Here is a 264875-nt window from a genome sequence, read left to right on the forward strand (position 1 = left end):
CTGGCGCAGCAGCAAGTTAAGCTGCTGTCTACGCCCCCTCCAAGCCGCCTGGTTGGGTGCTTGCCCGTGGGCGTGGTGCGCCAGCCAGGTGAGTGGGTGGCAGGGGGCTAACGCCCCCTGCTTGAGGCAGAGATTGGATCCCGCCCACAACCCCTCCCCTCTGGCAGGAGGAGAGTCTTTCCTATAGAGCATTTTAAACGTAAACCTTCAAACACACACACATATTTTGTTCATTAAACTTATAACTTTAACAAAAGCTGTCTGCAGGGCCAAGGGAGGGAGGGAGCAGCAACAGCGTGGAGTGTCAGTCTCTTGTGACTGTTGGAATGAAGAGAAGACTCCCAGGGAAGCACAGCAAATTGGAACTACACTTACATCAATGGGTTCGTCCAGACTGGTGGAAGAGCCTTGCAGTGAGTGTTGGTGAGACTTCACTGAAGTGGACAGAATAAAAAGGGAATCTGGTTTAAAGGGCTTTGAGTGTCTATTTCCTTCCAAGGATGAATCTACACATATTTTTAAAAAACGCTGTGAAAATGCTTTTTAAAAAATGTTTTAAAATATATATGACATTTGCCATTAGCTCACCAGCACCATCTAGTATCACATTTGTATAATCCACTTAAAATGTTATATTTGCAGCTGTATAGCTGAGTCCCAATTGTCACAGTTTAACATTATTAATTCAATATAAGCTGTAAGGTAAAGGTAAAGGGACCCCTGACCATTAGGTACAGTCATGACTGACTCTCGCTTTATTGGCCGAGGGAGCGGCATACAGCTTCTGGGTCATGTGGCCAGCATGACTAAGCTGCTTCTGGCAAACCAGAGCAGCGCACAGAAACACCGTTTACCTTCCCGCCGGAGCAGTACCTATTTATCTACTTGCACTTTGACGTGCTTTCAAACTGCTAGGTTGGCAGGAGCAGGGACTGAGCAACGGGAGCTCACCCAGTCACGGGGATTCGAACTGCCAACCTTCTGATCGGCAAGTCCTAGGCTCTGTGGTTTAACCCACAGTGCCACCACACCCCCAAGAGCACATTACAGCTGGGCAAAAGCACTCAAGGAGGCTGGCAAGGGCTATGGTTTGAGGATCAGGACTGTGGCTTGGGGATAATCCCAAAGGCCAAAAGGAAAAGCCTGGAGCACTACATTCAGCTGCTGAGCCTGCTGAGCCTGAGATTCCCCATCCCTGATCTAAAACTACATAGCTGCACCACTGTTAATCAGAAATGACTTGCCAGGTAGGGAAATGCTGTATTATCTTCCCGGCAGATGGGGTCATTTTATTTATAATACTCTGCCTTACTGGTGAATGTGCAGATGGCAAAGTGAAACTACACAAATATGTCACTGTGACAAAGGAATTCAAGGAATGTGCTTTAGATCAGCAAAGACTGTAAGAGTTCCAAAACAGTGTGGCAAAAAATAGTGTTGGACACCCCACTGAGAGTTGGCATTGTGCAGCAACTGCTGGATGAACTATTGAAAGAATTCAAAGCTGTGATACATAAAATGGCAAACCAAAATGGACTAGATGTTGCTGAGACAGAACCCTTAGAAAATGATATAGATGGAAGACTGCCAGGACACGAGAGTGGAATGCTAGAGTTGGATGCAGTGGATGATGAAATGGAGAGGACTTCCACATAGGTACCTGGAAGAATGAAACAGCCAAATGGTAAAGAAATACAGTGGTGCCTCGCAAGACGAAAAGAATCCGTTCCGTGAGTCTCTTCGTCTAGCGGTTTTTTCGTCTTGCGAAGCAAGCCCATTAGCGGATTAGCGGATTAGCGCTATTAGCGGTTTAGCGGCTATTAGCGGCTATTAAAGGCTTAAGGGATTAGCGGATTAGCTGCTAAAAGGCTATTAGCAGCTTAGTGCCTTAGAAAAAGGGGGTGGGGAGTGAAAAAAAAACCCCAGGAATCGCAAGGCATTTTCGTCTTGCGAAGCAAGCCCATAGAGAAATTCGTCCTGCAAAGCACCTCCAAAACGGAAAACCCTTTCGTCTAGCGGGTTTTCCGTCTTGCGAGGCATTCGTCTTGCGGGGCACCACTGTACCCTCAGCTGACAGAGACAGAGTTGAGAAAGGACTCTGCGTATAATTTGAAGTGAATTTTGAGGGGAAAGCCACCAAATCTCTGGCAGCACTGTTGGAAAAAGAATGGAAGAAGAGGAAATGGAAGTAAATTTTGTTTATTGCATTGTATGTGAAAAGCCTCAATAAACCATACTGGGATAAACACACCGGCAGGAGTGCCAGCCTCCCAGCTGCCTTGCAACCTTTCTGCTAGGAAGCTAATAGAGCTGCTTCTGCTGGCAATTCTTCTCTTGGTTAAACTATGGCATTTTCTATCCGAAGATGTAGTGATGAGTGGCTTCAACAGAGTTGTAGACAAGTTCATGGAGGATGAAGCTATTGGGGTTACCCAGCATGATGCCTGTATTCTGTGTCCATGATTAGATGCACGAGGCCTCTGTAAATCTGTTGCTGGGGTGCCTGGGCAGAAGTGCTCTTATGCTCATATTTTGCTTCCAGGCATCCCATGGGCACCTGCTTGGCCTCAAGAACAGAATTCTGGATTAGACAGGCCTTCTTGTTCTTACGTATGTATGAAACAGAAGCCAGGTTTTTGCACTGATTCACTCTTGCCTGTAGTTTTTCTGCATCTGTAAAAAGCAAAACAAGACAACATTATTCTGTCCTTGGGCTCTTTCTGACACAAAACACCAAATATATGAAACTCCACAGCTCTCTGATCTTATGTCATTTTTAAAAATTACCCACCTGTGGCTCTAAAAATCCTTTCCCCTTGTAGTGATGTTATTTTTGTTCTTGTTTTTACCAGCAACTCTTGAGAGGAACATGGATCATCTCTGCAGGAAACTGAACTTTATATAATTACGTTGCACGGCACTTAGGCTGTTGTTTAAACAAAGTTAAATGTGTCTCCGTTTTGGCTTTTGAAGTTTAAAATGGCTCTCAGAAGCTTAAGCATGTGAGGGAAGCACTGTGGAAGAAAACAATTATTTTAATTCATTGGTGCTGTACAATGATAGGAGAGTCGCTATGCTATGGATTTCTGAAGGGCTTTATTATCATAACAGCACAGATGCAAGGCTGCTTATGGTCTCATTTGTTTCAATTGCTGCCGTTATTTTCCTCACAGAGAGAGAGAAACTATTTAAAGAAGAAGAGATGGCTCCTCGTTTCTGCCAGTAATAGGTAAATATGCATATTAATCGCACAACCGATATTAAGACTACTTGAACTTGGAATGAAATGCCTTGAAGAATTTGGAGCTTCTTTCATTAATACTTATGGTGAATATAAAGAACGAAGGGATAATTCAGCCATGCTTTATGACCTTGTAGATTTTCATTGGAGTTAAGCACTCAAGGAATCAAAGTGCTTACACCTGACTAACTTGTGTCCTGTGGAAGAGTTGTTGTTGTTGTTGTTGTTGTTGTTTTTAAATACAGAAAAATCCCATCCCATTGTAACTTTTTCCTGTAATTCTTGCATGGTTTCTTATTCTTAAAATGTACCCCAACATTCTGATAGAATCTTGGAAATTCATGTGTTTCTTCTGACATTTTCTGGTGTTTGCACCCTGTTGGATTCCATTTCTACAATAAGACTTTTCTCTATAGAACTTGATTGTCCAGACTACAGTGGTACCTGGGGTTAAGTACTTAATTCATTCCGGAGGTCCGTTCTTAATCTGAAACTGTTCTTAACCTGAAGCACCACTTTAGCTAATGGGGCCTCCTGCTGCTGCTGCACCACCGGAGCACGATTTCTGTTCTCATCCTGAAGCAAAGTTCTTAATCTGAAGCATTATTTCTGGGTAGCAGAGTCTGTAACCTGAAGCGTATGTAACCTGAGGCACCACTGTAATCACTATTTATAATTAGAATTTTATTTGCCTAATATGGCAAATAGATGAAACTTTTGCTTTCAGGGCTGCCATCATTTAATTGGGCAGATTAAGCACAGTCTAGCTATTTACCATATCAAAGCCTGAAACTTCATTCAGACATAATGCTCAACTATGGTTTATTGTTACATGAAGAACAAACTCTTGTACTCTACCCTGTAATCCTTCAACTCAGCCAAACTTTCATTTCTGTTTTAAACCGCACTTTGGTACTAAATCAAAATCCCCAAAATTACTAACCATTGTTTATTGGAAAAAGCCAGTTTCAAGAACTATGATTTGGAGTTGACTTACATCAGTAAACCATAGTTGAGACTAACCACACTTTGTCCCAATCTGAGCTTCCAAACTCGTCTTTGTGCATGCAGTGGACAAAGGGATGGAGGGGAAGTATATGAACCCAAGGTTCATCTAAGCTTCTTCGTTTAACAGTAAACCATAGCTTAGCATAATGTTCAAATGAGGCCTTATTGTGACCACTGTCATGGCCTACTCTTCACATAATCTTACCTTATTTTAACTTTGTAAACTGTCATGGAAGTCCTTGTAGACTAAATGTCCAGGGTTTAATTTGCTTCTAAACCTGAAAGAACCATAGCTCAGTGGTAATGCATCTACCTTGCTTGGAGAAAGTCCCAAGTAGGGCTCACCTCCATGTAGGGCTGAGAAAGTGTGGAAACTCTGGTGAGCCACTGCCAGGCAGTACACAAAGCACCAAGCTGGATGCACCAATGACCTGACTCAATATAAGGCAACTTCCTATGTTCTCATGTTTGCAAAGGCAAGAAGGGTTGATCTTCTACTAGGCCTGCTCTATTGGCTAGCCTACAAATGCAGCAGAACAAAGTGGGGAATAAGTTGGGATGCAGAACTTTTACATTTGCTGAAGTCAGTATGAACAAACTTTACCAAAATGGAAAAAAAACCTCCCAAAAGTGTAAACCACCTCCAAGAATGATGAATAAGTGGCAACCCTCTTTGCCCTGGGAAAACAAAAGAATCCTAGCACTTCTCTCGCTAAGAATCTTTTCTCTTTCGAGTGACAGTCAGCAGGCCTCAAACATTCTTGCATATCGTGTAAGAGGGATCATGAATATTTGAAGCCTGTTGTCATTCTCTGCTGAGCAAGAAAAAAATGAGATTTGCAGAAGAGGTAAATGTAACAAAGGTCAAAGGAAGCACTGAAAAAGCTGAGTCTAAGCTTCCTGCCTTCTTGGGGCACAAAGGAGCTGAAGCACCAGGAAAAAAATATGGAACTTTCAACTTTCCAGGGCATGTTTTGATATTTAACATTCAGAAATACAAAAAAGCTCTTGCTTGTGCCTCATTAGGCTACAGAATAAATATGAGGATACACTAGCCCCTGCCCCCCAGAGGGCTGATTGATATTACTGCAGATAACTTACTATATATACATTATACATGACCCCGGGGAGAAGAAGTCATTCCTCATCCCAAAATAGCATTGCGTCTTCCCCTTCTAGTGAAGATCTTTTTGTCTTCCAGCTCCTAATACACATGTGCTCACAAATACATAAACAGAAAATGCCCCGTGGCATCGTAAAGACATAGAGATACAGAGAAGTCTATGCCCAAAAAAAGTCGCTTGATGTTTCACTGCGTAGTACACAATCAAGTGTCACTCACTGTGGACCCTGGAGACAAAGCTGCGGAAGAGAGGATCTACATCTGGAACTGGAAAGACAAATGGCTGTATCCAACATTAGCTTTACTCAGAGTAGCCCTCCTGAAATTAATGGACTTGGCATCCTTGGTTCCATTAGTTTCAGTGGTTCTACTCTGAGTAGAACTTGGTCAGCAACAGCCCTAGCGGTGAAATACATACATACATCCCATACATGTCTTCTCAAAAGCAAGTGGGTATAGGATTACCATGAGCAGGCAAACAGCAGAATACGACTGAGCAGCGTAAGCACCACCAAGGCAGTGTGGCCCTCAGGATGGAAAATGTTCCTCATCCCTGTATGAGAACTAAGTAGCCACTCTTCCTGTACTTTCCATATCTGGATGGTGTCAGGCGTAGAGAGTCCTCTCCTTCCCCAGTAACTTCATAGGCAAGAACAACATGCAGTTGTATTTTATAGTCCTTTTATTCAGTCACCTGGTTGCAAAACAAGAATTCATATCCCTGCACAAAGAGAGCGGTTGGCTACTCTGAGCCCTTCCTCTTCCATTCCCAGCAACATCCTGGGCGCGTACGGGGAACCCCACCCCCTCTTCATTCTCTGTTCTCTAATATGGAGAGACCTACGAGCCCGAGAGGAGGGGGGATTGCCCAGGCTCTCTGGGGAGGTCTCTGCTGGCTGTTCCCTCCCTTCCCCCTCTTCTTCCACTATCTCATAACTAGGCAACTCCTGCTGGAGCTGTACAGCATCCTTGTCTCTCCCTCCTACTGAAACTGTTGGAGACAAGAGGGGCGAATCTTCCACCTCCTCCTCTTCAGAGAGAAGCTGATCTGACTGAGGATACACTTCCTAATCCTCCTGTTCAGACCATTCCCTGAAAGGTGGGGTGATAGGGGCACAGGAGAGCCATTCATTCCTACCAATCCAATGTGGATCAAGGCGGGTCTGTGCCAGGAGCCATTCAGACTCGCCAAGTTTTTGAAAGAAGGAATGTTCCATCAGTCTAAGGATAAGCTGCCTTCCTGGTGTTTTCTTCCCCAGAGTTTGAGAATCCCTGTTTTAAGAATTTTCCACATCAGGACCTACCCTAAACAATAATCTCCCACTCTGTCTGAACCACTACCCTTACCTTCCAGTTGAATGTTCAAGGGCTGCTACTCTCCACGCGTTAGCAGTCCTGTGAAAATGTTGCCTGTACGATTCTACCATTAGAAGAAAAATATTGGCCAGGCAGTGAAATAACTCCAGTCGTGTAAATGAGACAACGAATGGAATATGAAACCTGGCGTTATTTAATTACATATATAAAACCACGCAAATTCAATTAGAATCTCCTTATTACCAGCTGAACTCATGCTGAGAAGGAAAGAAGCATTAGCGGAAGAGCGAAACAAGCCCATAAACAGCCAAATCTAGGATGATTCCATGCAGAGACAATGTATTTATGGCTGCTATATGTTATTTAAGCTTGGATGCATGACTCAAAGGAAATGAGTAACAGACAGCTCTGAATGCATCAGTCCTTTGCTCACACTTTAATAGGCAGACTATGGTGAGGTATAAACTGCTCAAGCATTGTGCTGGACTAAAATGACAGTGCTCACAGCCTTTTCCTATAGATCAGATGAAGGTTCCATAAAGATTCGTGGAAGGGCAGGGAGTAGATTAGGCTTGAGAGTCTGTAGCAATCTGAAAGTTTCCTGTGAGCTCCATGGCAGAGTTGGCGTTTGCATTATTCATTGTGTAAAATACCCTGCAGGTAGTAAACTAGTAAATTCAGAAGGAAGGATTAGGGCCTAAAATCTTAGGTCTGGGGAACATTTTCCACCCCAAGGACCACATTCCTGTAATGGTTCTAGGGATTGCTTGTGCGTAAGTAGCCTTTACTCCTGGCTAGGTTGCATGGTTGAACCCTTTCTGACTAAACAGCCCTCTATTCCGTGGCTGCCTCAGTCGCTGGCAGAATCTGTCAGTGGGCGTTTCTTAAACTGCTTCCAACATAAAAGCTGCTTGACGCCCAGTCTCCTCCCCCGTTGCCTGAGCGAAAGCTTTTTGCGCAAGGTGGGTGTGGGCAAAGGAGCACTAGTCCCCTCTCCGCTGGTCTCCTGCGAAGAGTCCTGGAGCCACCTCTCCGCTTCCTCTATCTCCTCCCCTTCTCCACTGGTGTTATGCTGATTTCCTTCCCCAGCGTATGGGCTATCCCTCCTCCTACTGGGACCCTCTCCACCATCATCCGGGAGCCCTCTCACCTCCTCCTGCTCCAATGGCAGTTCCCTGACAATTCCCTTGAGGATAACCTTCTTTTTATGGGCTTTCAGCTGCGTGGAGCATCACCTACAAGCATACACTTGAACAGGCAGGTGCATTATGTGCCCCATGAGAGCAGCAAAATATCCAGACTGTACAATGGTGATGGGATAAAATCAGCTCAAATATTTATTGACAACAGCAGGCAGGCTATGGCATGGCATGGGAGTCAGCAAATGTTGAACCTTACCATGGTGTAAGCCAAGCAAGCAAGGTCTCACTGGGGGACCAGGGTGCAGATTCCAACCAGGCAGATACCCCAGACAGAGTTTGGGGGTGCCATGGTCAATTGTCCCCTCAGGCCCCTTTTCAGGGGGTCCTGTACCATATTGATCCTGCCCAATGCCATTTCCACCCTCATACAAACAACGTTCTTCCACCCAACAAAGGAAAGCCATAATTTCACAGAGGGAAAGGGGGGGGCAACCATGTACCAATCAGGTTGAAAGAAAAAATTCCTTTCTGGTTCTGTCAACCAGCAACCCAACATTGCTCAGTGAAGGCTCCTAACCCAAAGGTGGGCATGTGGGAAGCGCTCAAGGCAAAATGGCCCTGAGCTCCAGGGAAAGCAGGTTTATACAGTGGTACCTCAGATTACAGCTGTCCCATGCGAGGATCAAACCTGCATGCTTGCCATTACAGTGGTACTTTGGGTTACAGACGATTCAGGTTACAGACTCCGCTAACCCAGAAATAGTACCTCGGGTGAAGAACTTTGCTTCAGAATGAGAACAGAAATCGTGTGGCGGTGGCACAGCAGCAGCGGGAGGCCCCATTAGCTAAAGTGGTACCTCAGGTTAAGAACAGTTTCAGGTTAAGAATGGACCTCCAGAACGAATTAAGTTCTTAACCTGAGGTACCACTGTATAGGCTTCCCCTCCCTTTTGCAAGGGCTTCATGGGATTTTGCTGCAATCTATGAGCTGCAGTACCAAAGGCGTCCCATGCTTATTAGGCACGGAGTGAGATTTGTAGAGGTAAATACATGTTGCAAATGCATCTTTTGATGCACAGAAGCAGGGGCATAGGAAGGGGACGGTGGGGGCGGGTTGCCCCGGGTGTCATCCATGAGGGGGGTGACAAAAAGGCACACCCCATGCGTGGCGGCTTGAGCTGCTGCCACTGCGCGCAGCAGATGGCCCAGCCACACGCAGCAGATCGCCCCGCTGTCGCCGTGTGCAGTGGATCACCTCCCCCCCCCAGCTCACCCCCCCCCCAGGTGCATGGCATGGCCGCCACTCTGGGCACGCATGCAGCTAACTCCACCACTACACAGAAGGCAGGGCAGAGACTGACATTGCCCATGTTTTCATTGTATGCATGGAGAAGAGCCCAAACATGGAAGAAGTCTGGATTGAACCTTTATTTTGAGTCAAGTTAATACCACATGGAATTTTGTATCACTGAGCAGTCAAATGTTCAAATATTCCCCCTAATTGGTGCTGCCCATCCCCTGAACTCTTGAGAGGATTTCAGTTACACTTATAAAGCACGACGATATTTTGAAGCATACACAAAGCTAGCAGAATACGGCCTTAGGGGACCAGATGACCTATTGTGCAATTAAAGAACAGCGCTCAGTCGAAGATGTTAATAAAGTGGTGACATATTGTTAGGGACAATACAACCTTGCCTGTCGTGAGCTATTTGAAGTGCATGGGGAGAAATACAATTTGAATAATTTATTTCTGTAGCTACAGCGGGATAATTTTTTTTTAAAGTTATGAAAGCTCTCACTAGAAGCTCATTTAAAAAGAGCTAAAGAAGCAAAGGGCTACTTGGAATAAAGTAAAAATTAAGCCTTCCATTTTGCTATTCATGAAGACTAAGGGAGCGATCCCATGCAGAAGAAGCTGGTGTAAAGCAAGCTATCATAAGTTACTGTATGGTATACAGTTGGAACACCCTGTCTATTAATGTTAGACAGGCACCATCTCTGTACGTCTTTACTTGTTAAATAATTTTTATTAATTTCAATTACAAAAATACAATATGCGCCATTTTATGTTAACACCAAATAGCAATACCAATTCAAATACAAATCAATTACAAAGTCAATTAGAAATTTTGTGTGGCTTCCCACATGCTGTAGTTCAAGGTCTTATTCCCTTTAATTCTGCCTCCAGATTATTGCTCAAACCAAATACAATCCATTCCTGATAAAATCCCTTATACCGCAGCTACAACAATTAACTTCATTTCGCATTAACACATATAATAATTTGTAAATTCGCAAATGAAGTTCTCCTTTCTTCTTCCTGTGTGAGGTTTTAATTTCCATCAATAGTTTCTTTAATTCTTTATCTAATATTATTATGTCCACTTGAGTTATTCCTGATCCCTTTGTGCCTGTTGGCTTTGTTGACTCGAAGTTACTCTGGAGAGATCTCTCTCTTTGTTTTGAATTTGTATCCAAATTCTCCCCTCCACACCCAAACAAAACAATTAATTATAGAAGAATGATCTGGTGTCCCACCAAAGCCCACACAAGTCTTCAAAGTCCAGTCCCTTCTCCCCTCAGTCAGGGGTTTAAACACTAACGTAAGCCCCTTCAATTGGGCCCAGAAATGAACTAGCAACCAATTCTGACTCAAAGTAGTCCCATAGCCATGTCTAACTTTCGTTTAATAATTTCAACGAGGCTACAGTTGGCTACAACTCTGTTACTTGTCTCTACGGTTTATAGACTACTTATTACTCTGTCTCTCTCTCTCGTGTGTGCAGTGCCGGATTTGCATATAAGCTAAACAAGTTATAGCTAAGGGTCCCGCTCTCTTGGGGGCCCCAAAAAAATTTAAAGGAAAAAACCCCTGGATGTACATTTCCAAAGTATAAGATAAAAAACAAATAAAATAAAACCTACATACAGCAACAGTGTTTTGTGTTGTGTAGGCTCCGATTTGTTATGTGCAAATGGCTTTAGATACCTATTAGGTCCATAAATTACCATATAGCATATATTCAACACAAAAAAACAGTGACAGTTTGTTGTTGACAAAGGACAGCTGGACATATAAAGGGCCCCATTACCTTCAGTAGCTTAGGGCCTCATCAAACCTAAATCCATCTCTCTCTCTCTCTCTCTCTCTCTCTCTCTCTCTCTCTCTCTCTCTGTGTGTGTGTGTGTGTGTGTGTGTGTGTGTGTGTAAAGGAATTAGTGGCAGCATGAAAGATTTTTGTTAGTCTGATTACTGTAATTACATTCCACTGCTCTTTAATTATAGCTGTGTTTGTTTATTTATTTATTTACAAAAAGGGGAAAAAAGCAGCTGGGTTCACAAAGATGGAAGTAAAATTCATGTAGAAAGACTATTATACTTTTCCAGTAACAGCATATTTTAATTCTCTGTAGGGGCTGTGTGCAAAATTAAATACATGCCAACTGGATTGGGAAATAAATTTGTACCAAGCATCTGTGCCATCTTACCATATTTCCAACAGAACTATTTGGTCAATCAAATACAGTTAATTGACTGAATATTGAATGCACTTTAGTCAGACACATCTAACACATTAAACTATATATTTGATAGCTTAGATGATAATAGTTTTTTTTATTAATGTGGGAATTAAATGTTGAAAGGAGGGTTGTGTAAAAGTTTACCATTTCAAGATGGCTTAGAAAGAAATGCTCGCTAATCTGCCTTATGCCAAATTTATTTTGAAGTACAGTGGTACCTCGGGTTACGTACTTAATTTGTTCTGGAGGTCCGTTCTTAACCTGAAACTGTTCTTAACCTGAAGCACCACTTTAGCTAATGGGGCCTCCTGCTGGCACCGCGCCACCGGAGCACGATTTCTGTTCTCATCCTGAAGCAAAGTTCTTAACCTGAAGCACTATTTCTGGGTTAGTGGAGTCTGTAACCTGAAGTGTATGTAACTTGAAGCGTATGTAACCTGAGGTACCACTGTATAATGGTGCATATTAACTAAGTGTAAGATGTAAAGGTGCAGTCACCTTTCCGACAGAGGACTAACGGCTTCCATGTTCTAACCGGTTGCTGTGACAACAAGTTTGTCGGTTGCTGGTAGTTTTGAAAGATAACTGCTCAGCTGCAGTCACCTCAAGACCAACTTCCCTCTGGTATAGTTTATTTGCTTGTTATGTAACCTAAGCCTGCCTTCAGGTACAGTTCTGTAAACCTGAATGAATCTGAGAGTAAAATTAACATGAATCAGATTCATGTGTGTATTCTTTAAGAGAGATTTAAAGGGTTTTTAACCAGGAAGGTATCTTTATTAGTAGAACTCAGACAAGTCAGCAACAAGCTGATTGCTGCATAAACTTATAAAAGAGGACTGTTTAACTCTGCTAAAGGAAACCTTCCCACACTAGGCAGGGTATCTAATTTTTGCTCATTTCTGTTCTCTTCCTCCCCCTCCCCCAAATCTACAGGACTGCCAAATAATAATAATAATTAAAAATAAATAAATAAATTTATACCCCGCTCTCCAAGGCCAGAGCCGGGCTCAGGGCAGCTAACACCAGTAAAATTACAATAAAAAACATAATGGGAGGGAACGCCAATTTAAAATACAGGTTAAAAATACAATTTAAAATGAAGCCTCATTTTAATAGTAGCCCATAGATCAAAACATACCCAAAAGATTGGGAAACCCTCCAAAACAGTATGGAATATGGGGTGGAGGACTGCAGTAGGTGAGCGCAGGTAGTGGCATACCATGGGGGGGGCACACAAAGGCAGTTGCCCCGGATGCGAAATTGTTAGGGGCACCAATTTTCAACACTTGGTCAATACAGCTGCACACTTCCATCACTGGGCTCCACTGAAAATGGCTTCTCCATGCGAACCTGGAAGTGAGCTCTCTAGACAACAAAATGACTTTTCTAATCTCTGCAGCTGCAATCTCCTGGGTGATGCTGATGACGTTAGGCAGTTGAATGTGCATGCATACTCCATCCATTTCCCAGATTAGCCCTTGTTGATCCACTCCTAGGACGATGTGGTGTCCAACCAGGTGAGGCAGGTGGAGGCCCAGCAAGTTGTTTCCATAGCAATGACAATGTTTCTTGGCCAACTCTTTAGACATGTACAAAGGTTCCTTTACAAGCTCAGCTAGGGCCATTAACTTAACAAAGAGATTGAGCTGACCATTTCAGCAGTTCCTTCTACTGTTGTTCTTTAGTCATTTAGTCGTGTACGACTCTTCATGACCCCATGGACCAGAGCATGCCAGGCACTCCTGTCTTCCACTGCCTCCCGCAGCTTGGTCAAACTCATGGTGGTATCTTCGAGAACACTGTCCAACCATCTCATCCTCTGTCGTCCCCTTCTCCTTGTGCCCTCCATCTTTCCCAACATCAGGGTCTTCTCCAGGGAGTCTTCTCTTCTCATGAGGTGGCCAAAGTATTGGAGCCTCAGCTTCACGATCTGTCCTTCCAGTGAGCACTCAGGGCTGATTTCCTTCAGAATAGAGAGGTTTGTTCTTCTTGCAGTCCATGGGACTCTCAAGAGTCTCCTCCAGTACCATAATTCAAAAGCATCAATTCTTTGGCGATCAGTCTTCTTTATGGTCCAGCTCTCACTTCCATACATCACTACTGGGAAAACCACAGCTTTAACTATACGGGCCTTTCCTCCTTCTACTGCAGACTCCCATTTTACAAATACAGAATCATAGGCTTAGAGGAGGGGGCCCAAAGATTTCATCCAAGCCAACTCCCAAATCCTATAACAATATCCTTTGAAACTTGGATTGGGATTAATGTTGGACAAAAAAGCCTTGGATCTATGGTCTTTGTTTGATGGAAGTATGCAACCTCTGAGTCTTATTCAAAGGCTATGTGAATGCTTTGTCATAATCAATGCAATGTGTGTGTTTGGGGGGCGGGTGAACACCAGAAGCAGAGAACCTATCTTCCTCCAAATATTGTAGGATTACAACTTCTATCATCCCTAAGCACCAGCTGGGGCTGATGGGAAGTAAAACAGAATTCTAGGCTAGGTTAAGGTTAGCAGATTTTTTTCAATGAATCCCGGGACACTTTTCAACTTCAATGGATTCTCTATGGGGACTGATTTGTAAATCCGGGCACTGTCCCCAGGAAACGGGGACCTTAGGCTAGGTGGAACTTTGATCCAAGTCCAGCAGGCCTCTTCCGAGATTGAAATTATTATTGTCACCATGAGAACCACAAAATATTCACACTTTCCACTAAGAAGCCCAAGCTTACCTCTGCCTGATGTGTGTGAAATGATTCAAAGTCTCGTGCACAACAGCACCGTTTTAAATAAACAGTAGGAAAGCATTTTGGAAAAGTAACAGCAGATGGCAGTGTTACATCAGAACTGTCACTTCTGGTTTCTGTTTGGCACATTTTCTTCCTGGACAATGAAACCAATGCACAAATAGTTTCTAAATCTGTACAATATACAGTTGTACCTTGGATCTCAAATGCCTTGGCTCCTGAACAAATTGGCTCTTGAATGATCAAAACCTGGAAGTGAGTGTTCCGGTTTTTGAATGATTTTCAGAAGCCAAATGTCCGGTGCAGCTTCCGCGGTTTCCGATTGGCTGCAGGACACTCCTGCGGCCAATCAGAAGCCATGTCTTGGTTTTAGAACGGGAATGCATTCTGTTCGAGAACCAAGGTCCGACAGTACAGTGGTACCTTGTTTTGAGTCCGGGATCAACAAAAGGGATGCTCGACAAAGTGCCACTCTGCGCACACACGCGGAGCAGTTTGCACTTCTGCACATGTGCAAAGTGCAATTTAGTGCTTCTGTGCATGCACAAGTGGCAAACCCCGAAGTAACCCATTCTGGTACTTTTGGGTTTGCCACAGACATTCACCGAAATGAATGTTCGACGGGGCGGACGTCCGTGGAGGTATTACTGTATATGGTTTTCTAAATATATTTTCCATAGGCTATTGATTTTTATTTTTATTTTTTTGTCCTTACATGAGTGGAATACACAAATCATTGAGACCCATTTGAATCAATCAGATGACCATGCACCTTATTGGATCATTTCAGTGGTAGCATAACATCATGAATGAATGAATGAATGAATGGGTGGGTGGGTGCATGGATGGATGGGTGAATGAATGAGGAACATCCCTAGTAAAGCACAGCAATAGGCTTTACCTTCTTCCCCAAAGGTAATTAGAATCTCATTTAGAGAAAGTACAGAGCAAAGGAAATGGAGAGCACAGAGACACAAAGATTAAGTGTGTGTTGCCAAGTGCTTGTCAGTCATCTCGCTGTTTTTGCATCCTTGGGCCAGAACTGAAAAGGAGAAACAGTTTTATTTCTTTATGAACAGTTGCATAATATTCAGACTCCACATTTCTCTCTGCCTTTCATTAGGTAAAAGGGCCAGAAACTTAGTGGGTTATTTAAATGAAAGGGGAACATTGAGACAAGTGGCCTAGAAGACTCCAGGGATGTAAGATAACCCCCTCTGCAAAAAAAAAAAAGTAACTATGTCTCTTAGCATAGGAGTCAACTCCCAGGGACTGAGGTCCTTGTTCCATCATCTGTGTGACAGCCCTTTAGATATTTGAAGACAGTTATCACATCTCCTCTCAGTCTTCCCTTTTCCAGGCTAAACATACCCAGCTCCCTCAATTCACCCTTTCCCCAAAATGGTAAATTCTAAAACTTTTTAGACCATATAGACAGAGTTGATTATAAGGACATAAAGGTTTGAAGCGGAGGATATAAAGTGTGACACAAAGACTTGAAAATTAAAAACCGGTTGAAGGGATGGAGGGAAGTCACAAGCTCAGCAGAGCAAAGAATTTATTTGTTTTGTTATTGGTATGTTGAAATATTATGTTAAAAAAGAAATCAATAAAAATTATATATATTTTTTTAAAATCGCCATTTCCCTTTTTACTTCTCACTTTGTTGGTGACATCCACATTCTGTGCAAATCTGAATTCTGAAAGAACTTCTCACATTTAACCCGGGTGTTCATGAGTATCAAGTTGACTGAGAGGTTTGGGTTAACTTTTGAAAGTGCCATCCACAATGTCAGTAATGGGAATCTGCCTGTTTGCCAGTACAGCAAAGATTATCTGAGGAGATGTTTGAGTATCCCAAATTAACCATAAAGAATGCAATTATGCAAATTTACTAATGAGTTGCTTTGTTGTCATCAGTGAGCCTTATTTGCGACATCCAAGATGTGTCTCTCTTAATGATTTGCAGGCTTCCATATGCATACAACTTCCAACTGAAATATCTAGCTAATTGTACTATTTTTACACTTCACTTTTGCATTAACATGAGCACTCGCCATATGCCCCACACACCCAAGTGCTGGGTCGGCTATATAAGTTGTGCATCGTAGTTCAGTGCCCTATTAAATGTTGAAGTGTGTAGGATACAACACCATATGCTGAAGAAATGGCCGAGATCACAATGGAGAACCGAACTGTAAGTGAACTGTTCCACAACCACTGTTCTGTGTAAAACCCCTTGCCCTAGTCACGCTCAAGTCATGCATGTAAAATTGATATTGACTTTGCAATTGCAGCACAACGTCTAGGATGTGTTCATCATCAGTCAATACATAATTGACAAGATAGTGTGAATTATTAAAATGTGGGGAGGTATGGAAATGGGCAGGACTTTTCTTTGGTTCCGTTTATGAATGGCTATGGAACAATATCTTAACAAAGTCACAGAGACAGAGTGGAAGCAAGCAAACAGAGGGACAGGAGCCTTTCAGCTGATTGAAAGGTGATTTGATCAAAGGACTTCTGCAATGTTAGTGCAGAACGCATGGATCCCAAAAATATCTGCATAGCATGCTTTCAGTTACATGGCATGCATGGCCACTGGAGTGTGGCCAACTGTGCATGATCCTGCTCTTTCTCCACTATGCTTGATCCTGAAGCTGAAGCTAGTGCAGAATGCTGCAGCATGACTGCTGGCAGGGGTGAGGCCTTGGAAGCATAAAAAAACCTTTCTTGGGAACTTGCACGGGCTGCTGATTTGTGACTGGGCCAAGTTCAAGGTGTCACTATTAGTATATAAAGCCCTTAATTATTTGGGACCAGTTTAGCCATGAGATTGCCTGGCCCCAAGTATGCCCACTGGACCACTTCAATCTGCAGAACTGCCAGTGTTACAGGTGCCACATAATACCAATTATTCAATTCTCAACAAATTCTTTCCAGGGAACACTGGAAAGTGTAGCACTGCAAAGAGGCTAGAAGTCTCCTAACAACTGGCATCCTTAACAATCCTTACAGTTTCTATGATTCTCTGGGTGAAACTGTGACTCTTAAAAGTGTTATTATACTGCTTTAAATGTAAATAGCAGGTGGGGCCTTCTTGTGGAAAAAAATCCCACTTTGTTTTGGACAATGCACACGATGCACACTTTCCAAGGAGAGTAAGTCCCACTCAACTCTATGGGGTTTAGTTTGTGGGAATGTTCAGGGAGGCAGGAGAGGATATATTGTTTAATAGTATCCTTCCTAACTTGCGTTAGCAAGTCCCTTTACTTATCAGAGTGCATTCCCCTTTTAAACACATAGCGCTTAGCTTGTTGCAAGCTTGTTTAAGCTTCTCAATATAGGATTCCTGGTAATCCCCTTTTCTCCCCCTTAAAAAGGATAGGCATGACACAATCTTGTGTAAAGTATTATAAAAGAAGTTTACTCACACATTCAGTTCACAGATGGATCCCTGAAGGCAGACTTAGGTTACAAAGTGTATACACATGGAACTACCCCATATGGGAGTTAGTCCCAATGACTGCAGACAGGCAGTCACTGCTGCTCACTCGTTGAAACAGGATGGAAAAGAGAGAGGGTGGCACCTGCCTTGCCCCTTCTGGTACCTGGGCAGGTAAGGTCACGCCCACCTCTAGTCACATGCAGAGGAAGTTTGTCCCAGCTCAGGAAGAAACAGGAAGTTTTCCACTGACTGAAGCAAACATTCCCTTCCATGTCCACTCTAGGAATGTTTTACTTGACTGCTATCTATGTGTCACATCCTGCATAGTTAAGAGTGCACATGTATACATGTCTACCCTGAATGGTTAAATTATTGTTATGCACCACCCAATCTCTGAGCAATGTAAGATTCCTGGGGTCCCAGGCTCTCACCCAAGGCTCAATTTCCTTGGAACAAGCGACAGCAGAGACTGCCATGACTTTATGATACATGGTTTATTTACACATATATGATACATGGTTTATTTACACATATATGGCACAGAGCCACTTCTTTTGTTACCTTAATGACCCATACTTGGGCCATTACCTCAGCAGGAAGCTAGCCAGGAATTGAATCCATGCTGGATCCAGGAATGAGAAGGCAGCTCAGGCATATAGTCTATTCCACCCCACCCCACCCCCCAAAAAACCCCACAGGCACAGACTCCAGCTGTCTGAAAAAAAAGATCAGTCAATGGTGCTTCCTGCTGACTGACTTAAGGTATGAATTTGTTTAGTCCTCTGCTTTGGGGATGAATGAACCATCTGCTTATATTCTCTGTGAATAATCAGAAAGGCGGAGCAGATGTTTCTGGGTCTCCCAGAGAGTTGTAAAGCATTGTAGCAGCTGATGCTCTTTTTATCTCCAGAGATCAGAAGGGAAGCACCTTCTCGCGTCTGATCCCTGGGAACACCAGGGAGCAGAGCTGAAATGGGGACAGAATTTCCAGCGAAGCGACCTAGCTCAAATTTGCATCCAGGCATAAATTTCAAAGACAGTTTATCCAAATTTGAATTGTTCTGTCATATTTGCGCCAGATAAATCCTGCATGTGTCTTTTCAGAAATAAGCCCTGCCAAGTTTAATGGGTACTCCTGGCTACATACGTAAATAACTGCAGCCTCAGTTATGAATGATGCTGAATTTTAAAACTTTAGAAAAACAGGGTGTACAGGCGGGGCGGAGGGGGTGGTCGCCCCAGGTGCCACTGTGGGAGGGGTGACAAGATGGCCCCTGCCTCTCCCCAGCTGTAGAGCGGCTGAGGGTGTGCGCGGTCCATATGCTGCTCAAGTGGCAGCCTGTTCAAACTGTGCATGTGTGGCATCCTGTACGGACTGTGCATGTGCGTCATCCCATACGGTTGCCGCACATGCACAGTCTGTACAGGCTGCGCCGCCCCGGATGCCGGAGAGGGTTCCTCCGCCACTGTGTACAGGTCTGTTAGTCATAACCACACCAGAGAGAGCTGCATGGTTTGAGTCTACTTTGACACTAGTCCTGGGGAAGAGAAACTTTTTCAGCCTGAGACACATTCCCTACTAGACAACCTTTGAGTGACCTCTTCCGCCAGAGACAAAAGCAGGCAAAGAAAGAAAGAAAAATGTTAATTTTACCTTGCGGAATATCTTTGGGAGAACCAAAGGCTAAGGAGTGAACCCTACACAAATCTGGAGTGGAGTCCCTAAGACAGTTGGATGGTGTCTTGTACGCCTCCTTCTGGCAATTCCTGCAGCCAAGCTGGTGCCAAATGTATTGCTCTGCTTTCATTGGACCACATCAGGAAGGCTGAGAGGAGGGTCTTGTCTTCTGGGCAGCCCAGGACCTCCATGCACACTGTCTGGGCTTGCGCTACAGGGAGATCACTCCAGTGCTGCTAACACAGAGGTTTGACTGTACCCTCAGAGGCACATTCCATTATTTCCTAAGATAGACAGACAGATGCCAACAACTATACATCTCCATCTTCCATCCAGGCAAGCAAAGAAACACGATCAGAGTTCAGGAGCACATTCCAGTCAGGCCAAAGTCCCCAAGCAGGGTGCAAAGCAGGCCTGGTGAGCATAGCTGTCAACCTTCCCTTTTTTTGCAGGAAATTCCCTTATTCCAGCGCCATTTCCAGCTGCTTCCCGCTGCTATCCCGGATTGCTAGATATCCCGTAGACTGTCCCGGGGACAGGTGAGGCTGCTGATCCCTTATTTTCAAATCTGAAAGTTGACAGCTATGCTGGTGTGCAGTGTGGCTGGGAAGGGGTGTGTCTTAAAGAGAGTCCCAGGGACCAAATAAATAAGTCATTCACCTGTGGAGCTTATAGCCAGGGTTGCTGCAACAAACAGCTGTGCAAGCCTTTGGGAGGCAGAGACATGAGAGGGCATCAGAGGAGAGAGGGAAGGAAAGAAGGACAGAGGCCAGTGTTGCCCACGGCACCCCTGAACATCATTCAAGGCACCCCAGGGTGCCACAGCACACTGGGTGAAAACCACTGATCTAGTCCATGAAAGCTCCATGTTATTTGTTACCTTTTTTAATGCTGCTGTTGTTTTTGCTGCAACAGACTCACAGGGTTGTCCTTCTGAAAAGTAATAGCACATGTTCAATGATAATTTATTGGTCTTAAATGAGAAGCAGTCATTGACAAGCAATCAAGATACTATTTCTCTTGTGTTTCGTATTTTAGGGTGCTAGTGGCAAGAAAAAGGGGCAAGAAACAAGAAGAAGAGTTTGGATTTCATATCCCGCCTTTCACTCCCTGTAAGGAGTCTCAAAGCGGCTAACATTCTCCTTTCCCTTCCTCCCCTACAACAAACACTCTGTGAGGTGAGTGGGGCTGAGAGACTTCAAACAAATGTGACTAGCCCAAGGTCACCCAGCAGCTGCATGTGGAGGAACGGAGACACGAACCCGGTTCCCCAGATTAGGAGTCTACCGCTCTTAACCACTACACCACACTGGCTCAAGAGGAGGAAAGGAACATTAAAGGTCTATTAAAGTAGGGCTGAACTTTCTCTCTGTGCTATAATAATTGAGGGGCCAATCCTATGGCAGATCTGCCAGGATGAGCAGTTTAGGATGCAGCAGAGCTCCAGATCAGCCAGCTGATTCCCCTGGAATTAAGTCTCCAGCCCTGGCTCTGCCCAATCCAAAAAGGGGCAAGGCAGGTACAGGATCCAATGCCCTTCCAGCACAGACAGGTGACCTGGCAACCCACTGGGCAACCCACTGCTTACTTCCCTCTGCCAGTCTTAGGCAGAGCAGCAGCCCCACTGCTGAATGGAATTTTGATCTGATGTAACTTTACACCAGATTAACTTACACCAGTTTGCTTTACACCAGTTTTTTGTGCAGAGGGTTGCTTTCTCATAGACTGTCATCCTTGGGTATTAGACTAGCACAGCAGGAAGCTTTAACTGCTGCCAGATCGCAATCATAAAGTTCATAATGAACTTGGCGAGATTCACTTCCATGAAAACATTCATCATTCATAAGCTGCAAGGCTGCCATCCTGGGCATTCGTCCTTGAGAAGATAAGTTCCACTGGACTCCTCGGGTTGGATTTGGAGATGTAAGAATGTCATTTCAATGGGCCAGCACCAAGCTTGACTAAAGACACTTTCAGACTGCCACTACTTTGAAGGTGGCCTTCAACTGTCCATAAGCAATTTGAGGCTGCACAATTAAAGTGGGATTTGGTGCTATTTTACTGCAAACCCACTCTCCCTCCCCTGCCCCCCCCCAAAAAAAACACACAAACGTTTGTGATAGAGAAAGTGATGAAAGCAGTGTGTGGGGCAACAACTGTGAGATCTTATAATCTCCCAACCCAATCAGAATAAAAGCTCAATAAACAGTCAAGTTCCCAGCAAACCTTGTGCAAACAAATCAGGATGAATACCTAATAAATGTTGTCTGAAAGCAACCCAAGTCTGGATCCCATTGATTTCATTGGTGCACGAGGAAGCCCGGCTCCCATTGGTTTCAAGCTCACTGGGTGACCTTGGGCTGTTCACAGTCTCTCACCATAACCCAGAGCGCAAGGTTTTTGTGAGAACAAAATGGGGAGGAAATGAACCATGTACACCTCCTTGGAAGAGATGTGGGATTTAAACGCAATAGTCTCTGCTCCATGCATGACCAAGTCTGGATCCAAGTCAGCATGCAAGCGAAGGAGCTACCAAACTACCGAGTACTCAGGGAACAAACTTTTCTGCAGGGCGCGCAGCCGGCTGCGGATTCTTCAGCTCTGGCGAGACCCTTTTCCTTCCTAAGCACGTGGCTCCCGCTCCAGGGTCTTTAAAAGATGTCCCGGGTGGTGAACCCCACCCTTCTCTTGCTGTCGCCTCGGAGCTGCGCTCTGATTTGCTCGTGCGCCTGCTCACGCGCCTAACCAAGAAGCGCTGCCCAGAAGTTGGCGAGCTGCAGGCGCCGGCGGCAGAGCGCGCTTGTGCGCAGAGAAGCGCGGAGCTGGCGAGCCTTCCGCCCTTAAAGGCGAGCGCCAGCCGGGGAAGGCGCGGAGAGCTGTAGCCCTGCGATGTGCCCGGAGCAGCACGAGTGGAGGCAGGTAAGGGGGCGTGGCTCTTGCACCTTGAAGGCGATGCCTGGCTGGAATAGGTGAGCTCCTGTCAATCCATCCGAGTTGCTTCCGTGTGTCGCGCATCTTGGGTTTATTTCGCGGGGATTCGGCGGGGTCTTCGACGGAGCAACCTTATGCATGCTTACTCGGAAGTAAGCGTCATTGTGTTGTATGAGGCTTACCTGCAGGTAAGTGTGCATGGGATTGCAGGCTCACCTATCTTTAACGTCCTACATACTCCGGGTTTTTGTTTAAAAAATAATAATTTGCTGGTTTTCAGCGTTAACACTTGGTTTCGAGATGATGGATCCAATGCCATTTGGTGTGTTGACATCTTGTGTGTGCTTGCAAGGACAGAGTAAGTCTCATTAAAATCAGTGGAACTTGCTTCCAAGCAAATGTGCAGAGAAGTGTGGGGCTGAATCATAGAACCGTAGAGTTGGAAGAGACCACAAAGCCGACTAGTGCAGGAATCTTTTGCCCAATGTGGGGCTCAAACCCACAACCCTGAGATTAAGAGTCTCATGCTCTACTGACTGAGCTATCACAGGGGTGATTATTGACCTGGTGTTTGGGCAGAGTGTTGGACTTGGACTAAGGAGATCCATGCTCCGACCTTGTGCCAGTCCCACACTCTCAGGCTAACCTACCTTACAGGGTTGTTGTCGTAAGGATAAAATGGGGGAAGCAGTGTGATCTGTGTATAGCACCTTGAACTCCTTGGAGGAAAGGTGGGGTATAAATGCATGTAATGATAATTAAATTAAGATATTGTGAATTGCTTTACAGCTTTGTATAATAATAGTAATTATGATTAATAATAAAACTCTAGTATTCGGTGCACAAGTAAGGGAAGGGCTCTAGCTCACTGGTGAAGCATCTGCCTTGCATGCAAAAGTTCCAAGATTCAACCCCTGGCATCTCAAGATAAGGTTCGAAGTGTCCCTTGCCTGAAACCCTGGAGAGCTGCTGCTACTTGGCATAGATAATGCTAAGCTAGATGGACGAAAGGTTGGACTCAGTGTAAGACAGCTTCCTGTGTTCTCGCCAGTTGCTTATTTTTAAGATTCTTAGAGAAACAAAACAGAATTGGTAGGCTGGTGATATATACTGATAAAGGGATATGCTGATTAAAATGCACATTTTATTAGCATATAAATGCACATTTATTTAATGCTGCACTAATTATTATTATTGCTGCTGCATAGTATTCGATGCTGAAGTTTATTATTAAGTAGTTTTACATTGTTGCACTAATAATCATGAAGTATCTAAAGTTGCACGGGATGTGGGTGGTGCTGTGGTCTAAACCACTGAGCCACTTGGGCTTGCCGACCAGAAGATCGGCAGTTCGAATCCCCACAGACAGGGTGAGCTCCCATTGTTCGGTCCCTGCTCCTGCCCACCTAGCAGTTCAAAAGCACATCAAGTGCAAGTAGATAAATAGGTACCGCTCCAGCGGGAAGGTAAACAGCGTTTCTGTGTGCTGCTCTGGTTTGCCAGAAGCGGCTTCGCCATGCTGGCCACATGACCTGGAAGCTGTCTGCAGACAAATGCTGGCTCCCTCAGCCTATAGAGCAAGATGAGCGCCGCAACCCCAGAGTCGTCTGCGACTGGACCTAATGGTCAGGGGTACCTTTACCTCTACCTATCTAAAGTTGCACTAAGCGATGGACATACCAGCCAACACCCCCCCACACACACACACACAAAAGAGAGAACAGTGTGTAATCTGCAGAATGGGTAGAGAATGTGAAGGACTAATTGGCGCATTTGTTTTAATTTTTAAAGTGCCACGGATGTAAATTGCAGCTCCTGCTCCTTGCCAGTTCCTTGCCAAGGTTAATTGAAAAATCCATGGAAGAAGCAAGTCCTGTTGTGTTTAATAGGGCTTATTCCTAGATAAGTGTGCAGAGGAGTGCAGCCTAGATGTTGAAAAGGAAACTGCCTCATATTAAACAAAATTCCAGTGAGGAAACCTAATGTGTACATTAGCCATTGTTTTCATTGCCGGCCAATAAAACTAGTGATAATGAGCTGTCTTCTTTTTAACTGCAAGGGATTGCTAAGCAGTTTCAAGAGATCTCGTGAGTGGTCATCCCTAAATGTCATGGCATGCAACTTCTCTGCACTTGTGCTTTTAGTGAAGCATTTCCCAGAAGTTGCTTTGGGTTCAGAATAATAACGGGAAGGACAGTCATCATTTTTTGTTATGCAAGCAGCCACCTGGTAAGGTACCTTGTTCTCCTAGGCTCTAGCATGCTGTACAAGCTGAGAACCAGGTAGTGTAGAAGGACCAGAATGGGAAATCTCTGGTCCTCCAAATGTTGCAGAACTCCAGCTCCCATCAGCCCCAGCTAATATGGTGAATGGGCAATGGGAGTCGCTGACCTTTATTTGTTTATATACTGCTTATCCTCCCAAAAGGCTTCCAAGTAGTTTACAACTATAAAATCAAGTATAAAAGCATTACATAATTAAAATACACAGTATCAATTCCATTGGGACTTTAGAACTTCCTTAATTAGGATGTACGATATAGGAGCTAGCACAACTGGTAAAACAGTTAAAACAATAAAATCAGAAGTTCAATTTAGGGGATTGTGTGTCTTCAGGGGCCAGCAGAATGCCAATATTGATGGGGTCTCTTGTATTCCAGCAGGGAGGGCATTCCCCAACACTGGTGCTGCCAGTGAAAAAGCCCAATAATCATCAGGCTGTGAGAAATCTAACCAGGTTCCATTCACTGATTGTAGTGCCCTTACCGGGCAGTGGGGAGAAAGATGGTTTTTCAGGTAACCTAGTCCAGAGTTATTTAGGACTTTGTATGTAAGTAGCAGAACCTTAAATCTGGCTTGGTTGCTCATAGGCATCCACTGCTATTAGTAGTGGAAAGAGTGCTAGACTTAGCTCCCATGAAACTGGTTTTGTGCCAGTCACTGCATCTCTGCTTAACATGCCCTGCTGTGTTGGACATTTAGTCATAAAAAAGTTACTTTCATATCTAGTATCTTATGGTTCCATAGTGACTTTGAGTAACCTGTAACTGGTACAAAAAAAAAAAACACTCCTCCACATTCTATACCCAGAGGGATTATATTATGAAGATGGAACAATATTTATATATTTCAAATATTTGGATCTCGAACCTTATGGTTAGTGGCCAGTTGGTTCTATTTCCTACAGGAAAGGACATAGAAGATACAAACCTGAGCAACTTGATATCCTACTAGACTTCGTTTACTTATTTCTGAAACCATAGTGGCCAGCACTAACACACACACCCTCACCTTAAAAGAAAACCCTTCATTTCTTCTGATCCTGAAATCTGTACTGTGCAGTGAGGAATGGGTTCTTCTGTTGCAACATTCGATGTACCGGTAACCCAATAAAAAAAGCATCAAAGGGTGAGAGAAACTTAAAAAACCACAACATCCAGCTGCAAAGACTTGTTGAAACAAATATGTTTTCCATTGTTTCCAGAAACTACAAATAGTGTGTGTTTGTTGTATCTCAACAAGGATGCAGTTCCACAAAACAGGGGCAGACACAGAGAAGGCCCTGCTCTGAGTTACTGGGGAATGGGCTTCTGATAATTTAGGTACTCTTTTGTAGAACACAGTGATGTGAGGGGGTAAGGTGATTTGCGTGTTCAGACCCAGAGACCTCCCCCTTAAATAAAGACACATTTGACTCAAATTTTAGTTTTAGTTTTTGGCAGAATTTAGGCCACAACTTTATTGATTACAGAAAAGTGAGTGGTTGCATAGGCTCTGGTTCGACTAGCTCCCTACACCCTTGCAGGTAGCGCTGACCCAGAGCTCTATCATAGGTCAGCCAAGGGTGAACACCTGAGGCAGGTGAAAAGCCTGGGAACAGACTCTGTTCACTCCCCAGATGCTCCCCTGCACTCAGGCACAGGCACAACCCCCTTTCGGGGGTTGACCAAACCAAGTTGAGGCTCTGGATTCCTTTAACAGAATACCCTTCACATATGGATGGCAAGACCGTTCTCCCACCCCATCACATGAACCAGGGCCTATGCGCAACCTTACAAGTTGTGACGATATGCTATGCGGCAGATGAAACCCAAATGGCCACAGCCAATCAGCCAAGTGGGGGAAAATTCCTGCTGTGCCCCTGTCCCAACGACAGATGACACACGACTGCACAGCAAGGTCAATCGCAAAATGCCCTAAAATTAGGGAGAGGTGGGCAGGTGTTCTGATGCACGAGCTGAAAGAGGAAGCTCTGGGACACGTGCATGGGTTTATATAGGCCCCTTGATCCATTTAGACTGCGCACCATTGGCCAGATTACACCCAGCAATGAGGGACCTACCAATTGGGTGTTGTGGCTATCCAGTAGACCCACCCACAACCAGGAGGTCAGTCTCCAGGTCTCACTGCAAGACATGCCCTCTTTTAGGGAGGACACGATCTCTCAGGCAGACTGCATCTGAGGTGCATAGGGCCTTGTATGTTAGCACCATACAGTGCTAACATACAAGGCCCTATGTAGAGCCAGTGTGGTGTAGTGGTTAAGAGTAGTGGACTCGTAATCTGGGGAACCGGGTTCGCATCTCCACTCCTCCACATGCAGCTGCTGGGTGACCTTGGGCTAGTCACACTTCTCTGAAGTCTCTCAGCCCCACTCACCTCACAGAGTGTTTGTTGTGGGGGAGGAAGGGAAAGGAGAATGTGAGCCGCTTTGAGACTCCTTAGGGTAGTGATAAAGCGGGATATCAAATCCAAACTCTTCTTCTTCTTCACCAAAATCTTGACCCAGTAGCAGATTGGCAGCCACTGCAGATCTTGCAGACAAAGTGCTACATGAGGAATTGAGGAAACTGAAAACAGCAATGCATAATTGTTCATTCTGTTGCTTTGCCCCAGCATGGGCTCTTTGACTTGCATGTGTCGTTTTCTCTAGGAGAGAGAAGGCTGCCTCTGGCAGCTGAAGAATGAAGTCCCCTCCTTGCTGCCTGTCCCTTTCTTCAGGAGCATCTGGAGAGGAGCTGGGTGAGAGCACCTCCTTTGGATCTGTGGAGTCCAGTGTCTTCTGCAGCGAGGAGGAGCCAGGAACCTTGCTGCGGCCGGTGGCCCCGTCCTTGGACTGCATCACAGTCAATGTGGGAGGGGCCCGCTTTGTGCTGTCCCAGAAAAAGCTGTGCTGCTACCCGGACACCCGCCTGGGCAAGCTGGCTGTAGTGGTGTCAGCTGCCCGGGACGTTGCCTCCAGCCTCCTGGATCTCTGCGATGATGCCAATTTGGTGGAGAATGAATATTTCTTTGATCGGAGCTCTCAGGCATTTAGTTACATCCATAATTATTACCAGACGGGCCGGCTGCATGTGATGGATCAGCTCTGTGCACTTTCCTTCCTGCAGGAGATCCAGTATTGGGGGCTGGATGAGCTCAGCATTGACTCTTGCTGCAGGGACAGGTGAGTAATTGATGGGGCCATGGACCCAAATCCAGTAGGGTTGGGGAAGGCTTCAGGAGGGCATTGTAGATTAATTCTGCAGTTGGGGAGAGGTGAGGTAAGCACAGATGAAGGGAATTAAGATGAGGTGGTGGCCTGGGTGCCACTGATGTGGATTCCTGCCACCTAGGCAAGGCAGCAGCAGGACAGAAAATTATGGCAGTGGTTGAGTTTGGTATTGAAGCTGCTTGTGTACTTGGAAAGGGTGTGGAAGTTGGGGTTGTGGATGGGCCCGCTGCAGAAGGGCTCACCGGGGGTGGGGGGGTGGCAGGGTGAGGGAGGGAGGAAAGCAGACAAGTGCTTGGGGGGGGGGGGCAACTCTGACAGTTTTTCCTAGAAAAAAATTACTGGGCATACTACTACTACTAATAATAATAATAATACCTTATTATTTATACCCCAGCCACTCTGGGCACTCCCAATGGAATATTAAACAGAATAAAACTTCTAACATTAAATTCTTCCCTGACAGCCTTCAGATGTCTTCTAAAAGTCAGATAGTTGTTTATTTCCTTGACATCTGGTGGGAGGGCGTTCCACAGGGCAGGTGCCACTACTGAGAAGGCCCTCTGCCTGGTTCCCTGTAACCTCACTTCTTGCAGTGAGGGAACCACCAGAAGGCCCTCGGAGCTGAACAATGGGGGTGGAGACACTCATTCAGGTATACTGGGCTGAGGCTGGCTAATGTAACCTTGAAACAGGTTCCTCCTGGGATTAAATTAATGTGTGATATAAAGCAAGGACAGCTAGCTTGTGGCAATCTGGATGTTGATGAGCTACAACTCCCATCAGCCCTGCCAATTAGCCATACTGGTTGGAGCTGATGGGAGTTGTAGTCCAAGACACCTGGAGGGCCACTGGTTAGCCACCCCTGTTTTTAAGGCAGACTTGATGTGTAGCACGGAGGAGTTGAGGATGATTTTAGGTTTGTCCCTTTTGCTGATCATCCGGCTTCACAGCTCTGAGGTTTACAAGAGCACACCTTGAAGTCAGTGGCCGCTGTCTTTTTGCATTTGTAATTGAAGTTGGTTGTGGTGGTGCACCATGCTGCCACATGTGTTTGCATTCATTTCAGATGTACTATAGTGTCACATTTTGTGCTTCGCTGCCTTGCACAGGTACTTCAGGAGGAAGGAACTGAGCGAAGCCTTGGATATCAAGAAAGAAGCTGAAGCACTTGATGCCCAGGAAGAGGAAGAGGACTTCTCCGGGAGCCTCTGCCCCAGATTCAGGCAGAAGCTTTGGGAGGTATTGGAAAAACCTGGGTCTTCTGTCGCTGCCAGGACTTTTGGCACCATCTCCATGGCCTTTGTCATCATCTCTATTGCCAACATGGCCCTCATCTCTGTAGAACTGAGCTGGCTGCCACCACACCTCCTTGACATCCTGGAGTATGTGTGTATCGCCTGGTTCACAGGAGAGTTTGCCCTGCGTTTCCTGTGCGCACAGAAGAAATTCTACTTCATACGGAATGTAGCAAACATCATAGACCTGCTAGCCATTTTGCCCTTCTACATCACACTGGTAGTGGAGAGCTTGCGTGGCAGACACAGCTCCCAGGAGCTGGAAAACATGGGACGTATTGTTCAGGTGTTAAGGCTGCTGAGGGGTCTGCGCATGCTGAAGTTGGGCCGGCATTCAACAGGTAAATCTACATGGTGTAGGAAACTGATTATTTTGTGGTTCTACCTAAGGGGGGTGGCGATTTTAAGAAACTCAGATGAGAAGCTGACTTCCATATGAGCAGAGGCCCACAACATGAGACTGGTCCCATGTTGCAAGCTAAACTTTGTAGCCACCAAACTCCAGACAGACCCTACCCCCAGAATCATTTCCAAGGCAAGCAAGTGACTGTACATATCCCAGATAGGTTTAACAGTCCATCACTCTTCATGGGGAACAGGGGTCTCCTAACAACTCTCAGCACAAACTACGGCTCCCAGAAGTCTTTGGGGAAGCCATAACTGCTTAAAAGTGGTATCCAGTGCTTTTGTGTGTGGGGGGGTGTATGTGTGTGGGTACTCACCATGAAGTAAGTGCCACACTTTTAACATTTGGGGGAGGGAAATGTGCTGGTACTGCCGTACCCTTGAGTACCCCCAGGGAGAGAGAGAAGCGCTGGTAGTAGCATAGTACTTTAAATATATTGTGTGAATGTGGCCAGAGAGAGGGTATTTCATAATTCCTTTCCTTTCAGTTTATCGACTTACTCTGTCACCGCAATGCCTAATTTCAACAGTGCTTCCTCTGTCATCTGATGGACACAGTCCCTTGTCTGAAAGCTGCCTTAAACCAGGTGATGCGATCTGCCGATCTCCCTCAGTATAGTCTACTTTGCCCAGCAGTGCCTCTCCAGGATCAAAAGCAGAGTCATTTGATCCTTCTAACAAGAGATGCCGGGCATTGAACCAAGGATCTTTTGCATGCAAAACAGCAGCTCTACCACAGAGCTATGGTACCCTTCCTAGGACCTTCCATCATAAGAGTTGGAAGAGACCATGAGGACCATCTAGTCCAACCCGTTGCAATGCTGGAATTTTTCACCCAACATGGGGCTTGACCCATAGCTCTCAGATTAAGAGTCTCATGCTCTAGTGCCTTCTTAGCAAGCCTCACTTTCCACAGGAAACTGAATCTTTTCTGTATCCCACAATTGTGGGAGAATTAAGCAGAGGGGACCAGTTCACCTCAGGGTGACATCTCCCTCTAGAAAACTATCTAAATCTGCCCTGAGGTCCTACAGTTCTGAGAAGCTGAATAGGCAAATCTTCATGGTTTTTAGGTTGCCAGGGTGGGAAGCCTGTGAACCTTCTAGTTGTTGATGGACTCCCATCAGCCTCTGCCAGGGATGATGGGAGTTGTAACCCAGCAACATTTGAAGGGCAACTGGTTCCTCACCCCTGGTCTGAGGCCTAGTTCTTACAAGGAACAAACCTGTTTCTGAACTGCACCAATAGTAGTAGGGGGCAGCAGGAATTACAGGACTGAATTCTCCTTCGTACAACAACAACAGAAGAAAAATCCCTACATGCAGGAAAACATGTTAGGAAGAAGACTGGCCTAAAACCTTCACTGCATCTAGTTTTCTCTGTTCAGGGAATTTGACTTGTTTGAGCGGTGGGGTGGAAGAGTATCCAATCATGTTAGCATCCTGAAGTGGTACAGTTCAGAAATAATGTTATTACCCCAACACAGGTTAATTGGACCGTCATGCTAGAAACTCCCTCTAATCACTTCTCCTAACCTTTTCATCACCCCCCTATTAGTGCTATATAAGCTAATTTGGTTGCCTGCCCATTTCATTGTCAACAGTGGGTAAACTGGCAAGGGTCAGAGATGGCTTGCTAGCAGCATTGCATTACTATTCAAAATAAAACTGGATTCATATCTGCAAACATTTGCCTAGAAGGGGTTGCCTATATGAACACAGCTATTCTGAATTTATAATATTCTGTTTGCTTCTTTTATTCTTGAACAGATCAGATTAGAAAGTCATAGCAGCAAGGCTATGTTTGCAGCTGATGGGCTCAAATGTTGCCTCAGATGAATCTGTTGTTGCAACATGTTCCCCACTTCCTCAAATGGAGAGAAATCCCAGATCGGTTTCCTTTAGTTGGCAGAGCACTGAAGGCTTCATTTTGTAATATATACCGTATTTTTCGCCCTATAGGACGCACTTTTTCCCCTCCAAAAATGAAGGGGAAATCTGGGCGCGTCCTATGGGGCGAATGCAGGCTTTCGCTGAAGCTTGGAGAGCGAGAGGGGTCGGTGCGCACCGACCCCGCTCACTCTCCAGGCTTTAGGAAGACATCCGCAGCCTAGGCAGCCCTGTGGGAGGTCCCGCAGGGATGTCTAGGCTGCGGATAGCAGCCTGCTTCCTGGAGCGTCGGGCACCCTGAAAGCAGAGCGCCCGGCACTTCGGGAACACATCCACAGCCTAGGCAGCCCTGCGGGAGGTCCCGCAGGGATGTCTAGGCTGCGGATAGTAGCCTGCCGCCCGGCGGGTGAAGCGCCCTGAAGCAGAGCACCCCGCGCGCCGGGCAGACATCAGCCAGCCCCACAAGCTCGGGAGACAGCAGGGAGGCGCAGCGCCGCCATCCCGCGGTTCCTCGACCTGGTACGGTTTCCCTGACCTGCTTTTGGGGGGGAAATAAAGGGGGGAATTTCCTTTATTTCCCCAAAAAAAACTAGGTGTGTCCTATGGAATGGAGCATCCTATGGGACGAAAAATACGGTACATGGCAGAAGATAAGGCAACCCCCCCCCCAAACTATGCCCCCATTTTCATCTGGGGGCAGATGGAAAAAACCTTTCACTTACTTTACCTGTTTTATTTGCTGAATGTATATAGCTGCTTCATAAGTTCCAGGAGTCTCAGAAAACAATGTAAAACTGTTAAAGATACTGAAACACTCAATCACATATTTATTTCTCTCACACATTTCCAGCATTGCAGCCAACCTCTGGGTATCTAATTCAGAAAACATGCCAGCTTCCAGGAGACAACCTCCTAACAATAGGTTCATTAAATAAACTGAGCATCATTGAACTGTTAACAAAGCAGTGGCCTTCTAGCTTCTGTAATTTCTTTTATTTTCAGAATCATTCCAGTTTGTAACATATTGCAGGAAGAAAGAGAGAGGAAAGAAACTTTTATGTCCATATAACATATGTGATCTATGTTAGTCACGGGTGCCATGAAAGATAAGAGAGTCATCTTTCCTTGCTGGTCCCTTGGAATCAGTTTTTACTCATCATAGGAGGTGAGGTGAGAATTTATTTAAAGAGACAATGAGGAATAATGAGATTGAGTAAGGGCAGAAGAAACTTGCTGGTATCCAAGCCGGGGCAAAATGGCAATGAACTCTTATGGTGAGGACTTCTACCCACAATGCATCCTGGTGTTAAAGAGTCCATGTTTTGTGTTAAAACATGATACCACTCCTGCAGGCAAGTTATACTTGCTACTCCACCAGACTAGCATAAGTTACTTGACACATCTTGACACTACGGCATATTGTTTTTATGTCATATCTCCCATACATAGACTGATGGATCACCAGCTCTTTAATTGTTCCATCTTTGAAGAAACTTGGAGAAGGCTTGAGATGGAAAACAGTCAATTTTTATTTTAAACAACTGAGATGTGCCATTAAAATGGCATTCACAAGAGACATAAATTAGGTGCTATGCATTTCAAGCCTGTTTGTGCTTGGAAGGAACCCCATGAAGTTCAATGGGACTAACTCCCAGATGTCTGTATAGGACTTCAGCCTAAAAATATGAGGGTTGATGCTGTTTTTACACATGCATGTACATAAATTGCAGCTGTGTGGAATACCTCAATCGAACAGAATCTTGTTTTGATGTGAGGCTAGTTGATATGAAAGGGTTTTTTTGGGGAGGAGGGGCCAGGGCTGGTGATAATAAAGCTATAGTCCTGAGCTCATACAGTTGGCAGTTATCCTCCTCTAAAATTCATTATTTCATATACATTTAGTATTGAGGTACAGTAGATGAATGTCAGCTCTTGCATGCAGGAAATGATTCTCAAGTACAAAATTTGGAGAGATGACTGGGTAAGCAGTATCACTTACTTAAGGACTTCAGCAGAACTCAGATGGATCCTGAGTCAACAAACTAAATATGAGCCAACAGCGTGATGCTGCTTTAAAAGGGCAAATGCTAATATGGGTTACACAGAAGTACTGCATCCAAGGCATGGGAAGAAATTGTTCTACTCTACTGAGTGCTGGTTGATTCCCAGCTACATAAGGATACTGAATATGTTTTGTTTTGGTTTTAACCATTAAGGGAGAATAGCCAGGCTGTTCCATTCATTCAGACCCCATGTCCAACCTCTCCAAAAGCATTTTCCTTCCTCTTTTGCTATATTGGGCCTCCTCCCCTAATAAATACTGGGTGAGATGAGAGCACTTTTTCAACCCAAAGGCTGTATCCTCTCCTGAGGACCACATGCCAGTGGTGGGTAGTACCAGAGGCAAAAGTGGGTGTGTAAATAAATGCAGATGTTACCTTTGTACAGTAGGCTAGTTTCTGCATGCACACCTCCATCCAGGCAAGCAAGTGGCTTGATCAGAAGTCAAGGATACATTCTAGCCATGTAAAGCATGCAAAGCTAGGACACTGAGGGTCTAGCCAGGAAAGGAGGCTTGTGTCCTAAGGAGAGTTTTGCGGGCCCAATAGAAAGACCTAGAGAGCCACATTTGGCCTCTGAGCCACTTCAGACCTAAGGAAGTATTTGTACCATTTGCTCTCCCTTTCCAAGTGGGCTTTAGTTCAACCTCTGCTGCTCAGAAGGCAGGAGCTCACATGACCACAGCTTTGCTCAAGGCCTCTCTATCCCACTCCATTACTGGTCCTGTTTAGCTTGTCTTACTATTGCCCTTGCAGCAGGGGGACAAAACTAGAATTATGGGGCTCAGCTGTCATTGATGCAGGTTCCACCTGCCGTTGGCATCCCAGCCATCCACCCTACAAGTCCCAGGGGCATCAGGCTTCAAGGAATCTGATCCCTCCCATGGTGGCAGCCAAGAACCAGATAAACAAAAAACGTTTCTTACCAAGTAATTTATTCACTATGCACAGAGAGAGCTGAAGGAATGCATTCTAACTAGGATAATGCCATTGCTCCGAGTAAAGTCCCACCCCCCTCCGTCTGTTCTATTGTATGTCACACCTAATCTGAGCTTTCTGCCTCTGAGCTTTCTGCTCTACTACCTTCAGTGCACGCCTGGTTCTGGGAGAGGGAAGGACAGGAATGCTTTCCAAAGACACTGAGTCTGTCAGTGGTCTCTCCCCTGGTGCTGCTTCTTCCTGCTGTTCCTCTCCCAATATTTCCCAGCTTCTCCCCTCTGCAGTCTCTGAACTATGCCCTTCTGCAAACCACTGTTCTAAATCTATACAGTCCTCCTGTTCTTGGGAAGGTTCAGGAGAATGGGGGGTGGTCTCCACCATTCCTCCTCAGTCCAGGCCCTGAGAAGGGGGCACCAGCCACCACTGATGGAGGCTGTGACCTGAACTGAAATCCTCTATTGCGTTGCAGGTTTGCGGTCCCTGGGCATGACCATTGCCCAGTGCTACGAAGAGGTCGGCATGCTCCTGCTTTTCCTCTCTGTGGGCATCTCCATCTTCTCCACCATGGAGTTCTTTGTCGAGCAAGGTGTCCATGGCACAACCTTCACAAGTGTGCCCTGTGCCTGGTGGTGGGCTACGACATCCATGACGACAGTTGGCTACGGAGACATTAGGCCGGACACAACCATCGGCAAGATAGTGGCGTTCGTGTGTATATTGTCGGGAATTCTCGTTCTGGCTCTGCCAATAGCCATCATCAATGACCGCTTTTCTGCCTGTTACTTCACGCTGAAGATAAAGGAAGCTGCTCTCCGACAGCGTGAAGCCTTAAAGAAGCTCACAAAGAACATGTCCAGCGATTGCACCGTCAATGTTAATTTGCGCGACGTCTATGCTCGAAGTGTCATGGATGTGCTGAGGCTAAAAGGCCGGGACAGAACAAGCACTAGGAGCAGTGGTGGTGATGAGTTTTGGTTTTGATTTCTTTAAAAAACAAAACAGCATAAGGCAGGGGTAGCCAATGTCGTACTGTCCAGATATTGTTAGACTACAACACCCATCATTTTATTACCATTGGCAATGTTTGCTGGGACTGATGGGAGTTGTAATCCAACAACCTCTAGAGAACACTACACTGTTTAAAATGTGTGTCTAATGTTTCGTCAGCCTTGAGAATAAATGCTGTGTTGAATACGAGGCTAACAATTGTTTCATGTTCTCCCCTATTAAATTTCCCTTTCCAGGTTTCTGAGCATATGACAATAATTACCCTAACCCAAAGGCTTATTAAAAGCAAAAACACTCAGGTTATACTGACTCTTACCATTTAGACCATTCATTAAAATAAAATGGCGGATTCATCTACATAAAACAATGTTTCGGTTATTTGGTAATAGTTCTTATGCTTGCTTTAATATGAAAAAATAAAGTGTTAGCAAAATGAAAGTTGTTGTACTGTTTTGTATTATATTTTAAAGAGTTTTTTATTTAAAAAAAAAATAGCAAGAGATGAGGATCCTTTACAGTTGTGTCCACAGTAGCCAATTTGAGACATGATTTAGTCCATCGCAGAGATGGGGGACTCAGCTTCTCTCAACCTCATTTACCCTTTTGAGGAAAGTCATAAGGTAAAGGTAAAGGGACCCCTGACCATTAGGTCCAGTCATGGCCAACTCTGGGGTTGCAGCGCTCATCTCGCTTTACTGGCCAAGCGAGCCAGTGTTTGTCCGCAGACAGTTTTTCCGGATCATGTCACCATCATGACTAAGCCGCTTCTGGTGAACCAGAGCAGCGTACGGAAACACCGTTTACCTTCCCGCCGGAGCGGTACCTATTTATCTACTTGCACTTTGACGTGCTTTCAAACTGCTAGGTTGGCAGGAGCAGGGACCAAGCAACAGGAGCTCACCCCATCGCGGGGATTCGAACCGCCAACCTTCTGATCAGCAAGTCCTACTTATAGCCTAAATCAGATGTGAGGAACCTGAGACGCTCCAGATATTATTGAACTCCAACCAGTAGTGCCTGGGAACTGGTGGGCAAAAGGCAGGGATCCCTCCGACAGGCAGAGCCAACTAATTCTAAATTTTGGTGCCTCCTAGCATGGCCAATAGTCAGATATGATGGAAGTTGAATATTCCATCAACCTCCAGAGGACTACGGGTCTCCCATTCTTGCTCTGACATTTGTCATAGTGACTTTCACAATGCATATCTGAAACCCTGCTCCCCCCCCCACACACCCCCCCACACAAATACTTACATTCTAATCCTGTGCACAGCTACTGTGGAGTAAGTTCCATGTTGTCATTTACTTGCAGGATGTATGCATAGAATTGCAGCTTTAAACAATCATAGAGACCCTCAGGATCATTGAGCCCAACTCCTGCAATGGAGGAATATACAGTGGTCCCATACAGGGAATGAACCTGAAAGCTTGGCATTAGAAGTACCACACAATCAAAATGGGGGTGTAGGAGATTGGGATGTAGGAGACATCCACATCATACATTTAAAGCATGTGGCTTCCCACCCCAAGTCCCCTGAGGACTGCACTTTGTACCTTTCTGAGGGGTAATTCCCAGCACTCTTAAACTATAGTTCCCAAGATTCTTGGGTGTCAGGGGGAGAGCCATGTGCTTTAAATGTGTGGTACAGATGTGACCTCAGAGCAGGTAGGGCTCTGAAATGATCATTGTGGTGTAATAGATCTGAGCTTCTGTTTTGCATATGACTATAGATGTATTTCCTGTGCTAGCTTGCACTGATGTCGAACTCTATATGCCCTTAATAATTGATACAGGGCTGCTTTCCAGCTCTGAGTTACTCTCTAACATCAGTGTGACAAGAGGGTGCCTCTTTTTCTTTGTGGCTCGCATGTCATCGACCCTCTTCTTATCAAGTCCCCTGCCAGACAGCTGATGAATGCTTTCAGAAACAGTAGCAATTTATATGTTAACGTTGATGCCCACTGGCACACTGTCAATGGTATCATCTGCTGGCATTTCCATTCCGAGGCCTGCGGCAGCGCGTGTTGTTGCTTGGTTTCCACTCTGTGCATAGGGACGTTGTCAGCACAACTGAGTCCATAAATTAACTGTGCCTTCTGGATCTCCTTACTGCCAGGATGCAAATAGGATCTTGTGACACACCTGTGCTAAGGCACTGAAAAAACAACTGCTCTTCACTTGCATTTGCAGGCAAATAGGATGACCTGAACCCAGTGGCGTAGCGTGGGGGGTGCAGGGGGGGCCGGCCGCACCGGGCGCAATATCTGGGGGTTAGGGTTAGGGGGCGCAAATCCACGGGTTAGGGGGCGCAAATTACTTGTCTTGCCCCGGGTGCTGACAACCCACGCTACGCCACTGCCTGAACCATGCGGCCTTGTTCACAAAGAGCTACCTATCTAAGAACTAAGGTACTAACTGTTGGAGATGTAACAGGGGTAATGCTTTTCTAAAACATATGTCCTTTCATTGTCCTACATTGAAAGCCTTTGGGCAGAAGGTAACTGAAACTATTAACAGAACTGTATGGAACAATCTTACAGTTACAGAGCAAAATACCCTCTCGAATTATGTACCCAGCACACGGAACCTTACAAAGGGACAATATGAGTGGACTCTCCTTGCCCTTACTACAGCAAAAAGACCGATACAGATGAATTGGAAAAATAAAAATGCGGCTCCCTTCTACGATTGGATTGAAGACTTATACAAACAACTTGCATATAAACACAGACTTGCCATGGACAAATTCAATGATATTTGGAATCCATTCTTACAAATTCTGTAATAGGTTAAAATCTGGTGAAGTACAATAACAACTTTGTAAAATATACAGTTTTTGGTTTCCCCCCTTTATTTTCCCTTCTGCACGGGTCATGTTTCTCTTCTTCTTTTTTCTTTTATTTATGTCTCACCATGTTTAGTGCACATATAATTATGCACTTTTTGAATTTTCAATAGAGATGTTGAAAGAAAGAAAGAAAGAACTGTTCCACTCATAGCTCCCCTACATTCGTAGCTCCCCCTAAATAATTCTGGGAGCTAGAGTTTTGTTGAGGGTCCTGAGATCCCCTATCCCATGCCCAGAGCCACAATTCCAGAGTGGTTTAATAATCAATCCCTCTTCACATGGACTCTGGGAATTGTAGCTGTCTGAGGGGAATGGGGGTTTCCTAACAGCGCTCACCACCCTTAACAAATAATAGCTCCCAGGGTTCTTCGGGGGAGCCATTAACTGTTTAAAATGCTTTAAATCTATGAAGGTGCCTTAATTTAAACAAGTGAGACCTGCAGCAACCAGCCCCTCCAGGCTTCCCTATTTTCCAGGGACAGTCCCAGAGTTACCATTTCTGCTTCTGGGATACTGTAAGCCTTGATTCGGGAAGATCAATCTGCTTTAAATGTATGCTGTGTACCCAGCCAGAAAGAGAGAGCGCTATCAATTGGCTGTAGCCAAAGCATTTTGGAGTGCGGGCTCTTTCTCTGATGCTTTGCTGCCTTTTAGGAGCACTCTTTGCTTCCACTTACGCTCTGCCCTGTTATCTGTAAACAAATCAATTACTGCAATATGTCATATGCCTCCACTGCTCTTATTCAAAGAGAAATAAATCTGGCCAGGCAGCTCTTTAACACAGCACTAGAATGCATGCTTTATGTGCAAAAGGTCACCAGAACCTGCAGTCAAAAGGACCAGGAGTAAGTGATATGAAAGACCGTTCTCTACCTCCAACCCTGCAGAGCTGATGCCAGTAGGAGCAAGCAATACTGTTCTAGACGGACAAATATTCTGACCTGGTATAAAATAGGTCCTACAATCCTGGAACTTGGGGAAGAGGGTATATGTTATACTTTTTTAAAAAAATGCATAGGGTGTTATATTCTGTGCACAAACAAAAGGCCAGCATCTGTACCACCTGATGCCCTCCAGATGCTTTAAGATACAATTCCCACAAACCCTGACCACGGGCCATGTTTGTCTGAGATAAATTCTAATCCAAAGCAACTGGAAGGTGGTAGGTTAGGGAATGCTGAGCTAGACTGATCTAGCTCAACTCATGCAGGAAAGCAAAATTTTGCAAAATGAATACACTGGGGAAAGTAAGCAAGTTCCATCAAGTTGCTTGTTCGCATCGTTTGCATCTAGTTCAGCAGCAGCGTAGGCAAATTCACAACTTGCACACTCAACCTCTTGCAGATGAGAGGGATGAACTATGCAGATTCCCATAATCCTGACTCTGGCCCTAGCTGTGGTGGTGAATGACGTTGTGTGCCAACGTATCATAAAGCCCGATAATGGATTAGGATCTAGATTTCTCATGCCCAGACTCTCATCCTGCATCATGAATCACATCTAAGGAATCCCTGACGGATGGCCAACCAACCTCTGTTTAAAAACCTGCCATGAAGAAGAGTCCACTACCTTCTGAACAGTTCCACTGTCAAACAGCTCTTACAGCCAGGAAGTTCTTCCTGGTGTTTAGTCAGAATCTCGTTTCTTGTAATTTGAACCCACTGGTTCTGATCCTACCTCCTGGCATAACACAAAACAGCTGCTGTTGGTTGCTCAAACTCAGACCCTCCAAGGGACCCTATTTTCCAAGGACATCCCTGATTTAGAGAAGCTGCCCCAGTTTCTGATTTGATTCTGGAATATCCCACTTGTCCTTCTGATGTTCCTATTATCATTGGAGAAATGTTGGAGGGTATGGAGTTATCCAATCCCCAAGCTGTCTGAAGGCAATCCTGTATAGGGAAGCTTCTTAATGTTTTCATATATGTTGGAAGCTGCCCACAGTGGCTGGGGCAACCCAGTAAGATGTGGGGTACAAATAGTAAAATTATCATTGTGGAATGGGACATCCCTATTTTCACTGGAGAAATGTTGGAGGGTATGCAAACTTTGTGGAAAATATATAAGGAAAACAGGTAAACTATCAACAGAGACCCCTCCATATTGCATTCATCAACTATTGCTACAGCCAAATAAGAGCAGAGAAAATGACGTCAACAAATGCAATTTTGCGAGCAAGCCATTTAAAAAGCTGCCTGGAATCTCATTATATTGTCTTAAAGTTGTTGCCCAAAGCTGTGGCAATATTGTTGCCACAGCAACCTCAACTTGTTAACCATATTGTTATTCATGAGAAACACATGAGTACTGTATGTGAATCTTTCTCTAGCAACTAGAACTAAAGCTATGGTGGAATATATTTATTTGCTGCTTAAAAAAATAAAAATAAGACCAGTACCCTGTTCTCAAAGTGGCCAATCAGATTCATTGGCTGTGGTTTGAGGAAAGCTCCAAAGATAGAGAAGATTCAGATAGAGAGACCTAGGGCCACATTTGTCTCCCAGTTCTAAGGCTATCCACCCCTGAACTAGATGGATAAATAGTCTGATCTGGTGTAAGACAGTTTCCTGTCTACCATAATGTTGGTACTCATACTATGAAAACAAAAAAACATTTACATTCTGTGTTTGCTCCATCCATCCATAATGAAGGCAAGTTTCTTGAAGCTAAAACTTGAAGGTGAGTTTCAAAACAGCCGTGCTTTTGAATAAATTCACATTTTATTCTTAAAGAAAAATGCTACAGCTTTTTTTTTTAAAAGTACTTCAAAAAGCAGTGTCCAGATGAGTGAATTATGTAGGTTATTAGTAGCAATCACTAAGCACTGTTGCCGTTCCCTTGCCCCCACCAAAAACAGTGCTTGTCAAACTAAAAAGCTGTCTGAGCTTCATCTAATACTGCTGTAGGGACACTGAGAAATAAGTGTCTGTATATGGAAGGGACATCCAGCTTCTAAGAGACTGCAATCTACTCACAGAATAAAAAACTGGCAGTGATCTATCCATTGTTTTAGGAGGAAAGTCAAAGTTGTTGACCTTTTGGGGGATGGTTCAGGTCAAAGTTGTTGAGCTTTTTAGGGAGGAAATTTGATCTTTGGGGGGGGGGGTATATGGCATGTAACAAAATTACATGGTGTGCAATTGTAGAATAATGAGTTAGTTAACGGATGTGACCATGGACAGTTCAGGATGCAAGCATCTTTTTCTGCTGTGATGGCCAACAACTTTAAAAGAGAATTCAACAAATTCATGGAGGACAGGACACTTGCTATGATCTTATGAGTGTCAATACCAGGATTTAAGTGCCTGGATCTCTACAGCTTCCTTTAATGGATATAGCAAAAGGTCACAATGAATTTGCTTAAGAAAGACATTTAATTTTCTATTCCCTGGCAACTAAGTAACAAATAATTAATATCTAGGTCATTTAAAAAGAAAAAGGAAAAACCCACTAAACAGGAAACATAGGGAATTTTGAATCCACCCACAACCTTTAATGCAATTAATGGAAACTGCATCTAAGCAAGCCTTCATAAAAGTAGTTAAAAGCAAGCATAGTTTCTAAAATGGTTTCCAATTACTTTGGAATATAATTGTCATAAGAAGAGCGCTCCAAAGCAAAGCAAAAACATTATATAAAACTGCCAGATGGGAATGGTATGGTACCATAACAGAAATTGCAAATGAAATCATTTAACAAAAAAACAAGAATCCCTAAGGTAGATGCAACGTTGGAGTCAGATATATTTCTGAAGCTGTTCCATAAAAACAAGCCTTCATATGCATTTCAATTGCTTCTATAAAAAGAGAAGAACTAATTGCAATGATATGCATGGATTTTGACCTATGTTCTGGCAAGGTTTTTCTCCAGTTCAGTTCAGGTATTGGTAGGCGGCTCATCTGACCAGGTGATGACGCTGCTGCTTGGTGGTTGCTTTTTAAAAATACCAGTAGATTTACAGTAAATTCAGATATAAAATTGTCATATACACTTACAGGACCCCACATTATCTGGTTCTGGTGCTGTCTCCAACTGCATTGGGGCAGGCTGCACAACTCCTAAACAAGAAGGTCCTGATAGGTCCAATGTTGCCATATGATGCACAAGGCACATTGATGGCACTTATTAATATAAGTACAATTATTTTCCATTTTTATCACACATTTGTTCCCAAAGGAGCCCTGGACAGCCATACAGCATCATAAATGGAACAATATGATTACAAAAGCATTACAAAATGTACAGCTACAACAAAGAAAGAAAGAACCCCTTCAGAATACATACCACCAAGGGTGTAAGATTTGCCTTGGACCTGAATCTGTTCATTTCCCCAATCCAACCTTTTAATCTGTTTCAGAGTAACTCTGGGCCCTTTCTACTTTCATCTGTGTTCCGGAGTCCGAGCTACTCTGTATAAAGTGAACTCTGGGTTCCCCTAGTCACTATAATGGGGAATCTAAAAATAGTTCCCCTTTTGGCCAAAGTGGATAAAATTTTAGGCACCTCCTAGGATCCACCCCCACCCAAAAGGTGGCTTAAGGCTGCCAAACCTTTATTGGTATATAGACAAAATTCTGAAAGCTTCCGTATAATAAAATCACTCAGCAAAATCTGCATCTAACAATTAAAATGCTGTTGTATAACATTCATGGATCTTCACTGCATGTTGCAGAAACCTGGCTACTATCTCCGTCTTGCCCCCATCCCAGTTAAACATTAGAAAGGCTACCTTACATTTGTCTGACTGCCACTCCCTGCAAACAACCAGCTGACTAATGAGCTTAGGTCAAATGATCTGACACAAGGGGCAGTGCAAAAGAACAAGCACGACTGATTCTATATGATTCTTTCCACAGAGGTATAGTCTCTCTGCTAGTGGCATTTTCTGGAATCTCCCCTTTGGTATTGCTGATGGTAGCACATTTATAGTCCCCTATCTATAAATTTATCTTATCAGAATTTTAGAGGAAGGAAGAGGAGAAGGAGGAGGAGGAGGAGGGGGGGGTGGATTTGATATCCCGCTTTATCACTACCCAAAGGAGTCTCAAAGTGGCTAACATTCTCCTTTCCCTTCCTCCCCCACAACAAACACTCTGTGAGGTGAGTGGGGCTGAGAGACTTCAGAGAAGTGTGACTGGCCCAAGGTCACCCAGCAGCTGCATGTGGAGGAGTGGAGACGCGAACCCGGTTCCCCTGATTACGAGACTACCGCTCTTAACCACTACACCACACTGGCCCTTATCCATCTATGCATGTTGACCACTAGTCTTCTCACATCAATAAAGAGAGCAGCTCTTGCAGATTGGGGATATTTATATGCCCAACAGAGCCCACACAGCTGCAAGCAAGTGCAAGAACAGGGCGACAGAGTGTTTTAAATTCCCTGATTACCAAAATGGGCCATTAGGATACTGATAAATAGCAGCAGTTGACTATTTCCATGTAAGGGATTAGAAGCTTCCAACTTTGGGTCTTGTGGCTTATTTTGTTGAAATGAAAAGTCTGCAGCGATTAAAGCAGTTTCTTGTTTTTGTAAACATTAAACTTGTGTCCTCTATGTACTTCAATAAAAGGAACAAAAAATATGACCTTATCCGGAACAAGATGAGCTTTTGCCAACACGGCTGCACTCAAAATATTATTATAGGCAGATTTTAGCATAAATAATTTTGATGTTTTGATAAACAATATTCCTTTCTTTTCAATCTGTTGATGTCATTTTCAGTCTTGTTGCTTTACATTGCAGTAATCCAGATGTGTAATCATAACTAAGGCTTTGCTTATATGGGAAGATTTGAGATGGAAACGACATCTTTTATAGTGTGTTAAATTGGTAGCATTTAATCTGTTCAGTTCCGGAACTCAACTTTATCACCACACTGCAATATGGGAAACTCTATTGACATTTTCTCTCATATATGTCTGATTTTCCAAATAAATTTAAGATTGGGGAAGTGGGCATTTTACACACCTTTATAATACAATCCTATCAGAAAAGGGGAGCTGGTTGATTTTGTTTTCTGAACACAATTTTATTCAACTTCTTTGATCTTTTCAACCACTGTGCTATGTACCCACATGTAAGATTTACACATGATAGGATTAACTTTATTCTTAAACTGAGGTCACGGAGCATGTGCCCTTCCATCATTCTTTCTACTTATTAACTACTTTCAAGGGGTTACAAGATGTTCACTAGTTTTATATCAGCTACATTTACAACTTTGTAGGCGTTATAATAGCATTAGTCAATGTATGCTGGATCAACATGTTAATTGCTGCAATTCTTGCAATCGAAGCTATTATACTTCACTTGACTTTATATCATTTGACATGCTTGTTCAAACATCTGATGTGATTACTTCTGTCAGTGTGAGATTGCTCTGCATTCATGTCTGACACACCTTGGCTCTTTTACAAAATTAGCTTCATTAGCAGCTTTTAGCACAAATCAGCGGTTTGCCCCCATTGCGGCTAAAACAGGATCGAATGCCCACACAAACTGTGCAGAATGAAATATCAAATGGTTTTATCAAATGTCAATCAACCCTCCTTTGCACATTCACTCAACTGTGGGGTAAATGCACACGTGAAGCCATTTGTGGGGAAAATATGATCCAGGGGTCACAACCACCTGACTGCAATATGCTTCTAGGGCAATGCTTAGGGAATTTCCAGAGCAAACTATGATAAATGGCACACAAATAACTCAACTTCTTATACCTTTTCAACACAATGGTACTGACTCTCCAGTGTTTACCTAGCTGGTTGGTTGGTATTGCTAGATTTCCACTAGTTCTGTTCTCTGCGTTAGTGTGACTAAAAAAGGTAAGTTAAAGGACCCCTGGACGGTTAAGTCCAGTCAAAGCTGACTATGGAGTTGCGGTGCTCATCTCACTTTCAGGCCAAGGGAGCTAGCGTTTGTCCACAAACAGCTTTCCAGGTCATGTGGCCAGCATGACTAAACTGCTTCTGGTGCAACAGAACACCATGCAAGACACCAGAGTACAGGGAAACGTCGTTTACCTTCCCGCCACAGTGGTACCTATTTATCTACTTGCTCTGGTGTCCTTTCGAACTACTAGGTTGGCAGGAACTGGGACAGAGCAACGGGAGCTCACCCCGTTGCGGAGATTTGAACTGCTGAACTTTTGACCAGCAAGCCCAAGAGGGTCAGTGGTTTAGACCACAGTGCCACCTGCATCTAGTGAGACCAGAAATGGTTGATTCAAGCAGTTGAGCTGGCATGAATATATCAGGGGCTGGCAGGATGCTGATGAGTGTGCACTGGGGGAAGAGAGGCTGCATTCTGTCTCAGGAGAGGGAGGTCAGCGATTTGTGGAGAACTGTACCAGCCAGGAGGCAAGAGTTGGAAGCTGGGGAAGCTTAAGAGCTGGAGGCTGGAGTATGGGTGGGTCAGAAGAAGAGGAGGAAGAGGCAATCCAGGCAAGTGAAGGGCCGGGTGCTTCTTCACCCTCTCCTGCACCCCTGTCTCCCAGAACCAGGAGGGGATTGAAAAAACATTGGGCAGAGAAAGTTTCCACATAAACACAGTCTCCAGCTGCATGTGCATGGCCCATCAGGGGAAGGTACTGTACGTAAACTGAGGGAGAAGGAGTGGTCCCCTGTTGCGGCAACTGCTCCTTAGAGGTGGACCTGAGAATAGCTGCCTAGATGCTAAAGGGGTATGCAGAGGTATGCAGTGTTAGAATTCCTGCTCCATGATTGCAGTCATGGGATTGTTGTCTTTCACATGACGGTATGTGTTTTGACTCCACAAAGTGAGAAGTGACGGAGACAGGATGTTTGTGCTACTGTGTTCCGTGAAGTGGGACTATTGTCCTTTGTTCTTTTTCTCTTTGCTGTCTGATGCTAGAGAGGGAGGGAGCCATGTTGCAGTGCTCCGTGTGTGTTTATATGTAAATAAAGTAGATTAGCCAAAATGCTGAGTTGCTGAGGTCTGTTATGCATGATGCGCAAACTCTGCAGATCCCTAAGTGTGCCGGTGTTGATTGGCATCGGTCACTGTGATGTTGGGGCAGAAGAAAGCTTTTGAAGCTCCCGAGCGATCGACCAGGAGGGAGAGAACATAACAGTTGGGCATATGTCTCTACCAGGGAACCTACTCGAGTGTAGGTTGAGCTCCTGACATGCAGAACTCTAGAAGTGACTGTAAATGTTATCTTTGACAACACAAATTTAATTATCTTCCTTGTGAATTCCTTTGGCTGGGAAGTGCCCTTGACAGAATATGTTTAATGACTTGGCTGATAAATATCTCAGTGGTCCAGAATCAAAACACTTCCCTGTTTTTGTCCCTCCTCACATCTAGAACAGGTGCACAGGAGTGCAGGTGGTGCTTAATTTGAATGTACCAACCTGTCATCATCACTTGCTTTGGAAATGGCTTCTCACTCAAAGAGTGCAAGTGAGGAGGCATCAAAAGCAAGGAGGGGGGAGAGGAAGTCAGAGGCATCCAGGAAATGGCAGGTGATCCCTTACTGCAGTGTGGGCTTCAATAGTTGCCCAACAATGCCAACTTATAATGCCAGCCCGACAACTGTGATATGCTGCATGTGAGGCAGTCCTGAAGACAGTTTGGGAATTGCAGCTGTTGCAAAAATAAAAATAAAAGTCCTTTGGGATTTGGGAACTGCATTTCGCAATCAGTGACTCTGCCATATTAAAAACCTTTCGCAAATACTTTAATATGTGCATTTCTGTACACATTGCAAGGCAGATCACCAGCCGAGTAAAATTCAGGGAAGTGCAGTTTTTTGGAAGCTGGCTGTTTCTATTTACACGTTGTTTCAGAAAGCGTAAATGATAAGTTTGCCTTTAAATATGAACTGATTCAAATTTCTTCCTTTTCCTTAGTTTTGCACTAATTCTTCTTTTTTTAGTTTGTGATTCTCCTGACAAGGCAATATGCTTGATGGAAATAATCTGCAGGAAAACATCCCAATCACATCAACTGCAAACTGTAATAGTTTTTCGAAAAGGTTGTTTTTAAATGTGATTAACCTGATTTTCTTATCACAGTGGCACGTCTTAAACAGCTCCTATTAAGCTAACTAATTGGCAGCACATTTTTTTCCATTTCAGTGCTCAAAGAGACAGCCTCTCTCTCTCTCTCTCTCTACTTGGGGGGGGTGTTCCAGCAGCCATTTACAGTCCATGGGGAATTTTCAAGACTAATCTTGTGTCACACTTTTCTTTAACTGCCATTATCTGTGCAATCATGATGATATGTGTTTATAATAGATGTCAAGTCAGGGTGAGCATCTCTCAATAAACAAGTGACAGATAAGGATCCGTCATGCAAACACACAAAGAAAATGAATAGGAGTCCTTGCAAAATTTGAAATGGGTTTTGAAAACCCTCCTGTCAAAGAAAGGCAGGGTGCTTCTTCAAGATTTTGTATGTTTATTTCTTTTTGTGCAAAGATTAAAACCAGCAGGGTCTCACAGAGACTTACCTTAACATTTGCCCCTAGAATGGAAGAGAACTATTAGTTGGCAGAAGCTCTATGCAGGCATTCAAAGGTTCAGGCAGTGGAGATGTGCTAGCTGGGTCTGCACCCACAGAGAAACTTTGCAGTGGGTAGTCTGCTATGTTTGGGTAGGTCTCTACCCAATTGGCAGAGCAATCCAAACTTTTTTTGCATTAGACTGGGACAAGGGGAGCTGTCTCATCAGTGGGAAAGCCATGCCATTGAAGTGTACCCCTATGCACCAACCCAAATGGAGCTCTATTAAAAGTCAAGTCAAGCAGCAGTAAAAAGTAAAGGTAAAGGGCCCCTGGATGGCTAAGTCCAGTCAAAGGTGATTATGGGTGTGGTGCTCATCTCACTTTTCAGGCTGAGGATGCCGTTTGTCCACAGACAGTTTTCCTGGTCATGTGGCCAGCGGGTCTAAACTGTTTCTGGTGCGATGGGACACTGTGTCAGAAACTAGAGCACATGGAAACACCGTTTAACTTCCTGCCAGACCGGTAACTGTTTATCTACTTGCACTGGTGTGCTTTCGAACTGCTAGGTTGGCAGAAGCTGGGACAGAACAATGGGAGCTAACCCCATTGCAGGGATTCAAACTGCCAACCTTCTGATTGGCAAGCCCAAGAGGCTCAGTGGTTTAGACCACAGCATCACCCGTGTCCCTTCAAGCAGCTGTACACTGTTAGGAATATAAGTTGTGAGTATTCCCTGTCCCATTTACATCCCTCCCCTCTTTCTACCCCTTTTGCAAGAAACAGACAACACAATGCTAAGTAAATTTAAAATTATTTACTTACAGATTCAAAGACTTGATGCCTGTGTTGTTCCATGCAGCTGCAAGGAGAACACAGGCAAAATACTCTTGGGCAGAAAATACAGAAGGTAGTTCCAAACACATGGTCTAAGCTTGGCAGCAAGCATATTCATATCATCCTTCATTGGTTACCTGGTGCAGAGAGAGAGAGAGAGAGAGAGAGAGAGAGAGAGAGAGAGAGAGAAGAAAGAACAGGAAGAGAAGGATTCACTTCCTCCTTCATCGAAGAAGAAGGGGCATGACCTAACTGAATTTAGGAACACAGTTCTATTGTCCCCTTTGCTGCACCAGCCCAGGAGCTGAAGAACAGGATGGTAAAATTCAGAGAATTTCAGTGGATAGCTATGTTTTGGTTCACATACTGAAGCAAATAAGGAAGGTTTATTAAACTGTGAACCAAACTAAATTTCACTCTCATCCCTATTGCATTAATTTTCAAATATCTACCTTACCAAGAGCACGAGAAGCAAATGTAATTGTTTAATTTGTCTCCCCAGATTATTAATAGGGACACAAAACTGCAGGAAGTTACAGAGTTCCTGTAATTCTTCCTCTTTTTTTCTACAAAGTCCATTGCATTAACAGCTTTAAGCAACTTAATATGCCATTACTTGTAAATATGTGTAATGCTCAGACTTTGAGTCTGCACAGCATTCTTCTGACAGAATTTCAGCTCATTTCCTGCTCTCTCTTGCAGAGGGCAATCTAATTATTGACATTAGCTATATATGACAATTCTGTACAGTATCCAGATTTTCAGCTGCACCCCAACATAATAGATTTTTTTTTTAGTCACAACTATTATTATATATCCAAAATACTTGTCCCCACATGCTGGTAAGCCCCACTCCATTTCCACACCTGGGGTGCTAGAACAGAGAATACCATGCAGAGTAATCAAAGTAACATTGCAGCTGACGTTCAGGGTTGGTGGCCATACGACAGCACACAGAGTGTAACAAGGACTGAGAGATTGGGGGGGAGGGGGCTCATTTAATCTCACTGTAAACAAGTGGTGCAGTGACAATAAAGTATTTCTATTTTCTATTTCTATAACTTCACTGACTGACTATCAGCTCCTGCACTATCTTCAGTATCTGCTATATAAAGCTGTGAACTACATGGGTCCCGGCAACCTTCTGCTGTTTAGACCCATTTGACAATTCAGGGGGAAATCCCATGGCCACTGAGGTGAGCAGATTAGCATGCAACAAATCTCTAGCTCAGCTGGCTGGTTCCCTGTTCAGCTGGGCTCAGTCAGCATTTAATCCCCAACCGACAATACACAGGAATAAATTGCTCTTCCCAGCTCAGCCAGGGCTAAGCCAGAGCTCAGGAAGCTGAGCCAAAGTCCTTCCAACCTCCCTTAAAGAGGGCATGTATTGCGGTGAGACCTGGACAACTGACACCCTATGTTGTGGGTAGGTGCTATTGATCAGCCACAACACCCAATTGGTAGGTCCCTCATTGCTGGGTTTAATCTGGCCAATGGGATGCAGTCCAAACAGTTCGAGGGACCTATTTATGCCCATGCACATGTCCCAGAGCTTCCTCTTTTGGCGCCTGCATTCGGAACACCCGCCCACCTCTCCCTACTTTTAGGGCTTTGCGCTTGACCTGGATATGCCATCGTGTGTCATCTGTCGTTGGGACAGGGGCACGGCAGGAATTTTCCCCACTTCGCTGATTGGCTGTTGCCATTTGGGTTTCGCCTGCCATGTAGCAAATCATCACAACTTGTAAGGTTGCGGATAGGCTCTGGTTCAGGTGATAGGCATGGGAGAACACTCTCGCCATCCCTATGTGAAGAGTATTCCGTTAAAGGAATCCAGGGACTTGATGGTTTCATCAACCCCTGAGAGGGGTTTGTGCCCGTGCATGAGTCCAGGAGGACATTTGGGTGGCGGAGATAGCCTGTTCCTGGCTTTCTGCTTATCTGGGTGTTCACCCTTGGCTGACCTATGCTGGAACCCTGGGTCAGCGCTACCTAGTTGCTGGTTCCTTGCTAAAGTTTCATGGGGGACTTTGTCAAAAGCCTCATTGAAATCAAGATACACTATGTCCACAGCGTTCCCCTGATCCACCAAGCTTGTAACTCTATCAAAAAGGGAAATGAGATTTGTCTGACATGACTTGTTTTTGAGAAACCCATGCTTGGTCTCAGTAATCAGACCATCCTTTTCTGAGTGCACATAGACAGACTCTTTAATTATCTGTTCTAGGACCTTTCCTGGTATCAATGTCACAATGACCAGACAGTAATTACCTGGGTCTTCTCTCTGCCCCACCCCTTTTTGAAGATGAGGACAACATTTGCCCACCTCCAGGTTGCAGGGACCTCATTTGTTCTCCAAGAATTCCCAAAGATTATAGACAGAGGCTCTGAGATTATTATCCCTGCTTGTCTTCACTGCTTTCCCACAAATGAATAGGCTGTCTGATTCTAAATGCGTTATGTGGAAATGAATCACAGAGAACTCAATTGGGCTTCCAAGTAATGTGTTTAGAACTGGGCTGACAATGTAAAATGTGAAGTTGGAAAAGTAGCTATCCGGGAAAATTAACTTTTGATATTTTTATGGTCAATGGAAACATTCCTAGCAACGATTGGTCAAGCTATGGGGTGTGGCCAATTCACATTTCCTTTTCTCCAACCCATCTCCCATATAGCAATGGTGGGCTTTAAGCTTCCCAGCCAGTCATCTACTCTTGCACACACATGCATTCGCACAAGGGCCCTTCTGAGCTGCCCTAGTCACCCACCTGAATCAAAGAGAATGAGGGAGATGGGGGGCATTTATTTCACCTGCACCAGAACCAGGAGCGACCCCCAAACCAGCTAGCTTGCCATAGTTTTTAGCATCTCTGGGAGCAGCGAACGCAGTTGTTGTCAAACTGGCCTCTGTTCAGGGCTGCTCCAAGTTGCTCTGTGACTTACTGTAATAACTTTATGGAGGAGGAGGAGGAGGAGGAGGAGGAGGAGAAGTTTGGATTTGACATCCCGCTTTATCACTACCCGAAGGAGTCTCAAAGCGGCTAACATTCTCCTTTCCCTTCCTCCCCCACAACAAACACTCTGTGAGGTGAGTGGGGCTGAGAGACTTCAAAGAAGTATGACTAGCCCAAGGTCACCCAGCAGCTGCATGTGGAGGAGCGGAGACACGAACCCGGTTCACCAGATTATGAGACTACCGCTCTTAACCACTACACCACACTGGCTCTTATGGTGAGTTCCGGCACCTACTTTTGTTGAAACAAAGCAGAGGTCTTGATCCAGACCAGGGGTCTTATACTTATCTGTCTTGGGGAAAGCTTCCACTGGAACTCATGGGAATTTTCAACTTAATGGATATAATATATGTGAGGTCTCAATATGGATCGGGACCACTCTGTTGTTGCTTTTGTTAAAGTATTTGGAGGCAAGAAAAACTCTTGAAAATCTACTGCTAATGCCTCGGAGAGCTACTAGTAGATGACCTACCTACTGTTTACCATCCGTAGGAAGGAATGTAGGAAATCTGCCTTATACTGAGTCAGACCATTGGCCCATCTAGCTCACTACACTAAATGGCAGCAGCTCTCCTGAATTTCAGACAAGAGTCTCTGCAAGCCTTACCAGGGGATGCTAGGAATTGAGCCTGGGGATTGAGCCTTCATGCAAACCACATGGCCTGCCCTATAATGCTTCACTGGTCTGTGTAAGCAGAACTTTCCATCCATGACTTGGATGAAAAATGGCCAAAGAGGTTCAATATTTATGTCATTTGAATCACTATTTGACAAAAGTTTGTTCCTCTCAAAAATGCAAATTTCTTCGTGTCAATGAATAGTGCACCAAAATGCAATTCAGGCTTAGCTTTAACTCCTGCAGTGAGATGACAGCTTCAGACCTAAAGCGATTTGAAGTTTGTTGACTCAAATACTGATGTTCCAGTTTCAGACATGCATACTTCCAGATACTGTTCTCTCTTTCACTTTTGCAAAGGAGTAGAAACAGACACGCTCAGTCAATCTCAAGCTTGACACCCTTCCTGAATTTGCAGATTTAAATCTGACTACATGTCAAGGGAAAAGAATAATGGAGATTAATTTTATGTCAGGTGTTTTTTATTTATTTATCCCCAGCTAACAACATTTCAAAAACTTAGATTCACTGAAAGCAACAAGGTGCTTTCATGATTGGTATCCCAAATACTCTTTTCATTTGTAACAGAGTTTGCATTTTAATTTAATTTAAATCATTTTTTTAAAAAAAAAATGTGGATATGGTTAATTGCAGCATGCACTGCGGAGGAAATTGTTCTGAATTTTGAATTAATTTCAGTCAACCCTTGCAGAGGTGGCTGCTGAATTCTGATGATCTGGCAGACAAGCTTTTTCATGAACCAGTGAACAGGCATGATAAAGATGGATTTGGTTGCTGGATATTTTTATTATTATTTTGTATTGACAAACACAGCAATTAAGCTCTCCCAGACTAGAAAAGAGAACTGGATATTTCTGAAGCAGTTGAGCAGAATGAATGCTGATGCATACTCAAATACATGGCAAAGCGACTTTGGATGTGAGGCCTTTTGGTGTTTATTCGTTGCTTGTAAGAGGTCCATTGGCATCATATGGTATGGATGAAAGCTTGCAATAAAGATGGGAATGCTGATCTTCAACCACTGTCCTAGGCTATATATGTGTCTATACATGAATTTCTTCCAATGTTTCTTTCAATAGCATATCAGCAGCCAAGGCAATGCCTTGAAACAATTGTGTTTGATGTCAGCAACCGGACACACCAACCAATAAGCTATCTGCTCCAACATGCAGAAGCTGCCAACTAGCTAGCTTTGGTTTAATCCCAATGTATTTTTTATTTTTGTCGTGGAAGCCTTCTTGAGAGAGGGCTCTTTTATTCTTAAAGACAGCCTATAAATGATTTAAATAATCAATACTAGAAATTTTAAAGCAATATGCTTTTAAGAAAATCTTTAAAGATGGCAATTTGTCCTGGATTTTATTAGATATTAGGATGTCTCTCTTTTTCTTTTAAAAGAAGAAAAAAAAACACGAATGGGATGGAAGGGCACATAATTTATGAGAGGCTGTAAGATTTCTATCTGCTGTAATGTTCTAATGGCAATTATTAGTATTATGCATCACTGTGAAATGTACTTTTTGAGTGGCTTGACTGTGATGCCAACTTCTGTGCCAAAGCAAGCAACAGAGTGCAAATGCAATCAGAAATCAATTACTAACTGAAGAGCACACTGCTTTAAAGTTTGATGTCTCCCCTTACGTGATCCATTATCAAAATTGTTGGTGCCAAGGTTCTGTCTCTAACTGTCTAGCTTAGAACCAATTTGACACTGATGTAACTTGCGGCTGCATTTATTTTTCAGCCTGCTCCCAAAGAGGTTTACACAACGTGGCCCCAAATTATCCTGTCTGCTCTTCAGTGAAAACAGGTAACTGATACCTTGCTTAGTTCTTCTTTATTTTTAGGCCTGTTATATTTATCCCGTATGAAGGCTGCAAATATTAATTGTTGGAGAGGGAGAGGAAAGAGGAAATAACAGGAAGCAAAAGCAGGACATGTTTTACAAAGGCCTACCATTAGGCAGAGTAAGGCAGGGGATGCTGGTTGCAATGACAAATTGTTAGAGACAGAGCTGTGTGTGCCACACCACCACCACCAACCCCCTAAGCTCAGCTGCTGTGGAGAACATATCCTGTCACCAGCACTGAAGTCAAATTCAAGTCTTAGTAAAATCAGCTCCTATACATGAAACAGATAGGGCGCCATCTTGTTCTTTGCCTCAGGCAGCAAAATGGCTTTGGCTCACCGTGGACTTCCTGACAAAAGAACCAGAGATTGCTAACCTTATCATGAGGGAGGGATGTACAGCAGCCACCTCAGGTGGCAGATTTCAGTTCTAATAATAATAACTGTTGTTGTTGTTGTTATGGCAATGGAGAGATCAGCAAAGATAGTATGTAGGATACAGTAGTTCCCTGAAGGTAATATGATATAAGAGAGAATGACCAGAGTGGTCTCCTTACCTTTCCACATTCATGCTAAACCACAGTCACCTCTGGTGTGGAAGCTCATTAGCACTTTGTTGACTTCATGTGCATGGTGATGTTTGGGTTAGTAGTCTCTATCAGCACATCCCTGCTTCCATTTGCTCTTCAAGTGAGCATAGTTTAGGCAATTTTCCCTGACAACCCCAACAATAATAATAATAATTTATTTATACCCAGCCAGATGGGCGGGTTTCCCCAACCCATCCCAATAGAATATTCAGAACACAATAAAATATCAAACATTAAAACCTTCCCTAAACAGGGCTGGATCATACAATATACTGGATATACAATATACTGGAATATAATAATAATAATAATAATAATAATAATAATAATAATAATAATAATAATAATTAATAATAGGTCTTGCCCAGGATCTCAGTTTTGCACAAGACCTCCATATCCATTGTTAACGGGGGTAAAACCAGATAGGAATAGATGCTGTCCTCTCCTCAACCCACAAAAGCACAAGCCTTCATTTTGCCCATTGTGAAACATGGGAAACATTGCATGCTTCTGGTAGGGAAATTTTCTTTAAAGGCAGAGGTCCAGAAATACCTGCACCCATGTCTAGAACAGGATAAAGTAGCGGAGAGCCAGGGGAGTAGACAATGAAGGACAAAGCCTCAACAAGTATGGAAACATTCTCTCAAGGATCTTCCACTGGTGAGGACAGGAAACAGCACAATACTTTGAAAAACCTAGGACTAAAAAACAGTGTGAGTTGGTTGTGTGCCAGTTTTGCATACAGGAAGTAATGAATCTGAACATTCCATTTGCGACATAAACCCAAAGCACTGGTGGTTTCTTTGACAGGACAGTGACAGCTGTCTCATTTTAATTAATTAATGTAGCCAGTTTGGTTGATAGTAACTGTCAAAACTTCAGTAGGAGAAAGTGAAACTCGTTATCCTGTGCTTTGATTCTTAAATTATCTGAGGTTTGCTTAACAAGATAAATACCTAGGAAGCAAATATTACGGAAAGCTGAACCTTGGCCCATTGGGATTGTGTCCTAATTTCTGAGTGAAATGGCCAATTAGTTTGCAGTACAGTCAGCTCTGGGACTCAATAAAGCACTGCATTGAATGGTTACCTGGAGCTTTTCTATGCATGCTTAATGGGAGAAATTTGAACTAAAATGCTGGTGGGTGATGGGAGAAATGAGAAATTTAAGTAGACAGATTTGTTCATCCCTAGGGAGTGATCCCTGATATAATATAGGACCTTCACAAATGTATCCCTGTTTTGTTTGTGAAATGTGGCAGACTACACACTGTGCTTACGGATGCCGCTCACATGCTGTGGTAACATCAGAAGGCGTTTGCATACATTACCCCTACTTCTCATCTCCAACTGGGTGTCTGTGGATTCGAACTCTGCACTACCAGTTTTATTTTTGTTTCGTTTCAATCTTACAAGTAGAAAAACAATACTTCTGGAAGCATCATTTTGCCAAATGTCAGCATAAGTGCTGATTATCTGCAGTGAAATACCCTTCAATTATAAAAATGGTAGAGGGAGATTGACTCTTGTTTTTTCTCTGAAGCTGGAAGAGAAGTGAGAGCATCTGTTCCTATTTTCCTCCTTCTGTCCACAACGTTTGTCGTTTTGTGCCATGTGGCAGGAACACTGGGATCACAGAGGTGGACAGGGTTGCCTTGGGAAAGAGAAATATGGCTTCCTAACTCTTCTACTGAGATGTCTCTACGTTTTGATCCGGGATGTGAGGCATTAGCTAGGCTCCTCTGGGTCATTAAACTTTAAATAATGGGTTTCCTTGGCTTAATCCAGAGTTCCTGAAACTCCTATGTCATTCTAGGAACTGCTTGATACTATTTTTCTACAAGCTATCTTCACTGTGGGCTTGCAAACTGTACAGTTCTAATGACTCTTTTGATCTCCCACCAGACCAGTTTTCCAAGGCAAAATGAGCCAGCTGCCTCAGGCAGTGGTTGCCGATGGGCACAGTGTAGTGGCAAAATGCTGGAGGACAACACACAGTTGTGACGCACATAGCTATCCTCCTGCATTAGGTATAATGAAGGTTGCTGTCTGCTCACCAGTGCTGAAGTTTCTGTGTGTGCAAAATGTCTTGAGCCAGCCCCCGTTGTTTTTCTCTCTGTGTGTGTGTATGTGTGTTTGTGCCTGCATATAAACTTTTAAATCTAATACACCCAAATGAAAATATTATAATAAAGAGTAAGTGGGAAGAAACGGACTATAAAATTATGCACGGTGTAAAGCAGGTGGATACAGAGTTTTCTCCAGCTCTCACAATACTAGATCACAATACTGGTACCTGAAGAAGTGTGCATGCACACGAAAGCTTATACCAAGAACAAACTTAGTTGGTCTCTAAGATGCTACTGGACAATTTTTTAAATATATTTCAACTGCATCAGACCAACATGGCTACCTGCCTGAATCTAATACTAGATCAGCAAAGCTGAACGGTGAATTCAAGTCGAACCAAAGGCAATATTTGGAATTCTGTGAACTTATGGAATTTGCTACCACAAAACCTACTGGTGGCCACCATCTTGGATAGATTTAAAAGTAGGCTGGGCTAATCCATAGACAATAAGGCAAATTAAAGGCTACTGGTCACAGACTACTTCCATGCTTATGAATGCCTCTTGCACAACAGTGAGAAAGGCTCTCGTATCCCACTTGTGATCTTTCTATAGGCATCAGGTTAGTCCATACTGGACTAGAAATGCATTTGGTCTGATCCAAGCAGGACTCTACATTTATCTTTATTACTCCTTTTCTAGAGCTCTATTCCTCTCCCACTCCCTCAAGTAGCAACCATTTTGCATGCCTTGTCCCTTCCTCCGCTAGTCCCTGCCAGTCGCTTTGCTATCATAACCATTGCATCCATCTAGAATGACAGGATTCCCTGTTAACTATGGATAGCAGAATGAAACCCAGCATACTGGTGGAATGCAACAGATTTAAGAGTGGGAGTCTATATAAAGGATGTCCTTGGAATTGGCTCCTGTCTCTCTCTCTCTCTCTCTGCTGCTGCTGTAACACTGTTTCCCCTTCTGTTTAGTATTTCCTTTTATCTTGTTCAAACTTCTCGTTCCAATTCCCACGTTATCTGACATATTATGGAATCCTGTGCTTCACCAGTTCTCTTCCACCACCACCACCACCACCTTCACCAGCTCTTCCATTTTACTCTAAAGTGTTAGGGGTAGTAAACCTGAAAATTTAACATATCCCCCACAGAGAGATGTGTCTTCCCCCCACCACCATATTCTCTAGCATGCATCTATTTATCACAGATGGCAGAATCCATATGAGTTCGTCTCTTTGCTTGGCAGTGATACTTAGCGTGGTTCTTACAGTACCTTCTGATTTGGCTGAGCTGCCGGAGCATCAAACTCGGCAACGACTGATAAATTATTGTCATCAACTAAAGTGGGGAAGTGCAAGGATGATAATTAAACTTTCTTGCACCATTAGTGGGAGTGTAGCAAGAATGTGAAGCCGTGCAAGTTCTGCTGTATATGAGATAGGAGATCAAAGCATCTGATCAACATTTTGTACATTATTTGATCAGCGGGGGGGGGGGGGGAGACGGCAACAGGCCAATGGCAAAATACCAAAAAGATGGTTGCCATAGAGACTTGCTTTTGCTATAGCTTATACCCTGAATTTTCAGTATGGTTCATTTCTTAGACAGGTGATTCTCATGCAATTCACCAGCTTGGTCTGTAAAACTGGTTCATGCTGGAACAAGCCAAAATGCCATCTAATTCCCACAAGAGCACTCTCCCCTCTTGCAGCTTCCAGCAGCTGGTAGTCAGAAGAATACAGCTTCCAACCATGGAGCCAAAGCATTGCTGTCCTAGCTAGTGGCCACTGGTAGCCTTATTCTTCATGGATTTCTTTCTCTGTACCCATCACTGCCTCTGTGTGGGTACAAGTTCCTGAATGAAGAAGTACTTTCTTTTATCTCTTCCAAATCTTGCAACATTGGATGTCCACAAGTTCTGGTGTTAATAGAGACAGAAACTTTTCTCTATCCACTTTCTTCATGTCATGAGACAAAGTGTGGTGACCGCCTCAGGTGGCAGAATCCACAGGGGCAGCAGATTGCCATGTAAATATTTACTCATCCTTTGTTCCCGATATAGATCTTCACGTGACCCTTCTTCCCTAGCAGGAAGAGGGTGCCATTTTGTGGTTTGCCGCGGGAGCCAAAATGTATTGGGCTGGCCCTGACAGCATGCATAATTTTATAAACTTCTACCATGTCACTTTTCAATCATGCAGTATATAACTTTTGTTAAATAAATAAACACATTGTATTTCGTGAATACAACTTGTCTGAGTAGTGGAAATCTTATGGGACAGCCTTTAATAAAGTCATTTTCATTGTCTGGAATGGGTACTGGAGACTTGTGGTGTTTTTGTAATAGTTGAATATTTATCTACACAAATGAATCCATTATTATCCCCCATGAACTTGTCAAGTCCCCTTTTAAACCCACTTACATTATTGCTATTAACATGCCTTGGAGCAGTGTGATTCAGTAGTACCCCATCAAGGGGAAATCCATTTGGCTTGTTCTGTATTTCTGTATTAATTATTTGATGGGATGTCCAACAGCATTACTAGTAGTGTTTTGTGACCTTAACCATAGTTACATTTTCAGTACTGCATTTATTCCCCACTCCATGCCAAACGTACAAAATACATTTGTCATAAGGACTCTCCTCCTGAAGAGAGGGAAGTGGTTGTGGGCGGGAGCCCGAGCCCCGCCTCTAGCAGGGGGCGTTAGCCCCCTGCCTCCCACTCACCTGGCTGGCGCCCACGCCCATTGGCAGGCACCCAACCAGGTGCCTCCGAGGGGGCGTGTACAGCAGCCTTAATACTGCGGCGCCAGCCCCTCCTCAGCCTCACTCTTCGTCGTCCCATCGCGATTCACCCACCCTCCACTCCCTTTGAGCTCAGGGTCTTAGTTTTCCTTGGCCTTGCTATGGACCTTAGGTTGGTCGCCCTGGTTGTCTGGGGGGGCTGGTAGGAATTTTTCCATTTGCCATTAGTCTTTTTGGTTTTTTCGCCTACCTCGTAGCAATCGTCACAACTTTCGTGGTATTGGTGGGTAGGTTAGTGTGTCGTGGGTAGGTTAATGTGTCGTGTTGTCGAAGGGCTAGGTGTGGCCATCGCCTATGCCTTCAATTTTGGGTATTCCATTAAAGGAATCTGGCGGTCGTGTATTCTGTCCGATGCCTGCTTGGAGGCCATGGCACGACCCTCGGTGACATCAGGGGAGAGCCTATAGTTGGATTAGCATCAACAGGCTCCACCTACTGGTGAATAAACCCCCCTTGTTTCAGACTCACCCCTCTCTGAGGGGGTGGAGTCAGCTGACGTAATCCAATGCCTAAGCCAATACCTTTTCACTTGCTGTAATCAATAAAGTTGTGGCCTTTTCTTGCCCATTAACCTTATATCACGTGTCCTTGTGTATTCATTCCACTTTGGGGGGGGGGGATCGGGTCCTCAAACCACAACCCTGTATTGTTTATAAGCAAAAGAGCCAGAACAGTATCCTGGTTCCCACTTGTGCATGCAGTACATTTACTCTCAGCTCAGCTATTACCAAAGGTTTTATTCCAAAATTCACTATGCAGCCAAAACATAAATTATTTTACAAGGTGCACACTTAACAAACTAATACAGAGCTCTAGGGTACATGGCTAGACATAAGCCAAGATGTTGCTCCAACACTTGATACACACCCTGGAACTCCCCTTTTGAAGAGTGGGGTAGACACAATCATTTGTGCAGGTCCCATCAGAGCCACAGAACTGGGTAAAGAGATGGCCCCTCCTGCAAGTAGGCTTATGCCACTGCACCTGGTGTTGCATCTTTGATGGTGGTGGCTCCTTGTCTGGCCTAGACCCAGTACCTCCTCAGAGGTATGACTGCTTCACCAGTAAGAGGTGAGACAGTAACGGATTCAGACACCTCTCCCACTGTGTTTGGGATATTTGCTATTCCTGCAGTGGAGCTTTCTCCTGACTACCTGCTCAGCCCCTCCCCAGTGTCCAGATCAGCAGCTCCCAAGCCACTGAACCGCTCCTCATGACTGGTTTCCAGAGTCACATCTCATTCCCCCATCCCTCTGACCAGCCCTGCCTAGGTGTTTCTGCAAGACCTCTGTATAACACTGCTCTCCCCTCTTGTGGTATCAGCAGTGGAGGGAGAACATAACCATAGCAGTCAGTAGACACCATCTGCCTTATTCCCCATGAATTTTTCTAATCTTTTAAAGTCATCCAGGTTGATGGCCATCACTACCAACTTGGTGGAACCTGAACCAACACATCCCACTGGCCATATGCTGTGGCCTGACCCACAGATTGAGAGCCTCAATGTCTTCTGCAGAGAGCAGAAGCATGGTAAATGAGCCTCTAGTTGGCCATCGTCTATGGCTGGTGCTTTATGACAGGTTTCACGGGACACAAGTTGTGCATGTTTCCATTAGTTCAAACTGTTATTACCCCTATGTTCCTTGAAGACACCACACTTACCCAGACTGGTGGTGGTTGTTGATACAAAGGTCTCGCTTTCATGAAAGCACACTCTGAAAACAAAAAGGTGCATTTGAGCTGTTCTCAACTGGGGGGGAGTGCTCCCTTGAGGAGTAATCCTTCCTGAGCAGAAAGCCACTTCTCCTGTAAATGGATTGTGCTCTCCTTGAGCCAAACATAAATGCATCAAATCCCCATCGTCTTATCCTTAATAATGCTAGTCACAAAGAGGGGAATGAATGGAACATCTCTTGGGATGATGAAAATGCTGTGCACTTTATCAGAGCATTCTATGCTGCTGTCACTCATAGTATTTTCTTCAGGATGGCAAAAAGTAAGAAGACTATGCTGTTAAAATACAACAGGACTGGCCCTCCAGATGTTGTTGAACTACAAGTCCCATCATCCCTGGCTGTTGGCCACACTGGCTGGGGCTCATGGGAACTGGAGTCCAGCAACATCTAGCGGGCCAGAATTTTTCCACCCTGAACTCCAGCACAAGCAACCATAAGGTGTCTATTTCTTCCATTTTTCAATGAATTCTGAAAGCACTTCATTGTAATGATTGATGAAAGCCGATTGACGGATGCAGAGATGCAGCAAAACACCCCTCCCAGTTGTTTCAGTAGCAGGACATTTATAGCATCTTGAATGAGCTGTCATACATGGACAATGAACTGTGATTAGTTTGGTGGGTCACAAGTTGTGTATATCTGATGTAGCTGGACTTTAAAAAGAAATGTTTACGGGCAAGTAACCGAACCATTATGCCCTCAAAATTAGATTATTTTTTCATCTCATATGGATCAGATATAAGTAACAATCCTATTTCAATTTAAAGGTTGCATTTAGCGATGTCATCCAAATGTGGTTGGGATATGCTTTGCTTAATCAGGCAGGAAATGCCCTCCCTATTTTGCAAGACTAATTATCAAGGGTTATGTAGGTCTTTAACTAATTCCCATTTCTTTTCTGCCTTGTTCTCTCTCTTAAAAAACAAAACAGAGTCTTTGTTAACTTCTCCAATTGAATGTCTAGATACTGATGAGCTAACAGTTCAATAGAACACATTAAACAATACAGGTTTCATGTGATGCATTCAGTATCAAGCCAGCAAGATGAAGTTTGCATAAGATGCAAATGCCATCAATAGCTGCAACAAAGAATCCAATTTTATATTTGCTCAGCCTGTCTATAGATGGAAACTGCATTGTCTACAGTGTTTATGTTTTTAATCAAAAGGCATTCCCATTTCTACTTTCCCTTCTGTGGTCTACTTAATTAAGTTGATCTTTGCCTATTGAAATAGCTTACTACTTTCAAAACATGCAAGAAAGAAACCTGTTTGCCGTTATGTTTCTGATGCTTTCTGATATTTCTCACGTGTGTGTGTGTGTGTGTTAGAGCCACACTTTTCTGTGAACTATGCACTGGTGAAAGCAAACCCAGGACCTTCTGAATTGCCTTCTGCATCAAATCAAAGGTTCATTTTATTCAATATTCTTTTCCAGCAATGGCTGCACAGATACCCCAGATACCTAATAGGCATGACAAGGATGACTGTTCTGCCTCTGAAGTAGAGAGGGTACAGAGCCAGCTCCAGGGGGCCATGGGTGCTAGGGCACCCACAATAATATGCAGTGGTTCCTTGGGTTAAGAATTTAATTCATTCTGGAGGTCTGTTCTTAACCTGAAACTGTTCTTAACCTGAGGTACCACTTTAGCTAATGGGGCCTCCTGCTGCTGCTGCACCACCGCTACTTGATTTCTGTTCTCATCCTGAAGCAAAGTTCTTAACCTGAGGTAGCATTTCTGAGTTAGCAGAGTCTGTAACCTGAAGCATTTGTAACCTGAAGCGTCTGTAACCAGAGGTACCACTGTAATTGTGGGGGGGGGGGGCAGGCACCCACAAAGTCAATGACAAAAGCCAGCAGGTGGCAGCAGTGCTGCTTCTGAGAGACAAGCAGTTTAGCTCCGCCCTCCACAGCCAGCCAGCGAGGCACCCTTTTCCAGGGGGTGGGGCCTTGGAAACTGAGGCAGGGTCTCTTTGCCTCCAAATCCGAGCCCTTGCCCACAGAAAAGGGTGCCTCACTGGCTGCAAAGAGGAGGATGAGGAACCACTGCCACCAGACGCTGCCACGTGGATGTGCAACGTCCAATACACATGCCTGCACATAGTGTGTGTGGCGTGCATGGGACATCACACATCCGTGTTGTGGCAGTGGGCACCCACAATCCTGAGGGCAAGTTGGCACCCCTTGTATAGAGCACCAGATGAACATTATGGAGCTCCAGTTGAGCATTTCAATCGTTTATTACCAAGTTTAGAACAGCAAAAAAATACACAGAAAACTGACTTTCAGCGCTGGAATTCTAAGCATCAAGAGTTCTGCAACAGTAGAATCTGTGGCATGTTCTTTTTGCAGATTTCCACTGTCTCTCCGGTGTGCATCTAAGGTCACCTCCAGACTGCCAGTCTTTTGCAGGAGAGTTTAATCAACGCACTGTAATTTTAGGTTTGCACAGTCATTTAATTCATTCATTTCTTACATTTGTAGCCCACACTTCCTCCCAGGAGCTCAAGGTGGCAGACGTGGTTCTCTTCCACCCCATATCATTATCATGATACCCCTGTGAGGTGGGTAAGGCTGAGAGACTGTGACTGGCCCAAGGTCTCCCAGTGAGCTTCATGGCTGAATGGGGATTTGAACTTTTAAAGATGCTGAAAAACTCTTGATGAAGTAGAGGAAACTGTTCACTCAGAAAAAGGTCTCCAAGAAGATCACTGTGTTGTCATAGAACATTTCTTTAGGTTAAAGTCGGTCCGGTATATCTGAAGGAGCATCTCCACCCCAATTGTTCTACCCGGACACTGAGGTCCAGCACCGAGGGCCTTCTGGCAGTTCCCTCATTGTGAGAAGCCTAGTTACAGGGAACCAGGTAGAGGGCCTTCTCAGTAGTGGCACCCACCCTGTGGAACGCTCTCCCACCAGATGTCAAAGAGAACAACAACTACCAGACTTTTAGAAGACATCTGAAGACAGCCCTGTTTAGGGAAGCTTTTAATGTCTGATGCATTACTATATTTTAATATTTTGTTGGAAGCCACCCAGAGTGGCTTATTATTATTATTATTATTATTATTATTATTAAGCAATCAGTTACCCTAATACAAGAAAAACTACTTTTTAAAATATAATCATCATCATCATCATCATCATCATCATCTTTCTGCAGTTAGGAAAGTGATGAGGAAATAAACTGATTAGAGTGGAGTAGAGGAATGATTAATGGGAAGGTGTATAAAGACCACACAAGCAAACCAGGGTGAATAGGAATGCATATTGTCACAGAATCTCCTTGAAATGCTCACTAGAGACCAAAAGTAATCTAACCACTGTGTAAGTTTCCTAGCTTCCCCTTATCATATTCTAACACAACATAATGGCATATGTACCCATACATAAATATTCAGCCTGGGCATGAGTTTTTCCAGGATCCATGTAGTAATAGAAACTGAAAGGAATGAAAAAAAAAATATTTTTATAGCATGATTTTTCAATGGAGGAAAGAGACTGTAGGCCGTTCTGCTAAGCCAACTTTCCAAATGGTTAGAAGAACTATAGCCAGAGGTTAGTGAGAGAGGCTGATGTAATGTTGTGGTCCAGGGAAGAGCAAAAACACACACATAAAAGACCCAGAGATAATTATAGCTACTTTGGGATGGTGATGAATAAAGACAGTCACGATAATGAGGCAGTAGGCTTTAATTGGAGGAAAATTCAAACTGGAGAATACAGAGGAAAAGTCACTTCAAAGAGCTCAGCGGAGGGCAACACAGAAGCCAAAGCCATTCATAAGAGCATAAGCAGAGGCTGCTGGATCAGACCAATGGCCTATCTAGTCCAGCATCCTGTTCTCACGGTGGCCAACCAGATGACTGTGGGAATCCCACAAGCAGGATCCAAGCATAAGAGCACACACACTCCTCCTATAATTTCCAGTATTCAGAAACAGTACTGCCTCCAGCTGTGGAAACAGAGCATAACCACCAAGGTTCACTTAACCCTGGTTCTGTCAGGAACTGGGTAGAGGAGGAGGAATGGTGGAGACCGCCTCCCCATCCTGACCCTTTGTCAGGAGTGCGTGCAGGAGCCAGGCCCTATAACCAGTAGGACTTTGCAGGACTGGGGCCTTCCTAAGTTTGTTCTGAAGAGGCAAGGCGCGGCCACACAGGTGAGGCCGATTAGTAATTCACAGCACCTGGTGGCAAGAGCCAGGAAGGGATATAAGGTCAGCATTTCCCTTCTACTCTTAGCCACAGCAACACACTCCCTGCCTTGTTGCGTTTGGCTCCTTGACTCCTTGCTCCTTGCTCCTCGGACCCCTGACTTCGTGACTCCTTACTCCTTGATCCTCGGACCCCTGACTTTGTGACTCCTTGCTTCCTGACCCTCAGACCCTTGGCTTCTTGACTCCCTGTTCTCTGACCCTTGGACTATTGGCTTCTGGACTCCCGTTCTTGCTCCCACCCCGCCATCTTGCCCCAGTCCCGATGTCCCCAGCCAGGACTTTGACTGCCTGTGAACCTGACTGTGACACCCTTCCAGGAGGGAGGAGGAGGAAGAAGAAGACAGTATAGATTTACAACAGGAGGTTGAGGGAGGTCACAGCTCAGAGACAGATGGGGGGAAAGTTGGAAATAATGGGAGAGCCAGTGCAACACCCAGCTGACATGTTGTCATTAGAAAGCATTCCAGACCCACCATCTCCCAGAACGTGGGAAGCCTTAAAAGTAGTAGAGCAAAGAGTTCAAAGACAGAGGGCATTTAGCAGCACCCATAGAGGAGGTGATGATGACGGCGAATGAGGAAGTGGGAGAGAAGGGGTGGGTAGAGATTCACTCGGGACAGCACCATTATCCAAGAGGCTGGGTTCTATAGCCTCTCTCTGTAAAGTTTGAAATAAAGAAAAGGATAGTAAGAAACTTCTCGTCTTTATACTTTCCTGGGCAAGCAGCCGGGAGTCGCTGACGGCATCCTGACAGGTTCACACACAGATGCAATAGCAGCCAGTGTGCTGGGGCAGAGTTGTGGAGCTGCTCTCCCAACGCCATCCCTGAATGGAGCTGGGGCAGAGCAGGGTGGCACAAGGCAGTGCCAGTCGCTTCCACAGCTCTGGATACCTACACAAACCAATCTAGCACCTACTATTTCCAGGTGTGCAATCAATGAAGCACTTGCAACAACTGGGGACCACTCCTCCTCCTCCAATTTATATACCTTCCCCTGTTGGCTGCTCACATGTAGCCAGAGACTATGCCTGTGTGGAAGCTGCTCCTGCTCTTCCCACTTCAGTCCTCTACTGGTTCAGGGAGACAGTGGTGCAGGGGAAGGTGGGAAAGCACCCGACCCTTCACTTGCCTGACCTGCCTCTTCCGCCTCTTCCTCCTCTTCTTCCAGCTCTGATTTTTACCTCCTGGCTGGTACAGGTCCCTACAGACCAATACATCCCACTCTGCCAAGTCAGACTCCAAACCCTTCCCCCGATGAACACATGTCAGTATTGTGCCAGTCCCTGACACATGAATGGGGGACCTATCACCCTCCAGACACTGTTGGATTCTCATCATGCTGAACCATTGGCCATGGTGGCTGGGGCTGATGGGAGTTGGAGTCTAAACAGCATTTGGAAAAGCAGCATTTGGACAGTTCCTCACTCAGACTACTGACTTACCAATCTCGTGGGTGGGTAGAATCCTCTAGAGAAAGGAAGCGGCAACCCGCTTCAAGTTTTTCTTTCTTAATACAATGAATCAAGGATCTGGTCTTTCCCCCCATGCATTGCTTCTGTGCCTTCTGCCAAGTAAAGGGGGCAAGTGGAATGAATGTACATGTGTCTTTCCCAATTAAAATGAGTCCCATCTATTTTTGACTCGGCAGGCACCTGTAGCAGATCAGCCCTGGGGGACACTTTGCTTGCCTGTCACCAATTTGGAATTCTTGCCGTGTGATGTTGTTGATTCCAGCCTTCAGCAACATAATCCAATTAGGCGCATCTCAAACATTGGGGAATATCCCAAATTCGTGCAGGTAGCAGATGTATCACTTCAACATGCAAATGACATCCTTCGCAAGGCTGACAACCATGCACAGAAAATCTTAGGCGACATGATCCAGTCCTACAGCTTTCAACAAAGACACAAAGTGAAGCACAGAAACTATTTGTGATCCTCGTGCGATAGCATTGTTACGAAATGTCACCATTACTCATGGTATATATGTCAGAAGAGTCTAGAGTATTTATGCATTTCCCTAGATGGTGCCATGTTACGAATTTAGCGGCAAACAACATTTAAGAAATTGGAAGGAAATGTCTTGACCTTTACAAGAAGTTCTTTCATCAGCAAGGGAGGCCTTGCCATGCAAGATGCCTGTGGAACACCCACCAGCAGGATCTGGGTGCAACAGCGCTCTTTCCATACTTAGAATTCCCAGCAATAGAATTCAGAGGCATATTGTCTCTGGGAAAGTAGTGAGAACGTAAGGGAGTGACATAAGACAGGGCCAGCTTCATGGTGGCACCCTGTTTATGCAATTCCTTATGCAGTAGCAGCCCATGTGGTAGGGTAGAATTGTCGGAGCTTCCGTACAACCGAGCTGTAATGGCTCTCCTCCTCCATACTTCGGAATCCATCGAGGCTCTGCTCCGACGGTGATTAACGACCTAAGCCTTTGATGAGGCCTCAGGCACACTTCCCCATTACGGAGAGTATCCAAACAGCAGAAGGAGCCAGGAAGAAGAAGAAGAAGAGTTTGGATTTGATATCCCGCCTTTCACTCCCTTTAAGGAGTCTCAAAGCGGCTAACATTCTCCTTTCCCTTCCTCCCCCACAACAAACACTCTGTGAGGTGAGTGGGGCTGAGAGACTTCAAAGAAGTGTGACTGGCCAAAGGTCACCCAGCAGCTGCATGTGGAGGAGCGGAGACGCGAACCCGGTTACCCAGATTACGTGACTACCGCTCTTACCGACTATTCTCACTGGTAAACGAAACAGGGTTTGCAAATAGCACAGTGGCAAACCACAGCCAATGCTATGTTTTCTCTAATTTCTGCTCTTGATAGATTATATTTCTCACACCCCTGTTGCATGCTGGTGTCAAGGCCATGATGTGCCCTGGTGTCAGCTTTGCAATTAAGAGAACCATTTCTAAGTCACACAGCTGGCCCTGGTGCATGAGAAATTGGCTTAGAAATCACTCTGCGGATTTCTTTTTCCGTGCATGCTCCTCTAAGCACAGCATTAGCCTCCCCTTCTGTCACTTCCCAGGGGCAGAAAGAGAAGAGAGATTGGAGAGAGGAGTTCAGAGGCTTGTGGAGTGTTGACTGCAGATGCTGCTGCTTGAGAGTGAGAAGGGATCCCTTGGGAATCTCAGCAAGAACATTAAGACCACCCGACTCACAACCCCATTCTCCATAAGTACTGCTGCTGATCAATCATTGATTCCTTTTCCCAAAGGGTCCCAGCAACAGCTGAACAACAAAATAGTCACAAATACACTTGAACTGCCAACCAATGATTCATTATTTATTTCTACACTGTTTCAAATTGACAGTGGTCTACCACTGGTCTACTACAGCCAGAGTAGACCCTACTGAGCCAGATGGACCATTGGTCTGAAAGAGATATAATGCAGCTTCCTTTGTTCCCCATGTTTGTTCCCAAGTCATGTGAGGCTGCATGGGAGTCCTCATGATCCCTTGGTAAACCTCCTCCCATTCAGGGAACAGTGCCATGGATTCAGAGCAGAAGGACAGAATTCTACCCAACAATAACCCTGGGCAACCTTCAATGGTAGGCCCATTTAGCTTGAGGAAGTCATGCTGCCATCACCCTCAAGAGACAAAGGACTTTGGCCCAGAAATCACATTGAAGCCACAGCCTCCTCAGTGTTGTCGCAAAGGAACAGTCCTGGTCAGAGTCATACCTAGAATCCCTTGCACTCTTGCAAAGGAGATGTAGTGGTGCCCTCCTGTCTCTTGCACCATTGGCAAAGAGTGAAGCTGAGACCAAAACTCATATGGACCAAAACTCAAAGAGTTTGCTTTTCGTTGCCTTTCGCACTCCGCCAGTGACTTTCTCTGTGGCCATCTATATCGGGTCTGCTGTGATCCACCTCCCCTCCATCGGTCCATTGGTCTACCTGCCTTCTTGCCTTTGTACCTCACTCTGCTCCCTGATTTCCTTTCTGCATCCTCCCTCCCTTCCTTTTTGCTTCTCCTGCAACTCCACTCTCTCCATCATTCTACTCTCTGAGCCCGACTGGGCACTGCTGGCCAACTGGGGAGGGATCCCCACAGGGCTGCTGTGAAGGCCTGTGCCAGACACTGGATTCCTCCACCCGGGTGCCCAAAGGAGCCGGCATGTCTTGCCCAGCCACACAGAGCAGTGGACAAGTTGCTTGCGGAGTACCCAGGCAGTCTTCTAGCCACACTGAGACAGGCCAGAGTGGAGTGGCGAAATTTTTGCATTCCCATCCCTGGTGGGTGCCAACCTCATCAACTCCTAGGAACATCACTGGTTCTGCTGGATCAGGTCAAAGATCCACCTAGTCACAGCAGCCACCTGCACTACAACAAGCAAACAGGATATGTGGATGAATCCCTTCTCCATGTTGAGACCTAGCCCAAACACTCCTAAGTCCCACTGATTTCAGTGCAATTTAAGTTTTGCCTGTACTTGGAACCGTTTTTATTCAGCAGGCATTAAGTAAGCAGTCTCCTTCATCATAACATTTCTTTTTAGGGGATTTATCCAGTTCCCTCTCTTGATATTATTCACATGCCATCTGGTGGCCAGTTTGGAGATTTCCCCACTGAAAGTTCCACAATCTTACATACCGGGGCCGTCACTTAATAAATAACTTAATTTTGTCTGACCTGCTCTAGAGCCTGTCCTGTCTAGTTTCCACCTCCAATACATTTTAGTACTATATTTAATACTATATGAGTACCAAATTTGGACAGCACAATTCAGATGGCAATCTACGTTTGCAATCTGATTGTACTCTGGGACTTACTTTGGGGTAAATATGCAAAACCAACCTTACTACATCCATAAAAGTGTAAATGCCGTTATTCTCCCCTTTGTGTCATCTTGCAAGTAACATTCCACAAAAGTTATGACCGTCCAAAAAAAGTTGTGTTCCCTATCTGCCCACTCATATCTATGTCAGGTATCTGTAGCCTGAAGAGAATTGTCCACAGCAAGGAGAAAGAGGACAAAGAATTATTTCTGTCTGTCTCATAGCACTGGAACTCATGGACTTGCAATGAAGCTGAATGTTGAAAGAGTCAGAACAGATAAAATAAAGCACTTCATGCAGGAACTTGCTCCCATGGGAGGCAATGATAGCCAGCAACTGGGATAGCTTTGAAAAAGGTTTAGACAAATTCAAGGAGGACAACCCTGTCAATGGCTTGTAACCATTATGACTATGACAGTCGGAGGCAGTGTGTTTATAAGTACCAGTTTCTAGAAACAACTGGGGTGGTGGGGGTTGCTCAGGTCTAGTTGGTGGGTCTCCTCCAGACATCTGATGGGCCACAGTGAGAACAGGCTGCTACACCAGGTGGATCAATTGCTTGATCCAGCAGGCTGTTCTTATGTTCTCATGAGAAGCTACTTTTGTCAAGTTTTCCTATGTGGACTCCTGGAGCCAACCGTACCTTTCCACAAACAGAGTGGCAAATTTGAGACCTGCCCTTAGTGCTTTTCAAAGATCAATGAAGATAATTTCAGAGGGCATTTTTAGGATGCTGTCATTAATTTGGATGTGTTTGTTGATGGCAATGGCAATTGTATTTTGCAGGATTTATTTGTATACAGGAAAGCCCAGCAAGGCCAGAACATGCCCAGTGGCAATGTTAGAGGGAGGGGGGTGGAAAGCACAGGGGAGGATGAATGTAATGGAGTATCCTGGAAAAGGTATGGGATGCCATCTTGGCCCTGTGACTGCTGGTGTCTGAAGTCATGGGTGCCATGAGGCGTGCATGGCCCTGGCACCAAAATTTGTGGGTGCCCAGCCCCTTCATGGGGAATTTTGTGGGTGCTCAGGCCCCCAGGGCGTTGGAACCTATGGTTCCAGCCAGCCAGGAAGAAGGGCACTCGACAATGCCATATTTTGTTTCAGGTCCCGTTTGTTCCATTTCCAATGTTCGGAAGTGAGTGCTGTTGTATATTTAGCACCACCTCTGAACAGGAAAACTCCTTTGCAAACAAAACTGATGAAAAAGGGGGAGGGACCCAAAATAAAAGCCCATTGTGGACTGAGCATGCTCAGTGACCACGAAATGCTGATTAAGAGTTAAGAGGACAAAAGTGGATAATGCGAAGGGGAAATGGATTAGACTAGCATCCTAGATCAGAGTCCTTGACACTGCAATGTTTTATGGCAGACTACACTTGTTGTCGTAATTTATGCTATGCTATGTGCCTTATTTAAGCCAAGAGGAATATAAAAATATAGTAAGCAGCCACACCACAATAAAATATTATAAAACAAAAGAGCTGAATGTGTGTAGAGATGGTTCACACTTTTAAACTTGACACGTAAATTGAGAGGTACAATCTAGTGTCAAGATACACAAGCAATATAAGTGCACAGGTAAACTGAGCAGGAAGTTGTGTGCAGGGCCTGCATGGAAGCAGACACATCTGTAAACGGCTGCATTCATTTTGTATACAGTCCTATAAATGGCCTTCTGCAAAACAAAGCCCATTATCTGACCTCTAGGTGTCAGCATTTACTCTCTTTCCTTTGTTTGAAACACAGCAGTTTCATACATTCTTTTTCACTGCACAGAACATAGTACTATCCATGTCTCCAGGTGCGTTGGCTTAAGGCAGGCATGTTCGATGTCCGTTTCGGGGGCCTAATCCGGCCCGCCGGTCGATTTAATCCAGCCCTGTGGCAGTATATGTTCTATAAAAAAGTCCTTTAAAAAGCTTTGGTCCTCTTTGAAAAAAGTTTGGGCACCCCTCGCTTGGCAGTTGTGGCACAGAATTAAATGTAGCGCTGCCACAAACATATTTCAGTTTGCCAGATGGAACCATTCCCCTTTCCTCCCATGTGTGGCTGTTCTGGGGGCTTCTCCCCCCCCCCCCATAGCACAAGTCCTTGCACAGACGCCCACTAATGGGACTGGTCAGGTGAATCCCACCCATAAAATTTGGAAGGGACCTTGTAAGACATCTAGGTCCCACCTGACACTTATATTTATATCAGTATCATAGAACTGTAGAGTTGGAAGGGATCCTGAGGGTCATCTAGTCCAACCCCCTGCAATGCAGGAATCTCAACATGTGGTCTCCCATCCAATTTGAAATCATACCAGGTCCTGCTTAGCTTCACAAATGTGCCAGCAGTTTTATTGCGGTACCAACATACCACTTTAAATAGTCACGGTTATCCCCAGAGAGTCCTGGGAACTGCAGTTTGTTAGGGATGCCGATAGTCATTGGTAGACCTTTATTCCCCTCTCAGAGCTACAATTCCCAGAGTGGTTTAACAATCCATCCCTCTTCCCAGGGAACGCTGGGAAATGTAACTCTGTAAGGGGAATAGACATCTCCTGAAAATGGCAGGCTTAGCTTTTGGCTATCTAAAATGGAAGCCTTGGCATTTAGCATAAAATAAATACCACCCAGCCCCCTAAACGTCAACCTCGTCTTCTGATATAGCGAAATGTCAGCAGAAAAAGTGGGTTGCTGGTACTGAACACAACATTCCCTCTGCACTTTGAGCTCCAAAGATCCAGCTACTCTATATGGGTGCAGTTCAAATGCTCAACACTTTTGAGGCAATGGATGGTGTGTTTAGAAAAACAGCAGAGGGGAAATATCAAAATCTAATAGTCAGTTTTAGCAATCAACACACAGTTTGCTTTTTGTACATTTTTTCCACATCTATAAAATCCCTGATGCATTTCAGATGAATCCAGCAACTCTGAAACGTCTATTTAGCATTCATTCATTCTATTTAACATTCATTCAACACTCCCTCTTGCCTCACAAATGGGAGGTTTGAGAGAAGCAGAAAGAAGGTATTTAAGGTTGTATGAATCACTGGATTTATACTGAAGATTTTGGCCAGGGTTCAAATAACGACCTTAGGCTGCCTAAACGCTTCAAAATACCCAGCAGGATTCCTTTTGGTTGTGCTTGGAACAGCAGACTCCATCATGTCATATCATAAGCTGCCTCTGAAAGTCCCTTTGGTTTCAAAAACCCTTTGCCATGTAGCGTGGAGGACTGCTGTTTTACCAGAGATTTTCAAGAATACATAAAGAACAAATGTAACAGTTCTTTGAATCCTGTATTGCTTCCAATCTTAGGGCTTGGTACTGCTGAGTGCCATCAGCTAGAAGCATTTCATGTAGTGCTACTGTATATTCCTTGTGAAAAACTGGTATAACTGTTTGTTAGATTCTACTTCATGTTTAGTTAGAAGTCTCTCCTGTTCAGCAAAAACCTTCTAACACTGTCCCTTTAATTAGTAGCTTCCTCCTTGCGTCTTCTTTTTTAAAAAGCTTCTACCTCTTTAATTATTTCCTTCCTGTTCCCTTGTATAGCTGCAGCGTTCCTAACTTGGTCATTAGACAGTATCTATTTTCCTGATGGGAGAATTAATGAACATATTTCACATCATAATTATCAATACCAAGACTTGGAAAGGGGTGGAAGGAACTACAGATATCAAAAACTGACTTAAATCACTGACAACCCTTGCAAGGCTCTTATGTGAAGAAGAGAGAAAATGTGTTTTAGGAAAACGTTGATGATCATGGATCTTCACGCTGAGAAACCGCTGATACACCTAAGAGTGAACCAATTTTCTCAGGAATGCAGTATGAGAACCTTTCCGCTAACAAAAACATTGATAGTAACTGTGGCTTGGATTCTGGGGTCCCATGAATCAAACTCCACAAATGGGACTCTCCCATTGGTGGAGGTGGGGGCAGGGCACATGATCTTCATTTACAGTGGTACCTCGGGTTAAGTACTTAATTCGTTCCGGAGGTCTGTTCTTAACCTGAAACTGTTCTTAACCTGAAGCACCACATTAGCTAATGGGGCCTCCTGCTGCTGCTGCGCCACCGGAGCATGATTTCTGTTCTCATCCTGAAGCAAAGTTCTTAACCTGAAGCACTATTTCTGGGTTAGCAGAGTCTGTAACCTGAAGCGTATGTATCCTGAGGTACCACTGTATTGTCATTTGCCTTTCCAGTCTCTTCTGCCTCTTTGGCACTTTCTCATCCTTTGCTGGATCAAAAGAATTCTTCCATTCAAGCAACTGGCTGTAGTCCAGCACACTTCAGCCTCCTTAATTCAAATGCCCATAACCCTGAACTGTAGCCAAGTAAATCAGGGTGCTCTGCAGGTATCTCGCTCTGCACTGGCAAATTGCCTCAGCATCTCTTGTGGGATAATGATGACTTTGGGAGATGCTCACCTTACCATTGGCATTGTTCCTGAGTGTACCAGCCAATGAGAGCACCCACATGACTGGGGGGCGGGGCGGGAGAGAGAACATGTTGCAAAGTCATTTAATGAAAACTATTGATCAGTTTTCTACATCATCCTTGACCATTTCTTCAAACTCAGCTTCAATAAGGCTACTCAGTTTGCATCGCTGAGCATTGCCTTCCATAATGCAGGACGTGGAGTTTTCATTTCCCTCCCTCTCTATATTTATATATAAATAAGCTGCACTCTGCTGTAACAAATGTGCTTGGAGATGAGACTGGCATAATGGGGTCAGTGTGCTTCTGCCTTGAAGTGCGGCAAATTTCCCAGCAAACCTTCACCGCTGAGGCTGCCTCTTGAGCATTGTCTGCTTCTGCTCAGAGCCTGCCGTTCGGTGTCACAGGGAGATCTGCCAGAAGCCACAAAAGCAATGTTGCATGGAACCTGATGTCATCCATCCTAGAGACTCCCCCATGTAGCAACCTGGATCCAGCTGAGATGGGTTGCAAGCTGACACAGAAGGTGGGTAGCAGGAAGATATCTACATTTGTTGCTTAACATAGCAGCTTGCCTGTTTTTTAATGAATGAGCAGGTTGGTTCTAGGGCCTAGCGGTGGACTTTGGGTGATGCTACAATTTGGCATGCACACACACCCGCCTCTCACACTCCATTCTACAGCATTGTTGTAGCACCCCAAACTGGTCATGCTCTCCTAAAACTACCACTGCTAGGGCCCCATTCATTCCTATCTTGAATGAAAATGGGCTTTGTGCAGTGGTGGAATGCCACTGGTCTCCTGCCCTTTCACCCCAAAGATAACACTACACTGTGATCCATTGTAGTGCAGAAAGCTGGACTAGGATAGGATAGGGGAACTTTTTTCAACTGCATCTCTGGTGTATAACATTCATAGGGGTAGAGCATATGCCAATGGTGGGTAAAGCCAAGGCAACAGCAGGTGGATCAATAGATATCACCTCTATCTGCATTCTAGCCACATAAAAGCCAGAGGTTTTCACACACGCCTTCATCTTGTTGTGATCCATTGGGATGGCCCAAGCAAGGAGAGGTAGCAACCAAGATGATCAAGGGCCTGGAAGCCAAGCTTTATAAGAAACAGTTGAGGGAGTTGGGTATGTTTAGCCTGGATAAGAGGAGACTGAGAGGAGATATGGTAGCCATCTCCAAATATCTAAAGGGCTGTTACGTGGAAGATGGACCAGGCTTGTTTTCTCCTGCTCCAAGGGAATGACCTGAAGCATTAGCTTCAAGTTACAAGAAAGGAGATTCCAACTAATAATCAAGAAGAACTTTCTGACTGTAAGAACTGTTAGACAGTGGAATGGACTCCCTTGGGAGGTTGTGGACTTTCCTTCCTTGGAGGTTTTTAAGCAGAGATTGGGTGGCCACCTGTTATGAGATTTCTGCGTTCCAATTGATTTGACTAGATGGTCCTCAGCGTCCCTTCCAAATCTGCAATTTTATGACTTGAGGTCAGGAACCCCTGACCAACCTGGAGGAAGATAATGCCAAACGCCCAAGTTGTCTCTGCAAAGCATCACGATACCTACTGCTACTTCCAGGATCAGAGGCCCTATGCTACTCTGAATACTAGTTGAACATGCCTATGAGCTCAGCAGCAACAAGATGAATGAAAAATGTATGGGAAATAGATACTTTCCTTTCTTTCCATCCTTTGAAGTCATTATTTTTTGTTTCTGCTCGTCAGGTTCTAACTCCCCTCTTGGAATGAATTATTTATTCTCTTTTTCTGTTGGAAGAATAACTAGACACAGAGAATCCAGTATTGCCTCCCATTGCCTGTCACAGAAAATAGCTTTCCTATTTACTCTATGGTTGACATTAAGACACATGGCTAGAATTAGATGGCATTTCACCCCAGGTATGGTGGCTGGTTGTGACTAGCCTGATAACATGTATTATCAGGTAGCCAACATGGTGTCTTCCAGATGTGGTGTCCTCCAGATGTGATGATCCTCCAGATCTCCTTCTCCATCTACCACCACAGAGTTATGACTGAGCCAGAGTTGTCCTAATGCACAGCTCAGTGTCTTGAACACCATATTACATCAGGGCATGTGTGTGCTTCTTTTTAAAAATATGTGACAGCTACCAGATGTGCATATGATCAGAAGCAGCTTCTCCGGGAAGTGCAGAAGCAGCAACGCTTATCACCATGGAAACGCGGGGAAGGAAAAGGATGATTTAGTATGGAATCTGGGTCCTCGGTTTTTTGTTCATTTCATACTTCCACTTTGCTGCCTTAGCTATTGCTGTTGCTCTCATGCTCTGCTTGTGGGCTTCCCATAGGATTCATCATGGATGGTGGACATCATCTGCCCTGTGGGAATGGAGCAGAGAGTCGGATGCAGGAGAGAGGCAAAGCCCACATGAAGGCCTGATCCAGCCCCCTTCCCCCTCAGGACAACTTTTTTATTTTATGCCATTTGTTTGTCTGGGTAATTTAAAATTATAAACTGCCTGGAGCGCCTTGGCAGAAGGTCAGCGTATGAATGCAAACAGAAAACAAATGAATAAATGGCATCTGTCTACCTGCTGTGGGAAGAGTATTATGAACTAGGTAGGGCTTTGGCTTGATCCCTTTTAGACACTTGCTGGATAATTCTCTATGCTGCCCGGCTTTTGCAGACAGTTAAAAAACACCCACTTTCCCACAGTTAGCCAGAGTTTTGTGACTCTGGTGATTTTTATGTAGGATTATTTTGTGTGTGTGTGTGTGTGTGTGTGTGTGTGTGTGTGTGTGTTGCTTTACACTGCTTTGGTTTTCTCTTAATGAAATTGATATATATAAGATTTTTTATAAATAAATAAATAAATAAATAAATAAATAAATAAATAAATAAAATTATCGATCAACAGCTAAATAGAATCAAATAATTGTAGAATTTGAAGATACCTTGAGGGTCATCTAGTCCAAACCCCTGCAATGGAGGAATCTTTTGCCCAACGTGGGGCTTGAACCCACAACCCTGAAATCATGCTCTACCAACTGAGCTATCCTAGTTTGAATGGATATAGATATAGATGTATGAATGAATATAATTCATGAAGTTAAACTTTCACTTGAAGTAGTATGAGTTGTCAAACAGAGAGAGAGAGGGAGAGACTTTCAATTCAACAGGGGACTTAGAGTTATTATTCATGACACCATGAGTGAATTATGCTGTATGATAAACTTTCTGCTCTGTCCTTGGTACTGAAATATGAATAGGTGAGTTTGAGCAGATGAAGGGCTGCAGTACATTTATTGCATGTAAAAGCTGGGGGGGGGGGTGTTTCTATTTGTGTAATATGTTTTATATTTGTGCCAGCAAATGGATTATTGGGGAGGCGGGAGAGATAGGCAAAACCAGAAAACAGGCTGCAATGGAATGGAATGCCTGGCGTCCTGAACAGCTATGCTCTACGCCGCAACGTTTTGTTGCAATACCCATGTACAGTAGCTCATTAAAGAGAAATAGGAAGTGTTGGCTTCTAGCTTGACAACAGACTTACACATTTTTGATTTGTACTTATGCTGCCTTTAGCAAGTCATTGCACAGTCTAGAGAAGAAAGAGAGGGCAACCTTTATTTTATTTTCATCTCAGCATTTGGCTTTAAACCATTTGTCAGTTCAAATCACTGGTCACTGAAGCAGCAGCAGTAAGGAGAAGACTAGAGTGCTAACATACAGCATGCTGCCTAGAAGGAAAGAACAGTTCATGAGCCAAAGATGGGGTGGATTTCCTTCCACAGTGTGTTTACGTGCTTCCCAGAAGGCCATCACAATGACACGATTCTGCACATCAAATGGAGGTGGCAGGGAAGGAACATAGTACTGCAAGTCCCAAGAAGCTACTGAAAGTAATGGGGCCCTTTATATGTCCAGCTGTCCTTTGTCAACAACAAATTGTCACTCTTTTTTGTGTTGAATATATGCTATATAGTAATTTATGGACCTAATAGGTGTCTAAAGCCTTTTGCACATGTTGCCATGCAATCAGTCCATGTAGAATGTAAGCACCCTATATATAGAAATGAGCAAACTAGTGATATTTTAGGGATCAGGCGAGCAGGCGGGGCCCATTACTTTTACACCGTAAGAGCCTACACAACACAATTCACTGTTGCTGTATGTAGGTTTTATTTGTTTTTTTATCTTATATTTTGGAAATGTACATCCAGGTTTTTTCCTTTAAAAAAATTTTGGGGGCCCCAAGAGAGTGGGGCCCCAAGCTATAGCTTGTTTAGCTTATATGTAAATCTGACACTGGCCCCAACACATGCTGTTTTCCTTTTTTAAAGATGGCGTATTTTTTTTAAATAAACAAATATGTTATGGTCACCCCGCTTCTCTGAGCAATGAGAAGCTTCAGGGGTGCAGCATTTACCCCGTATTTGGTTCTCCTTGGAAGGTCACTAAAAAGCTTATTGGGGTTCTATCGTATTTGCATTTATTCACAGATGCTCAGGTTGAACATAGATGGAGGCACAGTTTAAAACACTGAGAAAGCCTACTTGCCCCCACGACAGATCTCTAGCAAGACAGCAAGCACCCTAAGGCCTGGTTTGCATGCAGCATTAAACTATGGTTTCAAACAGGGGTGGCTAACCTCCAGGTGTTGTTGGACTCCAATTCCCATCCAACCCCCAGCTAGCATGACCAGTAGCCAGGGATGATGGGAGTTGTAGTCTGGCAACATCTGGAGGGCCACAGGTTCCCTACCCTAGTTTAAAATGAACTATGGTTTAGCCTGCACAGCCACTTTGCTCCTCACCCATTTCTGACTGTAGGGGGGAATCAAGCCAGAGTCTGGTTTGTTATGATGACTGAACCCAAACTTGTGGCTTCCTTCTTCCAAGCAAACTATGAGCGTTAACCAAGAACACACCCTGGATTCTGCTTGTGGTTTGGAAGGAAACAAACCAAACAGGCTTACATATGTATATCAACAAGCTTGTTTCTTCCCTCACATGGTACAGTCAAGAGCAGCAGAGATTCAAGGTACTCATGCATGTTAAACCATAGTTTGTTGTAAATAGTGGTTTTATGTTATGTGCAAGCCAGGCATAAGAAGATGCTTACAAGCCAAACTCTGTGGTCACATCCACGCCATTTAAATCCTAGAATGCTCCCTGGCAGGACATTGGCTGTAGTTTTAAAGGCTTGCTTCCCATTTAATTTAGTATTAAATGATGATAATTATGATTTTGCTTATTCAGAACATTTAACATTCCCTAATGAGCAAAATAAAAGCCTGTATCTCTGCTTAGTGAATTTAGAGACTTCCTGACAATGTGGGTTCTTTGCTTCCAGGGTTGAGACTTCCACAATGATAAGGCTTCTGGCTTTGACTGGTGTCATTGCAATATGCACTACCTTCTGAAACTTGGCTCTGGAAGGTGCTGGTGTTCACTGCAGGTTCTCTGTTATCCTGTCCTCAAGCGGATACTTAGTGATATGTTTGGAGAGATAGAGAATTAAGAGAGCGAGGGATGATCATCTTGCATGAAAAATGAAAAGCATAAACTGTATCTGACAAAGTCATCCCATTAGTGCAAGGCATTCTACCTACACAACATGACTTGCTCGCTCTACTCTCACTGTACAGGCCCTGTTTCCCCTCTCCCCCCCCCAACCCTCTGGAGAAGATCTGTGGGACATATGGGGAGAGGAGAGGGAGAATATGTTCTGCTGTGCAGGTACAAATCCTTGTGCTAATGGGGCATCTTTTTTGGATGCAACTCTCTACTTATAGCTTTGTGGCCCACTGTTTTGTACAGACAGGGGATGTACATAGAACACTGAGGTCTTTAGTCCTACCCCAAGGAATCTCTGTGAGGGAACTCTTGATTTCAAGTCAAAGGGCAGATTTTGATTTTGACTTCCAACATCACTCGCACAGTTCGTGTGTGGTTCCACTTCCCAACCCAGCAATAAGTGATAGCTTTCTGTTCCAAGGCCCCCCGGCCTTTGAGGCAAGATGAGGCAACTTTCTCAGGCAGCAGGATCTACAGGGGCAGCAGATCCAGCCTCCAAGGAACACATTGTGTGTAGATATTTATTCCTGTCCAACACAGAGCTTCACTCCCTCCTTCTTCCCTGGTGAGGGACGCCATTTTGCTGTTTGCCTCAGCTGCCAAAATGTCTCAGATTGACCATGGTCCATTCTATAGGAGAACATTAAGGGATGGGATCAGGGATTAATTTTTCTCTTTCGGCCTGATCATTCGAGTTATTAAGCAAAGGCTGGGTGGTCATCTGTCAGGGATAATTTAGTCGTAATTCCCATTACAGGAGATTGGACTCAGGGATGGAGGAAAGGGGTGTGTGGTGAGGGGTGTGTGGTGGGGGTGGTCCACCTCAGGTGTCACCACTGAGGGGGGTGACAAAATGCCGGGTGGCATTCACCACGGGACCTGCAGCACGCCTGATCCACACGTCTCTCGCAGTGGCTTGGACACCTGCAGACTGTGCGCTGCCCCAAACAGTCTGCCCACCGCCTCCCCCTCAGCTGTAGAGCGGCTGAGTGGGAGGAGGCAGGCAGACTCCTCAGAGGCCCCACAGAGCATCCTGCCCCAGCTCGCCTGACCCCACAGGCAGCTGGTCCTGCCCTCGCTGGTGGCTAGCCCCACCCCTGGGTACAGGGCATGCGCCAGGTGCCCGCTCAGCCTGCTCCACCACTGGTTGGGCTAGATGACTGCAACTCCACAATTCTATGATTCAATCAACAAATCAATCACGTCTGCTCTTATCTGGATTGAGCCATGCCCTGGGCTTTCTTTTTTGGTCATTCTGGAATGATGGCTCAGTGTGCTAACTATGTGCAACCAAATGCCATTCATCCATAGACAGGTAGATGTTATTTGCAGGCATTCTCTTAGGCAGTGACAGCCATCTGTAGCAGCAGAGAAAAGGCTTGCTAGGCCTTCAGCTCCACTGCATTTCCAGGTGAAATGCCCCCCACTAATGATGCTCTGGAGAAAAGATCTACAGAGATGAGCCTACTATACCCAAGTAGAGTACAATTGGGGATCTAAATGCATGATTTCAAATCCTGAAGACCAGCTGCCTCTTCAGACCCCCATCTCCAGTGTGTAAGGGTTGGGGGGTGGGGGAACAGGTCTGTCAGAAGGCTGGTGAGGTGTGGCCCTGCTCTCCTTGAGGAGAGAGTGGCTGAAAAGAGCTAGATAAAAACTTTACTGTTGTTGTTATTACAGCAAGATGACAGCAAGGTGGGGGCTGACATCATGGGACTGAGCAATTTCTGGATGCACAGTCCCACTGTGTCCTCAGAGGTCCTCAGCGGGATTGCTGCCTAGCAGGAGAAGGACACAAAGGGCATCCTAGATTGAGGGCAAGAAATCCTTCCTGGTTAATCCAGGCAACATGTCGCTATCACGTTCCTGTGACTAGACGTGAGTGCGATTTTGATTGTGCAAATCTGTGTTCACCTGCCTTGAGAACCTCTTTGGGAAGAAGAAGACAAAGGAGGAGGAGAGAGGGATAAAAGTCTCATATGTATAATAATAATAACGAACGCATTGCACTGCAAAATTGCAAATTGACATCCCTTCTGAAGTTGGCAGTCTACTTGTGTCAGCTTTGACCTACATTGCAAGGGCCTAAACATTTCTTTCCTTCCTGTGCAAGCCTAAATTATTCATGTCAAGGAGTGGAATTTGCTCATGCGCTACATAGTTTTCCCATTGCCTGATGGTTCCAAGACAGAGAAAGGCCCACAGAATTGTTTTTCCTGCCTGGTGAAATGGTCCCTTTCCATTTCTGACTTTCTTCTCTCCGGGGACCATACATAATATACACACAATGCAACTTTTGTGACCGATCTTCTAGAAAGAGAGTCTTGTGGCGTCTCAGGCCACCACAAGCCAGTGTGGTGTAGTGGTTAAGAGCGGTAGTCTCGTAATCTGGGGAACCGGGTTCGCGTCTCCGCTCCTCCACATGCAGCTGCTCGGTGACCTTGGGCCAGTCACACTTCTTTGAAGTCTCTCAGCCCCACTCACCTCACAGAGTGTTTGTTGTGGGGGAGGAAGGGAAAGGAGAATGTTAGCTGCTTTGAGACTCCTTAAAGGGAGTGAAAGGCGGGATATCAAATCCAAACTCTTCTTCTTCTTCTTCATCTACACATTACTGTCTTAAAACACAGCGAAGTCATTCCCCACCCCTGTTGCATTTCAAGTCATATTTGTGTCTTGCTGTACACAACAGAGAGGGGCAGGGATGTGTTCATGCGATGCATGTACCTCTTAGGTGCCTGTACCTCTTAGGTGTTCCTGTGTCTGCAACACAACAATCCTGATATCCTTATACATGAAGCTGTCATTTGTGCATGCACAGTGGCTATCCCAGATGTACACACCTCAGCTTAACTGAGAATTTAATGTAGCTTACAATTTCAAATTGGATGGAAGCTAGTTTGATGGAAAGCCTATCTAACAGCAGTTTCTCTCAAGAAACTACAGGACTGCGGCTAATGTGTACACAGCTTCAAACACCAGTAGCGGGAGTGCACAGGAGCAAAAGTAAATGGTAATGTGCAGACAGTCTTAGAGACAACACATGTATTGTGGTGCAAGCCTTCTGTTCAACCCAATTGCCAAAAGAGACAACATTCTCCCTGCAGGCAGCAAAGCCACATTTCTGGATAGCCAGAAGAGGGTATCAGAGAACAAGCCATCCTTGGAGAAGAGATAAACAACTGTGTCTGTATTGTCTGCCCATTTTCCATTTATGGAGATCAAGACAGGTATAATCACCAAATTCACATATTCATCACAATGGAAATGTTCCATAAAGAATCTTTGGACTCAATTAGAAAGACCTGTTTGCAAATGTAGATACAATTGAGGTACAATTGAGCACCAGCCTGAAGATGACGAGTGAGACCTCGTCGAAACGTCGCCTAGACACCCCAACTTTTACACGGGAAGACACCCGAGGACACCAAAACCTGCAATTGAGGTATTTGGTTAAAGAATAAAATGCAGCCAGTAAGGTATAATAAAAGGAAAATTTCCTGGATGCCTAGATCCAGGTTTGGGGCAAGTACTCTTTGGTGAGAAAGCCACAGCAGAGATTTAAAATCACAAAATATGCAGCAAAGAAAAGCATGGAAATATAGGTGGCTAGACTTTTAAAAGATACCCTTCATAGTTGCTTCCAAAGTTCCCCACCTCCCCTGGCATAGAAAGAGACAAGTAAGTTAAAAATGAGTTACCTACAAACTCTTCCAAAGTCAGATTCATGTGCTTTTCCATACAGCAGCAAGAAAAGACTGGCAGTATAACTTAGGTTACAAAATGGTAAAATGTTTTAAAATTATAGAAACCCAAAGATGGCTTGCTTAAGCCACATGGTGTAAGTTTGAAGCATCTAGCTTGGACCTCCTTACTGGTAAGGTTCACATAGTGGAAGAGAGAAAACAAAGAGTTTGAGAACTCTTCCTCCCAAGATGAGGGAGGGTGACAGAACAGCTTAATCTATAGTTGTAACTTGTTCGTGCAGTAATTAGAGTTAAGCATGTTGGTTATACAAGGCTGGAGAGATATGACACTTGGCTTTAGCATAAAATATCAGATATTGGGAAGCAATTTAGAAAAAAATAACCAATGACAATAATGCATGATCCAAAACCATGAGTCAGGAAGGAACTGGCTAGGGTTACTTTATATGGATTTTGAAAAAATGAAAACCTTCTTTGTCATTGGTTATTTGTAAATTGTTCTCCAACACCTGATGTTTATGCCAAACTGTAGGTGTAAGTCCACACTGCATGCGAGCAGTGGATGTGGCCATCTCTCTCTCTCTCTCTCTCTCATGCACACACACAAGCATACAACCTTGTGTCCTCAGCAGGTTCATGTAGATCAGCTAAGTTGGGTTGTCTCTCCCTCTTCATTCATTAAACACTAGATCTCATTACCTGAGCAGGAGCATTCCCAGCAGAGCACTGGCTCCACTCATTCCACATTAGCACTATGTCCACATTAGTGTTTTATTTTTATCATGACTGCTGCCAAAATTAGTGGGGTTTGGAAAAATTCACTTGGGAGGCTGAATCAGCCCCCCCCCAAAGTGGGACAACTCCTAGCTGCTTCTGCCCTATCCAAATACATGGCTCTCCATATAATGCCCCTCAACTCTTAGCTAAAGTTTTGTGTGCATGCATGCATGTGTACACAGGCAAATACGCACATCTAGGTATGTAATAACTTGAACATCACGAGATATGTATTATTTATTCTATTATTTATTTACTTGATATTGTTGTACTCCAACTTCTAGCAGCCTGAGTCAGATTGCCCAGCATCATAAGGAGGGCCACAGGCTCCCCAACCCTGGTATAAGGAGTCAACAAGTACAGTAATATAATTCCATGCTGTTCAAGATTAGTTGTCTCTTGTAGTCAGTAATACTCTTGATGCAATGATCACCGGTGTCGAAGCAATGATTCTTCAACATCAACTTCGTTGAACTGGTCATGCTGTGAGGATGTCTGATTATTGTCTTCCAAAGCAACTTCTCTAATTCAAACTTGAAAATGGAATGTGTAATGCTGGTGGTCAACAAAGGACTCTCTCAAGACAAATCTTGAAAAAATGTAGTATAAACACCGACAATTGGGAAACACTGACCTGTGAGCGCTCCAATTGGAGAACAGCCTTTACCAAAGGTGTCATGGGCTTTGAAGACACTTGAACTCAGGATGAAAGGGAGAAACATGCTAAGAGCAAGGCAAGCTTGGCAAACCCTCACTTCCACCCGGAAACCTATGCCTCCACTGTGGAAGGACGTGTGGATCCAGAATTGGCCTCCCCAGTCACTTACGAACTCACTGTTAAAACCGTGTTTATGGAAGGCAATCTTACTCAACTATGAGCGATCCCCAAAGAAGAAGAAGAAATACTCTTGATATTTAGTGTGCTCTTTTTCCAAACTCCTCTAACAATGTTAAGATTAAGGACTTTAAAAACCGAAATAGAAACAGGTTTAACTTGTTTACACAGCACACACCTGAAACAACAGTGAACAAAGAGTACTAGTCCCACTTCTCTGTTAGCCAACAAACACCTGAAATCCAATACCTAGCTTGTGCTTGTGAGCACTGGATCCCATGTCTGCCATTGTGGCATAAAAGGGATTGCATGAAGGATTATGCTATCAGTGGCTGCTAGCCACAATGGCTATCTATGTTCTACCTCCACTATTGGAGACAGAGTGCCTTTGAATGCCAGTTGCAATCAGGGAAGACATGCTGTTGTACTCAGGTGCTGCTTTCTAGCTTCCCATAAGCATCTGGATGGCCACTGTGAGAAGAAGAAGCTAGACTAGATGGGCAATTGTCTTGATCCAGCAAGCTCTTCCAATCTTCTTAAGTTGCCTCGACTTTCAGAATCCCACTTGCTGAGAATCACAATTAGGAAGAGTGCTGCTGCTCTCAGAAGGGCTTCCCACAAACTTTGCTTGGCAAAGAACAGGGTACTGGACTCAATGGATCTTTGGTCTGATTCATCAGATCTCTTGTAATGTTCTTACCAGACTTCTGGCCAAATCCAACTTTGTAGTTGCTGTTTAGTCATTTAGTCGTGTCTGACTCTTCGTGACCCCATGGACCAGAGCACACTAGGCACTCCTGTCTTCCACTGCCTCCCACAGTTTGGTCAAACTCACGCTGGTAGCTTTGAGAACACTGACCAACCATCTCGTCCTCTGTCATCCCCTTCTCCTTGCTTGTCTTTGTCAATGGAGTTTTCTTAGCAGGGATACTGGAGTGGCTCGCTGGTTCCTGCTCCAGGTGGATCACGTTTGGTCCAAACTCTCCACTATGACCTGTCCATCTTGGGTGGCCCAGCACGGCATAGCTCATAGCTTCTCTGAGTTATTCAAGCCCCTTCGCCACGGCAAGGCAGTGATCCATGAAGGGGCAAATCGAACTGAAGAGAGTTTATCATTATCTGGATCAGCAAACACTTGTTTCTTTAAAAGCTAATATTTGCAGATCACTACTTTTCATCACCATCTAGTTTGCTTTAAAGCTGGCAGTTTTTCAAGAGACAGTGGTCTGGAAATATATCTGCCGGTCAGGTTTCCTTGTAAGATTAAATTTATATAAACAGAAATAGTTTGCATTATTTGAATAAACATCCACAAATTTATGAATAGAATATATGACAGATAAGGTAATGATGAAGACAGGAGTGCCTGGTGTGCTCTGGTCCATGGGGTCACAAAGAGTTGGACACAACTAAACGACAACAAAGGTAATTATATGTATAATTTTTAACATGCAGAGAATAACAAGTGCAAACAAATCAGAGTAGGGAGCTGAGGGAAGTCTCGGGAGAGAGGGAGAGGGAGGGGTGGGGAGTAGGGGATAAAAAGGGGGTGAAAATGATGCAATTGATTACTTGGATGGATAATTTGTTTTGTTGAAATTGTTTAATAAAAATATTTTAAAAAGAAAAAAAAGAAATAGTTTGCATTGAATGTTAAGCTTACAGCGTTCTGGGATTCTGCAGCAGCCAATTACAATTATTTGGCACAGTTCAGAAGTTACAATTTAGCGTAGTCCATCAGTGCCGTGTTCAGATGTGCAATGCTACCCAAATGCCCACCTGCAGGAGTGAGCAGAGCTACTTGCAGGGGTTATGTGGAATTGCATGTCTTTGTGGAGCCTTTACTCACACAGCTGACCTCTTCAGAATATGTCCTGTCCCAGTTCACACAATCTGCACTTCTACATGGTTTCATGCTGGACTGAAAGGCTGACCAGAGCTGTTCCATTTCTCCCACCCCTGCCACATAGTTCAAAATTTCACCTTACCCAGGAAGCCCAAGGAGCTATCCAGCAGACCAATAAGTACTCTTTGTTAGGTGTGGGTGACAGGCTTCAGGCTTGCTGGGTCTATTCTTCTTGTAGTTTTGAACTAGAACCCTGAGATCTACTAGCCAGAGCCAAGCACAAAATATAGACACACACAGAGAGACACACACACACTGAGAGTTTGGGATGGTCAACTGTTAATAATTGCTTTTGTTACCATGTTATGTCATGGGTTACAAAATAGCTAGAAAATGACTATGAAGTTCTGAAAGGGTTTCAGTTTATTTGTGTGTGTTTTAATTTTAAAAAGAGCCATATTCATTACAAAAATGCTTCAGGCACTTTGTAGGACTCCTCTGGATAAAAGCCCTTCTCAGGAGTCCTCAAAACTGCATGATCCACTTTTGGATCAAGACCCTCTTAATTAGGCTCCTTATGCAAACCTCCAAAAAGAGAACGGGAAAACCAGCATGTCAGGAAGGATGCAACACAAAGTTTACAGTAGCTGATCAGCAATCTGAGAAGAAAAGCAACCAGAGAAAAGAATTACATGAGGTCAGGGAATCTGTTTTTTTCCAAGTACCAAAACAGAATGGAGATTGCACACACACAAATCCTTTCCTGAAGACTGCAAACATTGTTCATTTCAGCTACGTAATTTAGGGCCATGTTGTTGTTGTTGCTGCTGCTGTGGTTAATTGGGGGTTGGAAATCCTTGCTGAACCACTGCAAATCACCCAGAACCCAGCAGCTGATCCCCATCTGCTCCTCTGTCCATCCTTTTCTAGATAGTAAGGAAGCTGTCCAGCAAAAATCTTAGGGAGCACAGTAGCTGCTCAGCTCCCTGTCTCTTACAGGGCTGTTGTTGTTGCTCTTTCTGGGCAATCCTGCAAAGTAAAAGAATGTTGAACCGCTTTTCAAGGAGGCTGCCAGCTGCTCCACCCTCTTGGGAATGGGGAAGGCTGCAGCTCAGGGACAGAGCATCTCTAATTGCCCAGGTTCAATCCCCTCCAGCATTACCAGGTAAGACTGGGAGTGTCTCCTGCCTGTGGCATTGGAGATGTGTAAGGCAGCTTCCTGTGGTCCTAAGAATGAGGACAAAGCTAGTGGTGGCAGCAGCAGGACTGCTGGGGGTGGTGGTAGGATTGGCACTGAGGGGGCACCAAAGGTGGCCAGCCCAGCCCCCACACTATCTATATTGTGTAGTGGTTAGAGAGCTGGACTAGGACCTGGCAGAGTTGTTGTTGTTGTTTAGTCATTTAGTCGTGTCTGACTCCTGTCTTCCACTGCCTCCCGCAGTTTGGTCAAACTCATGCTGGTAGCTTCTAGAACACTGTCCAACCATCTCGTCCTCTGTCGTCCCCTTCTCCTTGTGCCCTCCATCTTTCCCATCATCAGGGTCTTTTCCAGGGAGTCTTCTCTTCTCATGAGGTGGCCAAAGTATTGGAGCCTCAGCTTCAGGATCTGTCTTTCCAGTGAGCACTCAGAGCTGATTTCCTTAAGAATGGATAGGTTTGATCTTCTTGCAGACCATGGGACTCCAGGTGATCCACCTGGAGCAGGAACCGGCAAGCCACTCCAGTATCCCTGCCAAGAAAACTCCATGGACAAAGACCTGGTAGAGACCAAGGGTCAAATCTCCACTAAGCCATGAAGCTCACTGGGTGACCTTGGGCTAGTCCCTACCCTCTCAGACCAGCCTACCTTACAAGGTTATTCTGGGGGTTAAATGAGGAAGGGGAGAACCATGTGCCTCAAGCTCCTTGGAGAGGCAAAATGTGGGATAGAAATGCAATAAATAAATACAAACAAATAAAAATTGTGTGTCATGTTCCTGCAAATTACCATAGTGAGGGGCATAAAATCCACCCTCAAAATGTATGATGCAACTACAGTGGTACCTCGGGTTACAGATGCTTCACGTTTCATACTCCCCTAGCCCAGAAATAGTACCTCAGGTTAAGAACTTTGCTTCAGAATGAGAACAGAAATCCTGCGGCGGAGGCAGCAGGAGGCCCCATTAGCTAAAGGTTAAGAACAGTTTCAGGTTAAGAACGGACCTCCAGAACGAATTAAGTTCTCAACTCGAGGTACCACTGTATTTCTTTGAAAGATGGCAGACTTCAATCCTTTAGAAATGGAGGCGACTGGGTTGGCAAATTCCATGTACTTCTTCCATTAAAAATAAAATAAAGTACGGTAGTTACAGGCGTGTGTTGACAGTACTGCTTGTTCTCAGCTGATTTCTCAAACACCTGCGATCTCCGCTTCCTCCAAGACGAAAAACTTCCTTCCTTGGAGGTTGGACGGGCCATCCATCATGGATGTTTTGGTTGAGATTCTTGCAATTTGGGTGGACTAGATGACCCTGGGTGGTCCCTTCCAACTCTACAGTTCTATGATTCTAAGACGACACCGCGCGTTGCTCAGAGAAAGAAGTGGGCGCAAGAGGCTCCCTCCCCAAAGCAAACCGAAGCGCCCCTCGGTCCCCTCCCCGCGGCGCTTCTGCCCTCTGCCAGGAGGCGTCCACGGCTGCAGCAGCGCCAGGCAGCCAAGCGGACCAGGCAGAAGCAGCCGGCGGCAACGGCGGCTCCACGTGTCAGGGCGGGGCGAGGCAGCGCTCGGGCTGGGCAGGGCTGGAGCTGCTGCGCGCTAGCGAGGGAGCGAGCGAGGCATCGGCAGGCAGGCAGGCAGGAGGGCGAGCGAGCGAGCTAGGAGGCTGCTGCGGCATTGACGGCGCCTCGCCTTTGCCTCCTCCCCTGGCCAGCAGCTCTGTGCCCCGCGCCACCTCCCACCACAGCTGCGTCGCCGGGTCCAGGCGGGATGGGACCCCTCCGGGAAAGCAGCAAGGTGAGCGCACGGCGGAGGGGCTCGCAGGTGGGACGGGCAAGGGGCGGAATGGGACACCTCGGGGACAGCGGCCAGGTGAGGTAAGAGGGCTCACCGGTGGGGCTGGCGAGGAGGAGGAGGAAATCAGGATGTGCGTTTGTGGGTGCAGGTCCGTGCACGTGCAGCCCCAAAGACAGACGTTCGGTGTGTCGCGTGTACGTGTGAATGCTTGCCATAATGTGTGCGGGTGAATGCGGGGTGTTGTATGTGCTGGCACCGGGGTTCAAGCTTTGGCTAAGGTAAGAGCGGTGTTTAAGACTAGGAAAATACCAGCAGAAAAAAGTGGGATGATGGATATTTTCACTTTCCCCTCCCCTTCACTCCTCATCTCTAAAATGCCCAGCAACAGACGCTAAAAGAGCAAACGCTGCTGAGTCCGCCCCTGATGGAGTCTGACATCATTAAGGCAAAATTTGTGGGATTCAGGGTGTGTGCGTTTATTTGAGGAAGTGAAGTCGAATAGGGTGGATGGGGGTGTGTGGGGCAAAGGCAAGGGATCGGGGTGAAGGAAATTCATAAGTGGGGGTCCCCAAGCAAAGGGGAGATGAAAGGTGTCTCTCGCCCTCCCCACCTTCCTTGCAACAACATCACCCAGAAGAGTGTCCCTCGAGTCCATCTCTGATGGAGTCTGACATCATCACTGCTGCTGTGCCCCTGCCGCAGATTTTTCTCTGGAGTGGAGGTTTTGCGGGGGGGGGGGGCAGAGAGAGACCTAGCTCACAATTACGTCACCCCAAAGCTGGGAAGGCTGACCAGAATCCCCATTTTCTCTGGGCATTCCTTCCCCCATCCTCTTTGCATTTGCCGGAACCTCTTGGGGGCTGTAGCCCTGCTGATACAGGTGGCAAGGATGCTGCAAACGGCTGCAATAATTGCCTTTCAGTGCTTTTCCAGCTGATCCAATTTTAGCACAGTAATTGCAGTGCTGGTACTCGGTTGTCTTTGCATAGGATCTGTGCATCTCCAGTCTGGCAAACCTTTCGCTTTTAGCTGTTGACTTCTGGTTTTTTCTACCTCTCCGGCAGGGGAGTGCACTTCTGTGTGGATATTCACACACACATATTGATCGAACAAGGCTAACCCCCATCTGCTAGGTGTGGATACAAGAGGGGGCTTTTTATGGCGATATGTTGGACTGTTGCACAAGAGCAAAACTCCAGCATTTACAGATTGCTGGAAAAGCCCTGCGAGCCATTTTGCAATTACGATGGAGTTGCCTCAGCAGCAGCAAATCGCATCTTCCTAGCAAGTAGACCATGTGACGAATACATATGCTTGCAAAGATGCTTGCCACATCAATGTCTGCATGTGACATTTCCCACATTCTCGCCTCGTTTTCAGCTCTGCTCAGTTCAGCAGTGGCATAACAGCCGCTGCAAATCGCTTCCGCATGGGCAGAACCACAGTTAGGCTGTGTGCACGACATACATTTAAAGCACATCGTCTAACCTGCACAGAGCTACAATTCCCAGCACCCTTAACAAACTATAGCTGCCAGGATTCTCGGTGGGAGGAGGGAGGTAATGTGCTTGGCATTTATGGTGCACAGAAACTTAGTACAGTGGTACCTCGGGTTACATACGCTTCCAGTTACATACGCTTCAGGTTACAGACTCCGCTAACCCAGAAATTGTACCTCGGGTTAAGAACTTTGCTTCAGGATGAGAACAGAAATCATGCTCCAGTGGCGCGGCAGCAGCAGTGGGAGGCCCCATTAGCTAAAGTGGTGCTTCAGGTTAAGAACAGTTTCAGGTTAAGAACGGATCTCCAGAATGAATTAAGTACTTAACCCAAGGTACCACTGTATCATGTTCATCATCAGTGTAGTTTCAGTCTACATCAAGGAAATAAGATAAGAAATATCCAGCCAGTCCATCTGGCTTTGTACTGCGTCCAGAATTTTAAGTCCAGGATTTTAGCTACTAGCCATGATGACTATGATCTGCCTCCACAGTTGGAGGCCAGCAATGCTTCTGAAGACCCGTTTCTGAAAACCACAGGATGGGAGAGTAATCTTGTGCTTGGGTTTCTTGCTGAGGGTTTCCTACAGGCATGTGCTTGTCCACAATGAGAACAGGATACTGAACAAGATGGGCCATTGCTCTGATCCAGCAGCTCTTATGTTCTTACGTTGTGCCATTGAGATGGCCCTTCCATGTGGCTCACTGTGGCCAGCTGGAATGCTGTCCATGGGCAGCTCCACCTGAGCAGAAGCAGTTTTTGGTGGGGATCATACCATCATAGATTTGGGAGGGACCCCAAGGATCATTGAAGTCCAACCTCCTGCAATGCAGGAAGAAGCAGCAGTCCTGTATGGGGATCGAACCTGCAACCTGGGCGTTATCAGCACCATGCTCTAGCCAACTGAGCTATCCAGGGGTGTTAGCTGATCTGCTGACTCCATACATTGAGCCAGACCTTTGGGTGGGGCGGGGCTGGGAAATACGCATGGACTGATGTGCCCATTGTCTCTGTCATTGGAAGGAGCATAAAATGCAGGACAAGGAGATCTGCCGCAGCCGCATTCCTCGCCTGGTCCTCCGGCCTCATCTCCCCCAGCAGCAGCTCCGCCACCAGAAAGTGTCCCCGGCATCTGAGTCGCCCTTCTCGGAGGAGGAAAGCAGAGAATTCCACCCCCTCAGCTCTTCTGGAGGGTCTGCAAGGACCATCAGCAGCAACAGTTTCTGCTCAGGTATTAGAAGAAACAGTGTGTCTGTGGCAATGCTGATATTATAGTCCAGAGATGGAGAACTAGCAATAATAATAATAATTTTTATTTATACCCTGCCCTCCCCAGCCAAGACTGGGCTCAGGGTGGCTAACACCAGATATAAAACAATTGATTAAGATAGAACTTTAAAAAAGATTAAAATACAACATTAAAATGCAGCCTCATTTCAATAGAAACTCAAGTCAAAAACTTTTTGGGGATGAAAACGTCAAATCTTCACCAAGGCCAACTATCCAGACTGGTCCTACGTGGGCCAGGAAAAAGCCAGGGAAGTCCCCAAATAGGAGTTCCATCACAGAAGGAGAAAGGAAAAAGGAAAGAGGGGTTGATTCCAAGCCAAAGGCCAGGCAGAACAACTCTCTCTTACAGGCCCTGCGGAAAGAAATCAGATCCTGCAGGGCCCTGGTCTCATGAGACAGAGCGTTCCACCAGGCCGGAGCCAGTGTTAAAAAGGCCCTGGCTCTGGTTGAAGCCAATCTAACTTCCTTAGGGCCCGGGACCTCTAGGGTGTTGCTATTTATGAACCTAGTAGGCATGATAGCCATGGTGACTATGTTCTGCCTTGACAGTTGGTGGCAGTGGAGGGCAGAGTGCCCTTGTACTCGAGTCTTGCTTGATCATTTCCCATTGGCATCTGGGTGGCCACTGTGAAAGCAGGAAGCTGGATTAGATGAGCCATTGGCCTGACCATTAGGTTCTTCTTATGTTCTCCAGATATTGTTGAACTGCAAGTCCCATCATGCCAGGCCTTTGGCTATTTGGGAAAGGATATGGGGTATTTATTGGAAAATGAAAGTAATAGACACGTTATAATTGCATGTTCAAGGGAATGTCCTATCATATGTCAAGTAACTGTACAATCTTTAGAGGACATCTGAAGGCAGTGCTGCATAGGGATTTTTTAATGTTTGATGTTTTATTATGCTTTTATACTTGTTGGAAGCCACCCAGAGTGGCTGGGACAACCCAGTCAAATGGGCGGGATGCAAATAAAATTATTACTATTATTATTACTATTACTGGAGGGGGTTGGGCCTCCACTCCTATCAGCCACTGCCATCATGGTCAATGGTCAGGGATCATGAGACTTGTAGTCCAACAACAACTGGAGGGCTATAGATTCCCATGCATTTTTGCCCAATTGCTTTTCCTCTCTACCCAAGAAAATAGAATAACTTCCCTAACGGGGTCAGTGGTAGCAAATACACCAACTGAAACCTGTAGAAAATTAATCAATTTGCTGCATAATGGGAGCCTAGGAAGCCAGGTCCAGCTATATCAACATTGTCTACACTGAATGACAGCAGCTCTCTTTAGGATTTTAGGCTAAGTTCCCTCCCAGCCCTGCCTGGAGGTGCTGTGAGTTGGACTTGGGATCTTTTGTATGCAAAGCAGATGCTCTTTCACTAAGCTGCAGCCCTTCTCCAGTTACTTTGTCAGAAATGTATCCCAAGAGGCACCAAATATATATTGCTGTATTTTTCCACATTGCCAATTGCCTGGCTCCGTACAGTGGAGCTTTAGAGAGAAATAAAGTCACTGTCAATGAAACTCAGCTCGGAGCACATGAAGCATGTGCCGCTGACTGAAATCAGATGTTTCTGTTTGGATTAGTAAGTGTTTATCTTGAACGCTGCATGAAAAAAAAAATTGGCATGCCCATTTTAAACAGAGCTGAGGTTTACACACTTGGAGACTCTTGAGGGGTGAGGTTCACCCAGGAGCAGCTTAGATCTGCGAATTTAAGTTTGCATGTGAAACGAGAGGGGTAATTGGTTCAGGAGAGTACCGATTTACAGTTTCAAAAGACGGTTTTTAAAGAGAGCTTATATCCAAAGGTGTTTCTAATCCCTGTCTCAATTAAAAGTGACCCAGCAGATGTCATGCAGCAACACTGATTTGTGACACCCAACCTCCCACTGCTTCACTGTGTCACATGTGTGGGTCAGTAATCAAATAATGACCATCTAATACAGGTGTAGGGAACTTTTGGCTCTCTAGATGTTGCTGAACTACAACTGCCATCATCCCTGGCCATTGGCCATGCTTGCTTGCTGGAGCTGATGGGAGTTGCAGTTCAGCAACATCTGGGGGGGCCAAATGTTTGCTGCACCTGGTTCCATATAAGCAATGTTGAGTGTGGAAATTACAGCATGCAAATGAAAATACAGTCTTGCTCCACCTCCATCCCCTGCAGATATTGATACTAATTTGACTAGTGGGAATTTTCCTATAACCACACAGTGGCTTAGTGATTCAAGTCCAAAGACAATTTGGAACAGCTCAGCAAGGGAGAGTGTACAAGGAGGCACAAGGGATTTCTTAGTTGTAGGGGAACATCTACATTGCTAATAATGTACATTGGCTTTCTAAGAACTCAAGTCAAACCTGTATGCAACATCACTCTCCCCATTTGTGGTTCCTAGCAACTGGTTATTTAGAGTCCTACTACCTCTAACAGAGAGGGATGCGGGTGGCGCTGTGGGTTAAACCACAGAGCCTTGGACTTGCCGATCAGAAGGTTGGTGGTTCGAATCCCCGCAACAGGGTGAGCTCCCATTGCTCAGTCCCTGCTCCTGCCAACCTAGAAGTTCAAAAGCACGTCAAAGTGCAAGTAGATAAATAGGTACCGCTCCAGTGAGAAGGTAAACAGCGTTTCCGTGCTGGTTCACCAGAAGTGGCTTAGTCATGCTGGCCACATGACCCGGAAGCTGTATGCTGGCTCCCTCGGCCAATAAAGTGAGATGAGCGCTATAACCCCAGAGTCAGCCACGACTGGACCTAATGGTCAGGGGTCCCTTTACCTTTACCTTACATCTAACAGTGTGCTAGATCATTGCTGCTAACCACTGATAGCTTGTCCTCCATGAATTTGTTCAATCCACTTTCACAGCTATCCAATTCAGTGGCTATCGTTGCCTCTCCGGGGAGTGAATTCTGTAGTTCAATTTCATTCTGTGTGGAGGAAGTACTTATTTTTGCCTACCACTTTAACTTTCACAGCTTCCCCCGGTAGGACTTATAGTTCAAAGAGGGTGACAAGGATTCTAAGCAGGCCTCCGGCTCTGTCTTTCAGAGGAGAGGGAGCGGCTGTTAAATAAGCCCCGAATGACAGTGCACGGCAGTCGCAGAGCCGGGACTCCAGTCATAATTGGTGCCAAAAGCAGCCCTGCTAAGCTTTTCACAATTGGGCAGGAGGAGAGCTGGATTGGCAGGGCTGCTTAAAGAAAAGACTTGCTGACTCATAAAGTATAACCACATGTGTGGAGAAGTTACAGCCACCCTCCCTGCTGTACCCATCTCTTTTGCTTTAAGTGCTTCCCCAGCGTGCTCCCATTGAAAAAAGGGGTATGATAGCAGACAATTGCTGGCTGGTTGTGGTGGGGGTGGACAAGTGAAAGTGGGGGTAGGGCTGTGGTTGTCTTGCTCTTCTCCCTTCTTATGACTGCTCTGCTCCTTTAGTTGGTACCTTTTGGGTCTCTGCTGTGCTGCTCTGCTCTTTCCCTAACTCCTTGACTGGCTAGCAGGCAGGCTAGATATAGTGAGGAGATGAAGAAGAGTTTGGATTTGATATCCCGCTTTATCATTACCCGAAGGAGTCTCAAAGCGGCTAACATTCTCCTTTCCCTTCCTCCCCCACAACAAACACTCTGTGAGGAGAGTGGGGCTGAGAGACTTCAAAGAAATGTGACTAACAGCTGCATGTGGAGGAGCAGAAACGCGAACCCGGTTCCCCAGATTACGAGTCTACCGCTCCTAACCACTACACCACGCTGGCTCTCAGTAGCATAGCTCAGTGGTAAAGCATCTAATTTGGGTTCAGAACATCCCAGGTTCAATGTACAGCAGATCTGGGGACCCCCAGTACTGTCATACCTTGGGTTACAGACGCTTCAGGTTGCACATTTTCAGGTTGCACACTGCACTGAACCTGGAAGTACTGGAACGGATTACTTCCAGGTTTCGGCGCTTGCACATGCGCAAAAACACTAAATCGCACTTTGCGCATGCGCAGAAGTGCCGAATCATGACCCGCGTTTGCGCAGACGCGGCACTGCGGGTTGCAAATGCTGCGGGTTGTGAATGTGCCTCCCACACGGATCACTTTTGCAACCTGAGCATCCTCTGTACTGGGAATGTCCCCAGTTTGAAGCCTTGCAGAGTGACTGCCAGCCAATGTAGACCACAGCTTCTCAAAGGGTGTGGCAGGAGAGAATGGCAAGTGTGGCAGGAAGATTCAAGGAACATCAAAGAAGCATTTAAAAATTTCAGTTTATCAAAATATTATTATTATTATTATTATTATTATTATTATTATTATTATTAGTATTATTTTGCAGAATATGGATAGATATCTTTTGAAAATGAGAGCAAGAGCAAAGATTCTTTCTGTTGATGAGGAGATGAGAGTTTGTTTGTCTCAAATTAGGCCTAATATAAATGAGATTACCCAGCAAAAGCAAGTTCACACCTCTCACTGAGTTTGTATACATACTTAAGGTCCATGCTTTTTTTCCCCTTAAAATTTTTTAGGGGTATTCTCATTTTGTCTTAAGAAAATCACAATTTTATAGTTCATATCAGGAAAAATAAATACAGTAAATGGACAAAAGTACAAAGATTCACAAAATGTTTAGGGGTATGCGTCCCCTTGTGTCCCCCCAGAAAAAAAGCACTACTTGAGGTAAATATGTAAGAGGATCATTTATAATTATATTGTGGGAATGATTTGTGTTCTTATGTAGCTGCATTGTTCATAATAATAATAATAATAATAATAATAATAATAATAATAATAATTTATATACTGTCCTGTACCAGCGGGTCTCAGGGCATTTCACAGGGTAAAATTACAATATTAAAACACAGAACACATAATCAAAATAAAAACAGAAACAACTGAAGAACACCCCCCAAAAACCCCACACCTTAAAAGGGCAACCAAAGGCCTGGTTAAAGAGGAATGTTTTTGCCTGGCACCTAAAGGTACATAATGAAGCCACCATGTCCCATGATCATATTATAAAGTAGTTGTCTTCTATGTTATAAATAAAGCACTTCTTGTTGTCCCCCTGCCTCATGTATTTCTTATCAATTAAAAATCAGCCTGGCACGAGCAAATTTTTAATGTGAAAGAGTTGCCCAGAGGAAGGAAGTTTGAGAACCACTGATGAAGACAATATTGAGCTATATGGACCAAGACATATAAACGACCCCAAGTGATGATAACATAGCTCTGTGCAGCTCAACCTGTGTACATCATATGTGAAATCGTCATATGTGCACTTTTTTACACACTGTGGTACAGAGTGGGGGAACCCACTTGGACTGCTGCAGCGTGCTCTCTGTGGACCTACCCTTGAGGGTGACTGGGAAACCACAACTAACCCAGAATGTGCCTGCCAGACTGGTGCCTAGGAGCAGACTCTGGGGCCATGTAAAACCAGTCCTAAAGGATCTACAGTGGTACCTCGGGATACAGGCACTTCAGGTTACAGATGCTTCAGGTTACAGACTCCGCTAACCCAGAAATAGTACCTCAGGTTAAGAACTTTGCTTCAGGATGAGAACAGAAATCATGCTCCGGTGGTGCAGTGGCAGCTGGAGGCCCCATTAGCTAAAGTGGTGCTTCAGGTTAAGAACAGTTTCAGGTTAAAAACGGACCTCCAGAACGAATTAAGTTCTTAACCTGAGGTACCACTGTACATTGGCTCCCAGTACGTTTCCGAGCACAATTCAAAGTGTTGGTGCTGACCTTAAAAGCCCTAAATGGCCTCGGTGCTGTGTAGCTGAAGAAGCATCAGCCCAGACATTGAAGTCCAGCTCTGAAGGTCTTTTGGTGGCTCCCAGTGGCGTAGTGTGGGGGGTGCAGGGGGGCCGGCCGCACCGGGCGCAACATCTGGGGGTTAGGGTTAGGGGGCGCAAATCCACGGGTTAGGGGGCGCAAATCCACGGGTTAGGGGGCGCAAATTACTTGCCTTGCCCCGGGTGCTGACAACCCACACTATGCCACTGGTGGTTCCCTCATTGTGAGAAGAGAGGTTACAGGGAACCCGGCAGAGGGTACTTGCACCTGCCCAGTGCAATGCCCTCCTGCCAGATGTCAAACAGATAAACAACTATCTGACTTTTAGAAGCTCTATATAGTTTTTAATGTTTGATATCTTACTGTGGTTTTATAATTTGTTGGAAGCTGCCCAGAGTGGTTGGGGCAACCCAGTCATATGGGCAGCAATAAATAAATTGTTATTGTTATTATTAGAGTGAATGCTCCCTTGGACTCACTAGGACTTATTTCCCCAAAACGTTGCATATAATAAGAATAAGGATGCATAGGATTCTCTGTGGAATAGGATTTATGCATGCTGCATAAACATCCTGCAAATGTTTTGAAATGAGGCTAACTCTGGATTAATTCATTTGTAAGTGGCATCCTTGGTGATAAAATGAGAATAAGATTTCTGCATCTGCATTTTTACACATTTTTTAAGAGAGAGAGGGTATGGCCTGTTGAACTCAGTGGGGCTGCAAAAGTCACAGGAAGGTGTTGGGCTGTATCCAACTAAGTTCTACTCAGAGTAATCCGTTGGCATTAGAGAGGTCTGTTCATTTCAGTGGGTCTACTCTGAGCACGGCTAACATCTGCTGCCCCCAATTATTTCTTCTATGAAATTATTGATCGGCGGGGGGAAAAGCCAGCTTTCAAAACCCGCATTTGTTCCAGCCAATTGCATGTGGAGCTCGTTATAAAACTTCCAGCTGGATGCTAGGCTTCGATAAAACGAAACAAATGCTTTGGCGTGCGTGCTGTCTGTCATCTGACATTGAAACAGGCACCCTCCTGCCTTCCCCCTCCGGTTTGGATTTCAGCTGCAGGGTTCATATGTCAAGCAGAGAGAAAAACATTCTCCCAGCAGCAACGCCTGCCTCATCAGCTGCCGAGTATTTCACCACATCAGGTCTGTTTTCCTTGTAAGTTGCATAGTAGGGGCTCCTTGGGAGCGGTTCTCCACTGAGCGCTGCATTTTACCTTGTCAACCTGGAAAAGGGGATGTCCACAAAGCAGTGTCAGCTATTCAGCTATTCATGGCCTGGGTGTTCCAGAGAAAAGCAACCCAAAAGAGTGTCTCCTGAGCACTCTGGAGAACGTAGACTGTGGAGAACTGCCTGCAAGGTAGTAGGACATGTGTGGCACTCACAGCAAATGGGGCATCTTTTTCACACCAAGCACTACATTCCCTAGCGCATGCCAGCGATTGGCAGTGCAAGAGGCAAAAGGTTGGTAGAGTATCTGTGGGAATGTTCAGGGAGGCAGGAGAGGATATATTGTTTACTATTATCCTTCCTAACTTGCGTTAGCAAGTTTCTTTTCTTAGCAGAGTGCATTCGCCTTTACACAGCACAGCAGATAGCTGGTTGCAGGCTCGTGTGAGCCTCTGACTATATTATACAATTCAATCTGTCTCAGATTGAATTGTATGTTCCTGGTAAGCTCCCTTGAATCCCTCCTAAAAGAATAAAGACAGCACAGTCTTCATAAGTAAGAAAAGGAAAGTTTCCTCACGATCAGGCAGAGCACAGTGTGATCCCTGAAGGCAGGCTTAAGACTTAAAGTTACAAATATGTACATGTGGATCTACCCCATATGGGTGAATAATCCCAGTGACTGCAAAATCCAGCACTTCACACAATGAAAGGAAGGAAAAGAGAGAGAGGGGTGCTGTGTGACTCGCCCTTTTGTTACCTGGACAGGTTAGGTCACGCCCACCTTCTGTCACATGCAAAAGGAAGGATGTTCCAGCCAGGAGGACAGGAAGTTTTGACTGGCTGGACCAAACATTCCCTCGCATGTCTTCTCTAGCATTACAAGGAATGTTGTACTTGACTGCTCCCAGCAGATTACATCCCACAGTATACAGTATGGCACTTATCTTCATATAGTAGCCTATATTCCAGGAAAACATCATGCACCTCCATTCTTCCATCCAAGCAAGCAGGAGACATCAGAACAATTCAAGGAAACAATAGCTCCACCCACTTTGCCTCTCGTCCTGCACACCACTGGCAAGTGGCCCCTGGGTGGCTGTTGAGAACAGAATATGGCCCTCAGGGGATCAGAGATCCCCCACCTCTGATGTATATACTTGATACTACTACTACTACTACTACTACTACTACTACTACTACTAATATTTTAATTTATATCCCACCCATCTTTCTGGGTTTCCCCAGCCCCTCTGGGCGGCTTACAACATATATAAAAACACAACAAAGCATCAAACATTAAAAAACAAAATATCCTATATGAACAACAAACCAACCAATAAATCAATAGAAACCAATAACAACGATAAGAATACAGTGGTACCTTGGTACTTGAATGGCTTGACTCCTGAACAAATAGGCTCCCAAACGCCATAAACCCAGAAGTGAGTGTTCTGATTTGCAAACATTTTTCAGAAGCTGAACGTCCGGCGCGGCTTCCATAGCTTCCGAATGAGTGCAGGAAGCTCCTGCAGCCAATCAGAAGCCGTGCCTTGGTTTTTAAACCGTTTCGGGAGTCGAATAGATTCCCAGAACGGATTAAGTTCGAGAACCAAGGTACCACTGTAATGGCAATAATAAACAGTTTACAGTTATACCCAAATTAAAACAACCGCCAACCCCAACTGAACATTTAACCTTCGGAATAAGCTCCATTGAACTTAGTGGGGCTTGTGTTTCTACAGATGTACATAGGATCCCACCATTAGGCGGCAATTCTTGTATACGTTTGCTCAAGAGTGAGCCTTGTTGAACTCAGCAGGGTTTCTTTCAGAGTGTGCATATGCCTAGGGTCAGAATGCACACAAATTAATATGGAATTATCTTGCCTGGCACCTCCTGGGAAACTGATATAGTCTTGCAAGAGCCCTTCTACAAAGCAGTTCCCCTCATATCAGTGCTCGGTGCACCTGCTTGAGAAGTCACGCCCGATGACTTTCGCTTCTTTCTTCACCTGCTTTGTACATCAGTCACCACAGTGAGCTGGAAGAGAGGAGCACCTGGCAAAGTATGCCTCATCCTTCGCCGCTTTAGTTCATTTCTTTTTCAATGCATCTGCACATAGGACTCGGAGCAAAGTTACACTTTACAATTTCTTTTAAAGGTTTTGCAAGCATCCTTTGGCACTGATGGATGGTTGCAAAACTCGTCGACGTTAGAAAACAAAAGCACACAATACATTCGTGGCAAGTTAGCTCTTAAGGGCCTTCATTACAAACTTAAAACTGGCTTAATATTTATTTTTCTTTTTTCTGTTTATAATTTTTATTAAATTTTCTGCTTTACGATTTAAAATACTCATTTTACATCCTTAAGATATCAGTGACTTCCCTTCTTCTCTTTCCATGGTTCATTTTACATGTCATAAATTCCTGCATATTTTACAAATACTATACCCAGTTCTTTTTTCCTGGGGGGACACAGGGGTCTGCATACCCCTAAACATTTTGTCTGGCCTCATTGAGGGGGCAGTATTTCAATATGAGTAGGAAAATGAGAGTACCCCTAAACATTTTTTCAGAAAAAAAGCACTGACTACAACATTCAGTTTTCCATTTTTGCATCCATCAAAACTTATTTACACTGTTGAATTTATCTTAATGCTGCCAGCGTTTTCTTTTCTCTTTCTAGGGCACCATGAATTCTAGGGTAGGGAGACTAGGGATCTGTAAAGAGATCATTCTTAGTGTGTCCCTATTTTCCAGGGACAGTCCCGGATTCCCAGAAACCATGCTGGTTTCTGATTTGATCCCAGAATGTCTCACTTTTCCTTAAAGTAAAGGTAAAGGGACCCCTGACCATTAGGTCCAGTTGTGACCAACTCTGGGGTTGCGGCGTTCATCTCGCTTTCTTGGCCGAGGGAGCCGGCGTACAGCTTCCGGGTCATGTTGCCAGCATGACTAAGCTGCTTCTGGCAAGCCAGAGCAGCGCACGGAAACGCTGTTTACCTTCCCGCCAGAATGGTACCTATTTATCTACTTGCACTTTGACGTGCTTTCGAACTGCTAGGTTGGCAGGAGCAGGGACCGAGCAACGGGAGCTCACCCCATCGCGGGGATTCGAACTGCCGACCTTCTGATCGGCAAGTCCAAGGCTCTGTGGTTTAACCCACAGCGCCACCCGCGTCCCCACTTTTCCTTAGGATGTCCCTATTTTCATTGGGGAAATGTTGGAGAATATGGAGATATTCAACCCCCTGAGCCAAGCAGATAAGTGATTATACATCACCACCCAGAGTGACTGGGGCAACCATTCAGGTGGGAGAGGGTATAAAGGCGTTGTTGTTGAATAAGAGGTCCTTATTTTCATCAGAGAAATGCTGGAGGGTATGTTAGTGCCTTCACCAGACAGTTCCCAGGATTCTTCGGGGAAAGCCCTGAAAATTGCACTGGTGTAATGCCAGTTTCAGAAGCGGTTTCATGTGCTTCCTTGCACATACAACTAGTGACAGAACTTAGGCTGGATCTAAACACATCAAAGAGGCGTTTCTGTAGCGCTGTAAATTTAAACAGGGAAAACAGATAGAGAAAAACAGGACTCCACATTGCCATCTGGTGACACAATGTTATATCACATATACAACACACACAAATCACTTTTTCTTTACCAGTCTAGCTGAGCCCTTAGTCTTCATTCTCTTGTGCATATTCCATTTTCTTCCATGATCACATTATCATAGCATTATAGAGCTGGAAGGGGGCCTGCAGTCCAGCTCGTTCAGCTCCCTTTTGAATGTCAGTGTTTGGTATGTCTTGGCTGTGAGTGCTGGAAGACCTGCTCCCTGCCTTGCAAACCTTTTCCCACCTGGCCTGGGAGGGTGGAGACCTGACTGACTCTAGCTAAAAAAAGCTGAGGCTGCTGAACAGACTCTCGGGCTCTCGCCCCCCCTCGCCGCACTGCTTCAGGTAACTCTTGATTGCATATTTACTCCACCTTTTCCTCCAATGAACTCAATGCAGCTTCTTCCTTGAATTTATCCTCCCAGCACTCTCATGAGATAGATGAGGCTGAATGATAGGAGCTGGCTGAAGGTCATGCAATGAAGTTTATGGGGATTGGAATCTGATCAGTCATCCTCCGGCACTGCTTTGCACTAGCTCTATACATGCACATGGTCTGTGCATTGCAAGCAGATCCAGATCTGGATTGGGATGCTAGGTTTGGATCAGATTGAAGCTTCATATATGTTAAGAGAGTTTAACTACCAGGAGCAGTAGCCTTGAGCAGGTTACTTTCTGTATCGGTTCCCCACCATTAAAATGACGGTGTAGTTTAGTGATGAATGCACTTTTCTCATTGCAATTCACTACTTATTGTTATACTATTCATTCTTATAAAATAGTTTGAGGGCTGGCATCCATGAGCAACTTCCAGGACCCTGACACTGCCCATATGGGCAGATGTCCGTTTCTCTTGGTTTTTCATTTTTTTCAGTCTTAAGTTCAGTTCACCACAAGAGTTTGTAATTTTTTTTTAATTAAAAAATTCTTATGAAAAGTCATCAGCATTTTGGTATGATTTTTACCTACTACAGTGGTACCTCGGGTTACATACGCTTCAGGTTACATAGGCTTCAGGTTACAGACTCCTCTAACCCAGAAATAGTACCTTGGGTTAAGAACTTTGCTTCAGAATGAGAACAGAAATCATGCTCCAGCGACACGGCAGCAGCAGGAGGCCCCATTAGCTAAAGTGGTGCTTCAGGTTAAGAACAGTTTCAGGTTAAGAACAGACCTGCGGAACGAATTAAGTACTTAACCCGAGGTACCACTGTATATATATATATATATATATATATTATATGCACTGTCACCTAATCATAGAATTATAGAGTTTTAAGGGACCACTGAGTATCATCTAGATCCTGCAATCTCTGCAAATCAGGAATGTGCAGCTGTCCCTTTCGAATCCGTAATCAGCGTGTGAGCCTTGAAACTTGCTTTTGGAGTTCCATTTGGGCCATCTTCATTGTCAACTCAACATCATGTCATCTGTAAGCATCATTTTGGTGGTTTGGGGAAGAATAGGGCCTGTTCTTAATTCCCAGGCAATTGAGGATTTATTTATTTTTTATGTGCTTGTTCTGCAAAGGGATTAACATCCTGCCTGAGTTGTCAGCCAAGTTATAGCTGACGTCTGTTAGAAACTGTTTGTAACAGACGGCCTTCTGAAAAAAGGCGGGGCAAACATTTTGTGCCATCCAAGATTAAGACTTGCCAAGTCATGAAAGCAGAAAGCTGACAGAATGAACCTTGCTTCTTCCTTCCTTTCTTTTTTTAATAACAAAAAATGCTATGTCCAAGTGAACAGAGGAGTAAGAGCTGGTGCTAACCAACTCGTGGTTTGATGGTGCCACCAAGGCCCATCATTCCCTTTTCCTCTTAATTTCTTCTGCGCAACGATAGTCATAGCCTCGGGGAAATGTTATCTCCGGTTACGAATGGACGACATGGAAATTTCCTCTCCGTTCCAGTCAGGACTCTGGCTGTGCCTTCACAATCTGGTAAATGCTTCTTACGCTGCTATGGAAGTGTCTGTAGATGGGTCGCTCTGCTATATTTTATTTTTTAAAAGAAAGTGGTATCTCTCCCCACCCTTTAAGGAATCTTGTCAAATTGCTGGACCTTGAGCAGATTTGCTAAGTTGGCAGAGTGGAGATGCATGAGGTCTTCAAGATACTCCAGAGGTCAGCCCACTGTCCTTCTAGTGATTGATCCGGCAGTGGGATGATTTGTGACAAGGCAATGGAGGTAGGCAGAGAAAATGCATGGTCCCCTGTCAGAGGGGGTCATAAAAGGTCTGGAGGGGCACCAGGTTGAAGAAGGCTGATTTATATATGCAGGGATGTAAGCTGTGTCCTACATCAAGGAATGACTTTGCCTCTTGTGATGGGCAGTGCACTGCTGCTATTTTGGGTGACGGCGAAAATTTTGATCCTGCAAAAGATCTTGAGTTCAAATGTACATCTGATACACTTATATGCATTGCTGGGGGGTGGGGGGGTGGAAATGTCTCTGGCAGAACGAGCTGGGTCCTGCAACTGTCCAGATGTACCGTATATTTTCCATGTGGCTGCTTTGTGGGGAGGGGGGTATATTAGGTATATCGTTTATTTAGAAATAACAGAAGGGTCATAGGAAAGAGGATTGCATGCAACAAATCCTTTCATTGTCTGCAGCTGAATTCAAAAGCCTGGCTTAGTTATTGGTATGTCTAAAGGTCATTAATGTTGATAGGAGCCAAGAGGAGGAATTGTTGTCTGTGCCAAGTTCAGTTTGTTCCCATGATAAGCAGCCTGATGTCCGTGAAAGCTGGAGAGCTTAAGCAATTTCAGTTAAAATGGAGTAGTTGTGAGGCTGAATGTAGCTTTCAGGGCTGGAGCCATGTTTGAGAGGGCGCAGGAGAAAATGCCGCAGTTTCCCCCTTCTCTGTTGGTAGAACATGGTGAGTTTACCAGCCAGTAGGAGGAGGTAGGACTGCCCTGATCCAAGCAGTGATGGGTCAATGCAGCCCACCAGTTTGAATTTCCCAGAATGCTGTGGGCTGCTGCTATGTTGAAGGCTTTGTGGAAAATTAAAATGGCAGCTTAGACCCATGGTCCTGCTTGGTGTCTAAGCTGGGGGGGGGGGGAGAATTAGAAAGGGACACAGTGAAGATATCAGTGGTGTGCCCTAGCAGGGCTTGGAAGCCCTGGCAGCTTTCCAAGGGAGTTGGGAAGCTTTGTGAAACGTACGTAGACATTATAATCCCCTTGTGATTTTTTTTTAAATTTTTGGAGTTCAGGATTTTTACATACATTATATTATCTCCTTCCAATTTTTAAATTTCCTGTATAATTTTTTTTCTTCCCTCCCTCCCCCCCCCATATCCATTGGAAGGGTTCAAACAATTAGCCTCCGCCATGGGCATAGCGTCTTTAGTTTCCACCAAATGTATTTTGTTCCAGTAGTTTCTATCCATTGAAGATAGGGGTTCCATCTGTTCCTTATCGTGGTGGACTTAACCTTCCACATTGTTTCCTGTGACATGACTGCAACATTGTCCGACTGTATAAATTCAAACAAATTCCATGCCTCTATTGTCCATTTTTCTCTATCTTTCCAACCTAAAGCTATCGTTGCCTTTCCCGCTAAAATCATAGTTTTGAAGGTAAGCTGGTCACCTTTCACTATAGCCGTGTTTCCAAATATACCCATAGTCATGAAATTAAAGTTTATTGAAAGCTTCACTAATAAATTAATAACATTTAGGATTTTATTCCAGAATTCCTTTACCTCTGGGCATTCCCAGTACATATGGGAAAACCATCCCTTGGCTATCCCCTTGTGAATTCTACACTGCATATTTCTGACTATAAACTATGCAGTGATTTAAGTTTGAGAGAATGTATCCCCTGTGGGATGTGATACATAAGGAGCAGTCAAGTACAACATTCCCATCTGCAATATGGGGACAATAAGGATTGCAACACGGTACTGTTGAAACTCTGAATAGGCTAAGTGTGGATCTACCCGGGGGGACGATGCTATAAATAGGTCAGAAATTAAATCATTATAACCAAAGAAAACCGCTATGTAAAATCTCAAAGAGGTTTTTTTTGCTCTCCAGCGCCATCTGGTGTTGCATGTTTATAATGCATTCAAAGCACTGGTTTTTTACTAATGTAGCTGAGTCCTAAATGTGTTATATGAAGTTTTATTTTTTATTTTTTATTATTCATGATGAAGCATTATGAAGTATCATGAATTATTATGAATTAGTATTAGTAGTATTATCCAAACAATAAGGATTGCAACAAGGTACTACTGAAACTCTCAATGAGCTATATGAAGTATTATTATTATTAGGACAGGTGGCACTTGATTCCTGCATTGCATGGGGTTGGAGATACTTTGCACATGCTTTATATAATATTGTTCCTTGAAAAAGAGGGATATGAAATTGGCTGCCAGTGTTCAGTGCTTTGACCAGATTGTCAGGAAGCACTTCTAGATTGAGTATGAATATATTCTGCATTGACTCATGCAGATTCTCTTTCGAAGGTCTTCTGCCCTCCCCACTGGAACAAAGAATCCCAGTCCCTCCTATGAAAAAGAAACCTGGAAAACTGTGCTGTAGGTCTTGAAGGCTTTCCCTTTTGCTAATGAAATATGATTCCCTGTAACGCAGCAGCTTGTTGCCAACACCTGCTCTGTTTACTTTGACCAGGCTGTCAGCAAACGCATCTAGCTTACAGCTCTCCTAAACCATTTCCAAACTTTGCAGGTTTCCTAAACTTGGTTGCACACCAGGGAAGTTTGTGCTTTAAAAACAAAGCAAAACAAAACTTGGCTTTTTGGAGACATAGAGAAATCGATGTGCATTCCACTCTTTTTTGGCATTTTCCCAAACTACTTCTGGGAACGACTTGCCTTTTAAAATAATTGGATGAAGATGAACCATAGTAGAAACTTGCCCCTTAGGCCAGAGGTGGGGAACCTCAGGCACCAGGCCAAACCTGGTCCTCCAGGGCTGTCTTATCCAGCCCTGGAGGCTCAGAATATAGGTATTGCATAACAACTCCTTTAACAGAACTGGGAGAACCCTGTATTAATAAAGGAACATATCTGTGGTGTTCGATATTCCTTGTGAACAATTGTGGGATGATATCAATTTAAATGGAGGCATTGACCAATTTTGATTCTAGTCTTCTAGCCGCCTTCAGTTTGTAAACCAAATTCTCTCTTCCATGTCCCATTAAGATCAGAACTCCACCTGAATTCATTCTCCAATAGCAATTTCTGTATTGCTGATTCTTACCCTTTGGAGATGTCTCCTTCCCCAGTCACTGTTTTCTCAAATTGTACCAGTTGCCTTGTGCCATCATCAGCTTTTCTAGGCAGAGAGAAATACTGGCTTGATTGGAAAATATGAATGGGAGAATATGAATGATGCATTAGAGGAATCATTCCCTATATTAGGAAGTGACCTCCTTCTGGTAACTCTTGCAACCAAGAGTTACTGGTAACTCTTGCAACCAAGCTGGTGCCAGACATATTGCTCTGCTTTCCTTTGGACCATGTCAACAAGAGCAAGACTTGTCTTGTCATCTGAGAAGCCCAGGACCTCCATACACAGTGCCCAGGCTTGCAACCCAAGGGAGGCCACTTAGGTTCTGCTCACACAGCAATTTGACTTTACCCCAGAGGCACACTCCATTGCCTCTTGAGAGATACGGATGCCGACAACAACATCATATCCAGATTTGGGGATCCAGGGTGCCTAACTGGAGGTGGTGCAGCAGAAAGGTATCAGGGATGAGCAGAAAAGCTCTTTGCACCATCCCCACAATAAACAGGTGGAAACTGAGAGATGCGCATGCTGCTCTGATGCTGTCAGAGAAGATGAAGAGGAAGAGGAGGAGGAGGAGGAGGAGGAAGAAGAAGAAGAAGAAGGAGAAGAAGAAATTTATTATTTATACCACGCCCATCTGGCTGCGTTTCTCCAGCCACTCTGGGCGGCTTCCAACAGAATATTAAAATACAATAGTCTATTAAACATGAAAAGCTTCCCTAAACAGGGCTGCCTTCAGATGTCTTCTAAATGCTAGGTAGTGGTTTATCTCTTTGACATCTGATGGGAGGGCGTTCCACAGGGCGGGTGCCACTACTGAGAAGGCCCTCTGTCTGGTTCCCTGTAACCTGGCTTCTCGCAGAGAGGGAACCACCAGAAGGCTCTCGGCGCTGGACCTCAGTATCTGGGTAGAACGATGGGGGTGGAAATGCTCCTTCAGGTATACTGGACCTGGAATCTCCCCAGGAGCTGAGAGTAGCAAGCTGCTTGGAGGCTTGACCAAGTCAGTTTGATGCCCGAGGAAAAGGACAAGATAGCATCACATAGACACCTCCTTTCCGCTTACAGAATCCCACCAGGCAGGCAACTGAATCTTACTTCTCAAATGGCAATCGGAAATGGTAGAATAGGAATCACATGGGGAATGATGGAGGGCCCCACCCTCAGCACCTGCTGTTTGGGGCTGCTGCCTTGTATGCCAAATGGGAGGGCTGTCCTCAGAGTGACAGCCCCACCCCCAGTCACCTGCTTATTTGAGAGGCTGCCGCTTTTCCCCTTTCAGACTGGGGATGCGTGAGGGGCAGACACGTGGCACAGACACATCTCTCAAGACAGATTCTTTCCCCTTCCAAAATCCTGTCACAGGGTGAGGGATTGCTACAGAGGCATTGCCACTGAAAGGAATGATGATTGGGGGCAGGAGAACAGGGGCATGTGTCACAAGGTGTGTGCACCCTCCCCCAGAAGCCAAATCTACACTCCTAATAATATTCTCTTGAAGATTAAGGAGACTTGCTCCCTAGCCTATTCAATGACAATTCTCCTTTTTCACTCTCTTCTTATTCCCCCCCTGTTACAAAGCAGAGGTTTTTTTGTGTCCCTGAACCAGATACCGCTCTTGTTGTAAATAAAAGCTATACATCAATCCACAGTTCAGCAGGTCTCCTTTGACATCACCAGGAAGCAGCAGGTTAAGGAATTCATGGTGGCTTTTTTCTTTCACGGTCCTTAGACGTCCAAGGAACCAGCTGCTGTCCCGAAATTGTGCCACCTCCACAGTTTTTCAATACAGGCACAGAATTCCCCCCACAGAAAGCAAATGTCTTCTCTATCTAGCTATTGCAGGATTTACACACATGCTTCATTGGTTGTGGGATATACTTAACAGATAGTCATAATAATTAAAAGAGAACAGTTCTACATCATCGGTTTTCAGTCGGACGAAAGATCTCTCCCGTGGCTCATTTTGGTTTTATTTTTTGCTTTTGGTCTCCTGTTTGCAGATGACACAGGTTGCCCCAGCAGCCAGTCCGTCTCTCCAGTTAAGACTCCTCCTGATGCTGGAAACAGTCCAGTTGGTTTTTGTACAGGCAATGATGGAGGAGACTACACAAGGAAGAAATTTAATTCGGGAACAATGGGGGATGGAACTCAACAGCCGGCACGATATAAGAAGGAAACAAAGACGAGCTTCATAAAGCCAGGTAAGATCCCTTTTGGGTCTCTGGATTTGTCAGTGGTCCTTTTGCTTTGTCTCATGACAGGTGATGGTCAGAATGTCTCTAAAATTGCATGCAATACCCACTGCTTGTAAATCAGACACTTTGCCTACGTTTACATAGCTATGTGGATTGCTAGATCTTCGCAATTGTTTAGATGCAATGATGCAAAATACTACAAAGTGTTGTTTCTAAAAAACAAACAGAAAATTACAGACGAACAAAAAGGTGACAGTGTCATCCTCTGGGGCCTGGTGCAGTAGCTAGAAGATCAGGAAGCATTTGAACACTTTGATTGATATACAAACTTCATTTGATGCCTTCTAGGAACTGCCTGGGTTTTTCGTCATTTTGTTGTCGTTGTCTCATCATTCGGGGGTGTTTTGCTGCTAGGATGAAAAGATCTTTTCTTTCTGCTTTGAAATGTATGATACTAGCTGACAAATGGTCACATTGTTTGGTTTTTCTCATCTGTCTATTAGTTAATTGCCTTGGATTTCCTCCAAATTTTGTATTGTGGTGTTGGTTGTGCTTTGGTCGACCTTGTTACAGCTAAGATCACTAATCTCAGTAGAAAATTTAGTGAAAAAAGACAGCTTCAACCCGTTATTATCACTGTTCTTATTACAATTGTTTAAATTTATATACCACCCTTTGTCATAAGACCACAGGGCAGTTTACAACACCGAACACAAATGTCAAAATGTAACATAATATCTATATAATATAAAAACTGAAGCAGTCAATTATAGTCAGAAATACGTAACAGAATGCAGATTCTAATAAAAGACAGATTCCCATAAAAGCAAAAACATAAAAAATAAGCAGCAAGAAAATCAGCTGCAGCGTATCTGAAATACCCCCCACCCCAAAGTGTAGAAATATACAGAATTTTCTCTCTGTCCAAGGCTTAATCCTGGCTCCCACAGAAAATGACAAAGCTTTCCAGGACTCACCTGTGATCTTTTCTTCAATCTCCCAGTCTCTCACTCTAGGAAATATTCATGGGTGCATACTGTTCTATTTTTGAGTTAACTTTCTGCAAGTGCAGGGGAGATAGACAGAAATGTATTATTGTGCATGTGTCCCAGTTTGGCTGTATCATGTACAGTAAGTTCCATGTTTTCTGAACTGGGGTGGGGGCTGGGAATCCTCCTGGATGCCTCCTAAGTCTGGATGCCAGACGTTTCTTCACTATACTGTATTGTGTGGCTGTAAACCACCTGTGATGAATAAAGTCAGGGCAGTAGCAAAGCAAGCACCCTTTTAAGTATCAAGAATGCTTCCTGTAGAAATTGGTTTTTCCCCCTTTTATTTTAAAAAAGTTAAGCTGCTGCTCAGCTAAAAGCATCCAAAGCAGCTAACAAAACACACGCTAACAATGATACAAAGGCAAACATAATGCTAAAACTCAGGGGGTTTTAATTTTTTTTTAAATGGCAACCTATAAATACTAACTAAAAAAAGGTAAAGGTACCCCTGCCCGTACGGACCAGTCTTGCCAGACTCTAGGGTTGTGCGCCCATCTCACTCAAGAGGCCGAGGGCCAGCGCTGTCCAGAGATACTTCCGGGTCACGTGGCCAGCGTGACAAAGCTGCATCTGGCGAGCCAGTGCAGCACACGGAAACGCCATTTACCTTCCCGCCAGTAAGCGGTCCCTATTTATCTACTTGCACCCCGGAGTGCTTTCGAACTGCTAGGTTGGCAGGCGCTGGGACCGAGCAACGGGAGCGCACCCCGCCGCGGGGATTCGAACCACCGACCTTTTGATCGGCAAGCCCTAGGCACTGAGGCTTTTACCCACAGCGCCACAGAAGCAAAAATACGAAGCGGTTCCAGATGCACTTCAAAAAATGAAGACTTCCAGAAAAAGGAGGTATTTGCCTGCGTCCTAAAAGGAACAGAGGCGGAGCTAGCATCCCAGGGGTGGGGTGGCGATGTCAACCCCCCCCCCCCCGGGATGACACCCAGGGCGGATCACACCTACCACACCCTCTGCCTCCTCCAGTGAAAAGGAAAGTCCCTTAGTGAGGGAAATAAGCAGCTTTGCTGCTGCTGTAAATAAGGCTTCTTCCATGTCTTCAGCTTGCTATACTTCAGACAACGCTTTTGTCAGGCAGGTAGGTCCATATGAGAGCTGGCAGCTATTAAATTATCCCGTGTGCAAGGCTTTCTCCCCTTTTCCTCTGCCTGCCCGCTCCTCCCCAAATCTGCTCTGAAACTTCCTTGCACTGATCAGCGGCGGAGCAAGCCAATCAAGCGCTTGTAACCTGTGCCCAGGGGCGGGACCAGCCACCCACGGGGGCAGGGCAAGCCAGGGCAGGATGCTCTGTGGGGCCTTGGGGGAGTCTGCCTGCCTCCTCCCACTCAGGCACCCTACAGCTGAGGGGGAGGCAGAGGGCAGACCGTTTGGGGCAGCGCAGAGCCTGCAGGCACCCAAGCCACCATGTCACTCCCAGGAGAGATGCGTGGCTCGGGCGTGCGGCAAGCCCTGCAGTGAGTGCCACCAGGCATTTTGTCACCTCCCTGAGAGGTGACACCCCAGGCAACCCGCCCCCACCGCACCCCCTTCCTGCGCCCCTGGCGCTGATGGGACCCTGACTTAGCACTACACCAAATGCCTGGGTCCTGTGTTTAATGGCTTTTCTTCTTGGTTTCACACTATTCAGCGCAATGTCAATCAATGTGAGATTAAGCTAGAATTACCGTATTTTTTGCTCTATAAGACTCACTTTTTCCCTCCTAAAAAGTAAGGGGAAATGTGTGTGTGTCTTATGGAGCGAATGCAGGCTGCGCAGCTATCCCAGAAGCCAGAACAGCAAGAGGGATTGCTGCTTTCGCTGCGCAGTGATCCCTCTTGTTGTTCTGGCATCTGAAATTCAGAATATTTTTTTCCTTGTTTTCTTCCTCCAAAAACTAGGTGCGTCTTATGGTCTGGTGCGTCTTATAGAGCGAAAAATACGGTACTTGAGATTTACAGCACAATGCTATCCCTGTCTGCAGGGAAATTAGTCCCGTTCAGCTCAGTTGCATTGCATTGCATCACAGCCTTCTCCCTCTTTGGGGAAACTCTCTAGATGTTGCTGAACTACAACTCCCATCAGCCCCAGGAAATGTGGCTTAAGGCTTGGGATGATGGGAGCAATATCTGGAGGGCCAAAGGTTCCCCACATCTAATTTATTAGGATTTGGACTTTGATGTGTGTGTTTTGAGACATGGTTTGGTACTACAGCTCCATTGGCCTCGCCAAACAGAATGAAAAAATTATGAGAAAGTTGACCAATCACTTTAAATCACACTGATTGGCATTTAATGCTTTCCTGTTTAAGAGACATGGACATGACTTTGCAGGAAGAGCTTGTGATCTGTAGGAAGTCACACAAAGCATGATACTTCACATTCATCCAAAGTAAAATATTCTGTTCTTGGAGGAAAACATGCTTGGCAAAATGTTTTATAAAAATGACATTTGTAATGTTTTGCTTGGATCGCTGCTCTTTGTTCTCACTTTGCTGCAAAGATCAGCAAATTGGGGGGAATAATGTGTTTGCTGTTCGGACACAGATACAGAATGTGCTAAGCTGAATAGTGCCTTTGTCATGGGCATGGTTGAGTGGCTTTTGGGATAACAGTTATGCATTGACCTATTGTCAAAGTGAAAATGCTGCTTAGTCCATTCTTACTGGAGATTAGATTTTGAAGATAGGGTTATGCTGTTTCACCACTGATACTGAGAAAGTTGTTCTTTTTTGAGAGGTTGTGTGTGTGTGTGTGTGTGTGTTTTCCACTTCATTTGTTCTTGAGCAGAAAAAAAATGTTGGCCCTGCTTTCATTTCCATGGAAAAGGGGGTTGATGATCTTACCAGTTACTTCTGTTGCCACTTATTTTATAGCAACTGTCTTTGCCTTTCTGCAGAAAGAAAACTTTGGAGAAGGCACATCTATATCTACTGTATGTGTATTGGCATGTGTGTCTTGTTGTTTGCTGTCATTTGCTCTGGCTCACTTAATTCCATCCTACAAGTCCAGTTCTATTTGTTCATACACGACACTGAACACAGGGACAAGGTATCTCTTCATATGTACAAATGCTTGTGTGAAACAGTATACACTTGTTGATTCATTTGTACAGCTCAACTGTTGTGCACAGAGGTATGCAAACTGTACATTTGTGGAACTTTAAATGCAAATAGCTGTACAAGTGAACCACTCGATGGTTTGTCTGCACAGGTGCACAAGATTGCCCACACATTGAAGGCGAAATGTGAACACTCCTTGTTTCAATTCAAGAACACCACTTTTTTTAGTTCTGCCTTTTGGCTGTTGCCTCCAGGATGCTAGTGTGATGCTTAACAGCTTGTCTTCTCTTTCTCCAACGGAAGTTGGGCTCCGAATATACACATGTGGCAATACTTGACAAGATTGGTATTAGGGTGGCCATGTGGCCTAATTTACAAAGGACCGTCCTCTACCTGAAGAGTGATCTGGTCCACCTCTGATGTAGAACCAGAAGAATGTACCTATCAATGCTAAGCACCTTGACAGCACACTGAGCAGGCACATCACCCATCTGCCTTCAGTCTTTCCCCCAATGGAGAGATGAATTGCATTTCTATTTAAATTACAGGCACAGTTTCTATTTTTTTCTGTTAAATAATTTTTATTAATTTTCAATTACAAAAATCCAATATGTGCCATATTATATCAATACCAAATAGCAATACCAGTTCAAATACAAATCAATTACATAGCCAATTGTAAATTTCATGTAGCTTCCCACGTGCTGTACTTCAAGGTCTGGTTCCCTTTAATTCTGCCTCCAGACTATTGCTCAAACCAAATACTTGATAAAATCCCTTATACCATAGGCACAATTCCTAGAGTTGCTTCTATATACCATACAGCTGCATCTTTCTGGGCGTGGGCCATAGCTTTGCGTGAATAATGCCCCAGACTCAACCCCTAGCATCCCCAAGTAGGACTGGGAGAAAACCCTGTCTGACATCCTGGGAGATACTGATCTGGATAGAGCAAAGGTCAGACTCAATATAAGGCAGCGCCTTGTGTACCTACGTAGATATAAATTAGCATGTGCAAATTGCATGCAAATTTCTGTCCCTTTTTACTTCTTCTGCTTTTTTAACTGCTGATACGTAAGTGGCCACCCTGAGGGATATGTCTTGCTAGATGGAATGACATTGGTCCTAAAGGCAACAGAACAACCCCCAAGTGAAGAAGGACTCTGAGATGAGATGGACAGATATTCAGAGCTATATGCATTTTCTAACATCAATTTGCCTCTTCCCAGTTACTGTATTTTGCAGAATGATGCTGTGTCTACCACCAGTTGCTCCTAACAAACAGCATTGTCTGGCTCCTTACACGCCGTGAGCCTTAAGGCAATGGCTTCCTGTTCAGTCCTTTGTTTTCCTTTGCACCTTCTTGAAATGGGTAGTGCCCCTTTTGGTAAGCCAGCCTGTGCATCGCGATAATGTGCTGTGCAGAGTCCCCAGAGAGAAGGAGATGCTGCTCATTTGCTGATAGGCTCCCCGTTCGTCTCAAGTCTGTTGCCATGGAGCTGGATAGCTTTGCTTACTTGACCTGCTAACTTGAGGAGTTATTAAAGGATCTGTCTCCATGGATACGCCTGCACGAAACTATACTCCACAGAAGGCATAAAATACACACATCTCTCTGCAAAATGTGCTCTTGTTTTTTTGTGGGGTTTTTTGTACAGTGATATACTTTCACCTTTTTCTGAAAGCTTAAGTAAATACACCCCCTGAAATGTAAGCAATGAGATAGACACTGTTTCAGGTATCTTCCATTTCGTGTTGAAGGAGCCACTGGTGAATATTAAAATACTGTGAAATGATGAGTCTAGAGATGTTGAAGCTGAAAGTTGCCTATTGTGAGTGTGTGTCTGGGTGGGGTGGCATATTGGGTTTGTCACCATATATATAAATGCCAATTTCTGGGTTCTGTCTTTGAGACAATATAAAATGAGCAGAGAATGGGAATTAGGGTAGAGCTAAGCAGAGGGAGAGGGACGCGGGTGGCGCTGTGGGTTAAAGCCTCAGCGCCTAGGACTTGCCGATCGAAAGGTCGGCGGTTCGAATCCCCGCAGGCGGGGTGCGCTCCCGTTGTTCGGTCCCAGCGCCTGCCAACCTAGCAGTTCGAAAGCACTCCCGGGTGCAAGTAGATAAATAGGGACCGCTTACTAGCGGGAAGGTAAACGGCGTTTCTGTGTGCGGCTCTGGCTCGCCAGAGCAGCGATGTCACGCTGGCCACGTGACCCGGAAGTGTCTTCGGACAGCGCTGGCCCCCGGCCTCTTTGAGTGAGATGGGCGCACAACCCTAGAGTCTGTCAAGACTGGCCCGTACGGGCAGGGGTACCTTTACCTTTACCTAAGCAGAGGGAGATGGTGGAATACCAATAGAGATGAGATCAGGGATGTAATGGCAAATTCAGAAGTGCAGGATCAAATCATGATAGCCATAGCCATGTCCCCTCTCAGCTACACCCCTTCTAAGATCTTGAAACCTCATTATACCATTATACCATAATAATAATAATAATTAGGATTGCCTTGCGACAGTTTCTCCATGCCTTTCAGCTAGAACTACTATTTTCTGTGCCTGCACATGGGCAATGATTTGGAGTGTTCTGATACATACATATGTATGTATGTAAATTACTTTGCAAAAAAAAAAAGTTTATTAGGAGCAATTAGCAGCGAAACGCTGATATTTGTGTGTTCAGACCCAGAGACCTCCCCCCTAAATAAGGACACATTTGACTCAAATTTTAGTTTTGGTTTTTGGCAGAATTTAGGCCACAACTTTATTGATTACAGAAAAGTGAGTGTTTGCATAGGCTCTGGTTTGACAAGCTCCCTACACCCTTGCAGGTAGTGCTTACCCAGAGCTCTATCATAGGTCAGCCAAGAGTGAACACCTGAGGCAGGTGAAAAGCCTGGGAACAGACTCTGTTCACTCCCCAGATGCTCCCCTGGACTCAGGCATGGGCACAACCCCCTTTCAGGGGTTGACCAAACCAAGTTGAGTCCCTGGATTCCTTTAACGGAATACCCTTCACATAGGGATGGCGAGACCATTCTCCCATCTGTGCCTATCCGCAACCATTCTCCCACCAGTGCCTATCCGCAACCTTACAAGTCGTGACGAACTGCTATGTGGCAGGCGAAACCCAAATGGCTACAGCCAAGGAGCCAAGTGGGGGAAATTCCTGCCGTGCCCCTGTCCCAACGACAGATGACACACAATGGCATAGCAAGGTCAATTGTAAAATGCCCTAAAATTAGGGAGAGGTGGGCAGGTGTTCCGATGCATGAGCTGAAAGAGGAAGTTCTGGGACACGTGCATGGGTTTATATAGGTCGCTCGATCCATTTAGACTGCACCCCATTGGCCAGATTAAACCCAGCAACAAAGGACCTACCAGTCGGGTGTTGTGGCTATCCAATAGACCCACCCACAATCAGGGGGTCCGTCTCCAGGTCTCACCGCAACACATGCCCTCTTGGAGGACATGATACCATGATTCCACAAACCGATGTGGAAATGCAGAGAACTGAATTTAAGGTTGGGGGGGGGGGATGAGGAACCGAGATTAAACCAAACCTGACAGATTCACTCATTCCTAGTTCCAAGTGCTCAGCTCTTTAAAAAGAAAAAGAAAAAGAAAAAAATGGGACCAGATTATTTATTAACTTGTCGGCATACAGCCCAGCTACAAAAGTACTTGGCTTGAAATGGCTTGGAATAGCTCCTAAGTACATCTGTTATTGTTAAAATGTCCTTATATGCTTGCAGCGGCTGCCTACTTGAAACTGGCAAGAGAGGCCGTCGCGCAACAAAGTTGAAGGTAGCACACACCACCTCCAGTTGGGGTCCATAGAAGAGACCTGCTCAATTTCAACAGAGTGACAATTTGCGATTTCATGCAAGAACCTCTGTTCATAGTGTGTATCCCTAGCAGGGAGATTTGCCTGCCGTCCAATCTCTGTTGCAGTTCTTTGGAATTAGACATGAATGTGACGCAGTCCCTGGGACAGCAGTGCTGTTTGGAAGTACAGCAACTTCCTCTTTCCCCTTCACTTAGCTGTGATGACACTGAGCCAACAAAAATATGTAACCGGTGCCATAAGCACTCCACACAATCTGCCGTTTATTTTAGTAGGTGGAAAAGGTTGACCTGGAGCATGGTTTTACAGCTCGTCTGTTTACTTCCATTTTTTCTCTCGCCTCCTTTGCTGAAATCTCCTCCTTTTGGCCCCACAATACATCCCCCCCCCCATTGTTGTAGAAGACACCTAGTCCATATTTAAAATGTCATAATAAGTCTAAAGATGGAGAATTGAGGGGTACTAGAACTACTTCTTCTATCAGGTACATCAGAAATGGGGGACCCTGTGTCCCTCTAGATATTTTCAGACTCTATCTCCCAGCCAAAATGGCCCACAGCCAGAGATGAAGGTGTTTGTCATCTCAACAATATCTAGAGGGCCACAGGTTCCCTATCCCTGAAGTACATCTCTATGCATGTTTAAAACCCTACCAAAGTGAGAGAGATTTAAAGCTCAAAACCCATACCCCTCAACTGTCCAGCTTTGAGTGGGACATCCCAGAATTACAGAAGAGCTGTTCGACAGTGGAATTTGCTGCCAAGGAGTGTGGTGGAGTCTCCTTCTTTGGAGGTCTTTAAGCAGAGGCTTGACAACCATATGTCAGGAGTGCTCTGATGGTGTTTCCTGCTTGGCAGGGGGTTGGACTCGATGGCCCTTGTGGTCTCTTCCAACTCTATGATTCTATGATTCTAAGTCATCTGGCTTCTGACTGGATCCTGGGATGTTCTGTTTCGGCTCCCACAAGAGCAAATCCTCCAGGGATGCCTGTTTGGGAGGGCCATTCTCTCGCACAAATCACCTGGCTTCCACAAGAGTGCAGCCCCGAAAGATGCACACCCCGATTTTTCTCTGCAACATGTTGGAGGGTATGCAGATCCCATGTGCGGTTGCATGAAAGTGGGAACACTGTGGGACTTCCTTACTTCTCAGCAATCATATAGGAAAGAGCAATCCAGAAGTGAGAGGAGGAGGAAGAGCTAAAGGCAGATTGACCCCCTTTTCATACCCAGTGTGGTGTAGTGGTTAAATCTGGGGAACCGGGTTCGTGTCTCTGCTCCTCCACATGCAGCTGCTGGGTGACCTTGGGCCAGTCACACTTCTCTGAAGTCTCTCAGCCCCACTCACCTCACAGAGTGTTTGTTGTGGGGGAGGAAGGGAAAGGAGAATGTTTTGAGACTCCTTAAAGGGAGTGAAAGGCGGGATATCAAATCCAAACTCTTCCTTCTGGGTGTGTGCTTATTTGTTTGTTTGTTTGAAACAGTTTCCCCCTTATTCATTCCATTGGGAGGGAATTAAACCTCACAGACTCCAGGGCTGGCCTTCATTACTTTCCAGTGTTTATGTGTTGGGGGCTGGGGGAAGAGAAGGGCTTGGGATACTGCAGACCCACAGCCTTTCTTGGCATGCCCTCAGAACATTTCCCCTTTGCCCTTTCCAATGTTGAGGCGCTGGTTGCAAACTTTTTGCCACAGGGACGGGAACCCTTTTGAGAGCGAGGGCCACGTTCACTTCCTGGGGCCACATACTGGTGGTGGGTGGGGCCAGAGACAAACGTGGGTTGGGCAACGACTCTACCTTTCATACAGTAGACTAGTTTCTTCACTCTGACAGATCCCTCTCTATCCTGAAATACAGGCCGGAGGCTCCCCATCTCTGTTTTATAGCAGTGGCAGTGTTCCCAGTGTCGCTGTGGCCCCAGGGCCATAGGATTGCTCTCCATGTGAATATAACTCTGAACTGGATTGCAGCTATGGCATTTGCAGATAAGAAGCCATCTAGCAGCATGTCTCAGGTGTTTTCTGAAACTGATCCAGCAAGACAGTTGGTTAGTGCTGCTCCTGCCAAAATGAATGGAATCTGCACCAACAAATTACTTCACACCTTGGAACATATTCAGCATCTTATTCCATCTTAGAATCATAGAGTGGGAAGGGCCCATGAGATTCATCTAGTCCAACCCCCTGCAATCCGGGAATCTTTTTGCCCAGTGTGAGGATCAGACCCACGACCCTGAGATTAAGAGTCTCATACCCCACCAACTGAGCTATGTTAATTGTATATTTTTTAAAAAAATGTTTCTTCCCGCTTTTGATTTTTTGTTCAATAAACGGCTCAAAGAAAGAAGGAAATACATGGGCCAGTAACCAGGGAAGATTGTTTAGAACCGGTGAGAGGTGTTCCACCAAGTGGTTCTACCCAGAAATATGCAGCTGTATTTTGAGCTAGTCGGAGTTTCTGTACAGCCTTCAGAGGCAGCCCCCGTGTACACTGCACTTCAGTAATCTAACAACAAGGTTTACCAAAGCTCTAGTTGGTGTGCAGGCCTCAGATGGTAAAAGGCCCTCAGCCTGCCTTGGAAGATGAATTTTGATATTTCTTCTTGTGTGCTTTTGTTTCTTATTGGTCTTATGTGTTTTAAGCTTGTATTTGTAAACCACTGTGGACTTTTTTTGGGAGAAGTGGTATACTTCAAATAATAAAGGAAATGAATGCTATAGTCAGCCTATACTTATTGTAGACCTGGTGGAAAAGTAGATCTCGGCTGTTTCAAAATGTCTATATTGTAAAAGCCAAGCTTTTAAAAATCTCCAGAATAACATTTGCATCCTTTTTCTTGGCTCATCAGTTTTGAGGAAATGTGAAGAAGCTGAAACGGATCCACCCTTAACATTTTGCAAAACTGCAGGCTTGGTTTCCAAATTCCAGCGGGAGAGGCATGGAAGGATGGCAGTGATTCACTACATCAATCCTTGAGCTACGGTTTCCATCAGACATTTACTCTTCCCTTTCCTTTTCCAGGAAGTGAAGCTGATTTTAGCTCCTCAAGCAGTACAGGCAGCATCTCAGCTCCTGAAGTCCACATGTCTGCTGCTGGAAGCAAGAGGTCATCCTTTTCTCGCAAGTACGCAACAGCATCTTTGCCCAACTCCCAGCCTATGAATGTAGCTTCTGTTGAAGATTGGCTTGTTTTGGTTTGGGTGTGGAGGATAGAAGTTAGAGGTGGAGGTTGACCAGGAGCCCTCCCCCAATTCATTTCTGTCTCCTCGTGTGTTTGCAGATGTGTTTTGTGGTACAAACCAGAATCTGACATCTAGGTGAGGGCTGATATCTAATGCAGATATTGCTTCTGGGGGTGCCCAAACATTTTTCAAAGAGGGCCGGATTTGATGAAATGAACATGCGTGAGGGCCAACCAAAGTTGAAGTTGTTGAGCTTTTTTTAGGATTTTACCCCAGGAGATAGACTGCCATAGGGGCTGGATTAGGCCCCCAAAATGGACTTTGGACATGCCTGGTTTAATACCACCGTGTCTAAGCAGTGCACAACAAGGCTACAAACAAGATAAAATCTGTTTACATGAATCATAAAATGTGGGGGATCAACACCTGTTGAATGTTGCTCAGCAGCAGAGAACTGGCTAAAAGACATGGATGTGGAGAGAAGATTACTCTAAATTTAATGGCAAATCATAAAAGGCAGAAGTCATTTAAAAACAGCAGTGGAACTGAGCATCATATTTGGTTGGATAGAATTGTTTTCTGCTTCTGTCTAAAAGACAATAAGGAGGCAGCCAGGCAAATCTCTACATGAGGGATAGGCAACTATCTAGATGTTGTGGAACTTTAACTCTAGAGTTATGAGCTCCAGCCAGAATGGGCCAATGGTCAGGAATGATGGGAGTTAGAGGATTCCAGGTTCCCCATACCTGATCTCAATGTTTTAAGTATGCCACAAAAGAGGCTGTTCCTCAGTATTCAACACATTCCATTTTGCAAGCCAGCAAAGCGGATAAAAAACACACAATTAGGATTCAAAACGAGGGAAGCAGCTGGATGTATAGTCCCTTAACTGTACCCTGTCAAAGCAATTAACCTTCGTCCTCTCTGGTCAGCACACATTTTTGGCAGTAATGTTTTGCCAGTGCAGCATGGGCTTTGCAATCAGTTGAAAAGTTGTGACACTGGTGTAATACCTCTGTTGTTGCATACTAAAGGCTACAGGAGCCTCTGATGATTGGCTGAATTTGCCTTGTGTCACAGAGCAGGGAGAAGAGACTCTGGCAGAGTCAGAGGGTCAGGCCATCTGGAAAGGGCTAGAGGAGGACTAGGAGAAAGAAGAAGTAAGGTCCTAGGGATGCAAAGGCCCCGGATGGCATTGGAGGAGGGAGTTCAAACTTAAATGAGAAGATACAAGATTTGGAAAAGCATTAGCAACAGAGTGGATGGGCACTGCGGCTTCTTTTGCAGCAGTACTGCTTTATGGCAGACTTCACTTAGGGCAATTTACTACATTCTGCAGTGTGCAGTCTCCATGTGTGTATCATGAGATCATGATCTAGTAAGTAGGGTTGGGCGATATCTGATTTTCAACTTTGTGATATATCACCAGCTGAACATTGCAATATACTGATATATTACGATGTCTGAAATAAGGATGGAGTACTGTAGAGGCATTGGCTGGCTGCACGGTTTCCCCCATATTGTGATTTTTGCATAGCACATTCACAATATATTGCACATTCACAATATATTGCCAAGTCAAAAATGGTGAAACCAGTATCATGATATGGACTTGAAACTGGTTTTGGATGATATATCACCCAGCCCTAACACACATCATGATTCACAATATATTGCCAGGTCAAAAACCATGAAACCGATATCATTATATGAACTTTCAACCGGTTTTGGACAACATATCAATACATCACCCAACCCTACTAGCAACTAACTCTTTCTTAAAAGCATGTACGTATGATGTGTTTTTATATATACCCCCACTATGGCAAAGTTGTGCAGAATATGAATATTTCTAGTTCATTACAGAATATTCTATAAATAAATCATTCCTGGTTAATCACAGGAGCTCCTGAGAACAATTTGCTCTGCCCTGGCAATGCAATGAACATCATCTCTCCCATATGCTCAAAACATACAAGCTGCTATCCTTGCTTACAGCTATGAAAACAAGCCCCAGCAAGTCTTGGGCTTCCACATTTCTAGGGTTGCCATATTTCAAAAAGTAAAAACCAGGACACCCCGAAAGTTGTTGAGCATTTTTTTTACAGAAATGCAACCCCCCCCCCCAAAATGCAAACCCCCCCCAAAAAAAACACCCCTCAATTTTCCGATTGACTTGCCTAAGATCCACCTGGACTGTGGTTCATCTTAACTATGGTTAGTTGAAACAAGTGGACTTCATAGACTATGGTCTGAAGTTGGCTCATTTCCACTAACTATAGTTAGGATTATTCACGTGCCAGAGTTTGGATGCTGCTGCAAGCTGCAATTAATTTAAAATCAAAATGAAAGTTTCTGAACTCCCTTGAGGCTCGCTGAGAATTTATTTTTTTAACTTGAAAAGCAACTTTGGGAAGCTGCGATTTTGAGTGTGGGTTGGCAAATGCTCCATCCTTTTTCCACTGGCCATTTACCCCACTCATAATCAAGCCCTGCAATCCTCCTCCTGCAGGTTTCTAGCTCCATAATTTAAATATACCTGGAACTGTGTGTGAGGGAGACAGCTTGTGGGGGACATTTTGCAAAGAAGAGCATTACATGAACTCTTCAGAGGAGAGGCAGGATAAAAATGCCATAAACTGGCAAAGCTTAATACCTGGAAAATGCCCCTCTTTTAGACAATAAAATAAAGTAAATTCCACTTTCCCCTCCTTCTAACAAAATTCTCCACTGAAAGAAGCTTGATACCGTAATGAAACAAATTTGCTGGAACTGGGAACTGGATTAACTTGAGTCGCACAAGTAAGTTGGTCACCTTCATGCAGTTTCTCCTAAAAGAATTGCACCCTAGGATATTTGAGTTAAAGCTATTTATAACGATCTTTTAAAAAAGAAAAAGAAAAAAAGTTATTTGAGCAAGGAAGTGAAGAGGGGAAAACCACAGAGCCAAGCCTTAAAATCCCCTCGCTCAAGCTCCATAAAATATCCTTTTCAAATACATCCTTTGAGCCAACAAGGCAAATTACGCTTGCCAAAAATATCTCTGCTGCGCCATGTGTGCAAAATGCAAACAGGTTTTTTTTTCTTCCTCTTTTACTGTTTTCCTCCACTTGCCACATTTTTAGAGTGCTTAATATATATATATACTATTTGGTTTTTGTTCCTGTGCAAGGGCAAGGTGCAGTTGTGAGAGGTTTGCTCAGCGTATCAGTCCAGTCCAGCTGTCTAGCTTCCATGACAGCTTTCCATTGTGTCCACATAGGCAAATCAGAGTGGAGCTAACCCAACCACAACCTTGGGATGCTGCCTTGCTGCAGCACAGCTCATTCCGCCATCTGGTCTGTATAAAGTGTTCCATGCAAAGAGAGAAGGAAAACCAGTTCAAACGCTTTCTAAATTCAGAGCTTTCTGCCTCGTGATTTGCGGTGTATCTCCTGCGCTTCCTCTGTCTTTCCCCCCTTCTGCTCTCAGCTGTTGCCGTCTTTGATCTTTTTAAAAGAAACGGTTTTGGGGTTGTTTGTTTGTTTTACATCCAGTAGGAGGTGAACAACAGGTTTGACAGAGCCTGCTTTAGAGACTTCCCGTGCTGCTAATTTCCATTTATACTATTAACCTAACTTGTATTCCCCCCCCCACACACACATTGGGTAGATCCCATGTCAGCAGATGCAGTGGTGAAGATCCTTTGAATTTTGTTAGCTCTCTTAAATAATAATAAAAAAGGAGTGAAAAGTTCTTAGAAAGTAAAACAATAAACATGGCTTTTACAGTATGTTCTCCTAGAAAGTGAGGTTTTCAGATGCTATGCCCTCTTACTTTCCAGCATCATTTTGCAATATTTACAATGTGTAGATAGAAAAGTTGTTGTTTTAAAAAGCATTTAAATTAGGATGGTGTGTATAAAAAGATGAACATCTAAACAGGGTAAATAGATTTGGGACAGTAGCAATTTTACAACATAGTGGTAAAAGCCTGCAGTTGAAAAGTAAAGTCAAATATATCTAAGACATCTATTTTCTCTTTCTTTAGCCTTTGAATTACTTCCATGGACAGTAATAATGCTTTTATTTCTCCAGCAGTAGATTTATTGAACTTGTCTCCTGAGTTTCCTGGTGACAACTATAGCAACTGCAGGTCTTTATAGGACTAAAACTAGTTAAGAGGCAGCTAAAGGCTGCTTTAATCAGAGATGTTAAATTCAGATTGACTGAATCTATCATAATGAGCCCTTAGCCTGAAATTTACTGTGCTATCCTATATATATCTACTCAGAAGTAAGCCCAGTGGAGTTCAGTGGAGCTTACTCCAAGGTAGGTGTGCATGGGATTGCAGTTGTAATTATGGTTTGCCATCAATGCAGCTGTTATCACATCTCTAGTGGCTATTGCATCCTAGAAATAGGAGAGTGTGCCTGTGCATATATCTATTTTTAGTAAGCATGCACTATTAGTATATAATACATATTAGAGCTACCACCCAATTAAAGAAATCTGAAGCTGATTCATTGCGTGAGGTTTAGCTGGTCAATCAGGTGATTAAATCTGCATAGGTTTGCAAAGGGATAAAACAATAACTGTGAGGAAAGGAACATTCTAGTCATTGCTGTTAAGTTGGATGCATCGGATGTTGTTGGACTCTCATCATCACCAACCAGCATGGTCAATAGTCAGGGATATCGGGAGCTTGAGTTCTACAACATCTGGAGCCATAAAGGTTCCCCACCTCTGTTTTGGAAGATGCTCATGTGCCCCAGCAATCACTGCCTTTGAATGAACTTTCCTTCTTATGTAGAGTGGAAGGATACCTCTTTGAAAGTGGTGACAACTACAGTGGTACCTTGGGTTACAGATGCTTCAATTTACAGACTGCTAACCCAGAAATATTACCTCAGGTTAAGAACTTTGCTTCAGGATGAGAACAGAAACCGCGCGGCAGCAGAGGGAGGCCCCATTACCTAAAGTAGTACCTCAGGTTAAGAACAGTTTCAGGTTAAGAACAGACCTCCAGAACGAATTCAGTTCTTAACTCGAGGTACCACTGTACATGCTATTATTATTTATTTTATTTTATTTTATTTTTTGAAAAGCAACATTTTAAAAATGGATACCCTGCCCATTTAATTTTGGATACCTTTTCCCATCAGCCAAGAGGCTTTTAAACAGATTAATACAACTGACTGATTGTAACTCTGATGTATATTTCCCTCGTGCCCTATAACACACTGTTTTTGCTGTCTACTTCAGCCGGGGTCCCCACGGACGGAATAACGGAGCCTTGTCCTACAAGTCTGGATCTAGCCCTCCGACCACGTCCCGCGAAAAGGACTTCCTGTCAATGCTGTGCAAAAATCAGTTGAGTCCCATTAGCACCCACCCGAATTATGAGGTTTCTTCGGCCAGCAGCAGCAATTCAGGCTCATACAAGGGAAGTGATAACAGCCCCATTTTGAGGCAAGTGAGCTTCTGGCAGCTTTTTCCTCTCTCTGCCCCGCCAATCACCTAAGCCCCCCTCCGTTCTCAGCTGTCATCAGAATCTCCAATTGTAACTGAAGATTTTCTTCGTTACATGGTACATCAGGCTCGTAAATTCTCTGGGCATTTCAGTGACATCCTTTAGGCATTTGAACAGGTGTGGTGGCAGTGACGACCCGCCAAACCAATTAATTTCCCTCCGAGGGAAGAAGCTTAGCAAAAGGCTGCGTATTCCTTGCTAACTCGACAGTCTGCAATAACGTTTCTTCTATACAACCCTGTTGTGGGATAGTATAGAATTTAACCCTGCTTGCCATTGCCTTGACCTGCAGCTGCTGCAAAAAGAGCCTCTGGTGTTGTCGCATCGTGTGGTGTCCTTTGATGTGTGACCCTCCTGACCTTTGTGTGGCCACTTCTTCACTTGATGTCTTTACTAGAGGCAAATGGGTGTTGCTTGCTATCTGCTCCATCTAGAGGACTTAAGTCTGCTCCAGGAAATACGATGTCCAGGAAGGGCATAGCTCAGTGGTGGAATGCCTGTTTTGCATGCACTAGGTCTCATCTTTGATCCCTGGCAGCTCCAGGAAGGGCCTGGAATGTGCCCTGCCTGGAGAGCTTCTGCCAGTCATTTCTCACTCCCCCACCACTGAACCTCCTCAACCTCCCATTTTTTGTCCCTCACAGAGCATTTCCACCACCAATGGGACACAGCACACACACCCTCCACTGTCCTGAAAAACCTCTTAATCCCAATTTTGTTTTATTCCTTGGTAGATTTTAGAAACAGGCAAGATTCAATGTGGACGCACAAAGCATTTTTTAATTAAAAGGGTCGAGACTCCTTGCACTCTATTCACCCTTTCTTCCCGCACAGGGTAGCCCTGCTCTCTGCCTGCCCCCCAGCAGCTGCTACGAGCTGCCCAAGGGAGGAGGCCAGCAATGGTGGCCATGGAAAAGTAACAGGATGCTCCCTTGCAGCCTGTCACTCAAGACAAGTGCCAGCTCATTCTCCTCCCTGAGCCCACTGGTGAGGGGTATAGGGACATTCTGGGATCAAAGCAGAAGCCAGGATGGCTTTCGAAGTTCTGAAACTGTGCATGGAAAATAGGGACACTAGAAGGGGATGAGCTGGATGGACCAATGGTCTAACCAAGCATATGGCAGCTCCTGTGTACCTAATGTGAGGGTCGCAGCCATGGTTACAATTCTTCTTGTGCCATTGGTCAATCAAACTCCTAAGATTAAAACAAAAGGCATCATTTGCTCACCTGGCAGCGCATGTGCTGCTCACCAAGCGTGCAAATGTTTTCACCCCTTCTTTCACGACAGTGAGCAACCGAAGACTGTACTATGGTTTCCACATTGGAGTATGACTACATTGTTGACATGCAATGGTGCAGTGGTGAATTCTGAAGTGCAGGCCCTCTTCCTGACAACCCCCAGAGCTATGCCCCCAGAGCCACTCCTTCTGAGACCTGGCAACAAAAATATAGTTTTGACCAATGCAGACCTTATAGCTTCAATACGAAGCCATTTCCCCTCATCCACTGCTCTTGGCTTTGCTGAACATCCAGTCTGATGAAGAGTTCTGGGGGAGAGTCAGAAGCTTGCTCTTTATACCTGGTGATAATAAAGGGACTTGAGAGTTTTTCAAAATAAAAGCAGCATTTGGCTATGCATGCTTAGCGTGATGGGTGGGTTCTCTCTGAGAAAAGCCTATTTGTCTGGCATGCAGAGGACTGGCAAATAGCAATTGCTATCATTTAACACATGTCCTTTCCTTCTCTCCCCCCCCCCCCGCCAGCTGACCCATGAAATAAGTGCTGGTGGTGCTTTGTCCTGGCCTGTCCCTGCTTCACTACATCACAGGTTACATTACAGGTGGGGAGTCAGTCTGGGCAGGCAGCCCAGTTGCAGGCAGCAATGTAGGGAGCCTGCTGGAAGATGCTCCAGGGAAAATGGAGAAAAGCAGCCCACTTTATTGGAAAACACTTAGCAGAATTAACTACATCTCTAGAAGGTGCTGAAAACTAATTAGCACATGCATGCCAACAGGTTCTCACCCCCAAAAGCGTTCCAAGACCTTCTCCGACAGCATCATAGTTGTGGATCCTTCCTGATATTTCTGAAATCATTTGTAGGCAGTTTTTGTTGCTTTGTCGTTTACTTACTGGAATGGTGGATGAGACAATGTCTGCGTGCGATACAGGCAGCCAGGAAAAGGTGCATTCTGTCAACAGTCTGCCTCCAGTGTCAGACTGGTGGTTGACTCAATTACTATCATTTAACACATGTGCCTTTCCTTCTTCCCCACCCTCCTAGCCATATGTTTAAAAGTGGAGTTTTAAACCCTAGTTAAACATGCAGTCAGGCGGAGGGAGAGGAAATGTGAGTCCCCTTTTCTCTCTCTCCTCCCCCCCCCCGGTCCATATGTTTAATCCTGGGGCTTTATATCCTGATGAAATATATGGTCCGAGGCAGGGAGGTAGATCCAGACTGCCTGCGTGTCTCAATCTCCCCTCTCTTCTCACTGCCAGACTGTCCCTTGCTTTGAGAGCCCTGAATCGTTCTGATGGACTTGATCTGTTCCAAGTAGATCTGGGGCCGCCTCAGTCCTATGCACCCGATTCCCAGGTTAACCAGGATCGTCCCAATTTGGTTTGGGATCCAGTGCACAGGCCTTACTAGGGCCTTTTAGGCAGGAGGGCCTTTTTGGTGATGGCACCCATATCATGGATGTTGCCCTCTAGGTGTTGAACTGCAGTCCCCATCATCCCTGAACATTGGGATTAACCTTGAATTTTCAGAACCTTAAACCTGGCCCAGTGGGAAGCTTTAAGCAGCTGAAATATTTGTTGATGGCATCTGTCCCCATCAACAGTTTAGCCTCAGCAATTTTGCACCGCCTCCAAGGGTAGTCTCCCACGTCGTGATGTAGCACTGTTTATTATGAGTTAGTTTATACTTTTATATTCCACCTTTCCTCAATAAGCCCAAGGTGGCCGAACATCAGACATAAGCAACCTTTAAAAAACAACTTGACCACACCAATAAATAGTGACATCCTCATTATCATCATTATTAAGTTTGTTGTTGTTTATTATAACCTCCCTTCACCGTAAGGTCCCAGGGTGGGTTGAATATTAAAACACAAAATTAAAAGCAGTTTAAAACAACTTGCAGTCACAAAAATACAATAGAGGAGCCATACCACATTATGAAAAAAAGATTTTAAAATACATCCATCATCAGTAATGACAGTTATTTAACCTCAGCAATTTAAAACAGCTTCAAAAAGGGAACAACCATTTCAGTGCAACTTATTCCCAGGTAAGTCTGTGTAGAATTGCAACCTAAATCACCAGTTCTTGCCTTAAGCAGAATGTAAACATAAAATTTGCAGGCACAACAACATTTTTCTGTTGTAGGCGGCCGGCAAGATACACCTCTTGTGGAGAGAACCATGGCATCAAACCACCTAGCCCAGAGCAGTATCTGACCCCTCTGCAGCAAAAGGAAGTTACAGTGAGGCACCTGAAAACAAAACTGAAGGAATCTGAGAGCAGACTGCAAGAAAGGTGAGAGTTTCTACTAACAGGGCCTTTTCAGTGATGGCACCCTGATTTCAGATGCCCTTCTCAGTGAAGCTTGCTTAACATGTACATTAAGCGGCTTTAGTGCTAGGGTAGCCAACATGGTTCCCTGCAGATACTGTTGGACTACAACTCTTATTATTCCTGACAACGAGGAGTCGATCACATTGGCTACCCTGGGTGAATGCATGGATGGCCTTCAAAACATTGCTCCCATCTTCCTGGATCATTGGCCTTGCTGGCTGGGGGCTGATGCAAGACGGATTTTACAATCTGCCCCAGAGACTTGGAGAAGCCCTCCAGAACTGATTTGAAAGAAGGGGGCAGGAGATTATGGGGGGTTGCAATTGAAGGGGACTTTCATTCATACCACATTGGGTTTCATCCACAACATTCTTGCTTAAACATGAGAACAATCAATGGCCCAAGAAACAATTATATCATGGGTAGGCAAACTAAGGCCCAGGGGCCGGATCTAGCCCAATCGTTTTCTAAATCCAGCCCGCAGACGGTACGGGAATCAGCATGTTTTTTACGTGAGTAGAATGTATTCTTTTATTTAAAATGCATCTCTGGGTTATTTGTGGGGCATAGGAATTCGTTCATTTCCCCCCCCCCCTTCAAAATATAGTCCGGCCCCCCACAAGGGGACCCGCCCCCAGCTGAAAAGGTTTGCTGACCCCTGGTTTATATCATAGTTTTGCTGTTATAAAAGCCAATTTCTTGATATATGGGTATCTCTTTACTCTACCACAGGAGTAGGTAACATGGTGTGCTCTCACCATGATTGTCAGAGATGATGGGACTTGTAGTCCAACAGTATCCAGAGGAGTTAACCATGTCTATGAGCTGACCATGTCTGATTCAAGCAGAAAACGTCTACCTTCCTTCATGCATCTTGTTCATCACATCTTTTCCCTCCTAGCTTGGTAACCTCAAAAGGGCAGGTTCTCCTCACATGAAATGATGCCTTGTTTTGTTTTGCCCTCCATTCAGAGAAACAGAAATCAAGGAACTCAAATCTCAACTTGCCCGCATGAGGGAAGACTGGATTGAAGAAGAGTGTCATCGAGTGGAAGCCCAGCTTGCCTTGAAGGAAGCAAGGAAGGAGATCAAACAACTCAAGCAGGTTATCGAAACCATGAAGAACAGCTTGGCTGAGAAAGACAAAGGGATTCAGAAGTATTTTGTGGACATCAACATCCAGAACAAGAAGCTGGAGACCTTGCTCCAGAGCATGGAAATGGCACAGAACGGCTCTTGTCATGAGGATCACAGCCTAGATTATGTGTGTGGGTCACCTGATAAGTCTTTGACTCCAAGTGCGGCCTACTCCAAAATGGCTGACAGTATGGTCATGGAAGACCACTCTGTGGAGGATATGGCAGATAGCGGCGTATTGCTTAGTGACGACGTGGCCAATGGGAACGATGTATTTGAAGAGACAGCGATGGACGCCACACTCGAACTCTTTACACCTTCCCCCTTAAACCATTTGGATCTCGTTAAAAACCTCACAAACGCCAAAGAAGAAGACGACAGCCACAGCCATAGTTTGGCAATGGAGCAGGCAGTTCAGGCTGATGTGTTGCTGTACAGCTCAAGCATGGAGCAGCTGATTCAGAACATATTCAAGGCTCACGAGGGACGCCCCATCAGCCCTTCTTCAGCTTCGAAAGAATCCGACGGATCTGGTCTCGAAAGCATCACAGACTTGCTCGTGGACTTGACTCCATGCGATCCGAATTCCGCTATCCTTTTATCCCCGCTGGAGTCGGCACACGATGCTGTGGATTCTAGGTATTACGAAAACAGAGTCATGAAGGAACTGGACTTCACAGACTATCACGCCGAAGGCTTTGGGAATGTCACGAAGCTGTCCGAGAGGAGCATTGTGAAAAGATACTGGAGCAGCAGCTTCTTTGTTGATGCTTTGGCCGTAGCCGCTCCCATCCTGCCAACGGTAATGTGGATGTTCAGTACCCAGCGAGGAGGGACTAACCCTGTCTACAATTTCGGAGCATTGCTTCGAGGATGCTGCTTGGTTGCCTTGAATTCTCTCCGCCACGTACCCGTCAGCGTCCGACCCTAGAGGGAATTCTCCTGTACAGTTGTGCCAAGAGGCTGAGTTCTGGTGGGTGTGGTTCTGGTTGCGTGAATATAATGTTGGGTTCTGTCCGTCCTGCTCCTAAATGTTTGATTTGCACTATATTTAGTTCAGAACATGTTCATTGTTTGAAACTGAAGAAGAAGAAGAAGAAGAAGGTGGCACGGAGACTTTCTGCCGCTAAATGTAAACGCGAGTGCATTTTTATTTTTTAAAAGAAGCATGCTAAGCACTTCTCGTTCTGTCGTCGGATGTGTGGATTGTGATACCAAATTGTTTTCAGATGGGAGGGGAAAGTACACTCTTACAAAGGCAGCTTACATAAGCCTCGCATGTATTGTCTGTCTGTGCTTCTTCGTGGTGCTTTAATTATGTAATCGCCCCCTGCATTCCACTGATCCTGTGTACAAGGGGACCGTAAACCAAAAATTAAAAAGAGAGGGGGAAATGTTATTGCAAATGGGTGGGTGGGGAGTCTTGAATCTTGTTATTAACCACGTTTATAAATATGATTGTGAATATATTTTATGAAGTCTGTTCAAAGTCTTAAATGAAGTCTTACTCGGAACGTACTGTTGTCACACAAGTGTATGAAGGAATATTTTAAATGTATGTGTACTAACTTATTTTTTTTTTCTTGTTAAATAATCTTTTAAGGAAAAAGAGGAAGAATGCTTTATAATCACAAGCTATAAGTAAAGCACGTTGAAACTGAACTGGTGTCTTTGATTTAGCTGGGCATGGATCACTGCAATAGATCTGGGTGCTCGCCTCAGTTAGGAAACAAGTAGGGATTACACAATGTGTAGCCAGGGGCTGAGGGCCACAAGATGTGATTGGACTACAATTCACAGCAGCACCGGCTGCAATGCTCAATGGAAGATATGGTAAACTTAGGCCCTCCCACTGTTGGTTTGTGTCATAAAATTTATACACAACTTGAATGCGGGGGGGGGGGGACCCCTCAAGAGGATAAAACAAGAAAACCAAGCAAAATGTACAACTGTACTTTAAAACATACAAAAGTAAAAATACTAAAACAGATTAAAATTACCTCAACTTCCTAAGCATCTGGGTAGGCTTGTCTAAAGAAGTTGGTTTTTAGCAGGTGCCGGAAAGAGCACTGATCTCAATAGTCAGGGTGCAACACTAAACAATCAGGTTCTTACAAATGCGGAACGGACATTACATGGCACCTGTAGAAATCTCAGTTCGGCCGACTGAAGCAGTCAAGTGGGCACATGTTGGGTAAGGTATTGTAGGTAAACTGGTCCCAAGTTGTTAAGGGCTTTAAATATTAATAGTAACCTCCTGAACATGGCCTCTTCTGATTCAGATATTATGGAGAAATAGAATTGAGTGTGATCAGCACCTTGCTCTGAAACGCCTAATGACAGCTCTGAACAGCTTCATGTAGATATGAAATAGTGCTGGAGATAAGATAGTCCCCTGCAGCACCCCATGACATAGCGGTCAGGGGGCCGCAAAGCACTCTACTAATGCTACTGTCCAACTTGGTCCTGAAGGTAGGATTGGAATCAATGTAATAATACAGTACCCCCCAGTTCCAGTTCCCTGCCGGTGGTATCAAATGATCAAGATCAATAAGCAGGAGCCAATCACACTCCCCCTATCCTGCTCTCCATCAAGGCAACCAAGGGCAACTTAGCTCCATGGCCAGGACTAGACCCAGATTGGGATGGATCTAAATAATCCTTGGGGTGTCCTCCAAGATTGCCTGCAGCTGCCTGACCTTCTCTCAAAAGGGGGTATTTGCAATTGGCCATTAGCTATTCCAATCCAAAGGATCCAGGGATGGTGAGATTTATAGTTCAGCAACATCTGGAGGGGCAGATCTCTCATATCTGGTCAGTGGTCAGGGAAGGCAGGTGACACCCAACATCTGGAGGTCCACAGACTCCACAGCCATAGTTTAGGCACTTGCCAATGTTATTGCTTTTGTTCATCTTGAAGCAAAGCAGCATACAGTGGTACCTTGGGTTACATACGCTTCAGGTTACAGACTCCGCTAACCCAGAAATAGTACCTCGGATTAAGAACCTTGCTTCAGGATGAGAACAGAAATCGTGCTGTGGCAGCACATCAGCAACAGGAGACCCCATTAGCTAAAGTGGTGCTTCAGGTTAAGAACAGTTTCAGGTTAAGAACGGACCTCTGGAACGAATTAAGTACGTAACCAGAGGTACCAAAGTACAGGTGTAGTTATGGTTCCTATCATGACCAAAGAAGACAAAGACCTTGTTCATTACCACTTACTGAATTCAGCAGCTGCCCTCGTCTTTACCACCTTCAGGTAAATTAGGCCTGGGAAGCTTGTGAGTTGTCTACAGAGATGCAAGGAGTTTCGCAGCTGAACAAAGGGCAGGAAACCAGTTTGTTTTAAACATGGATATGAAGTGGGAAATATAGGATGACCTTTCACGCAAAGGGTAAATACACGTATGCATTGAATTGAACTTTCCTCCCGGTGTCATACATTGCCCTTAGTTAAGACTCAGGATACTGAAAATGAGTCCTACTGGAGCAAACAGCATCTGGGGTTCAGGGAAAGGTAATTCCTTGCCCAGTTCTGCTTACAATGACTGCGGCAGAGAGAGCAGGTTTGTGGGGTTCTAGTCACACTGTTCAATTCATTTACTTTATATAGCTGTCCTCATAAGAGGAAGTTTCTGGACAATTCACAAAGCCAAAAGAAAACCCCACCCCACAGTAAAACAATAATATGCATGACTAACTAGGTGGGGCTGTGAAAAGGAATAAATATATTGTTCAGACCAATGCACTGAAGATGTACTTTCGTATTAAAGGACAATGTCTGCCTCTCCACATCTTCCCATAAAAGCCACCTTTATAAAACTTCATTTTTACTTTTCAGAGACTGTCTACTGAGTGGGTCAAGTAGAGAGTGCAGCCAAACAGCATTCCCTTAAAACACGTAAGAAACAAATTCCACTGGTTTCGATTATTTTATATTCAGCAAATATTCATACACATCCTTCATGTACAAAACCCAGAGTTTAATTACCCAAGTAATATAACCACCTGGATAACAACAAAAAATAATCATTATATTAGCCAAGATATTATTCAGTGACCCTAGTCTAGACTATTTACAACTGAAATCAATTCACGCTTTTGGGAAAATCTATGTATTGGGACTGTAAGATTTAACCTATTTAGTTGGTAGGTAACTAAAGATTTGGGAACCAATTTAAATCTGAGGGCAAATTAACCGGGGGATAGACTGATTAAGGGCACGTTTCTTAGGTGTTGCAGTAATAGAAATGAAAAAAGGATTCTTTCAAAAATTGCTGTGATCCAAATAAAATTAATTGCTACTAAATCCCATTAAAGTAATTATTGACAAATGCTTACATATTTCCTGTAATGGGTGACTATCCTGCTTATAAAGAGAAAGGGAAAGGACTACTGGACAGTTAAGCCCAGTCAAAGGCGACTATGGGGTGTGGCACTCATCTCACTTTCAGGCTGAGTGAGCCGGCGTTTGTCCACAGACAGCTTTCCGGGCCATGACTAAACTGCTTCTGGCACAACGGAACACCGTGATAGAAGCCAGATCACACAGAAATGCCATTTACCTTCCCACTGCAGTGGTACCTATTTATCTACTTGCACTGGTATGCTTTCAAACTGCTAGATTGGCAGAAGCTGGGACAGAGCAACGGGAGCTCACCCCGTCATGCAGATTAGAACCACCAACCTTCTGATCAGCAAGCCCAAGAGGCTCAGCGGTTTAGGCCACAGTGCCACCCGCATCCCTGCTTATACACTCCAACACATTTGATATGGCAGCCAACCTGAAAAATAGGGCCAGTGATACACATCAAAATCTAACGTAGGAATCTTACCTCCGTTTATCTACACAACAAAGGTAAAATGTAGGCTGGCCCTCAGCACAAGCACCAATACCCCTATTTCAGAAGTGGCAAGTTAAACATGGAATGATGAGTTCCTAAGCAAGCAACCTGGGAAAACGAGTCCATATAAGTTTTTCCAGCTGCCTTCAGCTTTGACAAACAGCCCAAGGATTGGCTCAGCATGCTAAATTAAGCAATACATACTAGAGCAATTCATTCCTGTGCAATCAACTGCCCATTTTTTCCTTAGTGAGGCCAGCTTCAAGTTGATCTGACAACTCAATATTTCCATGTGACACACTCTTCAAAGTTTTGGATGTTTGGCATAGATGCAATGACCCTTCATTACCAGGAAAGGAAAGGCCTCTTTGCACTTAGGCTGGAAGAAACCTGATCGCATGCATTAGAATACAGTCCAACTTTGTAGGTGGAGGGAAAGCCCATCTGGCTGCGGGACTTGCACAATTGCCTCGCCCTTGATACTTCAGCATATCAAAGGAGTTTTGTGCCCTTAAATCTTGGATTTCAAAGTTCAGAAGCAGCCACTGATATATTAATCTGCATAAGCAATGCCTAGATCACCACCCAAGCAGTTCTGGAATTTTTCATGAAAGCAGGCAGACACCTGTTGCCTATGTTTGAGAAGTAGAAGATGCTATCTCAGCTTAAGCTTCCAGCAGGGCTTCTGTCTTGGGAGTTTAAAGATGCAAGAAAGCAAACATCATCGCAGGTACATCGAACAAAGCAAGATAATAGCAACATCTTCTTTTTTGCCTGAAGTCATGGCTGGCATTAAGCAAATTATCCTTCTATGTATGACACCGTCAGCTTAACTGGCTTCCCTAAAATTTATAATGAGGCACTTAGTACTGCAGTAAAGGCAGGGTTTTGTGAAAACAAGCAGTGAAGCAACACATTCTTTAAAATTATTTAATTACACACCTTTCTCGTAATAAGCATAATAGACAATAGATTGCCATCATTCAATTATTTACACCCTTTTCCCTTTAGCTTCAAAACAGGCATTTGAAGAGTTTATGAAGTAGCAGCTCTTCTCGCAGTGGGAGTGCACGGGGATAGGGCTTCTGCAGGAAACACTGTCCCATCTTGATGGGATTAAATGGGATGATGCTGTCGTTGTTTGAACTGTCCAGTTGCTTTATGGAAGAACCAACCGTCTCTTCCAAGATGGCTTTAAAATAAGTAGTGAGCCGGAGTTCTAAAAATACTGAGATCAATACAAAATGATGAAGCTGAATTCTCTCCCCACTGCTGGCTCCGTGAGACCAAGGCAAATGTTGTTAGGACAGCTTCACACCAATTTTATTTTGTTCTTTCTTCATTAACCGCTGTGCTTCTTTCTCCATTTTCTTCCTTTGTTGCTCAGCTGCCCTTTTTTCCCTTTCTGCTATTTTCTGCTGCCTGCAATTTGACAAAAAATAGAATTGCATCAATGGATGCAAAAGATGGAAATGACTTTCCATCCAATGGATGCAAATACTTTCCGTATACAGAAGGTGCACAAATACAGTGACACAGAATTAATGGCTGCCTGAGATGCGACCAATAGTGGCCGACCCACGGAATATAGTCTACTTTCCAATACAATTTAGAGCTAAGCAGTGGAACGTGTTAACCAACATAAGCTTGCTAAAACAGATGTGAGCATTGTTTGATGTAAAATTCACCCCTTCTCGTGGCAGTTGGGTAAGATTTCAGACCGTGTATTTTGACTAAGGGATGGGAAACCATCCATGGCCTTAACACTAATCCTCAAGAAAGTGAAATATAAGGAACGATGATTGTTCTCTAAGCAAGAATGGGAGAGGCTTGGATGTATACTGAGCCCTCTGGTGGCTAGGGAAGGTATTATTTTAAGGATTTAGTATTTCCAACAATTTAAACTATTCTTTGCCAAGATCTCATACGTATAGTGTTGTACCTTGGTTCTCGAACGCCTTGTGACTCGAACGTTTTGGCTCCTGAACACCACAAACCCTGAAGTGTTTTGTGAACTTTTTTTGGAAGCCGAACGTCTGACGCCTTCTGATTGAGTACAGGAAGCTCCTGCAGCCAATCAGAAGCCACGCCTTGGTTTCTGAATGTCTTTGGAAGTTGAACAGACTTCCGGAATGGATTCTGTTTGAGAACCAAGGTACAACTGTATATTATAACAACAACCTTTCCTGCTCATCTTTACAGTTATACTTAAACAGCACTCATCAATGCTTCTCCAACCAGAATGAGATTTTGAATGAAGCGCTGTACCATTTTTAATCAGCAACTTAAGATGACGTGGAATCCTTAGCAAACGCTGCAGATCCCGCCTTTCTTCCATCATGAAAGAAAGATGGTGTACATGTGGCTCCAATCCAGGCACGGCTTCTTGTGCCTTCAAACCACGCTATTTGGGTTCTTGTGCTGACTAAGTACGCAATAGGAAGGTATGGAGAAGCTGTCATTCATAAACTCTTAGCTGAGTTGGACCCTGGTTATGGGCTTTTCTCCACTTTTTATTGATAAATAGTATTTTTAAAAAGTAAGTAAGCAAATAAAAGGGGCTGCATTCAATATATTTCCACTGGTGTAATGAGACTTCTCCTCCTCCCTGTGCACACTGAAAAATCTGCTCTAGAAGGGCCCTCGAATATCTGGGGATGGGGGGGGGGGGGCGGAGAGAAGAGGAAGCCCCGCTGCATGCATGAAAGTCCATCATGCCAGCAGAACTGAAGCACTGGATATGGTCCATAATTTTTATCCTGATTTTAAACCAAATCTGCAAAAGCGTATTGCAGAAGAAAACAGAACCAAACAATAAAATGTTCAAATTAAGAGCAGAAAACAGCCTTAAACAGAAGCAATCAAATGCCTGGGTGAACAGAAAATTCTTGGCCTAGTGCCTAAAGCTCTGGATATGTGACAAGTGAGCAGCACTGGGAACAGCATTCCAATATTAAATTCACAAAAGTGTTGTGGCTTTTCAAATTGCAATGATTTTGCTGCTATGAATCTTCACAGTAATTGTATTGCCTCTTTATACTTGGGGTTTCTGTTTACAGTGGTAATTCTAGTTACGCACAATTCGTTCTGGAGGTTCGTTCTTAACCTGAACTATTCTTAACTAGAGGCGTGCTTTCACTAATGGGGCCTCTTGCTGCTGCTGCACCGCTAAAAACGATTTCCGTTCTCATCCTGGGGCAAAGTTCTCAACCTGAGGCAACTCTTCCAGGTTAGCGGAGTTTGTAATCTGAAGCATTTGTAACCCGAGGCGTTTGTAACTCAAGGTACCACTGTATTTTTAAATTCTCTTATATGAATGCTGTGCTCAGCACAGTGAAGACCTTAGGTGACCTTAAATGTGCACACTCCCCACTCCCTCTGGTGAGCAGCTTTCAGTTTCTACTCGCCACAAGCCAATTTCAAACGCTGGTTTATGAAGCTTGCTGGTTTCTATAAGCCACAATTAAAATTTAACTACTTGAACATGCTTCTGTTCAAAAACAAGCAACGGGTTGCATCCAGTGTTCTGTGCTAATCAGACCACTGTCGCAATTGTTGCATGCACTGAAGTTCACTGTGCCAGTGAAAATGGCCCAATAGCTTCCAATAGCTCATGACTATATCAGAAAAGGAAAAGGGGTCGGGGAGGAGCATACAAGCCGAAGGGTTCATTCATATAACAATGAACTATAGCTTAGTGTTACATGCAAACACGATTAAAAGTGCATCCTCTCTGAATCAATGCCTGCTAGTTAACAGCAAATATTTGCAGTACAGCCAATTATAAGATTGTGCAAATTTACCTAAGAACCTCTTCTGCTTGCCAGGAGGCATCTTCCTCTTCTTCCCAAGCATTTCTGTTTTCCTGCCATGTCTCCAAGTCTCCCAGTTCTGGCTGGAAAAGGACAAGAATTCAACACACAAATCTCAGAAAAGTATTATTCCACATTAGGGGTGTGTCATCCTATTTATAGGAATGGAATCCTAGTTAGGCAACAGCAACTCTACCACTCTGCACATTACTTAATGAAGACAGCTATGTGTTGAATGAACTTCCAAAAACACAGAAGCATTTTCTGCTTTCTAGTGCTGGCCAAGACATTATTAATTCCTTAACTGTGCATACATCACTCTTCCATGTTCCTGCCATACTAGATTGTAACATTCCCATTGGGAACATCTGTCCAAAACTCCTGAAGTTTTTACTAGCAGACAAAGCAAACTATCACAGATGTCTCTGTCACGTCCTAGTTTTTACATACATGAAATCCTAAATTTATGTCAACGAAAGGCATGATATATAGGATTGGATCCAGAAATGTTCCCAAGAAAGGGGGTTAGCACAAGGTGAGTTTTCTTGCTCCTCCTTCCTCAGCATCTTCCAAGGATTAGGGGCACCCTGCTGAATGGGGTGGGCTGCAGAACAGGGTGAAAAGGGGGAAAGGGAGAACTGCAGGAAGTCCTCAGAGAAGGTGCTTCCACCTGATTTTCCACAGTCCCCCTTTCACCCTCAGCTCCCCTGCTGAGCACAACACACCCTATTCAGCAGAGTCCCCTTGACACCCATGGGAGCCTTTTGGCAGGCTTGGGGGGGGGGGTTGACAACCACTTCCTTTTATGGACAATTGTCTAATGCATCACATCCTTTTCATGAGGGGTAGTGGAAAATCACCACATTTATCGATAGAGAGAACAAATGGATGCACTGGTTTAGTTCTTAATTTTGACAAAAATACTTGTTGTATGTAACAGGGCAGGCATGTCCAAAGTCTGTTTCAGGGGCCTAATCCAGACCACCGGTCGGTTTGATCCAGCCCCTGTGGCAATTTATTCCCTGGGGTAAAATCCAATAAAAAGCTCAACAAGTTCAATCCGAAAAATGGTTCAACACCTTTGGTCAGCCCTTTAGTTGGCCCTCACGCATGTTCACTTCATCAAATCTGGCCCTCTTTGAAAAAAGTTTGGACACCCCTGTAATAGGGGTTAAGTGGGAAGTGAATGAATTGAATCAATCCTACAATCTGAAAGCTGGGGGAGCAGACTGGATCAACCAATACTGCAGCTGGGCTAATATGCCATGGATAACAATAAGCAGAAAAGAAAGTGTAGTGAGCCATGCCTGAAGCTACTCTACAACAAGCCACGAAAATAGCTGGTCAATGCTTGGAAGGGTGAGGCTTTGGCAGTTCAACCATTTTTATTTTGCAATTTAGCAGGTCTTTTGTATTATGGGAGGTAGGAGTACAGGTAGGAGTGATACAATCAACAAGTTTCAAGATACACTCTTTAAAACAAAGTGCTGCCTTTGGAGATTTGGCATTGGAAAGTACCCTTAAGAGACATTCCAACTATACAACCTGCCTCTGAAAAAGCAAAAATGGTTACACATTCTTCTGAGAGAAAACGTTATCTAAACACAGAAAGTGATCAGTACAGAGAAGATACTTACAGACTGATGAATAAAAGGAGTGTCTTGTGTAGCTGCTAATCTACTAGAAAATCCTGCACTGACATCCTGGTTCCCAAAAGTTAAGGGTTCGCGTTTTTTAACAATAATCTGCAATATAACATTGGAGAGGAAATACAAAACATATCATAAATACCTCCATTATTAACAGAATGAATTGCAAGATTTTCAGCTCATTAACCTACTGCGGCCACAATGAATCATGCCTCATGACAATATGATATCTGACTACTTGACAATAAGGTACACACTCACACCTGCACAACTGTGAATTGGAAGGAAACTCGTGCACACAATCATTCCCACACTCCCCAAACAATGAACCACTCTTCATGACCTTTAGACTTGTGCTGCTCACTCTCCCTCCCAACCTCTTGCAGCCAAACAATCAGAAGCATCTGCATCCCACTTTAAAATATGGTTTCCCGTTATGTCCAAATTTTGGTAACGCTGGTTTACTTAAGCTCGTCAGCGAGAATTTAGCCACGATTAAACCATGGTCTCAGATTTCAGTGTGTTTCCACTAACCAGAGTTAAACAAACTGGTGTTTCCCATGTTTGGGCCAAAACAGACCTCCATGGCCTGTTTAAAAACAGAAAAGGTGCTTATGATTTCCTCTTTGTGCATACCAAGGAGGAGAAAAGGGACAAAACCAAAGCTTATGAAGGCTCGTATGCTTCTGAACCAAGTCAACGCTGCTCTGGAAAGCTTAATTGCACCAACTCCCTTGGTATCATACTGTCGCCAGTAAACATACAAGCCAGTCACCTGATTACAAATGAAGTTCTAAGCTACTGAAAGGAGTAAGCTTCCTCTGAAGTCTCCAAAATTTGATACAAGCAGCAATAATGTAACTATCCATGCTGCTGTACTTGTAGCAACCCAGACTAGCTAGTTAAGAGATCGAGATGGAGTAACACCTTTAATTTTGCATGTTATCCCTCTGCCACATAGAACCATGTTGTTGCATTAAAATAGTAAAATGCACCAGACCAGCTGATTCACACAAAGAAATTTCCTTTGCACAAAATACTAATAAGGACTACTTTATAAGATGTTACATAATGTTTGGTGTCACGCGTGCCTGAAACCTACTTTCTGTGTTTTCCTTATTGTTGGCGTCATGTCCTTAAAATAGTCAGGCTCCATTTCTTCCAAACCATTTTGCTGATTGGCCACATCGCCATTGCCACCTTCAATCTTCACGCTTGTCGGTGCATCTTCATCCCACGAAGTCCAGTCTTCTACTTCTGACTAAAGATGAAAACAGCGAGACTTCAGCTTTCTATTTGCAGCTTCACACTCATAAAAAACAATCTATATTTGACTGAGCCACTTGGAATTACTATTGTTCAATCACTGACATTAAAATGTATTACCTGCTTTGGAACCAACGAGTAATCCACAGTAGTTGGTAAAGTTATTTGATCTCCACTAAGTTTTCGCCCTCTTCCAGTCCTGAAAAAGAAAGGCAAGGATCTTCTTAGCTCTGAAAACATGAACACTAAAAGCTATTAGTAAGGCTAAATATGTTAAAGAAAATGATTGAACATAGCTAAGTGAAAATGTAGTGGAGTGAAAAGGTTAGTAACTTTTGTGTGAACAAGCAAAGATTAATATCTGCTTTTGAAGAAGTGCTGGTCTATATCTTTATCTTAATTTAAACCTCCCACTACTATCCTAGTTACTGTAGATGTCTCTCAGCTGATGCAAGTGATTTCCTTCGTAAGAATTAACATACCTGACTACTTCTTACCAAGGTACAGACTCCTGCTTGCACATCTGTGATTTGGAAGGGAACACATACACAGTGTGATGACATCTAGATAGTATGGACTACAATTCTCTTTGACTCCAACCATTGCACATGCTGGATGGGGAGAGCATCTTATTAGCTCCCCCTGGTTTACAATATATAAAAAGAAGAGGTCACTTCCTTTTCCAATTGCTCCTCCTCCTGTGGAATCTGGCCATTAAAATTCTTGTGTTGGGACATTAACTGAAGCAGTAGCCTGAATAGTTTCTCTGTACCAAAATGCAGGCACTGAAGTGTGTAAAGAACTTTGAACTTTGAAGAGAGAACTGTGCCTGGAAGACACAGCTTTGAGTCTTTAGTTCAATAAAGCCTTGCTGAATTTCTTGAATCATGCAGCCCAAATGGATGGAACAGTGTTTAACATTATTTATTGTATGCATGCTTCTCACTATTTATATTGGGGTGGTGGTGGTGGTGAGTGAGTGAGTATAAAGCCAGAGAGAATAATAAGCGAGGCTTGCCAGGAATGGGAACTATGCTGTAACTACCAAAATCTTCACATGGACTGTACTTTTGTTTTCTAATTTTTAAGTAAAGTGTTGATATTTTCAAGGTTCAATCTTGAACCAAATTAAAGTTCATAGAACCACTACTGAATGAAAACTACAGAAGCAACGAGCATACTTCTACCTTTTTTTTTTTAAAAAAAAAAAAGTAGTATAGCTCAGTCGGTAGCATGAGACTCCTAATCTCAGCGCCATGGGTTCAAACCCCACTTTGGGCGAAAGATTCCTGAATTCCAGAAAGGTGGACTAGATGATCCTTATGGTCCCTTCCAATGAAATGATTCTATGATACTAACTGCATGCCTCAATTTGTCCATGGTTTTTCTTTGGCCGGGGGGGGGGGGGGATTGGGTAACAGATAAAGATTCATTGCCACCTTAGAGCAGTGTAATTACTGCTGCCCAGACTTTCTGAAATTGTTTCTATTTGATGCTTATTTACAGTATTAACTAGCTATGCTTATTCATCAAGAGGAAAAATATTGAGTATGCACATAACAAACAAACAAATATTGAGGACAGAAAACCCAATCACATGAAAACAATATCTGGTTAGCTCTGGTAAAACCCACTCCTGAAAAGTATTGTGACACCTACTGCTCCCTGGAACTGCTTGACTTTGTCCCTAACAAAGAATGGAAGACTTTTTACTCTTCTCTCTGTACTCAGAATTTTATCTATTTAATTAATTCCTCTAAAGGAGCCCAGGGCACTAATGCAGATATGTCAGCTAATTAAAATGACCTCATCATGCATTTAAAGGTGTGGATTCTGGCCCACAAATACTAATGCCACAATAAGTGGCTTAAGGTGTCCCAGCAGTCTCTGTTGCTTTTGCAGCATAGCATTTCCTTTTTCCAAAGAAATGTTCACATTGTTAGCTTCTATGTTGCTAAAAGTGTTGTTTCAAACCAGAAAAAAAAAGTTCAACATTTCCAGGTACTCCAGAAGTTCCAGAAAAGGTTATATAGATGGCATGAAAAAGAAGAGGTGAAAGTAGATGCTTTAAAACAACTGTCATGGCTATTTCTTAGCAGTCCAAATAAGGAATGAAATGATATATATATATTTTATAACTCTTTTCGTTACAACTCATTTAAACGTGTAACCATGCAAATTAAGGTAGAGCTTTACACAGCCTGAAATTAAATAAGAAAACAAAGTTCTTCACAAATGAAGAGGGGGGAAAACCTTACAATTAAACCAAAATCACATGCAAGAGAAGCTATTTACCTGCATATTAAGCGCTTAAAAAAAGACAGTACTGCTGCCAGGCATGTACAAATTTTAAAAAGACGGAACTGTGTAATGGCCATGGTGAAAGTCTTCACCTGCAAAAGAATTAATACAATTATGCTGACATGTATTACACAACTTTTTACTACCTTATGGATGCAGGAACAAAGCCATTCCCATTCGCTAAACCACTCTTTGGCTGTAACATCAAAACTAGGCCTAGCCAGCCCTTCTCTATTTATGCTCACTGAATTCATTAGTTTACATATTTTTTTCAGACCACCTTCAAGTCTTGCTTTTTTACCAAGGAAAGCAGATATTAAGAAGCCAAACTATAAGCAGCCTCTTGAATTTATCAGGTCCAGGGGAGAGGTGGGTTCTCTAAATTTCCTTTGCACTTCACTCCCTAAGCCCCATAAAGATAATTTGGAATCAGACACTTAAATAGTCCAAATAAAAATGGAAAAACTATAATTCAAGTGTGTGCTTCTCTTCTTTATCAAGTTCCACAAATGGTTTTCAATAACTGCAGCATCAGGGCATTCAACTTACTATTAATTTTTAAAGTCACAAAAAATTACTAGCCTGCCTGCCCATACAAACCTATGCTAATAACTTCTGACACATTAACAGCCTGAAGTGAACAAAAGACCCACCTCTCTGCCTCAACCAAATATTCCCTGCATGGAAGCAAATCTTACTTGCCATAGTTTATCAACTGAGTGACTATTTATTCAAGTGAGTTTCCACTGCACTTCAACAGGGCTTCACAAGAAGCTAATCTGAATTTTTTAAAAAAAGTTTATACTAATTAATGAAAAGTCAATCACACACTCTGTTTTTCACTTGATTTCATTAATGCAATGAATAGTATTTTGGATCTTTTTATGTCTCATTCACAGACAGACTTAAACTGGAAAATACAAATATGAACTTTCTCCTGTACTCCCACTCTGTAAACATACAGCCCGTAACGCTTACCATTCTGGCACTCATCAAGAGTTTATTACAGTTCAGAGCAGTCAGTGTTACTTCCACCATGAAGTCAGTTAACCCTACATTTTCTCATGATATGCAACACGAAGCCTGCAATCCTATACATATTCACCTGGGAATAACCATCAAGGAATTCTTTCAAACATAGAAAAATAATTCCCAGACAATAACTATCACCATTTCAGCTTCAACGGTGCAATTTTGTGAAATAATTGAGAGTCCTACAACTCAAAATCTATTCTATTATACAGAAACTACTGTATAGTCCTCCCAGGAGCTTTAAAGCATATTTGGAATTCTGTTATCTAACAAGGTCTTGTCTGTATGTCATAATGCCTATGTTTTTTTATTCTTACAAACTGTATATAGGAATTGCATTTTATGTCCACAAATAACTTTATTAAGACAGCATGAGGTTGAAGCATATCCTCATATCCCATAATATATCATAAGTGTACTGTAAATGGCAAGAAGAATAGAAGAGTAAATAGCATGATGGAAGGCAGTAGTGGCAGGCGGGAATCCTGTGCTGTTACTGCCTTGCCCTTCATTTAGGAGGGAAGGTGCTTCATCATTCAAAAAAAAAAGGGGGGGGGAGCTCTTAATGCTCAGCAGCAACTGATGCTTCAGTGGCAAGAGTAAGGAAAGCACAGGGGAGAGAAGAAGGGGTAACACATGCAACTCCAACTTCATCCACCAAGCTTATCTACCTGTGGAAACTTCTGGCAATGGCACAGCAACGAAGTTTCTGAAGATGTTTCAAAATATGTAAGGGTACTGTGAGATTGCCAACATTCCCACCCCCACCCCCCGGATGGTCAACCCTCTTTTTTCAGCCAAGTGTAAAAAGCTGAATTCACACAAGTTAAATAGTTGTAACTCAACTGTGTGAGGCTTTATAAAGGTCAGTAAGAAAAATGTACAAAGAAGCTGACTATGCACATATCAGGTGTATCAGGACAAATAACCCCTCCAAAAAGATATCTGTAGATTCGAAGATGAAGATTCTCCTGCACTGGAATTAATGTATAAAATGAACAGAAGCCAATCAATGTCAAAAGCATTATTTCATTCACTTCAACTAAGCATGCCTAGGTTTGCAGGCCAAGATGGAGTTCCCCCTGAGAAAGAAAAAACATTTATCTTCACACTTTGGGTTGAATCCAGTGGATTTTTTTTCAAAAAAAAATGTTTAGGGGTACTCTCATTTTGGCTCAAGAAAAATACCATTTTATAGTTCAAATCGGGGAAAATAAATACAGTAAATGGACAAATGGACAAAGACTCACAAAATGTTTAGGGGTATGCGTACCCCCCAGAAAAAAGCACTGGTTGAATCTAACAAAGTTATCCTCAGTGTAGAGCTGCTGAATTCAATGAACATGGCTAACCTAAAACTATTGATTTCTACAGACCTACTTCAATAATGATTTAGCTGGATACAACCCACAATTCTTCCCCCACCAAAAAAAGAAAGACAAAACAATTTGACACTAACTGGGAACCGAGGTGGGGGAATATAACCCTATAGTAACACAGTTGCCTCAATAAGCAAAGGGTTCACATACACCTAAGAGGATGGAAACAGAAGGGGTAAGTTAAGTGATCTGTATTTTCTCAGGGATAAATTCAGTATCTATTAGTAACAGACTTTGAAGCAATACCCTGAAAATCACAAGGATTCAAATGCATTCTGCAAAGTTAACAAGCATGAAACTGTTAAATGCCATGAAAATAATCTCTCTCAACCAACAGCTCCAACCAGTTACAGCAACCAGATAAGAGTGGAATTATAAAATAAGAACATAAATTTAGAACAATCAGACATTCATGATGCTCCTCCCCTTTACCTGCCAACCAATGTACACTGCAATGAACTAGTAAATACTAACTTGAGTTCTGGGCTGAAAATACAGTATCTGTCTCTGAAAATGTCCTTCTACCTTCTTCCACGACTTAAAGACTCTCCACTGCAAGGAGGTTGTCCTACCATGTACCTTAAGCATATCTCAGATTCAGTGAGTCCCTGTCATTGAATCGTAGCTCCCAAGAGAACACCTGGCTGCTACCCAGAAGGTTAATGGTTTGAGCTCACCCAGAGACGGCTGTGGGCAGAACTTCTGCATTGCAGGGGGTTGAATTGTAAGTTGAGTCTGTTCCAGCTTACAATTTTATGATTTTATGCCCACCAGTCTCATTTCCATCATCATCTTCTACGTTCTTAGTCTACTTTCCTGGATTGTTCTGAAGTGTAAATGGCCCATAACTCTCTGCACAAGTCCTCACAAGTCATACCTCAGGTATGTAAGAAAAGTTCATATTGGTTGCCAAAGCAACACACAGTTAGTGCAATCTCTCCAGCCTGCTCACTTTTCTCCCTTCAGTTAAAACTGAAGTCTTTGGCCTATAGTGTTTGCCATCCTTTTGGACTTCCCTTTGTCATCTCAGAAGCCATGGGTAATCCAATACAACCTCTTTAAGATTGTCTGCTGTAGGTTGTTTAGAGAGCTAGACTATATGGTGGCCAAGTTTGTTGATGACACCAAATTATATGGGGTGATTAAATGAAAAGGGATAATAAAGAGCTCCAAATAAAGAGTTGAATGGGTACTAAAAGAGAAAATGGCGTTTAGTTAAGCAGGAAGTGATGCACACTGGGGAAGAAAATCCTAGTTTCATATATACAGTGACGGGGCTTGATCTGGTGGCTACTACTCAGGCAAGCAATCTTGAAGTCGTGTTGAATAGCTCAATGCAAACATCAATCCTGCATTATGAAAATGGCAAATTCCATGCTGGAGATGAACAGGAAAAGTATTAAAATAAAAAGACCAATACTATAATGGCCTTATACAAATCTATGATCAAACTTCACATGGAATACTGTGCACAGTTCCAGTAACTGCATCTTGCCGAGGTGGAAAAGGTACAGAGAAAGACAACCAAAATTAGCAGGGGCCTGAAGCTACTCCTCTAACAAGTGAAGGATGAAATAGTTGGAGCTTTTTCATTTAGAGCAAAGGTAAATAAAGGAAGGCTATGATAAGAGGTTTGCAAGTTATGACTTTGTCCCAGTAAAAAGATAAAGGGACCCCTGACCATTAGGTCCAGCCGTGACCGACTCTGGGGTTGCGGCGCTCATCTCGCTTTACTGGCTGAGGGAGCTGGCGTACAGCTTCTGGGTCATGTGGCCAGCATGACTAAGCCGCTTCTGGCGAACCAGAGCAGTGCATGGAAACACCATTTACCTTCCCGTCGGAGCGGTACCTATTTATCTACTTGCACTTTGATGTGCTTTCAAACTGCTATGTTGGCAGGAGCAGGAACCGAGCAATGGGAGCTCACCCTGTCAAGGGGATTCGAACCGCCGACCTTCTGATCAGCAAGTCCTAGGCTCTGTGGTTTAACCCACAGCGCCACCCGCATAGGAGACTCTCAAATTATAGGCATTGCCCCTACTTTCTGCCTGTCCTTGTTATCTGGTTTACCCCATTTAGGTACAGGAATTCTTCTTTAGCACTATTGTACTTGATTTGTTCGAGCAAGGGACAGCCCTTGTACAATTAAGAGAAAATATGGTTCATAACCCCTCATTTTCATAAGGGAGTAAAGGTAAAGGACACCTGGATGGTTAAGTCCAGTCGAAATTGACTGTGGGGTGCTGTATGTGGACAACCGTATTATCCCCATTAGCCACTCTTCCAGATAGCTTGGAAATTCATCTAGGGGCCAAAAGGTGTTTTGCTGTTTCAAAGTGACAAAATATATAGATTGAATATAGGAAACCCTTAATTTTTTTCAATACAAGTAGTAATCATGACTACATACTATAACGTATGCTAGGCATATGAACGTCTCTTGTGGATTTTCATGGGTGTGAAAAAACAAATTGTCACAAATGTCAACTCATACTGCTCAAAAAATAGCTATAGCTCAAACAGCAACTCCCACCCATGTCCAGCATTCCTAATGTGTCACAACCAGAGTGAGTCAAATGCATAAAGTAGAAGATTTGCCTTTAAATCTCAACGGTGTAACGTTCAAGTTGTTCCAATTTAAATGGAATCTAAAATATATGACCCTGTATTTAAAACAAAAAATCTGGTAGCCACAATTACCAAGACTCATGAGTAATAGCCATTTCCCTTCCAACCAACACCAAATTCAATTGAGCTCACTGGGACTTGCTTCCCAGTAAACATGCACATGTTTGGGTTGCAAATATTTCTAGAAACAAAGAGTTAAGACTTGCAACGAAGTAACTGTAATGCTTATCCTAAAATTTTAACTGCCAATATGACATACCCATGACTTAAGAGTCAATCTCATAACTCAAACTTAGAATAATAAACTATGCAGCTCGAGGTGCTATTATGAATCAAATCTAGGGGAACAGGTATGCAGTAAAGACATCTTGACAGTTGAACATGGAGTTTTTCACCTCAAATACTAGGTCAATACAACAGTTTACAGTCAGTGACCCCTTCCTTTACCAGCTTAAGCATGCTGGACTTGTCTGAAGTCTCATCCAGTATAACATGCATTAAATACAGCCAATGAGCTTTTCTCTGCATCTCACATGATCAAGGTCATTTTTCCCTATCTCTAGATACGGTTCTCATAATTTGTGATATCAGAAGTAAGCTCAGTATTTCCTTGAAGAAAAAGGCAATCTCACAAGTGATGCATGTAGGTAGGCATATTAAAAGTTCAAAAGAACAAGAGGAACTAGTGATGTACATCCCCTAATGCTTGAAGTTTTATCTAGCTACACATGTCAGAGGGCACCACGAACTTTTTAAAAAGGTGGGCTTTGGTTCCAAGTGGCAAGCACTGTTTTATAAAGAACTACAAATATCACTAGTATTTATAGTACCTAGTTTAGATCTAGCAGCTTCCAACTTTTACTCAACTCATTACAACAAAAGGAAAACCAAGCTTATCAATTGAGCTTCGAAACGAGGTTATGGCCTTTGACTTAACTACAGATGCTAATAACAGTAACTAACCAGTGCCATGATGTTTATCATGAACACCGCTAGATTGCTGCAACTGTGTTTTCCACACGTTTACACTTTACTGCCATTATCCCTGCCTGTATTCCTTCCAGTTTCATTTCCCCACTGACCTCAGGAACTAACATATTGAATGTGTGTGTGCTTACCTGCACTATCTATCAAGAGGGTTTAAACCCAAGGTTGGATGGACATGTGTCGGGGATTCTTCAGTCGCAATTCCTGCATGGCTTTGCCTAAATTTAAACTCCACTGGCCTACTACCCTTAGCATTTCAAGATTGTCATGAGAGTGCTTGGACTAAAATTGTCAACCAAAAGCTTTACTTTTCTGGTTCATCACCACAACAGTTACTAACACTGGGCTTCAGCGAAGCAAATAATTTAATTAGACAGTGCCTATATGGTATCGAGCGAGAGAATAATTTGGCCACAATAAGGAAATTTTGTCCATGGTATGATTATTTTGTCCTGGCGTGCTCTGGTCCATGGAGTCACGAAGAGTCGGACACGACCAAACGACTATACAACACAACAACATGATTATTTTCCGCCTAGTCATTTTGACACTTTGGCACCCAATTTGCAAAATTTAACAATTCCAAAATACAGATGCGCTTTCACTTTTGCAAGATTGAATATACAGTGGTACCTCAGGTTAAGTACTTAATTCGTTCCGGAGGTTTGTACTTAACCTGAAACTGTTCTTAACCTGAAGCACCACTTTAGCTAATGGGGCCTGCTGCTGCTGCCGCACCGCTGGAGCACGATTTCTGTTCTCATCCTGAAGCAAAGTTCTTAACCTGAAGCACTATTTCTGGGTTAGCGGAGTCTGTAACCTGAAGCGTATGTAACCTGAGGTACCACTGTACTGTCTTCAGCTGGACTTGAGGGTCGATTTCAAAAAATTCCACCGGAAAAACAGCTATGTCCATGTGGAGATGGCAGTATCGTGTCAGTTAACTCATGTGCTTCTGGCTTGCACTCTTTATAAAGATTTGAGGACCGAGGTTATTACCCCTGTATCATTGTCCATGCCGGGTCACTCAACTACTGCTACTGTGTCCTTCCTTTCAGCACATCGACGACAGAAAAACTGCAAGGTTTTTAGTCGGGGCAATTAGAATAAGATCTATTATTTGATTATTGATGTAAACCCCCCAAACTGTATTTTCTACAGCTAAGCTTCTACCTCTATCTTCAGTACATTTTATTTTATTGCTATGGCTAGTGGCTGATGCAAATAAAGATTCTTCTTCTCTTTTCTCTCCCCCTCATAAAGCAAAAAGCACATGCCCGAATAAAACTCCTTTTTTCTTTTTGCAAAAGGGGTGCCGCAGAACACCTCCCGCTGGCTTTCCACAACAACCCCGCGAGGCAGGCTGCGACTCTTACTTTACAAGGTGGGAAGCGGGAAAGAACACCTTTTGGGGCTTCCCTGGTTAGCTGAGCTCGGCAGAGGGGAAGCGAGGGCCGGGTAAGTTGGAACTCCTCGCTCCGGCGGAAGAGCCGCCACTGGGAAGCGGGGGGAGAACCGCGGCTGGCCAACCAGCGGCCGCCCCATCAGGGCTCGCAGGCGGGCCGAGGGAGGGTCGGGGCCCGCCTGCTTCCTCTCCGAGCCGGGGAAGCAGCTGCCCAGCTCACCCCCCGGGACGAGGCGGCTCCAGGGCGGGCAGCGCCTCCCCGGCGCCCGCTCACCTTGTCCAGCGCCAAGCGGGAGAAGAGGCGACACGACGGCGGCGGCGCGAGCCGAGGGGGAGCCGCTTCCCTCGGCGACCGCGGACTCCCTTCATTCAAGGGCGGACGCGGCCTCCCGCTCAGACGTGGCCGTTGCCGCCGCTGCTGCTGCTGCCGCCGCCGCCGCTGCTGCCATCGCTTGCTTCTTCCCTCATAGGCCGTTGCCGCCAGCCCGGCCTCGCTGTCACCTGGGAGACCCGCTCGCGAGCTCGACTCCGCCTCTTCCGACCGCGCCCCGCCGCTCTCGGCCAACCAGGCGCAGAATAGCGAGGAAGAAGACAGGAAGCGGAAAAGGCGTTTTGCGCAAGCGCCTCAGTGTGCTGTCTCCGCCTTCCGAGGCGTCATCTCGCACGTTGGCCCGAGGAAGGCGCGCGGGGGGAGGGGGAGGAGAGATGGGCGGGGCTTTTAAATGACTGGCATGCATAGCCGGAAGAAAATTAACTGTCAGGCTCACAGAAAAATGCAGTATTAACGTTTTGTTTATTTGTAATTCACTCCATAAATTTAAAAACATCTGCGGGGGGGGGGGAGTCGGATGGCTTTAAAACTGACACAGGATTACTTATATACACATTGGCATCCGTTTGGGATGTGGCACGTTATTCTTTTATGATGTATTCTGTGTTCTCATTTTGTATTTTTATGTTGCAAACCGCTCTGTGATCTTGAAATGAAGGGCTGTACACAAACTTAAATTAATAATAATAATAATAATAAACAAGTGAGAAGTTACATGTCATTTAAATGTTGTCCCAGCCATGTGGGTACCAGAAACTGCTGTTGCAAATGGCCCATTCTGTTCTTAACTACTGCTGCTGTTTGAATTCCATGTATAGAAAAATAGTTTCGGCCACTCCTGCTAGGAAATACATCATAGAATTGGAAGGGACCACAATGATCCTCTAGTCCAACCCCCTTCCTCTTGTGTAATAAGGCTGTATCCAATACTAATCCTCCTCAGAGTAAACCCACTGAGATTAATGAACACGATTTAGAGTCATTGATTTTAATGGGCAAAGCTTAGTTGGATACATCCCATAGTCTGCAATGTTACATACCAACCTAAAGCATATTTGCTCAGCATTAATTCCACTGAATTAAATAGAAGTTTCTAGATAACATAAGATTGCAATTAAAAAATGCCATTGGGTAAAATGGATTAGAATTTCAAGGTTCTCGATCAGATGTGGGGGGGGGGGGGGGTGAGAGGCACATCTAGTGTCTAGTTTTCTCCTTAGCTTGTGCCATCAGGACCTTAAAATAGCATCAGAGGAAGATTTGATTTCTGAGATCACTTTCAAATCTCACGGTCTTACAGGCAGGAATACTACCTTATTTTGTTGTCAAAATTGCCTTTGAAATCTAGCTTCCATTGCCATGACCTCATATACACCCCAAATCTTAATTGCTTCTTTTAAAAACAGAATCTCTTTAAACTCAGCATCACAATTAAGTGCTATAGGCAGTGTTTAGCTATAGTATAGCTATAGGCTAGGGCACCCAAATATATTGATGCTCCCAGGTTGGGAAAGGGTCGGCTAAGAGAATACCCATCTACCCAAAATCCTACCCATCACTGCTCTGCCCCATCCTGTATCATATGGGCATCCTTTTTCTCTGCCGTTAACCAAATACTTTATCTAGCGTGTGCTCTACTGTTATCATTTCTGCTACTGCAATTTTAAGAGACATTTGGAATAGTTAATAGTGATGAAAAAGATGTCAATCATGTTAAGCGACACAGTAACCTTTTAATGGCAAGAAATGGCATCTCTTTCCAACATACACCCACAAGCAGTTCATTTTATTTTTTATTAAAATAGCAAGAATTAAGAAGTCAATGTAGCAAAGTACGCTTCCAGTAACTAAAAATTAAAAAAAAGTGAACTTTCAACCCTAAAGCATGGAAAACGTCTTCCAGTTTCTGGCAAGATTCACGTAATACAACACGGTAAGACTCAATGGAAGAAATCAAAGGCTGGCATGTTGAGCGAGGAATGTTCTTATTCTTTGTAGAAGCTCTTTCTTTACACTGTCAGGTACCAAGGCTGAAAAGTAAAAATAGGTCGCAAGAGATGAGAGTGGGGAAAAGATGTGAGAAATCAAACTGTAGCCACAATACATGTCACAACAGGAGCTTACAAGTGCTGCAGTGCAAACACCATTTTTATAGAATACATACGAAGTGAAGAGCCCAATTTTATACCCCTCAAGATTCATCCTGTTTAGCCCAGATTAATAACAAACCCCATTAGATGAGAACTTTGGCTCTACAAAACTCAACAGCCATGTATAGTTCCGGTCTACTGGGAAGTTGGTATCTCTGGGTTGTTGAGCATCTGGCAGGTCACAATCTATAGCCCATGGGCTGTCTTTGGATTGATGGATCATATGAACTTTTGCACAGTGGCACGTTTGTGTCATTCTCTTCCAAGAGAAATTTCGCAGCCTTAGTCTTTATGGATTTGTAAAAAAATGCCAGGCAGTCAGGCTAGGCTGAATTCAACTTTGATGTTACCTAAAATTACTGTATCTGTTTTTGTGTTATAACTCTATTCTATGTCCTTTAATTATTGCCAGTGGTTTAATTTGCTGTGGTCCACCTTGAACTCTGCTTGGACAAAACATAAGAGGCCCTTCCAATCACTGAGAACTAATTAGGATCCAAGCCATTAATACGCATCAGGAAATACTGAACTAGCTGGATGCATTTTCCAATAATATTGAGGGCGCATGTCCAGTTGTTACATGTGACTGGTTGCCTGTGGCTAGAGCTGTGCTTGTGCCAGTGTTTTCTCAGTACAATTCTTTCTTTCTTTCTTTCTTTCTTTCTTTCTTTCTTTCTTTCTTCCTGATTGCCTATGGCTGATCACATTAAACACATTCAATTCATCTCTTCGCAATTAAGTAAATGAGCACCATTAGTTACATGCCTCAAGATGACAGAGAATCTTGTTTACAATAAACCAATTGCGGCATACTGCTAGATCAAGGATGAAGAACCTGCATCCCTCCAGGTGTTCTTGCACTCCGACTCCCATCAGCACCAGCCAATATGGCCAATGATTAGGAATGATGGTAGCTGCAGTCCAGATTCACTTTCCTTGTCCTAGATGCAGCAGTACATAAATCTCACCGCGATACACACCACTGTTCTTTGCGCATGTCTCAAAGCAATGTTACTTCTCTTACCTCTGCCTTTGGGAGTAATTTCTGCCACCAAATCGTCAACCGTGACATGCTCTAGGCCTTTGTCTTTGATGACATCTAAGCAAGGTTACACACAATACTTCAAATTAGAAAATGTTAGGCCTAGCCAGTATGAAAAAACTCAACACATGTATTGCAGCTCATTCCAAAGCGCATTTACACATTTAACTTTAAGTGATCGGATGTGTCATGACTGCATTGGACCTATACAGAAATAGGAAGGAAAAATATACTCAAACTAGTGACCATATAAAAGTAGGAACCTCAGTCAACCTAATTCTGAAATCATTATCAGATTTAGCTTGTTAGAAGAATAGCCTGGGTATAAATATAATAAAGAGAGAAAAATTAAACTTTTTTTTTAAATAGAAATTTTAAGCAGCTAATGATTATGCACCAAAAGGTGAAATAAATCTGGGAATAGACATTTTGGTTCTAGAAGGAACTGGGTCTAAAATGCAGTGCTTAAAACTGCTAGAATGGAGGTGGAAAGAAACAGACAGGTGTGTGTTTTTTTTTTTTTTTAAAAGATCAGTCTTTAAAATGCAGAAATATAGGCACTCACTTCCATATGCTTTGTATTTATGGCTTAGCTCTGTCAATACATTCACAATTACCGAGATCAACCGACAATTACCTTTGCAGTGTGCCTTCAGCTGGTCCTTCCAGCCACATTCGATTAATTTGGCTCTCAGTAACTCTTTAAGGCTGTAAAACAACATGTCGTTAGAGGACAGTAAAGTAAACCGCATTATCAAGCCACAAATATAAACTACCACACATAAGATAGATTAGCACAAACAAATGCTTGGAATGTGGAATCTGCACTGGCCAAACCTAATCCAAGGGTGACACATCTGTAGCCCTCCAGATGTTGTTGGATTGCAGCCATGCTAGTTGGGGCAGAGGAGTCAATAAGCAAAATCCCGAACCAGCTATATTTGTAGTTTGGTTTTTTTACTCCAAGTGATTAAGGGCAGCATACATGGTCCCAACCACCCACCAATGTTATTGTCAGTACAATCGTACTTAGTTAGGCTGAGTGGTACCGACTGGCTTCAGGGGATGCTACAAATTCCTCCACTATCGACAAAAGGGAGGTTATTTCCAACAGTTCTCCTCTCCATCTGTAGTTCCCCCTGCATACCCCTCCCAACTGTCCCATGACCCCCAGAGCCAATGGCTGCAGGGAATGGCTTTAAAAGAGCTTTACACAAATTCATGGAGAATAAGGCGATAGGTTGCTCCAACCCATGATGGCTATGTTCTGCCTCTTTGATTGGAGGCAGTAATGCTGCTGAATGCCAGCTGCTAGAAATCACAGAAAGGGAGAGTGCTCTTGTTCTTGGGTCCTGCTTGTAAATTTCCCATAGGCGTCTGGCTGGCCACTGTGAGAACAGGATGTTGGACTAGATGGGCCATTGGACTGATCCAGCAGTACTCTTTATATATTTATATATTATATATTAACACACCTTTCCCCCCTAGTAATGAACACACAAGTCTCCAATCCTAACCATGTGGGGTTACGACTGCAGCCATAGAGATGCAATATATTTCTACGTGTGGAACAGGAAACAAAGCCCACCTACCGTTCTCGTTCTCCTGTTTCGATTAGCTTTTGGTTTATGCTTGCTCTCATTTGGGCATCTTTATTCATTTTTTGGGGAGTCTATCTGTGAACAACCGATCTACTAAATAAAAAATAAAAAAAATTGCAGAGATGAACCTTACTGAGATACAACATCTACCATCCATCTAAATTGGGTGTACACCAAGAAAAGTGAATATAGTCCATGAGTTACATGTGGTTGCTTGCCAGAGACAATGTATGGTTGGATGGGCAGGGTTTGATCAGGGGGGGAACGCAAAGTACACGGACCTGTTCTGAGATTTTCCAATGTTTTGTTAGTTGGTTCTGTTTTTATAGTCAGATACTACATAAATCCATTCTTTCCATCTGACACAAGGACCTCAGTGGCAAGACAACAACTTCCGTTGTTGATTCAAGAGCCAAGCACAATGATTTTCTTAGACCAGAACAGTGAGATCATATGCAAGTGCAATGTTTTATTAATAGATTTTACGAATTCCAAACCACTCCCAATAAATGTGGCTCTTTGTTCCCAACATTTTGACCTGGTGCCAATCCTAGGCACATTTACTGGAACTAAGTCCTATTAAATTCAATGCAATTAATCCCAAGTAAGTGTATACAGCCGCCTTTGCCAGCCTGTGCCCTCCAAATTTTCTGGAATACAACTCCTATCATCCTTGGCCAGCACGAATGGGAGATGTAGTCCAAAACAATTTAGTTCAGTGCACTGCAGCATTAAAAAGGACCAGGGAGGAGCGAAACAGCTTAAAGCTCCTCTCTGGGACCACATACATTTTTGTGGGCTCCGTACGTCATAATTTGGCTTACCATATTGTGCAAATGAGGTCATTGTTTTATTTAATAAGACAATCAATTTTTTTTCTGGCAAAACTCAACATGGATTTTTTTTTCTTCAGTTAGGAACAGCTGGGGGCAGGGAAAATGCATGTGGGCTTTTGGCAGGGTGGTTTATCTTCCTGTCTGTGCCATCCCCCCACTCATTTAAAATCAACCCTAAAGCAACCAATAGCCCCAAAGAGGAAGGTACACTACAGGAACCAGTCTTGTTTCTTCTCTGAAACCATTAACAGCTGGGGGCAACTGAAATTCAGGAAATACTATAAAAGGGAAAGGGTTAACACTCCCCCCTCCAACATCAATCTAAATCTCTCCTCCCACCCTCCAATATTTGTTCTTAATAAAAAAAAAATCATTTTAGAATCCCAATAATGGATACCCCACATGTTTTGATTGATTTGCAGCTTTGGGCAAGCAGATATCAGAAGCACCAGCACTGGGCTGAAAGTGTTGATTGAAGAAAGTCTCTTGTTGTCTTGATGTAGGAATTGTGCACCTCAAGTTAGATACAGAGATTCTCCTCTCCTTATGCAGGTTTCTGCCTGTGCTCCATTGGACCCTTGCTTCATGGTCTACACTGACTGTTGGTGGTCCTCCAGTATTTTAGTTAGGGATCTTTCCCAGCCCTGTCCTGAGATGCTGGGAACTTAACCTAGGACATTCTACATCTAAAGCAAAAGCACCATCTATGAGCTATGACCCTTCACTTCATACACAAAGGGGTATATAAAAGTAAATGTAAATTGTGAGGGGGAAAGAAAAAGACAGGAGCCAAAAAGCTAGAGGCATGACGAGAAACTTACGTTTTAAGAAAGGAACACACACTATGCTGTTCCCAAACGGATTTCAATCACCACTGATTTCAGCACTCCCTCTGTAAAGGAAGATACAATTAATAGTTTTAAAACTGATCAGAAATAATGAAGCAAAGTCATTATGACAACGAGTCAAATTTAAAAGGAAAAACCAACAACAAAGCATTTGTCCTTCAAAACAAGGCATAATCAAACTCGGCCCTCCAGATTACAACTCCCATTATCTCTAGCTAACAGGGCCAGTGGTCAGGGATGATGGGAATTGTAGTCCCAAAACATCTGGAAGGCCGAGTTTGCCTATACCTGTTCAAAACAGTAATGCTTTTAATGCAATTGATGGTCACCGATGATGTCTCTCCACCCCAGTCTTTCTGCATTTGCAGAGAACATAGGAAGGCAGATGGACAGAGCTCAGCACAAAGCAGAAATCAGAAGCTGGAAGCAGCAACGGGGCCTTGAATTGCACTTGGCTGCTTTAAGGATGCTACATCACCCACCCTGATAGCACATGTAGAAGAAATCAGGCAAAGGAAGGAATCATCTAGTCATAACTTTGCACTAACTAGGCTTTGGGAGAAGGAAATAAATCCTTAAACCTCCTCTTACTTCCCACCCCCTGGGATTTGGCCACAATCAGCTTTCATTTCCCCAGACCATCTGCATCTATGTGCCAACATACTTAGGATAAAGGTTGGTCTCCTGTGTCCATTACTAAAGATCCCTCGACTGAGTTCTCATAGAAAAAATAAAGCACTGGGAGGACAAACCCACCCTGCACCACTGAGGATCAGAAAGATCCCTATTTGAAGCCCTGTACAACTGCTGCCAATAAATCACACTGAGAACCAGGCTGATCAATTGGCAGCAAAACCAGCAGCGCATACAGTACACTGGTGTACCATTCAGGCGTTGTGTGTTCTCAGAGTGGGGGAAACTCCGGCGTGTACACCCCACAGTCACGTTTAACGTGAGAACGCACCCTGAATCACCATCCCATTTTAAATGCGTGCACGTTTCTAGTTGCCTGGCCAGCAAATTTCCAAAACACGCAGATGCGACCTACTGGAATCAGGAGAATTTACAACCACCCCGATTTCACACTGGGGAACTTGGATCTGAAAGAAAGAGCCTTTCCCGACCCCTGACCCCCGTATCTGGAAATGGGGAGGGGGAGAGAGAGAGAGAGAAAGAGAGAGTAGCCAGTTTCAAGTGGGGGGATCGGGAAAAGGGAGAAGGAGGGAGAGGAAAGGGAGCCATTCTTCAGTCTAGGCAACCAAGACGCCGCCTCCTCCGCTATCACACCCCCCACACCCCTGCCGCCGACAAGTCGGATTACCTGCCCCGGAGGAGACCCGATCCCTTCCCGTCCGGCTCCCGAGACCAAGACTTAACAGAAATCTCAACGCCCTGCCTAATCTTCCCTGCCGCAGGGACGCACGGGAAATGTAGTCCTTGTTGGGAACTATTCGAGCCCTGGATACGGCAAAAAGAACTACAACTCCCAGAAGGCCCTCCAGCCGCTCGACGGCTTTGCTCGAGCCCCCACCCCCCGTCTCGAGATGAAACTATGTCTCCCACAATCCCTTTCGGCAGCTTCGACTCGGGCAACCCGTAGGAGGGTGTTTTTTTTCCACGCAGTCTTGCGCGGGTTCAGTTCAGAATGGTATAGAAAGAAGGCGGAGGAGAAGGCTGGTTTTCGCGGGGGTCCAGGTTGCGAAACTTCACCCGGGAGTTTAGGTGTCACTCAATTCAGTAGGGAGTTAATGGATTTGCTCCCATCCAGTGTGCAGATTTCCTTAGATGCAAATCTTTGCATTTCTTTTTTAAAAATAACATTATTTATTTGGTTTTTCAAATTAAATTTTTACAGAGATATATCACAACCCCCGAGCCATCTGAAGGCAATCATGTATAGGGAAGTTTTAAAATATATTTTTTAAAAAGGCAGCCCTGTTTAGGGAAGTTTTTAATGTCTGATGCTGTATTGTTTTAATATTCGGTTGAAGCCGCCCAGAACCCAACCAGATGGGCGGGGTATAAATAATAAATTATTATTTCTGACTCTTAAATCTTTTCTGATTTCACTCCCAGGTAAATATGCCTAGCGAAAGCTAAACAGGGTTAATTAATACGTAAGGAAAGCACGCAAGTGTATTTAGCAAACTTAATGGGCTCCTCATCAATTCTTGTCACTAGGAAGCAAAAAAAAACCCAACCCTTTGAAAGTGCAGTTTACTTCTGAGCAAGGTCCACAGGATTAGATTGCAAGACGTGCTTTTACCCCGGCAATCATAGAGTTGGGCACCCGAGGATCATCCAGTCGAACCCCACCCCATTGCAATGCAACAATCTTCTTTGTCTAACATGGGGCTCGAACCCATAACCCTAAGACCTCATAGTTTACCGACTGAGCTATTCCGCCACCTTCTCAGAAGTGAACCCTGTTAAACTGCACCCCCAAGCCAGACCGCCGCTCCCTCTGAAGTCCGCACAGTGGCCGGCAGCAGCTCTCCAGCCCTAACTGGGGATGCCAGGGCTTGGATTTGGAGAACTCCTATACCGACGAGATCCTGGCTGCAGTGTGAGGAGCATGCGCACGGGAGCGCAGGCCGCGGCCATTCACCTGTGCTCTCGAGAGCCCAGCCTGGAGCCTAGAGGGCGCTCTTGAACTACATCTCCCGGCGTGCCTCAGTACCCAGGATCATTTGCGGCCGCGAGAGGCTCTTCGTCGGCCGATCGCGACTCCTCGCCGTTTCAACAACAACTTTATTGGTTCCCGGGCGGCATGGAGGCGGCGGCGAATTGTTCCCTTCGCGTCAAGCGGCTGCTCTTGGACCCCAAGTTCGAGGGATACAAGTTGTCGCTGGAGCCGCTGGCCTGTTACCAAGTGGGCCTGGACTCGCGTGAGTGCCATGGGGGAGAAAGCCGTGAGGGGCCTGGACGCCTCAGTGCTCCCTGTCACCACCCGGGACGGGGGGGGGGGGAGGAAAGAAAATGAACTCCCTTTCGAAACTATAGCAGTGTTTATTGGGGATGATTTGTTACTTTTTATTATCTTTACTATGCCTGTAAGACAGGCGGGGTAAAAAGTACAGTACTGGAAGTTTTCTCTTTTTTAAAAAAAGGTATGGGGGTTCCTTCATTGCAGTAGGGTGGGCTTGATGAAGCTCATGGTCCCTTCTCTACAATTTTATGATACTGTGATATCAGATTCTCCAAGTGTCCCTGTTTTCCAGGGATGTCCCTGATTTAGAGAAGCCATTGTAGCCTTTTTAATCCATGGGTAGGAATAATTGTTGCACCCGAGCAGAGACAAAAGGAGCCAAACGACACCAAGGGGTTAATCCAGAGAAAGAGCGTTTTATTCTGCCATCCGGAAGGGCAGAGGCACCTGTGTGATTCAGTTCACAAAAGACAGGCCGCACCGAAAACATTTTACAAGCAGGTTTTATCCTTTTTTTCAAACCCCTTTTTCCCTCTCCCCCTTCACACATTCTTACATAGAATGTTGCTTTTTTCGTTCCCTGGTTCTGTTCCCGGAAGTATGTTGCAAATCAATGTACCAGGACAAGGTTGCTTAGATCTGGGAACCGAAAGGTTTTCCATTCTCAGCTCTAGGTTTGTTACAGCGTTTTTGTTACAAAGAGGACTGCTTAGCTTGTGCTTTTTGTCTTAGAGGAAATTGCAGTTTTTTAAAATGCGTACGCCGAGGCCTGGCTGGGGGGGGATTCACAAACAGTTTTTAGGGCTTTCTGGGGTAACCCTAACTGTACCCCTTCATTCCATACCTCTCAATTTTGGACAGCCTTTTTCTCAAAAAGGCTCGTCCCAGGAAGGCACAGGCTGATATTCTCGGGTCAGAGCTATAATCTGGGGGCGAAGCATGCGAGAAATCATATTGCGTGTCATTGTATGCAAGCATTGCAGCAAGCAAGGTACAGAAAAGCAAAAAATTAGCAAAATGAAAAGTGGACCAAGCAGCAGCAAAAACAGGCCTTTTACCCATCCTAGTTTTGGCAACCAGTCAAGCCATGACATGTCCCATCCCTCCCAGGTTTGGGTAGGAATATGGGCCACTGTTTCAAGTCCTGCTGCCAAATTGCGAATGGCCTCACCATGATCAGAGATGTTAAAGCAACAGGCCCCACCTGTGAGATTTAACGCTGCACAAAAGCCGCCATGTTGCGCCAGGAGAAAGTCCAACGCTAATCGGACTGAGAGAAACGCATTGCGTGTCTCATCCAATTGCGTGGCAATTAGCCTAAGGGCCGTGGCTGTCGTGTTAGCAACAATCTCTACCACTGCCTGGAGTCTGATTATGCGGTTCAAGTTATAGATTGGCCCCCTTGCCCCAGAGATTTTCTCTCCCCGATTCCAGGAGGCTGGCGCATAATGGGCCAGTATCCTTTCCGGAGGCCACTGATTTTGGCCCCAATCCTGGGAGCTGCCACCTGCAAGTGTTGCCAGGTCAGCCGAACGCCTCCTTCTAGGGGGTGCAGAGAATATCTGGTCAGGAATCCACATGGGGGGTATTAAGTAGGCTGGAAAACAGACCCCATACCATCCTCTTGGGAGGGCATGATAGGCCTTTCTGCCACACACCCAGTAAACGTCCTGACCATGGGCAGATATGGTGCCTGTCAGCAAGCGGGCCAGGCATGCAGTCAATTTGGAACCAGAAAAAGTTCCTGTCTTGGACTCAGGCATGTTAGTTGGGGCTGGGAAGGTACGATCACAGTGGGAAGTGCCCACATAGGTCTGAGCGTCACTGGCGTCATTTGATTTGTTGACACAAAGGCAGCCAGTGATCCTGTGAACCTGGAAAGGGACGGAATGATTCCATAAAGAAGAATGGTTGCCCAGAGGCTGGAAGGCAACAAGTGGAGTTGTAACCAAGGATTCATTCCAAGGCACAGGGAGGAGTGGCATTCCTCCCAGAGCATCTACAGGGGCCAGAGTGCAAACGGCACAATTGGTCCGATTTGCAGAGAACGCAACCATCTCAGCAACCTGAATCCACTTATTATATGTGTGGTGGGCCCCCCACGATTGCAGCAGTTGTCTGGTCACTGTGAGTGGTATTGGCATATCACAGGTCAAAGGCAGCAGAAATACCAGCACGGGGACCCACAGTCGTATTTGAGCCATTGTATGCAAGTGGAGGGGCTTAGGTAAGTGCTAGAGAGTGGGCTGGGGTGTAATTACGCTGAAAGAAGAGACCCACTAGACACTCTCCTCTGCAGGGGTGGTGTAAAGCAAATCAGGCACAGGTACCTTCAATAAAGTTCAGTTATGCAAAAGGAAAGAAAAGAAAATGTCCCCTTTCAATCCACGCTGGTTGCAGGAGCTGGAGCGCAGGCTGGAGCACATCTGGAAATGGTGAGTCGAAGTGGCTCTTGTTGATGCGGTGTAACAGTCCAATCCGAGAAGGCCTTCTTTACATGGGTATGATGTATCCAAGGAGCTATGCCAGAGACTTTAACAGCCGTGGGAGTAGAAAGCAAGACGATGTGTGGTCCTTTCCAACAGGGCTGGAGCAGCGTTTGGGCATCTGGGGTGAGTCGAAGGGGCCAGTGCAGATCAGGTGTCACAGATGCTGGTAACTTTAACAGCTGTAGAGAAACAGGACAGTTTCTGGCTGTTTTACCTGTCAAGAGAAGAAAAAAAAGAAACACACGGCAGAACGACTGTACATTGACAGATAGCATTTGCACCTAAGGTATAGGCCTAGCAAACATTAATTCAAAAGGGTATGCTTGGCAGGAAACTTCGCAAGGGGTTAACAGTTCTGTTCCTTGGGTTTAGTTTTGCCAGCTGAGATTTTTTAAAAGTCTCATTCTTGTGCTCTAAGTTTCAGAGCTCTCGTGGCCTGTAAGCCATGTTGTAAATTTCAGTTTTCATCTGCCTAGTTTGCTAGTGTCCAATGTGTTCCCTTGCTTCTGGCAAAGTATCAAAGTTTTCAAAATTCCTATGTTATGCTGCAGCTCCTTTTTCAGAATAAAATTGCACCTAAAAAGAAAAACTTGACAAAGTTCACAGAAAGCATTCACTTGCTTTTAAGAAAGTCACTTTCCTCAGGTTAGTGCTTGGGGCAAGGGGGGTGGGTAACCCTTGGCCTTCTGGGTTTTTTGTGGCTGAACCATAAATCCAGACAGTGTGGGGTTCAGGGTAGCTGGTTGGTGAGAATGCAGCATTTTCCTCTTGGGATAGCAGCCAAGAGATAACGCTCTGAAGCTACCTCCAAGCGCCTGGCACAAGGGCAAAAAAAAGCTGATGTCCTGTTACTTGCATGAATGAACGTTAGAAACAGTTAGTTCACTTGCTTCTAGCTGCAACAGTCTTTTAGCAAGAACAGAGATGAGAAGAAATCATTTTTGAGAAATCTTATTGTTCCCAGCCTGTGGGGGTGGGGTGTGTCGGGCGTGGGGCCTGTGGGCATTCCATTTTCCAATGACTCTTTTGCCTGCAGATGGTGCACTGGTTTCTTCCCTAGGCGTCTTCTGCCCCTCTGTGGACACCCTCTAGGATTTTTGGCTTTCTGGCTGCTTGAAGACAAACCCCTAATTATTTTGGCTGGGTCCTCTTCGAAAGAAGTATTCTGATTTAGGGTGCTTGGAGGTCTGTGGTCCTGTACATCGGATGACTCCAGGGGGTCGTACAGTCAGTGGGTGGGCCATCAAAGTGGAGTTTTAGCTACCCCAATTGCAACATCAGTATTGTCTGCTGCCCTGAGGGCATATATCTTGCGGATTTCCTCAATGGTCAATATTGTAATCCTAGGGATTTCAATCCCTTGGGTTTAATTGTCTCTTTTTTAACAGTTCTGTCCTATGCGGCTCTCAAAGCCTTCTGCTCTGTTTCTTTCTGTCTGCCAATTCACATCCTTACATTGTGCTGCTTCTAGAACCAAGAAGCCACATCCAGTTCTGTTTTAAACGGTTCTACATACTGGAACACTCTGTCAGACTGCTTACTAGTCCATCTTATCTCTTTATCTAGAGTTTTTCTGAAGTCATCATTATCACAATCATCATCATCACCTTCCTCTTCACCTTCCTTGCTTGCATCAAAAGGGGGTTGGGTAAGGGGAACCTCATTTAGCCCTGGTGCAGTTGCTGCATAGGGTGGAGGGTGCAAATTATTCCTTCCTCCTCTTCTTCTGGGACTGTTCTTCTGGGACTGGCCAGACTGCTGTTTTTTTTTCAAACTTGTAATTGTACTGAACACAGTTTGACTTGGGCAGTCACAATTCTATTTTTCCGAAGCCATGAGGGATTTTGATCCACATTGGCTTTCCAGATAGACATATAGGGAATCTGGTCTGTGTGGGCTTTGAAAATGTTACTCCATAAAATGTTGACCAAGTTTGGATCAAAGGATCCTCCAGGAGGCCATTCTGGTAAATACGAAGGCCAGTCAACTTCACATAAATGTTGGAGTCTGGTTTTTTTTGAGTTTACATCCCCACTCTTCTGCTTTCGTGGCACTTTTCCAGTTTTCCAGAAAGCTCTGTAGTGGTGTCTCAAGAATTGTTTTACTGCTTTTATTTCCCATGACTCCGGGATCCTGGGGACACTGGGACACTGGGACACTCAGCCCTCCTAACGTTATTTTCTCTCACTCAGTCACAGGCCGGACGTTGCTTTCAACGTCTCACACACTCAAAACATTCACTGGAGTGTCCCCACACACACATTCAGAAAAAAAAACAAAAACCCATGCACCTCCCCCAATCCCCTTTCCCCCCCAAAAAATAACCACAACCGGCAGCGTTTAGACTTCGACCGGGCCCAAGAGCACTCTACTGCTTCTTCTGGGCACAAAAAGAACCATAACCGGCAGTGCTTAGACTTCGACCGGGGCCCAAGAGCACTCTACTGCTTCTTTTGGACACAAAAAGAACCATAACCGGCAGCGCTTAGACTTCGACCGGGGCCCAAGAGCACTCTACTGCTTCTTCTGGGCACAAAACCAACCATAACCGGCAGCGCTTAGACTTCGACCGGGGCCCAAGAGCACTCTACTGCTTCTTCTGGGCACAAAACCAACCATAACCAGCAGCGCTTAGACTTCGACCGGCGCCCTGCAGCACCCTTTTTGCTGCTTTTCTGGGCAATACCAAAACCAGCGGCACTTCTTCTACCCTGCTGGCGGAGTTGATCAGACTCTCTTATTGCTCCCACCTATCCCTGTGGAGCTTACCTTGTTCCTCGAGGTACCTTCTTTCTGCACGGCCGTTGCTCTTTCTCTCCGTCACTTGTCGCGTGTCCACTCAGGAACGGGTGGCCAGTCCCTCCCACGAAGATGGCAGGATGCGCGCTGGAACTGTTGACCCAGGATCCTGAGCTGCTCGCCTTGCAGTGACGCCCTGGACCTCTTTGTCCCTCGATCTCGGGGAACGTGCTTATTCCCGGCCGATGCACCAGAAATATGTAGCCTTTTTAATCCATGGGTAGGAATAATTGTTGCACCCGAGCAGAGACAAAAGGAGCCAAACGACACCAAGGGGTTAATCCAGAGAAAGAGCGTTTTATTCTGCCATCCGGAAGGGCAGAGGCACCTGTGTGATTCAGTTCACAAAAGACAGGCCGCACCGAAAACATTTTACAAGCAGGTTTTATCCTTTTTTTCAAACCCCTTTTTCCCTCTCCCCCTTCACACATTCTTACATAGAATGTTGCTTTTTTCGTTCCCTGGTTCTGTTCCCGGAAGTATGTTGCAAATCAATGTACCAGGACAAGGTTGCTTAGATCTGGGAACCGAAAGGTTTTCCATTCTCAGCTCTAGGTTTGTTACAGCGTTTTTGTTACAAAGAGGACTGCTTAGCTTGTGCTTTTTGTCTTAGAGGAAATTGCAGTTTTTTAAAATGCGTACGCCGAGGCCTGGCTGGGGGGGGATTCACAAACAGTTTTTAGGGCTTTCTGGGGTAACCCTAACTGTACCCCTTCACCATCTCGGTTTCTGATTTGATCCCAGAATGTCCCACTTTTCCTTAAGATGTCCCTATTTTCATTGGTGAAATGTTGGAGGGTATGGAGTTATCCAACCCCCGAGCCATCTGAAGGCAATCATGTATAGGGAAGTTTTTTAAATATATTTTAAAATAATTTTATATGTTGAAAGCATATTTTTTTGATGGTACTAAATTTTTATTCTGTGCCCCTGCAAGCAACATGACATTCTCTGGAGGTAGTGAGCTACTGTTTGCAATTCTGTTAAATATTTACCCTAGACCTTCCAAGTGCCCCTATTTTCCAGGGATGTCCCTGATTTAGAGAAACCGTCCTGGTTTCTGATTTGATCCCAGAATGTTCCACTTTTTCTTAAGGTTGTCCTTATTTTCATCGAAGAAATGTTGGAGGGTATGGTGTTAATCTGACTCCTGAGCCGTCCGAAGGCAATCCTGTATAGGGAAGTTTTTTAAAACAAAAAAAAGTTTAATGTTTTATTATGTGTTTTTATATATGTTGGAAGCTGCCAGAGTGGCTGGGCCAACCCAGTCAGATGTGTGGGGTGTAAATAGTAAAATTATCATTATAGAATGGAACGTCCCTATTTTCCATTGGATAAATTCCATTGGAATGTATGTGATATAAACTCTTGACGATTAAGAGTTCATGTTACAAACCCTTCCTCTACCAGGCCTGGAGCCTAAAACGTCTTGCATGTGAGTGGGGTTTGTGGGGATTCATTATTATAATTATCACTGTAGTTTAATAGGGATAATAATAACCCTTCTAGCTTTCAAATGAAGCTGAAGGTGGCTGGCAAATTCATATATATATCAGTTAGGTTGGCATCTGTCTGTCTCAGGAGACTGGCGGTGTGTGCCCGTAGGGATGAAGTTAAAAACTGTTGAGTGACTGGCAAATCCAAATATCTATTTATTGAATTTGTATGCCACCCTTCTTCCGAAGCTCACAGTTTACAGAATAAAAATGCAAACATTCATAACATAAAAGCAAACAAAACAATATCTGCCCTGCACACAGTTTGAAGCCATTTTTGTTGTTGTTTAGTTGTTTAGTCATGTCCGACTCTTCATGACCCCATGGACCAGAGCACGCCAGGCACTCCTGCCTTCCACTGCCTCCCACAGTTTCATCAAATTCATGTTGGTAGTTTCAAGAACATTGTCCAACCATCTCGTCCTCTGTCGTCCCCTTCTCTTTGTGCCCTCCATATTTCCCAACATCAGGGTCTTTTCCAGAGAGTCTTCTCTTCTCATGAGGTGGCCAAAGTATTGGAGCCTCAGCTTCAAGATCTGTCCTTGCAGTGAGCACTCAGGGTTGGTTTCCTTCAGAATGGATAGGTTTGATCTTCTTGCAGTTCATGGGACTCTCAAGAGTCTCCTCAAGCACCATAATTCAGATGCATCAATTCTTCAGCGATCAGCCTTCTTATGGTTCAGCTCTTACTTCCATACATCACTATTGGGAAAACTATAGCTTTAGTTTGTTCAATTAGCCAATACAGTGGTACCTCAGGTTACATACGCTTCAGGTTACATATGCTTCAGGTTACAGACTCCGCTAACCCAGAAATAGTGCTTCAGGTTAAGAACTTTGCTTCAGGATGAGAACAGAAATTGTGCTCCATTAGCTAAAGTGGTGCTTCATGTTAAGAACAGTTTCAGGTTAAGAACAGACCTCCGGAATGAGTACTTAACCCAAGGTACCACTGTACTGAAATACTGCAATTTCTGTTTCTAGCGGTAATCTTTATATCAGAATATTGATGTAGAAAACTGAAACCATTAATAATTCCAAAATAACCATCTGGTGGGGTGGGGTTTGGTAGATGATAAGGGGGTGTTTATGAAGATCTTTTAACAAGGCATGTTTTTACCATCCTTCTGGGACAATGGTGACGGGGCATGCCTGACATTTCTCACTGGATTTTGCAGGGCAATTGCTGCTAGAAAAACTTCCTAAGAGGCTCAAGAGATAGGAGGATCTTGATTATAGGGCCAGAAAGGGCCTTTAAGATTCATGGGTGTTGGTGTCGGTAGATCAGATGTCTTCAACGTTTTCATATACAGGCCTTGCTTTTAACCTCACCATGCAACCCATTTTTTTAAAAAAATAGACAGATCCTGTACATGTTTACTCAGAAGCTAGTCCCACCGTTCTTTGTTGTTGTGTAGTCGCTTAGTTGGTCTTATTTCCTAACCAAGTCTGCTTACTATTTGCATCCTTAGGCTGCAGTTTTGTTTGCTGACTTATATGAGAGTAAATCTGATTGAGCTCAGTGCTTCTGAGAAAACATGTTTAGGATTGCACTGTAAGTTATTTAAAATATAAGCAATTTTTTAAAGTTGGAAAGCTCCCAAGTGGGTTCATGGTTTCTCTCTCCAAAGCAAATCATGGACGCTAAGTGCTAAGCCAAGAACAGGACTTCATTACAGCTCATGGTTTGTTTGGCAAGACACAAACCATGAGTCTGAGTTAGGACATAACACAAGGAAAACCACGACTTTGCTGCTCCTCTGCTATTAAGTGGCCACAATTTTCTTCCTATGCACCAGCAGACAGTGAATGCTCATCTTTAAACCATAGTTAGCTTTAACTGTACTTTAAAGCAGGAGTTGGGACGCGGGTGGCGCTGTGGGTTAAAGCCTCAGTGCCTAGGGTAAACGGCGTTTCCGTGTGCGGCTCTGGCTCGCCAGAGCAGCGAGGTCACGCTGGCCACGTGACCCGGAAGTGTCTTCGGACAGCACTGGCCCCCGGCCTCTTTGAGTGAGATGGGCACACAACCCTAGAGTCTGTCAAGACTGGCCCGTACGGGCAGGGGTACCTTTACCTTTACCTTAAAGCAGGAGTTCCCAAAGTAGTTCATAAACCATCAGTGGTCCATTAGTTTCATCCAGATGGTCCACGGTAGCAACTCTGCAGAGCAGCATAGCTATGTGTGTGTGAAGTACAGTGGGTGCAGAGGCTGCTCCATCCTTCTTAGAACACAGCAGTCTACCCAGAAGGTGAGCAAGAGGGGCTTGAAGTGATGGGGAGAGGAGGATCTGCCTTTTTCTGAAGAAGAAACCCACAGCTGGCAACAAGACGATGGAAGGTCTCCAATACGGAAAAGAGTCTGACAAGCCACTTGAAAGGAGTGGAGAGTCAATACATATTTTGCATCTGGCTCAGCACATTATGATTGCTAAACAACAAAAAGAAAAATCATTAATTGATCTATCAAGTACAGTGGTACCTTGGGCTACATACGCTTCAGGTTACATATGCTTCAGGTTACAGACTCCGCTAACCCAGAAATAGTACCTCGGGTTAAGAACTTTGCTTCAGGATGAGAACAGAAATCGTGTGGCGGCGGTGCGGTGCAGCGGCAGCTGGAGGCCCCATTAGCTAAAGTGGTGCTTCAGGTTAAGAACAGTTTCAGGTTAAGAACGGACCTCAGGAACGAATTAAGTACTTAACCTGAGGTACCACTGTACCTAATTTTCAAGTGGTTGTGGGGAGAAGAGTAAAGGTTGGGAACCACTGGCTTAAAATGTGTTTGTAAGCTGTGGCAGGTTTGATCCACAGGATGGCAGTACAATGCAGAGTTGCTTTGGCTATCATTTCTAAAGCTTTCTGCTTAAAGATGGTGGTGAGAGAAGATTTATATATTGAGAGAGAATGTTGATATATTGGTATCTTTGTGCATAATGAATAGCCCATAGGGTATAGAAGACCATCCAGGTGCTTACACCTGTTACTGGCAGGTCACCTGATTGATACTTTCTAAGGAGAGGAGTTGTGGCAGTTTATATATTGTAGATGTAGCCCAAAGCTAACCCTGTCCAGGAGACAGAGAATGGTATGAAACTATTTACACACCAGGGCCGTGACTCAGTGGCAGGTAGGGAATATGAAGTAGAGCAATCACTGCCCTAGTCCCATAAACCTAGTGACCTTTATGGGCTCATTATTGAATCTGACTCAAAGAGGAAGCTTGGGGTAACCAGAATAAATGAGTCTACTGTACTTGGGTAGAGGAAATATGCTCCAACAGAGCTGTGTTTATGAGTGGTGTAGAATTACTTTTTTAAATATTGTATAGGGACGCGGGTGGCGCTGTGGGTAAAACCTCAGTGCCTAGGACTTACCGATCGTATGGTCAGCAGTTTGAATCCCCGCGGCGGGGTGAGCTCCCGTCGTTCGGTCCCAGCTCCTGCCCACCTAGCAGTTCGAAAGCACTCTTAAGTGCAAGTAGATAAATAGGTACCGCTTTATAGCGGGAAGGTAAACGACGTTTCCGTGTGCTGCGCTGGTGCTGGCTCGCCAGAGCAGCTTCGTCACACTGGCCACGTGACCCGGAAGTGTCTCCGGACAGCGCTGGCCCCCGGCCTCTTAAGTGAGATGGGCGTACAACCCTAGAGTCGGACACGACTGGCCCGTACAGGCAGGGGTAGCTTTACCTATCTTCTCTCTTTAACTTACTTTCTTCTTTAGTGTTAAGTGTATGAACCTTGGATTCAAGGAAGCTTCAAGGAAGATGTTGGAAGCATCTGCTTCTTTTTTCAACTCATCGTTTGTTTTGTGCGATCTAGGAACTGCATTTAGTAAACTGTAGTTTATTAAAACAAGTCAAAATCATTAACCGTAATTTAAGTTGGCTTGTTTAAAAAATCATAGGTAACAATAACCACACTGTGTCTAGTGTTGGCAGCAACCTGTGGTTAGCTAGAAGCTGAAACAAAGGCTTCCCATCTCCTTGTGGCCATGCTGGAGGACATGAGCCCTTTGGCTTGTGAATGTAACACAAAGCCATGATTTAGCATTCCTGAAAATATGGCCATTCCGTTACTGCCTGATGGTGATGATCACACAATACTGAATGCAATTTTCTTGTATTTCAGCTAGCAGTTCACCAAAAGTTATGTATAAATTGGGTATTGGGAAACAGGACCTGATAGCCTAGAACATTAGCAGTGGAAGCTTCACTGTTCCTGTTTGTGGGTGTGTGTGTTTGTCCATAATGATTGCAAACCTCATGAAAATATTATGTGAAATGACATGGTCATAGCACTTTGAAGGTCTGCCAGGCTTGATTATGGCTTTGTTGCCACTTTCTCTCCAAGTTTTTGGGACACCAAACAAATGGGAAGCTTTGATGACAATACGGAAAAGAACCTAAACCATTTTACAAAGTTGTCTCTTGCATATGTACAACTTAAGCTAGAGGCAGCAGGTGGCACTCTGGAGTTGTTGTTGTTTTATCAGATCTGCTTCACCGTATTTGATGATGATGATGATAATAATAATAATATAGTTTGAATAAAACATCTAAATTCAGTAAGTCAGAGACTTAAAAGACAATTCTATTTTTCAATGAAGTTACCATTTTGAATTATAGGTTCCAAAGAATTATTATCTATTAAATGTAACTTGAGATTTTTGTTGTTAATGGATGCAGGATCTTACATTTTCTGGGTTTGTGTTTTGTTTTTCAGCTGTAGCAGAAGTCAAACTTCGGGATGATCAGTATACCCTGGATCACATGCGTGCCTTTGGCATGTACAATTATCTACACCTGGATCCCTGGTACCAAGATAATGTTTATTATGTTGATCAACTTGGAAGAGTCATGAATTTAAGCATTACTCTGGTAAGGATGCCGTGAAAAAAGAAATAAAAAGTTGAGTCAATCGTCTCAAACTGAAGTACATTGATTTCACTGGTTCTTCTTTGAGTATGACTTAGTCAGATGCCACCAAGTAAATACAGTGGTACCTCGGGTTAAGTACTTAATTCGTTCCTGAGGTCCGTTTTTAACCTGAAACTGTTCTTAACCTGAAGCACCACTTTAGCTAATGGGACCTCCTGCTACTGCCGCTCTGCCAGAGCACGATTTCTGTTCTCATCCTGAAGCAAAGTTCTTAACCCGAGGTACTGTTTCTGGGTTAGCGGAGTCTGTAACCTGAAGCGTATGTAACCCGAGGTACCACTGTACTAGTATTCATAATATAAACATACTTTTTAACATATTTCAGTAACCTATGATGCTTGAATATCATTAAACTTCTTTGTGTTTATGATTTGTAATTAAAAGAGATCAGACACTATAGAATCGATTTTAAAAAAAAATGCACCTTTGACTTTAAATATGGGCATTTCTCAATTCCATTAATTGTGTGATCCAATAAAGATTACACATTCTCCAATAATGTTGCTATTTCACTATTCATTTCTATTAATTAAGCTACCCAACACATTTGCACGATATTAACTGCCCTGTATTTCACCTTAGGTAGTCAAGAATTGCACTCACAGGGTTATGCACTGTTTAATTATGTCTGTTCAGTTAGTTGCACAGAGCAATACTTTGCACATTCCTTTTTTTTCAAATTTGAAGTTAGAACTGAGGCTGCAGGCTTACTAATTGCTTAGATGGGGTCGTGTGACAATCTTGCCGTATCTAATGTCTGTTCAAACAGTCCCGGAAGGCAGATGTATGACATGTGCTTCCATCTAATCATCACTCTGTGCTTAGGTTTCTGCATACTGAAATGATTTTGCTTCCAGAAGCTTTATTTGTGATCCCTTCCAGAGCTGGCACACACACTTATTTGTGAAATATACTGATTCTTCTCAAAGGCAGTGATACAGATAGAGAATGCTTTGGATTTTACAAAGAAAGGCAGGCCTCTGTAGCTATCCCTGTCCAGGCTTGGAAGGCAGTTGTCTGGAATGCAGAACACCTTTGCAGAAAGTGCTGCCGTAGATTATAAAGATCTGAGGACAACATACTATTAGGAAAGAGGCAGGATTGCTGGGCAGACATGGTGGATGGGAACTGAGAGACTAAGGAGACATGGCCCAAAACAGAATATGTAGTAGGGTGATATGAGCAGGAAGGATGGATGGAGGAGGCAGGGGTTAGTGGAAAGCGGTGCGGAACAGCAAGGAAACTCAAGCAACGGGTTTGGGGTAATGCAATTGACAGAAAATGGGCATTCAAAGGTATTCTGTAGGTCAATGGGACAATGGGGAAGCAAGGTTAAAGTGGCAGTGGAGTGAAGGTTGCTGAACTGCCTGCTTGAGTGAATCAGTCAGCAGAATATTTGACTACAGTCTGTTGATTAATATTGCAATACAGTGGTACCTTGGGTTAAGTACTTAATTCGTTCCGGAGGTCCGTACTTAACCTGAAACTGTTCTTAACCTGAAGCTCCGCTTTAGCTAATGGGGCCTCCTGCTGCCACTGCACCGCCGCTGCACGATTTCTTTTCTCATCCTGAAGCAAAGTTCTTAACCCAAGGTAATATTTCTGGGTTAGCGGGTCTGTAACCTGAAGCGTATGTAACCTGAAGTGTATGTAACCCGAGGTACCACTGTAGTACTGTATAACTTTCAAAATAGTGTGGTTAAGAAGTAAGACAAAGATGGAAATAATTGTTTCCACCCTTAAGGATTTTGAGAGATGGATAATGTGCTTCTGTGACATGTTTGCTGAGAAATGTGCCCCTGCCTCAATAAATAATTGAGGAAACAAACATGTCACACTTCTTACTCAGAATTTGTTATAGAAATGTACAGAGAAGTATAAAACACCATGTTTATCTGAACCTTTTGGAAGTATTGTTTTTTTAATAAAAAAATGATTGCCGTAAAAACAGTTTTCACACACGCACACAAATCTTTCTTCACTCTGAAAGCAAAGTTATTTCCTTTCCTTCCCTTCCAAATAATGATGCTGGTCGTGGTGGGATGAGTGTTCCCTTCCTCATTTCTGCCATATCCTTAGAAATTGCAGTTCTGGGTGAGGTGCTGCCCCAGAGTTATCTGCAAACTGTTTCCAGCAAGCAGGTCATGGTGTCATTCTGTGTGGGTATGTGCCAGAAACACTGTGCTCATACTAAATGCTAACTATTGAAGAGCTGTTACCTTGGAGACCATGATGTTGAAAGACTTTTTTGGTCCCTGAAAAATGGAAGCTGACTTCAAGAGGGAACTTGATATTTAGGCGAGAGTGTAGGTTGTCTGGGAACAAATCATCTTAGTCCCATCTGTAACGGAGAGGGCATCTGAAGCATCTCGTTTTATCATTCATGTCCAAGAACATTAGGAGCGAAGCCTATGCAGCCTATTCTTCCAGTCCATTTCCATGTGCAATACAAGGTGCTAGTTATTACCTAAATGGCTTGGGACCAAAGTACTTGAACAGCTGGTCTCTCTGAGGTGCATCTGCCTATCCTTTAAGATCAGCAGTTGTGCTTCTCTCATGTGTGCCATTTCCTTCTAAGGCAAGTGGTAGCATGCAAGAGAGCTTTCGCTGGTTGCTCCAATAGGTGGAAATCCCTGCCTCACAGGGTTACATTAGTTTACCCATCATTTTGTGTTGCACTGGCAATTCAAAACATTCCTTTTTGTATGCAAGCCTTCGATTCCGTTGTGCTTATAATGTGTTGAGTCTTGAGTGCTGTTCTGTATATTCCTTGGGGTTCTGCAGTTTTTTGTTTGATTTGATCCATGCTTGCATTACTGTTGCGAGCCACTTTGAGCAATCCCTTTGTGTATGGGAAAGCCGGGTATGTATTTTTAAAATAAGAATAACTCACAAAACTGAATACACACACACACACGCTGCATTTTGCTTTGGTAAGAACCTAAGAGCCCTACTGGATTGAACCAAGATCCATCCAGTCTAGCATTCAATTTCTTACTGTGGTCAGCCAAATATTTCTGGGAAGCAGAGCATGAAGGTAACATCCCTTTTCCTCTTGATGGCTAAAACAGAACTGAAAATGCATATATTGATATTTTTACCATGTTGAGATAACAATTTTTAACACTGAGTTTACAGCAAAGCCTGTTTGCTCAAAACTGCATAAAAACACCCATTTAAAGCCAGTGTGGAGCCAGTGTGGTGTAGTGGTTAAGAGCGGTAGTCTCATAATCTGGGGAACCAGGTTCGCGTCTCCGCTCCTCCACATGCAGCTGCTGGGTGACCTTGGGCCAGTCACACTTCTTTGAAGTCTCTCAGCCCCACTCACCTCACAGAGTGTTTGTTGTGGGGGAGGAAGGGAAAGGAGAATGTTAGCCGCTTTGAGACTCCTGAAGGGGAGTGAAAGGCGGGATATCAAATCCAAACTCTTCTTCTTCTTCTTAAATCTTAGTCTAAACTATGTATCTGAAGAGTGTACTAGAATTGTTTTGACTTTCTTTGTATACTATTTAAATGTTGCCTTAGGTCAAACACAATATCATCATCTTCTATATATGTATACATATTTTTTAAAATGACTAAGGAAAAAGAGATGCATTCAAACAGTAGCAGCTGAGAGATGAGTAGCCTTGCTTTCCTGGTTTCCAAACATTTCAGATGCTTCTGGTAACCAAGAGGGGCAAGGCAGCAGGCAGGTTGGAAGGTGCAGCAGCACCACATTGGATTGACTCTGCACCCACACCGCACTGCACCCCCACCGCTTTGCCTCTCTCCCTCTTGGTTACTGGCAGCAGTGTCCTTTGCACTAGGAAGCCACACAAGTATTGCCACACCCGCACTGTGCTAGCCCACGCTGCATTCAAAGATAAGTAGTGTTGCTAACTGTAACAAAATAGTCAACCTTCTTCCAGTGAAAATGTTTTCTCTAAGCATGCCATCTTCAGATTCATCTTGTTTTAAGATATTTATAAACTGACTCTCATTTTAACAGTAAAAGCATACAAGGTTTTGCTTACAAGGCTTACAAAAAGAAAAAGTAGAAGATAATACCAAACTCTTCCATAACTCCCTAAACTGAATAGATTAGCGTTGCATGTTACTCAACGTATTTGTAGTTTTCAAGCTGGCATGACCTCTTCCCTCTGCCAAAAGATATATAGTGTGCAAAGGACAAGTGGTTGCATTCAGAATGTGGTTCAGTGGTAAGAGTGCATGCAAATTCAATCCACAGCATCTCTATTTAGGGTTGGGACAGATCCCTGCCTGAAACCCTGGAGAACTGCTGCCAATCAGTGCAGCCAATCCTGAGCGAGATGGAGCAGTGGTATAACATGGTATAAACTAAGCAACTGCCTTTGTTCCCAAAGGAATTGCCCCATAGTCAGTAATTTGCAGGCTGGCTTTGTTCCATGGGCTGCCAGTTGCCACGATTTATCAGATAACTGCAGTCTGGATCTTTTACATTCTTTTCTTCATGTTTTTATTAAGTGTATAATTTATGTAACTTGTTAAGTCATAAAAACAGTGATTCATAATAGCAGGGATGATTTAATAACACTAGTAAATTAATAAAAGTCTGTGTAATGGCAATTAGTAAGCAACTCTCAATTTCCACAGCAAATATATATATATGATGGATGTATCTTATTAGAATAAAAAGGCAATTGTACCAACCAAGCAATATCCCATATATTTTTTTCCAGCCATTGCAAAATTGTTGGAAATTGTGAAATTAGTATTACATGGCAATACTAATGCATTGTCTCTAGAACTGTTGCTTCTATTATAACCTTTATGTAATCGAACAAAATCTTCTTTGGGACCAGAAGAATATTATATCTGGACATATTTGAGTATCATTTAACACCTCCTTCCAGAAAGGTCATACATGTGTGTGCCACGAGAAACTATGCTGAAATATGCCTTGTTTCACCTTTCCAATATTTGTCTTTCGTATTTGGATATATCTATCTCTTTAAACCTACACAGCGTCAAATAACACTGAAACTTTTTTTTATGGGATTAACTGGATCTTCAAAATTATTATTGTCATGTACCAGCTGTAGGTTTTTCTTAACATTCACTCTCCTGGTATGAATTTCTCTAGGGCTCAGTTCATATGTCATCCTTCTAATAAGGGGATGGTCGCAGTTTGTTATTCTGAGATAAGAATGAGGTGTCTCTTCCCTTTGTATTCCAAACTATTTGCTGATAAAATATGTGAACTTGCATTCATGTTAGGCCAAAAGCAAACATTTGCCATCAACATTTGTTCATCAAGGTTTGATTGTCGTTCGTATAATTTCAACTCTGTTCTTGTTTCCTACTTACAGGACACTGCCTTAAAAAAGCCCAGAGAAGTATTCAGGCTTCCTGCAGACTTGATAGCTTGTGATAATCGCCTTTGTGCATCTGTACACTTCACATCTTCCACCTGGGTTACGCTTTCAGATGGAACAGGAAGGCTGTATCTGATTCGAACCGGAAAACGTGGTGATGGCTCATGTGAAAAGTGGGAAGTAAGTATTGTAAAGCCTAGCTTTTCTATTTCCAGATGGTTGAATGTGCTTAAGCAAAGCTAGAAGTTACTGCTTCGTGCTCTTCCTGTAAAAACCAGCTCTTTCCCCTCTTACTGCATCTTGAAGGTCTTCAGATCTCTAGAATCTTAACTTGGATCATCCTTCATTTGTGCAAGAAAACGTGCCAATCGGTTATATGGTATCCAAGCCATGCTACCTTACTTAACATGTACAAGAGCAGTCTAGGAAACCCTGTCAGCTGGAGAGGAGAATGTATGGCAGAGAAGGTGAATTTTGACTGTAGAACAGGGAATGGCGGAAGAGACACTGAGAAAGTACAGTGGTACCTCTGGTTGCGATCGCCTCTGGTTGCGCACGCTGCGGGTTACAAGCGAGCGCCGATAACCCGGAAGTTGCTGCTCCCGGTTGCGAACTTTGCCCCGGGATGTGAGCAGAAATCGCACATCAGAGGCGCACACACAATGAGAGGCGCGCTTTCGCTAATAGCACCTCATATTAAGAGCAGTTTCCAGTTACAAATGGACCTCTGGAATGGATTCAGTTCATAACCAGAGGTACCACTGTATGAGAGAGTGAGAAACGTCTTGCAGGATTAGTTGAAAAGTTCAGCACAGTGGTGCCTCGCAAGACGAAATTAATTCGTTCCACGAGTTTTTTCGTTATGCAAGTTTTTTCGTCTTGCGAAGCACCACTGCATTTAAACACTGACAACGGCAGGGAGGGGCGGGGAGAAGCAGGACAGCTGCCGCAGCCGGTACCTCAGACTCACCCGTGCGTTGTGGCCACCGTGCGACGCGGCTGCTGGAAGGCGGCGGGGCTCAGGAGCGCGACTCGGCGGAACCGCCACCATCCTCTTCACCCGAGGGAGAGAGGTGCTGGCGGCAACAGCTCCCTGAGGGGAGCGCGCGAGGGGGGTGGGCAGCGGCGCGAGGCACCAACCGTCAGCGGGAAGGTGGGAGGGAGCCGGAGGAGCGGGAAAGCGAGCGTGCGTGCGTGCAGTGCGCGTCGCCATGACACGAGAGGCAGGGCCGTTTCGTCTAGCGAAGCAAGCCCTTAGGGAAATCCGTCTTGCGAAGCACCTCAGAAAACGAAGAACTCTTTCGTCTTGCGAGTTTTTCGTCTTCCGAGGCATTCGTCTTGCGGGGTACCACTGTATTCGGTTTTAAATAGTTGCCACCCAGAGATCTCTGAAGCTTACAAGCAGGCATGAAGGCAGCAGGTACCCATTGTGGTGCCATCCTAGTTTCTGATACTTGGGTATACTGCCTCCAAATGTGGTGGTGTCGTTTGGATAGGCATCTAATGGCAAGTACATTTTTTCAAAAAAAAAGGGGGGGTATTCTAAGCCTCAGAGAAAAGTGATCCCTTGATCTTGTACTGAGCCTCACTAAAGTTCAGAAAGCAGTGAGATGTAGGCAAGCAGGGACAAAACCTTTTCCCTCAGAATGTCCCAAGCTTGGAAGCACAGGGGAGGGTGGGGCTCACCTCTACAGTCTTGCTGGACTTTGTAAGCACTTCGAATACCTCTAGTTGGAGGTGTCATGTTATAATCAGGACCCCATAGGATAGATGGCCAGGACACCTTTTGACTTGCTATCCAAAGTCAGCCAAATTTTCTGTACCCTTATATTTTGTTGCCATGCAGTATGTGTAGCCTGGAGTGTAACTTCACATCTGGATAGCACATCCAGAAAGCAATCAAAGTTACTCAGATGAATCTCTCCTGCTGATAGTTCTTAAGTGAATTTGTAAGCAGATGTAGAACTTGCCAAGTGCTGAAGCTGTGGTCTTCTTAATGTCTGAAGCGGCTTCATTCCAAGTCATTTGTTTACTGTGATTACCTGTTTAAGGCCTTTTGACGCCCGTAGCCTGAGCTTATTGGGACTCGGCTAGGCACTGCCTATGACACACTAGTCCTGTGTTGTACTCTATGGCTTCTCCCACTACATTCAGTGTCACCAAGTCAAGGTAATTATAGTAAAAGTGCATTTGAAGTGAAGTCAAGCAAATATAAGCACATTAAGTGAAAAGGCGTATGAGAAGTATGCATCTTTCTAAAGTGTCTCGTGGGGACCTTGCTGCCTTTCGAAGTGTGCCTTTCATAGTCGCTCTGTGATTTTGTTGATACTTGAAATGTGAAATTTGATTTTGTTTGCAAGTCATAGATCTGCAACCATAATTCATCAGGAGAGTTAAGTATTAATATAAACAGTGGGAGAAATTTGTGGATTCCATATTAACATTAATAGCATTTAGATGGGCACTAATCCTATCTTTATACCATAAGTGGTTTCATTGAGCATTGAAGAATCCACTTTGCTTGCTTTATTTCCCAGCAACCTAAATTGACTGAACTGTTTCTGAGAGAGAATAGTACAGCATAGAGATTGTTTCTTCCCCTTGCTTCCTGGCAAAAGACACAGAAACAGCAGAACATGTCATCTGTGTCCTGCTTTGAGGGTTCAAAGCACTTTGCGTATGTTGGTTCATTAACAACAGCACTACTGTAGTCAAGTCATTATTGTACCTGATTTGAAAATGGAGGGGTCGAAATGTAAATTAAATGGTGATGTACATAAACCCACCTACTTACACATACGTATCGGAAACGTATCTTACTGAGCAGGTGAAATGGTTCGAAATAATACCCAACACTAAAGCTACCCAGTCATCAGCAATCTGATAACGCAAAGAGCCAATAGTGGCCCACCCGCTCATAAAGGGCAGCAAACTTCCTACTGGCTTCTCCATCTGGGCAATCAGTATTTCAGACATGGACTGAGCCTCTCTCAGATAATCCATCCCCATTTCCATTCACTTCACCTAATTCTGACAGCAGCTGGTTACCAGTAATAAAACGTTTTGCATATTAATTTCAGAATCATGTCTGGGGTAACTACAGCACGCAAGGATTGTATGACTTTTGCCTTGTTCATAAAAAAAAACCCTAATTCCCAGTTCTAAGATAATCTACACAGCTAGGGTATGATATCTGTGCATCATATAAAAAGTATGTGACACAAAAGCTTATATTCGGATTTTCCACGGTCTGAAATCTCTTTCAGTGCACAGGATATCTAAGTTATTAATGCTGCTTATCACTGGGGACTGTTTAAAGAGAAAGCTGATGGAAGGAGACTTGCTTGTAATGCTTTTTCAACTTAACGGCATATATTTTCACTGCAAGGCCTTACTTATCTAGATGTACTTTATGCTGTGGGGGAAAGCTTGCTAGTTTGCAAACCAAGCTCAAGCTGATTTTCCAGATGAAAGAGTAATAATCTGTTTCCTGTGAACAGTTGTGTAAAAAAGCAAAGTTGTCCTAAGCAAGTGCATATCCAAATTTTCAAGCATTAGTATAACTTGAATTTTATTTCCGTTTACAACAGTTTACAACAAAGGCCATACAATAAAACTTTGGGGCAGGGATTAATACAAAATCTAGAGTAGGAAAATACAGATACTGAAACCTAGGTAACAATGGTTGCAAATGCTTATTTATTGATTAAAACATTTATATGAGAAGTCAGCAACTTCCTTCTTCCCTCTGCTTGCTCCCTGATGCTCAAAAACTGCTCAGTGAATACACTGGTGCTTACTGGTAACAGAGCATGATTGCAGTCAATTTTTCTACCCATTTTTAAAAATACTTTTGACTAAAGTTGATGACAACTCATAACCCTTATGCAAAACCCATTTCCTTCTAATTACGGGGCTTAAAATGCAGAGTCATTATCAAGTCTGTTTTTTCGGACTGTACATTGCCCACACATTTATTAGATAGTGGAAATGATCTCGTTTCCAGGGGTGGTGGGAATGTCAGATTCGTAGGCACCAGAATCAAATCATTTATATGCATGAAATAAGTAAAAATGGGAAGAAAAATCTATGCTTGAAATGAAAATGACGCTATGCTTTCAGCGAATTTTTAAACCTCTCAAGTAATAACACTCACAGTGCCAATAAAGCTGGATGGATGTCTTGGAAAAATGAGTGCTGTGTGTACCTCATCAGCATTTTCCAAAAGGTAATAACTCTTGTGGAACCAGGTACCAGAGCAGAGATGCCACCAAAACCCAGCATTCCTGTGTCATCTTCTCCCCCACCCACTCTGCACTGTATTCTTGTCTCATCCTTGAGTTATCTGTTTGATCTGAAGCATGCATTGTGCATTCAGAAGGCATGACACAGTAGCATTCACAAAGTCTGTCTCTTCTCAGATACTATTCAATGAAGAATTCGGGAGTCCCTTTGTTATAGTCCACAGCATCTCCTTTTTGCAATCTGATGCTCATTCAGTGGGCGTACTACTCCTTCGCGTAGAAAAAGATGAATTGGATGTACAAGGCAGTGGCTTCCATGTTTCCTTGGAATGGGTCACAATTACAAAAACAACCAAGGAGAGTAAGTATTTTACTTGCCGTTGCTTTCCTTGTGTCTGAAAAAGAGACTTGTACTCCTTATATGTTTAGGAAGTTGCCATTCCAGTGGCTCGGGTAGCTGGAAATAATTTTGATAGTTGAGTGAAGGACCTGAATCTGAAGTCATTTAGGGGACTGTTGGATCCCTGAGAGTCAAAACAGGCACTGAGGAAGGCAACAAGAATGTTGTAAATCAAATTTAAATCAATGGGGCTGACTTCTAAGTCAATGGGTGTCTTGGAAATGTGGCTGCTGTGTGCCCCTTGTTAGTATTTCCCATAATGAAAAACCAGGCTTTCAACCAGTGTGTGTACACATGGAACTGGAACCAGACATTAAGGGCAGATGCAAGCAGCACATTTGCAACTTCTCCTTTCTCCCCTGAAATCATTATGAGATACTAATTGCAACTCAGTTGTCAGAGCACTGATCCTTCTGTAGTCCAAACAGCAGCATCTGTGCACAAGAGCTGGTATCAGCAGGCTGCAGGGGGGAACCCACATTTTGCACAGAGGACAAACAAGTCTTTACAAGGAAAAGCACTTCCAAATATTTTTAAGGTATTTTCAGACCACCTTTTAGGCCCAAACGCTCAGCTTCTAAGATGCACTGGGGACCCCAAAAACAGCCCAGTGAGGACCAAGCCTTCTTAGAAGGCATTGAATGCAAGTTTACTGGAGCAAAAGTTAATGGAATAGAGGGGTTATGGAAGGAGAAGGAATGACATGGAGCATCCTGAAAAGGAGAACTCCGCATGGCATTTTGTAATACCAAATCTGTGATTTGATTATTGTCACAGGACAATATTTGCCTTTTCACGTTGTTGGCTGTCCCTTGCAGGGCTTGGGATAGTTGCGGCATGATGATGTTTTACCAATACAGTGGTACCTCAGGTTACATACGCTTCAGGTTACATACGCTTCAGGTTACAGACTCCGCGAACCCAGAAATAGTGCTTCAGGTTAAGAACTTTGCTTCAGGATGAGAACAGAAATCGTGCTCCGGCAGTGCAGCAGCAGCGGGAGGCCCCATTAGCTAAAGTGGTGCTTCAGGTGAAGTACAGTTTCAGGTTAAGAACGGACCTCCGGAACAAATTAAGTACTTAACCCGAGGTACCACTGTACTATTGTTCCCACCACCAAAATACTGTGTACCCTGCCTCTCTGTTAAGTATTCTGGAGGTGGCTAACAACATACGTTACCAAAAAAAAATCCAATGCCCACAGTAAAACCATTGTGATACTGCTCTTTCCTGCTGGTACCACTCTGCCTTCAAAAGTATTTTTCACTGCAGTGCCACTCTTTCATATAGACAAACGGCTCCTGTGCATCCCCCATGAAGGCTAAGCAGTAAGAAGATCAAGGCAGTATTAAGTTCGCTTTCCCCTCCCCAGCCGATCAGTACAGAAATACTCAGTGCCCTCAGGCACCAGTTATGGCTGGCTGGAACAGAAACTCCATGTTTCCTCGGAGCCATCTTTTAGAATAGCTTACCTGCTGGTGCAAAGAACCTTGCGGTAAATATTAATATAGCCTTTATTTGTATTCCTGTGTTCAACAGATCCTGCTGCCTTCTTGTAGCAGTTATTTCATGCATTTCCTGAGGTCTTTCCAACACAGGACTGGTGGTTACTTTTAAAAGGGGGGGGGGGCTGGGTTTTAATTACAAACCACAAAAGAGCAAATTTAGGAAAGAAAAGGCTCATGAAATAGCTAGAAGACCAATAGAGAATTGCCTCTTTTAGGGCAGCAAAATGAATTTGTATTGTTATCAGCCTGGATATTTATTATGTAGCTGCTTCAGATGAATGAAACAGGTTGCTGAAAAGTGCTGTATTTATTTAAGTGTATGTATTTAAGGAGAAAACAATTCTTCGAATAATACTGTATCAGGGTTTTCACTGTTTTCTGAAATACGCTTATTTGTCGGGTAAGCCTCTGGGTGGGGCTACCCAGTTTTGCAAGCTATGTCTGGCATAAATGGAAAAACCTAGATGGGTTTGCATACCTGCAGCCAGAATCCAAGGAAAGCCCAGTGCACGCTGGCATTTTTGTGCAACAACAGAGGAGTGAGATGCTAGTTATTAGAGGGGACATCTTATGAACTAATAAATTAGGTTAAGACAAAGCGGAAACAGGCTCATTCTAGGGACCTGTTCTTCTGTAAGGCTATACAGAGGGGCAAATCCTTAACAACTAGCAAAGCTCTCTGTTTTCAATTAAAAAAAAATAAAATTAACAAGGATGCCTCAGAGGATGTGGGAAGTGGGTAGAAGAGGCTTAGGACATACTTCCATATAGGTTTTAGTCCGAATATGACAGGAGGAAGCTCGGCATATGGAAACAAAGAAATGGTCTCATCAAACTCTCCAAATTGGCTACAGATTTAATTGTCTTTGGAGAGAGGGAGGTAATGAGAGCAGAGCCAAGTGTACCCAGGAAGCTTAAAAGCAGCACGAATACTCCAGGAAAGGGGTCAGAAATGGTTTCATTTGCCTAGAAATAGTCTTCATTACAGTTCTGCAGGTGAGAGTCAACAGTACTATGCTAAGAAGTCTTGTCGAAGAGCATAAACCTTGGAGACATTTGTGTTTGTTTGACTTCTTTCTCGCACTGTTACCCCATGACTCTGCAATCAGATAGAATTGACTTTTTTCAAGTAGTGCTTTGGGGGTTACCTTGCAGTCTGTCGTGCCAGGAATATTGAAAGCCTGCTAGATTGAAAAGCCTGCAGACACCTGTCTCAGCATTTCTGCATTGACTTTTTGTATGGTCAAGATCTTCCCAACTGAGGAACGTGTTGATTTCTGTTAAAGACAACCAGCCAGCGGGTTGGATTTTTGTCCTTTAAAAACGGACGAGCAGAGTTGGGTGGTGTCAGCACAGTCAAAGGAATTGTTTCTCTTTTGATCAGGTGATCATGGGTATGAAATCTCCAAGCGTCGAGTTCTTCAAGGAAAGTCAGTTCCGCATTATGCAGCTATTGAGCCAAGTGGCGATGGCCTGATGGTTATTTCGTACAAGCCCTATGCTCTCACACAGAATGGTGAGGATAAGCACGACAAAAGTGAAAAGGAGAAAGCAGAGGAAAACAAAAAAGGTAACTTTGCATTCCTGGCAATAGGTTAGACAACTAGCTCTTTATTTATTATTGCTTTATAAATTTCTATCTCACCTTTCAGGGCACACTAGGGAACGAAGCATGGTCTTGTAGAGAGCCAGTGTGGTGTAGTGGTTAAGAGCGGTAGTCACGTAATCTGGTGAACCGGGTTCGCGTATCCGCTCCTCCACATGCAGCTGCTGGGTGACCTTGGGCTAGTCACACTTCTTTGAAGTCTCTCAGCCCCACTCACCTCACAGAGTGTTTGTTGTGGGGGAGGAAGGGAAAGGAGAATGTTAGCCGCTTTGAGACTCCTGAAGGGGAGTGAAAGGCGGGATATCAAATCCAAACTCTTCTTCTTCTTCTTCTAGCTTATATTTGTATTAGAAATTCAGTGCACCGTACATTCAGCACAGTTTTAAGTGTTGGTAAAGGTAAAGGGACCCCTGACCATTAGGTCCAGTCGTGACCGTTTCTGGGACTGCGGCGCTCATCTCGCTTTATTGGCCGAGGGAGCCGGCGTACAGCTTCCAGGTAATGTGGCCAGCATGACTAAGCTGCTTCTGGCGAACCAGAGCAGCACACGGAAACGCCGTTTACCTTCCCGCCGGAGCTGTACCTATTTATCTACTTGCACTTTGAGGTGCTTTCGAACTGCTAGGTTGGCAGGAGCAGGGACCGAGCAACGGGAGCTCACCCCGCCACGGGGATTCGAACCGCCAACCTTCTGATCGGCAAGTCCTAGGCTCTGTGGTTTAACCCACAGCGCCACCGCGTCCCTAAGTGTTAGTAGTATGGTTTTAAAGTTTTCTGTGCAGAAACCAACTTGTCAGTTCTCCAAATGAGCAAGATGCAGCTTGTTTATTTGGAAGGGTGAATAGCTTGATGACCATTACCTGAGGATTCAGCAGACTTAACAAGTACATGCCTCAAGACAAAAGCTGATCACCTGCAGGGATTAGGAAAATTATTGCTTCCCCCCTCCACAGGCTCAGCATTTCACTTAATTGATTATGTGATACTGCGTTGAAACAACAGGGAGCGCTTAGAATGTTGGATAGGCAGCATTACAGAGGGTAATCATAGTGTGATGTTTCTGTTTTATGCAAGGGGTCTCCTCTCAACTTCTGTTTTGTTCTGGCACAGGTTTTCCATGTTAAGTTAGAAAGATTTGCTCAGAAAACTTCAGAAAAAAAACAGGGAAGGGGAGAGAGAAACATCTTTTTTTGAAAATTTCCAGGTTTTTTCTCCCAGCCCTTCACATCTCTACCAGGTCGTAGTCGAGAACATTCCAACCACTACACCACCCTGCCTGTCCTACAGGTGTGCTTAGTGTTGCAGTTCACCATCAGTGATCCATTCCTTTTCGTGTTCTTGGTTTGTAGAACCTCTCTACTACTGGCAAGAGACTGAAGATGATTTGACGGTTACTTTTCAGCTACCAGAAGACTTTGCCAAAGAGGACATTCAAGTCCGTTTTTCTCCAGGCCATCTCAGTGTCGCACTGAAAGATCCCCTCAGCCCTGTATTAGAAGGAACGCTTTTTTCATCGATTGATCACGAAAGCTCCACGTGGATAATTAAAGAAAATAATAGGTATTTCTTGCAGTACTGAGTAGTCTAGTCTGGTGTCTCTTTAGCTGAATGACTAAGTAGCTAAATAGCCCTGGGCACTAAAGTGTGAACCTGAGCTGTCTTATTAAGTGTGCTTCCTTTCCTTGCAGGCTGCTTCCTTTTCTTCATGGAAACAGAAACTGGTCACAGTAATACGTAGACAATTTATAAAGAGAGACAATGGAATTTGAACAAGGAGGAAGGGCCTTCCACTATTTCCTGTACATTTGTTGCTCGATAGGAATTGCTGATAAATCATGTCTTCTCCTTAATGAATGCTTATGATTTAATACTATTACCTTTTGTGCCTCTAAGCAGGCTGCTGCAACAGCAAAGTTAGTGGGTTATATGCAGTTGTTGTTGTTAATTAAATTTGTATACCGCCCTATACCCGCAGGTCCCAAGGTGGTTCACAAGATAAAGTCGCAATATAAAAACACAAAATATATAATAAAAACAAAAGCAACCCAATAATCCCCCCCTCCCTAACACATTTTAAAAGTGCATTGCATGTCAATCAGCCAAAGGCCTGGTTAAAGAGGAACGTTTTTGCCTGGTGCCTAAAGGTGTATAATGAAGGCGCCAGGCGAATGTCCCTGGGGAGAGCATTCCACAAACGGGGAGCCACCGCAGATTATTATTATTAATTATGACACTTTAGAGTTCAGCATGTATGTATTCACCATTATAGCAAGATCTATATAGATTTATTTATCTAGAGATCTATATAAATCCAGTGTGTAGTCTTAAATAAAGGAAGAGAGTAACTCAGCACTGGACGCTAATGTAACTCGTTCAGTCCATTTAATGGGAACAGTCATTAAACAAATGTCTTTCATTAGGCCGGTTTCAGTATTGGATTTCTCTGAGGGGGGTTAATTTATTTTAATGAAAGTAACACTATTTTCATACCAGTAAGGAGAACTATAGACTGAAAATTAAAATGCTTTAGCTCATCTCAGCATGGAAACTTAGAGATGTCCACTGTTGCTTCAGATTAAAGTTTTGAAATCTATCCAGTTTTCCAAGAGATTTTTGTTGTTGTTTTAACAGCCTTAATCAATCATTTTATTTGTACGCCAAAGTTAAAACTGTGCTCAAGGCAACTTACAACATATAAATAATTACGTAACTGCAAACATAACAAAAGTAGTCATAAACAAAACATCAGAAAGTTCAAAACCAAATTGAACAATTTCCACATAGACCGTAAGATCCAAAATAAAGATACATGTTAAACATTCTGATTACTGGTAGCTATTTGCAGAGAAGGTTAGGAATTCTGTTCAATACAAATGCATATAGCCCTCTAGTCATACATTTTGTAACCGCATGTGAAGTGAGTGGTGCTTTCTCTTGATCGTTTCGGGATTGAAAAAAGCCTTTTCTAATCATATCATATGTTGATCATGAAAGCGAAAGCTCTTTCCATCTAAATTAACTTGTTCAAAACAATGGGATTATTTCAATGCTTCTCCTATCCCCATTATCTTTCCTCCAGCTGTCAGTGTTTCGGGTTGATTTGGCTGGCTTTTCTTTCCGCAAAGCTAATTAAGACATTTGCAAGGATCATTTTTGACAACAAATGTGTTTCAAGTTTTTCCTCTGACTTAAGTGTTTGAAAACAAAGGCCTGGTATGGGCTACATTTGGCGCTCTATTTTTAGAAATGGAGATAAGTGCAGCTGATCCAATCTTCCAGATTCCTTTTCTTTTTCCTCCCGTAAAGCTTTTTAAAATACTGCTTTTGCTTATGTCCCTTTGCTTTTCCACCCCTACCTTCTAATAGGCAAAAAAAAAAAAAAGTTTAACAGATGTTTCTGCATAGGAGAAGGGGAGGTTGGAAGGGCCATATAGAGCCCATGTGTTGTATGCAGCAGGTCCCAGATTCAAGCCCATCATAGCTTTGAGAACAGCGCACTTAGCCAGGTGGCCTTGGTTGAACTAGAGATCAAAAGGAAGTACATATTTGAAACATATCTGCTTCAGACCATGCTCAGAGACATAATCTTTTGCATGCACTTTGGAAAGCCGCATTTAAAATCAATGGCTGTTTCCAGAGCTTCTTTTGCAGCCATAACACTCCTATCCTGAGAAGACCTGTGTAATCCTGGTGTTTTTGGGTGAAGACAACAGCTTTGGTTGTCCACCCAAAATAGGTTGGAGTTCCTCCACTTCTTTTCCTAGGAAGAAAGCACCGGCTGCTTTCCAAATAAGCATGGTTGTGACCAGGGTGCACACTCCGTTTAGAACTTGCAAGTGTCGGAAAGATAAACATGATATTTATCATTACTCATATTGCAGTAGTTAAGAGTTCTGGCTAGGATGCCAGGGTCTGTTCTGCACACAGAACAGAGCTCTCCCTCTGTAGCCTCTGTTGCCCCCCAAGAATTAATCCCTGAAGACTGGGGAACTGCATGGGATGTGGCGCAACACTCTTCTTGCTACACACATAACCTGGCAGAGGAACAGGAGTGATGGTCCCAGCAAAAACCAGAAACTTCTGTGCACAGATTTGCCTCCTACTTGGCACAACAGCACCTTAGCACTGAAACAACTTTTTGGCGTGGTTATTAAATATATATATAATTATAGTGTGGAATATACTATGACACGGTAGACATGCTAATTAGTAGTATTCTCCATTTTCCAACAGCCTCCTAGAGCAGGTAACACACCGTACTCAAATCTTCATTGTCCCCAGTTTGACAATGCCTTCTTTAAAAAATAGAAGATGCATACTACGTAAATGTTACCTTTAGACAGTACACTCTCATGGTAAAGATTGAGAGGACAGGAGTTATGAACTTCTGGATACTATAGCAGTGGCTTCCCTGCTGTTCCACATGGAAGATGGTTTCCATCAAGGTAGGTTTGACACTTGAACCTGTAATAGATCTTAGCACTCAGACCTGCAGATCATCTTAGCACAGGCATAGGCAAACTCAGCCCTCCAGATATTTTGAGACTACTATTCCCATCATCCCTGACCACTGGTTCTGTTAGCTAGGGATGATGGGAGTTGTAGTCCCAAAACATCTGGAGGGTCAAGTTTGCCTGTGCCTGTCTTAGCACCTGCTAAGTTACAAATCAGGGAAATGAGAAATGCTAACAGCACTTATAGTCATACATCTTAAGACAGAGAACTCATAAAATGTTGCAATGAAATGATACCACTTCAGCTGTGCACGTGGACACCACGTGTTTGAAAGTGCTTCTGCATCAAAATCATGCAAACAAAGCAAGTTGGGCCATGCATATGTATGAGTGTAAACTTAATTTGCATCATCTTCCCTTTAAAAAAAGAAAAGAGAATGAAGCTGGGTTCGTTCATTTGTACACACAATGTTTGCAGCACAAATTACCTTCTACATTATATATCTACTAATTTAAGAATCTGTGTACCGCCCTTCACCACATGGCCACTGGATAGATTATAACTTGTCAGAATATACACGTACAATGAGATACAGCGAAATTGGATGTACTTAAGTGGATGTAATTAAAAACTCAATTTAAAAAATTGACCTTCCAGATTCAGATTGTAAGCCGGCACATTTTGCCTCCTGACGCAGAGCCGTCCATCTGTGTGGCATCTGGAGGCAAACCCATTACTTTGCCAGTTCAGTTAAGGGAGTATGTTGTTTGAGGGAGGATATTGATGAAGAGCACCCTAGTGGTAGGCCAAATATTAGTGACCTCTGGCCCCACTATGTTAATTGATCAGAGTGTTTTTGCTAGAGAGATTGTGTGTATTTATCATTTTGATATTTCATATATACAGTGGTACCTCAGGTTACAGACGCTTCAGGTTACAGATGCTTCAGGTTATAGACTCCACTAACCCAGAAATAGTACCTCGTGTTAATAACTTTACCTCAGGATGAGAACAGAAATCGTGCGGTGGCTCAGCAGCAGGAGGCCCCATTAGCTAAAGTGGTGCTTCAGGTTAAGAACAGACCTCCAGAACGAATTAAGTTCTTAACCCAAGGTACCACTGTATTTTAAACTGTTGAACTAGCCCAGTTGTGTATGCCTGGTGGTCTTCCAAGGAGCGTACACTTCACTTTTCTGTGTCTCGATTAATCTTTATTAACGTTAGCGCTTATGGAAGACTTGGTGGTATGTACAACTGCATTTTTAAGTAACAGACATTACACTGCCCTTCAAAACTAATAGTCTTCCGAATATGGCTTCCATTGGTTGCAAATATGTGTTGTTGTATGTTAATAACCAATATATGTTTAGAAACATGCATACAATTGAAATCATAATACAAGAACCTGTTGATATATGTCTGATGCAATAAAATTAAGATACCAACCCAAAAACCAGTAACCCAGCAACATACAAGAAAAGCTTTCAGTTATAAGCCAAGGAGAAGAAATGGTTTAGTGACACTAACTCGTTAGGATACCTTGTTCAGAGACATCATCTCTGAATACCAGTTAATGGAGGCAAACAGCAAAGGAAGTCTATTGCTTTGGGGCCTGCTAGAATCACCAGGGTGGCCACTAATGGAAACAAGGCGCCTGATTTGATAGCTTGTCTTCATTTCTCATATTTAGTAATTCGTCTAGAATGCAGATACAACCAATAAGGGACTGGAAAGCGTTTTTAGTGGGGAGGATCTGATGGTGTAAGGAATTCAACTTGGGGGCAGTTTGGCAGCTAACTCCGGCTAAGAGAGGTCAATTTGATTATCTGTTTTCATCTTGTTTTCATAATTGGTTTGGAATTGCTCCGGAATATCTCAGTAATAGTACCAGTCGTGCCACATCTGCGTCTTACCCATTTGAATTTTTTCCACCTTCAGTGCAGCTTTCATTGGATAGTTAATGCAATATTTAGAAGAAGAGTGACCTTTTAATAATGGGTATGGGGAAGGAAGGAATGATTGGCTAATCTAAATTATGAATTTACAAAGCCAGAGTGGCTTAGTAATTATTAGCTTGTGATTAAGTGCCAAAGTGAAGTATTAATTCTTCAGCACTAAACAAGTTACTTCCCTGCGAGTTCCACAATATGAATTTATCATGTAAGAGTGGAGTACATTGAGAGAGGCAAACTCTCTAAATGGGGGATTTGTTATGTTTATATGGCTCCTCTTCTTTGCTGAATGCAATCTAGAGAATATTTCCTCCCCCGTTTTTATAAATTAAAAGGCCGCTTGCTGCATTGAGCCCTGGATTCCAGCAACTTTGGCAAGGTCCAAGGGACAGCCATATGGCCTTCTGACAGAGGACGGTATAATATCAATCTAACTTATATGTACAATTTGGAAACAGATCTACAAGGATTGCTGGAAGTAGGAGGTCAGAATAGAATGGAGAGAACTGCCTTTAACTCTTTCATTATGCGTGGTTCCAAGTGTCAATTTAAAAGCTTTCCTACAATTTTCTAGCTAGCTAGTACATGAGCCTCTTGCAGGTTTCCTGTTAAAGTCAAACTGCTTTGGCATCTTGGGGACAAAATCATTTTACTATGGAAGTAACAAAGCCATTGTGCATAAATTCCAAATTCTCCCATGTAAATCAGGAACCTTGTGCAAGTGGTGCAATGTTGCTCTTGCTTTATTTCAGGTGAATCTCCCTTTCACTGCAGCCCGCAAAGTTCCCTATCTAGATTTTGATGAAGATTTGGGGGGCATAGGTGGGGGAAGTACATGTGTGTAGGTGGGGAGGGACAGGGAAATATAGTATGAGCTGCCTTTCCACTCCTTCAATGCTGGATGCTACCTGATACTGATAACTTTGTCTCATGCATCAAATTTACCAATATTCATCTATTTATCTCTTTGCAGCTTGGAGATTTTCCTGATTAAGAAGGAAGTGGGACCTTCGTGGCCAGAACTGATTGTTGGTGACTCTCGGGGGGAGTATGTCATGGATCCAGCCAAGAGTGCCGCAATAGCTGAACGTCTGACACATCTAACCTCTGATGAAATGGTAAAGAGAACTCTTTTGATTCTTAGAGGGAAATCAGTCTTATCAAATTGCAGCAGAATCTTTTAAGTCAATCTCACTGAAGCAAGTCCCATAAGTCAATGTAACTTACTACCTAGCACGCATGTGGATGGACAACCTGCAGCCCTCTGCTAGTGCCCCTGACCGCTGCTAAATTTCACTAGCTGAAGGCTGAGAGGACTGCAGCTGCAATGGGGAGCAGGGGGGAGGCACACAGGAAGAGTCACCCCTTTCTGCCTTCTCTCTGCTTAAAGTGGGGGCCCGCAAGGGCCCTGTGGGAGGTTAGGCTTGGGACATTTCCTAATCTGGGGCAGGGCCCATTCCTAGCTGGAATCTCTGCCCCTGGTTACCCAGTGGGACCCTAGATATTCAACACTGGCTGACACTCATGGTGGGCGTTTGTTTAGCAGTTGTGTGGTTTGTCCTGAAAGCTCTGAGCAACTGTTTGGTGGGTTGGGAGGAGTGTTGCTCTCTTCCTGGGTCTGTCCTTCAGTGCAGTGGGGAGAGGTTGTGTGTGTGTGTGTGTGTGTGTGTGTGTGTATGAGAGAGAGAGAGAGAGAGAGAGAGAGAGAATGTTTGTATGCATGTTCCCGGGATGTGGCCCTTGAACACCCATCTACTGTTGCCCTTTATGCTTTGAGCAAACCAGGACAAGGTTGTTATGATGAACAGTTAAACTGCTAAAAACACCAATGCCACATTGAGTTCCCACTCCTTGGCTGGGTGTCATTGTTTTGCTTTTCACCCCAATCTCCAGTGGCAGATCAACAATGTGGAGTGCTGGTGGGAACACTTGACAGCACCCATTTGCTTAATTATATGTTATGGCCAAAGCTGGGGAAGCTTTCAGTTTTCAGCAGCACCAACACATTTCTTACCGCATCTAGTTCAACCCGCAAACGCTTGGTAAAGGCTCACGTCTGCCTATGTCTGAATTGGTGATAGGGTGGTATAGTACAGCAATGGATTCATAGACGTATTTAGCTCTGAGAAGCCTGCACTGATTTCACTGTTGAAAGACTCGTGTATAGGCAGGTGGTTGGGCTGTGTGGTGGCTGACCATATTATGGCTCAATTGTTACCCTGATGACGGTACTTTCTTCAGTATATTTACTTCCTCAAAAAAGAGAGAGAGAGAGAGAGAGAGAGATGACAACAGTAATTTAAAGCATCCATTTCCAAGGCTCTAGGCTCTGCTATCACAGTGATTAGAGTGGCGTCCCAGGGCACCTTTCAAAGGCTAACAAATGCCTTGTGACGCTAAGCTTTTGTGGGCTGAAGCTCTTTTCAACAGCTTCAGAAGATACTGAGATAGCATGCCTTCCGATATTTCACAGCTGATAATAGGGCCATTTTTTGTCCAAGATCCTTATTTCCATGCACTGCTTGTCTCTTCCACATCCAGGGAGGCACAGGAGGAGTCAGGTACACATAGCTTATCTATGAAACTGAGTCTAGGAAGTACATCAGGAACAGAAATCTGTACATGATGTTACTTGAACAAGAAAAGCCAACACCCATGTTTTCAAATCTATTCCTTCTTCACGCACAGGCATGCATATAAAGGGTAGTTTTTTTTAAAAAAAAAAAATCTTTATTTATTTTGACTGAAAGTTTGATAATGTGCTACAAATTCATAGGAAGTGTTATTTAATATGCTTTTTGTCTGAGATGTATCTTCATATTTGTTATAATGTTTCAACTTAATCTTCTAGGATTCAAAATATTCTTGCAAACAACTGAGATGCTGTAGTGCGTTATTTGTGCTACAATAATGTGCAAATTTTTGAGCTAGACTTGAGCTAGACCTCTTCATAATAGCCAGTGTTTCATGAATGAGCTTTTATGTGGAAGCACCTGTAGTGCGCACACTCTCCCCACTGATATGTGTTGTCTATCTTACGTTTTCAACGCATGCTAAAGACTTTCAGCTAAACCTTCCTAGTGTAGCTGTTGGTCATGCATTTTATTCTATCTTAAGAGTCACTGGAAGATTCGAATAATTGTGGGATCTTTTGCCTCAACCCCAAGGCCTGTCTAAAAGTCAGGTAGTTGTTTATTTCCTTGACATCTGATGGGAGGGCGTTCCACAGGGCAGGTGCCACTACTGAGAAGGCCTTCTGCCTGGTTCACTGTAACCTCACATCTTGCAGTGAGGGAACTGCCAGAAGGCCCTCAGTGCTGGACCTCAGTGTCTGGGCTGAATGATGAGAGTGGAGATGTTTCTTCATGTATACTGAGGCAACACTTTTGAGCAGGCATAGGCAAACTTGGCCCTCTAGATGTTTTGGGACTACAACTCCCATCATCCCTAGGTAACAGGACCAGTGGTCAGGGATGATGGGAATTGTAGTCTCAAAACAACTCGAGGGCCGAGTTTGCTTTTGAGGCAACACTTGCCTGCCTTCCCCTTCTGTGCTGCCTTTTCCTTCTCTGTTTCTCTCTGCTGCCTTCACTTTCCCTCTGTATCCAATCTCCCTCACCTGCTTGTTTCTGTGTTTCACTGGGCTGCTCCACTTAACCTGTTCTCCAAAATTTCCCTTCTTGGGACCTGCTATTGATGCTCGACTAGCTGCCCTTTGGTCCTCTGGCTGGTTGAATGTTTCTTCCTTCACCACCACAGTGCCCTAACACTTCTGATCCTCCCAGTTCTCCTTCTGGGCAGATCACGGAGCTGTGATACCATTACAGTGCCTCCAGCAGCAGTTTTTATTTTGGTTGTTGTCATTGTATATATATATGATCCTTTTGTACACCGCTTCAAGGTTTTTTGGATGTTAGGCTGTCTACAGAGATTTTAAATAATAATCTAAAAAAAGCAAACTGTTGTACCTGCAAAAAAAATTCTTGGTAAAGAAGATAAATTACCTTTATTATGTTTTTAAAGAGTGGAAAATTTGCCTAGCTCATTCACAAATCAAATGCATGGCAAGAAACGTACCTCATTAGGTTGCACAAAGCAACTTTTCATACCCGTCAGCAAGGGAATAATTAGACAAGCCACTTTTTTCTTAAAATACTCTTTCGTATAATTGTATCACATAAGTGGCAGGCATTATCATACTGGAGGAATCTGTACAGGCCTTGATTTTGTAACAAATAGACTGATTAAGAATTACGTGTTTAAAACTGGGCCCAGTCAGCTGAAATTAGCCAGCCATTACTGTCTCCATCACCAATGCCATCCCCACACGTACTAACTACCTACCAAGAAGATAGGGGTGGGAAGGGGAATTCACACAGTTGTCTTTGGGCTTTGAAATCTCAGCCCCACCAAAAGAAAAGAAGAAGCCGGATGAAACAATAAATGATATGAGAAAATGTTCTCTTGAGGATGATTTGTACCTGAAAAAAATATTTGGACTGTTACCGTTTAAGTAGCTTACTGGGAAATTTTATATTGCCTGCTGGAACACAATGTTAGTACCAGTAAACACCACAGGAATTGGTGTGTGTGTGCGTGTTTTTAGAACAAAAAGCATACTGTACAGTGGTACCTCGGGTTAAGAACTTAATTCGTTCTGGAGGTCCATTCTTAACCTGAAATTGTTCTTAACCTGAGGTACCACTTTAGCTAATGGGGCCTCCCGCTGCCCCCGCCTCATCCTGAACAAAGTTCTTAACCTGAGGTACTATTTCTGGGTTAGTGGAATCTGTAACCTGAGGCGTCTGTAACCCAAGGTACCACTGTAATTAAAATTGTTTTGTTTGTGAGAATGGTACAGAACGGCCATCAATTAAATATGTGTTAACTTTTTAGAAACAAATTAATAGTGAATCATATTTGTAAATGTAGTGCACCATTTATTTCATTTTGTGCTGCACATACTGTGCCTGGAGAACAATTAAACAGCTCACAATAATAAGACCATTAAACAGCTAAAATGTGAGATGTCAGATCTATGCTTTTGTTCACTCTCTTAACTTATAATATGCATTTGTTTCAGTATCCCTCCACCCAAAAAAACGCTCCCAAACCCCAAGTCTATATATGCAAGGCTATAATAACTTTGCTGCAATTCTATTCAAGATCTGTTTGTGTTTTAGGAAGTCCCAATTACTTTGTATGACCTACTTAGGACCAAGCATGCTTTGACTTGGATTGCAGGACTCTCTGCACCTGAAGAATCATTTAAAAGTTACCAAGAGAAAATGCAGAGAATATGATGCTGCGACGCCGCTGTTGAGTAGGTCTCATTGCCTCATTGCATCAGCTGCTCCTGAAGTCTTATAATCAATAGGATTAAATGCTGCTCCCTGTGCTCAAGTCACTCAAATCCCCTTCATTTTCAGTCTTAACCTTCATAATAATTTTCTAAGCACCCCACCTTGCTCTGGATTTTACAGAGTGAACTTTTCTAATCCCAGGTTTTAAGTGTATACTTTTGTTACGGCGGGAGGCCGCATCCTCTCAAGGTACCATGCACCGTGGTGTGTTATCTCAGGTTTCAGCACAGTGGTGGAACTACGATAAAATTCTGTTTCTTATCTTGGTTATGAAAGAATCTCTCATCCCAGCTCTGAAGAAGCCTGTGATGATTGACATCCACTATGGTGATAATCCTTGAAAGCAAGAATCTTTAAATAGATTGATTAGCCCTGTGGAAAAACAAATGCACCTTTCAGAGTAATTATGGTTAGTTTTTAACCTTGTTAGTCATGGTTAGTTTTTAACCTTGTTTACCAACCCTATTATAGGGACGCGGGTGGCACTGTGGGTTAAACCACAGAGCCTAGGACTTGCCGATCAGAAGGTTGGCGGTTCGAATCCCCGCAACGGCGTGAGCTCCCGTTGCTCGGTCCCTGCTCCTGCCAACCTAGCAGTTTGAAAGCACGTCAAAGTGCAAGTAGGTAGATAGGTACCTGTTATGCCTATCAGCATGGTTGCTCGAGAGCGAACAGGCAAGAGCCCCACTGGTCTTTTCAAAGGCTTTATTATTGGTGCAAAAACATTTACAGTGCAGAACGCCTCAATTCCATGTCTTGCTCAGTCACTAGCAGAATCTGAGAGTGGGCGGTCCTTAAACTTTCCCCAGCAGAGTAGTCTCTCGACCCCTATCTGACGCCTGCCCTCTCTGCGCGAAAACCTACTGTGCAAGGAGGGCTTGGGTAAAGGGGGACCTGCTCCCGCCCCCCCCCCCCCCCGCTTTGCTCATGCACGGTGTCTTGGCTCTTCCTTGCATCCTCTGAGCCCTGCATCTCTTCCCCACTAGAGGCGGGGCTTCCCTCCTCTGCTGAGGAAGTGCTGCTTTCCACGATCTTTGGAGGCTCCCTGTAATCCAGCTGCCCTTCCACCTCTCGCCTCTGAGCTGATGGCAGTTCCCTGACAGTACCGCTCCTGTGGGAAGGTAAGCGGCTTTTCTGTGCGCTGCTCTGGTTTGCCAGAAGCTGCTTAGTCATGCTGGCCACATGACCCAGAAGCTGTATGCCGGCTCCCTCGGCCATTAAAGCGAGATGAGCACCGCAACCCCAGAGTCGGCCACGACTGGACCTAATGGTCAGGGGTCCCTTTACCTTTACCTTACCAACGCTATTTAAGATCCCAAGCATACTATGAAGATAAAGTTTAGCTCAGCCTTTGCCAACCTGGCGCCCTCCAGATGTTTGAGATGACAGGGTCGTGCCTGCTAGGGTTGATAGGAATTGTCACCCAAAACTTCTGGATAGCAATAGATTGGTAAAAGCTGATTAGCTTGTCAAGCTAAGTCTATTGGAATTTGACCTTTTATCTAGTCGTGCTAAGGGACGTGGGTGGCGCTGTGGGTAAAACCTCGGCACCTAGGACTTGCTGATCGCATGGTCGGCGGTTTGAATCCCCGTGGCAGGGTGCGCTCCCGTCGTTTGGTCCCAGCGCCTGCCAACCTAGCAGTTCGAAAGCACCTCCAGGTGCAAGTAGATAAATAGGGACCGCTTACCAGCGGGAAGGTAAACGGCGTTCCGTGTGCTGCGCTGGCTCGCCAGATGCAGCTTGTCACGCTGGCCACGTGACCCGGAAGTGTCTGCGGACAGCGCTGGCTCCCGGCCTCTAGAGTGAGATGAGCGCACAACCCCAGAGTCTGGCAAGACTGGCCCGTACGGGCAGGGGTACCTTTACCTTTACCTTTACTAGTTGTGCTGCTTTAGTGACAATGGAATCTGCTGCTTTCCTTTTCTGGTTTCTTTTTCTTCTTTTTTTAAAGAGCGTTTCCCCTAACAAATGAGTCATTTAAATTTCAAAGATTTTAATATTAAAAACATTTCAGAAGTCTCAATGTAAGAACCTCAGATTCATATTTTTTTGCCTTTATAACTACAGTGGTACCTCGGGTTACATATGCTTCAGGTTACATACGCTTCAAGTTACAGACTCCGCTAACCCAGAAATAGTTCTTCAGGTTAAGAACTTTGCTTCAGGATGAGAACAGAAATCGTTCTCCGGCGGCGCAGCAGCAGCAGGAGGCCCCATTAGCTAACGTGGTGCTTCAGGTTAAGAACAGTTTCAGGTTAAGTACGGACCTCCGGAACGAATTAAGTAATTAACCCGAGGTACCACTATATCTAGGAAACCGTGGTTGAAATCTGTTACATATCCTTCACATTGTTTCACTCGGGGGGCGGAGAGGAGAGAAAAACCTAATGTTGGATTCATAATACCTTTGACCAAGGTTTCACTTCTGTGAACCATAAAAATTTAGACATGGAAAATGTTTGGTCTTGTGAATTAAAAGCAATGAATCTAGGGCAAATGGTTTCTGCGCTGCTGAGCATTATTTCTCAGCAGAGGCCCTGCATCCCAGTAGCTAGTCTAGTGTATTAAAATAATAAGGAAAATGGCATAGTGTTGCTTTTCCTAAGCACATCTTCCAAATTCTGTTTAAACTGTCAAACACATCCTGAAAAAAATTCTATTCCACCAGGCTTATGCCTGCAATTAAAAATACATCTTCCCATGATAGTTGATGAACTCTGATTTTATACACACACACACACACTAAATCGCTTTCATATTTTAAAATGATATATATATAAAATATTCATATATGGATAAAAGTAAATTCTGCTTTCAGCTTTTGATTTGCTCTTTCTAGTCTCAGTCAAGTGTTTATCCCCTTTAAGAGAAATCAGTTTTCATTTGGGAGTAACTGAGAATGGTGCAGCAAGCCCTCTTCCAGTAAATGCAAGTTTCCCAGTAAGTCAATATCCTCTTTTATCTCTTTGTATTTCTTTAGAATACTTGTTGTTGTTGTTTAGTCGTGTCCGACTCTTCGTGACCCCATGGACCAGAGCACGCCAGGCACTTCTGTCTTCCACTGTCTCCCGCAGTTTGGTCAGGCTCATGTTTGTAGCTTCAAGAACACTGTCCAACCATCTTGTCCTCTGTCGTCCCCTTCTCCTTGTGCCCTCCATCTTTCCCAACATCAGGGTCTTTTCCAGGGATTCTTCTCATGAGGTGGCCAAAGTACTGGAGCCTCAGCTTCATGATCTGTCCTTCCAGTGAGCACTCAGGGCTAATTTCCTTCAGAATGGAGAGGTTTGATCTTCTTGCAGTCCATGGGACTCTCAAGAGTCTCCTCCAGCACCATAATTCAAAAGCATCAATTCTTCGGCAATCAGCCTTCTTTATGGTCCAGCTCTCACTTCCATACATCACTACTGGGAAAACCATGGCTTTATACGGACCTTTGTTGGCAAGGTGATGTCTCTGCTTTTTAAGATGCTGTCTAGGTTTGCCATCGCCTTTCTCCCAAGGAGCAGGCGTCTTTTAATTTTGTGACTGCTGTCACCATCTGCAGTGATCAAAAAGCCCAAGAAAGTAAAATCTCTCACTGCCTCCATTTCTTCCCCTTCTATTTGCCAGGAGGTGATGGGCCCAGTGGCCATGATCTTTGGTTTTTTGATGTTGAGCTTCAGACCGTATTTTGCACTCTCCTCTTTCACCCTCATTAAAAGGTTCTTTAATTCCTCCTCACTTTCTGCCATCAAGGTTGTGTCATCTGCATATCTGAGGTTGTTGATATTTCTTCCGGCGATCTTAATTCCGGCTTAGGATTCATCCAGCCCACCCTTTCGCATGATGAATTCTGCATATAAGTTAAATAAGCAGGGAGACAATATACAGCCTTGCCGTACTCCTTTCCCAATTTTGAACCAATCAGTTGTTCCATAGCCAGTTCTAACTATAGCTTCTTGTCCCACATAGAGATTTCTCAGGAGACAGATGAAGTGATCAGGCACTCCCATTTCTTTAAGAACTTGCCATAGTTTGCTGTGGTCGACACAGTCAAAGGCTTTTGCATAGTCAATGAAGCAGAAATAGATGTCTTTCTGGAACTCTCTAGCTTTCTCCATAATCCAGCGCATGTTTGCAATTTGGTCTCTGGTTCCTCTGCCCCTTTGAAATCCAGCTTGCACTTCTGGGACTCGGTCCACATACTGCTTAAGCCTGCCTTGTAGAATTTTAAGCATAACCTACATCCTGCTTTATACGCCCAAGAAGCTCTCCAATGCTATTTAGCAAAAAAACAAAATTCAAAAATCAAAATTGCACTCAAATTGAGTGCAGGAACAAAGAATATATGGTGTCCATATGGAACCTGGATAGTTTTGCTTCTGGCATTCCTGTGCTTAAAGATGAAGATTCCTGGCTTGTTTACATGACCCTTGAATATTCAGTCAAGGGTAGCATGGCAACTGGCAAATTGCACACAACTCCAGGGAACTAATTTTTATTCATCTTGCCTGTTCATGAACAAGCTAAAATGTCGGCTTTTCTTGTTACCCATTTTTGTCAGCTTCCAAAGTGAATGTATTGCTGGAGCATATAAATGCCAACCCAACTTAAAATTCTCAAGCCGATTTGTTATATTCCTCATTCATTTTACAGTTGATTTGACCTCTGCCTGTGGCAGTATTGCTCATTTACACAATGCAGTATTTGTTCCCGGTTCACAAATTGCTTTATCGTCTTACTTGTCCTTGCGTAGGGCCTGTGCGTGTGGTTTTTCCGTTGTACAGATGGCCAGCCCTAGAAGTCGTAGAAGCCTCCCACTCTGAGCAGTTGTGATTTCAAAGATTCACTGGGAGCACTGAGTAATTTGTGTTCAGTTCCTCCATAGTGAAAATAGTGTCCTTGAAACTTGTGATAGAATCATAGAATTGTAGAGTTCGAAGGGACCATGAGGATCATCTAGTCGAACCCCCTGTAATGTAGGAATATGCAGCTGTCCCTTATGGGAATTGAACCTGCAACCTTGGCATTCTTAGCACCATGCTTTTGTTAGAATTTCTAATCTATAATTGCAGTCATAGGATTGTTGTCTTTCACATGACGGTATATGTTTTGACTCCACAAAGTGGGAAGTGACGGAGACAGGATGTTTGTGTTACTGTGTTCCGTGAAGTGGGACGATTGTCCTTTGTTCTTTTTCTCTTTGCTGTCTGATGCTAGAGAGAGAGGGAGCCATGTTGCAGTGCTCCGTGTGTGTTTATATGTAAATAAAGTAGATTAGCCAAAATGCTGAGTTGCTGAGGTCTGTCACGTGCATGATGCGCAAACTCTGCGGATCTCTAAGTGTGCCGGTGTCAGTTGGCATCAGTCGCTGTGATGTTCGGGCTGAAGAAAGCTGATGAAGCTCCCAAATGATCGACCAGGAGGGAGAGAACATGCCAGTCGGGCATGTGTCTCTTCCAGGGTCCTACTTGAGTGTAGGCTGAACTCCTAACAGCTCTAACCAACTGAGCTATCCAGGCAGCATAGCTGTTACATTTTCTTGTGCTAAAGGCACATTCAAATATGTACAGCTAGCATGTTATGTGAAGAATTAATTGCTGTCTCAGCTGCGGTACGCGCTATTCCAAAAGTTCAAGAAGACCTTGTTTGAACTACCTTTGAAATATTTTATACAGTACATATTGTATTGCATTTGTGGGTATTTGCGCTTCAAGACCCCCCAAGCCACTCCAGAAGAATAAAGACACAAGGACACAGAATTTAGGTTAATGTTAATGGGCAAAATTTAGGCCACAACTTCATTGGTTACAAAATGTGTGTGGTATTGGCTTAGGCACTGGCATCAACAGACTACAGTGGCACCTCAGGTTACATACACTTCAGATTACAGACGCTTGAGGTGACAGACTCCGCTAACCCAAAAATAGTACCTCGGGTTAAGATCTTTGCTTCAGGATGAGAACAGAAATCGTGCTCTGGCGGCATGGCAGCAGCAGGAGGCCCGATTAGCTAAAGTAGTGCTTCAGGTTAAGAACGGACCTCCGGAACAAATTAAGTGCCGTATTTTTCGCCCTATAAGACGCACCAGACCACAAGACGCACCTAGTTTTTGGAGGAGGAAAACAAGAAAAAAAAATTATGAATCTCAGAAGCCAGAACAACAAGAGGGATCGCTGCGCAGTGAAAGCAGCAATCCCTCTTGCTGTTCTGGCTTCTGGGATAGCTGCACAGCCTGCATTCGCTCCATAAGACGCACACACATTTCCCCTTACTTTTTAGGAAGGAAAAAGTGAGTCTCATAGAGCAAAAAATACGGTACTTAGCCCGAGGTACCACTGTATATATCTGACTCCTGCCCGCCTTGCAGGAAGTCTGGAAGGGTAAACCACCAGCAGGGGGAGCCCCGTTGATGCAGATCAAGTCGAGCCCCCCTGGGTTCCTGCTGGGGTCGTGGCATGGCCCTAGTTTGTTTGAACTACCTTTGAAATATTTGATACAGTACATATTGTATTGCATTAGTGGCTATTTATCATATTAGTTTTACTGTGTGGCTATTTCCCCCACTCACCCATTTTTCAGTTGTGTAACCTTTATATGCCCTTGGAATGCCTAAAAATCTAAATGATATTATTTTTTCCATTTAGAATCCAGACCCTAACAAAGAGAACCCTCCGTGCAATGCCCAGGAGCTGGAAGAATGCGACATTTTCCTCGAAGACAGCACAAGTCTGTGCAGATTTGATGGTAACACCTTCAATGTCACCCATGTGGTAAGCATAAGATAATAATCTTGATAATAAGCATTTCTTAATTGCTTGCCTACCAGCAGAGAACTGGATTGCAATGTCTGATATTATTAGTCCTCCACCACCTACCTGCCAGGGCTGGACTCCGCTCATCAGGAAAGATGATCTTCAAACAGGCTCAACACGTAGTTTGGTCTGTGTTGTAGAATAACGTAATGTACATGCAAGTTGTGTAAGAGATACTAAAAGGCAGATTGTCCTTGAATATAAAGACACTGCTTGTGGCATTGTCCTCTCTTAGCTGCTATGTTTTGTTCCGTTGTAAAGCATATTGGTAAGTTTCTCCTTATTTCTGTGTACAAGATTTGAAAAACTTACCATTCTGAAAATGTATTTATTTGCATAGTTTATATACTGCACATTCCATGTAGGTTTATGGTCTCAGGGGCCTGAAAGTGGTTGGTGCTGTTTGTGGCAGGGAGGTGAATGGGAGAGAGGGAGAGAGAGAGAGAGAGAGAGAGGCCGGCCAAGCCTTTCATCCCTCTGCAAAGGGGAGAGAAGGGCGAAAAAGGTTATTCCTAGCTTGACTGCTGCGCAAGTCGTATTGATGCATCTGGCAGCTTCTCTGCTACAGTTGTTTCAACTGTTTATAATGGATGTGTGTGTGTGGTGGTGATGATGATGATGATGATGATGATCGGGGGCGAGATGTGCCTGGGAGGGGAGGAGCTGGAGAGTTCGGGGGGTCATTTGCCATGGTTTAGGGTAGGGCAGGCTTCCTCAACCTCGGCCCTCCAGATGTTTTTGGCCTACAACTCCCATGATCCCTAGCTAGCAGGGCCAGTGGTCAGGGATGCTGGGAATTGTAGTCTCAAAACATCTGGAGGGCTGAGATTGAGGAAGCCTGGGATAGGGGCAGGTAGGGAAGGCCAGGTAAAGGGCATATGACACAGGCACTTAATGGCTGTGTCATGTGCCAACCCCACCACCTGGGGAATTGTGGTTGTCCTATCAGCCAGCCATGGGGCCTGCAGCTGCTGCTGTTGAATGTCAGGTCAGCTCTGAATAAGATCTCCCTCATCCATGATCCTGATTGTGGATGAGTTTGCTGATCTGGTCTATATTACTGAAACCTGGGTGGGTGAGCAGAGTGAAAAATATATAGAAGAAGTCAAAGCAGCTGTAGAATTGGGGGCTTGCATAACCTGTTTTACCTGTCCCTTCTCGCTATAGGCTGCCCCATTCAGCCTGATTTGGTGGAGCATTTGGGGCAGCCTAGTGGAGATGGATGATAGGGGAATTAGCTTAACCTTCCATCCAACCCTTTATGTTTATTTCATTGGTTGAATTTATGGCACAGGTTTCCACACTGGACTTCTTAAAACAGCTTTTGCATCAAGTCTTTGTAGGAAGCATTCAGAATGGCTATTAGCTGATCTTTGAGTTTTAGCAGTGATTTAGCATTTGAAGTCGCCGATGACGAGATCCCATTTCCAGATGCTAGATATACAAATCTGTTTTTTAAAAAAATATGTATATATCATGCATCAGTTCTTCTGTTATCACTTCAAACACTAACTTAAGGAGAGACAAAGTCATATTTTTGATCTCATTGGCAAACTTACTATCTCCTACATCATGCCAAGATATGGCATATGCCCCCCCCCCACTTCCTCCAAGATTGAAAATTCTCAGAGATAGTAAGGCAATTCTTTATTTTTATGGGCTGTTACTTTTCTGGGATTTGCTACTTTATGCCTTGGCCAATGGAGCCATGCATCTTCCCTTTATTAGTATTATTTATCTGCTTACTGCCAGTCTCAAGATATGAGCTCAACCAATCAAGTTATCTGTCTTTCATTCACTTTAGCTGCTCTTGAAGAGGATTTTCTTTTCCTTCTCTTTCTTGACTCCTTTTGTCCAGGGCAAGTAGTGCACCTTTACAGCCCAGTACTTTAGAGATGTACCGCTTTCAGGAAATTAATCAGTCTTTTGTGCACTATTAGGTTTGAAATTTTCTAAATAAAGTAGATTTGATAAATAAAGTAGATTTGATGTCCACAGTTCTTTGTATAATAGTCCATTGTAATATCGTTCTTCTAGTTTTGATTTTTCAGTGCACTTTCTCTCCTCCTTTATTAAATAGTTGCGTGTGAAGATAACAGCTCATCTTGTTTGCATCTAAGCCAAAAGGTTGCTGCCATTCATTATTTAAAAAACAAAAAAACTCGTAGAAATCACTTCACTGTGACAGCAAAAGAGGAGTGCTAGCATAGATAACAAGCAGTGAATACATGTTCATGAGAAAGGCAAACTCCCCTTTATGCAGTTGTATCAAATAATTACCAGTTGGCAACCAAGGAAGACAGTTCAACGCAAATGGTTTTGTACTTAATGCCTGTTTGTCACATTTGCTCCTTTTGAGCAGGATGCATACAGTTGGTTACTACTGAAACTAGATGGGCAAGACACTGGTATGTAATTATGCCATTTGCTGTGGGGAGAGTAGGAACAAAACTAGAAAACTGCTAGCACATTTGCAAAGCTAAGCAGGGTCTGGTATGGTTTCAAAATGCACATTTTCCTTCCAGAAATAATCCCTAGGAAGAGAAAAGCATGCACTACAGTGTTAGCCTGAACAATTTGCATTCTTCAAGCTGATCTATCTTCCACCCAAAACATGGCAGAACTTAAACTTCTTTCACTAGTATGGGATGATAAATGCATATGAGAAATAAGCACAATGTCTATCTTGCTAGATCAGACCAGAGATGATTTAATCCAGCACTCTGTTGGCCAGCCAGACACTGATGAGCAACATACAATGAATATAACTTCCTGTTTGTCTGTATCATCTAGCAACTGGAAGTAATGCTCTGCTAAATCATTCTGCTTCTTTTTGTAGTCATTGTGGCCAATAGGTGCTAGAAATGTGCTTCTTGAATTTTTCTAGCCCTTGTATGTTTTTGTGTCGTCGTTTCCCCCCACCCCCAAAGCCCACCACATGGTTCTTTTACTTTTTCTTGCTTCTATGATTGGGGTGGTGTGCTTTTTTTCTTTCAATTTCATTTGCTTTTGTTTCTGTGTGTTCATTTGCCACTTGGAGGGCGTATATAGTATTTGGAACAACATCCCCATAGAGATTGGTTGTCTGAGATCAGGTGCCACTCAGCTCCTTTTGCCTCCCTCTATAGAGCAGGCATATTCAACAGGTAGATCATGATCTACTGGTAGATCACTGGACATCTGCGGTAGATCACTGGTAGATCATTGGCTCCCCCCAAAGAAGCTGAACAATTGTGGCTCCCCTAAAAAAAGCTCAACATTTTACTTCCTCTCTGAAAAACTCAACAACTTTGACCCGACCCCCAAATTGGGCCTTCCTCCTTCCTAAAAAAAAACCTCAAAAACTTTGACCTCAACCCCAAAAAAGGGAGTAGATCACTGCCAGTTTTTAACTCTGCGAGTAGATTGCAGTCTCTTGGGAGTTGGTCACCGCTGCTCTAGAGCATTGCTTTAAAATAAGCTTTCACATATTGCAACTTGCCAGTCATCTATGGAAGCCCAGGAAAGGGTCAATTAGACACCCTGTGTCTGCTGTCTGCCTGGGCCTGCAAAACCAAGGGCATTCTCAAGCACCTGAGAAGCCAAACCAAGCAGCTGATAGCTCATCAATCACAAACTGCCAGAAGCTTGACAATGCAGCTTATCTTGGTGGGTTTTGTTTCAAAGTTCCTCTGTACCATCTCCCCGCCTCACTTGTGTGTTTTTGTTTTGTTTTTCCATTTTAAGCATCAGCAGCCAGGTCTTGTTGCGGGCCCCAGCTCTTCATTGCCTCAATTTTTCTAGGTGTCCACGCAGCTCATTCTGCCCGATAAGAGTTGACCTTTGGAAGCAGCAATACAAATAGACAACTTTAGCAGATAGACGTGCTGCATGAAGATTTGCCACCCCAAGGCTTATCCAAGCTCGGATCGTCTGCATTAGCTGCCCATGCTTTGAATGCTGCTTGAATCCAAGAACAGCCCTGAATGTCGGGCATTATGCATAGTTGCACAGAGGCAGCCACTGCTCAAAGCAGTCTGCATTTTACTTTGAAATTAACTGCTCTCAAGAGTATCAGTGAATTTGGAAACTTCTAATGTGATTCAGACAGGGATTCTTGGTGCAGGGTTCCTGCACAGACAGAAAAGTGCAGTTAGCTGTTGCCAGCTACTATTGATGTTAATTAACAATTAAATGTATTCTTTCTATATAAAAACAGAGATGCATATTATTTTTGCCTCTAGAATATAGGCGTGGCTGAATCTAATCAACATGCTAGATAGCATTATCTTAGAATCATAGAATCATAGAGTTGGAAGAGACCACAAGGACCATCGAGTCCAACCCCCTGCCAAGCAGGAAACACCATCAGAGCACTCCTGACATATGGTTGTCAAGCCTCTGCTTAAAGACGTCCAAAGAAGGAGACTCCACCACACTCCTTGGCAGCAAATTCCACTGTCGAACAGCTCTTACTGTCAGGTCAGGAAGTTCTTCCTAATGTTTAGGTGGAATCTTCTTTCTTGTAGTTTGGATCCATTGCTCCGTGTCCGCTTCTCTGGAGCAGCAGAAAACAACCTTTCTCCCTCCTCTATGTGACATCCTTTTATATATTTGAACATGGCTATCATATCACCCCTTAACCTCCTCTTCTCCAGGCTAATTTTCTCCAGGCTTCTCCATCTTGTTTGGGTGTGTTTAATCTTTGCATGCAAGGTAATGTAACCAGTGTTTTTTTTGAGGCACAGGACTACTGTAATGTGAATTCATCTTGTCTGGCCCAAAAAAAAATCCACAACCGATACATCTCTTTTGTCAGAGATGAAGGGAAATAGCTGCCATTAGTGTCTCTTTATGTTCTTTTCTGCTTCTCCGAGTAATCAATGGGTTGGTATCGACTGCTTCTATTTTCTTTTTGTGCCTCAAAAATAATTGCCATCTTGCAAACTGTAATTATTTTTTTGCAGACTAGTTTAGAATATCAGTAAGCTTGTCCTCTCTGCCTTGCGGGGCTTTTCTATATTTTAAAGTTACTGGGTAAACTAGGTGCCTTTAGCTAATTTTTGGCTGATAAATTTCAAAGCAAGCAACTCTTCTCTCCTGTCTGTTGATGAGGGAGAGGGATCTCTTTTTCTACTATCCCTTGATGCAGATTCTCTTCCCACTCCACAATATTCTGCAATCTCTTGCCCATTTGGGTCCAAGTTCCTACCTCCATAATGTACATTGAACACAGGAACCAAGGCAGTCATTGACTACGCTCAGTAGTATGGTGCTGTTACTTGTGCAAAAATTGCTTGGGCAGTCATGGTTGTGGAGAAGGACCTGGCTTTCAATCTGTTGCACGATAAGGTGAGGAGAGGTGGTCAAGAATGGTGTGTCTTGTAATCCACCAACAACTGGAGGGTCACAGTTGTTCGCTTACAGTACAGAACAAATTTCAGTGTCATAATAATAACAACAGCAACAACAACAACAATTTATTTATACCCCGCTCATCCAGTTGGGTTTCCCCAGCCACTCTGGGCAGCTCCCAGCGGAATACTAATACTAATAATAATAATGATGATGATGATGATGATAAAGCTATAAAACATCAAACATTAAAAACTTCCCTAAACAGAGCTGCCTTCGGATGTCTTCTAAAAGTCAGATAGTTGTTTATTTCCTTGACACAATGGAAGGGCATTCCACAGGGCGGGCGTCACCACCAAGAAGGCCCTCTGCCTGGTTCCCTGTAACTTCACGTCTCGCAGTGAGGGAACCACCAGAAGGCCTTCGGAGCTGGACCTCAGTGTCCAGGCTCAACAATGGGGGTGGAGACGCTCCTTCAGGTATACTGGGCCGAGGCCGTATAGGGCTTTAAAGCTCAGCACCAACACTTTGAATTGTGCTTGGAAATGTACTGGGAGCCAATGTAGGTACAGTGGTACCTCAGTTTAAGAACAGCTCTGTTTACAAACTATTTGGTATATGAACTCCACAAAACCAGAAGTAGTGTTCCAGTTCGTGAACTGTACCTCAGTCTACGAACGGAAGCCGAATGGTGGAAGGGCACCGGCGGCGGGAGGCCTCATTAGGGAAAGCATGTCTTGGTTTAAGAATGGACTTCCGGAACAGATTAATTTTGTAAACCGAGGTACCACTGCATTTCATTGTAGATACCCCTCCAAATGTCCAGGTCTCGGAAGTCAACAACTGCAAGATTCTATGGTTGCCTAATTCCTGACAAAAGTTCTTCCATTTTAGAAACAATAAGTTACCCACCAGTGAGAAAATATTGCTAATCTCGTGCAGTTTCCTCTCTTGTTACTCCTTAAGCCTAAAACTGATACTGCAGGGAGGGAGTTGTGTGAAGGGGGCATCACACAGTTACCATGAGTAGCACCGTGTTGCCTGCCCTGACTTGGACATCCATGTAGACTGCTTGCCAGGAAGAAGCCTTTGCACAAATAGCTGTTCACTCAGACTTCTTCACTGCATGCAGTTGGCGTTAACTTGTGCATGCCCAGACCCTCCCAGTGTCCATTTTGAATGACAAAGAATAATCCTTGGGACCAACCTGCGGCTGCCCGAGAAAGCTAGCCGTTCTCTAACCCTCTTGTGAGCACCAGGGTGAGTGGGTAGGTGCATGTTTCAGAGGCAGCCTCATTATGGAATTTTCTCAAAAGAAGCTTGGCAGGTTGCCTCTGGTTTTATCTTTAAGTAGCAAAAAGCTTTCTGTTCCAGTAGGTGCCGGGGAGAGTAAGTGGAATTGATTTTGGAGGGTCTGTCATGTGCTGCTAGTATGCTGTTTTATGCTTTTCTGATCAGGGGCTTTTCATCTCTCTTTAGATACTGTGTTGGGCTTTTTCTTCTTCTTTTTTCTTGTGAGGTTCCCAGAAGGTTCAGGGAACCATATGGTAGGAAACAAATCTCAAAACAAATTGAATGCATGCACAAGAAACATGTCTATCCTGAAGGCTGTCTAGCAGAGAAGCATCTTTGTGTCCCGCCTCCCATCTATACTGGGTTAATTTAATGTTTATCAGTATGTAGCATATTTTAGCCAACCACCTGTCTGGATTGCACTTCATCACCCCTTCATATGGGCTCCAGTTGGGTAGCTTAAGGTTCTCATGCACACACAATAGAATCAGGCGCAATAGAATCAGGGAAGCCAAATTACAGGGAACCAGGCAGAGGGCCTTCTCGGTAGTGGCACCCGCCCTGTGGAACGCCCTCCCACCAGATGTCAAAGAGAAAAACAAACTACCAGACTTTTAGAAGACATCTGAAGGCAGCCCTGTTTAGGGAAGCTTTTAATGTTTGACAGACTATTGTATTTTAATATTTTGTTGGAAACCACCCAGAGTGGCTGGGAAAACCCAGCCAGATGGGCAGGGTATAAATAAATTATTATTATTATTATTATTATTATTACTACTACTACTACTAAAGTAATGTATTCATTAGGTTTGCCTTATTTCATTAGGAACTATAATGAACCATGAGAATCCCAGTAAGAGAGACATCTTCTTGATCTTAACTTGTGTGGGGAGTGTGTACATTCAAAGATACTGGGTAGAAGGAGAAAAGGGCGGGGGGAAGAGGGAAATAATATTAATAACAGTAATCTGTTTTGAATTAGTCCATGGAGAAGCTTACGTTTCTCTACGGCCTTCCATTCTGGTGTTCCTAATGCAGAGTTGGATTAGAAGTAATGTGGATTCAGGCATTATTTATTCAAGGGAGTCAGCATATGATATTAGAATCTGCCAGCAATGTTACTACCTCGGACAGTGCATGATGTATCGTCAATGGGACTCTCAGAATCATAGTAGAAATACTGATTCCCTGACCTAGAAAATCATTTCTCAGAAAACGTTACCTTTCCCAGTCTCTGCTGTTCATCCGCAGCACGGGGGGCGGGGGGTGTGGAGTGTCATCCAGCGACTGGTCGTGCTGAGATTGGGAATACAAATGTAAACGTGTAAAACGGGCAAGTCCTGATATCAGTGGCGTTACAGTTTTGCTTCTTTACAACAAATAACGTCCAGAGAGCCTGCTTTAGAGAAGAAAACAAATGGGTCATAGTCGCATGGCAGAGATGCTGCCGTGTGCAGAAAGATTTCTGCATGAAACCACGGAATGCTGTTGCCAGCCAGTGCATACATTACTAAGCTGGATCTGACATGGTCTAAGACAGCTTCCTCTGTTCTTAAACTAAGAAAATATTTAAAAAGGGAAAAACAATAACCCTGAAGTAGATGCAGAATTTAACAAACTAGCCAAAGAGCAGATGGGTGCTTAAGCCCCCAGTTCTCTGGTCTTCAGATGTCGGCTAGCCCTGCCTTTGGTTACAAGTTGCTGTCTTGGCTGAAACAGCCTGATTGTTCTTTTTCTGAAAAAAACAGCTGCTGGCGATGTAGCCTTTGCATCTAGCGGATCTGCTTCAATCCTTCTCGGCGTGCAAAGCAGAGCGGTTTATTTTCATGCCATTAGACGCCTGAGAAGTAGGTGCTTAAATTGGCTTAAACATTATCTTTACAAAATGGGGCTGTCATGGTCCCAGACCACTCAGAGATCTAGACAGCTGTCCTTGCTGCTTTTAGGCACAGGCTGTCCTCTCTTGGCAGATCAGAGAAACCTTGCTTGTCATGGGGGAATAAATAAACCCTCCTAACTCCCGGCACCCATTGCAATGTCCTCCTTCCAGAGGTAGCCTTTGCCTTCCTCTGGCTTCTCTCTTCCTCCCTGGCTCCTTCTGAGACTTACAAGCCATCACCCGCCATCCTTGCTTAGCTGCTGCCCATCCTGACTGGTTGCTGGTTGGACTACTTGTGAGCAAGCAGCCATTTCTTCCCCCACATCCTCTTTTGGAAGACGTGGCACTTGTGGGTTGGTGGTTTCGTTTACCGTTATAATTGTAGCTGTTGTTCAATGTATATAGCAAGCCCTGGCAATTCACCAGTGGGTTTTGAGAAAAGTAGGTGTCGCTGGTAGTCTTTCTAAAGGAAGTTTTGAATTTCTGTTTCTTTATTTTTATTTTTGAATAACAAACACTACATAAATATTACCGTTAGGGGGGAGAAACAGGAAACAGAGGTGCAAGTCAGTGCTTAGATACTTAAACAGTAATGTCTAGCAATAGCCTTAAGTTCTATATTGATATTTGTTTTACTTCCCTGTCCTGAACAGTAATTTCATAGTTTAAATGGGTTCAGTCCTGTCTGAAACTTCAGAATCTGAACAAATTTAAAAAGTAAAGATTATATTCAGACTAAAATGATAAATGTATTCAGCTGTGCTGTATGGTTTATTTGTTGCCTATTTATCGTACCTATCATTTCGAAAGCACGCCAAAGTGCAAGTAGATAAATAGGTACCACTCCGGCGGGAAGGTAAACAGTGTTTCCATGTGCTGCTCTGGTTTGCTAGCAGCAGTTTAGTCATGCTGGCCACATGACCCGGAAGCTGTACGCCGGCTCCCTTGGCCAATAAAGCAAGATGAGCGCCGCAACCCCAGAGTCGGTCACGACTGTACCTAATGGTCAGGGGTCCCTTTACTAAGAGTCCAAGGTAGCATGCATTTGGACCTCATGATGACACAGGGAGCTAGATTATACAGTACTGTGAAATAGCCATTAGCTCATAGTCAACCAGCAAGTTTCATGGCCGAGTGGAGGTCTGAACTTCAGTGTCCCAGCTTCTAAGCCAACATGCCCCCCTGGCTGTTAGGAATAGAATTTAGGGTAATCTTTGAACCATGAGGAAGCAGTTTTGAATGGATCTAATGTTGCACTAAAACATTCCTTGGTGTAAGTAAACCACCGTTCATATTTATGTCAGGGCAAGGGGGGAACCAAAACTGACTATAGCTCTGCTGGTCCTCCACAGTGCATGGATACCTGCTCTATCAATTTTCTTTCACCCGCCTCCCCCAACTGCTGTGAAGCTGCTAATGCTACATATAAGCAAGAAGATAAGCTTTACATTTGTACTAAAATGATCCCCCCCCCTTTTTTTGTCTGCAGGTGAATCTTGGAAGCAACCAGTACCTCTTTTCAACGGTGGTGGATCCCAAGGAAATGCCATGCTTCTGCTTACGCCATGATGTCGATGCTCTTCTCTGGCAGCCACGCCCAGATCAGCAGGACAAATGGGAGCACATTTCAACCTTCAATGCCTTAGGTATGGGAGGAAGGCTTTTTGAAATAGCATTTCTCTTCCTTATAAAGCTGTGGTCCATAACTCTTCCAGCACTTCCATGCAGTATCTCTGATCCCATCCATAACAGAGCTCTCTGTCTTTCAAAACTCGGTTGATAAATCGCAGAATCTTGCAAAGCAGCTAAACGCTAAGCTGACTTCCATAATGACTTAAAAGGGAATAAGCAACCAACTGACAATGGGGGGGGGGGGTCAGTATAATCTTAATTACTGCCTCCTCATCATAGCCAACTAATTGGGAATGGAGATCTCTAAAATCTTAATTACTATCTCATCAGCAAGCCAAGTTTCTTCAGAATTAAATAGAAATTAGTTTTATGGATGAAGGGTTCTGCAGTGCCATCTGGAGAACACAAATAGAATCTATGTCCACAAATAAAAAACATATTTCAGGGTTGTGTGCAGTTAATTTGTAGGTAGACCCAATGGGTCTAAGTTAGTCATGGCCATTAATTTCTGTGGGCCTTCTCTCAGGAGAACTTAGTTAGAGACAACTCCCAGAACAAATTTGAGGATCAATTCCAAGTTAATTGCTCCAGAGTGGGGGGCAATCCATAAAAAAAATCCAGGCATTCACTAACTTGGGTGGATTTCACTGAGCACACTACTGGCAAAAGGAGTGCTGTAGTATTGGCCATCTTATACCCTTTGGAAGATTTCAATTCAGGATTGTGTTGATGTAAAAAATACAACAACACTTTAGGGTTTGGGTTTTTTTAGCTGGCAGTCCCATGTTTTTATTCTTCAGTGTGGAAAATAACAGGGAATTCTAAAGCATTTTGGCTTTAATCATCCCATAATTTTTAATGAATAACACTTTGTGGTGAATTTCCACATCTTTGGGCCACTTCATATACTGAATTTTTCAGAGACCGGTATATTTCCCATTTCTACACATATGACTGACTGTATTTAAAAGTGCTCCTTCTGTTCCAAAAGAGGTTGGCTATAACTTTGGGATTTGTTTGCTTTGCGTTGAACAGCAATGTGCTGTGTTATACCACAGTCTGTGGGAGGGATTCACCTTAGGAGCCCCTTGTTCAGGGACAATGACATATTCTCATCCCCCCGTTGCCCCCCAGATTGGCTGAGGCAGGGTCAAAAGAACCCTCAGATCAGCGCATGGGAAGAGGGGGGGGGTAGTTCCATCTGGCAAGCTAAAACATTTATCCAGACAGAGCATTTGTAATGGAGCAAGACTGAATTCCACCCTGTGTTTTGAAAGTTTCAGCTATGGCGTTTAGTATAGAGGTTGGGTGGTCCCAAAACAAGTCCAGGCCTGTCTCACAGACTCCACTGTCTTTCAAGGCAGACGGATGTCAACAGCAGTAGCAGCAGCAGCACAAGCTCCCATCAACCCTAACTGGCATGCCCAATGGTCAGGGATGATGGGAGTCAGCCCTCCCATATCAGGAAACACATTTGCCCCAGCTGCAATTCTGAACAGTTTCAAGGGAGCCACACCCAAATGGAGGGCAATCCAGTAGTCTATTCCTGAGGATACAGGGCATAGAAGATGCTTGCATCCGAAAGAAATACTTGCCAATATATATTTTTGCATCTTCTTTCTTTAAAAGAAAAGAAAACTCTGTGGTTGACCTCTATTTGAGACCTCTATTTGAGAGAGGATGTAGCATATCTAAAATACAGTGGTACCTAGGGTTAAGTACTTAATTCATTCCGGAGGTCCATTCTTAACCTGAAACTGTTCTTAACCTGAAGCACCACTTTAGCTAATGGGACCTCCTGCTGCTGCCGTGCCGCTGGAGCACGATTTCTGTTCTCATCCTGAAGCAAAGTTCTTAACCCGAGGTACTATTTCTGGGTTAGCGGAGTCTGTAACCTGAAGCGTATGTAATCTGGAGCGTATGTAACCTGAAGTGTATGTAACCCAAGGTACCATTGTAGCCCTATCTTCTTTTTATTTTCTGTGTGTGCTTCAGGTTATGTGCAAGCATCAAAGCAAGACAAGAAGTTTATGGCGTGTGCCCCAAACCACTCCTATTCTGCCCTTTGCGAGTGCCTGCGACGCGTGTTCATCTATCGGCAACCGACTCCTCTGTCTACTGTTCTCTACAACAGGAAGGAAGGAAGACAAGTGGGTCAAGTTGCAAAGCAGTTGGTAGCGACTCTTGAAACCCATGACCCCGTTTTGGGGTTCCAGGCAACAAACGAGAGATTGTTCGTTCTGACGACGAAAGTGCTCTTCATAATAAAAGTGAACACTGAGAACTAATGACCAAACGTATCGCGTTATCGTTGCATTCAAAATTGGCTCAAATAGTGACTGCATAAAAAAATTATTAGGAAAGTACAGAGGTATGCTGTAAGTTCAAAAGCAACATTTATCGCACCATGACCAAAATGTATCTTCGCATTTGCCTTGTATTTAATAGAGAGAAGTTTTCGGCTTTATTTTTTAATAAACAGTTCATTATTTGCGCAAGGTTGCAGTTCTGTTAAGGAAGTGCAAGGAATTTGTTTGTTTTTCTCTTTCCAGCAGGTGCTTCCGTGAAATGGTTAATTTGCTGCTTTTCCAAATAGTTTCCAGTCACATATTTTTTAATAATAGCTGGTTGAAAGTACATTGTTCATTTTTCTTCATTTTTTTTTATTACAGCAATGTCTTATCTGGCATGCTAAGTCAAATCACTCCATATATATGTGTGTGGAAATCTTCCAAAATAATTAAAATGTAATTTGCAGCCTTAGTTAAAAAGGCGGGGTTATTTGTTTTCATTTTTGTTTTGTTTGCTTTTTCATCTCTATAAATGTCTCCATGCTTAGCACTTTGCATTGGCTCATCGGATAAACGATAGTGAGCACGAACATCTTGCTTTCCTCTGCTGTTACTTTTTTTTTAATTGACTCTGAAACTTCTCATTATGTGTAAACTTTTATTGTGTTTGGGTTCCAGATGAAAATCTTCAACCTTTTTAGAAATAAAGTGGGTTTTTAAAGAGCAAGCAAATAAATAAATACATAAATAATACTGATGTTCTTGTCTTCATTCCCCTGACGTTGAGGTAGGAGCTCTGATTTGAGGGAGAATAACTAGGGGTTTGAGGGCACTCAGTTCTACAGCTGCTATTACTGTCTGAAGGTAAGAGATAATGAATTTAAACAATGCCATAGGTAAGCCTCTTATGAGAAGAGGAGGTTCAGCACTGTTGCAGAAACAGGAAGGTAGCTGCTCTGCAGCTGTTCAAAGGCACACATAAAATCCACTTCAGTATGATCATGATGCGGGTGAGAGCTTTGAAAAATTAAACCAGTTTGTGGACATGATGCAAGCAAGATGCACTCACCTATTTTTCCTTTTGCATCCTAAATACGGTGTTATCCATTAATTGACTCCTAAAGCAGGATGGAGCAAAGTCTTCAATCTGAGTGTGTTACATGTATTGTAATGCAATTTTAGGATTAAAAGGCCTATCCTTGAGTTGTTGTTGTTGCTGTTGTTGTTGTTGTTGTTGTTGTTGTTAAATTAATTAATTACTTATTTTTGTACTGCCCTTCATTTGAAGATCACAGGGCAGTTTACAGCATAAAAACACAAAAGTACACGACATAATAACAAATTAACCAATACCGACCAAGGTTTGTTGCTCCAAGCCACGACCAACCACTGCTAGCCAAAAGCAAAAGCTTCCAAACGTCTGCTCCCAGCCACGTGGGAGGAAATGGGCGAAGATGGGAAGCATACAACTCCAAGATTGGCGGTGGTGTCTTTCTGGTTTAGCATGATTTGTGAACATGACCACTGGGAAGAAGCAACCTCATGGAAATCAGACTTCTATATCCACCTTGTCCTGTCAAATGATAAGGAGAATAGCTCTACGGATCAGATACAGGCATGCGGCAAACTTGTTTTCTGCATGCATCGGAAGCCGTAACAGAAAAGGCAACAAGGCAGCATCAGAAGAAGGAAAGGGTGCCTTTTTAAAAAAAGAAAAAACCATAACAACTTAATTCGAGGAGCAGGTTTGTTTAGGCTGGTGACTGGGACCAGCTTAGTATGGGTAGCACAACATCTACAGTTTTGTTTAAATGGATTGTGCCTGATTTACAAGCAAAATATCCCAGTCAAAGCCTCACAACCCAGAACGACCCACATTTCTCTCCAGAGGCATTTTGGCTAGCTGGACACCTCCAGGAATTTAGGGGGACTTCATATGGCACATACTCCATTTGTCAATTTCAGCATTGAGTGTGACGGGGGCATCTGAGGTTAATATGGACATATCAAACTTCCATATCCCCAGTGCCAACTGTATATATTTTAACTTTGTGAAGTAATGTGTTTGTTCTTTTTTAAAACTTCAAATAAGTTGTATTACGGCAGAGCCGTATGAATTGTTGATGTCATTAAAACTTCCTTTCCAGAGACTGCCACTGACTAGGAGCAATAGCTCAAAACACATAGGACATTTTAATTTACAAGGAAATAATTTACAGCAGCAGCTGCTGCTTTGTAGAGAGATGGAAAAATGCAATCCATTTCCTGCCACTGTGAAATTTGGTTAGCTACGATGCATTGAATGAATATCCATTCAAGCCGTAACTTCTTCCTGCCAAAGAGAGTTTCTGAAAGTTATTGGGAAAGTTCAAGAGACATCTCTTGGTAAAGTTTCTCTGGAAATAGCATCTGGCAAGAAACATGCTACAGCATGGGTTGGGCACCTGTGATCCTCCAGATCCCATGCAGCTCCCATCAGTGAAGGCTGATCCATTAGGATGAGTGAAGCACTGTCCCAGAAACCTCAATCTGCCCCCAGCCAACCCTCACTTGCCTGCCTTCTACTGTTGGTCTCCTTACCGTCTACCCTACCATTCCTCATGGGCACAAGCTCTGGAGGGTTAGAATCATAGAATCATAGAGATGGAAGAGACCACAAGGGCCATCGAGTCCAACCCCCTGCCAAGCAGGAAACACCATCAGAGCACTCCTGACATGGTTGTCAAGCCTCTGCTTAAAGACCTCCAAAGAAGGAGACTCCACCACACTCCTTGGCAGCAAATTCCACTGTTAGCAAATTCCATGGTTAGGAGAACCCCAAAAACATCACCAGAGAGGAGGGGAGATTGTTCCGGCAGGCAGGCAGAAAGGATCGCCCTGGCAGAGAACAATCATATTGGCGCACCATTGAATTTCCCCCCCACGCAGCGTTGGTTCGTGGTTAATAGGGGGAGCAAAAGTGCATCATCCTACTGAGTGATTTGAGCGAAAGAGAGTATTAAGAATTGGTGTATTGAGTTTGCCAGTGTGGTGTAGTGGTTAAGAGCGGGAGACTTGTAATCTGGTGAACTGGGTTCGCTTCTCTGCTCCTCCACATGCAGCTGCTGGGCGACCTTGGGCTAGTTATACTTCTCTGAAGTCTCTCAGCCCCACTCACCTCACAGAGTGTTTGTTGTGGGGGAGGAAGGGAAAGGAGAATGTTAGCCACTTTCAGACTCCTTCGGGTAGTGATAAAGCAGGATATCAAATCCAGACTCTACTTCTTCTCTTCTTCATTCCCTATTTAGATGGTAACCATACTCGTAGATCCACAGAAAACCATGGTCAAGGAAGTCTACTCATAGCCTTCCTTTGCTGGATGCCACCCTTAGATTGTAATCCCGTAGGGAAGGAACGGCTTGTTTTTATTGACTGCTGTGTGCACAACTCTGAGAGCCTTTTTTTTTTTGGGGGGGGGGAGGCATTTCAAACAAATATACTAAATGGAATCCCCATGGAATCATGCATGCTGGTGACTTCTGGAGTTATGTTTTGTAACACTTTCAGGAAGTCACGGTTTGGGGACAGGGGCTAGGAATATTGTCAAAAGCTATTTCCGTTGCAGCATTTATATGCATTCTGGCCATAGCTGGACTCAGCCCAATATTTATGAACTGTCCACCAAGACACCCTCCCTGTTTGTTTTCTACAGAATTTTTACCCTGAAGTTGGCTGGGCTATTATTCATTGTGAAAGGTGTCACACTGAGTTTTTTTCAAAGTCTGCTCATTTAACTTTGCTGATGGCAAGACACAGACTTCCTGCTCGAAAACCAAATGCTACGCTACACAATCTCAGAGTCTGCATTTCTTTTTTTCCCTGCAGCACATTAAATGAATGGATAGTGGGACTCAGAAAATCAGCCACTTGGTCTAACCCCTCTTCCTACCTGTACACAACCAGATTCCAAAAAGCAATCTAGAATTAATAATAGAGCAGGAATGGGGAATCTGTGAGCCTGCTGATGCTGCTGGACTACAGCTCCCATCACCCCTGACTGTTGGTCATGCTATCTGGGGCTGATGGGACTTTGAATGCAATAATATCAAAGTATAATAACAGGTTCCCCATCTCTGCAGTAAAAGAATATATGCCTGCAAATTTTTCATTCCCTCATTCCTTTTATCAGCCTTGTTTCAAACAGTCATTGGACTTCTGACAGCCTCTATTCTAATAGTGGGTGGGTGTCTCATAAACCCCTATTTAAAATAATAATAAATAAACAATAAATCACAGGCAGAAGCAGTGGCCTGGAATGAGCTGTCTTGGAATGAGCGATAAGGAACTGTGAGGAGTAGGGAATAGCAAAGACACCACAGAGGCCTTTGACTATTAGAAAATAAGATTCACTCTAGGCAAAATATCTGTGTAATTCACAAATTATTAAGTCCCTGCTATTCTGCATGGCTCCTGTTGGCAAAAGGCAACAGAGAACATGGTTTACAAAGAAAGGAGGGAGGGAATTGTCTTAGCTGCTGCTGACTAGAAGATGCAGCAATTGTTACTGGGGATAATAAGGAATGAAGTAATCAAGTTTCCCCATTAAGTCATCTTACTTAATTCCCCTTTTTAATAAATGTTTAATTTAGATTGTAAGCCTGCAGGTATGAACACCTGTCTTGTACAATCTCCACAGGCTACAGAGAACTAATAATCATTTTGGCAGGCAGGTTTTCTTCTGAGAGAGCAGAGCCCACACGGATAACCACTCAGACTGATTTGTGGTAAAGGCTGTCTTCTCGTTGGTGGTGGCAGCTGGTGCCCATTGGGGATCGCTAGAGCAGAAGGCATGGAGACCCAGAATAAGTGGAACCAGAGACAAGGACAGGCACTGCCCCATTTTGCCCTAAGGGACCGGCCTCCACTGCTCATTTAGCAGGAAGACAATGCAGGATGACAATACAGTTCTCCAGGAAGTGATTGCTCATCCTGGAATATTTTAATCATGCCTCCGGTTCAGTGAGAACATTGAGGGGGGAAATGTGACCCACCAGGAACTCTTCCCCATTGGGACAGAGGCCAGTTCTCCATATACTGCATGTTTCTCCATGAAAACTGTCTGGGCTAGGCATGTGGATGGTTGTTAAGAGAACAGCAGAGGTAGAATACAGGTACATTTCTAGACCAGCTTCCTGTTTCCCACAGTGGTCAACTATAGGTATGCAGGAAGCCCCCCGGGACCATATAACACTGGTCCTAAAGGATCTGCACTGGCTCCCAGTCAATTTCCAAGCACAATTCAATGGCCTTGTCCCTGAAGGAGCGTCTCCACCTCCATTGTCCAACTCGGACAATGAGGCCCAGCTCCGAGGCTCTTCTGGCAGTTCCCTCACTGCGAGATGTGAAGCTACAGAGAACCAGGCAGAGTGCCTTTTTGGTAGTGGTGCCTGCCCTGTGGAACATCCTCCCATCAGATGTCAAACAGATAAGCAACTATTTGACTTTTAGAAGACATTTGAAGGCAGCCCTGTTCAGGGAAGTTTTTAATGGTTGATGTTTTATTGTGTTTTCAATATAAGACAACTTTCTGTGTTCCACTATAACTGCTGTTCAAAGACCTGCTGCCTCTGATCTTGGAAGGAGTATATGGTAGCCACTGTGGCTTGCAGCCATTTACAGCTGTCTCCACCATGAGTCTAATCCCCTTTTAATGTCATCTGAACTGGTGACCATCACAACTCCTCGCAGCACTTCCTTTCCCCCCGTCCTGAATCTTCCAGCATTCAGCTTCATTGGACGGCCCTGAGGTTCTTGCATTATTAGAAGGGGTCAAAAACCTTACGTTCTTCAACTTATGCAAAATTTTATGCACCTTCCAACAACCATGCCCCACCTCAACTCTTTTCTAAACTCAACAGCCCCAGATGAGCCATAGATCAAGCCCAAACCAAAACTCTGATCCTGAATATTTATTTATTACATTTCCGGGCAGCACCCCTGAGATTATGGGTTGCAACAATCCTGTTGTGTCCCCAAGGGACTCTGCCTTCCAGTGTTTAATATTAAGAGCAGGTGTGCTGCGTTATGTACTGCTGAGCCTGGAAATGAAGTTCGCATTGGCAGAGGCTTAAGGACTCCCTAGACTGGCATTAATCTCCATTACGGTGTCACTCTTGTTTAATGCTAAGACAAGTTGATTGAGGATGAGTGACTGCAAAGCACATTGTTGTGAAATAGCAGCATCCAGCTCTGGCTCTCTTTATAGCCTCCCAATAGAATACAAACAAACAATGACCAGAAATTGCCGGGTAAAGATTTCGCAACAAGGCACAATACATTCGGATGTATAATGGACTAGTTTTAAAAGAGGTTTTTGTAACAGCAAAGGCTGCAGGAATCTCAGCGCCTCTGATTTGTAAAGAGTTCTGCTACATTTTGTAAAGAGTTCTAACTCCATTTACCTGGGAGTAAGCTCCTGGTGGATTCAATAGAACTTATTTCTGAGTAGGCATGGTGAGGATCATACTGTCAATGTTAGGGTTGTCACTGGAAGATAAATAGCAATAGTAGGAATTTGAAACTAGCTGAAATAAAAAGATTTGCCCTAGGAGTCCTAATCTGGTTTTTTTTTTAAAAAAATCATTAATTCATAACTGATGTTGAGAAGTTGTTGCATATATTTTAAGAGTACAGTTGTACCTTGGTTTTCGAACAGCTTAGTTCATGAACAACTTGGAACGCGAACATCGCAAACCCGGAAGTAGGTGTTCCAGTTTGTGAACTTTGCCTCGGAAGCCAAATGTCTGGCATGGCTTCTGTGGCTTCCGATTGGCTGTAGGATGCTCCTGCAGCCAATCAGAAGCCGCTGCTTGGTTTCCGAACATTTCGGAAGTCGAACGGACATCCGGAATGCATTATGTATGAAGAAAAGCTTTGATTTTACTTCTAACATTACAAGCTTGAAAGTCCATTCCACTGGTTTTCTTTTCTTCAGACTTCCCCTTCTTATGTGTTTCCATGGTTTGGGATGGGGGTGAGGCTTGTACTGATTTCTGGGGGTGGGTGGGGTGCGGTTTGTGTAGATGTGACATGCCTCAAGAAGTGTTTTTCAGCTTCTGAATTTGTCATGAGGTTTTTCTTGGTTGATACAAATTGCAGTACGTCCTGGAGGATATAAATTATCTAAGTCTTTTCAATCTGGGTTTGGGGACTGGACCTGCCTTTCTTGCCCAGACTGATGATCTGTATTAAGAGCAGAACAGGGGGGGTGCAACTCCTTGTTATAAATATATTATCAGGATCAGGACTCCCTGATTCTGAATGGGGTAACTGTGCCCCTGAAGGACCAGGTGCGCAGCCTGGGAGTCATTTTGGACTCACAGCTGTCCATGGAGGCACAAGTTAATTCTGTGTCCAGGGCAGCTGTTTACCAGCTCCATCTGGTATGCAGATTGGGACCCTACCTGCCTGCAGACTGTCTCACCAGAGTGGTGCATGCTCTAGTTCAGCATTTCCCAACCTTGGGCCTCCAGCTGTTTTTGGACTACAACTCCCATAATCCTCAGCTAGCAAGACCAGTGGTCAGGGATGATGGGAATTGTAGTTCGAAAACAGCTGGAGGCCCAAGGTTGGGAAACACTGCTCTAGTTATCTTCCGCTTGGACTACTGCAATGCGCTCTACATGTGGCTACCTTTGAAGCTGACTCGGAAACTGCAATTAACCCAGAACGCGGCAGCTAGACTGGTGACTGGGCGCAGCAGCCGAGACCATATAACATCGGTCCTGAAAGATCTTCATTGGCTCCCAGTACATTTCCGAACACAATTCAAAGTGTTGGCACTGACTTTTAAAACCCTAAACGGCCTCGGCCCAGTATACCTGAAGGAGCATCTCCACCCCCATCGTGCGGCCCGGACTGAGGTCCAGTGCCGAGTGCCTTCTGGCAGTTCCCACACTGCGAAAAGTGAGGTTATAGGAAACCAGGCAGAGGGCCTTCTCAGCAGTTGCACCTGCCCTGTGGAACGCCCTCCCAGCAGATGTCTAGACAATAACTAACTATTTTACTTTTAAAAGACAACTGAAGGCTACCCTGTTTAGAGAAGTTTTTAATGTTTGATGCTGTATTGTTTTTAATATTCAGTTTGAAGCCACCCAGAGTGGCTGGGGAAACCCAGCCAGATGGGTCGGGTATAAATAAATTACAGTGGTACCTCGGGTTACATACGCTTCAGGTTACATACGCTTCAGGTTACAGACTCAGCTAATCCAGAAATGGTGCTTTAGGTTAAGAACTTTGCTTCAGGATGAGAACAGGAATCGTGCTCTGGCGGCACGGCAGCAGCAGGAGGCCCCATTAGCTAAAGTGGTGCTTCAGGTTAAGAACAGTTTCAGGTTAAGTGCGGACCTCCAGAACGAATTAAGTACTTAAGCCCAGGTACCACTGTATTATTATTATTATTATTATTATTATTATTATTATTATTATTATTAATATATATATCATTATCATCATCATCATTATCATTTTATATATACCTTGCCTTTTCCCCTGACAGGGACTCAAGGTGACTTAAAAATAAAAATAAGTACATCTAAAAACAATCTTTAAAAATAGCCAGTAGAATTAAAACAATATATATTATTGGCGCCCATCTGTCTCGAGAGAAAATGGAGTACTCCTCCAAGGGTGAAGTCAAACCACTGGATTAGCAGCACCAAAGTGCAAACCTGACAGTATATAGGGAGGTCCTGGGCTGCCCAGATGACAAGACCCCTCTCTTGGCCTCAATGTGGCCCAGTGGAAAGCAGAGCACCAGCTTGACTGCAGTAGTTGCTGGAAATAAGCATACAAGATGCCTTCCAACCGTTTTAGGGACTACACTCTGGATTTGTGCAGGGTTTACTCCTTCGCAGGTGTGGAGGACTCCCTGGTCCTGAATGGGACAACTGTGCCCCTGAAGGACCAGGTGTGCAGCCTGGGAGTCATTTTGGACTCACAGCTGTCCATGGAAGCACAGGTCAAATCTGTATCCAGGGCAGCTGTTTACCAGCTCCATCTGGTACGTAGGCTGAGGCCCTATCTGCCTGCAGACTGTCTCGCCAGAGTGGTGCATGCTCTGGTTATCTCCCGCTTGGACTACTGCAATGCGCTCTACGTGGGGCTACCTTTGAAGGTGACCCGGAAACTACAACTAATCCAGAATGTGGCAGCTAGACTGGTGACTGGGAGTGGCCGCCGAGACCATATAACACCGGTCTTGAAAGACCTACATTGGCTCCCAGTACGTTTCCGAGCACAATTCAAAGTGTTGGTGCTGACCTTTAAAGCCCTAAACGGCCTCGGTCCGGTATATCTGAAGGAGCGTCTCCACCTCCATCGTTCTGCCTGGACACTGAGGTCCAGCTCCGAGGGCCTTCTGGCAGTTCCCTCACTGCAAGAGGCCAAGTTACAGGGAACCAGGCAGAGGGCCTTCTCGGTAGTGGCGCCCGCCCTGTGGAACGCCCTCCCATCAGATGTCAAAGCGATAAACAACTACCTGACATTCAGAAGACATCTGAAAGCAGCCCTGTTCAGGGAAGTTTTTAATATGTGACATTTTAGTGTATTTTTCATCTTTGTTGGAAGCCGCCCAGAGTGGCTGGGGAAACCCAGCCAGATGGGCGGGGTACAAATAATAAATTATTATTATTATTATTATTATTATTATTATTATTATTATTATTCTCCCAAAGATCTCTCACAAGGCAGTGGAGGTTTAGAATCAGAGTTTTCCTTCTCCTAGATGAGCTACCTTCCCAGATTGACAAGCCCCCCCCCTGCCCCTCACTTCCCTTTTCAGCGCATCCAGAAACCACGTTCTTGACCTTTGGGCCCACTTTTGGTCTCATCCACTCAATCTGCCCAAGCCTGTACCACCAAACTCCCAGAGCTTCTTTTGTAAGGATTAATTGCCTGGATCTAAATGATCTTAAAGTTAAAGACATCTGAAGGCAGCCCTGTTTAGGGAAGTTTTTAATATTTAATGCTATATTGTTTTTAACACTCGACTGGGAGCCACCCAGAGTGGCTGGGGAAACTCAGCCAGATGGGCGGGATATAAATAATAAATTGTTGTTGTTGTTGTTGTTGCTAACAGGAATTTCTCTCCATTTCATGCAATGGCATTCTCTCTTCTGGTAACTGATGTGCCCTATTTTAATTCATGTTGTGTTAATTTACCGGATTATTCTGTTTTCTCTGTGTTAGGTTGAGCTTGCAAACCGAGATAGAGAAATATAAAATAAAGTGTTACTGGTTGCAGGACTTTTGAGAAATGTCCATAGCAAGATAATTCATTAAAGCTAGCAAGTGTACGTTTGTCTTGGGTGCAAGAAAACCACAAGGTCCCTACCAGTGAAAGGAGGATGGTGAGTGGAGCACATGCTACTGAAGAGTGGAGATGGTGGGAATATGTTAGTCATAAGTTGCTCTCGTGGTCTTTTCCCTCAAGCTACCTGTTGGGGCAAGATAGCATGACATAAAAGAAAAGCCACATTTGTTGTCCAGTGCAGAAACCAAAGAGAGAAACTCCCAGCTGTAAGCCTGAGGGAAACTCTGAAGGCAAACATTCAAAAGGGTCCACATTGCGTTGGACAGGAGCCCCCTGCCGTAGCTTATTTCTGTATTTTGATAATCCCTTCTTTCCCTTTTGGCAATAACCATTCTCTACAATCTCTCCCTTCTCCAATGAAATGAATTTCTATTTATTAACGACAGTGGGTTTTGTGAAAACCGATCCCCTTAATGCTTTGTGTTTTATTTATTCATATATTTGGGTTTTAGCTCTTTGACTGCATCACTTTCAAATTGAGTGGGTAAGAATGAGGGAGCCCAGGCAAACGTGTTGTTTTCTTCCAGCACAAGAGGGTCCATTTTTTATTTTTTTTATTTTTGCTTTTCTTTATATCCTGCCTAAATCATGAGGAGAATTCTAGATGCTTCATTTTCTCAAAGCAAACACAGTACAGGCTAGAGGCTAGAGAAAACTTCATAATCAAAAGTTAAAAGGGTATTTTATTCTGCAAAGAGCAGTCAGCAGAGGAAATAGTAGTAGCCCTTAACAGAATGTTCTCTCTCTCTCTCTCTCTCTCTCTCTCTCTCTCTCTCTCTCTCTCTCCTTCTCTGTGTGTGTGTGTGTGCGCGCGCACGCACTGTCACATACATACATCCTGATGCAACATATGGAATCCTTAACCAGCAAAGCTGCATTTTTGCACTATAAAGAGTTGTATGCCCAGGCATCCTCCCACCCAATGGACCATCTTAACTTTAAATAATGAGACATGACAAGTTGTTTTTTGGGTCAAATCAGGCCACAACTTTATTGACTACATATGTAAGAGGTTTGGCATATGCATTGGTTTGAAACACTCCCTCCACTCTGCCTGCTGGAAGTACTTTATTTGGGGTCAATCGGAAGAGAGGGAATTCTTGATGAACATCAAAGAGTAGCTCCTCCTCTGGATTGTACCTAGGCGTCCAGACAGAATCATCTCCCCTGGATCCCTTTAATAGGCTACCCCATTTTCCGGAGGGGCAGACAGAGGTTACAACCTCCCCTCTGTCCAAGACTACGTCTAGCCAATGCCTAAACTACTCAAGTTGTGACAATTGCTCTGAGGATGGTGAAAACCACGTGGCTGGAGCCAATTTGCCGAACGTGTGTGTGTGTGGAAATGTGTCTTTCTCTGTGTGTGTTTATATGTATCTATTTTTAGACACATTTCCACACACATATATCTGTAGTATCTTGGCATAGCTCAGGACTATCATTAAAACACACAGAGAGAAAGACACATTTCCACACACATATATCTGTAGTATCTTGGCATAGCTCAGGACTATCATTAAAATTTCACAAATAAAGCACATGTATGAACTACTGTGGCACTGTTTTCCCATTCTGTCAGTTGCAAGAGCACTGTCAGACTTCAGGGAATTCGATCCCTCCACTGGTGGCAGCAAAGAAGCAGAAAAACAAAAAGAGTTCTTACCAATTAATTTATCCAGTATTCAGTATCTGTCTCTCCTATTCTATGTCATCCCTGCACAGCTGATCTGAGCTTTCTGCCTCTGAACTTTCTGTTCTCCTACTCTTAATTCCAAGCACAATTCAAAGTGTTGGTGCTGACCTTTAAAGCCCTAAATGGCCTCGGTCCAGTATATCTGAAGGAGCGTCTCCACCCCCATCGTTCTGCCCGTACACTGAGGTCCAGCTCCGAGGGCCTTCTGGCGGTTCCCTCACTGCGAGAGGCCAAGTTACAGGGAACCAGGCAGAGGGCCTTCTCGGTAGTGGCGCCCGCCCTGTGGAACACCCTCCCATCAGATGTCAAAGCGATAAACAACTACCTGACATTCAGAAGACATCTGAAGGTTCAGGGAAGTTTTTAATATGTGACATTTTAGTGTATTTTTCATCTTTGTTGGAAGCCGCCCAGAGTGGCTGGGGAAACCCAGCCAGATGGGCGGGGTACAAATTATAAATTATTATTATTATTATAATGCCCATCTGGTCCTGAGAGCCCGGGGGGGCGGTCAGGAATGCTTTCCAAAGACACTGAGTCTGTCAGCTATCTCTCCCCTGGTGTTTCTTCTTTCTGCTGTTCCTCTCCCAATATTTCCCAGTTTTCCCCCTCTGCAGCCTCTGAACTATGCCCTTCTGCAAATCTAAATCTATACTGTCCTTTTCTTCTCAGGAAGGTTCAGGAGGAGGGGGGCAGCCCACACCATTACTCCTCAGTCCAGCCTGTGACACACACACACACACACACAGAGAGAGAGAGAGAGAGAGAGAGAGAGAGAGAGGCTATTACGTGGCACAAAGCAGAAGCTGGAGAAGGGTTAGGATGAGAGGAGCATTAATATCTAGACTCCACATGAAATGTGCACCATGCTGTAGCCAAGATTGCAGCATCAGTTCCAACCATATTGCTGAGCATTTTCTGACTGAAAAGCTCAAATGAGCATCACACTTGCTATGGTATTATCTTTGCTATCAGAAATGAACTGAAAGGACAACCAGCTGCTCTAGTTAATGGTCTCTCAAAGAAGTAACATTAGCTGCTGGTTGGACAGGCTATCTGAAAGCTCTCTACTTGCCACCCATTAAGACCCAGGCTTCCCTGTATTTATCAGTAAGTGTGAATGAACAATCTCTGTGTTGACGGAAGCCTAGGCAACACACAAACTCTTGGATGATTTTGGCTGGCCTCTCAGTGACAGCAGCAATTGCCATTCTTGGTATGAATGGGGGAAAGAGAGGCACAGCAAAGCATGAAAAACGAAGAAAGAGGGGAACGGCAGGTGTAGAAAAACAACTTGCTAAATTTGTGCTGTTGTTTCAAAAGCCAATGTGCACTTTTCAGACTATGCTCTTCTTTAGGGCAATGTTAAGAGCAACAGAAATTGGCCATTAAACCTCCAACAAAATCCAAAGGATATATAATCAGCACACATTCATTCTCACCCTCTATTCTATTTCTATTTGAAAATGCACCATTTTTGATTATCACAACATTTTGGTCTCTGCTGGTGACTTTAGACAGGTTGCTCCACCAGGAAAATATCTAGATATAAGTTATAGGAGATTCAGTTACATGCTGTACTAGGCACACTCTGTGTTCAGGCCTCTGAGTGCAGTTGCCAGTTAGAAGATGCTACCAGAGGGCCAGATACAGGACAAGGGGCAGAAAAAGGGCAGCCTAATTTGGGGCAGGGGTGATAGGCTAGCTAATGCGGTGGACACAGGCAGCAAGGAAAGGAATCAGGAGCCAAATTTGACAATGGTGGTGGATATTTGGGGTTGCAGAACAGATCCAGTTCGCATATTTGCATATGCATTGGGGGAAAAGGGAAAAGGAACTGCGGTTTTTAATGCAATACGTTTAGGTGCCCTATAAATGCAATAGCCGCATTTAATTGATAATTCTATTCTGTGAGCCCAGCCCTTTATGCTTTCAACAGAGCTGCAAAGTTAAGACCTGTCAATTTGTTCTCCGACCTACTTACTCATGTAATGTTTATGGAAGAGGAAGAAAACTAATAGGCTGCCTAATGCTCCAAATGAGATTTCAATCAGAGGCTGCATACTGTACCAGAATGTGCTTTCCAGATGCTTACAGCATCCAGCCTCTCTCCAAGGTGCTGAAAAGCCCAATGTCTGCTGTTTTCAGCAGCATGGAAGAGAGCTTTCAGGCATGATCTGCAATACCAATGGTCTCAACGGGACTTAGCAAGACTCCAGTTCAATTCATTAACCAGCTACAGCCTTTTCCTCCCTGCCCCTTTCTATCAACTCTCTTTGCTTTGTCAAAAGGAAAGTTGGATCAAGGTGCAACTCATATCCTATGGAAGTCTTCACCCTCTTTGCCATTGCTTCCTTTCCATCTCTACCCATGCAAGAAGTCAGTTTATGTTATGAACTGTTCTTTTTTTGGGCCTTGGGCTTCCAGAGAAGCAGCTGTTTTCCAAAGCATGTTAATATATCCATTGAATATTGAATTATGCATGTGTGAACTGCATCCCTCAACTTTCTGCAGAGTGCAAATCACTGACATGATTTAAATACAGAATCAACATTTTTATTTCATAAAATTTATATACCACTTGGTTGTAAAAAAACAACTCAAAGTGTTGTACAAAAATAGACAAGAAAATCAAGAAAAAATTACAGCCCTACTTTAAAACATACAAAAGTTAAAATACTAAAACAGATAAAAAATTATCTTTGCTTTCTAAGCACCTGGGTAGACTTAACTAAACAAGAATGTTTTTTTATCTAGTGTCAATATTTAGTCACCTGTAACAGTGAATTAAGAAAACCTCTCCCCAACCCCCGATTGCCTTTTTCATTCCTATTTTAAAAGCTGTGCTAACTATTATGCACCCTCTCAGTATGCAGCTCACTTCTCCTACTGCCTTTCCCCTGCATGGGCAAGTCTCACTTGGCTGGTTATTGACTATCCTGATGCCATTTGATGTGCTGAGCAAAAGGTACATCTGTTTATCTGCTACGTGAACAGCTGTAGAGCTGATAGAAGCTGCCATGAAGTGTAACCAGGGTTTTTTTAATACAGGGCACAAAACTGCATTCTAGACACAGCGAATCAGATAGGGCAATTATGCATGAACAGAATGTTAGAATAGTACAGAATATGAGACAAGGGTCCACACAATCATGTGGATTTTAAATGGGAAGTCGTTTTGCCAATAGTTTGATATCCTTTAAAATAAAATAAAAAGCACATTAGACCAGGGGGGTCGTGCCAGTGGGCAAACTACAGAGATTACAAGCACCAGAAAAAGGGGACAGGGAAAATAACAACCATTTAGGACCCCATGGAATACTATTGCCTGGTGTCCAGACAATTCATTTAGCAATCACAGTCTTGACTTCACTCTCACAGGTGGGAGAAGCCAGTCTGGCTCATTTCACAGAAATTGTTTAGAGGTGTATCTGCACACTTTTTGCTTCATAGCTTTCTTTCTGGGGGTAACGACTTACATTTTAAGAGAAAAAGAGAAGCCCAAGCATATCCCCCTCCGCCACCTAGGGGTGCCAATGAAGGCCTTCACAGGCCCCTCACTGGTGACCCCTACATTAGACTAGTGCTGGGAAGAATTTGTGCAAGCAGAATTATTCAACTTCAACAGGAACATATTTTTTTATGTGTATTTTTTATCACAAATGAAACAGTTCGCTCTCTCCTCTCTCTCATCCACTTTCAGTAGTCTTGGAACTGAAGAAATTAGGTCACAGATGGAAAATGACTTCTACAAGTCCATCTCCTGAGCATTCATATTGGTGTAAAAGCAGATCTCTGAGTTCAAGCCCCAGTCTTGATAGATGTCATTTAATTGTTTAGCTACTGAATCTGATAGGGACTTAGCGAGCTCAGACCTACCATCATCTTGATGTACCTCCAAACCATCACCAACTTCAAATTCTTTGCTTGGAGGTCCCATCTGCAAGGCTACAGTCAGAATTCCTCTATCCACTAACCCAACCAGTATACCAATTATGGCATTCAAACTGGAAAATTCCTTTTCCAATGTGTCCCCTCTGGTAAAGATTCCCTCTGCTATTTGTTTTGTTAAGAGGCATTGGCTGTGTAGAAGTTCCCACAGAGAGAGTTTCAGTCTCTAGTAGACCAAAATTGTTATTATGCATTGTGGAAGTTTCGTTATATGGAGGAAGCTGAGATTGTCTAGGAGCATATGTATCAGCTCCTAAGAAGTCTGAATCAATTGACCAGTTAGCTAAGCTTTCATTAGAAGAATAGGTAGCAAAATCTTTTACTTGGCATAAGGCATCTCCAGACCATTATTTTCCTAGTGATCTCTCCCACAATCATTGGCTCAAGCTAACCTAGCCTGAAAACTGACAAGATCACAGCTTGTGTCAATACCCCCATTCCTCTTCCTAATGAAAGATATTAGATGCTGCCATGTCTGAAGAGGAGAGCTCTGGTTATCTTTGCTGCTAAAACTTCCCCGCTGTGCCCCCAGTTGCCTCCCCTTGTAACGCCTTTGAAAGGCTGAATTGTTTCCAATGAAAAGCAACCCCAAGGGAACGGTCTGTGAATCCAGCTCTGCCTTCCAGCTCAGAGGCCTGGACTGAGGCAGTTTGACTCCAACGTAGTCAGCTACATTCATGCAGTCAACATACAAGGAATATTGTAGAATATTGATTCTACAAAGCTCTTGCAGAGAGAATTCACCAGGTGAAATCACTCTTGCTGACAAGAGCGAGCATCACACCACTTTGTCTCACCCAGATAAATTTGTCTCAGGGACACAGAAATGTGGCCTTTGTTCTGCATGGAATAGTTATGTAATTTCCTTAAAAAAGGAAACAGGGTGAAGAAATTGTGACTTACACTTATTACACTTATTTATTTATTATTATTTATTCTTTGCTACCATATATACTACCTTTTCTTCCCAGGAGCTTGTGGTGGGCTACATAGTTCTCCTCCTCCTTGTTTAATTCCCACAACAACTTTGTGTGATGATTAGGCTGAGTGGCAGTGACTGGCCCAAGGCCACCCAGTGAGCTTTGTGACTGAGTGGGGATTTGAAACCCAATCTCCCAGCTGCTAGTCCAACGCTAACCACTATATCCCACTTGTGCCTAGAAAAAAGGTGTTGGCATTCACCATGAAGTTGTTACAGTGAGTGCCAGTGCTTTTCTTCTAGAAAAAAGGTGCCGGTACTCTGTACTCTTGAGTACCTCCAGGAAAAAAATTAACCACTGGCTGGGGAAAATCTACATCCCTCCAGATGTTGGAAAGCTCTAACTTCCATCAGCACCAGGAGAAAAGATCAGGGATAGTGGAGAGCTGTCGTCCAACAACATCTGGGGGGCCACAGGTGACCCACTTCTGCTATAAGAGGAGGGCATTCCACAGACAGGGGACTATCACAAAGAAGACTCTCTCTACACCTGCTCCTTACAGGCAGGCTCTATGTACAGGAGCAAATAGCAGCTTTATGGGAGAGGCAAATTCCCAGCCAGAACATGGTACAGAGGGAAAGGGAGAACTTTCCCTACCCTGGGCCATGGTCCAGATCCAGACTGTGCTTGTTTTTGGTTCAGAAACTGCATCCCCATTGCTGAGCATGCTGGAACCAATACTTCTGCCAAATACTGTGTCTGCTAGCCCTGAGGTCATATTAAAGCTTTTTCAATTATGCTTGATTAGTGATGGGTCTCCAAATTTCAGAGCTCTGGCTCTCCCGTAAAGAAAATTCTGTTTTGGAATTATATGTATGCATAAGATTTACTTAGGTTGTGCTTTCAGTCAGTCTTTGGTCAAAGTAAAGCATTTATACAAATTTTCAGATCCTTCCCCATTGCACAGAGGGGTCAGCTTACTTACACAATCTCCTTCTTCATCCTGAAGCTTTGCAAACAGGAGAAATGTAAACAAATCTTTTCTCCCCCTGTGCAGCCGAGTTATTAAATCTGAAGCCTTTGGCTGCTTGAAATCCCCCCCCCCCCCGCATTTCTTACAGCTTTTGTTACCACGGTCAAGCATGAAAGTACACTGGGCAATTTTTCAGAATTTCTCCTGCTCACAGAGCTGTTTGCCAAAAACACGGTCACCCGAGAATAGGTCTGTGAAACTGCAGGCTGCATTTTTGCTACAGCTTTAGTGGACAATCCTATGTGAAGACCCAGAGGGATGAGCTGTTTAGGATGCAGTGGATCTCTGGCTCACCTGGCTGATTGCAGGCACAGCAAGGCTCAGTCAGTGTTTAGCCACCAACCCTGGCTCAGCCAAAGATTTGCCAGTGTAACTTGGCCATCCTTATTCTGCCAGCTGAGCTGAAGCTGACTGAACTAAGGCCACTGTACATGCTCCAAAATGGGGCATGACATGGGCCAGACCAGAGACGGGGGATTTAGGTTGGAACCTGTTGGATATTTTTCTGAGTCATGCAGAGGGATACAGTGGTTTTACCCTCAAAGCCCTAGTGATGAAGTAAACTCCATTTACAAGACTTTGAAGATGACTCTTTACTTGCAGGGTGGCAACTATTACAGGCAGTATTATTTATGCATAGCAAGTCCAATACAATGTGTTTCTCTCCCTTGAGCCCAAGAGAGGGTCTTTTTGCTTCTTGCTTCTGAAACTCCTTTGAAGCAGTCCATAAATTATAGCTTTGTCTGTCCTCACCAACTCCTCCCCTCTGTTTTCCCTCTGCCAGGCTTAGGCAGAGCAGCACCCCCACCCACCCCATTGAACAGGGTTTGGATCTGGTGTAACTTTACCTTGGCTTAACTTACACAGGTGCGCTTTATGCCAGCTTCTTGTGCACAGAATTGCCCCCTCAGTCTATGCACATTCCATTTCTGTGTATCAAGGGACCTTACCATTATTGCTTGCAAACAAATCTTAGTTTGCCAATGAATGTGCACATGAGAAAGAGCTGACAACACCAGATTCAATCTCTGGGTGAGTGTTTCAAACGTGTGTTTTCTCATTTACACATTGCTGTTTTGAGTGCACATCTTAGATGTGTGCGACGTTCAAGTCAGTCCTAATAGCCTCTTTCTATAGTGGAGTCACCTCTCAATTCTAGTCTTCTTCTTCTTCTTCTTCTTCTTCTTCTTCTTCTTCTTCTTCTTCTTCTTCTTCCAGTTCTGCTACCTTTCATGCTGTTTGTACAGTCGTACTTTGGTCGTCGAATGGAATCCATTCTGGAAGTTCGTTCGACTTCCGAAAACATTTGGCAACCAAGGCACAGCTTTCAATTTGCTGCAGGAGCTACCTGCACTCAAGCGGAAGTCGTGGAAGCCACATAAGCCATGTTGGACGTTCGGCTTCCAAAGAACGTTCGTAAACCAGAACACTCACTTCCGGGTTTACAGCGTTCGGGAGTCAAAACGTTCGACTCACAAGGCGTTCAGGATCCAGGGTACAACTTTATTATCCCAGATGTCTAAACCTGAGACTCTTTTATTCAGAGCCTTCATTTACTCAACCTACTTCTTCACTGATCCACAATCAATCTTTCTTCAATCTGCCTCCATCCTTTATCAAGGTAACAATGCTGGGTTCTTTAACGTTTTGGAAGAAAAGAAAAATCTTAGCATCTCTGAATCAAAGGCTTCTGTCACTCACTACATTTCTGAATAGGACTAAGCAACTAACTTGCAGGGCTCTTGTGGCCCAAAACACAATAAACAAATCAATTGTTTCCATGTCTCCAAGGCAGCAGTAACACTCTTTATTTTTAACAAAAGGAAAATCAGACATCACAAAAGTGTGTCAAGTAGTTACTTCTGTCTCTGTGGAGCATCTGCTTCTAGGTGATGAAAAAATAGGTTTTACAAACCTTTTCATTAGTTCTGTGTCAAAACAAGTAGGGCTGCCATATGTCTGGATTTCCCTGGACATTACTGGGATTTCAAAGGTGGAAATGGATCTTAGGCAAGTCAACTGAAATATCATGGGGTTTTGGAGTTTTTGTAAGAAAAAGCTCAACAACTTTTGGGATTTCCTGGTTTTTACTTATTGAAATATGGCAACCCTAAAACAAAGGAAGAAAGCATGTTCTATTTTTGCAGACTTTTTGAATGTATTGTTTGCTGGAGTTTCTTTTCTAATTTTTGTAACAATGCAAGAAACAAACATGAACAGTAAAGGGAAAAGGGAAAAAGAAGAAGCATGTCAGTTCATAATATCATGAAGAAGATTAGACATATTTAATCAAAGCCAAGAGGGGAAAAAAAAGGAGTAAAGGAAGAAGAAAATAAAAAGAAAAAATTAGAAGAAGGGGTTGGGAAGGGAAGGCAGAGGGGAAAAGATGGAGAAGACTGACTGGCTAGGATCACACAGTTGAGATTTAGTTTTAAGTACTAAAACATGGCTCTGAAGCAGCAGTAGGTTGGGGAAACAGTTACCACAACCAAGTACAAAAATGTGCATGAGTGTGGAATAATTTTTCTACACCCATCTTTCAACCCATACCCTCTTCCGGCAAATTTAGTGTCAGAAATTGAACTTTGCAAAATATCTGAACTTCACAGAGATTTGACACAGCACTGCTTTTCAATATTGTCTATGACCTCGGGCCTAGATTGATTTCCCCCCTGCGTATTTTACTCACACTGTATTATTGACTATTCAACATCATATACAGCAACAAGAAGAAAAATGTACTTAGCTGGATAATATATATTGTACCATCCAAGAAGACTTGTTTACTAAATTAATTTCTGCTTTCTCTTCCATCCTATGCATGTTTACTTATTCGCGGCACGTTCCTTGCAGATCAGGGATCATATAGGGCAAATGATGATGTCACAGCACCTCGTAATCAATTTGAGCAGTTTCATTGATTTCAGGTGCTCATTTCAAAAGAAACAAACTTAAAAGGGTGTGTAAAATTTATCTGTGCAGTCCATATTGTTCATTGTTGCTAATCTAATCTAGCAATTCTGAACCTTGGGGATGATTGCTTGTTTTCCTTGTTGCTTTTGGCAATCACTAGACATTCTTACTAATGGTTCTGTTGTAAGAGGACAATCCAAAAAGATGGTGGGACGGAGAAGTGAAGGCAGAGAAATTGCTAAATCCAAAACCCTCCTGGGCTCAGCTTAGTAGAATGGAAGGTGTGATTCATAGTTCTTTTTTCTCTCTCTCTTGACTTTTTATATTTCTGCAAGCTTTTCTTTCGGAAGCTTTTTGCTCTCATTGGTCTCAGTGGGACAGAAAATTTGTATTCTGTCTGGCGTATTCCACCCCCCACAGTATTCTGGGGGCAGGTCAGGAAATAGATGGATTTGAAATCTAGTGGGTGGCGCTGTGGTCTAAACCACAGAGCCTAGGGCTTGCCGATCAGAAGGTCGGCGGTTCGAATCCCCGCGACGGGGTGAGCTCTGGTTGCTCAGTTCCAGCTCATGCCCACCTAAAAGGAGCGAAAGGCAGCATTTGATCACAGCCTCCTTTTTTCCTTTCTTTTTAAAGAAAGCAACCCATTGAGTGAATGGAAACTGAATGTATTGATAGATAGGAGATAGACATTTATTCCAAAGCGTGTTCTCCCTGAAATGAGAGCACGTGTTGCGGTGGGGTCTGCCAGGCCAACTCTCTGTTGTCAGGCAGGTAAAAATTGCGATGGTCTGGGGCAATGATTGGATGGCCGGGTTGCTGGGGCAAATTGCATGTTGCAATTCGGGGGGTGGGACCATAGGCTTTAAATATTGGGGCACTCAGCTTTTGCTTTCTCTTTCGCTGAGTGCATCGGATCGCCCGCCCACCCTGAGTTCTGGTTGACCTTCTGGCATTGGTTATAAAAATTAGTGGAGGAGGGGTAAGGATAGGCTGGGCCTGCCCCTCCAATGGTGGTGTGGAAGTGAATTCTGTTAAAGGAATCCTGGGGCTTGCCACGATTTTGTCCAATCCCTGAAATGGGACCAGGGCCGGCAAGCCTTGGGGAGCAGGTTGGGTGAGCGGCGAGGGACTGTCACTCAGCTCAACTGATCCCCAATATTGTTTTCCCTTCACTGGCTTCTGAGGGAGTTCGGAAAGTCAGTTCTGTCCCAGGTGGGGGGACAGATAGTCATAACCAATGTCTAAGCAACCACTCACAGATTATGTATTTTAATAAAGTTGTGGCCAAAATTATGCCAAAAACCTTAAACAAAAATTATGTGTGATTTGTGAATTATTTTGAGGGGTGGCCTGGGGACCTCCACACGCAATATATTTTACTTGCAAAAATATTTATATGCCATCTAGTGATCGAGTCCTCTAGGTGGTTTAGCAATAAAAATAGAACATGATAAAGCAGAGAATAAAATCAGTATTTAAAAAATAAATAAATTTCTGTGCATGTTCTGCTTCATTGATCTGTGTTTTTTTCAAGACACTTAATTTTTTGCTTAGGAACACAGGAAGCTGCCTTAGACTGATTCAGATCATTAGTCCAGCTAGCTCAGTATTGTCTACACTTGCCTGCAGTGGCTGTCCAGGGTTTCATACCTGGTGATGCTGTGGATTGAACCTGCGCCCTTCTGCATGCAAGGCAGATGCTCTACCACTGAGCTACAGCTCTCCCCTGTAGGTGGGTGGCCTACACTGGAGAGCCAGTGTGGTGTAGTGGTTAAGAGTGGTAGACTCGTAATCTGGGGAACCGGGTTCACTTTCCCGCTCCTCCACATGCAGCTGCTGGGTGACCTTGGGCTAGTCACCCTTCTCTGAAGTCTCTCAGCCCCACTCACCTCACAGAGTGTTTGTTGTGGGGGAGGAAGGGAAAAGAGATTGTTAGCCACTTTGAGACTCCTTCGGGTAGTGATTAAGCGGGATATCAAATCCAAACTCTTCTTCTTCTTCTATATTTGTTGAATGCATGAATATGCACATGCTCCACACAGAGATACAATTAACATGTCGGGGATAAGGCAAAGCCAAACCTTTCCCCTTAATTTGCTTTTGTTTCTTTCTCTGCTTATTTTTGTGGGCAAGGAGGTGAATATGCAGTCCCTTGCTTATCTGCAATCTGAAGTAAGGCTGCCAGGAAAAGCTCTACAGTGCGATTAGGGTGGCCGTATAAAATGGGCAGCCCACAGTCTCCAGGCGGAAGGGAAGGGGGCTTTCACTGCTACATGTTCAGTGCACACGACATTTTTTATTATTATTTAAAAAAAACACAACACCACCATGCACAGAGAAATAAATTAACTGGAATGAATACAGCACACAATTTACTATGTCAAAAAGAAAGAAAGAAAGAAAGAAAGAAAGAAAGAAAGAAAGAAAGAAAGAAAGGTTAAAATCACACCATCTGCTGGCATTCAAAGAGCAGATGGAATTGTGGGAGTGTTGAATCCAACCAATGGTGGCTGCTGCCCATTAGGACTGGTGGTGCAAAAGGCAGGGAGGTCCGCAGTAGGTGGAGCTACAGCCAATGACAGGTAGAGCCAGAACCAATGAGAAGTGAAGCCTGCTAACTCCAGTGAGGCTTCCATCTTCCTCTTCTGCAGCATTCCAGCAGCTCTAGTGTTTGTTTGTTTGTTTAACAGTGGTTGCCTTCTGCACTTGCCAGGCAAGCACAGCAACAACTCACAAGTCTGCATGTCTCTCTGTGTGCATGCATACCCGCAAACAAACAAACAAACAAACACACACACTGTAAGTACAGAGAGACAGCGAGTGGAACTTGGCAAATGCTGTCAGAGAGAAATCATTTTGAAGATTTTATTACGACACGGTGATAATGCCCATCAGATCCGAACAACGTGAGGCCAATTAATTGAGCCAATTAGCTGATACTTGACAAGTGCACTTCAGGGGGGAAATGCCCCCTTGTGTGCATTTAATGATCCAACCTGCTTTTGTCAGCCCCCCCCCCAATCCTTCCGTTACTCCACAATGTATTACAATACAAGCAGGTGCAGCTGATCTACGGGATTTGTTTTTAATCTTGCCTGGCTCAAGCAGATGGGCTCTCGGTGGAACACAGCGAGTGTTTAAGAGACATCCCTCACTCCTCTCCAACTTTGATTAATTTAAAAGGTTAAACTTCAGTGTCAGCAAAACATTTCCTTCCACCCCTCTCTCCAAAGCTTTGGTACTTCTGGGGCTCTTTCGGTTTGCATCCTTATTTCCTTGTCAAGAGCCTCCGAACCTCTCTAGCGCTTAAATGTTTTGTAAATTAGGGCCCGAGTAGCTCATGATTCATGGGGGGGAAAGAAAGAAAAAGCCCAGATTCAATTCTAATTATTATGCCCAACATGAAAGCGTGCTCAGCATCAAGCAATCAGACCGTTGGCCATATTGATTAGCTGCCGAAGCGTTAAGGGGCCCTCCGCATTGACTACTCATCCATGGAGACATGAAGAGTTCCAGTTTTAATGAAAATACAGTTTTTTCCTGTAAGTAAGGAGGACACAATTTTTAATTTGTGGGCAGTTTGGTCCAGGGATGTGGCTCTCCTAAGGTGAGGAAAAGATGAGCACCCATTGCTGTTGCATGAAACATGCCATTTTGTTCAGCTGTTGAGCGAAATTAACAATCCTAGGTACATATTAGGAAAGGGATGAGGAATCGGTTGCCTTCTAATGCTGCTGAATTAAGAAACCATCCCTGACTATTGGTCATGTTGGCTGGGGCTGGTGGGTGCTCTAGTCCAACAACACCTGGAGGGCCACAGGTCCCTCAGCCCTGAATTATGGCACACTCATGGGTAGGACTTGCCCTTATTCATATGCCCTATTCTATGTATTTTGTAGTGCTCATTGTGAATTTTACTGGATTTAAATTGCTTTCATTTGTTGTTGTTTATCTTGCTAAAGCATTTGGGGCCTTTTTCTTTGTTATAAAGTGACTGACAAATGTGATAAGTTAATAGTAATAGAATTTGAGACATTCAGAAGTCATTGGGGTGGATGTGCATATGCCTTCATCACTGTTGTCACTATTCCCAGCTGTTTTCCATCCTCAAGAGGCTTCCTACACAGGCAACTCCTCATTTACACAGGGGTTGCATCCCGAAGAAGAAGAAGAAGAAGAGGAGGAGTTTGGATTTGATATCCCGCCTTTCACTCCCTTTAAGGAGTCTCAAAGCGGCTAACATTCTCCTTTCCCTTCCTCCCCCACAACAAACACCCTGTGAGGTGAGTGGGGCTGAGAGACTTCAAAGAAGTGTGACTGGCCCAAGGTCACCCAGCAGCTGCATGTGGAGGAGCTGAGACGCGAACCCGGTTCCCCAGATTATGTGACTACCGCTCTTAACCACTACACCATACTGGTCCCGAGGCACCAAACAGGTCAACAGGATGCACATAAGCCCAGCCCGTTCTGCCCCTGCCCTAAAAACGGCTCATGCGTCAGTGGTCATGAGCACGCTGTTCCTGCACAAATGGGGAGTTGCTTGTAGTTTGTTTATTTATGGGGTTTGTGTATCACCCCATAACATAAAGGTCCTCTGGGCAGCTTACAATAGATACGCAAAAACAAAACAAAAAACCCAACAGCAAAACCATTAAAATTATCAAGATTACAGACTGCTCATTGAGAGATGCATCTATCTCTGAGTTTATTCCTGCAACAATTCCCCCTGCATAATATTTAAACCGGTCCTCCTTGGTTAGCCAAGCAAAGACTTTTGCTCGATCTCCAAGACAAAGATTTGCAGCACATATATTATGAGGATGGTGAGAGTCATAGATTAGGTTCTCACAGTCCCCAGCTACTAGCACAGTGAATGATTCATGCACCATTTTCTCTTCTTATTATCATCCTTGTTATCAAAATTAGGTTTTGAATCCCTTTAGTCATTCTTCCAAAGACACAGTCTTCAGTGCACCTCAGTGACATTCTCAATCTTTTACAAATCAATTAAATGCATGTCTTTGCTCTTCTGCCCCTCCTGCATGCCAGCTGAGCTGGCAAGATGGGAAGGCTGCCTTTATGCACCTATAGATATTTAGTTGCTTAAGCGTTTTGCCGATATTTGTTCCTTAAGCTTCAGAAGGTTATGTTTTGGCTGCCAGCCTCTCAGCATTGCCACTTTGAAACCTACTGGCTGAAATGAATATTCACATTATACTCTCAGCCCTGGATTCTAGATATGCCAACTAGGTGTTCAAGCACTTGAATTCACTTTCAAAAAGAGCAAATGTGGTTGGTATATATGGATTAGGGTACCTCCAGTTTGTCGGTATTTTGTGGGAGGCATTGAAACGCACCCACCAGGAAAGTGGATTAAAGTGCTCTGCCACATTAGCACAACAAATCCACTTAAAGAGGGAGTGGGGGGTAACCTGACCTTTTGCGGTTAGAAAAGTGATGAGAAAATGTGTGGGAAAGTGTGGAATCAACAAATGGTGAATGGGAAGATGGATAAGCACCCTGCAAACAAACTAGGATGAGCACAGGATGCCTGGAATGCAGGAACAAATCAGAAGGAAGGCTCAATAAAGACCAGATACAATCTAATCTCTGTGTAAACTCTGTGCAAGCAAATCAGGATGAATGCATGGATTACAGCCCAAGGATCTCTCTGGTTTGTTTGTTTTGAAATAGGTTTCTAGTCCATATGGCTGTGAAAATAAATTTGACGTAAAGGGATGTGGTGAAATCATGTTGCAAGGAGAGGTCACAGGAGTGGGAAGATGTTGATGCTCAGCAAAACACTACCAGTTCTTCCTATGACTAGCAGGTATGGAAAAGCTGCTATTTTGTACAGTGCCTATTAGCCAGAACCAGAAGGCCTGTAATTCAGATCTCGTGTCTACAGTGAGCTTAAGTGCAGTCTGGGGCATATAACAGAGACCGAACTACTAAAAGGGAATGTAGCAAAAATAGGAAGCTTGATGATATTGCAGGGAAAATAGGTAATGTAAAAGGTAAAGGACCCCTGGATGGTTAAGTCCAGTCAAAGGCGACTATGGGGTTGTGGCGCTCATCTCGCTTTCAGGCCAAAATAGCTGGTGTTTGTCCACAGATAGCTTTCCGGGTCATGCGGCCAGCATGACTAAACCACTTCTGGCACAATGGAACAATGTAACGGAACCCAGAGTGCATGGAAACCACGTTTACCTTCCTGCCACAATGGTATCTATTTATCTACTTGTACGGATGTGCTTTCGAACTGCTAGGTTGGCAGAAGCCAGGACAGAGCAACAGGAGCTCACTCCAACGTGCGGATTCGAACTGCCGACCTTCTGATCAGTGAGCCCAAGAGGCTCAGTGGTTTAGTCCACAGTGCCAACTGCATCCCAGCCAGCAGGGAAAATAAAAGATTGCAGACACATCATATAGAAGAGAGAGGAGAGTAGGATCCATCATCCCACCTATCTGCTTTATGGTGAAGGCATCATGCATGTTTACCAATTTCCACAGGGAGATGTTCCTTGCAGGATTTGAGTGGTGGTTGTCCATGTGTCTACAACCTCTCTAAGAATATAATTCAGCTCTCCTTCACAACACAATGATCAGAACAGCTAACAAGGCCGATATATAATTTATCAACCGTGGACATTAGAGTTATCTTCTGCTGGGATTAATGACCCCATTCACATACCCTGGAGCTGTTGTTATCTAAGATCTCATCAAGTTCCCATAGATGCAGCTAATAACATTTTTATTAGGCTTCGTGCACTTATTTTGAGCTAGAAATCAGTGCTCCAGGCACAGATATGCAGAATATCTTCAGAGATGATGTCAAGATGCATGGATGTGTGTTGGGGTGTTCTCTTTTAAGTGTCTTAATTATTTTTCCAAATGTTATATTCATTCTGGTTTTTTTAATAGAAACTTATATACTCCACCAAGTCAGAATGGCTTACAGAACACAGCCTCATCATCAGCATATAAAAAATGATCAGGTTTCAATCATATCATAAAACCTAACCCTAAAGGGAGCAATATTTTTTAAAAAAAAACAAGCAAAGAAACACTAGGAGAAACTAATTATCCAAACTGTTATTTGTACAGTGTGCTGAGTGTTAAAGGCACCATCATCCATGCAATATCAGGACTACTCAAATTATTCCTAGGGACAAAGTGTCACAAACTGATGAATTTCAATGGTTGTTGTGTATGTGTGTGCACACTTTATTTATAACCTGCCCATAGCCCTCCAGGACCTTTAAGCTGTTTAGAAAATACGTAATACAAATTATGTTATTTGTTTTAAAATAGCAATAAAATCACAATATGGATGTAAGTTGTCATATAACAGATCTCTCTATCCCTTTATAAATAATAGCTTCTCCATCACATGCATAGCCTCTGAAGTGGTTCACAATAAAAACTAAAAGAAAATACATATGGGCCAAAGTACAGGCAGCTACATGGACCCCAGATTAAATCACGACATAGGACCCACAAATCCTAAGCCTTTTAAGGTCGCCTTCAGAACTTGCCTGGTAGGCTTTTAAAGGATGACAGTTCCACAGAAGTTGTTACATCACAGAGAAATCCCTGCTTCTTGAAGGCTGTGGCTTGAATGAGGAGCATGAACTCACCACATCTGCAATTTCTGTGAAATGAACTTGCCTGGTTGGTGGCCCCAACTCTACCGGGTTTTAGCCAGAGTCAAGTCAGGGCTGTGATTGGCAAGTGCCCTTTTTAGACAACTCAAGGTAGAGCTAGGATTTTGTAGAGTTGCCCCCTTTTCCTGCTTCTATCTTATTTCAGCCATATATCACATATAATGGTGTGTGGGTATTTGAGTGGGTGTGCATGCACATGTCATGTGATATTTTAATCTAAAGCACATGGGATTTTGCTTTTTTAAAAACTAAATAAATGAAAGCCCTGCTTGCCTTGGTTCTCTCAAAAATCTGACACTTACGTTTTCTTTTGAAGTGAATGATCAGTTCATGATAAGTTTGTGAAAAATAACTATTATGTGACTATCATCAAGGACTATAATGCTTGTCCTTGACTACTAGTGTGATGAAGATCTATTGGTTTTAAGGAATCCAAACTTTTCTTTTAGAAACAAAGCATCCAGAGGGGAACAGCCAACATCATGAGAGCAGATTTACCCCTTCTATTCTATCTCTGAAGTCCCCTGCTTCCCAAAATTCTGGAGGGATCCTTAACCACATTTTATTCCTCCACCCAAAAAAGTACCCAAACAGCCTGTTGGTAGGGAAAGGAAAACTAGGTATGTAGGAGGAGAATTCCCTGGATGACAAGATCCAGGTTTGGGGCAAGTACTCTTTGGTGAGAGAAGACCAACAAAGATTTAAAATCTACAAAGTAAAGTGTGGAAATACAGGTTATTAGAACTTTAAATATGGCCTTCTAAGTCCCTTCCAAAGTTTCCAACTTCCCTTTGCATAGAAAAAGACCACACATTTGGTTAAAAATGGATTACTTACAAACTCTTCAAAGGTCAGAATCATGTGCTTTTCTATACAGCACTCAGAAAACACAGGAAGCAAAACTTGGGTTAGTTCCAAAGTGATGAAAGTTCCTACATTATTTGTATAGGAACACAGTTATGGCTTTGCAGAAAGGCTTGGAGCAACCAGCTCAGACCTCTTTACACACTGAAGTTCACATGGTAGACTGAGGGAACAATAAACTTAACTTCTTACTTCCAAGGTGAGGGTGAGTGACCTAGCTAAGTGTGGCAGCTTACTCTATGGCATTAACCCCTTCATGTATTAATTAGACTTAAGCATTTTGGTTATATGAGTGTCAGGGGCTGGGCAGAGGAGGAGTGCTGGAGACTGCCTCCCCATCCTGACCCTTCCAGGGAAGAGGAAAGGGAAGACTATAGATTCGCAACAGTGATTTGCGGGAGGTCACAGCTCAGAGGCAGATGAGGGGGAAAGTTGGGCAATAATGGGAAAGGAGGAGCAGACAGAGCTGGAGCAGCAGCTGGCTTACATGTCACTATAAAGCAATCCAGACCCACCCTCTCGTAAAACCTGGCGAGCCTTAAAAGTAGGAGAGCAAAGAGTTCAAAGGCAGAGGGCACTTAGTGGCACCAGTAGAGAAGATTATGATGATGACAAATGAGGAAGTGGGAAAGACAGGGGTGGGTGGAGATTCACTCAAGACAACGCCATTATCCAAGAGGCTGGGTTCTATAGCCTCTCTCTGTAAAGTTTGCAATAAAAAAGGATGGTAAGAAACTTTTCCTTGTCTTTATACTTTCCTGGGCAACCAGCCAGGAGCTGCTGACAGCACCCTGGCAATGAGGCAGGCTATCCTACACAACTACCATTGATTTAAAGTAGCCCCAGATCCTATATCCTTTTCAGAAACCTGCCATGAAAAATCCACTTTCCACAGGTTATCAGCTTTAGCCGCAGTTTCAGAGAACAGCCCCAAACTTATAAGTTCTTTTGAACTGGAAATAATGGATGACAACTGACTTTCAGGAATGACAGCTTGTTAACAGTTTCAGAGCAGCAAGGAGCCAACCAATAAACTCATGTGGATTTTTCCTCCAACACTAGCTGTCAGTCTCTCGATCTTCATTTGAAGACACTTTAGGCAAAGCACAGCATGAATGATGACCTATTTTGTCCTTTAAAAATATGCAGCGTAACTAAATGACCTTGCTTTCATCTTCATTATATCCATTGCTTTCAGCATCATATTGGCCACATTAAGCCAGATCTAATGATATGATAGAATTGTATTTATTGCCAGCATCAGAAACAGACTGCCAGCTGAGAAGTTATAAGCCTGAAAATGATCTCGGCTGGGAGGCAACTGCATCTCTTTGAGATGGAAAGATGTCAGATTTGTCTGGAATATGGTCTGCATTTCCTGAGTACTTGAATGTCACTACCACGGGCTTTTGGTAGACATTGACTTAATGAAGGCAATTTTTTGCCTTTAAAATATTAGGATGATTCTTGTTGGCCTGTCTAGTTATGGAGCAGATCATAGGAACATAAGAAGCTGCCTTATCTGAACTTTCAAATAACCTTCTCAGGCGTCAGCAAACTTTTTCAGCAGAGGGCCGGTCCACTGTCTCTTAGACCTTGTGGGGGGCCGGACTATATTTTTTTGAGGGGGGATGAATGAATTCCTATGCCCCACAAATAACCCAGAGATGCATTTTAAATAAAAGGACACATTCTACTCATGTAAAAACACACTGGTTCCCAGACCGTGGGTGGGCCAGATTTAGAAGGCGATTGGGCCGGATCCGGCCCCTGGGCCTTAGTTTGCCTACCCATGCTTCAGATCATTGGTCCATTTAGCTCAGTATTCTCTACACTGATTGGCACTGGCTCCCCAGGATATCAGATGAGGAGTCTTTTCTCAGCCTACCAGGAAATGCCGGGCATTGAACCTGGAACTTTCTCCCTGAAAAACCTGAAAAAACATCTGCAGAAACTAGGTTTAATTTATGCTCTGATATATTTTTACAGGGTAGATGTGATCTTTCCCAGTTAGCCTTCTTGCAACTGTAGTGGCATGCAGGAAAGCTAGGCATAAAAGATCATAGAATCATAGAATCATAGAGTTGGAAGAGACCACAAGGGTCATCGAGTCCAACCCCCTGCCAAGCAGGAAACACCATCAGAGCACTCCTGACATATGGTTGTCAAGCCTCTGCTTAAAGACCTCCAAAGAAGGAGACTCCACCACACTCCTTGGCAGCAAATTCCACTGTCGAACAGCTCTTACTGTCAGGAAGTTCTTCCTAATGTTTAGGTGGAATCTTCTTTCTTGTAGTTTGCATCCATTGCTCCGTGTCCGCTTCTCTGGAGCAGCAGAAAACAACCTTTCTCCCTCCTCTATGTGACATCCTTTTATATATTTGAACATGGCTATCATATCCCCCCTTAACCTCCTCTTCTCCAGGCTAAACATGCCCAGCTCCCTTAGCCGTTCCTCATAAGGCATCGTTTCCAGGCCTTTGACCATTTTGGTTGCCCTCCTCTGGACACGTTCCAGTTTGTCAGTGTCCTTCTTGAACTGTGGTGCCCAGAACTGGACACAGTACTCCAGGTGAGGTCTGACCAGAGCAGAATACAGTGGCACTATAACTTCCCTTGATCTAGATGCTATACTCCTATTGATGCAGCCCAGAATTGCATTGGCTTTTTTAGCTGCCGCGTCACACTGTTGGCTCATGTCAAGTTTGTGGTCAACCAAGACTCCCAGATCCTTTTCACATGTACTGCTCTCAAGCCAGGTGTCACCCATCTTGTATTTGTGCCTCTCATTTTTTTTGCCCAAGTGCAATACTTTACATTTCTCCCTGTTAAAATTCATCTTGTTTGTTTTGGCCCAGTTCTCTAATCTGTCAAGGTCGTTTTGAAGTGTGATCCTGTCCTCTGGGGTGTTAGCCACCCCTCCCAGTTTGGTGTCATCTGCAAATTTGATCAGGATGCCCTTGAGTCCATCATCCAAGTCGTTGATAAAGATGTTGAATAAGACCGGGCCCAAGACAGAACCCTGTGGCACCCCACTAGTCACTCTTCTCCAGGATGAAGAGGAACCATTGATGAGCACCCTTTGGGTCCGGTCAGTCAGCCAGTTGCAAATCCACTGAGTGGTAGCATAGTCAAGACCGCATTTTACCAGCTTCTTTACAAGAATATCATGGGGCACCTTGTCAAATGCCTTGCTGAAATCCAGGTAGGCTACATCCACTGCGTTCCCTTCATCTACCAGGCTTGTAATTCTGTCAAAAAACGAGATCAGGTTAGTCTGACATGACTTATTTTTCAGAAATCCATGCTGACTATTGGTGATCACAGCATTCCTTTCTAGGTGCTCACAGATTGTTTGCTTGATGATCTGCTCCAGAATCTTCCCTGGTATTGATGTCAGACTGACTGGGCGGTAATTATTTGGGTCCTCTCTTTTCCCCTTTTTGAAAATAGGGACAACATTTGCCCTCCTCCAGTCTGCTGGGACTTCGCCTGTTCTCCAGGAATTCTCAAAGATGATTGCCAGTGGTTCTGAGATCACATCTGCCAGTTCTTTTAATACTCTTGGATGCAGTTCATCTGGCCCTGGAGACTTGAATACATCTAAACTAGCCAAGTATTCTTGTACTATCTCCTTAGTTATTCTGGGCTGTGTTTTCTCTAATGAATCATTTGCTCCAAATTCTTCAGGTCGGGCATTGTTTTCTTTATCGGAGAAGACTGAGGCAAAGAAGGCATTGAGGAGTTCAGCCCTTTCTGTGTCCCCTGTTTGCATTTCACCATCTTCTCCTCTGAGTGACCCCACTGTTTCTTTGTTCTGCCTTTTGCTACGAACATACCCATAAAAGCCTTTTTTGTTGCTTTTAACCTCTCTAGCAAGCCTGAGTTCATTCTGTTCTTTAGCTTTTCTGACTTTGTGTCTACACGTGCTGGCTATTTGTTTGAATTCCTCTTTGGTGGTTTCCCCCCTTTTCCATTTTTTGTACACATCCTTTTTTAATCTTAACTCAGTTAAAAGTTCTTTAGATAGCCACCCTGGCTTCTTTAGGCACCTTCCATGTTTCCGTCTCATTGGTATTGCCTGAAGTTGTGCTTTTACTATCTCCCTTTTAACAAACTCCCAGCCATCATGAACTCCCTTTCCTTTTAGTATTACTGTCCATGGGATCTCACCCAGCACTTCCCTAAGTTTTATGAAGTTGGCTTTCTTAAAGTCAAGAAATTGAGTCCTAGTATGCTTGGCTGCTCCTTTCCGTTGTATAGTAAACTTCAGAAGAGCATGATCACTTGCGCCTAATGATCCTTCCACTTCTACCCCATTAACCAGGTCATCAACATTGGTTAGGACCAGATCTAAAATGGCTGTTCCTCTTGTTGCTTCTCCCACTTTCTGGACAATGAAGTTGTCTGCAAGGCCAGTGAGGAATCTGTTTGACCTTATGCTCTTGGCTGAGTTTGACATCCAACAAATATCCGGGTAATTGAAGTCCCCCATTACTACTATCTCCCTTCCTTTTGCATGCTTGGCCATCTGTTCCAGGAAGGCATCATCTATGTCCTCCGTTTGGCTTGGGGATCTATAGTAAATTCCCACAATGAGGTCACTGTTATTCTTCTCTCCCTTAATTTTGACCCAAATGCTCTCACTTTGGCTTTGAGGTTCTAAATCTTGGATCTCTTCACAGGTATACACATCCCTGACATATAACGCCACTCCTCCTCCTTTCTTGTCTGGTCTGTTTCTCTGAAATAGATTGTATCCCTCCATTTTTACATTCCAATCGTGCGACTTATCCCACCAGGTTTCAGTGATGCCTATTATGTCATATTTAGTTTGCTGTACCAAGAGCTCAAGCTCATCTTGTTTATTTCCCATGCTTTGTGCATTAGTGTACAGACATTGAAGTCCATTAGTCATTCCCCCGTGTCTCTTATTTAAGGATTTTTTCCTCCCACCACTAGGTCTGCTTGCTGTTTGCTCCATTTGGTCTATGACATTTGGATGATCATCTTCATCCATTGATAGACTCCTACCTTCAGGAGCACTGTCTCCCTCCCCCACATTAGTCAGTTTAAAGCCCTCCTGATGAGGTTTCTGAGTTTTTTGGCAAAAACATTCCTCCCAACCATTGTGAGGTGCAGCCCATCACTTGCCAGAAGTCCATCTTCAGATCGTGAGAGATAAGAACGGAAGATAAACCTGCTGGATTAGGTCAATGGCCCACCTAGTCCAACATCCTGTTGTCACAGAGGTCAATGTGATGTTTTCCCTCCTAGGTGTGTGACATCATACTGGGTTCGTAAGGAAAGGGTTAACTAATTGTAAAATGACTAACCAATGGGAACCCAGGGGACAGAGTTAGCTGTGTATAAGTTTTAAGCACAGAGGTTTTTAGGGAGTTAGAGTTGTTGAGAAGACAGTCTGGAGTTAGAAGAGACAGAGAAGATAAGTCTGTGGGTTGGGCTAGTCTGGTGTGAAAGAGTGAGAGAATTTGATAAGAGGAGTCAGTCAAACAGTTGAGATAATCAGTCAGAAGGTATTAGGAAGGTAGAGGCCGGTAAAGAAACAAAAGTTAAGATACTGACAGGAGTATTATCTGAGAAACCATAAACTTGTTAGTGTTTGTAAAATAAACTTGTTTTTTTGGTTCACTTTTAACAACTGACTGGACTCAGTGTTTTACCAGAGAGTAACTGGTTGGTGGCAGTGGGGAAGTGAGCACAGTGGTGGCACAGGGATCAACAGACAGTTAAACGTCTGGGGACCCCGTGTGATCGCCACAAAAAACATGATGCCTTGGGGGAGCCTTCAAACTGGACATGAGTTCAACAGAATTCTGCTCAGCAACTGATACTCAGAGGCATGATGCAACTAATAGAAGGACTATGAAGACATGGAACAAACTGGCAACATTGAGCCTACATCATGTACCTTGCAAACTGAGGATTTTCCCCAACTCCATTCATAAGCATAGTGTAGCTCTGTGCATGGAGGGTGGGATTTCAAAGAATCATAGAATTGTAGAGTTGGAAGGCATTTTGAGTGTCATCTAGTCTGCCCCCTGCAATGCAGGAATCTCAACTAAAGCATCCATGACAAATGGCCATCCCGATGGTGGCAAAGGGGTGGGGGTGGGGCGACTTCCTGGATGCCAAGATCCAAGTTTGGGGCAAGTACTCTTTGGTGAGAGAACCACAGCAGAGATTTAAAACCACGAAATAGGCAAAAAAGTAAAGCCTGGAGACATTTTTTTCATTAAAATGTATATATCACCATCTGTGGATCTCAGGGCACTCCACAACATAAAAACATAAGATAAGAACACAAAGATTACCAATTTTCATCAGAGAAATGTTGGAGGGTGTGGAGTTATGCGACCCCTGATCCAAGGAGATTAGTAACTATACAACCTTTAGAAGACGCCTGTATAAGGAAGTTTTTTTAATATTTAAAGTTTTGTTATGTTTTTATATGCCCAGGGTGGCTGGGGCAATTCAGCTGGATGTGCAGGATATTATTATTATTATTATTATTATTATTATTATTATTATTATTAGCACCCCTATTTTCATGAGAGAATTGTTGTAGGATATGTTCTCTGTAGATAATTGTGTCTGAAATTTACAGTGCAATCCTATGCATGCTCCTTCAGCTCTATGGGAATGTGCTCTATGGGAATGACTCATAGTAAGCGTGAAGCAAAAGGTAGTTCATGATGTGCTAGCATACTAATAATGAATAGGTGTATACACATGTAGTTGAAGTTATTCTCCAGGCATTTAGATCAATGCTTGTAAAGGTAATCTTTACAGTTGCTTGCCTCTCATTACAACCGACAAGCAGCACTGCTTATTCAAACAAAGAGTAATAGATTTTTGACACACTGGGAATGATTTCTCAGGAGGCCAAGTACTTTCTGTTCTGCCCCAAAGAAGACAATTATTCAGGTTCATGATTAGACTGATAAGCCAAAGCTTTCATCTCCTTTCAGCAATTTATCAATGCATTCTTCATCTTACCGTTGCGTTTCAGGACAATATCTTCTGCAGGTATTTGTCTGTGTAGGAGAATACATTTAACACAAGGCGGATATTAATAACCTCACATTTTTTATCTGGGGGTTGTGCACGTCCCCAAGGTAATAATATCATTAGTTAGTGTGGTTTGGGCACCTCTCCTGCATTCATGTAAAGTTGGCACACCCAGAACCTCAATAAAGTTCACAGCTCTGCAATAATCGGCAGGAAATAAGCGAGTTTGCTTTTTCATGCCTTTTGACCATTTTTCTTGACCTAATTCCTGGCAGGATATATCGCTCAGCCAAGACAAGCTGACAAAAGGAATGGAAAACTCAACTTATCATTTGCAATTCCAGCTTATTACATCGCTGCGAAATTTATCACAGGAATGCAATCAAAACTCAAATAAAGCAAATGTAGTGGGGAAATATGAAACAGGCGTTTTACGAAAATATTGTCAGTGAGATTCAGAAGCAGGAACTCAAACCTGCTATCAGGCCTGTGGAACAACGGTAGTTTTCTTGACCTGACCCTTGGCACTGTCCCATGTCACTGTCCCTTCTCAGACACCCTCCTCTTTACTGGGACCCCCAGAGTGTCTCTCAGCTAATAGCAGACTCTTCATACATACATATCACATCCCATCCTGCATCTAGGCAAGCAACAGGCATTTAGAGTTCAACGACACATTCAAGGCAGGCAAAAACACTCAAAGGATGGGGTGAGGAAGAGCTGGTGAGCTATACTTGGAGGCTTCCTCATTTCATTATATTGTTATGCTTGCTCCTTTCCTGTGAGAGATTCCTCCAGGCCAGTTGTACTACTCATCAAAATATGTCAATGAACGATAGATCATTAGCTGGCCTCTCTTGAAAGCGATGCTATCATTATCACTCCTTTAAGTCAAAAATAATTGGTTCTGAAAACAGCAAAGATTTAAAATGCTCTACAATTTTAAAATGATTGAAGTACGAATTAAAATTCAATATTAGCCTCCTGTAGAAACATTCCAGTGCTGCCAAGTTGAATTAATGGTTGTTCATCTCCTATGATTTGTATGAAGACAGTAGCACAGACTCTGGTATCTGAGTTTGTATTCGCATCTCAGGCTATATTTTAAACAACGAGCACAATTCAAAGTGTTGGTGCTGACCTTTAAAGCCCTAAACGGCCTCGGTCCAGTATACCTGAAGGAGTGTCTCCACCCCCATCATTCTACCTGGACACTGAGGTCCAGCGCCAAGGGCCTTCTGGCGGTTCCCTCACTGTGTGAAGCGAAGTTACAGGGAACCAGGCAGAGGGCCTTCTCAGTAGTGGCACCCGCCCTGTGAAACACCCTCCCACCAGATGTCAAAGAGAAAAACAAACTACCAGACTTTTAGAAGACATCTGAAGGCAGCCCTGTTTAGGGAAGCTTTTAATGTTTGATGGACTACTGTATTTTAATATTTTGTTGGAAGCCGCCCAGAGTGGCTGGGGAAACCCAGCCAGATGGGCGGGGTATAAATAAATTATTATTATTATTATTATTATTATTATTAGCCATCATGGTTGTGATACCATAAACTATTAGTATACTGGTTGAAAGGAGATCCTTATTTCCCTCACAAAGCTACAGATTCCAGAGTTTTCTGGGAAAAGAAATTGATCACTAAACCTTTCTGAGAACTGTAGCTCTGTGAGGGGAAAAAGGGGTCCCCTGACAGGTCTTAGCACCCTTAACAAACTACAGTTCCCAGGATTTGGGGGGAGAAGCATGACTGTTTAAAGTGGCATTATACTGCTTTCAATATATAGTGCAGTTGTAGCTTTAATACAAGTAAATGCTGGATTTAATTGAGTCGGGAATTTACCCATCATATAAATGTCTCATGCATCAGTCATTGCTTTTATCCACATAATACAATCCAAGATCATTAAAAACAGGGGGATGGATGACTCCCAAAGACTCTTGCTTGAAACAAATAGCACCTCAAAGCAGATCATGCTGACAGGAAAATAGGACATTCTTCTCACATTAAAATTAATTGTTTTTAATGCAAATTTGTGCCCTTGAAGGCTAAAGCTTTCAGTTAAGTTTATTATGAAACATCTGTGCCCATGAGGCCCATTAATAATTTGGAATAATTATTTAGAATAATAATTTAGAAACGAGTATGAGAGGCATTGACGTTTTGAAGAATTGCTAATAAAAACAGCAAACAGCTAATAAAAACAATAAAAATCATTTTTCCCCCCTACAAAATATAGTCTCACCCACCACAAGGTCTGAGGGACAGTAGACCAGCCCCCTGCTGAAAAAGTTTGCTGACCCCTGCTCAAGACCTTCTTCAAGCTATGGGCTCCTTCCTATACCACCCCAGACTTCTCCGTAAGCCATCCCTGTAATTGGCCCTAACTCTGTAGCGCTTTGACCAGGCTTCATTATGTTCTTCAGCTGTAATGATGCCTGGGGGAAATGAGCTTCACTAGGAATGTGTGTAAATCTCTGACTTTTGTGTAGCTGGAAGGTAGCCTACTCTTCAAAGAGCATAAGGACATAAGAAGAGGCAGCTGGATCAGGCCAGTGGCCCATCTAGTCCAGCATCCTGTTCTCACAGTGGCCAACCAGATGCCTGTGGGAAGTCTACAAGCAGGATTCAAGCACAGGAATACTCTTCCCTCCTTTGGTTTCCAGCAACTGGTAATCAGAAACCTTGCTGTCTGTGCTGGTCCGGGGGGGGGAGGGGTTACCGTGCGCCGTCGTCCGTGTCCGGTCTGAGGCTGAAGCGGGGTCCAAGGCAGGGAGTTGGGTGTGGTCAGGAACTCTGGCAGAAAGCAGGACAGGGTGCCGGCAGGAACAGATAACCAACAATGTTGCTCCTGCAACCTGGGACTGGGCGGGCTGGCCTTTATCTCCTCTGAGGCAAAGGGTGGCCCCGGTCCACAGGTGACTCTCCTCTTCTAGCCTGGAGGTGAGCACTCCTCCTGCGAGAACTTAGTTCCCTCCGCCTCTCTGCCCCGAGCCTCTGCAGCTCAGGAGAGGCTGGAGGGTTACTGGACCCAGAGGCAACCTCACCTTCCCCTGACAGGGCTGGGAGAGGAGCACCTGCAGGCAATGGGTCCTCGATCACCTCCAGAGCCAGAGCAGATTCAGCTGGTGTCTGCTCCTGAGCATCCGGCACAGGTGAGGGCCCTTCAGATTCAAGCCCCTGCCCCGGCTCAGCCGGCCCTGGAGGCAGGGACTCCTGTGCAGGCTGGGATTCCTCAGGTTCAGCCTCTGAATCAGATTCCCAGGCCATCACACCATCTCTGACTGATGGGAAGGATTCCTGCCTGAAACCTTGGAGACCCACTGTCTATCAGTGTTGATAATGCTGATGCAGAGGGCTGACTTATTATAAGGCAGCTTATCTTCATATATACTCATATAAGTATGTGCAGAAAGATAGCATTAAAGAACTGTGTGAATAAGGGCTGGAACATGTTGTCTTGTGCCCCTCTGAGACATACTGCACGAGTGGAGAAACTTTGCAGCCTGGGGTGGGGCAGATCTTTCTCTCTCTCCAGCTGCGTACTTCCGTCACTGGGCTCCACTGAAAACAACTTCTCTGTGCAAACCAGGAAGTGACCTCTCTAGACAACAGAACGACTCTTATTTTCTTATCTCTGCAGCCGCAATCTCCTAGGTGACGTGGACGCCATTAGACAGTTGAATGTGCATGCATACTCCATCCATTACCCTTCCACCCCCCACCCCCTCTGCACAGCCCCAGGTGCTGGCAACCCATGCTATACCACTGGCCACTGCTATTTTAGTAGCTGTTTCAATGCAAACTGTTTCCTTCTTTTGGAGCAATTGGGAGCTCAGTTTTAAGCTCCTGATTGTTCCTTTATAGCCACATTGGAACCTGCCCCATACTTGACATCAAAGATGACATCGGGTGTGGGGCAGGTGGGTTTGGATTGTGAGAAATGGCCTCCTGGGCCAAACAGGGATCACTGCTGGGTAAATTTGGCCCTTGGCTCTACTGTCTAACTTTGCCTTGGTTCTCATCACAGTTCTCACAGTTTTCATTCTGGAGCTAAAGTGGCAGAGAGAGATAGAGAGAGATTTATTTGATTGCTTCTTAATTAGAGCCATGACAAAGCTTCTTGTCACAAAGAATAAAATCCTGGCATCCATCAAATAACATTCTGGGTGTGTTTTCTCACTGGAGCAAGAATGTCAATAACAGCCTGTTTCTTGTTCAGGATGCACTGAAGGAATTTAGGATTGCATTACTTCACGCAACCAGCTGTGCTATGCACCACGTTCAGTAACAGTGTGAGATATGGACAAATAGAGGCAGGATACTGCATTACAGTCCTTTCACCTTAATCCCCCCCCCCCCTTGTTAACAGTCAGTTACTATCCTGTTAATGATCACCTAACAGATCTATAGGGGTGGTGGCAAGCATTCATAATGTGTACAGGTATGCATTAGGACTAAACTGAAACTACTGGCTGCTTTTGGGAGAATGTTGAAAAGTGACTTACCTTTCCATGATTTTTCACAATTCACCAGTTCGCATACATTCACCTTTCTAGCTGTCTTGCAGTCACTGCATTTCTTTTGCCATCTGTGATGTAATTGTGCACATCAAACTGATTGTGTAGTGCTATGCTGTCATTCCACTACATGATTCCATATGGATGATCCAGAAAGAGCACTCTCTTGCAGTTTCTTTCGATTTGTTTGTTTACTGTGAATGACTTCATCATGTGGCTAAGTCAGATGTTACAGTGTGACATCATCCTTTCATAATGTGATTCCTAACTGGCTAGAATTATCAGTGAGACTGATCCTAGAACTTCCCCTCTCTTAACTGATATGTTTGCTATGAGTGCCATCACCATGTAACCCTATTAGCTTGGCTATATAATATGACATAATCCTTTCATTATATGGATTCCTAATTGACTAGAATCACCCATGTGACTGATCTGGAAACTAATTCTCTCTTCCCTCCCTCCCCCCTTTCTAGGATTGTTTGCTATCAGTGATAGGATCGTGTAGCACATCAGACAGGCTATGTTGAATTGTGACATCTCTCTCTGTCAGTATGTGACTGCCATCTGGGGAAAAATAGCAATTAATGGGTTTGGAAATGGAGAAAATATTCTCAACATTAAAATGGTCCCCCTTCCCCAGAGAACAAGATAATATTCTGTGTGGTGTAGCTATGTAGTCAGTAGGGGCCTGTGCAGTGGTTGTTCTCCTGGAATCCAAACATGTTTTTAGTTTTTTACCTGGATATAAGCACCATTGAAATCAATGGGATTTCCTTCTGAATACAACATGCCTAGCAATGCACTGTGAATGTCCATTTCTAGAGTATCCAAAAAGTTAAATGGCAATATAGATCACTGACAGTATAGAAATAAGAAGGCATTGATTCCTATGCCAGAGCACATTTGTCTCATGTAGTGCTGTTTCTGTTCCAACGTAGTTCAGCTTCCAACAAAAAACCCCTACAATATTCATCTTGCTGTCCACTATGGCAGAGTTTTTCATAATTATCTGTCATATTGATTACTTTGTTATTACATTATTCCACAATGTTCATTCCAATGCAAAAGCCGTTCATTTAAGGGCAAAGCAAACTTAATGCAAATAGGTGGAGGGACCCATCAAAGTTTGCAAATAATATTCACTGGATTGATTTCCATTCGAGACATGAGATGAATAAGCAAACGTCAATGATTTCCAATTCCATTTACATTTCCGTCGCAATTCTCTGACATCCCTAATTGACAGTGATAAAGTACTCCAGCCATCAGCAGAATCGTTCAAGAATTTGGCTGTCTTTTTTATATCGCTGATCAGAGAAACACCGGGTGGTTTTCCACATCAGAAAGTTTATTTAAATTTTTGTATTCATGGAGCCATGAAAGGTAAATTGGCATCATGCAGCTCCCATTACTGAGCATACTGACAACAGGTATCACCATACTGTTCTTTCGTAAATTGATTTCATCCTCTCTAGCTTAGAGGTAACTAAGGAAGTGCCCTCTGGATTCTGTTGGACTACAATATTCCATCAGCATCAGCCAGCATGGCCAATGATCACAGATGATTGGAGTTGTATTCCAGCAATATCTGGTGGTCACTATGCTGGCTACCCTGGTCTAGATCAGTAAGTACAAAGTAACCACTTTCCTCAAAATTAGGTCTCATAACGGTAACTGAGCAGATGATTCCTTCTAGAAACAATACAATATACAATATTATAAATAAAAAGTGGGCAGTAAAATGCACTTCATCAGACCTTACAAAATTCTGTACACACTAAAACACATAATTCCAGCAACAGAAACACAAATACAAGAATAAAAATATTTAGTTCAAGCTCAGAGATGTTTTCCAACAGACACTTTCACAATGCTTGAACTATGAAAATGAGATTCATGAATTTGAAATGCATGTTATATTTAATCACATCAGGTTGGGGGGAAAATTCAAAGGGCAATATATTCTTCAGTACTTCGGAATGAGCTTTGCACACCTAGCGATAAATCATGATATTATGGTAATGCTTCATATGCAAAGTTGTCTGCAGTTTTGCATACCTAATTAATTCTGTTTCCACTTATATGCAAGCCACATTCAAACAAAAATGTTCACCATGTAATATTTATATGGCAAAGTCACCGCATAGAAAATATGATTCAAGTTTTCAAAACAATGCACTATATGGATGTATACATCTATTTCTGGTAACGACTTATATATCCTGGTTTCCAGACATAGGTTCTCAAAATGGTGTGCTTGTTGAACCTTGCAGGCACCTTGCGAAGCACTGAGCTATGTACCACTTTGAAAGAGGCTTAGCAAGACCTGGCATTCACGAGAAGCCCCTTTCAAAGTGCTGCCTTGCAAGAGTGTCTTGTGGAACACTTTGCAAAGCTCTCCGCAAAGACCTATGGGGGGGGAATAACAAGCGATTGTGAGGTGTGTGGACCCACCCACCTGTTAAACTTGGTCCATGACTTGTGGGGTAGATGATTCCAGATCCAGTTCCCCACATTTGCTTTAAAAAGATTTAGGGCCATCAATTCTCTTTGGAACATTTCGTGTGAGCGATTTTTGATGGCTGAGAATGGGTTGGTATTCTGCTCTCAGGCTCATTTGAGTCCCACTTCGCACAATTATTTCTTGACGTAACACAGACAGTTAACAGCACACATAAGTATTTGCGCTAATGGGCTTGTAGCTAGCTAATTTTGGTTGAGTTGAGAGGAAGTCAAGAGTGGCTTCCGCCATTTAATTTTCATTTTAAAAGCTGCTCAAGGGCCCGTAGCCCAAAAAAACATCTCGGAGCCTTTTGTTGGAAAAGTGCCTTTCTCGTCTCAGTATTGTCTATTTCACTGGAACCCAAATTATATTCTATGTCACAAAGGGCCCGGAGTACAATGTAATAATATTAAAAATAATAATCTGAATAATGCTACTTTGAGGCTGTGCAAACTGGTCTCTGATTCAAGTTCACTCTTTGATTCTCATTCTCTCAATTTCTCCATTATCAATCGCTTCCCCCTTTTTAAGAGCATGTGACAAAGAGAGAATGAGACTGTGGGGGCAGGGGATTCTGCCTGTAATTTTATGGCAAAATCCATCTGCTAAAAATGGCTAACTGCTATCACAGCAAACCCTCCCACCAAACATTGGTGAACTAGATGCATGCTATGGAATATTCACAAATATCCAAAATTATGACGGTGAAGGATAATTCACAAAACGTTGACTGACCATGGTGACAAATCCTGTTGAGCAGTGTGGAAAGAGACAAGGTCTGTTTTTCAGGGACCAAATAGGGGTCAGACTGTAGCTCAGCGGGAGAGAACATGCTTTGCATGCAAAGGGGCCCAGGTTCAATCCTTCGCTTCACCAGATAGGACTAGAACAGACCCATGTCTGAAACCCTAGCTGTCAGTCAGTGTAGACGATACTGAGCTAGATGAAGCAATGGTCTGAACTAGTGAAAAATTGTGGTACCAGAATGATGGAATGTTAAGAGCTTGCTGGATCGAACCAATAGCCAACCTAGTTCAGCATCCTTCTCTCATTGTGGCCACCAACATGGATGGCTTTAAAAGAGGATTAAACAAATCCATGTAGGATAAGGCTATATTTGGATGTGTTCTGCCTCCATGGTCAGAAGCAGTATGTTTCTGAATGCCAATTGCTGGAAACAACATGAGGGCACAGTGCTGTCGCACTCAGGTCCTGCTTCCAGGCTTCCCACAGGCATCCAGTTGGCCACTGTGAGAACAGGATGCTGAAGAGCCCTTGGCCCAATCCGGCAGGCTTTTCTTGTGTTAGATGGCCTCTAGTGCAACTTCCAATGATATGATTCTCCCTCGTGGTGGGGCTGGGGCAGAGTAGATTGCATGCTGACGATGATCGTGGGTGAGTCAGATAGTTCAGCAGGAAAGAAAGAGAGGAGTTAAGCTGCTGCAGAAATAAGACCAAGAGAAATGAGTGTTGAGTGGATCTATGCTAATACTTGGACAAGGGACTATATGCAGAGAAGCTACAGGAGAAGGGAATCACGAAACAGAATGTCAAGATCACAAGGAGGCCCCAGAAGAATGGGAGCTGAATTTCACAGAGCGAATTCTTGAATTGGGTTAATGTGAGAATGCTAAGAGAGTAACAGGTCCTTTGACCCTCTTTATAGAGCAAGCATACATATATATATATACAGTTGTACCTTGGAAGTAAAACGGAATCAGTTCCGGAAGTCTGTTTGACTTCCAAAACGTTCAGAAACCAAAGTGCGGCTTCTGGTTGGCTGCAGGAAGCTCCTGCAGCCAATCGGAAGCCACGGAAGCTTCCAAAAATATTTCAAAAACCGGAACACTCACTTCTGGGTTTTGATCATTTGAGGAATGATTTGTTGGAGAGCCAAGGCGTTTGAGATCCAAGGTACAGCTGAATATAACATTGCTCAGAAATTTTAATTTTACTATTTGCTATGGAATGAAAAACTATTCCCCTCACTTTGCTCTCAAGATCCCTCTGTAATTACAATTTAATCATTTTAAACTACAGTTGCATATGAGGCAAGCAACAGTAGCGGTCGGTCAGACT

At 43.9% G+C, this 264875-nt stretch overlaps 5 protein-coding genes and 2 long non-coding RNA genes across 15 annotated transcripts; 4 read left to right on the forward strand and 3 right to left on the reverse strand.

The window, feature by feature from the left end:
* The first annotated feature begins 21993 nt into the window (after positions 1 to 21993).
* Positions 21994 to 35657, forward strand: KCNV1 (potassium voltage-gated channel modifier subfamily V member 1). Of its 3 annotated transcripts, none has more exons than XM_083450591.1 (4): positions 21994 to 22202; positions 27097 to 27609; positions 28767 to 29293; positions 34715 to 35657. In XM_083450591.1, the coding sequence occupies exons 2-4, from the start codon at positions 27128 to 27130 to the stop codon at positions 35224 to 35226; spliced, it is 1521 nt and encodes a 506-aa protein (XP_083306717.1). In that variant the 5' UTR covers positions 21994 to 22202; positions 27097 to 27127; the 3' UTR covers positions 35227 to 35657. The 3 variants fall into 3 exon arrangements, with proteins under 3 accessions (XP_083306717.1, XP_083306716.1, XP_083306718.1); XM_083450590.1 differs by having other exon boundaries at positions 21994 to 22152; XM_083450592.1 differs by having other exon boundaries at positions 21994 to 22148.
* Positions 35658 to 89959: 54302 nt separating this feature from the next.
* SYBU (syntabulin) lies at positions 89960 to 134154 on the forward strand. 5 transcript variants are annotated; one of them, XM_083450560.1, is made up of 7 exons: positions 89960 to 90291; positions 92815 to 93022; positions 110941 to 111141; positions 122107 to 122209; positions 127511 to 127717; positions 131167 to 131316; positions 132328 to 134154. In XM_083450560.1, exons 1-7 carry the CDS (start codon positions 90265 to 90267, stop codon positions 133421 to 133423), a joined length of 1992 nt encoding a protein of 663 aa, XP_083306686.1. In that variant the 5' UTR covers positions 89960 to 90264; the 3' UTR covers positions 133424 to 134154. The 5 variants fall into 5 exon arrangements, with proteins under 5 accessions (XP_083306686.1, XP_083306687.1, XP_083306689.1 ...); XM_083450561.1 differs by having other exon boundaries at positions 89987 to 90291; positions 127511 to 127618; XM_083450563.1 differs by lacking the exon at positions 127511 to 127717 and having other exon boundaries at positions 89987 to 90291.
* LOC310682257 lies at positions 112983 to 119813 on the reverse strand. The gene is made up of 3 exons (XR_014513820.1): positions 117567 to 119813; positions 114136 to 117189; positions 112983 to 113874 (listed from the first exon to the last, which is right to left on the reverse strand). It is a non-coding gene; the product is annotated as an uncharacterized lncRNA (long non-coding RNA).
* Positions 134155 to 138253: 4099 nt separating the features above from the next.
* Positions 138254 to 154358, reverse strand: EBAG9 (estrogen receptor binding site associated antigen 9). 2 transcript variants are annotated; one of them, XM_083450750.1, is made up of 7 exons: positions 154071 to 154358; positions 146360 to 146457; positions 144185 to 144263; positions 143901 to 144059; positions 142787 to 142894; positions 141141 to 141232; positions 138254 to 138759 (listed from the first exon to the last, which is right to left on the reverse strand). In XM_083450750.1, the coding sequence occupies exons 2-7, from the start codon at positions 146440 to 146442 to the stop codon at positions 138639 to 138641; spliced, it is 642 nt and encodes a 213-aa protein (XP_083306876.1). In that variant the 5' UTR covers positions 146443 to 146457; positions 154071 to 154358; the 3' UTR covers positions 138254 to 138638. The 2 variants fall into 2 exon arrangements, with proteins under 2 accessions (XP_083306876.1, XP_083306875.1); XM_083450749.1 differs by lacking the exon at positions 146360 to 146457 and having other exon boundaries at positions 154071 to 154331.
* A 1549-nt stretch (positions 154359 to 155907) lies between these two features.
* Positions 155908 to 162043, reverse strand: ENY2 (ENY2 transcription and export complex 2 subunit). 2 transcript variants are annotated; one of them, XM_083449869.1, is made up of 6 exons: positions 161926 to 162043; positions 160578 to 160648; positions 158912 to 159013; positions 157957 to 158027; positions 157302 to 157376; positions 155908 to 156157 (listed from the first exon to the last, which is right to left on the reverse strand). In XM_083449869.1, the coding sequence occupies exons 3-6, from the start codon at positions 158977 to 158979 to the stop codon at positions 156081 to 156083; spliced, it is 291 nt and encodes a 96-aa protein (XP_083305995.1). In that variant the 5' UTR covers positions 158980 to 159013; positions 160578 to 160648; positions 161926 to 162043; the 3' UTR covers positions 155908 to 156080. The 2 variants fall into 2 exon arrangements, with proteins under 2 accessions (XP_083305995.1, XP_083305996.1); XM_083449870.1 differs by lacking the exon at positions 161926 to 162043 and adding an exon at positions 161653 to 161677.
* Positions 162044 to 163292: 1249 nt separating this feature from the next.
* NUDCD1 (NudC domain containing 1) lies at positions 163293 to 220097 on the forward strand. The gene is made up of 10 exons (XM_083450578.1): positions 163293 to 163492; positions 175039 to 175193; positions 180587 to 180772; positions 185014 to 185197; positions 188129 to 188314; positions 189700 to 189910; positions 195731 to 195875; positions 206748 to 206873; positions 216911 to 217067; positions 219049 to 220097. Exons 1-10 carry the CDS (start codon positions 163375 to 163377, stop codon positions 219339 to 219341), a joined length of 1761 nt encoding a protein of 586 aa, XP_083306704.1. The 5' UTR covers positions 163293 to 163374; the 3' UTR covers positions 219342 to 220097.
* Positions 201292 to 204400, forward strand: LOC310682269. Its single transcript, XR_014513831.1, has 2 exons — positions 201292 to 201640; positions 202017 to 204400. It is a non-coding gene; the product is annotated as an uncharacterized lncRNA (long non-coding RNA).
* Positions 220098 to 264875: the final 44778 nt, after the last annotated feature.

Source organism: Podarcis tiliguerta, assembly GCF_965153285.1.
Source record: "Podarcis tiliguerta genome assembly, chromosome: 7".
NCBI classification, from domain to species: Eukaryota; Metazoa; Chordata; class Lepidosauria; order Squamata; family Lacertidae; genus Podarcis; species Podarcis tiliguerta.

What these genes read in the sequence shown, in the direction of transcription:
- NUDCD1 (XM_083450578.1), top strand. Translation starts at nt 163,375, where the DNA reads ATGGAGGCGGCGGCGAATTGTTCCCTTCGCGTCAAGCGGCTGCTCTTG. An exon ending in CCAAGTGGGCCTGGACTCGC is followed by an intron (nt 163,493 to 175,038) that starts GTGAGTGCCATG and finishes TTTGTTTTTCAG; the next exon opens with CTGTAGCAGAAGTCAAACTT. An exon ending in ATCTAACCTCTGATGAAATG is followed by an intron (nt 195,876 to 206,747) that starts GTAAAGAGAACT and finishes TTTTCCATTTAG; the next exon opens with AATCCAGACCCTAACAAAGA.
- KCNV1 (XM_083450591.1), top strand. Translation starts at nt 27,128, where the DNA reads ATGAAGTCCCCTCCTTGCTGCCTGTCCCTTTCTTCAGGAGCATCTGGA. An exon ending in GACTCTTGCTGCAGGGACAG is followed by an intron (nt 27,610 to 28,766) that starts GTGAGTAATTGA and finishes TGCCTTGCACAG; the next exon opens with GTACTTCAGGAGGAAGGAAC. An exon ending in GTTGGGCCGGCATTCAACAG is followed by an intron (nt 29,294 to 34,714) that starts GTAAATCTACAT and finishes ATTGCGTTGCAG; the next exon opens with GTTTGCGGTCCCTGGGCATG.
- EBAG9 (XM_083450749.1), bottom strand. Translation starts at nt 154,165, where the DNA reads ATGAAGGGAGTCCGCGGTCGCCGAGGGAAGCGGCTCCCCCTCGGCTCG. An exon ending in ACTCGTTGGTTCCAAAGCAG is followed by an intron (nt 144,060 to 144,184) that starts GTAATACATTTT and finishes TTTCATCTTTAG; the next exon opens with TCAGAAGTAGAAGACTGGAC. An exon ending in CTCCTTTTATTCATCAGTCT is followed by an intron (nt 141,233 to 142,786) that starts GTAAGTATCTTC and finishes GTCCTTTTCCAG; the next exon opens with CCAGAACTGGGAGACTTGGA.
- SYBU (XM_083450560.1), top strand. Translation starts at nt 90,265, where the DNA reads ATGGGACCCCTCCGGGAAAGCAGCAAG. An exon ending in CCCTCCGGGAAAGCAGCAAG is followed by an intron (nt 90,292 to 92,814) that starts GTGAGCGCACGG and finishes TGTCATTGGAAG; the next exon opens with GAGCATAAAATGCAGGACAA. An exon ending in GACGAGCTTCATAAAGCCAG is followed by an intron (nt 111,142 to 122,106) that starts GTAAGATCCCTT and finishes TTCCTTTTCCAG; the next exon opens with GAAGTGAAGCTGATTTTAGC.
- ENY2 (XM_083449869.1), bottom strand. Translation starts at nt 158,979, where the DNA reads ATGAATAAAGATGCCCAAATGAGAGCAAGCATAAACCAAAAGCTAATC. An exon ending in GAAACAGGAGAACGAGAACG is followed by an intron (nt 158,028 to 158,911) that starts GTAGGTGGGCTT and finishes GTTGTTTTACAG; the next exon opens with CCTTAAAGAGTTACTGAGAG. An exon ending in GCTGAAGGCACACTGCAAAG is followed by an intron (nt 157,377 to 157,956) that starts GTAATTGTCGGT and finishes AACCTTGCTTAG; the next exon opens with ATGTCATCAAAGACAAAGGC.